At 40.8% G+C, this 277500-nt stretch overlaps 17 protein-coding genes, 2 long non-coding RNA genes and 2 pseudogenes across 35 annotated transcripts in view; 12 read left to right on the top strand and 9 right to left on the bottom strand.

The window, feature by feature from the left end:
• Window positions 1-1311, bottom strand: part of LOC105894915 — a 5161-nt gene extending 3850 nt beyond the window's left edge. The window contains exons 1-5 of the mRNA XM_031563450.1: window positions 1198-1311; window positions 994-1116; window positions 588-641; window positions 397-494; window positions 64-189 (exon numbers count right to left, since the gene is read on the bottom strand). Of these exons, the coding sequence (XP_031419310.1) occupies window positions 64-189; window positions 397-494; window positions 588-641; window positions 994-1081 (366 nt within the window). The 5' untranslated portion in view covers window positions 1082-1116; window positions 1198-1311. The remainder of the gene's footprint in view (window positions 1-63; window positions 190-396; window positions 495-587; window positions 642-993; window positions 1117-1197) is intronic.
• Window positions 1312-18046: 16735 nt separating this feature from the next.
• LOC116219827 lies at window positions 18047-20719 on the bottom strand. Its single transcript, XR_004163312.2, has 4 exons — window positions 20344-20719; window positions 19964-20034; window positions 19338-19381; window positions 18047-18136 (listed from the first exon to the last, which is right to left on the bottom strand). It is a non-coding gene; the product is annotated as an uncharacterized LOC116219827 (long non-coding RNA).
• A 381-nt stretch (window positions 20720-21100) lies between these two features.
• Window positions 21101-55084, bottom strand: LOC116219712 (zinc finger protein 184-like). Its single transcript, XM_031563451.1, has 8 exons — window positions 54335-55084; window positions 52151-52465; window positions 25794-25976; window positions 24498-24680; window positions 22685-22887; window positions 21774-21939; window positions 21497-21623; window positions 21101-21425 (listed from the first exon to the last, which is right to left on the bottom strand). Exons 1-8 carry the CDS (start codon window positions 54606-54608, stop codon window positions 21101-21103), a joined length of 1776 nt encoding a protein of 591 aa, XP_031419311.1. The 5' UTR covers window positions 54609-55084.
• Window positions 28698-98210, top strand: LOC116219811 (gastrula zinc finger protein XlCGF57.1-like). Of its 3 annotated transcripts, none has more exons than XM_031563725.2 (3): window positions 28698-28769; window positions 29389-29687; window positions 30962-32763. In XM_031563725.2, exons 2-3 carry the CDS (start codon window positions 29531-29533, stop codon window positions 32476-32478), a joined length of 1674 nt encoding a protein of 557 aa, XP_031419585.2. In that variant the 5' UTR covers window positions 28698-28769; window positions 29389-29530; the 3' UTR covers window positions 32479-32763. The 3 variants fall into 3 exon arrangements, with proteins under 3 accessions (XP_031419585.2, XP_042559835.1, XP_031419618.1); XM_042703901.1 differs by lacking the exons at window positions 28698-28769; window positions 30962-32763 and adding exons at window positions 96755-96894; window positions 96960-98210 and having other exon boundaries at window positions 29614-29687; XM_031563758.2 differs by lacking the exons at window positions 28698-28769; window positions 29389-29687; window positions 30962-32763 and adding exons at window positions 95834-95954; window positions 96755-96894; window positions 96960-98210.
• On the bottom strand, window positions 35552-44762 carry LOC105894913 (zinc finger protein 708-like). Of its 2 annotated transcripts, XM_031563697.2 has the most exons (3): window positions 44020-44762; window positions 42968-43282; window positions 35552-37020 (listed from the first exon to the last, which is right to left on the bottom strand). In XM_031563697.2, exons 1-3 carry the CDS (start codon window positions 44297-44299, stop codon window positions 35717-35719), a joined length of 1899 nt encoding a protein of 632 aa, XP_031419557.1. In that variant the 5' UTR covers window positions 44300-44762; the 3' UTR covers window positions 35552-35716. The 2 variants fall into 2 exon arrangements, with proteins under 2 accessions (XP_031419557.1, XP_031419558.1); XM_031563698.2 differs by lacking the exon at window positions 42968-43282.
• LOC105908862 (zinc finger protein 708-like) lies at window positions 55639-61351 on the top strand. Its single transcript, XM_031563701.2, has 2 exons — window positions 55639-56658; window positions 59088-61351. Exons 1-2 carry the CDS (start codon window positions 56379-56381, stop codon window positions 60602-60604), a joined length of 1797 nt encoding a protein of 598 aa, XP_031419561.1. The 5' UTR covers window positions 55639-56378; the 3' UTR covers window positions 60605-61351.
• Window positions 67606-71206, top strand: LOC116219795 (zinc finger protein 239-like). The gene is made up of 2 exons (XM_031563733.1): window positions 67606-68306; window positions 70105-71206. Exons 1-2 carry the CDS (start codon window positions 68048-68050, stop codon window positions 70941-70943), a joined length of 1098 nt encoding a protein of 365 aa, XP_031419593.1. The 5' UTR covers window positions 67606-68047; the 3' UTR covers window positions 70944-71206.
• LOC105908769 (zinc finger protein 664-like) lies at window positions 77052-80880 on the bottom strand. Its single transcript, XM_031563726.2, has 2 exons — window positions 80194-80880; window positions 77052-78299 (listed from the first exon to the last, which is right to left on the bottom strand). Exons 1-2 carry the CDS (start codon window positions 80471-80473, stop codon window positions 77317-77319), a joined length of 1263 nt encoding a protein of 420 aa, XP_031419586.1. The 5' UTR covers window positions 80474-80880; the 3' UTR covers window positions 77052-77316.
• On the top strand, window positions 82045-90330 carry LOC116219781 (gastrula zinc finger protein XlCGF57.1-like). Of its 4 annotated transcripts, XM_031563693.2 has the most exons (4): window positions 82045-82393; window positions 82712-83012; window positions 87943-89601; window positions 89633-90330. In XM_031563693.2, the coding sequence occupies exons 2-3, from the start codon at window positions 82748-82750 to the stop codon at window positions 89595-89597; spliced, it is 1920 nt and encodes a 639-aa protein (XP_031419553.1). In that variant the 5' UTR covers window positions 82045-82393; window positions 82712-82747; the 3' UTR covers window positions 89598-89601; window positions 89633-90330. The 4 variants fall into 4 exon arrangements, with proteins under 4 accessions (XP_031419553.1, XP_031419551.1, XP_031419555.1 ...); XM_031563691.2 differs by having other exon boundaries at window positions 87943-90330; XM_031563695.2 differs by lacking the exon at window positions 82045-82393 and adding an exon at window positions 82406-82490 and having other exon boundaries at window positions 87943-90330.
• LOC116219771 (gastrula zinc finger protein XlCGF57.1-like) lies at window positions 95365-195552 on the top strand. Of its 4 annotated transcripts, none has more exons than XM_042703875.1 (3): window positions 95365-95954; window positions 169170-169487; window positions 193536-195552. In XM_042703875.1, the coding sequence occupies exons 1-3, from the start codon at window positions 95696-95698 to the stop codon at window positions 195044-195046; spliced, it is 2088 nt and encodes a 695-aa protein (XP_042559809.1). In that variant the 5' UTR covers window positions 95365-95695; the 3' UTR covers window positions 195047-195552. The 4 variants fall into 4 exon arrangements, with proteins under 4 accessions (XP_042559809.1, XP_031419525.1, XP_031419524.1 ...); XM_031563665.2 differs by lacking the exons at window positions 95365-95954; window positions 193536-195552 and adding exons at window positions 167105-167870; window positions 171163-174616; XM_031563664.2 differs by lacking the exons at window positions 95365-95954; window positions 193536-195552 and adding exons at window positions 168233-168423; window positions 171163-174616.
• Window positions 102483-108676, bottom strand: LOC105894911 (zinc finger protein 708-like). Its single transcript, XM_031563696.2, has 2 exons — window positions 108204-108676; window positions 102483-104495 (listed from the first exon to the last, which is right to left on the bottom strand). The coding sequence occupies exons 1-2, from the start codon at window positions 108481-108483 to the stop codon at window positions 102868-102870; spliced, it is 1908 nt and encodes a 635-aa protein (XP_031419556.1). The 5' UTR covers window positions 108484-108676; the 3' UTR covers window positions 102483-102867.
• On the top strand, window positions 115843-116307 carry LOC122128900. Its single transcript, XR_006151686.1, has 2 exons — window positions 115843-115919; window positions 115959-116307. It is a non-coding gene; the product is annotated as an uncharacterized LOC122128900 (long non-coding RNA).
• LOC116219780 (gastrula zinc finger protein XlCGF57.1-like) lies at window positions 116163-147596 on the bottom strand. The gene is made up of 4 exons (XM_042703896.1): window positions 147568-147596; window positions 146993-147308; window positions 121846-123278; window positions 116163-116825 (listed from the first exon to the last, which is right to left on the bottom strand). The coding sequence occupies exons 2-4, from the start codon at window positions 147270-147272 to the stop codon at window positions 116592-116594; spliced, it is 1947 nt and encodes a 648-aa protein (XP_042559830.1). The 5' UTR covers window positions 147273-147308; window positions 147568-147596; the 3' UTR covers window positions 116163-116591.
• Window positions 148040-154627, top strand: LOC105894914 (zinc finger protein 708-like). Its single transcript, XM_031563704.1, has 3 exons — window positions 148040-148561; window positions 149015-149197; window positions 152802-154627. The coding sequence occupies exons 1-3, from the start codon at window positions 148282-148284 to the stop codon at window positions 154007-154009; spliced, it is 1671 nt and encodes a 556-aa protein (XP_031419564.1). The 5' UTR covers window positions 148040-148281; the 3' UTR covers window positions 154010-154627.
• On the bottom strand, window positions 159981-161099 carry LOC116219813 (zinc finger protein 664-like). Its single transcript, XM_031563765.2, has one exon. The coding sequence runs from the start codon at window positions 160997-160999 to the stop codon at window positions 160463-160465; it is 537 nt and encodes a 178-aa protein (XP_031419625.1). The 5' UTR covers window positions 161000-161099; the 3' UTR covers window positions 159981-160462.
• LOC116219779 lies at window positions 167882-186225 on the top strand (annotated as a pseudogene).
• LOC116219769 (zinc finger protein 502-like) lies at window positions 183092-242519 on the top strand. The gene is made up of 9 exons (XM_031563643.2): window positions 183092-183115; window positions 230685-231000; window positions 231459-231556; window positions 236418-236481; window positions 236620-236751; window positions 236959-237230; window positions 239364-239431; window positions 239568-239758; window positions 239968-242519. Exons 2-9 carry the CDS (start codon window positions 230733-230735, stop codon window positions 241725-241727), a joined length of 2853 nt encoding a protein of 950 aa, XP_031419503.1. The 5' UTR covers window positions 183092-183115; window positions 230685-230732; the 3' UTR covers window positions 241728-242519.
• On the top strand, window positions 207812-213469 carry LOC105896105 (zinc finger protein 708-like). 2 transcript variants are annotated; one of them, XM_042703893.1, is made up of 3 exons: window positions 207820-208624; window positions 209536-209853; window positions 211576-213469. In XM_042703893.1, the coding sequence occupies exons 1-3, from the start codon at window positions 208366-208368 to the stop codon at window positions 213033-213035; spliced, it is 2037 nt and encodes a 678-aa protein (XP_042559827.1). In that variant the 5' UTR covers window positions 207820-208365; the 3' UTR covers window positions 213036-213469. The 2 variants fall into 2 exon arrangements, with proteins under 2 accessions (XP_042559828.1, XP_042559827.1); XM_042703894.1 differs by lacking the exon at window positions 209536-209853 and having other exon boundaries at window positions 207812-208624.
• LOC116219783 lies at window positions 215684-220021 on the top strand (annotated as a pseudogene).
• On the top strand, window positions 224413-227821 carry LOC105896104. The gene is made up of 7 exons (XM_031563453.2): window positions 224413-224565; window positions 224815-225111; window positions 226325-226395; window positions 226512-226562; window positions 226648-226722; window positions 226834-226953; window positions 227501-227821. Exons 1-7 carry the CDS (start codon window positions 224430-224432, stop codon window positions 227819-227821), a joined length of 1071 nt encoding a protein of 356 aa, XP_031419313.1. The 5' UTR covers window positions 224413-224429.
• A 3700-nt stretch (window positions 242520-246219) lies between the features above and the next one.
• LOC105904982 (gastrula zinc finger protein XlCGF57.1-like) overlaps window positions 246220-277500 on the bottom strand; it is a 37246-nt gene continuing 5965 nt past the window's right edge. The window contains exons 1-9 of one of the 7 annotated variants that reach the window (XM_031563628.2): window positions 270967-271113; window positions 270477-270777; window positions 269715-269812; window positions 267873-267936; window positions 267605-267736; window positions 255005-255276; window positions 248820-248887; window positions 248493-248683; window positions 246220-248285 (exon numbers count right to left, since the gene is read on the bottom strand). In XM_031563628.2, coding sequence (XP_031419488.1) covers window positions 246397-248285; window positions 248493-248683; window positions 248820-248887; window positions 255005-255276; window positions 267605-267736; window positions 267873-267936; window positions 269715-269812; window positions 270477-270777; window positions 270967-271098 — 3147 coding nt within the window. In that variant the 5' untranslated portion in view covers window positions 271099-271113 and the 3' untranslated portion in view covers window positions 246220-246396. Of the gene's footprint in view, window positions 248286-248492; window positions 248684-248819; window positions 248888-254755; window positions 254982-255004; window positions 255277-255483; window positions 255616-255755; window positions 255820-256488; window positions 256587-257059; window positions 257683-261540; window positions 264225-264437; window positions 264629-264807; window positions 264876-266846; window positions 267398-267604; window positions 267737-267872; window positions 267937-269714; window positions 269813-270476; window positions 270778-270966; window positions 271114-275847; window positions 276041-276197; window positions 276389-276572; window positions 276641-277500 lie in introns of those variants that run through there. The other 6 variants (XM_031563631.2, XM_031563627.2, XM_031563630.2 and 3 more) reach the window with 6 other exon arrangements.

Genomic DNA, 277500 nt, shown 5'->3' on the forward strand with positions numbered 1-277500 from the left:
TTTTAACAGTAATAGCTATGATGCCGTGTCTCAGTAAGGTCAAATCAAGATACTTCTCCTGACCTGGAAATGGAAACCTCCGATCCAAGCGCTTGATTGGCCTGAAAGTGTAACCATAGTCTGCAGGAAGTTGTATTCATCAGAAGACTGCACAGAGGCCAGACTGCCTTGCTGCCCCACACAATGCTTCTGGAGAGAGGGAGAGAGGGGGGAAAAGAGAAAGTGTAAGGGTACATAGGAGAAAGGGCATGTAAAAGAGCAGCTTCATTATTTTCATTTTCCAAACAAACAGGCAAGGTTTTTTTTTTTATATCACCCCTCATATTTAGGGGTTACTGCATTGTGTTAATCCAATGGTGAAGCACCTTCCCTTTAAATGCGGACGTTGTGCCTTACCGCAGCATTGCTCCAGTTCTTCTTGGAGGTCACCATCAAAAAGCAGCGGGAACCTTTTTTGAACCAGCCAGAAGGACACTGACCGGCAAACATTTCAACTGGGAGAAAAGGAAACATGTTGCATTTATCGCAAAACATCCGTCTTAATTTTTCACCAACACCTAATATCATTCTGCAGATCACTTTCATACCTTCTGGCAGAGGACCCTCCACCATAGAGGCCGCCTCCTCCGTCGACTTAGAGACTGAGAAAGAAGAAACAGAACTATCAGTCTATCATTAGAAACATTTCCCCATGGCTAGAGTATTACATGAGTTCCTTCTTTGAGATGCTGAACAACATAGACATTTAGAACAGAGATGTCAAACTGAACAGAGTCTGCTGCAGAGATAAGCACAAAAACACACCACAGTGTTCACAGGTTTTTGCCACATTAGAAACATCAAAAAGGAGAATATCCAGATGGTAACATATAGGTTCATTCAGAAGATGAGACTGATACATGTCTATGATGCAAAAGCAAGATGTTAAGAATGCCTAAAGCTGAATTGCTGTATTGAGACGGAAGGTAGAGTCTGATTAAAGAGTGTACTTACCAGGTGCAGGATCGGTCACAGCATGGGTCGCAGCATGGGTCACAGCAGAGTACATACAGAGAAGAGCAGCCAGTATGAGAACCTTCATGTTGATTTGTGTAAATTCTTCTTCCTCTGGGGAATCTAAGGATAAAAAATGGTCACATTTAGTAGATCATTGAAGGTTTTTCAGCGTGCATGACGAGAGAGAAGCAGGATTCTTACCTGTTGTAGATGAGTATCAGGCACACCTGTTCAGGTAAAGTAAACTAATGCAGTGATGAGCAAAGCGTTTGGTCTGCTTTTTATACCATTCTGAGACACGTGTCGGAGTGTCACGTCTCTGCTGAGCTCCGCTCCGGCCACGCCCCCTTCAGCAATTCAGGGCTCACACTTCCAGCTGCATGTCATCAGTCTCGTTCACCGTTCCAGCTGCACTGCATTCACGTCTCCCAATCACAGTGGCGGTTCTACATGGAATTACGCCCCGGCGAAACCCCCTCTGAGCGCCCCCTCTGATACTTTTATTATAACAATATAAGTGAAAGACAAACTTAAATGCATCAATTGCACACATCCTTCAATAGAACATTTGAATAACACACTTAAGAGAATCAATGCACACATCATGTACAGTAATGTTAGCTAACCAGCTCTCTGCAAGTTAGGTTGTGCAAGCACCCAACATGCATTATGGTTTAGTTGAGTTAGCTAATCGTAGCTAACGGGATTTCGCTAACGCTGGCTAGTATAGTTGTGTCAAAAGGAAATATATGGTCTAACCAGCTAGCTATCGACCTGTTCATTATTAAGAGTATACTAGTACTCTGTATGCTGTTGTATTCTGTTAGTTGTGGCTAGCGGGACTTCGCTAACCTAGTGTCAGATGAATGAGCATGTTCATACCCTATGGTCAAATCAGCTAGCTAACGCTAGCTAGCAAACAATTCTGTTGGTGCTCAACATTAGCTGGTTGCCTTAATAGGAATTTAGGTTAAGTTACACTTGACTGAAAACACATTTGTACCTTGTCCACTCGAGCATCCTTCAATAGTTATCTTGATAATGTAATAGACTACTCTGTCAAGGATGTTTAATTTCCCTCGGGATAAATAAAGTATCTATCTATCTATACTCTGCTAACTACGTACTACCTTCACCAGTTGGATAAGTTGAAGCAGTCAGTGGTCTCCTTCCACCAATTCACCTTGCCCTTGGTGACCACATAATCGTTCTGTATTACCTATTTGTATTAGCCATTTTACACAATTCAGAAAAACGAAAACGTGCAGGAATTATAGGCCTGTAATTATAATGTTATGAATGTGCGTTATTTGGAAGAAAGTAGAGGTGTGACTGCTATACAGTGGATCCCCCGTTCCCCCCCTTGTCCGTTCCATTTGGGAGACCCAGAGGTGAACTTTCCCCCGCGCCCCCTCCCCTTCCCCCTTCTCTCTTCTCACTCAGGATCTGTCCACGGCACCTTCTTAGGGCTGAAACACACCAAACGCGTTTTTAAAAACGGGACGCTAGCAAATGCATTGTTTCCTATGGTACGGCGCGCCTTGCGTGTGTGCCTTTTCTCCGCCACGCGTTGCGTCTTTCTAGCGTTTTTTAGATGTGCTTAAAAGTTTAACTATTCTCAACTTTCCAGCGCAAGGCGCGGAGGCGCACCGCTCATCAATGTCACACTCGGCCCAGGCAGGTTGCGCACGCAGCTCCGCTTCCTAGGCGCCGGGCAAAACAGCCTGGTGCCCCTGCGGCTGTTTTGCCCGCCACAGTTTGCCAAGACGTTTTTGAAGCGTCTGCCGTTTTAAAAACGCGTTTGGTGTGTTTCAGGCCTTAGCGAGCAGAGGCGCCTGCAGCTGCAGGGGGCGCAAATTTGCCAATTCCACACACAGTGATATGATAGATAATAGAAAACCGCTTCGCGGCCCAGATTTTTTTTAAGTGCGCTTGTCTTATGAAAAAGTGCCGCCCGGGTCGCCCGTGCCTAAAACCGCCCCTGCCCAATCATACAATTACACACAGCTGTTTCACTCCCTACCAGTGGCGTATCTAGCCCAATCACACACACCTGTTTCACTCCCTACCAGTGGCGTATCTAGCCCAATCACACACACCTGTTTCACTCCCTACCAGTGGCGTATCTAGCCCTATTTTGGGGGGGGGGGGGGGGGACAGAAATGTAGAGATGAATACAGCTCTCCTTTAACATTCTCCACACTGTACAAAATACAACCAGACAGGAATGTGAGAAAAAAGTCATTTTCTTCCTTTTCTCAATAACAGTCATTTAGTAAATCACAGCAACATCCACCATTGCACAAATAATCTCAATAACAATGCCCACTAACCTACAGATTTTAGTTTTGGAGCAACATACTTGAATGACAGACAAATACAAACATGTCACCAGAAAAGTGTTGATGCACGCAGGATCTTCATAGGTAAAATAAAATACCTGTTTCAATAAGGCCACACTGTTAGCTAGCTAACCAGAGGAACATGGGGAATGGAATGTTTATGTAGAATGTGTGCTTAGAACGACTAATCAGAATCAGAATCAGAATCAGAATCATCTTTATTGGCCAAGTACATTTCCACATACAAGGATTTTTTTCTGGGTTAAATTGCTCTCAATGTACTTAAACCAGGGGTCTTTAACCTTTTTCAGCCCAAGGACCCCTTGGCTGAGAGAGACACTGAGCAGGGACCCCCACCCCTGCCGCCCCAAATTTAGGCCTGATATTCATATATTTTATCTCGAACTAAGTGTCAGTCACACACACACACACACACACACACACACACACACACACACACACACATCCAAACACACTCCCCTACATATGTTTGAACATATTTATACATAATTTGTAACACACAACTTGTTTCAATTTATTCGGTTTATTATTGACATTTTTTCTCTGTATTCAATGAGGGAGGGACAAATAATTGAGTAGCTTGAGCAGCTTAAGTATGGATGAAATATCTCATACCTAGTGAGAGGCTTGACGTTTGTCAATTCATCAGTCATGTCTTTTGCAACAAGATTCTCCCTATGAAGCATGCAGTGCGTCATACATGGCTCTTGCACCGTCTGTGCAACATCGCGACACATTTTGGCCAGGGTATATCATGTTCACGGAAAAAATTGTCGATCACTTTGAAAATCTCTGAACTTTTTTGTACGTCCATGCAGCTGCTTACAGAATATAAATTCCTCCTGCATTTCATTTTGGTCCACAACCACACAAACGCTAAAAGCTGAGGGTCGTTTGACACGTCTGTGGATTCATCTAATTGTAGTGCCAAATAATCTGCTTTCGGGAGTTTCGCGACTAGTTGTGCCCTCACATCAGCTGCCAATTCATCAATAGGGCGGGCAAAGGGATGCTTTTCCTTCCCAAACATTGTTTTTCACATATTACTAGCTGCTGGCAGTATTAAACTTTCCGCAATTATGTATGGCGTTTTGGTCTGAGCGACACGTAATGCAACTTGATAAGAGGGTTTTAAAGCTAGCTCGCCAACTTTGGCTGATTGTCTGCTGGCCCTCAAAATATTTGAAACGGGCCTGGAAATATTAAATGTTTGTTTCTTTCAAGTGAGCATGTGTTGTCTCTTAAGTCTGAGTGTCGTTGCAGCTTTGATGGCTTCATACTTTCGTTTGATAGCACGGAAGAGCAAACCACGCACACTGGTAGTTCGTCACCATCGGTCTCTTTGTAGGTGAAGCCAAACTTCAGATAATTATTTGAATATTTACGCGTTTTCTCCAGTTTGCGCTTCTGGGTATTAAGGCATGTTGGCATCCTCTGAAGGTAGATCATCTGAACCGCCATCAGTGCTGTATGACGTGGAGCTTTTGTTCCGAGAAATTACAAAACGATCCATCATTTTTAAATTGTATGGTTATGGCAGGTAACGTGTTTTGGGACCAGATAGCTAAATGTAGCTAAAAGTGCATATGTTGCCATGGTGATGAAATGATCGCGTGAAGATTCATGGGTAGCCTATGTATTATTTTATAAACGAATAGAAAGCAATTGTTACGATCTGTTTATGTTTATGTAGCCTATAGGACGTTTTTCATTTTTGGAAGAGGGAAAAATGCTTCAGATGGAATAATTTGGCGGACGCCCTGCAGTACCTCCGCGGACCCCCTGGGGGTCGTGGACCCCCGGTTGAAGACCTCTGGCCTAAACAATAAATTAGGTAATCTGGCTTTCATAACTCAGTGCCTACCCTCTTACTGACATCACCGCACGTCACTGCCCATTAGCAAATGAGGTAGCAAGAAAACCTGTGAAAACTCCCCTTTTCACCAGTATAAAGATGAACAAGTTGACCTTAATTCATAACTTGCTCTGGAGAACGAGAAAGACAACTACCCCTTGGATGAAAACAGTGAAGACAGTGAGGACGAACGTATCCACACTGAACTTCGACTTGACCCCGCTTGTGGTATTTGAGAAGAGTAAGTTATACTCCTTTGACTAGCTCTTGTAATGAATGTTGTTGATTAACTTATCGGGAGTAAAACGCACGTCATCATGCTCTGAGTTTAGGCTACTACCACAAACGGCGATTTTGAAGCATGAATCACTTTATGTCCCTTAGACTATTATACAGTAAAATAAATGTCATATAATGCTCAGAAGTGCGTTCATTTTATTAGGCGACATACGTCGAGGTTTGTAGTTTGCGCAGAAATGAGTAGGCCTACTAGGCTCCTGTAAAGTAATTAGGCTCCTGTAAAAACAGCAGCCATGTTCACAAACCAATGTGTGGGGTTGAGCTCAACACCAATGGTGGGAAGAAGGCTCGTGCTATAGGGGACAAAAAAACAAAAAAAAACTTGGAAGTGTAAAGCTTGTGATGTCTACCTTTGCCTTCTACCAGAAACTGTTTTGATGCCTGGCATCCTGATGAGGACAGATAATATTTTGTAATCTGTTGAGTAGCCTACAGCTGAAGAGGCCATATCTGTGAACTGTTTTGGACTTGATGGTTGATGAGTTGTGAAACTGATGGTTGTGGGGGACAGAGAGCCACAATGGCATTCCAGGCCCATCATCCATCTTTGGCAGATGGGCCATAAGCAGTGGCAATGGGGAGGGGCAATCACAGGTGTGTTTACACCTATCACCAGTATTCATGTGTAGGGACACTGGTTTTGGAGAGGGAAAGTGTCACTAATATTTAGTAGTGAAACCCAGGGCCTGCTCTAGCCCTTTGGTTGCCCTAGGCGAGATTGAGTTTTGCGCCCCCCCCCCCCCCCCCCCCCCCCCCCCACACACACACACAATACTTAACATCACTGAAGAGACATATATTAACTTAACTGCTTTACTTTGCATAGCAGTTTTTTCACCCACTTAGTTTTTTACTCTACTATTCTACATTGCAGTTCAACAATAAATGGTGCATGGACAACAAACACCAGAATAGTTTCAGAACATTTTCTTTTTTATTATTTTAAATAATTTATTACACACTCAAAGTTAGGATTAAATGAACTCTATAAACTGTGCAAAACCATAAACTGTGCAAAACACTCTTAAGCACCTGTAAGGACATTTAAGCAAATTATGACCCTCTATACCCTAACTATACCCTCTACAAACAAAAGTGCTTTCATGAATACTGTACGTACCACTACAAAATATCTCAAATACCTCACTACAATTCTTCCAGTAATTTAGGCCACTACTAATGAGGTGGTCATTTTTCTGTGAAAAGAGCTTGTAGCAGAAGCAATACAGAGTATTGTTTTTCCTTGAATATACAAGCCAGCGTCTCTTGATTTTCTCCCTATTTACTAATTTCCTGTAGAAGTGGTTGTGGTGGCAGCTTCTCCCATCATCTCTTTTTGGAAATGTAAAGTCTGGACTGGTCTGGTATGGTCCTCTGCGAACTAACTCTGTCCTTACCGGATCACAGAGGGCTGGCCAGTCAGCAGGATCTATAGGTTCTCCCTGGATATCAGGAATTATGGAGGGTGAGGTGTCTGCAGTGTAGTTTCACTGGTGCCCTGAGTGCTTGATGTGGTCCTGGATGTCCCTTCACCTTCACCTGTATTCAAGCATATTGTATAGCCAGACAAGCGGTGTTTAATATAATAAGTGAAATGATCATGAATGTGGTTGAACTTCTTTAAGAAAACAAGCTATTGTATATAAACATGCTAACATGTTTCTATTGTACTTTAACGTATGGATGTGGCTAGAATAAATACTATTAAATAGACTCACCTGATGCAGGCTGTGTGTTCCTGGCCTGTGTGTTACTGGCCCCTTGAGTACTACTGGATGACCCTTCTCCTGCAGCTGTATTTAAACACAGAGTTCATCCATGCTGTTCTTTACACAATTGCATTTGGTCATTTCTATCATCCTCCCACATAGTTGCATTGTACAAATACATTTGATCTGACCATGTAACTTGTAGTAGCCTAGATAAATTACAAATACTGCCACCACTGCTACAAGGCTAAATAATACTAGGCTACTGATTACAATTAGTAGTATTAATGTGATGTGCTTATGAAAGTAATAATTGCTAATAATAATAACAATAACAAAAACAGCAACAATAGTACTAGTTGTGTAGGCTACTTACAAAGTTCAGAGGGGGGCGAATCAGGCGTCCTTTCTCCAGCAGGTGCCGGCCTCTGCAAAAATGCGTCTGGGCAAAAGTGCATCTGGCCAATTTAAAAAAATAAAATAAAAATTAAAACAAAACAAAACACACGTATACATTTTAGTATATTCCTGGGGAGGAACTGTACAGAAGGGTGAACACCACCACTATCCCCAAAATGGTTACTGTATGTATATGCACCTGCTAGTTGTGAATTCACTAAACAGAACTTATGCCATTTATAATGAATGTAGACAGCAACTGTACTTTTCATAACTAGCTAACGTTATCCAGATACTGTTCTTTTGACATTTACACCCATGTAGGTTATCAGTGAAGTTACGTTTGCTAGTAATAGCCTACGTAGCAAATTATCAAAGTAACAGTCGCTAGCTAGCAATATAGCTAGCCTAAGTGACAGCAATGGAACGTCCAATATTAGGTGATGCACAATACTACATGTATTTCGTTTGACACCTTAATGGCTGAGATGAGAAGACTTACCTCTATACTTGGCTTTCTTCTCCTCTTCTTCCTTTCTTCATTTTCCTCCCTGTGCTCCAGATGGTTTAGACCGCTTCATTTTTGCGAATGTCACGTAGCTGACACGCTCACCCCACCCTGGCAGTGTGCAGTGCAGGAGCCCTCACATAACAAACATAACGTAATATAACGCCCCCCCCCCCCCCCCCCCCCCAATTAGGAAATTATCGACAACAACCATCAATTCAATCTAAAAATCAGGTTGACAAGTAAACGTGTGGCTGAAGGGGCGCCCTAGGATGATCATGATTAATAAACATGTTTTAATTTGCTTGCTATTCTACCTATGATTAATGGGAAGTAGGTCTAAGGGCGACACTAGAAGGCGCCCCCAAACAATTTGTCGCCCTAGGCAGTCGCCTAGGTCGCCTATAGCAATCGCCGGCCCTGGTGAAACCACTTGTGTTTAGCTAACACATATGTTTACATAGTTCAGAGTTCAAAAGTCTTGGCCAGAAATATCTAAATCTGTTTTTTTTTTGGTACAAACTCTGAGCACCGTTAAAGTATTTATTGATGGATATGTTTACATTTGATTAATGTACAAACACTTTAATACATTACTTTTACTCTCATGTTATTGTTGCTGAGATTTTTTAACCATTGCAGCAATATCTTTAGTTAGGTGAAATACACAAAAGTATCAAGGCATGTCAGACTACCTCAAAGAATCTGACAGGGGTTGGACTCCAGATCGCTAACTGCCATGGGTGTTTTGGTGTTGATTTTCCAAAACCCTTTTCATTTTCAAATAGGGATTTTCATTTAAAACCGGAATATTCAAAAATGCTGCAAATTCATACAAAATGTTGATTGTCAATCCAACACAACAGTAATTTTGCTTTCTATTATTTATTAATAGAGCTTGAAAGTCATTATTCTGTTCTGGATGTCTTCAATGGCAGGAATGTGTATATTAAACGCATCCACCGTGAAAAGAAATGCATAAGGCTAAGAAATGCCTCCAACCACTGTGTTTTAGCAGGTGCTTTTTTAAGAACGTTTTTTTATTAGATTTCCACACAGCAAATGTTGATATGATTTGTCTCCTATGCATGTTCGTTAATGATCATTAAGAGTTGATGTGCCTCCCCCCGAATGTGCTTCGAATGTGTTTCATTACGAGTGGCGCTTAGTATTCTTCATTTGTGGTCTTAGAGCGTCATCTTGTGGTGTATGAATGTAACGGCATTGTAATTCTAATGTTTCTGATACACTGACCGGAGTAGTCAGTTAAGGGCAAATCAGCTAGTAACGCACACGAACTTCACAACTATTATACGTATTACTACATACGTAGCTGTACAAAGGATTCGACAACATGAAGGCAAAAAGGGGAGGAAAAATGGCCCATTTAGTCTGTAAGGTTAAACACACGAAGGAAACGAGGAGGCAAGATCCAGGATCCTGTAGTAACACCCCAGTCCAGAGCGCGGCAGTAATGCGCAATTTTCTTGTTGGTTTGCCAAGTACTGGGAGGTTGCAAGTAAGAAGTATCCATGCGCGTCAAAAAGAGTTTGGTCAATTTTTGTCAACTGCTTGGCGCCCTGTGAAAATGTCCTTCAGCAAACTGATTTGAGGTACGCCACATTATTATAACATCTTACTTTGTGGCAAGTGAGAGATGCGGAGAGCGCGATAATACAATAGTAAAAGGCCGATGGAGTATCGGAGTCGACCTGAAGTCTGTAGTTTTAAGTTTTAGCATTGTAACTCTTCCTGGTTCCAAAGATAGCATAACTATTAACGTATTAATGATTCGTTTAGCTAAATCGGCAACAATAAGGTGTGAGACGCTAAAAAAACAGACAGACAGTTGCACAAAAATATCAAGGCATGTCAGACTACCTCAAAGAATCTGACAGGGGTTGGACTCCAGATCGCTAACTGCCGTGGGTGTTTTGGTGTTGATTTTCCAAACCCCTTTTCATTTTCAAATAGGGATTTTCATTTAAACCGGAATATTCAAACAATGCTACAAATGCATACAAAATGTTGATGGTCACTCCAACACTCTAATATTTCTGTCATTTTGCTTTCTATTACTAGAGCTTGAAAGTCATTATTCTGTTCTTTGTGTTGCCCTGACTACATAGGAAACTCTGGACTGGATCATCTCTGGTCCGTTGCTAACATGAATCACCTGCCGTTGAACTCCGGCTGTGATGAAACACACCAGGTACACCTGAGAGTGATGGTGAAAGAAGAGGACGTGAAAGAAGAGGAATACGGACATATGATTACATGGCAAGATGAAGAAGAAAAGCCCATTGCAGATCTTCACTGTAAAACGGAATCAGACTTCACAGAGTCACTAAGCTCCACTCATAATGAAACACTACAGACAACAGTGGAGGTTAAAGTGAAGGAAGAAGAGGATGAACAAGGACACGGCGAAAGTAAGTTACGTCAGACTGATGCAGTAAGAGCTTGTACGGTGGTCAATTAATGATGATGTCAGTGTGTAGATCGTCAGACTGATGCAGTAAGAGCTTGTACGGTGGTCAATTAATGATACTGTCAGTGTGTAGATCGTCAGACTGATGCAGTAAGAGCTTGTACGGTGGTCAATTAATGATGATGTCAGTGTGTAGATCGTCAGACTGATGCAGTAAGAGCTTGTACGGTGGTCAATTAATGATACTGTCAGTGTGTAGATCGTCAGACTGATGCAGTAAGAGCTTGTACGGTGGTCAATTAATGATGATGTCAGTGTGTAGATCGTCAGACTGATGCAGTAAGAGCTTGTACGGTGGTCAATTAATGATGATGTCAGTGTGTAGATCGTCAGACTGATGCAGTAAGAGCTTGTACGGTGGTCAATTAATGATGATGTCAGAACTCTGTCAGTGTGTAGATTTTTGAAACCTCTCAAACCTGTTAGTCAGTTCCACCCTTCTGGCCTTGACACTCCATTACAATTGCTCAAAAAACAAGATGTTGATGGAGGGGTGGGGGACACATATGGCTGTTAGTAGGGCTGGGTACGGGCACAGATATGGCTGTTAGTAGGGCTGGGTACGGGCACAGATATGGCTGTTAGTAGGGCTGGATACTGGCACAGATATGGTTGTTAGTAGGGCTGGGTACTGGCACAGATCTGACTGTTAGTAGGGCTGGGTACGGGCACAGATATGGCTGTTAGTAGGGCTGGGTACTGGCACAGATATGGCTGTTAGTAAGGCTGGGTACGGGCACAGATATGACTGTTAGGAGGGCTGGGTACGGGCACAGATATGACTGTTAGGAGGGCTGGGTACGGGCACAGATATGGCTGTTAGTAGGGCTGGGTACGGGCACAGATATGACTGTTAGTAGGGCTGGGTACGGGCACAGATATGGCTGTTAGTAGGGCTGGGTACGGGCACAGATATGGCTGTTAGTAGGGCTGGATACTGGCACAGATATGGTTGTTAGTAGGGCTGGGTACTGGCACAGATCTGACTGTTAGTAGGGCTGGGTACGGGCACAGATATGGCTGTTAGTAGGGCTGGGTACTGGCACAGATATGGCTGTTAGTAAGGCTGGGTACGGGCACAGATATGACTGTTAGGAGGGCTGGGTACGGGCACAGATATGGCTGTTAGGAGGGCTGGGTACGGGCACAGATATGACTGTTAGGAGGGCTGGGTACGGGCACAGATATGACTGTTAGGAGGGCTGGGTACTGGCACAGATATGGCTGTTAGTAGGGCTGGGTACGGGCACAGATATGGCTGTTAGTAGGGCTGGGTACGGGCACAGATATGGCTGTTAGTAGGGCTGGGTACGGGCACAGATATGGCTGTTAGTAGGGCTGGGTACGGGCACAGATATTGCTGTTAGTAGGCACATACATCCCAATTCGATTAAGTAAAGCAAGGTATTCAACCAGTAACAACCTTGACCGGACATCCACAGTTCTATTTGCCAGTCGCATTTTTGACCACACAAGATTTGTATAACCTCTGCGTTGCTTCGTTACTCCTGCAGCTACACCAATGAAGACAAATGCATATCCCTTTTGGGAGCAACAGCTGGAACATGTCCTAGACACGTAAGTACATTTATGATTGCACACACGCATAATGCTATTAGCATGCTCTTCGGGTATGTTTCCACAGTATTGCCTACCTGTATTGGCTGGCTAATAAGCAGGAATGCTAGCAAGCATGCTCGCTATCTGAGCTGCTAACGTTAGCTACGTGAAGGTGGCTAGCCAAGATGCAGTCTTTTCATCACACATTGCTTTTCAGTAGTTCATATACAATAGGATATAAGGAAATATAATTAGTAATTACATATGATTACATGTCTACATATATATAATTACTATGTACCAAGTTCTGTTTATGTTCGATTATCAATCATGAAAATCGAGGACATGTAATAATGTATCCTCATAGCTGCAGAACAATATAAGCATATTGTGTTTTGAGTTTTACAATGTCTGTTGTAGTTGTTCAGGTATGCTTACTCAGTAATCTGAGGTTAGTGTCGTTTTACTGGTCTATAAATCACTCCATAGTCATGCACCTGAATATTTGTCAGACATGCTCTCAAGGTACACACACAGTAGATCCCTGAGGTATTCTGGCACTGAACTCTAACAGTTCCAGAAGCCAGGGCAAAGAGACGTGGAGAGGCGGCTTTTAGTTTCTAGGGCTTCCAGGCTTTGGAATACTCTGGCAGAGGACCTAAGAATGGCTGAGCGGGACACATACCTCTTTAATCTCGCCTATTATGCTCTGTAATATTGATCTGTTCTGTAGTGGGTCAGCTGCACATGTGTATGTTTGCACTTACTTTATATGGCTTTTGTATATTTCATTCTGTGAAGCCCAGTGTGTTTACCTCCTGGTTTGATGTGCGCCATATGAATAGTTTGATTTGATTTGATTTGATTTGATTTGATTTGATTTGATAGTTTTAGTATTGCTTGTGCCCTGCAGGCCTGCATGCGTTTTTGCTACTGGATAGCTGGGTTGTTTGTGTAACATTTGCCCATTTCTTTTTATTCTCTCCCTCTCCCCAACTACCCAGTGTTTCTTCAGAGACTCCAATGAGTGCATCTGTCCCCACCCCTCTCCCAACACCCCTCAGCTCTTCTGACCTGCCAGGTCCTTCAAGACTTCCTCCATCTCCAAGGCAGACAAGGGCCAGAAGTGCGAGGTTATCCCTCAAGAGAAGTGCGAGGCCATCATTTAAGAGCAGTGCGAGGCCATCCTTCAAGAGGAGAGCATCCAAACCAACGCTGCCTCCTTCAAAGAGGAGAAAACCCGCCCCGCTGGCGGACAGGTGGCACGATGGATCCGAGGAGGACGTGTGCCCCCCGCAGTTTCCATTCTGCCCTGAGAGGACGCCTGGACCGCAGCTTGATTTCCAGAAGTCATACAGCCCCCTGGAAATATTCAAGCTGTATTTCACACCTGATGTCCTTCAGACGCTGTGCACCAACACCAACAAATATGCTGCCCGGAAGCTTGCGGAGGCTGCAAAGTCCTTGTGGCCAGAGGTGAGGCCGTGGACCGACGTGACGCCGGATGAGATGCTCAACTACGTGAGCCTTGTGGTGTATCTCGGCCTGGTACAGGTGACCGCTGCAAGGGACCTGTGGAGCAAGGATCACCCTTTCAGGTTTCCCTTTCCTGCTAACATCATGCCAGACAGGTATGAGGCCATCACCGCATATCTACATATGAGTGACCCAGCTGCCGATGAGGTGAATGACAAGCTCTGTGGTCAGCCTGGGTATGATGGCCTTTTCCGCCTGAAGCCCCTTCTGGATGACCTCCTCACGGCCTGCAGGGCACACTACCACCCACAGCAGAACCTGTCAGTGGATGAGCGCCTGGTAGCCACAACAGCAAGGAGCAACAGGAGGCAACCCACCAACAGGGGTTGCAAGCTGTTCGTCCTGGTCGACAGCCAGAGCGGTTACACGTGCGACTTCTCGGCCTACGAGGGAATGGCGCAGTCTCCGAGCGGCAACGGGCTGAGCTTCGACGCAGTTGTCGGCTTACTCAAGGTGCCCCACCTCGGCACGGGGTACCACGTGTTTATGGACAACTACTACACCAGCAGCCAGCTTTTCAGCCGTCTCCACCAGCTGCGCTTCGGGGCCTGTGGGACCATCAAGACGCACGGTGTGGGGTTTCCATGCGCAGCGGAGAATCCATTGGGCAGCTATGCTGCTATAGGAGACATGCGCTGGATCCGTGAGGACCCCCTGCTTTACGTGAAGTGGAAGGACGGGACCCACGTCGCCATGTGTTCCACGATCCACAAAGCCTACAGTGGGGAGTCGGTAGAGCGCTCTGTCCGGGTTGAACACAGATGGACCAAGACCAAGACGATGGTGCCTGTGCCGGACCCGGTCCAGGAGTACAACAAGTACATCGCGGGGATGGACCTCTCTGATGCCCTCATCAGGTACTTCCACGTGGGCCGGAAGACAAACCAGTGGTACACAAAGCTGTTTCTGCACTTTGTAGACATTGTGGTGATGAACAGCTTCGTTATCTCGAAGGAGATGGCAGAGGTGAAGAAGCAGGAGCCCCTCAACCAGAAGAGCTTCAGGATGGCGCTGTGCGAGCAGCTGGCTGAAGTGGGAAGGGACCAGGAATGCACCTCCTCTGAGAAAGATGCTGGGGGAGCCACTGCTTCTCTGCCACCACAGCCAGAGAGGAGGCCTCTACGCTGTTACCCAGTACTCATCTCTGCATCCAAGGGGAGGAGGAGATGTGTGCGCTGCAAGCAGTGCACTATGTACAAATGTCAGGCTTGCAATGTGTCCCTGTGCCTAGTTCCGGATCGGATGTGCTTCACAGACTGGCATGTTGCCAGGGACTCCTCTGAGGCAGCTGTTGGGAAGGAGCAGGGATGCACCTCCACTGAGGCAGCTGTTGGGAAGGAGCAGGGATGCACCTCCACTGAGGCAGCTGTTGGGAAGGAGCAGACATGCACCTCCACTGAGGAAGATGATGGAGAGGAGCAGGCATGCACCTCGTCTGAAGTAGCTGTTGGGAAGGAGCAGGGATGCACCTCCACTGAGGCAGCTGTTGGGAAGGAGCAGGGATGCACCTCCACTGAGGCAGCTGTTGGGAAGGAGCAGGGATGCCCCTCCAGTGAGGCAGCTGTTGGGAAGGAGCAGGCATGCCCCTCGTCTGAGGCAGCTGTTGGGAAGGAGCAGGCATGCCCCTCGTCTGAGGCAGCTGTTGGGAAGGAGCAGGAATGCCCCTCCAGTGAGGCAGCTGTTGGGAAGGAGCAGGCATGCCCCTCGTCTGAGGCAGCTGTTGGGAAGGAGCAGGCATGCCCCTCGTCTGAGGCAGCTGTTGGGAAGGAGCAGGAATGCCCCTCCAGTGAGGCAGCTGTTGGGAAGGAGCAGGCATGCCCCTCCACTGAGGCAGCTGTTGGGGGAGCCACTGCCTCGCTGCCGCCAGAGAGGAAGCCTCTACCCTGTTACCCAGTACTCATCTGTGCATCCAAGGCGAGGAGGAGATGTGTGCGCTGCAAGCAGTGCACTATGTACAAATGTCAGGCTTGCAATGTGTCCTTGTGCCTAGTTCCGGATCGGATGTGCTTCACAGACTGGCATGTTGCCAGGGACTCCAGTGTTGGGGGAGCCACTGCTTCGCTGCCGCCACAGCCAGAGAAGAGGCCTCTACGCTGTTACCCAGTACTCATCTGTGCGTCCAAGGCGAGCAGTGAATGTGTGCGCTGCAAGCAGTGCACGATCTTCAAGTGCGAGGCCTGTAATGTGTCCTTGTGCAGAGTTCCAGGGCGGATGTGCTTCATAAACTGGCATGTTGCCAGGGACAAAGGACGACAGTAAGCCTGCCTTGATTATTGAAAACATTTCCTTTTTTTGTGCTAATTTCCTTTTTTTTTTGTATGTATGTATTTGTAAATAGCTCTTGTCTTTGGAGATCATTGATCATTTGCCTCCTAAACTCCAATCCCTCGTCCACGTCGCAGGAGCTGGTAACAGCATGTGTGGCATTTGTAATTGTTTTGGCTAACCGGGCTCTGTCCAATCAGACATTGGCTCTGTCTAATCAGACATGGGCTCTGTCCAATAAGACATTGTTAATAACTTATTGAATCAGAAAATGGAAATGTTATTGTTCTAGGTCATTCAAAACCCAGCTCTACAATGAAACTACAAAAACTATTATGACAAATGTTTTACTTTTGCTGCTCTGAAATGAAATGACATAATAAAAAAAACGTTTTGCAAACCCTTGATGACCTAATAACAGACACGTGATGCAAGAATAGAGTAATATCTGACTCATTGTTTCAGGAAAGGTGGATGTACAAAAAATACAATGGTTGTAATGCAGGGATGTGGTGAACATGGAGCAGCCTGGCAAGACAAGTGTCCAGTAAGGCCAGGCAGAAAGGCCTGTGTGCAAAAACAAGTGTCCAGTAAGGCCAGGCAGAAAGGCCTGTGTGCAAAAACAAGTGTCCAGTAAGGCCAGGCAGAAAGGCCTGTGTGCAAAAACAAGTGTCCAGTAAGGCCGGGCAGAAAGGCCTGTGTGCAAAAACAAGTGTCCAGTAAGGCCGGGCAGAAAGGCCTGTGTGCAAAAACAAGTGTCCAGTAAGGCCAGGCAGAAAGGCCTGTGTGCAAAAACAAGTGTCCAGTAAGGCCAGGCAGAAAGGCCTGTGTGCAAAAACAAGTGTCCAGTAAGGCCAGGCAGAAAGGCCTGTGTGCAAAAACAAGTGTCCAGTAAGGCCAGGCAGAAAGGCCTGTGTGCAAAAACAAGTGTCCAGTAAGGCCAGGTAGAAAGGCCTGTTTTCGAAAAATCATCATGAGAATGCAGTTCATGTCTACAGGTGCAGGCTGCCGTGGTCAGTGAGGTGTTCATGAAGGGGTCTCTGAATAGGAGAGTTGTAGTACAAAGAATAAGTTCACTTTTTGGCAGAGATACTCCATGTGTGATTTAGTTATGTTGTGAATTACACAATATTCACTGGGCCAGACTCCACCCTGTAGCAGGCGTGGATGTATCACGTTTGACATTCTGATTTGAGGGTGGGCATCACAATGGTCAGAATGATACCTAGAACTAACATTTATTGCATGTTGTGTACAAGTTCATTGCATGTTGTGTACAAGTTTATTGTGTGTTGTGTACACGTTTATTGTACAGTACCAGTCAAAAGTTTGGACACCTTTAATTTTTTTGAGAAGTGTTTTCATTACTTTTATTATTTTCTACATTGTAGATTAATACTGAAGACATTTTAACTATGAAAGAACACATATGGAATGATGTACTAAACAAAAAAAGTGTTATCTACCATGTAGAAAATAATAAAAGTAAAGAAAACACTTCTCAAAAAATGAGAAGGTGTGTCCAAACTTTTGACATTGTATGTTGTGTACAAGTGTATTGTATGTTGTGTACAAGTGAAAATGTTTGGCCTGAAGTTGGAGCAAAGGTCATAGGGTTGTCCCAATCAAGGGGGATCTTTGTCTGGACTGTACTGTACCGATCTTCCTCTTCAACATCATCTTTGTCTGTACTGTACTGATTATTCCTCTTCAACATCATCTTTGCACTCACAAGGCTTAGCTCATGTAAGCGGTGAAGATAGGGTAGGTGTAGTCCCACCATAGACTACATAGATTTATTATAATTATAGCCTTTTCAAAATAACACTAAATGTATCTTTACACAGACACACACACATGCATAATATTCTGGAATGGCCTTGATCTATCCTACAGTTGTTGAAGCAGCCTGTGCTCATATGTATATACAGTATACACCCACTAACTCCACGGCTCATGTGTTAATGCTTACATTCAATCAACTGTAAATGTAACTTGGAACATAAAATATTGTGTGTCTGTGTATATGTGGGCAAGTGATCGTCATAACAACAACACGGTCCTACGCAAATGAAGTTTATTATTATTAACACAGACATGGCTCTTCAATCAAATTCCTCACTCAACACCCAGGAGTCTTGCCATTTTTTTCCACTAAAAGAGAAGAGAAAAAAAAATGTTAGGAGGTTGATTAAGTTGGTCTCAGTGACTCAATGATTCATGTACCAATGTGTAAGACACAGCGTAATAATAACAATAACAATAATGCATGTATAAAATATATATATGTATAAAACGAATAACCTATTTATGTAGTGCTTTTCAGTTACTGGGTCACAAGTTCACTTAGCAATTAGTACAATGAAACATCTAAACCTTTAACTAGCTACCACTTCGCACTATATATATATATATATATATAAATACTTTTAATTTAATTTAATTTAAATCTCTACTGGTGATATTAAGGGGTTAGATTAAATATATCTCTATAATTATATTTAATTATATATAATAATTTTATGTGCATGTAATTCAATTCATCAAATTTCTTTGTGCATATTATGTATTTGCTGTAAAGCACTTTGAGCTGCATTCTTTTGCATGAAAGGTGCTATATAAATAAAGTTTTATTATTATTATTATTATTATTATTAAACACATGTAAAACCAAGACACTGACAATAGAACATATGTAACCGTGGTGACTGAAATGGATAATGGAAGAGAACATAATGCCCTTCTTGGTGTGACTAGTACCACTGCGGTGTGCATTACTATTAATAATAATGCCCTTCTTGGTCTGACAACCACTGCGGTGTGCATTATTATTAATAATACCCTTCTTGGTGTGATGGTCACTGCGGTGTGCATTACTATTAATAACGCCCTTCTTGGTGTGACTAGTACCACTGCGGTGTGCATTACTATTAATAATAATGCCCTTCTTGGTGTGATGATCACTGCGGTGTGCATTACTATTAATAATACCCTTCTTGGTGTGATGATCACTGCGGTGTGCATTACTATTAATAATGCCCTTCTTGGTGTGACTAGTACCACTGCGGTGTGCATTATTTTCCGGCACATTCCTAACTACCACTGTTTGCTGACACAATGTTTGTGGATAAGATGTGATAACTAACTTTCTACATGCATTAATTATATATATTTTTTTTTTTTGCACTATATCTGAGTTATGTTTCTTTGATGTCTATTTTTATGTGCATGTAATTTCTTTGTGCATATTATGTATTTGCTGTAAAGCACTTTGAGCTGCATTCTTTTGCATGAAAGGTGCTATATAAATAAAGTTTTATTATTATTATTATTATTATTATTATTATTATTATACCATTTTGGACACGGCATCCACCTGACGTATGCCTCCTCCTTGTCCTAGGGAAAACAACAAAAAACAAATGAAAGACCAACATCAGGTATTTACAGTACCAATATGCCACAATTTGGTACTTTTTGAGGTATGCTGTTTTAGGCAACTGTTTTTGGGCGCATCCTCCAATTCATTTTGATGGTATATGGTTATGTACCTTCTATAAACCCTATGTAGATTAGTGGTCCAGAACAGAACACCTCACAGAAATGTAAGAAAAGCTTTCACTGCACAAAATTGCTTATTATATCACCAATTACATTACCAGGAGACACCAGTTAGCATGTCAGCAAGCTTGTATCAGTACCAACTGGACTGTCGGGGTTTTCAGGTTTTTTAGACCAAAACGCTTAACTGCTGCTTTAATTTCTGTGGCAGTCTTTTTTTCCTTTTTTCTAATGCCTTACCAATATTGAATAAAAACATGTTCAAGAAAAGAAAAACATACATGTAGTAAAAATGTAAGTCAAACACCGCTAATTAGGCTCATTACACTTAACTGAATTAAACCTGGACAGTATAGTATGATGTATATAAAATGGCTAGCTTTGTTATTTGGTCGATATAACCAAAGGAGTTTTTTTTACCTCACTGGACAGCCTCCGCTTTAAAACTAGTTTCACACCGAAGGTCTCCATTGACGGATGCACGTCACAATCTGCAGAGCAAAAAATGAGGTAAAGACACACTCATTGTGTGTCATTGCTTCAGAATTAGGTGGTAATAGAGCACACACACACACACACAGCACATACACTCACACACACACACACAGCACATACACTCACACAGCACATATACTCACACACACACACAGCACATACACTCAGACACAGCACATACACTCACACACACACACAGCACATACACACACAGCACATACACTCACACTCACACTCACACATCACATACACACACACACACACATAGAGCTGTTTCCCACAATTAAATGAAAGAGCACTTTTACCTTTTGGTTTGCACCTCTTCTGTGGAGCCGGCGGGGGCACGGGTGCAGTGGGACGTCTGCTCCTCTTTGTTCTCACGACGTTTTGGATGGACACCTGGTCCAAGGATGGAGCCTAATAAAACAATTGTATCTACGTTCTTATAAAACCACTGTATCTACGACCTAATAAAACCACTGTATCTACGTCCTGATAAAACCACTCTAACTACGTCCTGATAAAACCACTGTATCTACGTCCTTATAAAACCACTCTATCTACGTCCTTATAAAACCACTGTATCTACGTCCTTATAAAACCACTGTATCTACGTCCTGATAAAACCACTGTATCTACGTCCTAATAAAACCACGGTATCTGCGTCCTTATGAAACCTACCCACGTTTTTATTGGGTAATGTCATGTTAAGGCCACAGCTAGCTTACCTGAAACCCAGAACAAGTGTTCTTTTATAGACTATTCCATGTTTGGTTTTGGTAATTTCATCAATCTGAAACATAGAGGCAGTAATTACTAGATAGACCTCTGTACCTTTTATTAATGTAAATTAATCGCTTGGGGTGACAGTGGTGGAGAAGTCGTTTAGTAATCAGAAGGTTGCTAGTTCGATTCCCTGTCGAAGCGTCCTTGAGCAAGACACTGAACCCCTAATTGCTCCTGATGTGCAGTGTGCCATCAGTGTAAATGTAAAATGTGTATACATTGTAAGTCGAACATATGTACTGTAAGTCGCTTTGGATAAAAGCGTCTGCTAAATGACTAAATGTAAATGTAAACACCTGGTCCAAGGATGGAGCGGAGGGAGGTGGTGCGGATGTCCCAGGTGTAGCAGAGGGAGGTGATGTAGATGTCCCAGGTGTAGCAGAGGGAGGTGGTGCAGATGTCCCTGGGGAAGCAGAGGGAGGTGGTGCAGATGTCCCAGGTGTAGCGGAGGGAGGTGGTGCAGATGTCCCTGGGGAAGCAGAGGGAGGTGGTGCAGATGTCCCAGGTGTAGCAGAGGGAGGTGGTGCAGGCGTCCCAGGTGTAGCAGAGGGAGGTGGTGCGGATGTCCCAGGTGTAGCAGAGGTAGGTGGTGCAGATTTCCCTGTTGTAGCAGAGGTAGGTGGTGCAGGCGTCCCAGGTGTAGCGGAGGGAGGTGAGGGAGGTGGTGCAGGCGTCCCAGGTGTAGCAGAGGTAGGTGGTGCAGATTTCCCTGTTGTAGCAGAGGTAGGTGGTGCAGATTTCCCTGTTGTAGCAGAGGGAGGTGGTGCAGGCGTCCCAGGTGTAGCGGATCGAGCTGCCACTACAATCGAAAAAGAGAAACATATATTGTGTTTCCATGACAGATTTAAGCATAGTGTGTATTCTAACAATTTTAAAATAGTGCACTTCAATGAATTACAGTGCTTGTCTGAGAATGGTACATGATAAAACATATGGTCAAGGCTCAAACCTGATTTCACGAGACCCTCAAATAGGGTCTTAATGTGAACAAGAGCCTTCTTCTCTTGGTCCGTTTTAGGCACAATCGAGGTGGAAAGATCCGCTTTGACACCTGTGGCTTTAGTGCGGCAGAACAACAGGAGTGGGCACAAGCCCACTTGCTGCATTTGGAACACCTGTAGAATAAATGTTACAGTTGCTCAGGAAATCTCCAAATTCCCATCAATTTGAATTGACTGCACTGGAAATGATTCAAATTGTTTAGTAAACATTTCTATGCAAAGCTTTCTTCATAGCTTTTTTCAACTACAGCGCCCATGCAAAAGTAGGGGAAGCCAGCTGTCCGTAGGTTGGGGGAAGCCGCAGAGAGAGCCTCCTGCTGGCTCTGGAATAGGAGGGAGGAGTTAAGCTGGAGACCAGGAGAAGATGGGCAGTGACTGGCCATCACTGCCGACCCGCCAACTCAAGGGCGCTGTGGTTCAGGGTCGAAAGGCCCAATGAAAGCTGGACACCATCTGATGACATCATCTCAAGGGAGCTGTGGTTCAGGGGCGAAAGGCCCAATGAAAGCTGGACACCATCTGATGACATCATCTCAAGGGCGTTGTGGTTCAGGGTCGAAATGCCCAATGAAAGCTGGACACCACCTGATGACATCATCTCAAGGGCGCTGTGGTTCAGGGTCGAAAGGCCCAATGAAAGCTGGACACCACCTGATGACATCATCTCCTGAAAGCTACAGTCACTTCCTCAGTGACTGAAAGAGTAAGCACTACAATATATATGTGATAGACATTTCTTATTGTTTCTTCTGGTTTGGTCATTTTTAAACACATTTTGAACTGCCACCTCACAACCTACATGGGTGTATTTTTTAAACCCAAATCCATACCCTTGTTAATCAGTTGCTCACAAACTCACCAGGGCTGATGCCTTATCGAGAACCTTGGGGACATTGTGGCCTCGGACCATCTTCTGTGCCCACTCCTTTGTGGCCCTCGCCTTCACCTTCTCAAGGGCAGCCTTCTTTGGCTGTTCAGCACCACAAACCTTGCACCTCTTGCATGCCACCCAGATGCGTGCTTGGCACGAGATACACATTTTAAAGGTGGATCCCGGTATAACTGTGTATGCAGGAAGCAGATGACGTGGCACAATTATATTACACTCATACCTTTACATTAACAATACATTGCATCAGTCTTACAAGCATAATATATTCAAGAGCATCTTGAATGTGTTTGAGGGTGATTTTCAGTATGGGCTATGTACAAAATTCAAATATGTCTGTACATTTAGCCTATCGTGTCTTGGATAGTTCCTTATATGACTACATTGATGTTTCAATTGTGTAATAATTTACAAGATGTGTCATGTAATGTATATATATGTTATATAATGTGTCATGTAATTAACATTGTGTGACAATATACACAATGATAACATGCCTCATACGAGTTAAAGTTAATTCCACTCTTCCACTCCATATAAATTAATAGCATGCTATAATGATGAAATCAGTCGCGCCAATATCCAATGTTCGTTTGTATGCTAATGTCACTAGTGTTAATTTAAAAAGCAAATACCTACATTGAGAACTATCTGTCCGGCAAAGGATTAGATATGCTAATTTTCATTGTATTACACTACTGCTGAACCAGTAAATATTAGCAATTGTACTGCTTGCAAGCGCTTGCTAACATCAGCTAGCTCATTTGGATTTAGCTTTTATTTTGCCCTTTTTTTCTGTTTGTTTAGTCTTGATTCTCCAACCAAGATTTTTTTTTATTATTATTTCCAACTTCTTCTATAAAGTCGATCCTATAAAAGGTATCCTACATGGAACCGCCAGTCCTCAACTTTATTTCGTATGTATCACTACGAACTTGTATGTTAAAAAAATTCGTATACATATGTCCGACAGCTGATTGAGATCAGGCTGGTTGTAGAGGTTGTTCCTACTCTACCTGACTGTGTGTGTGTGTTTTCCCACACTGGGTACCTTCATGAGGCTTCTCTCCAGTCTTCTCTTCCACACACACACACACACACGCACACGTACACGCACACGGACACTCACACACACACGCAACACATTTGTGAGGCTACTCTGCAGTGTGTGCTACCATATTTGTTTTAAAGAGTTGAGGACCTTGTAAATGTTTTCCCACATAGTATTTAAATGCCAGTGAAAATGCCTTTACATATTGTAAACATATAAGAGGTCAGGCACATTTATGTGGACCTTCACTGCCATGTACTATCAGGTGATGTTTTAAAGACCCAGCTTGTTTAGAAGTTTTTCCACACTGGCATGAGTATCAACATATGCATTTGACAAATGCAAACTTCAGACTTCAGAATTCAAGCATTTACGTGGCCTTTCTTTAGTGTGCAAACGCTGATGGCATTTCAGACCTGATGACCTAGTGTATGTTTTTCCACACTGTACACATGCATATGGCTTCTCCCCAGTGTGTATTCGCATGTGGACTTTAAGATCTGAAACGCGGGGAAATGATTTTCCACACTGGGCACATTTATGATGCTTCTCCCCAGTGTGTACAAGCATATGCCTTTGAAGGTTTGAGGACCATGTAATACTTTTCCACACTGAGCACATTTATGAAACTTGTCCCCAGTATTCGTTTTAGGATTGAAGCATGGATTTGCTGGTGTTCCTCGAGTTCTCTCAGGACTGTGTACTGGATGAATTCAGAAAGAAGCTTCTCACCAGTGTTCTGTTTTTGATTAACACTAAGAGTGTGTGTTTCCTGGTGTTCCTCGAGTTCTCTCAGGACTGTGAAGCTCTTCCTGCAGACTGTGCAGTGGTACGGCCTTCCATTGAGTTGCTGGCTGAGTTCATCATTCTGTCCATGGATCTTTTGTTGTGTTCCATCTGGATGTTCTGATGCACCTGAAAGAGTTCCATATGGATTTAGAATGACAGACAGATGTTCTAGATCAGTGGTTCTCAAACTAGGGGTCGGCAAACGTTTTTTGGGGGTCGCGAAATTATCTTGCTGCCCTGTACATCAACATATTAGGCTTTGACATGCTGTATAGTCTATCAGAAATGGTGTTTTCTACATCAGGGTGGATAATGAAAACTAATATTGTCTCAGCAAGCAGTCTCATCATTCAAGATGAAACTGAATTTAGCCCTATAATATCCTGTCAAAATGTGTGGGGGGTCGCGAGACTTGGCAAATGGATTTTATGGGGTCCCCGGACAAAAAGTTTGAGACCCACTGTTCTAGATGCAGCAATTCATTGTGACCTGACAAGGAAATATTCCATTGTTTGGATGTTCTGGTACACCTAGAAGAGTTAGATTGGTCATTAAACTTGCTTTCCTGGCTCTGCATGGGAGCATGTTTGTGTTTCAACCCCCTTCACTAGTAAAATAAAATCAATTTCTTACTCACACTGACTTTGAGCTAACATTTGGTATAGTAACCACATCAATTGGCATAGTAACCACATCATTTGGCATAGTAACCACATCAATTGGCATAGTAACCACATCATTTTGCATAGTAACCACATCAATTGGCATAGTAACCACATCATTTGGCATACTAACCACACCATTTGGTATAGTAACCACATCATTTGGCACAGTAACCACATCAATTGGCATAGTAACCACGTCAATTGGTATAGTAACCACGTCAGTTGGCATAGTAACCACATCAATTGGTATAGTAACCACATCAATTGGCATAGTAACCACATCAATTGGCATAGTAACCACGTCAATTGGCATAGTAACCACGTCAGTTGGCATAGTAACCACATCAATTGGTATAGTAACCACGTCAATTGGCATAGTAACCACGTCAGTTGGCATAGTAACCACATCAATTGGTATAGTAACCACATCAATTGGCATAGTAACACCATGATTTGAAAAATTGACAGAGAACTGTCAGCCAATATGCGTGGGTTTGCTGGTGTTCCTCGAGTTCTCTCAGGACCGTGAAACTGAGGACTGTGTACTGGATGAATTCAGAATGAGGCTTCTCACCAGTGTTCTGCTTTTGAGTAACACTAAGAGTGTGTGTTTTCTGGTGTTCCTCGAGTTCTCTCAGGACTGTGAAACTCTTCAGGCAGACTGTGCAGTGGTACGGCCTTCCATTGAGTTGCTGGCTGAGTTCATCATTCTGTCCATGGATCTTATGTTGTGTTCCATCTGGATGTTCTGATGCACCTGAAAGAGTTCCATATGGATTTAGAATGACAGACAGATGTTCTAGATGCAGCAATTCATTGTGACCCGATGAGGAATGAGGAAATATTCCATTGTTTGGATGTTCTGGTACACCTAGAAGAGTTAGATTGGTCATTAAACTTGCTTTCCTGGCTCTGCATGGGAGCATGTTTGTGTTTCAACCCCCAACCCCCACATCATTTGGCATAGTAACAACATAATTTGGCATAGTAACCACATACACAACTGCCATTCCCACTAGCGGCGCTGCTGCGGTCCGAGAAGGAACTCCCACAAAAATGTAAGAAAAGCTTGGTAACACTTTACTTATTATTCCTCACTAATTCACAAAAATAAAAAACATCCAAGTTTCCTCTTCAACACAATTTCCTGGCTAAGAAAAAAACACAATGTAGCCATCCACTGTATCCCTTTAACCTGTAATAGTAACGACTTCATTAACTTTTTCAATAAAAAAATATTAACAACCTTCTTTCCACTCCCAGTCCCCCTTACTGACACTAAACCAGAAACACCCATGTGACCTGGGGTATTCCCAGAATCCTTCACACCTACTGACATCCCAAAATATACCTCCCTGATCTTCTCATCACAATCCTCAACATGCCTATTAAACCCTGTCCCTGAGAATCTGTTTAAGAACACTCTAGAACACCTTCTTAAGAACAGTCTAGAACACCTTCTTAAGAACACTCTAGAACAACCTCTAAGAACACTCTAGAACAACCTCTTAAGAACACTCTAGAACACCCTCTTAGGAACACTAGAACACCCTCTTAAGAACACTCTAGAACACCCTCTTAAGAACACTCTAATTGATGAGACTTTAGTTCAAATAATAATTAACTCTGACGCCAGGATATGTTCCAATATCTCGTCAAGACAGTGATCATCTAACCATCTCTTAAAAAGCCAAGCTTTGGCCCTGATTACTAATTACAGACCAGTCTTTCAGTCAGGCTTCAGAGCTCCACAGCATTGAGGAAGTTCTAGTCAAAGTTGTTAATGACCTACTTATTGCTTCTGATAATGGGTCTGTTCATCAGATGTAAGAAGTAGGTCATTACAGCCAAATGGAATATATATATATATATATATATATATATATATATATATATATATATATATAAACAATAATAATTGAAAACAAATATATATACACATTTAATAATAATAAAAATATAAAAATAACAACTATATAAATAATATAAATAATAATAATACAAATATAAAAATAACTCTTCTAGATCACAAAATGCAAGTGGGAATGTTTATTATTATTATTATTTGTATTAATATGTATTATTATTAAAAAAAGTTAATTTATATATTTGTATTATTATTAATTTTTTATATTTTTTATTTTTTATTTTTTATCTGCCACCATTTCGTTATCGCACTTTTGTGTGTAACTAACTTTTCTATTATATTTGAATTGCTTAAAAATGAAAACTACAATTATTGAAAATTATTAATGTATTATGTATTCAATAATGGTTATCCAGTTGTTATTTTCTTACACCACACACACTTCAAACCCATTGAAACAGCACTTAAACAAGTCACACATACACCTCTCTATCTCCACAGGTAAAATGTCCTGAAATTTCTAAAGGTTGCAAAAGCCTGGAGGTGCAAAGACATCAAATCTATTAGTCAATTAATGATGACATCAGACTAATAGATTTGACTCAGAATGCCCCCCTCCCACTGCCAGAAGTCTGACGTCATGATTAATTGACCATTGAACACAGGTCTTAGTGCATCAGTCTGAAATTACTTACTTTCCAGAGGACAATCATTGTGTTGTTGCTCATCCTCCTCTTTCTTCACTTTAACATCCACGGAGTCTTGGCATGTAATAATATGTCCACATTCCTCTTCTTTTATGTCCTCCTCTTTCACTATCAGTCTCAGGGGTACCTGGTGTGTTTCATCCCAGCCAGAGCTCAACGGCAGTCCAAGATTCATGTTAGCAAAGCACCAGAGATGATCCCGTCCAGAGTTCCCTATATAGTCAGGGAACACCACAAAGAAAAAAAAACAATGGCTTTCAAGCTCTGTTTTCTTCTTTGTAAAAGTTCCAGAGAGCGACTGGCACGTCCAATTCCGCCGGAGGAATTAACTTCTATATTGTTGCGGTAAGTTAGCATATAAAGATCTGTTGGGTAAGTGTTTACGTCAAGCAGTGTTTATCACAGCAAAATATGGAGACGAAATTGTCTTTACAGAATCAACATCGGCAACACGGTGGACTTCCCACGTGAACTCTGAAAGTTGGCAAACCAACCAGACAACTATGCATTACAGCCACCGTCTGGACAGGAGTGTGACTGAAGGAATCTTTCTCGGTTTGTCTCGTTGAAAAAGTATTACAATTGGAATAAATATTTGTCCCAATTTACTTTGTTTGGCCGATCTTCCGGACTAAATTCTCCACAGCCTAAAACATAAAACATCTTCAGCGATGTCACCACCACGTTACTGAGAAATGTAGTGTTAACGTGGTGGTAACATCGGTGTCTTTTGAATCAAATAGCCTTTCGGTTGTGAAGATGTTCTATGTTTTAGGCTGTGGACAATTTAGTCCGGAAGATCTGCCAAACAAAGTACTTTGGTAATCATTTTTCAACAACTCAAACCGAACTAGAGATTCCTGCAGTCACACTCCTGTCCAGGCCGTGGCAGTAATGCATAATACTGACTGGTTTGCCAACTACCGGGATTTCACGAGTAAGAACATTTCAGAAGAGTCCGCGGGAGAAGTTCACGGTATGTTGCCGAAGTTCCTTCTGTAAAGACCATTTCGTCTTCATATTTTGGTTTACTTGACGTAAACACTAACCTAACATGTCTTTATGTGCTAACTTATTTGAGGTACGTTTTAAGTAATACTTTGAGATCTAACGCTACTGTGGGAGCCAAACGAAGAAGGCTAAGATATCATGAACATCTGTAGCCTTTTTCATTAGCTCGTACTCGAAGATCTTTATGTGCTAACTTATTTGAAGTACGTTTTAAGTCACAGTATCATGACATCTTAGCCTTCTTCATTAGCTCGTACTCGAAGATCTTTATGTGCTAACTTATTTAAAGTACGTTTTAAGTCACAGTATCATGACATCTTCGCCGTCTTCGTTAGATCCCACAGTAGCGTTAGATTGCACAGTATTATAACATCTTAGTCTTCTTCATTAGCTCGTACTGGAATGTATCAGCCATAGGCAAGTGAGAGATGCGGAGACCGCGACAATATAGAAGTGAATTCCTCCGTGCGAAATGCGACGTCTCAGTTATTTATGTAATATCGCTCTCTGTAACTTTTACAAAGAAGAAAACAGAGATTGAAAGCCATTGTATTTTTTTTCTTTGTGGTGTTCCCTGACTATAGGAAACTGGATGGGATCATCTCTGCTTCGTTGCTAACATGAATCTTGGACTGCCGTTGAAACCTGGCTGTGATGAAACACACCAGTTACCCCTGAGACTGAGCGTGAAAGAAGAGGAATATGGACATATGATTACATGGCAAGATGAAGAAGAAAAGCCCATTGCAGATCTTCACTGTAAAACGGAATCAGACTTCACAGTCACTAAGCTCCACTTATAATGAAATACTACAGACAACCGTGGAGGTTAAAGTGAAGAAAGAGGAGGATGAGCAACAACACAACGATTGTCCTCTGGAAAGTAAGTAATTTCAGACTGATGCACTAAGAGCTGTGCTCAATGGTCAATTAATGATCATGTATTGATCTGACGTATTGTGATGTTTATTGAGACACAATTCTGTCAGTGTGCTGGTATTCTTTGAGTGTTCTAAAATATTTTTGTGTGATACCTTTCAATTTCCAGGCGTTAACGCAATATAGATTTTTTTCTTAATAAATGTGACCTGTTAAAATCACGTATTGATCTGGCTTTGTTGATGGATAAGTGGTGGGCAGATATGGCTGTTGAATGAAGTGCTCAGGTTGTTGCCCAACACTACTTAACCCAAACCAAACAACCATCTAATATCTAATGAATGATGTTAATTGCAGGGGTGTCAAAGGGGTATCTAGGGATGGCCCAGGATGGCAAAGGGGTATCTAGGGGTGGCCCTTTATGATGAACAGGACTAATGATCTGGCCTGATACTAAACCCCAGCGTGTGTGTGTGTGTGTGTGTGTGTTTGTAGTCGTTTTATAATAAATATAAGAAAGTTTCCAAGAGACTGTTAATTAAAATCACATAACGGCGTGCATATTGTCATTCTTGTTGCAGTCGTCCAAATGAACGAAGATACAATGTCACTTTTCAGCGGTCAAAACTGCAATGATGAAATAAAGGAAAAAAGTGAATTATGAATATATATATATTAGTGCTGTCAGTTAAACGCGTTATTAATGTCTTTAACGCAAACCCATTTTAATGCCGTCATTTTTTTTATCGCGAGATCAACGCGATTTTTAAATGAACGCGTTCTTTTTGGCCTGTGTAATAGGCTAACATTACGGTTTGAGTGAATGGTGAGCGTGATACGGCAAAATGGATCATAAAAAGCTTCTGAATAGAAAGTTTACTTTTAAAAGTTGTGTTGTGCAAAAGAAGCGAGCTTCACTGTTGTCTGAAAATGTCAACAGGCAGCTGGCTGAAACATATATATATATATATAGACATAGTATAACAGCATGCAAGCATAGTGTGCTGCACATTGTGGTTCAGATTAAATAAGAACAGCAAAACAAATGTATTGTAATATGATTATTATGATGAGCCAATGCATGTCATGATTTGGGGATGACATCAAGGCCTATGACTGATGCATTAAGGTAAACATACACATGCAAATTGTTATATAAATACTCAACCATTTGTTTTGATCTGTATTTGGAATTGAATATTTCCTTGTCAGGTCACAATGAATAGCTGCATGTAGAACATCTGTCTGTCATTCTAAATCCATATGGAACTCTTTCAGGTGCATCAGAACATCCAGATGGAACACAACAGAAGATCCATGGACAGAATGATGAACTCAACCAGCAACTCAATAGAAGGACGTACCATTGCACAGTCTGCAGGAAGAGTTTCACAGTCCTGAGAGAACTCGAGGAACACCAGCAAACACACACTCTTAGTGTTAATCAAAAGCAGAACACTTGTGAGAAGCTTAATAAATGTGCCCAGTGTGGAAAAGCATTTTTACGCAATGCAAATCTTAAAACACATATGCTAGTACACACTGGAGAGGAGCCTCATAAATGTACAGAGTGTGGGAAAACATTTGCACACCTTAATAACCTCAACAGACATATGCTAATACACACTGGAGAGAAGCTTCACAAATGTGCCCAGTGTGGAAAAGCATTTGCACAAGTTTCAAATCTTAAAACCCATATGTTAATACACACTGGAGAGAAGCCTCCAAAATGTGCCCAGTGTGGAAAAGCATTTGCACACGTTTCATATCTTAAAACACATATGTTAATACACACTGGAGAGAAGCCCCATAAATGTACCCAGTGTGGAAAAGCATTTACACAATATTCAAATCTTAAAACACATATGCTAATACACACTAGAGAGAAATCTTATAAATGTGCCCATTGTGGAGAAGCATTTTTAATCGTTTCACATCTTAAAACACATATGCTAATACACACTGGAGAGAAGCCTCATAAATGTACCCAGTGTGGCAAAGCATTTTCACAGATTTCAAATCTTAAAATTCATATGTTAATACACACTGGAGAGAAGCCTCATAAATGTGCCCAGTGTGGAAAAGCATTTGCACACGTTTCAAATCTTAAAACCCATATGTTAATACACACTGGAGAGAAGCCTCATAAATGTGCCCAATGTGGAAAAGCCTTTACAACCTCCTCACAACTTAACCTCCATATGCTAATACACACTGGAGAGAAGCCACATGTATGTGCCCAGTGTGGAAAAGCCTTTACAACCTCCTCCCAACTTAACCTCCATATGCTAATACATACTGGGGAGAAGCCTCATAAATGTGCTCAGTGTGAAAAAGAATTTTCGCACGTTTCAAATCTTAATACACATATGCGAATACACACTGGAGAGAAGCCTCATAAATGTGCCCAGTGTGGAAAAGCATTTGCACACGTTTCAAATCTTAAAACCCATATGTTAATACACACTGGAGAGAAGCCTCATAAATGTGCCCAATGTGGAAAAGCCTTTACAACCTCCTCACAACTTAACCTCCATATGCTAATACACACTGGAGAGAAGCCACATGTATGTGCCCAGTGTGGAAAAGCCTTTACAACCTCCTCCCAACTTAACCTCCATATGCTAATACATACTGGGGAGAAGCCTCATAAATGTGCTCAGTGTGAAAAAGAATTTTCGCACGTTTCAAATCTTAATACACATATGCGAATACACACTGGAGAGAAGCCTCATAAATGTGCCCAGTGTGGAAAAGCATTTACAACCTTCTCACAACTTAATGTCCACAAGTGAATACACACTGGGGAGAAGCCATATGCATGTGTAGAGTGTGGAAAAGCATACACTAGGTCATCAAGTCTGAAATGCCATCAGCGTTTGCACAGTGAAGAAAAGGCCACATAAATGCTCGAATTCTGAAGCCTGAAGTTTGCAGTTGTCAAATGCATATGTTGATACTCAGTTGATGCCAGTGTGGAAAAACTTCTAAACAAGCTGGGTCTTTAAAACATCACCTGATAGTACAAGGCAGTGTAGGTCCACATAAATGTGCCTGACCTCTTATATGTTTACAATATGCACACACAGGCAGCACAGAATAGGATGTCTCTCTTATTTACACACACACACACATGCACATCCTCATGCTCACACACACTCACACAGGCAGCACAGAACAGGCTTCATATTTAAACACACACACACAAGTGTGGGAAAGATGCAAGCAAATCAATCCTTATTGATCAGAAAAGATAATATTTGCACACACACACACACTTACATTTCTTTGTTTGTCTGTTTAATTAGTTTTCTTCTGTCTGTTTGCTCTCATCTGCAGAGGTATGACAGGGGGCATTGAGTGATATAACACAGCACACCGTTATGTTTATGTTTTTCATTATTCTGTGAAGTAAAAATGTCTTTTTGCTAAATGAGTAATATATCACAGCACATCGATATGTTTTTATTTGTCATTATTCTGTGAAGTAAAAATGTCTTTTTGCTAAATGAGTGATATACCACAGCTCACCGTTATGTTTTTTCTCTAAAATGTCTTTTTGCTAAATGAGTGAATAACACAGTCAATGTTATGTTTTTTTCTACACTGTCGATGCATGTTATGTACACCTTCCTGCCATTAAAGATACAGAATAAAGTGTAATGTATAGAAACCAAGCATTTGTTTATTTTACTCTATTATCACCTTGTAGTGAAATTGTAGGGCAACACAAATATTCTACATTCATTCACATTACCTCTGTTATTTTTAGAAACTTTTATCCCAAACAACTTCATGTACAAGTGGAGTAAGCCTGGCTGGTGAAGGTTAATTTGACTGACATCTCCGTAGTTAGCACAGGGTGAAGGTTCATATAATTGACATCGCCATAGTTACCACAGGGTGAAAGGTAATTTGACTGACATCTCCGTAGTTACCACAGGGTGAAGGTTCATTTGACTGACATCTTCGTAGTTAGCACAGGGTGAAGGTTCATATAATTGACATCGCCATGGTTACCACAGGGTGAAAGTTAATTTGACTGACATCTCCGTAGTTACCACAGGGTGACGATTCATTTAATTTAAATCTTCAAGATGAAGATTACTTACCATCAGACACATGGGTCTACTGACATGTTGTACTTAAATCATATTTTTTGTTAAAAGGTTGAATATCCACGCATTGTACTTGAACGTGCAACATTTCGGCCCTCAAGTCATCATCATGAAATATATCAGCTATCTGACCAGTCCTAAACTTCATCTGCATAATTTTTGGAGCAACTGCAGTTTTCCCTTAACCTTCCTGTGTCCAGCCCCTGGTGAGTGTCCCTGGTGCCAACTTGGGTTTTGGACGTCTTCTTCTACTTCCTGTGTCCACCGTCATTATGAGAGCACAGAGAGCACCTCCCTTCCTTACTTGCACTTCTATTAGAACTTAACTCACTTCTATTAGAACTTAACTCTCGCAAGTAGCGAGTCTCGCAAGTAGCGGATGCTGTGTGTGTGTGTGTGTGTTTGTGTGTATGTGGAGTGTGTGTGTACTGTATGTGGAGTGTGTGTGTGTGTGTGTGTGTGTGTGTATGTGGAGTGGAGTTTGTGTGTGCGTGTGTATGTGGAGTGTGTGTGTTCATCCCGTATTTACTACTTTATGGTACTAACAACATGGACGTGGTCAGATATACCCCACCTGTACAGGAAGTTGTTTGGGATAAACGTTTCTGATAATAACAGAGGTAATGTGAATGAATGTAGAATATTTGTGTTGCCTTCAATTTCAGTACAAGGTGATAATAGAGTAAAATAAACAAATGCTTGGTTCTAGGTTCCTTTACTTCCTGGGGGGGGACTGCAGGAACCGGGAACTCGCCTTCTAGTTTGGTTTGGTGTCCTTCAAGAACTGAAATAATGGTAATTAATCCCAATTTATTTCATGTAGCAGAGATTCCAAACATTCTAGGTATGGCATTCATAAATTGTTCATAAACATTCATACATTGAGGCACGTAAACAAATGCTTGGTGTCTTTACATTACACTTTATTCTGTATCTTTAATGGCAGGAAGGTGTACATAACATACTTTGACAGTGTAGAGAAAAACATAACGGTGAGCGGTGGTATATCACTCATTTAGCAAAAAGACATTTTAGAGAAAAACATAACAGTGACTGTGTTATATCACTCATTTAGCAAAAAGACATTTTTGCTTCACAGAATAATGACAAAGAAAAACATAACGGTGTGCTGTGTTTTATTACTCATGTGAATAAGAGGCCTGTTTTGTGCTGCCTTTGTGTGTTTGTGTGTGTGTGTTCTCCAATTTGTACTAGCATGTTCTTTTCAAGATGTGAGGAACTACTACATGCTTTTCCACACTGGGCACATTTATGAGGCTTCTCTCCAGTGTGTATCATCATAGAGTTGAAGACCTTGTACATGTCTCTCCCCACACACACACACACACACACACACACACACACACACACACACACAGGGTTGAAGACCTTGTACATGTCTCCCCCCCCCCCACACACACACACACACACACACACACACACACACACACACACACACAGGGTTGAAGACCTTGTACATGTCTCCCCCCCCCCCCCACACACACACACACACACACACACACACACACACAGGGTTGAAGACCTTGTACATGTTTTCCCACATACTATGTGCCAGTGAATGTGCCTTTACATAAACATATAAAAGGTGCGACAATACAATATTTTTCAGTTCAGGAACATTTAGGTGGACCTTCCCTGCCATGTACTATCAGGTGACATTTTAAAGACCCAGCTTGTTTAGAAGTTTTTCCAGACTGGCATGAGTATCAACATCAACAATCAAGGCTTCAGAATTCAAGCATTTACGTGGTCTTTTCTTCACTGTGCAAACGCTGATGGCATTTCAGATCTGATGACCTAGTGTATGCTTTTCCACACTGGGCACATTTATGGAACTTATCCTTAGTGTCTTACCATGCCATTGAAGATTTGAGGAATATGTAAATGCTTTTTCTCACTGGGCACATTTACGAGACTTCACTCCTGTGTGTATTAGTCTATGTTTTTTAAGATGTGAAATGAGTGAAAATGCTTTTTCACACTGGTCACATTTAAAAGACTTCTCCCTAGTGTGTATTAGCATATGGACGTTAAGTTGTGAGGAGGTTGTAAAGACTTTTCCACACTGGGCACATTTATGAGGCTTCTCTCCAGTGTGTATTCGCATGTGGGTTTTAAGATTTGAAATCTGTGAAAATTCTTTTCCACACTGGGCACATTTATAAGACTTCTCCTTAGTGTGTATTAGCATATGTGTCTTAAGATTTGAAACGTTTGAAAATGCTTTTCCACACTGGGCACATTTGTGAAGCTTCTGTCCAGTGTGTATTAGCATATGCCTTTGAAGATTTGAGGTACATGAAAATGATTTTCCACAATGTGGACAATTATGAGGCTTCTCTCCAGTGTGTAATAGCATATGTGTTTTGAGAAGTGAAAGGCGTGAAAATGCTTTTCCACACTGGGCACATTTATGAAGCTTCTGTCCAGTGTGTACTACCATATGCCTTTGAAGACTTGAGGAACATGTAAATGCTTTTCCACACTGGGCACATTTATGTGGTTTCTCTCCAGTGTGTATTCGCATGTGGATTTTAAGACCTGTAACGCGTGAAAAAGCTTTTTCACACTGGGCACATTTGTGAGGCTTCTCTCCTGTGTGTATTAACATATGCCTTTGAAGATTTGAGGAATATGTCAATGCTTTTCCACACTGGGCACATTTATGAGGCTTCTCCTCAGCGTGTATTAATATATGTGTTTTAAGATTTGAAGAATTGGAAAATGCTTTTCCACACTGGGCACATTGATGAAGCTTCTCCTCAGTGTGTCCTACCATATGCCTTTGAAGATTTGAGGAATATGTAAATGATTTTCTACACTGGGCACATTTATGAGGCTTCACTCCAGTGTGTATTAGCATATGCTTTTCAAGATGTGGGTAACTGCTAAATGCTTTTCCACACTGGGCACATTTATGAGGCTTCTTTCGAGTGTGTATTAGTATATGCCTTTGAAGATTTGAGGAACATGTAAATGCTTTTCCACACTGGGCACATTTATGAAGCTTCTCACAAGTGTTCTGCTTTTGATTAACACTAAGAGTGTGTGTTTGCTGGTGTTCCTCGAGTTCTCTCAGGACCGTGAAACTCTCCCTGCAAACTGTGCAGTGGTACGGCCTTCCATTGAGTTGCTGGCGGAGTTCATCATTCTGTCCATGGATCTTTTGTTGTGTTCCATCAGGATGTTCTGATGCACCTGAAAGAGTTCCATATGGATTTAGAATGACAGACAGATGTTCTAGATGCAGCAATTCATTGTTACCCGATGAGGAATGAGGAAATATTTCATTGTTTGGATGTTCTGGTACACCTAGAAGAGTTAGATTGGTCATTAAACTTGCTTTCCTGGCTCTGCATGGGAGCATGTTTGTGTTTCAACCCCCTTCACTAGTAAAATAAAATCAATTTCTTACTCACACTGACTGTGCACTAACATTTGGCATAGTAACCACATCAATTGGCATAGTAACCACATTTCTTGGCATAGTAACCACATCATTTGGCATAGTAACCATATAATTTGGCATAGTAACCAAATCAATAAAAAAGGATTAACAACCTTCTTTCCACTCCCAGTCCCCCTTACTGACACTACACCAGAAACACCCATGTGACCTAGGGTTTTCCTACTGACATCCCAAAATATACCCCCCTGATCTTCTCATCAAAATCCTCAACATGCCTATTAGGCCCTGTCCCTGAGAATCTGCTTAAGAACACTCTAGAACCCCCTCTTAAGAACACTCTAGAACCCCCTCTTAAGAACACTCTAGAACACCCTCTTAAGAACAGTCTACTTCATCGGTTCCCAAACTGGGGTACGCAACTTTCAGACGGAAACATCCTTTTGTGCATCAAAATCGCCCAAATTCCCCTGTATTTTGCCCTGCACGGCTGTATTTATTTCTACTAAACACAACAACGATCGCAATGATGAACAAGCATTAATTAAAAAACAAAATCACTGAGAAAATGTCACGTCTGTGCTGAACTCCGCTCCGGCCACGCCCCCCTTTTCAACAGTTGACACCTCCTACAGCCTGTCAAATGAATTCGCTCATCTTCCCAATCGCCTGCAAATAATGTTTTTTTAGTCTTATGTTCTGTTGATGGCTGGCAAAAAACAACCTTAGAAGGTTTGGGTCACTTGTGGCACATATTATTCACTAATTTTAAGCCATCAATGTACCTCAGGGTAAACAAAATGAGCCGAAACGAAATTCGTTTTTTTTTTTTTTTAACGGGGTGGGGGGGGGGGGGGGGGGGTCTGGGGGGTACGTAGCTGGAGATTGAATGTCTGAAGGGGTACGGGACTGTAAAAAGTTTGGGAACCACTGGTCTACTTGATGAGACTTTACTTAACCCTCTAATCACCATAGCGGCCGCCGACGGCATGTTAGAATATTCACCATAGCGGTCGCGGCCGGCCGCAACTTTTAAAGACACAGTTTTTATACTTCAACATTAATTCATGAAATAATACCCCGCTAGTGGATACATGAACATCTAACTTTTATTTTGAAACCGGAAACTGGGTATGCTGTCATTGACTTTTCTGAAGTATTTGTTAACTAAACTTCGCTACTGACAGATCGCTTCGGGATTACATTGTCTCTTGCAGTAAAGGCTAGCAATCAGAGACGTCTGCATCTGTCCTCACTGGATGAGACCATATTTTTGTGCACCAATGACGACGACTAATCACGTTTGTATGACAGTAACGATCCTGTTTGAGAAGTCAAAATTAAAAAAACGTATTAAAAATAGTAATATAAGTATCCTCCTGTGTTTTTCTGACTAGCTAACTCCAGTAACGTCTTCGTATGGCGGTCACTGAAAAGTGTTGGTTTACAACTAACACCAGCCTCATCGCAGATATAGACAAAAGACATAGCTAGATCAATGAAATTTGAATGGATTGTAAACACATGACACTTTTATTTGCAGAGATATGAAACATTTAATAATTGGTCTTTGAGGACGTTCAATAAAGCTAATTTTCACGTTACCTCACTTGTGGAAATGACGGTCAATTAGTGACTTTCACAACGTACGAAGCAAGCAGCCGCGTCTGTGGGTGAGAGCTATTTTGGATCTATTTGGATCGTCATCTCAATTTCCATTACTAGTTTGCCAGCTGACTTGCTAGCTATCTACACATTGACTGAGGTAACGTTAGTTTGAGGAGTTCGAGCCAGTCTGAGGAGTTGGTTGATAGCCAGCTATTGACTGCATCAGCCTCATCACTTACTAAACTGATCAGATTTAGATAAATAACATGTATAGTAAAAACAAAATAGTCACTTTGTTTCATTCTCACTTCTAATTATTCTTCGTTTGTCTCTACTAGTTATTCAAATCCCTCCTTTTTTTAGCTGTAAGCTCATGGTAACAACAGTAGCTAAAGACAATCAATTGCAAGATAACCATTTATAATATATTTAAAACCTCATATTGGAAAGGTATTCAGCAGATTATCCGACAACCAGCTAGTAATATGTTGTGATGTTAAATTTTAAGATTGTACAGCTTTTAAGCTGTAGAAAGCCAATCACACTGAAATCAGTGGTCATATAGGACCATGGTATAGGACATAAATACTACATCAAATGTATAGTAGATGTGCTATAGTTTGTCCGTATGTAGTTCACACTGGGATATTGAGCTGATGTTGTGACATAAAACAATTAAAAATGGGTGAAACACTAATGGCATCCACTGTGATGGCTTACAATAATAGGATAGTTTTTTCTTTTATGTGTCAGGATGTCGGGTTTTCCAGCTCATCTGAGGGTAGAGAAGTGAGTGAGGGTGCTGTGGCAGCAGAGAGGAGTGAGGACATGGGGGAGAGAGGAACAGCGAGAGGCCTGATGAGCGTAAGGAAGCTTCAGTAGGACAGAGTAGGTTTCTCACTAACGGAATTGAAGATAAAAAGTTGTCAGCTTACAAGTGGTGGTGTTTCTAGGTAGTCTGACATTAGATCTATTACTACCCTCTATCCCAAACCAAGATCATCTGCCACACACCCCTCTTTGCCTGTTTATACATTGAATGCTAAACAGTATCCTTTCAGGGAGTCACAGAGACACCAAATCTTAATACCCCATCTGTCGGGTTTCTTAGGCATATACTGTTTCCAAAGTAACATGCCGTCAAATTTAATCATGGCCTCACCTACTGAAAGATTTTTCCATGGTCGAAGAAGTTTAAGGACGTTCTCCTGGAGGACACACATTGCAGTTTTTACCATGTCAATACCATGTACACTTTTTCCAAACTCTTCACACAGTGGTCTTAACAGATGCATACCTCAGCATATCAGTTAACCTTTGGTGCAAAATGCACTACAACCACCAAAACACTTCATACTTCACTTAAAAGTGAGTCATGCTGCCGTAACTTTAGCAAATGTTCTCTCTCAGATTACACCGACCAAAAAAACACTAACAACTTGAAGCATTGCCAATTGCAAATATAGCATGTTGCATTGCATCTTGGAAATACATCAATCCAAGCAAAGTATCTGAAGACAGTGTTCATATGTTAGTTTGCTTCTCACAAAAAATTCAATTGCATTCTTCAATCACTGTCTTTCACTGATAGCCTATGATTAACATATAGAGCAGTACTGTAATAGTGGAAACAACTCTTCAGGAACATCTATGCTTGTCTTCTGTAGAGATAGTAAGAAGTCTGCAAGCCAAAACAACTAAAATAATCTAAATAAACTTTCTGCTAAAATAAGAATACTTTGTCTAATTCAAGCATATAACTTATTTTTTCTGTCCAAATACAGCATCTTTACATCTACAGTAATCTAAATTACTGTAAATTAGATTTTGATCTGAAAGTTAACTGTTTTGAACAGAGTATCTAAACATCAGCAAAAAATGCTGTAGTTGCACAGCGCTTTTGCTGGTAGTGAACATTGACTGAGACAGGTATCCATGAATTTCGGAAGAAGTGGTCATTGACTGCATTTGTAAATAAGAATAGGGGCAAGTATCCACAGTTTGGTTCACATAGTCTACTGGTATGCTCGATGGGTTAAGTGTTTTGGGAATGTGTACATGGTATTGAGACGAGACGAGAAAAAACTGTAAGAACAAACTTTTCTGTTGGTTTGTAGATACCAGTTTTGTGTAGCAAGATTGCCAGGTGTGATAAGTGGTACAGTGGTTAGTGTTGTTAACTAACAAGTAGCTGACCTGGGTTCAATTCCTGGGCTATGAAAGATGATATTGTAAATCACTTTGGATAGACATGTTTGTTTTAGTTCCCTTTTTGGGTCACTTTGTCTCATTGATGGCCCATGCCTTTCATATGCAGCAGTAATAGTGGGAAAATGTCTTCAGTGACACCTACATCTATATTTTACATACATGTACATTTCAACGCAAATGCTGTACTGCAGTATAGTTGGTAGCAAGGCTGCAAACAAACAAAACAAAGATGGAAACTAAATACATTTATGAATACATCAGTAAAAACAAAATCTTTCTTATTTCAAGTGTATAATTTAATTTGTCTGAAGATACAGCATCTTTCCTTCTACAGTGATCTAAATTGTGTCTGGTTTTGAACTGAAAGTTAACTGTTTTGAACAGAGTATCTAAATATCTGGGGGAAAGAATGCTGTAGTTGCACAGCGTTTTGCTGGTGGTGAACATTGACTGAGACAGGTATCCATGAATTTTGGAAGAAGTGGTCATTGACTGCATTGTGTATCTAAGCAATGGAAAAGTATCCCATTTAGTTCACATAGTCTACTGATGTGCTGGATGTGTTAAGTGTTTTGAGAAAGTGAACATGGTATTGAACCAAGTGTGAAAATGATTGGAAAAAACTGTAATGGTCTCACTTTCTGAAGCTTGTCACCTGAGTCTGCTATCCTTGGGTTTGAACAGGGTACGTATCTGCATAACTCCTCATACCTATTTCGTGGCATGGTGTCTGCCACATAGGACACTTGTAAGGCTGGATCAGATGAACAGTAGTCAAGATAAGAGGGTAAATGATGGATACCCATGCTGATGTTAATTCTCACAAACACCTTCACCTCCTCCACAAATGTATTGCACAAGGATACATTTGAAGAGGCATAGAGGTTGGTGTTTTCCACCAAATTAGCAAAAATGTTGGTTATCTGTATGGTTTAGTAGTGTTAATATTTTAATATTTATTTTCATATTTATTTATTTATTTACAAAATATATAACAAATACTAATTCAATACATTAAAAGGATATTAAATCTAATAAATACGTCTGCAGTACGGTTCAAAATTTATGAATTTGAACTTTAGGGTGTATGTAAAGCTATGTATTTTAATATTTGTAGATGTCACTAATACATATTTGATATCATATTAACAAACAATTTATGCCCTTTCAAACAAAACAAACTTGTAATTGTAATTTTTCTTTTGTTTTCTAACTGTAACTGTTTGTTTACAGGATAACAGAAAATAAAGGAATTCTCCGTTTTTCGCCGTAATTTGCTGCAGTGTTCTAGAATTCTATTGGGGTATAGAGGGTTAATAATAATAATAATAATAACTGCTAATAAGAATTAACTCTGATGTCAGGATATGTTCCAATATCTCATCAAGACAGCGATCATCTAACCATCTCTTAAAAAGCCAAACTTTGGCCCTGATTACTAATTACAGACCAGTCTTCCAGTCTTCCAGTCAGGCTTCAGAGCTCCACATTTTTTATCTATATTTGTTTTTTCATTATTATTGAATTTTTTTCAGCCACCATTTTGTAATGACACTTTTGGGTGTAACTAACTTTTCTATAACATTTGTCTTGCTTAAAAAAGAAAAATACTATTCATGAAAATTATTAATTTAATATTTATTCACTTATGGTTATCCAGTTTTTATTTTCTCACACTCACTAACCCAAACCCACTGAAACAGAACCTAAACAAGTCACAAATACACCTCTCTCTCTCCACAGATCTCCAGGTCACATTTCGTGAAATTTCTAAAGGTTGCAAAAGCCTGGAGGTGCGAAGACATCAAATCTATTAGTCAATTAATGATGACATCAGACTAATGGATTTGACTCAAAAATCTACAAGAATGAATTGACCATTTAACAAAGCTCTTAGTGCATCAGTCTGAAATTACTTACTTTCCAGAGGACAATCGTTGTGTTCTTGCTCATCCTCTTTCTTCACTTTAACCTCCACTGTTGTCTGTAGTATTTCATTATAAGTGGAGCTTAGTGACTCTGTGAAGTCTGATTCCGTTTTGCAGTGAAGATCTGCAATGGGCTTTTCTTCTTCATCTTGCCATGTAATCATATGTCCATATTCCTCTTCTTTTATGTCCTCTTCTTTCACTCTCACTCTCAGGGGTACCTGGTGTGTTTCATCACAGCCAGGTCTCAACGGTAGTCCCAGATTCATGTTAGCAACGGACCAGAGATGATCCTGTCCAGAGTTTCCTATGTAGGCAGGGGAAAAACACAAATTAAATATAATGTAATATAAAAATATAATGGCTTTCAATCTCTGTTTTCTTCTTGAAAAAACAGAAGAGAGAGCACATTACACATCTCTCAACCACATCTCTTACTTGCGTAGGGCTGAAGCATTCGAGGAGGCAGTAGGACCTAACATGTTATGATACTGTGACTAAAAACGTACTTCAAAAAGGTTTGCACATGCAGATCTGTTTATTTGGTGTTTACCTTTTTATCATAAAGGTTTAGTATCAGGCCAGATCATTAGTCCTGTTCATCATAAAGGGCAACCCCTAGATACCCCTTTGCCACCCCTAGATACCCCTTTGACATCCTGTGCCACCCCTAGATACCCCTTTGCCACCCCTGCAGTTACCATCATTCATAGCTATAAGATGGTTGTTTGGTTTGGGATAAGTAGTGTTGGGCAACAACCTGAGCACTTCATTCAACAGCCATATCTGTCCACCACTTTCCCATCAACAAAGCCAGATAAACACATGATTTTAACATGTTACATTTTCTTAAGGAAAAAAAAAATCAATATTCTATTAAATATATATTGCGTTGACCCCTGAAAATTGAAAGGTATCACACAAAAAGATTTGAGAGCACTCAAAGAATGCCAGCACACTGACAGAATTGTGTTGGTCTCAATACACATCACAATACAAGACCATTGAACACAGCTCTTAGTTCATCAGTCTGAAATTACTTACTTTCCAGAGGACAATCGTTGTGTTCTTGCTCATCCTCTTCTTTCTTCACGTTAACCTCCACTGTTGTCTGTAGTATTTCATTATAAGTGGAGCTTAGTGACTCTGTGAAGTCTGATTCCGTTTTACAGTAAAGATCTGCAATGGGCTTTTCTTCTTCATCTTGCCATGTAATCATATGTCCGTATTCCTCTTCTTTTATGTCCTCTTCTTTCACTCTCAGTCTCAGGGGTACCTGGTGTGTCTCATCACAGCCAGAGCTCAACAGCAGTCCAAGATCCATGTTAGCAACGGACCAGAGATGATCCCGTCCAGAGTTCCCGATATAGTCAGGGAACACCACAAAGGAAAAATATACAATGGCTTTCAAGCTCTGTTTTCTTCTTTGTTAAAATTCCAGAGAGCGACTGGCACATCGCATTACGCACGGAGGAATTCACTTCTTATAGTCACGGTCTCCGCATCTCTCACTTGCCTATGGCTGATACATTCCAGTACGAGCTAATGAAGAAGGCTAATATGTTATAATACTGTGCGAGCTAAGGCTACTGTGGGGTCTAACGAAGACGGCTAAGATGTCATGATACCGTGACTAAAAACGTACTTCAAATAAGTTAGCACATAAAGATCTGTAAGGTTAGTGTTTAGGTCAAGCAGTGTTTATCACAGCAAAATTTGAAGATAAGTAACCAACATCGGCAACACACGGTGGACTACTCTGACATGTTTTTACTTGTGGATTTCCGGTAGTTGGCAAACCTAGCAGAAAACTTTGCATTACTGCCACCGTCTGGTAAGGAGAGTAACTGCAGGACTCTCTCTCGGTCCTTGTGGTTGAAAAAGTATTAGAGTTGGAATAAAGATTTCTCCCAGTTTACTTTGTTCGGCAGATCTACCAGACTAAATTGTCCACAGCCTAAAACATAAAACATCTTCACAACTGAAAAACTATTTGATTTAAAAGACACACGTTACTGAGAAATGTAGTGAAACTGTAGTGAAAGTGAGAGAGCGTGGCGAGGGAGAGAGAGAGGGAGAGAGAGAAGGAGGGATGGAGAGAGAGGGAGAGAGAGAGGGAGCAGAGGGAGAGATAAGGAGACAGAGAGGGAGGGAGAGAGAGAGGGAGAGAGAGTGAAGGAGGGGGAGGGAGAGAGAAGGAGAGAGTGAGGTAGAGAGAGAGAGAGGGAAAGAGAGAGGGAGGGAGAGAGGGAGGCAGAGAGAGAGAGGGAGAGAGAGAGGCAGATAGAGAGAGAGGGAAAGAGAGAGAAGGAGAGAGAGAGAGGCAGAGAGAGAGAGAGGGGGGAGAGAGAGAGGGGGAGAGAGAGAGAGATGGAGGGAGAGAGATAAAGCCTCCTGGGCATGCCTCCGACTCCCAGCATGCACAGCAAGAAGCAACTAACAGTCCAACCCCCCTGTTCTGACATGACATATTTAATACCTGCTGTATCTGTAGATTGCCTGCAGGACTAACAGCACATCAATACAGTGTGTGAGTCTGTCTGTGTGTGTGTGTGTGTGTGTGTGTGTGTGTGTGTGTGTGTGTGTGTGTGTGTGTGTGTGTGTGTGTGCGTGCGTGTCTGTTCGTCTTGCCCATCACACAGGATTAACGAGACCAATATCACAGGACATGTCTGTTTGTCTTGTTCCTGGCCCGACATGCCTTGCCACTGATCCAGCCTGACCTTTCACAACCAATCAGAGACCCAGCTTGACCTTTCACAACCAATCAGAGAAGGCCACTGACCCAGGCTGACCTTTCACAACCAATCAGAAGGCAGTGCCGGTGCACATTTGGCCTCGTAGGCAAGCTTCACTCCAGGAAGGGTAAGGGGACACTCACCAGGTGCTGGACACAGGAAGGGTAAGGGAAAACTGCAGTTGCTCTAAAAATGATGCAGAGGAAGTTTAGGATTGGTCAGATAGCTGATATATTGAATGATGATGACTTGAGGGCCGAAATGTTGCACGTTCAAGTACAATCCGTGGATATTCAACCTTTTAACAAAAAATATGATTTGAGTACAGCATGTCAGTAGACCCATGTGTCTGATGGTAATTAGCCTTCATCTTGAAGATTTAAATTAAATGATCCGTCACCCTGTGCTAACTACGAAGATGTCAGTCAAATGAACCTTCACCCTGTGGTAACTATGGCGATGTCAATCATATGAACCTTCACCCTGTGCTAACTACGGAGATGTCAGTCAAATGAACCTTCACCCTGTGGTAACTATGGCGATGTCAATCATATGAACCTTCACCCTGTGCTAACTACGGAGATGTCAGTCAAATGAACCTTCACCCTGTGGTAACTATGGCGATGTCAATCATATGAACCTTCACCCTGTGCTAACTACGGAGATGTCAGTCAAATGAACCTTCACCCTGTGGTAACTATGGCGATGTCAATCATATGAACCTTCACCCTGTGCTAACTACGGAGATGTCAGTCAAATGAACCTTCACCCTGTGGTAACTATGGCGATGTCAATCATATGAACCTTCACCCTGTGCTAACTATGGAGATGTCAGTCATATGAACCTTCACCCTGTGGTAACTATGGCGATGTCAATCATATGAACCTTCACCCTGTGGTAACTACGGAGATGTCAGTCATATGAACCTTCACCCCGTGGTAACTACGGAGATGTCAGTCAAATGAACCATCACCAGCCAGGCTTACTCCACCTGTACAGGAAGTTGTTTGGGATAAACGTTTCTGATAATAACAGAGGTAATGTGAATGAATGTAGAATATTTTTTTCCCCCCAGGATTTCGCGGGCCTTTTTTGTGATAGTTGCAGTGAAAGTTGCTGTGTTTTTTTTTTGGTGTTTGTTGTGATGAAATTGCAGGAGCAAGTGAAAGTTGCGATAAAAGTTGTGAATTTCCCTCTTTGTAATTATAATTGAGTTATTTGTTGAAAAATAAATAATTAATAAACAAACATTCTTTAAAGAACAAAACCATTGAGAAATGGTCCTCTAAATAACCTTACCAACATGCCAAACAAAAGATTACCAGGACTACAAAAATGTAGCATAATAGGCTGTTCTGCCCTCTGCTTTTTTAGGTCAGAAAATGTATATTGCTTGAATTGTTGTTATGGAAACGAACACAGTATAGTAAAGGACTTTTACCTTGGCATCATTCAAATGTTCGTCTCGTGGGAATGGCAACAGTTATCTAGAAACATAGCTAGTTATGCTATGTTATGCTAAACACGTAGGGGGAACAGTACATAGGATTTACTTATCCACAACAAAGTGCACCTGTTGGTATTACAAAAGGACCACAAGTACGACTGAATAAATGTTATGAACATCTCAGCCTTCACGTATAACGGAAAAAAACCAGCCTCATGTGTCACTGTGATCTGTTTCGTCACCTGACGTCCTGCCTGCGTTTCTGCCGTTCTCATTCTATGCTTATCAATCTGTTTTGCTATCCTTGTTGATTTATTTTATCCGTACAGGTGTTTATGTTGTTCAATTTCATATATTAATTTAAAGTCCAATTTCAAGTAATCCATTCTTCTACACTAGCTGCTACCTTATCTTCAATCCAAAAGTAATGTTAAATCTCTATGGCAACAGCTCTCGAGGGTTTGGGAAATAATCGGATTTATTGCTTCCTTCATTATTCACAGCAAAATAAATAATGTTCATTACATTTCATAGATCTATTACCAGACTCTATGTAAAAAGGGCCACGCACACCTTGCGGAAAATTATAAAAAAATTGAAGCCAGATCTATTTTTTTTTTTTATTTTATTTTTTTTTTTTTATACTTAATTTCTGAGTTGTTTAATGTGTTATTTTGTCTGTTTTGTTTTGTTATGGTTTGTTTATTTATTGTTCTTCTGTACTATGTAGCCTCAATCAGGGCATTGCTGCAAAAGAGCCCTGTGCTCAGTCAATTCTCCCTTAATAAACAATGATGAATGAAATTTCAGAATCTTCAGTGTGGACATGGGCTGTGTTCGGCGTAGCCATTCCTATTGTTTACAACGGATTAGAACTCTGCTAGTGTCTGCACCATAGACATATACATAGACTCCCCATTGGCCCTTGGCTCGCGTGTGAACTCGCCGCCATCTTGGGGAGGTGATGACTGGCCAGTAAACACACGCAAGTGAATGGTGGAGCTCCTGCTTTTCTGGATAAAAAGCACTATAGCGTTTACATTTCTCAACCGATTTCATTGATTCGTTTATATATTGAAGGGTTTATGATCTACGTGGAGTACAAAAAAAAACTTTTGTCTCCATGTTACTTAGAATCTTGATAGTAAGGCTATAATCGCCATAGGCATATGTACATACATCATATATGTCTTTACATTTACATTTAGTCATTTAGCAGACGCTTTTGTCCAAAGCGACGTACAAGGGAGAGAATATTCAAGCTACGAGCAATAGAACCTGGTGTAACAATAAATAAATACTACTTTACATTAGAAATATAACAAAATGAAATAAAAAGAAAGAAAGAGTGCAGAAGTGTAACTGCTGTAATTGCAAGTTACGCACTAGTCGAAGTGCCAGTTAGGACGGGAAGTGCTCTATGATAATTGCTACTAGACGCTCACTGTTCTTGTGCTCCCACAGCTCATTCACTTTGAAATACTGAAACGAAATCTAAATGATCGAAATAGTGCTTCTTTAACTACTAATATTGAATTTGACCATCATTGAGAAAAACAGAACAGAATCTGCAAATAGCCTAGCATAGCATACTCAAACTACTGACAGAGAAGGCAAATGTAAACAACCATCAAACACCTGCTTTCTATATTTTTATAGCCTTGGTGTAGCGGAAGGGAGAAAGTTGTGGCAGACGACAATGGTTTGTCAAATTTGCGGTAAAGTTGCGGTGATGTGTTAAAATTGCAACGTCGCGCTGAATTTGCGGGGAATCGTTGAATTTGCGTGAATTGCTGCGATCTCAACATCGCAACTTCCTGGGGGGTCTGATATTTGTGTTGCCCTACAATTTCACTACAAGGTGATAATAGAGTAAAATAAACAAATGCTTGGTTTCTTTACATTACACTTTATTCTGTATCTTTAATGGCAGGAAGGTGTACATAGCATGCATAGACAGTGTAGAGAAAAACATAACAGTGACTACGTTATTCACTCATTTAGCAAAAAGACAATTTAGAGAAAAACATAACGGTGAGCTGTGGTATATCACTCATTTAGCTAAAAGACATTTTTACTTCACAGAATAGTGACAAAGAAAAACATAACGGTGTGCTGTGTTATATCACTCAATGCCCCCTGTCATACCTCTGCAGATGAGGGCAAACAGACAGAAGAAAACTAATAAAACAGACAAACAAAGAAATGTAAGTGTGTGTGTGTGTGTGTGTGTGTGTGTGTGCAAACATTTAAATGAAAAAAAAAAAAAAAAAACAATGGTATTTCCCACAACTTAAGTCCACTTGTAGAGAATAACATACATCTTATAAAAAAGCTTGTGCATGTTCATGTGTGTGAGTGTGTGTGTGAGTGTGTGTGTGTGAGTGTGCACGTGTGTGTGTGTGAGAATAAGAGGCCTGTTAACACACACACACAGAATTGAAGACCTTGTAAATGTTTTCCCACATAGTATGTATTTGCATATATAGTATAGTATGCCTTTACATATTGTACACATATAAGAGGTCAGGCACATTTATGTGGACCTTCACTGCCATGTACTATCAGGAGATGTTTTAAAGACCCAGCTTGTTTAGGAGTTTTTCCACACTGGCATCAACTGAGTATCAACATATGCATTTGACAACTGCAAACTTCAGGCTTCAGAATTCAAGCATTTACGTGGTCTTTTCTTCACTGTGCAAACGCTGATGACCTAGTGTATGTTTTTCCACACTCTACACATGCATATGGCTTCTCCCCAGTGTGTGTTCGCATGTGAATTTTAAGATTTCAAATGCGTGAAAATGCTTTTCCACACTGGGCACATTTTTAAGGCTTCTCTCCTGTGTGTATTAGTCTATGTTTTTTAAGATGTGAAATATGTGAAAATGCTTTTTCACACTGGTCACATTTATAAGACTTCTCCTTAGTGTGTATTGGTATATGGACGTTAAGTTGTGAGGAGGTTGTAAAGGCTTTTCCACACTGGGCACATTTATGAGGCTTCTCTCCAGTGTGTATTCGCATGTGGATTTTAAGATTTGAAACGTGTGAAAATGCTTTTCCACACTGGGCACATTTATAAGACTTCTCTCCAGTGTGTATTTGCATATGTGTTTTAAGATTTGAAACGCGTGAAAATGCTTTTTCACACTGGGCACATTTATGAAGCTTCTGTCCAGTGTGTATTAGTATATGCCTTTGAAGATTTGAGGAACATGTAAATGCTTTTCCACAATGGGGACAATTATGAGGTTTCTCTCCAGTGTGTATTAGCATATGTGTTTTGAGAAGTGAAACGCGTGAAAATGCTTTTTCACACTGGGCACATTTATGAAGCTTCTGTCCAGTGTGTATTAGTATATGCCTTTGAAGATTTGAGGAACATGTAAATGCTTTTCCACAATGGGGACAATTATGAGGCTTCTCTCCAGTGTGTATTAGCATATGTGTTTTAAGATGTGAAACGTGTGAAAATGCTTTGCCACACTGGGCACATACATGAAGCTTCACCCCAGTGTGTCCTACCATATGCCGTTGAAGATCTGAGGAACATGTAAATGCTTTTTCACACTGGGCACAGTTATGAGGCTTCAATCCAGTGTGTATTCGCATATGTATTTTAAGATCTGAAATGCATGAAAATGCTTTGCCACACTGGGCACATACATGAAGCTTCACCCCAGTGTGTATTAGCATATGTTTTTTAAGATGTGAAACGCGTGAAAATTCTTTTCCACACTGGGCACATTTATGAGGCTTCTCCCTAGCGTGTATTAGCATATGGACGTTAAGTTTTGAGGAGGTGGTAAATGCTTTTCCACACTGGGCACATTTATGAGGCTTCTTTCCAGTGTGTATTAGTCTATGCCTTTGAAGACTTGAGGAACATGTAAATGCTTTTCCACACTGGGCACATTTACAAAGCTTTTCACCAGTGTTCTGCTTTTGATTAACACTAAGAGTGTGTGTTTCCTGGTGTTCCTCGAGTTCTCTCAGGACCGTGAAACTCTCCCTGCAGACTGTGCAGTGGTACGGCCTTCCATTGAGTTGCTGGCTGAGTTCATCGTTCTGTCCATGGAGCTTCTGTTGGGTTCCATCTGGATGTTCTGATGCACCTGAAAGAGTTTGATCTAGATGTTCTGATACAGTTTCAATTTCATATACAGTTCAAAACAAATCCTTGAATAACAATGAGTGTGTGTGTTTGAAAAAGAAGCCTGTTCTGTGCTGCCTGTGTGTGTGCGTGTGTGTGTGAGCATGAGGATGTGCATGTGTGTGGTAGTATATGTGTGAGTGTGCGCATGTGTGTGTGTGTGTGTGTGTGTGTGTGTGTGTGTATGTGTGTGTGTGTGAATAAGAGGCCTGTTCTGTGCTGCCTGTGTGTGTGTGTGTGTGTGTGTGTGAACGAGAAAATATATGATTGCTTTCTTGTACATTTCAATTAATGCATTGATCTGTATCTAAATGTTTTATCACAGAGTTATTATGTAAAAGCATATTCTTTTTCAGACCACTATGGCGTACAGTTCAAATAAATGCTTGAATAACAATTTGTAATCACTGGTTATGGATCTTCTGTTGTGTTATGTTCTGATGTTCAGATACACCTAGATGAGTTAGATTGGTCATTAAACTTGCTTTCCTGGCTCTGCATGGGAGCATGTTTGTGTTTCAACCCCCTTCACTAGTAAAATAAATATATTTCTTTAATATTTATTCACTTATCCAGTTTTTATTTTCTCACACTCACTAACCCAAACCCACTGAAACAGAACTTAATCAAGTCACAAATACACCTCTCTCTCTCCACAGATCTCCAGGTCACATTTCGTGAAATTTCTAAAGGTTGCAAAACACCAAAGGACATCAAATCTATTAGTCAATTAATGATGACATCAGACTAATAGATTTGACTCAAAAAATCTACAAGAATTAATTGACCATTGAACACAGCTCTTAGTGCATCAGTCTGAAATTACTTACTTTCCAGAAGACAATCGTTGTGTTCTTGCTCATCCTCTTTCTTCACTTTAACCTCCACTGTTGTCTGTAGTATTTCATTATGAGTGGAGCTTAGTGACTCTGTGAAGTCTGATTCCGTTTTACAGTGAAGATCTGCAATGGGCTTTTCTTCTTCATCTTGGCATGTAATCATATGTCCATATTCCTCTTCTTTTATGTCCTCTTCTTTCACTCTCAGTCTCAGGGGTACCTGGTGTGTTTCATCACAGCCAGGTCTCAACGGTAGTCCCAGATTCATGTTAGCAACGGACCAGAGATGATCCTGTCCAGAGTTTCCTATAAAGTCAGAGGAAAAACACAAATGAAATATAATGTAATATAAAAATATAATGGCTTTCAAGCTGTTTTCTTCTTGAAAAAAGAGATCAGAAAGCAACATTACACATCTCTCAACCACATCTCTCACTTGCGTAGGGCTGAAGCATTCGAGGAGGCAGTAGGACCTAACATGTTATGATACTGTGACTAAAAAACGTACCTCAAAAAATCTGTTAATTTGGTGTTAACCTATTTATCATGATCAGGCCAGATCATTAGTCCTATTTATCATAAAGGTTTAGTATCAGGCCAGATCAGATCATTAGTCCTATTCATCATAAAGGGCAACCCCTAGATACCCCTTTGCCATCCCTAGATACCCCTTTGCCACCCCTGCAATTACCATCATTCATAGCTATTAGATCAGGGGTACTCAATTAGAAACCCAAAAGGTCCACTCGCCAAATTTCCATTCAGTCCAGGGTCCGGAACAGTGACGGTCAAAATCCAAAAACATAACTCCAACAAAAACGTTCAAACTAACGTATGCACAAACGGTTATGTGGTCTGGCCTTATTTGTGTGAAAGGTGACATTTTTTTGTGGTTTAAACTTGGGCATAAAAGGTGTGACGGCCAGGCGGAGGCACTGATGTAAGTGTTCATTGGGTGTGCTCCTGTATTTGTTTTTCACCATATTCATGGTTGAAAAGGCAGACTCACAACAGTATCTCTATCCTAAACTGTTGTGTTATACTGCATATTTTCAGTTTAAGTACATTGAGAGCAACTAAACCCAGAAAAAAATTCCTTGTATATGAAAATGTACTTGGCCAATAAACATGATTCTGATTCTGATATATGTTGAGGTATGCACGCTCTTGTTGTGTGGCTGACTAACTATTACACTGCATGTTGCTTGGTATGATTGCAGATGGTTTATTTTTCTGCCCCTTACCTCAGAGTTCTGCGGGTATTTTTGTTCGAAGTGTGCATGCTTTGTTTCATAGTGACGTTTCACGTTACCACTTTTGACAAGGGCAACCGTCTCGTTACAGATTAAACACATCGGTTTTGTGCTCCCCACAGGCAGCACAAATGCATACTTGTCAGTCCACTCTATCTTAAATTCGCGATTTTTGGAATCAACTTTTCTCTTTTTGTCGGGTTTAAAGCACGCCATGATTTTCGTTCGCTGAGAAAAAAAATACCGTTCACATATCTATCTGCCGGCATTGTTGCCATTGACACACACAACCTGCGTGACCCACAGAGCTCGCGGCCAACATTGAGTAAGTGAGTGAGTTGTCATAGTGATGTTGTTATATTACAGCTCCTGATTGGACCTCTGGATTGGACACGGAAGATAGAAACCACATCGAGTAGGAAAAAAATATATAGCGCGAAATCACGCACCAATGAAACCTCGCTTGATCATGATTAAATTAGAATTTTGATTTAGGCTTCGGTCCAAATGTGATTGCGTCTGGGTCCGGATCCGGACCGGGGTCCGCCTATTGAGTACCCCTGTATTACATGGTTGTTTGGTTTGGGTTAAGTAGGGTTGGGCAACAACCTGAGCACTTCATTCAACAGCCATATTTGTCCACCACTTCCCCATCAACAAAGCCAGATCAACACATGATTTTAACAGGTCACATTTATTAAGAAAAAAAAAAATCTATATTCTATATTCTATTAAATCTATATTGCGTTAACGCCTGGAAATTGAAAAGTATCACACAAAAATATTTGAGAGAACTCAAAGAATGCCAGCACACTGACAGAATGTGTTGGTCTCAATACACATCACAAAACGTCAGATAAATACACGATCATTAATTGACCATTGAACACAGCTCTTAGTGCATCAGTCTGAAATTACTTACTTTCCAGAAAACAATCGTTGTGTTGTTGCTCATCCTCTTCTTTCTTCACTTTAACCTCCACTGTTGTCTGTAGTGTTTCATTATGAGTGGAGCTTAGTGACTCTGTGAAGTCTGATTCAGTTTTACAGTGAAGATCTGCAATGGGCTTTTCTTCTTCATCCTGGCATGTAATCATATGTCCATATTCCTCTTCTTTTATGTCCTCTTCTTTCACTCTCAGGGGTACCTGGTGTGTTTCATCACAGCCAGAGCTCGACGGCAGTCCAAGATCCATGTTAGCAACGGACCAGAGATGATCCGCCCAGAGTTTCTTATATAGTCTGGGGAAAACCACAAAGGAAAAAAATACAATGGCTTTCAAGCTCTGTTTCCTTGTTTGTAAAAGTTACAGAGAGCGACATTACATAAATAACTGGCACGTCGCATTTCGCACGGAGGAATTCACTTCTATATTGTCGCGGTCTCTGCATCCACTTGCCTATGGCTGATACATTCGAGTACGAGCTAATGAAGAAGGCTAAGATGTTATAATGCTGTGCGATCTAAGGCTACTGTGGGATCTAACGAAGACGGCTAAGATGTCATGATTCTGTGACTAAAAACGTACTTCAAATAAGTTAGCATATGCAGATCTGTTAGGTTAGTGTTTAGGTCAAGCAGTGTTTATCACAGCAAAATTTGAAGATACGTAACCAACATCGGCAACACACGGTGGACTACTCTGACATGTTCTTACTTGTGGATTTCCGGTAGTTGGCAAACCTAGCAGAAAACTTTGCATTACTGCCACCGTCTGGTAAGGAGAGTAACTGCAGGACTCTCTCTCGGTTTGTTTTGTTGAAACATTATTACAATGGGAATACAGATTTGTCCCAATTTACTTTGTTTGGCAGATCCTCCAGACTAAATTGTCCACGGCCTTAAACATAAAACATCTTCACAACTGAAAAGCTATTTGATTCAAAAGACAGCGATTTGTTACCACCACGTTACTGAGAAACTAGCCTACGTCTATGGGCTATACAGGTGTCACTTCATTCCGTCCAGTAATGTGCTACTTGTTGGCAAAGACATGAACATAGCTTATTGCATCATGTGTTGAGACTCCTGTTAGTCCTGCAGGCAATCTACAGATACAGCAGGTATTAAATATGTCACGTCAGCAGCACAGGGGGGTTGGACTGTGAGTTGCTTCTTGCTGTGCATGCTGGGAGTCGGAGGCATGCCCAGGAGGCTTTATCTCTCTCCCTCTCCCTCCCTCTCTCCCTCCCTACCTCTCTCTCTCTCTCTCTCTCTCTCTCTCTCTGACTGAATGGTCACTACAACATTTGCTGACAGAGAATGACCTACTATATTTGTGTAGTTGCACTACATTTCTCAGTAACGCGGTAGTAACATCGCCGTCTTTTGAATCAAATCGTTTTTCAGTTGTGAATTTGTTTTATGTTTTAAGTTGTGGACAATTTAGTCTGGAAGATCTGCCAAACAAAGTTAATTGGAAGAAATCGTTATTCCGATTATAGTCACACTCCTGTCCAGACGGTGGCAGGAATGCATAGTTTTTTGGTTGGTTTGCCAACTACCGGGAGTACACAAGTAAGAACATTTCAGAGGAGTTTACGGGACGGGAGAAGTTCACGGTGTGTAGCCGATGTTGATTCTGTAAAGACAGTATCGTCTTCATATTTTGCTGTGATAAACACTGCTTGACCTTTTTAGTCACGGTATCATGACATCTTAGCCGTCTTCGTCAGATCCCACATTAGCTCTAGATCGCAGAGTATTATAACATCTTAGCCTTCTTCATTAGCTCGTACTGGAATGTATCAGTCATAGGCAAGTGAGAGATGCAGAGACCGCGACAATATAGAAGTGAATTCCTCCATGCGAAATGCGACTTGCTAGTTATTTATGTAATGTCGCTCTCTGGAACTTTTACAAACAAGGAACCAGAGCTTGAAAGCCATTGTATTTTTTTCCTTTGTGGTTTTCCCCAGACTATATAGGAAACTCTGGACGGGATCGTCTCTGGTCCGTTGCTAACATGAATCTTGGACTGCCGTTGAACTCTGGCTGTGATGAAACACACCAGGTACCCCTGAGACTGATAGTGAAAGAGAAGGACATAAAAGAAGAGGAATATGGACATATGATTACATGCCAAGATGAAGAAGAAAAGCCCATTGCAGATCTTCACTGTAAAACGGAATCAGACTTCACCGAATCATTAAGCTCCACTTATAATGAAATACTACAGACAACAGTGGAGGTTAAAGTGAAGAAAGAAGAGGATGAGCAAGAACACAACGATTGTCTTCTGGAAAGTAAGTAATTTCAGACTGATGTACTAAGAGCTGTGTTCAATGGTCAATTGATGATAATGTATTTATCTGACGTATTGTGATGTGTATTAAGACCAACACAATTCTGTCAGTGAGTTGGCATTCTTTGAGTGCTCTCAAATATTTTAGTCTGATACCTTTCAATTTCCAGGCGTTAACGCAATATAGATTTTATAGAATATAGATTTATTTTTCTTAATGTGACCTGTTAAAATCATGTGTTGATCTGGCTTTGTTGATGGGAAAGTGGTGGACAGATATGGCTGTTGAATGAAGTGCTCAGGTTGTTGCCCAACCCTACTTAATCCAAACCAAACAACCATCTAATAGCTATGAATGATGGTAATTGCAGAGGTGGCAAAGGGGTATCTAGGGATGGCCCAGGATGGCAAAGGGGTATCTAGAGGTGGCAAAGGGGTACCTAGGGGTGGCCCAGGATGGCAAAGGGGTACCTAGGGGTGGCCCAGGATGGCAAAGGGGTATCTAGGGATGGCCCAGGATGGCAAAGGGGTAGCTAGGGTTGGCCCTTTATGATGAACAGGACTAATGATCTGGCCTGATACTAAACCCCAGGTTGTATTTGGCGTGTGTGTGTGTGTGTGTGTGTGTGTGTGTGTGTGTGTATTTGTAGTTGTGTGTGTGTGTTTATGGTCATGGGTCTAATAAGCCATTCAAAGAGCTGGTGAGGTGTTTGACCAAAGGGTCAAAGGTCGGCTACTTTGAAATAATATAATAAGGATGATGGTAAGCTGACTTTGTGAATGCTATGCCTCTACAGTGATGAGAAACGCTCAATTCAAAAAGTTAATTATATTTATAATAATAAATATAAATAAGCTTCCAAGAGACTGTTAATTAAAATCAGTGGCGATTTTAGCCTGACATTTCTGGTGGGGCAATTTTGTATGACGTTATGTCACCGTCACAAAAATAGAGGTAGCTGATTTTTATAAGCAGCAGGCCTATATAGACCAGTAAGATATGCTATGGGCTGCATTTTGAGTGCCAGCAGGGAGCAGAAATCCTATTTCAAATACATTTCACATGCTTCAGCGCGACACAAAGATGTTGCCTATAATACAGCATTAAAGTAAAATGATTGCAACAAAGTAAAAAAGATTAGACAGACACATAGCTCAAATAACTTGCATCATTTATTAAGCTTGTGGCACACGTGTGGCATACAATATGAAGCAAAACTGAAACAAATAACAGCAACAAAACATGCTGCTAAATGAACGAAACTATGTTCTTGCAGATTGCATTGATACATCCATCAGCTCCAAAAAAAAAAAAGTTTGACTCACAGAATCGTAGTGTCTTCTGGTGTCGCCCTCGCACATCGTCTCAAAGTTGGCACATCCCACAGAGCTTTATGCACGATATCAGCCTCCCCAGTACATAACGATTTTCCTCCGTCTGTTTGTTGTGCTCTAAAAGTGCCCCACCTGCCCCTAATGTAGAAACGCCACTGATTAAAATCACACAATGGCGTGCATATTGTCATTCTTGTTGCAGTTGTCCAAATGAACGAAGATACGATCACCTTTCAGCGGTCATAACTGCAATGATGAAACAAATTAAAAAAGTTAATTATGAATATATTTATATACATATAAACAAGCTTCCAAGAGACTGTTATCATTCTATTATTCGGTGGTCACAACTACCGACATTTTCCTTAATGTGGTACCTCAGCCTGAACCCATTTTCCTTAAAGTGGTATTTCATCCTGAACACATTTTCCTTAATGTGGTACTTCAGACTGAACACATTTTCCTTAATGTGGTACCTCAGCCTGAACCCATTTTCCTTAAAGTGGTATTTCATCCTGAACACATTTTCCTTAAAGTGGTTCTTCACCCTGAACACATTTTCACATTTCTCAATATGATCCCTCACTGAAATATTGGGTCCTCAAGCTCGTCTTTATTAACATTTATCAACATAATTTCATAACTCCACATGAACTTAAATGTCCACCAAATGTATTGATGCTCACACTGATTGCAATTGGGCAACAATATTCCGGTGGACTCTATAGCATTAGATATGTAAGGTGTATATATCTTAAGGTGTGTACTGTATATATAGTACAGCATGCACGACTAGTGTGTTGCACATTGTGGTTCAGATTAAATAAGAACAGCAAAATATTTTTATTGTAATATGATTATTATGATGAGCCAATGCATGTCATGATTTGGGGATGACATCAATGCCTATGACTGATGCATTAAGGTAAACATACACATGCAGGTTGTTAATTATATATATTATATATATATATATATACTCAACCATTTGTTTTGATCTGTATTTGGAATTGAATATTTCCTTATCAGGGAACAATGAATTGCTGCATCTAGAACATCTGTCTGTCATTCTAAATCCATATGGAACTCTTTCAGGTGCATCAGAACATCCAGATGGAACACAACAAAAGATCCATGGCCAGAATGATGAACTCAACCAGCAACTCAATGGAAGGCCGTACCACTGCACAGTCTGCACGAAGAGTTCTACGGTCCTGAGAGAACTCGAGGAACACCAGGAAACACACACTCTTAGTGTTAATCAAAAGCAGAACACTGGTGAAAAGCTTCGTAAATGTGCCCAGTGTGGAAAAGCATTTACATGTTCCTCAAGTCTTCAAAGGCATATACTAATACACACTGGAAAGAAGCTTCATGTATGTGCCCGGTGTGGAAAAGCATTTTCACAGATTTCAAATCTTAAAACACATATGCTAATACACACTGGAGAGAAGCCTCATACATGTACAGAGTGTGGGAAAACATTTGCACTCCTTAATAACCTCAACTCACATATGCTAATACACACTGGAGAGAAGCTTCACAAATGTGCCCAGTGTGGAAAAGCATTTTCACGGGTTTCAAATCTTCAAAGGCATATGGTAGGACACACTGGACAGAAGCTTCATGTATGTGCCCAGTGTGGAAAAGCATTTTCACACATTTCAGGTCTTAAAATCCACATGCGAATACACACTGGAGAGAAGCCTCATAAATGTGCCCAGTGTGGAAAAGCATTTTCACGCGTTTCAGATCTTAAAACCCATATGTTCATACATACTGGAGTGAAGCCTCATAAATGTGCCCAGTGTGGAAAAGCATTTTCACAAGTTTCAGGTCTTAAAATCCACATGCGAATACACACTGGAGAGAAGCCTCATAAATGTGCCCAGTGTGGAAAAGCATTTTCACAGATTTCAAGTCTTAAAACCCACATGTTAATACATACTGGAGAGAAGCCTCATAAATGTGCCCAGTGTGGAAAAGCATTTTCACAGAGTTCAAGTCTTAAAACCCATATGTTAATACACACTGGAGAAAAGCCTCTTAAATGTGCCCAGTGTGGAAAAGCATTTTCACAGATTTCAAGACTTAAAACCCATATGTTAATACACACTGGAGAGAAGCCTCATAAATGTGCCCAGTCTGGAAAAGCATTTACATCTTCCTCAGGTCTTCAAACCCATATGTTAATACACACTGGAGAGAAGTCTCATAAATGTGCCCAGTGTGGAAAAGCATTTTCACAGATTTCAGATCTTAAAAGGCATATGTTAATACACACTGGAGAGAAGCCTCATAAATGTGCCCAGTGTGGAAAAGCATTTTCACAGATTTCAAGTCTTAAAACCCATATGTTAATACACACTGGAGAGAAGCCTCATAAATGTGCCCAGTGTGGAAAAGCATTTTTACAGATTTCAAATCTTAAAACCCATATGTTAATACACACTGGAGAGAAGCCTCATAAATGTGCCTGGTGTGGAAAAGCATTTTCACGCATTACAATTCTTAAAACACATATGCTAGTACACACTGGAGAGAAGCCTCCTAAATGTACAGCGTGTGGGAAAAATGTGCACACCTTAATAACCTCAACAGACATATGCTAATACACACTGGAGAGAAGCTTCATAAATGTGCCCTGTATTCTTTCACCTGACTGAACGGTATGAATTCCAACTCCTTCCTGCTATCAACACCCCAAAGAAGCCCCATTATTGCACTCAGGGCCTCATTCACTAACATTGCGACTGCAGCGCAATCAGTGCCTTTGCCAAACCGCATATAGCGCACAGTGATTTTCCGCATTTTGCGTGGTATTTATCAAACCAGATCCTAGTTGGGCAATCAGCGCCTTACTCCGCCCATTAGTGCTAATAGCGCTTCGCTAAAATAGGGGAGAATGGGCCTGCTTGTTCCTGCCACCATGGATGATGAGTTAGAGTTAGAATTAGAGCTTTTGGTTCACAAGGTTACAAATTTACAATTTACTAGTTTAGTTGGTGTACTTCAGGTGCAAGTTATTTTCGTGAATAGATACGCGTTACTCCTACGCAGAAGGCGAGCACTGTACTCAGTGTGCTTGAACGATGGGTGGGAATGGCAAAGAATATGGTTTAAACCAAACATTGAGCAGCGATTCTGGCTAAGACCTGGCAGAACAGCTAGCTGGTGGGACAATTTTTTATATGCCTATATTTAAGCAATAAGGTACTCGAGGCAGTACTGTATCGTCAATAATGTACTGTTCAAGGGTGTTGTTAGGCCCGACGCGAAGCGTAACATTTCTGATGTTCGTATTTCTTTTTTGAATTAATTGTATCAAATTTCTCGCACAAACATAATTTTCATTTAGCAGCTGATATGTCATGCTAAAACACCTCTTGTTTCTAATACATAATTAATATTTACGCATCTCCTCCCATCTCTTTGCAACGAACACCCACTTTCCCTTATACCCTCCCAGCAGCGGGCAATCTGCGCTTTTACTCAAGTGCGTCACCATTGTAAATACGGTTTTATTTCTATAGTCGCTATTTGCGCAGAAATTACGCCTGAAATGGGCGCAATTCTGTTAGTAAATGCGGTCCTCAGTGTCTAAAAGCATTTGTACGCTACAGCAATCTGAAAACGCATATTTTCTAAATGATTAAATTGCATTATATTGAAAAATGTCCCTCTGGATTAATAAAGTATCCATCTACCTATCTATCTATACGTGTTTACATAATACATCTCTATGATTAGAGCATTTACATCATACACAAACCGATCCTTACTCTACAGTAACGCCTGTTCTCAGTGGGGGAAACACATGCCAGCAAATCAACTTAACAAAAGATCACAGGTGAAAAATCAATGAGAAGCTTTTGAGTGATATAACAAAGCGCACCGTTATGTAGTAAGTAAAGAAGTCATGTATGTGCACAGTCGGGGAAAGCACATGCTGACAAATCAACTCTTAGTGATCATTAATGAACAGCCATGGAGACAAATCATATCAACATTTGCTGTGTGGAAATCTAATACAAATAAATACTTTTTAATTTCATGTATGTTAGAAATTCAATTATTAGTATTGTTTATTTCTTGTTTTTTTTTTGCCTACTGAATTGTCATTAATCTGTGGAATTGTCATGTAAATTGTCATTAATCTGTGGAATTGTCATTAATCCTTGATGTCAAATTGAATTTTTACTAAATGAGTGATGAAGCACGTTTAATAAACACATTTCTGCCATTAACGATATCCAGGTGAACATAAACAAACTAAGCATTTATTAGATTAGATTAAATTAGATTAGATTCAACTTTATTGTCATTGCACAGAGTACAAGTACTGAGGCAACGAAATGCAGTTTATGAAGTGCAGAGTATGTGCATATGTAAAGTGTAATAAGTGAATAAATAGATATGTACAGTAAGAAATAGATATGCAATATGAACAGTAATTGGGACAAGAATAGCAGCAATATAAGTTAGAAGTGTAGATATGATAAGTATATGTAAAGTAGAGGTGTAAGTATTAGTGGTGGTAATAAGTGAAATGAAGTGAAAGAGGTATTAGTAATATTATATTAAGAGGTATTGTATGGTATAAGTACGATTAATACAGTGAAAAGTGGTAGAAAAAACATTCTGGTGCAAATGTTCAGTGGCTGGAGGAGGGTGTGGCAGTCAAGCCAGGGTGGAGGAGGGAAGTACAGTGCAAATGTTCAGTGGCTGGAGGAGGGTGTGTGGCAGTCAAGCCAGGGTGAAGGGGGGAAGTACAGTCACTGGGGGAGATGTGTGTGGGGGTGGGGGGCTATCCCCGTGATGCAGAGTTCAGTAGAGTGACAGCCGCAGGGATGAAGCTGTTCCTGAACCTGCTGGTCCGGGAACGGAGAACCCTGTAGCGCCTCCCAGAGGGGAGGAGGGCAAACAGTCTGTGGCTGGGGTGAGAGCTGTCCTTTTTGATGCCGCGTGCCTTCCTCTGGACAGACTCAATGGTGGGGAGTGAGGAACCGGTGATGCGTTGGGCAGTTTTCACCACCCTCTGCAGTGATTTACGGTCCGCGACAGAGCAGCTGCCATACCATACTGAGATGCAGTTTGTAAGGATCATAGACATATATGTCTATGGTAAGGATGCTCTCTATGGCAGCGGTTCTCAACCTGGGGTCCGCGGACCCCTTGGGGTCTGGACGCCTTGCCTGGGGGTCCGCGAAAACGTCTGGCTTCCAAACACATGTAGACTAATGTTACACGGTGTACCGATACTAGAAAAGTTTTGAAAGGTATAAGTATAGTTACTTCATTAAAATAGCACGCAATCAGAGCGCACTCACTGTTCCGCTCCCTGTCAGGCTGCCTGCACGCATTGACTGCAAGGGCGGGGCTGCCCAACTCTCACACATGCAACAGACAGCCTTCACTCACAGCGAGGAATCTCAGGGGAGACATGGCCTCATGTGCAGGAGCTCTGGCCAACCGTCCTCGGCTTGTTTTAAAAATATAAGTGAGATCTGGAAGTACTTCGGATACGAAGCAGACTGTGAAGGAAAGCCCATCGACACACAGAGACCCGTCTGTAGAACATGCTTTAAAGCAGTGGTCACCAAACTTTTTTGGCCAAAGATCACAAACTCTGCCTTGCTGACAGGCAAGATCTACCTATTGAGGCGTTGAGAGAAAAAGACTGTCCAGACTGTACTTACAACTTAACTTTTTATTTAGCCTAATTGTAATTGAGTGAAATTAAACACTTTGGTCCAGCTTTCAAGTTGATGTGACCAAGAACACACTAAATCACTAAATCACTAAATCAGTGCAACATAAAAAGGAAAATGTTTGTTAAACGCACTCAATATGAACAAGAAAAAACACATTTGCAATGAGCAGGCTGGATATGAACTGCTTTATTTATCAACTGAAGTTACAACACAACACTGACCATCTTTGTTTTCAGATCATTTGACAGTTGTTTTGAGGCCCCCATGTTGCCACTCTTCAGAGGAGAATCAAGGAGAAGCACATCTTGCAATTGGCTACCTTAGATAGTTTTTCTAATGATTGAATGCACCTTTCTATGGAATTGAAGGCTTAACAAGCTAATCAGACTAATTATGTGTTGCAATTATTCAGTATTGAGTAGTTACAGGTATTCAAATCATGAAAATTATTAGGGTGCCTAAATATTTGCAGAGCCTATTTTTCACATTTGATTTCATTTCAAATACTGCTACACTAAATATCTTTGTCTGGAAAACACCCCAGTACTCAGTGTTAAATAGAAAATGAATAATATCCCACTGTGATTTTTTTTTGGTGAAGACAGAGTAAATTATCATGCAGCCTCAGAGGGTGCCAAAACTTTTAATACGACAGCGTGCATATTAATATTTCGAAAACCAACACGGTAATTGGAATGAAGTGGGAGTGGCCGATAACTAACATAAGCGCAAACGTACTCATGTAACGTCACCTTTAACATTAATATTAAGAAACACGTTGCAGTGTTAAACGAGTCGTAGAAGTTAAAATAGACAAATATCTGTCTCGAAAACCGTTCATTTGGGTAAGCTAATACATAACGTTAATCTATAAATAGACTTAGGATATCGGTTTATTTAAGAAACTGGCCGATAACCAAGATAACAACGACAACCAAGAGAGCTCGAGGATTTTATGCACGCGAGTTGAGCCTAGTTGCGAGCTGTCAGACGAGCTGTCAGAATGTTGGAAATCTCTCTACATTGCTCAGACATTCTGCAACTTTACCCAATCCGACTGAACATGTTGAACTCTTCCGACAGTACCCGACAATGACCAACAAACACCAACTGCTGGCGCACACTGACCCAACTGTTGGTGTTTGTTGGCGTTTGTTGGAGAATGTTGGCGTTTGTCAGGGCAGTGTGCAGGCTGCTTTAGAAGGGGAATTTAGTGGGAAGGCCTGAATTTGTGAGAAATCGTTGGTGATTACGTTCATATCAACTCTACGGACATCCTCGGATTTAAATAGCTGGCGTTCATGAATCAGGCGGAGATCTTTTCTGACGTTGGTCTTCCGAAGACCGTTAGAAAACATTTCGGAAGACACTTCAGAAAATGTTCAATGTTTTTTTTTTTTTTTTCTGTATTTAAAAAAAATAATAATTTGGAGATCGACAGGGAAGGTCTTCGAGATCGACACGTCGATCGCGATCGACAGGTTGGCGACCTCTGCTTTAAAGGGAAAGGCAAAGGGAGGTAACACGTCAAATATGGCTAAGGACCTCTCAGACAGACACCGCGAACTTTTCAGAGAGTTCAAAGAACGACAGGTTAGCAAATGTGATTATAAACATGAACACCCCCAAGTTCACCCATATACAGCCTAACACCAGTAGCCTTAGCCTAGTTTAGCGACAAGCGATTTTCCCCATCACAGAATGTTGACTATGCGTAGTACAATGATCATGATGAAGTGTGGTTAACGTAACTAAATCGCACTTTTCACGCTAGTAATGTTAACTGCCATATTCTGCAAGTGATGCATTTAATCTTCCAGCAGTACGGGTCGTGTTTATCGTTGCAGAAGGCCCTTTTTAAAAGATTGGTTAGCCGAAGGCATATCGGATGTTATTCTCGTTTAAGACGTTGATCTAGCTTTCAATTTGGCTTCAAGAACGTAGCCCAGTTCATTGTCAAAATGAACCTCTAGAAAGAAAACGCCATACGTGTATAATCAATGCAGTGATGTCACCATGTTGTTTTCATTAGTATCTTGCTGGAGGCTAATACTAATATGAATGCCATTTGTTAAGTGTTCGTGACAACGCTAATACAGACAAGTGCTCATCACATCAGCCATAAAACAACTGCAGATATCTGGCTTCCAAAGGTTGCCATCGTTCAGTGACAACAAGACCGGGTAAATAAACTGCACTGGACAAACTATGTGCTGAGAGACAGGAACACCCTTCTCATTGATGACACACACACACATACAACACCACCACTGAAAAGAGTTTATCATATTTTTTGTACAGAGATTTGTACGGAGTGTCAGTCGGGGATACCAGTTTTTGATAACATTAGGTGGATATTTCATGTTTGTTAATGTCTTTGTTAAAAATAAATCTTCAGAATCATCTCAGTTGGAAAACCCTACAATCTGAGTTGTATTGAAAAACCCTACAATCTGCTTTGATAAAAAAATGTATTCCATCAATATTTGGTTTTTATGTAAGGTAAACATTATTTAGCTTCTCAGCACATTTTCCAAAAGATAATTTACATTTCCTGTACAGATAGAGTATACCTTTGACCCCAAACCACTTCCTGTACAGGTAGAGTAAACCTTTGACCCCAAGCCACTTCCTGTACAGGTAGAGTATACCTTTGACCCCAAACCACTTCCTGTACAGGTAGAGTATACCTTTGGTCATTGGCACGTGTCCATAGGTACCAGAGGACTAAGACAGATATTTTACTCTATATTGACATTGCCTCTGTTTCATTAGAAGACACCTTTGTTGACGCGCATTCTGGAGACCAAACCCATTTTGTCCCCACCATATAGGACCAGTTTAGCTACACACACCACAAACCCATGTTGTTCCCACCATATAGTACCAGTTTAGCTTCAAACACCACAAAGGAAATACAGGTTTTTTTTTATTGACATCTCCATAGTTACCACAGGGTGAAGGTTCATTTGATTGACATCTCCATAGTTACCACAGGGTGAAGGTTCATTTAATTGAGATCTCCAAAGTTGCCACAGGGTGAAGTTTCATTTGATTGACCTTTCCATAGTTACCACAGGGTGAAGTTTCATTTGATTGACCTCTCCATAGTTACCACAGGGTGAAGGTTCATTTGATTGACCTCTCCATAGTTACCACAGGGTAAAGGTTAATTTGATTGACCTCTCCATAGTTGCCACTGTGGTTCATTACCATGACACACACAGAATGTCACTGCAAAAATGTTGCATAAGTAACATTCTTGCCCTCAAGTCATCATCATTCAATATATCAGCTATCTGACCAATCTTACACTTCATCTCCATCAACATGAAATCTATTTATATATTATTTTTGGAGCAGGAATGCAGTGTGTGGATATATTTATATATTATATTATTATATATCAAGTCATCATGACATATAGTATATCAGCTCTCTGATCAGTCTTAAACTTAATCTCCATATAAATATATTTGATATGTTATTTTTTGGAGCAAAACTGCAGTATGTGGATATCCTTCCTGTGTCCATCTGCTGATCCCAACTTGGCTTTTCAGCTTCTTGATTATAGGTATATTACATTAGACCTATAATTCTATGCTTCAATTCAAAACTGTAGCATGTATATATGCATATGCATATAATAGATTGTGCTGTAATGTATTTTTTATTATTTTCAATGCAACTGTTTTTTTAATACTAATATTTATTTTGGAAGATCTAAAAGACAAAATAAATTGGGACAATTAAATCTGTATTACCACTGTGATAGCTTTGGAACAACACAACCCAAACTAGAAGGCAAGCGCCAGAGTCCTGCTGTCAGACTCCAGTCCAGATGGTGGCAGTACTGCAGAGTTTTATGGTTGGTTTGTCAAACACTAGGAGTTCGCAAGTAAGAAGATTTCACAGGCGTGCACGGAAAAGTTGCGGCTGATTCAGAAAAGGCAGAGTTTAGTCGACATTGCTGTGATAAACACTGTTTGACGTCCTATCAGACATAAACAACAAAATATCAGATTTCTGTGTGTAAATGTATACGAGGGACGTTTTAAGTCATAGTATCATAACGTCTAAGAAAACGTCATAAGTTCCATAATAGCCTGCTTCGTTAGAACCCTACGTTAGCCTACTCGAATGCATCCGCACTAGGGAAGTGGAAGATGCGGAGACCGTGAGTTACTCCGTGCGAAATGCAAAGTTCCAATTAGACGATGAAAACAAAGCTTGAAAGTGATTATATTTGTCTTTGTGTTGAGTTAAATCGGGAGTGAGAGGACGGGCTTCCCTGGCCATATACTAAGCTCTGGACGAGATAATCTCTTTTTGGTTGCTAACATGAATCTTGGACTGCCGACACACCAGGTACCCCTGAGACTGACAGTGAAAGAAGAGGACATAAAAGAAGAGGAATATGGACAAATGATTACATGGGAAGACGAAGAAGAAAGGCCCATTGCAGATCTTCACTGTAAAACGGAATCAGACTTCACAGAGTCACTAAGCTCCACGTATAATGAAATACTACAGACAACAGTGGAGGTTAAAGTGAAGAAAGAAGAGGATGAGCAAGAACACAACGATTGTCTTCTGGAAAGTAAGTAATTTCTGACTGATGCACTAAGAGCTTTGTTCATTTGTCAACTGATGATCATGTATTGTGATGTGTATTGAGACCTACAACATTCTGTCAGTGTGCTGGCATCCTTTGAGTGTTCTCAAATATTTTCGTCTGATACCTTTCAATTTCCAGGCGTTAAAAGCAATATAGATTGATTTTTCTAAAAAAATGTGACCTGTTAAAATCACGTATTGATCTGGCTTTGTTGATGGATAAGTGGTGGGCAGATATGGCTGTTGAATGAAGTGCTCAGGTTGTTGCCCAACACTACTTAACCCAAACCAAACCAACCATCTAATGAATTATGGTAATTGCAGGGGTGGCAAAGGGGTATCTAGGGGTGGCCCAGGATGACAAAGGGGTATCTAAGGGTGGCCCTTTATGATGAATAGGACTAATGATTTGGCCTGATACTAAACCCCAGCTTGTATTTGTGGTGTGTGTGTGTATGTGTGTTTGTGTATTTGTAGTCGTGTGTGTGTGTTTATGTGTCTGTGTATTATTTGTGGTCATGTGTGTGTGTGTGTGTGTGTGTGTGTGTGTGTGTGTGTGTGTGTGTGTGTGTGTGTGTGTGTGTGTGTGTGTGTGTGTGTGTGCGTGTAATTTAATTAGTAGTCGTGTTAGTGTTTGTATATGTATGTGTGTGTGCGTGTGTATGTATTTGGTCATGGGTCTATAATAAGCCATTCAAAGAGCTGGTGAGGTCTATTTCCCTACAGTGATTAAAAAAATGTTTTAATTTAATCTCAAAAATAATTAGATTAATAATAATAAATATAAATAAGCTTCCAAGAGACTGTTAATTAAAATCACACAATGTCGTGCATATTGTCATTCTTGTTGCAGTCGTCCAAATGAACAAAGATACAATGTCACCTTTCAGCGGTCATAACTGCAATGATGAAATAAATAAAAAAAGTTAATTATGAATATATTTATATACATATAAACAAGCTACCAAGAGACTGTTATCATTCGATTATTCGCTGGTCAAAACTGCCGACATTTTCCTTAAAGTGGTTCTTCACCCTGAACACATTTTCACATTTCTCAATATGATCCCTCACTGAAATATTGGGTCCTCAAGCTCTTCTTTATTAACATTTATCAACATCATTTCATTGAAGTTTAAAACTCCACATGAACTTAAATGTCCACCAAATGTATTGATGCTCACACTGTTGGGCAACAATATTCCGGTGGACGACTCTAAAGCATTAGATATGTAAGGTATATATCTTAAGGTGTGTACTGTATATATATAGACATAGTATAACAGCATGCAATATTATTGTGCTGCACATTGTGGTTCAGATTAAATAAGAACAGTAAAAAATGTTTATTGTAATATGATTATTATGATGAGCCAATGCATGTCATGATTTGGGGATGACATCAAGGCCTATGACTGATGCATTAAGGCAGTCGTTCTCAAAGTGTGGTCCCGTGGTCTCACGTGCTGCTAACAATTGTCTGGCGCCAGGTCTACGTAGGTAGGAGGCCTGTTGTTCCGGGGACATACTATTTAGATAGATGATCCGCGAGTTTTTTTTTATTGGCTAAGTGGTCCTTGGTCTGAAAAAGTTTAAGAAACACTGCATTAAGGTAAACATACACATGCAAATTTTTGTATATATATATATATATATATATATATACTCAACCATTTGTTTTGATCTGTATTTGGAATTGAATATTTCCTTATCAGGGTACAATGAATTGCTGCATCTAGAACATATGTCTGTCATTCTAAATCCATATGGAACTCTTTCAGGTTCATCAGAACATCCAGATGGAACACAATATAAGATCCATGGACAGAATGATGAACTCAACCAGCAACTCAATGGAAGGCCGTACCACTGCACAGTCTGCAGGAAAAGCTTCACGGTCCTGAGAGAACTTGAGGAACACCAGCAAACACACACTCTTCCTCATAAATGTGCCCAGTGTGGAAAAGCATTTTCACGCGTTTCAGGTCTTAACGTCCACATGCGAATACACACTGGAGTGAAGCCTCCTAAATGTGCCCAGTGTGGAAAAGCATTTTCACGCTTTTCATATCTTAAAACACATATGCTAATACACACTGGAGTGAAGCCCCATAAATGTACCCAGTGTGGAAAAGCATTTTCACAAGTTTCAAACCTTAAAATACATATGCTAATACACACTAGGGAGAAGTCTTATGAATGTGCCCATTGTGGAAAAGCATTTTCGCACGTTTCAAATCTTAAAACACATATGCTAACACACACTGGAGAGAAGCCTCATAAGTGTGCCCAGTGTGGAAAAGCATTTACATGTTCCTCAAATCTTCAAAGGCATAGAGTAATACACACTGGGCAGAAGCTTCATGTATGTGCCCAGTGTGGAAAAGCGTTTTCGCACGTTTCAGTTCTTAAAATACATATGCTAATACACACTAGGGAGAAGCCTTATAAATGTGCCCAGTGTGGAAAAGCATTTTCACAAGTTTCAAATCTTAAAACACATATGCTTATACACACTGGGGAAAAGCCTTATACATGTGCCCAGTGTGGAAAAGCCTTCACAACCTACTCACAACTTAACATCCACATGCGACAACACACTGGGGAGAAGCTTCATTAATGTGCCCAGGGTGGAAAATCCTTTACATCCTCCTCACAACTTAACGTCCACATGCGAACACACACTGGGGAGAAGCCATATGCATGTGTAGAGTGTGGAAAAGCATACACTAGGTCATCAAGTCTGAAATGCCATCAGCGTCTGCACAGTGAAGAAAAGGCCACATAAATGCAATACAGATCAAGCCTTATTGTGCATTAATTGAAATGTACAAGAAAGCACTCATATATTTTCTCATGCACACACACACACACACACACACACACACACACACACACACAAAGGCAGCAGAGAACAGGCCTCTTATTTACAACCACACACACACACACACACATGTGCACACTCACACACATCCTCATGCTCACACACACTCACACAGGCAGCACAGAACAGGCTTCTTATTCAAACACACACACACACACACAAGTGTGGGAAAGATGCAAGCAAATCAATCCTTATTGATCAGAAAAGAATCCCATGAAAAGAAAATATTTGGACACACACACACACACTTACATTCCTTTGTTTGTCTGTTTTATTAGTTTTCTTCTGTCTGTTTGCCCTCATCTGCAGAGGTATGACAGGGGCATTGAGTGATATAACACAGCACACCGTTATGTTTTTGTTTGTCATTATTCTGTGAAGTAAAAATGTCTTTTTGCTTATTGAGTGATTAACACAGCACACCGTTATGTTTTTATTTGTCATTATTCTGTGAAGTAAAAATGTCTTTTTGCTTAATGAGTGATATACCACAGCTCACCGTTATGTTTTTCTCTAAAATGTCTTTTTGCTAAATGAGTGAATAACACAGTCACTGTTATGTTTTTCTCTACACTGTCGATGCATGTTATGTACACCTTCCTGCCATTAAAGATACAGAATGAAGTTTAATGTAAAGAAACCAAGCATTTGTTTATTTTACTCTATTATCACCTTGTAGTGAAATTGTAGGGCAACACAAATATTCTACATTCATTCACATTACCTCTGTTATTATCAGAAACGTTTATTCCAAACAACTTCCTGTACAGGTGGGGTTTACCTAATTCTAATTCTCATGTAAAGTAGTATTTATTGTTACACCATGTTTTTTTATTGCTCTTAGCTTGACTGTTCTCTCCCTTGTACGTCGCTTTGGACAAAAGCGTCTGCTAAATGACTAAATGTAAATGTATACCTGGCTGATGACGGTTTATTTGACTGACATCTCCGTAGTTAGCACAGGGTGAAGGTTAATATGATTGACATCGCCATAGTTAGCACAGGGTGAAGGTTAATATGATTGACATCACCATAGTTAGCACAGGGTGAAGGTTCATATGATGGACATCTTCGTAATTAGCACAGGGTGACGGTTCATTTAATTGAAATCTTCAAGATGAAGGTTACTTACCATCAGACACATGGACATGTTGTACTGAAATATTTTTTTTTCAAAGTTGAATATCCACATTGTGCTTTCACTGCAAAAATGTTAAATTTGCAACATTTCGGCCCTCAAGTCATCATTATTAAATATATCAGCTATCTGACCAATCCTAAACTTCCTCTGCATCATTTTTGGAGCAAGTGCAGTTTCCCCTTACCCTTCCTGTGTCCAGCACCTGGTGAGTGTCCCCTTACCCTTCCTGTGTCCAGCACCTGGTGAGTGTCCCCTAACCCTTCCTGTGTCCAGCACCTGGTGAGTGTCCCCTTACCCTTCCTGTGTCCAGCACCTGGTGAGTGTCCCTTTTCCTAGTTTAGCAACAAGCGATTTTCCCCAGCACAGAATTTTGACGACGCGTAGTATAAAATAGGGGGATATTTGAATGAATGAAACCCAAAAACGACTGTATGCTGGTGTACTTGGAATAGGTGACAATCGCCACAGGTTTGTCCGGTCAGAACATGAATGGATGTCAAGTCCCAATGATGATGTAAGAACTGATGTTTAGTGAAAACACACACTCAAGCCTCGAATGGCAGGATGAACATGAATGACTGAAGATGAACGGTGAATACGAATATCCGTGTAAAGGACTCGTATTCACACATGAATCCGTGAACCGTGAAATGAACAGTGATTGACTGATAGAATCCGTGTTTGAACCGTGAAATGAACAATGATCCGTGTTTGAACGGTGATCGAGTTATCCGTGGTTTCTATGGAAATAATATATAACAAATATACACAAATATTAACAATTAAATAAGATAGAGATGAAACAGTATATACACTATGAATATTACGGCTATGATTAACTGCGGATATGTTCCTTTCACACCGTGCCGCGTAACGGTGAACATTCCATTTATCCCGTAATAACAGTTACTGATTGAAGTGACAGTAACAAGTGAAATACAAATTATACAGATGACACATATAACAACACTCACATTCTCAATGACGCACGGCAAGAATGATCGCGAATGTCTCTGAATTGAACTGATGAACTTCCGATGGCTGATGCTCCTCTCCAACTCCAACTGCTTACTTGACCCACAAAATGGCCATGAGGAGGGTAGTTCTTATACAACTGTCTTGAAACCGGCTTGGGGTGGCCAAAAGGTCCGTAAATTTCCACTGTGCACGAGCCCCACGGAACTCTGGGATCAACTGATAGGATGACCTCTCTATGGACCCCAGGTCCCGTGAGTGGCCTGCACAGTGGGGTGCCCAGCTGGATGCAACTGGTGGCCTTTTTAACACGTAGTACAATGATCATAATGCAGAGTGGTTAACGTAACTAAACCACATTTTTCACGCTAGTAATGTTACCTGCCATAATCTGCAAGTGATGCATTTAATCTTCCATCAGTACGGGTCGTGTTTATCGTTGCAGAAGGCCCTTTTTTAAAGATAGGTTAGCCGAAGGCATATCGGATGGCACTATTGCATTTATTCTCGTTTAAGACGTTGATCTAGCTTACAATTTGGCTGCAAGAACGTAGCCCAGTTCATTGTCAAAATTAAACTCCAGAAAGAAAACGCTATACGTGTAAAACCCTACAATCTGCTTTGATAAAAAACATTTTTTCCAACAATATGTTTTTATTAGGGCTGTCAGCGTTAACGCGTTAATCTATGCGATAAAATATTTTAACACAATTAACGCAACTTAAAAAAAAAAAAAAATATTTTAATTTGTAATGCCTTTATTTGGATAGTTATGAAGTTATGACAGGAAGCGATGCGAAGAGGATTGGGAAATGACATCAGGCCAGACTTGAACCTGTGTCCCCTAGGGCAATGTAAGTAGGGGGCTTGGCCTACCAATAGCCCCCCTTGTTCAAAGTGGGGAATGACAGAAAAAGTTTGAGAACCACTGCGGTAGTTGAAGATGGAGAGAGCTGAGGGATTGTTGGGCGGAAAGTTTCTGTTTAATAGGCAAAATTACGGAACAATCAACAAAACTAAAGTTGTATGTAGCATTTGTCAAATTGAATTTAGCTATCACCTTAATGCAAAGCACCCGACAGAAAAATTCAGCTCCTCGAGCAAGCTGCCACCGTCACCCTTACTGATGACCACTGGACATCAGTCAGCAATGACAATTACCTGGGTGTCACAGCTCATTTGATTGACAATGTATGGAAATTGAGATATTTTTCATTGGAAGTAAAAAAAAAAAAATACATTTTTAATCGCGATTAATCTAGATTAATGAATTTCAAAATGTGAGATTAATTAGTTATTTTTTTTAATCTATTGACAGCCCTAGTTTTTATGTAAGGTAAACATTATTAAGCTTCTAAGCACATTTTACAAAAAGATAATTTAAAAAACTATCCTACATACTGTCAAGTAATGCCAAATGTATAAAAGGACTATCTAAAACTCTTGTGAAATTAGTACTATATGATTTTAGAGCAAAAGAGTCCAAAAGCATATAACATTACAAATAGGTATATGGTTTAAGCCTATATGGTTTAATTTGGGATGCGATTATGAGGGGGTCCTCGGAACATTTTCTGCCCTTTGAGGGGTCCCTGGCCCCATAAAGTTTGAGAACCCCTGATTTAAAGACATGAACATAGCTTATTGCATCATGTGTTGATGTGGTGGGACTTCTACAGGCAATCTACAGGTACTGCAGGTATTAAATATGTCACTTAAAGTAGAAAAAAACCGCACTCTCAAGCTTGTCTCATTGCTTATTTATTTTGACCAGTTTATCCACAGGCGCGTTTCGGCCTAAGCCATCGTCAGTGTGTAGCGTGAACACCAAAATGGATGCTTTTTATCATAAAGGGGTTAAGGGTCAAGGGTTACAAGTGAATCACATGACACCAACAGGTGAGCTGCACCTAAGGGTGCACAGATTCACAACATGTTAAACAATAAATAAACAAGAAAATCATATCAAACAGTTGCCAAACTCAACAGCCTGAAATAAATATAGAAAACATAATAATAATAATACAAAATTGACAAAGTCAAGTAGGCTAAACAAAAATACAAAAATGCAAACAGAATGATTGAGGCGGTAATGCAACACCCACTTCAGCCCCTCTCCTATAGCATCCTAATACATCAATAAGCAATATGCTCCACACAACTCATGTGCACAACCCAGTGAATACATCTTTACACAGAGAGATCATAAAAAGCAGCTCAAAACTAGCTCTTCATTCAAACCATTAGGGTGTACTGTTTGAAGCATAAAGATCCAGTAGGCCTCCCGCTGAAGGAGATAGCGCTCTCTGTCACCACCCCGTTTAAGAGCCTTCACTGCCTCTATGAAATTTCAAGGTGCAGACGTCGTGCCCAGATTCATTAAAATGTCTTGCTACAGATGACTTAATGTCGTGATTACGTATATTACTTTTGGGTTAATTTATTCTTAGTCTTAATTCTCTTTTTGTTTTTCCAACATAACAAAATCTGCATGGGCATTTCAGTAGGTATACGACGTGTTGTGCGGCAAGTGATTCTCCCCCTCACGGAGAATGACTTGCCAGTCTGCGGGTGTAGAAAGGAATTACCCTTGATCATTGCATTACAATATACGCAACCCCTGCAGGGGAAATTGCCAGGATCAAGATTTGTAAGCCAATTGTTTGGCGGAGTATACGAGTCTGCTCTCACCAGCGTATCTCTCAAGTTTGGGAATCTTTTAGAGGCAAAAAATATGTCACATGGGGGGTTGGACTGTGAGTTGCTTCTTGCTGTGCATGCTGGGAGTCAGAGGCATGCCCCTCTCCCTCCCTCTCTCTCTCCCCCCTTTCCGTCCCTCTCTCTCTCTCTCTCCCTCCCTCTGTCTGTCTCTCTCTCCCCCTCTGTCTCTCTCTCTCCCCCTCTCTCTCTCTCCCTCCCTCTGTCTGTCTCTGTCTCTCTCTCTCCCCCTCTCTCTCTCTCCCTCCCTCTGTCTGTCTCTCTCTCCCACTCTCTCCCCCTCTGTCTCTCTCTCTCCCCCTCTCTCTCTCTCCCTCCCTCTGTCTGTCTCTGTCTGTCTCTCTCTCCCCCTCTGTCTCTCTCTCTCCCTCTGTCTCTCTCTCTCCCTCTCTCTCTCTCTGACTGTCTCTACAACATCTGCTGACATAGCATGACCTACAATATTTATGAAATGCAGTTGCACTACATTTCTCAGTAACGTGGTAGTCACATCGCTGTCTTTTGAATCAAATAGCTTTTTAGTTGTGAAGTTGTTTTAAGTTGTAGGCTGTGGACAATCTAGTCTGGAAGATCTGCCAAACAAAGTTAATTAGAAGAAATGGTTATTTCGATTTTTAAATGAAAAAAAAAAAAAACTTATGGTATTTCCCACAACTTATAATAATAATAACATCTTATAAAAAAACTTCTCCTTATTCTTATATCAGTGTCAAGACAAAACCTGACAAATTCATCTCCACTTTAACACAAATACATTTTTACATCACATAATAACGATCATTTCTCCACCATAAGAGATGATACTACAACAACAACAAAAAAAGTGTGTGTGAGTGAGCATGAGGATGTGCATGTGTGTGAGTGTGCGTGTGTGTGTAAATAAGAGAGACATCCTATTCTGTGCTGCCTGTGTGTGTGTGTGTGTGTGTGTGTATGTGAAGTGTGTGTGTGTGTGTATGTGAAGAGCGTGTGTTCTAAGAGGCCTGTTGTGTACTGCCTGTGTGTGTGTGTGTGTGTGTGTGAGAGAAAAATATATGACTTTTGTTGTACCTTTCAATTCATGCACAATAAGGCTTGATCTGTATCTCAATGCTTTATCACAGAGTTATATTGTAAACATATAAGAGGTCAGGTACATTTATGTGGACCTTCACTGCCATGTACTATCAGGTGATGTTTTAAAGACCCAGCTTGTTTAGGAGTTTTTCCACACTGGCATGAGTATCAACATATGCAATTGACAACTGCAAACTTCAGACTTCAGAATTCAAGCATTTACGTGGCCTTTTCTTCACTGTGCAAACGCTGATGGCATTTCAGACCTGCTGACCTAGTGTATGCTTTTCCACACTCTACACATGCATATGGCCTCTCCCCAGAGTGTTGTCGCATGTGTCTTTGAAGATCTGAAATCTGTGCAAATGCTTTTCCACACTGAGCACATTTATGAGGCTTCACTCCAGAGTGTATTAGTCTCTTCTCCCCAGAGTGTATTAGCATATGTCGTTTCAGACTTGAAACGCATGAAAATGCTTTTCCACACTGGGCACATACATGAGGCTTCTCTCCAGTGTGTATTAGTATGTGTCTTTGAAGATCTGAAACGAATGAAAAAGCTTTTCCACACTGAGCACATTTATGAGACTTCTCTCCAGTGTGTATTAGCATATGTCGTTTAAGACGTGAAATGCTTGAAAATGCTTTTCCACACTGAGCACATTTATGAGGCTTCTCCCCAGTGTGTATTAGCATATGTCGTTTAAGACGTGAAATGCATGAAAAAGCTTTTCCACACTGAGCACATACATGAGGCTTTACTCCAGAGTGTATTAGTAAATGTCGTTTAAGACGTGAAATGCATGAAAAAGCTTTTCCACACTGAGCACATACATGAGGCTTTACTCCAGGGTGTATTAGCATATGTCTGTTGAGGGTATTAAGGTGTGCAAATGTTTTCCCACACTCTGTACATTCATGAAGCTTCTCTCCGAAGTGTATTCGCATGTGTCTTTGAAGATCTGAAACGAATGAAAATGCTTTTCCACATTGAGCACATTTATGAAGCTTATCCCCAGTACTCGTTTTAGGATTGAGATGGATTGAAGCGTGGGTTTGCTGGTGTTCCTCGAGTTCTCTGAGGACCGTGAAACTCTCCCTGCAGACTGTGCAGTGGTACGGCCTTCCATTGAGTTGCTGGCTGAGTTCATCATTTTGTCCATGGAGCTTCTGTTGTGTTCCATCTGGTCGTTCTGATGCACCTGAAAGAGTTTCATATGGATTTAGAATGACATCTAGATGCATCAATTAATTGTTACCCGATGAGGAAATATTCCATTGTTTGGATGTTCTGATACACCTAGAAGAGTTAGATTGGTTGTTAGACTTGCTTTCCTGGCTCTGCATGGGAGCATGTTTGTGTTTCAACCCCCTTCACTAGTAAAACAAAATCTATTTCTTACTCACACTGACTGTGCGCTAGTATTTGGCATAGTAACCACATCATTTGAAAAATTGACAGAGAACTGTCAGCCAATAAATATTTAAACTTATTTTCCTGTGAGCCTTCTCTGATTGTAGTCTTGCCACTTCTTATAGGAACTGTGTGCAGAAATTTGATATTTTTAGGTTTTTTCACAGGTGACCTGTTTATGTATCATCTTTAAAAATCAGTTTGACGGTATGGTGGTGCGAAGGACACAAACACAACTGCCATTCCCACTAGCGGCGGTGCTGCGGTCCGAGAAGAAACTCCTACAAAAATGTAAGAAAAGCTTGGTAACACTTTACTTATTATTCCTCGCTAATTCACAAAAATAAAAAACATCCAAGTTTCCTCTTCAACACAATTTCCTGGCTAACCAAGAGCCACAATGTAGCCATCCACTCCATCCCTTTAACCTGTAATAGTAACGACTTTTTCAATAAAAAAAGATTAACAACCTTCTTTCCACTCCCAGCCGACACTACACCAGAAACACCCATGTGACCTGGGGTTTTCCCAGAACCCTTCACACCTACTGACGTCCCAAAATATACCTCCCTGATTTTCTCATCAAAATCCTCAACATGCCTATTAGACCTTGTCCCTGTGAATCTGCTTAAGAACACTCTATAACACCCTCTTAAGAACACTCTAGAACACCCTTTTAAAAACACTCTAATTGATGAGACTTAATAATAATAATGATTAATGATAATAATAATTGCTAATAATAATTAACACTGACGTCAGGATATGCTCCAATATCTCATCAAGACAGCGATCATCTAACCATCTCTTAAAAAGCCAAGCTTTGGCCCCAATTACTAATTACAGACCAGTCTTCCAGTCTTCCAGTCAGGCTTCAGAGCTCCACAGCATTGAGGAAGTTCTAGTCAAAGTTGTTAATGACCTACTTATTGCTTCTGATAATGGATCTGTTCATCAGATGCAATAGTATGTCATTAACAGCCAAATGGAAGAAATATATATATATATATAAACAATAATAATTGAAAACAAATATATATACACATTGAATAATAATAAAAATAACAACTACAATAATTATAAATAATACAAATATAAAAAACAAACTCTCTAGATCTTCTCAGTCACAAATCACCTGCTGAGCTCAATCACACAAAATGCAAGTGGGTATGTTTATTATTATTTTTATATATATTTTGTATTATTATTCATGATTATTAAAATCGTTATTTTTATATATTTGTATTATTATTATGGAAAAAAAATATATATAATGATATATATTTTTCATAAGCCACCATTTTGTAATTGCACTTTTGTGTGTAACTAACTTTTCTATAACATTTGCCTAGAATTAATGAAAATGATTACTTTAATATCTATTCACTAATGGTTATCCAGTTTTTATTTACTCACACCCCACACTCTTCAAACCCACTGAAGCAGCACTTAAACAAGTTACACATACACCTCTCTATCTCCACAGGAAACATTTCCTGAAATGTCTAAAGGTTGCAAAAGCCTGGAGGTGCAAAGACATCAAATCTGTTAGTCAATTAATGATGACATCAGACTAATAGATTTGACTCAAAAATCTACAAGAATGCCTGCCTGCCTGCCCCCAGAAGTCATTATTTGACCATTGAAAACAGCTTTCTGAAATGCAGTCTGAAATGACTTACTTTCCAGAAGACAATCGTTGTGTTGTTCCTCATCCTCTTCTTTCTTCACTTTAACCTCCACTGTTGTCTGTAGTATTTCATTATAAGTGGAGCTTAGTGACTCTGTGAAGTCTAATTCCGTTTTACAGTGAAGATCTGCAATGGGCTTTTCTTCTTCATCCTGGCATGTAATCATATGTCCATATTCCTCTTCTTTTATGTCCTCTTCTTTCCCTGTCAGTCTCAGGGGTACCTGGTGTGTTTCATCACAGCCAGGTCTCAACGGCAGTCCCAGATTCATGTTAGCAAAGGACCAGAGATGATCCCGTCCAGAGTTCCCGATATAGTCAGGGGAACACCAAAGAAAAAAAAAACATTCGCTTTCGAGCTCTGTTTTCTTCGCATTTTGCACGGAGGAATTAACTTATATATTGTTGCAGTAAGTTAGCATATAAAGATCAGTTAGGTTAGTGTTTACGTAAAGCCGTGTTTATCACAGCAAAATATGAAGACGAAATTACCCTTACAGAATCAACAACAGCAACACGGTAGACTTTTCACGTGGACTCCTCTCTAATGTTCTTACTTGTGAACTTCCGGTAGTTGGTAAACCAACCAGAAAACTTTGCATTACTGCCACCGTCTGGACAGGAGTGTGACTGCAGCACTCTCTCTCTCTCGGTTTCCAGACTAAATTGTCCCCAGCCTAAAACAGAAAACATCTTCACAACTGAAAAGCTATTTGATTTAAAAGACAGCGATTTGTTACCACCACGTTTCTGAGAAATGTAGTAAAACTACATTATAAATATTGTGAGTCATTCTCTGTCAATACATTTTGTAGTGACCATTCATCCAAATTTTGAGGGTCACAATTTGTGTTGACTGGGGAACCCCCATAGCATATTGGTGCCTAATATGACCGGTGCACAAAGTAAGAGAATAAGCGTGGGGAGAGAGAGAGAGAGAGAGAGAGAGAGAGAGAGAGAGGGAGAGAGAGAGAGAGTGACACACCTTCTTCCCACACCTCTCTCCTCCACACCTCTCTACTCTCTCTCCATCACTCTCTCCCTTCTTCCCACACCTCTCTCCTCTCTCCCCGTCACTCTCTCCCTTCTTTTCACACCTCTCTACTCCACACCTCTCTCCTTTCTCCCCATCACTCTCTCCCTTCTTTTCACACCTCTCTACTCCACACCTCTCTCCTTTCTCCCCATCACTCTCTCCCTTCTTTACACACCTCTCTCCTCTCTCCCTACCACCCCCCTTTTATTGAGACACAATCTTTAGTTTCATCAGCAAAGTGTGATACGTGTCATATGGCCCTGCCATTGAAGTTAATGCATTTTCACCTGTGTGTAAGCCTATGTTTAAAGTATTGTGGAGCATTCAGGGACATAAATCTCAACTACTTCACAAATTGTATTTAATGTTTGGAATGTCTTGAGCATATTCCACCCCCCTTTCATTGAGACACAATCTTTAGTTTCATAAGCAAAGTGTGATACGTGTCACATGGCAATACCCTGATAATCCTTTTTCACCTGTGTGATCTGTGTGTCAAGTGTTTTTTCACACTGAATGACCAGAGTAATTGCTGCTAAACACTTTTAACCCTTTCTTTACAGTGTTCTGAACATGTTCAACCAACTTTAATGAAGACATAATCCTTTTATCAGCAGATTGTGGTGTGTTTTACTATACTAATATTTACAATATTGCCTGTTTAGTCAGTGTTCCCTATATACTTTTGTAACATCAGTGAATCATTTTTTAACCCATTTTGATGTTACTATGAAATTAATATTTCTGACAGTTTAAGAAACACGGGGCTAATAATCGACTTTTATTTTGAAAAATCATAACCGGATATTGAAGCTCATTTGACTATCGTCAATCACTGAACGCTGCTTGAATTTCGGGCACTGAATTTCTCAGTAACGTGGTGGTAACTTTCGGTGTCTTTTGAATCAAATCGTTTTTTAGTTGTGAATATGTTTTATGTTTAGGCTGGAGACAATATTGCCTGGAAGATCTGCCAAACAAAGTAAATTGGGACACATTTTTATTCCACAGACCGAACTGGAGATTCATGCAGTCACCCTCCCTTCCACACGGTGGCAGTAATGTATAGTTTTCTGGTTGGCTTGCCAGGTACCGGATGTTCACAAGTAAGAACATTTCAGAGGAGTCCACGGGAGAAGTTCATCGTGTTGCCGAAGTAAAGACAATTTTGTCTTCTTTTTCTTTTTGCTGTGATAAACACTGCTTGACGATAACACTAACCTAACAAATCTTTATGTGATAACTTATTTGAAGTACGTTTTAGTCACAGTATTATAACATCTTAGCCTTCTTCATTAGCTTGTACTCGAATGTATCAGCCATAGGCAAGTGAGAGATGCGGAGACCGTGACGATAAGAAGTGAACTCCTCCGTTCGAAATGTGACGTGTTAGTTATGTATGTAATGTTGCTTTCTGGAAAACAGATTGAAAGCCATTGTATTTTTTTCTTTGTGGTGTTCCCTGACTTTATAGGAAACCGGATGAGATCATCTCTGGTCCGTTGCTAAAATGAATCTTGGACTGCCGTTGAGCTCTGGCTGTGATGAAACACACCAGGTACCTCTGAGACTGAGAGTGAAAGAAGAGGACATAAAAGAAGAGGAATATGGACATATGATTACATGGCAAGATGAAGAAGAAAAGCCCATTGCAGATCTTCACTGTAAAACGGAATCAGACTTCACAGAGTCACTAAGCTCCACTTATAATGAAATACTACAGACAACAGTGGAGGTTAAAGTGAAGAAAGAGGAGGATGAGCAACAACTGGAAAGTAAGTAATTTCCAACTGATGCACTAATATGTTTGAAAAATAACTTAATATGTGTATTTGTTTATTGTTTATTGTGTATGTTTATTGTTTGCACCAACGTACCACAAAAAAATCCTGTTAGGTGAAAACCTACTTGGCAGTAAAAACCTGTCTGATTCTAAGAGCTGTGTTCAATTGTCAATTAATGATGACGTCAGAATTCTGGCAGTGAGGTGGCATTCTTTTAGATTGTTGAGTCAAATCAAGTAGTCTGATGATTTTGCATCTCCAGGCTTTTGCAACCTTTAGAAATGTCACAAAATGTGACTTTTACATTCACATTTAGTCATTTAGCAGACGCTTTTGTCCAAAGCGACGTACAAGGGAGAGAACAGTCAAGCTAAGAGCAATAAAAAACATGGTGTAACAATAAATACTACTTTACATAAGAATTAGAAAAACGACCTAGAAAGGAAAAAGAAGTGCAGGAATGTAACTGCTGAAGTGCAAGTTAAGCGCTAGTCAAGGTGCCAGTTAGGAAGGGAGGTGCTCTCTGAAGAGTTGGGTCTTCAAAAGCTTCTTGAAGGTAGAGAGGGACGCCCCTGCTCTGGTAGTACTAGGCAGTTCGTTCCACCAACGTGGAACTACAAATGAGAATAGTTTGGATTGCCGTACTTGCACAGACGGCAGTGCCAAACGACGTTCACTAGACGAGCGTAGCGTCCTGGGTGTAACATTTGCCCTTACAAGAGCATTTAGGTAGGTGGGAGCAGAACCAGCAAGCACTCTGTAGGCAAGCATAAGTAGGGTTGGGTACCGAGAACTGGTTCCAATACAACCGGTACCTACCCGGACCGAAATGCAACGCAGATTTCGGTGCTTCATTTCGGTGCCTGAGCCAATTGAAAACGGTTGCTAGGCAGATTCCGCGGGGCACATGTAAAACTGCCCCAGCTCCCAATGTAAACTTTGTCCTGTGTCGCTCACGCTCATTGGTGTTTTCATAGCAACAGTCTTATGACAGTGAAGAGCATGCAGCATTTCACAGAGCAAGCACGAACAGAACTAGCCATCAACCTTTTAACAGAGAAAATACCGAAAGGTAAATGGTCCAAAGTGTGGCTGTATTTCGCACAAAAATATTAAAACATCTCGACGTGCAGCAAATGCAACAAAACAATTGCGTGAAAAGAGGGGAGAGAAGGCAAGAGTCAACGGTAGATCAGCAACCGAAGACTGAAAAGTATGATAACAGCTACACTTAGCCTACGGTAGTCTCTTAAAGGGGCAGTACACATTTTCTCATACTCAGTGTGTTCAAGTAACAAGATTAACTATAAACAAGATAGAAAAGATGGGTATAAACAAATCATAAAATGGTGAAATTTCATGAAATAAATGCTAACAAAATAATACATTTTTGACTCCAAAGGCAAATATGCTCATATTTTTGCAAAAGAAGTTTGAAGCTGTTTTTTGTATTCATTTATATTTATTTAAGTATACTGTAAACTGTTGTTTACAGTTAATATAATGTTCATAGTTTGAAGTTAAAAAGTTTGAAGCTGTAGTTTGAAGCCAAGTGTATGTATTTATATTTATAATATACTTTAAACAGTTAATATATTGTTCAATTTGAAGAAAAAAAAGCCTTTCTTTAATGTCGTCAATCGTCGCTTTGTGCTTTAAAAAAAAAAAGTATCGGTTCAGGCACCGGTATCGCTTTAAAAGTATCGGTTTAGCACCGGTATCGGAAAAAACCCAAACGATACCCATCCCTACATATCTGTGTGTACAGGCCTCATCGACACCATCGGAGAGGGTTTTCTCCTGTGCAGGTCATGCGATTAGTCAGGAAAGGTGAAGGAGAAGGCAAATATGCTGATATTTCTACAAAAGAATTGCTGAAGTATTGAAGCTGTAGTGTGTGTACAGAGTGTGTGTGTGTGTGTGTGTGTGTGTGTTTTGTATTTATTTAAGCATAGTCTAAACTTTTGTTAACAGTTAAAAAGTGTTTTGTATTTATTTATATATATAATCTACTTTAAACAGTTCATATATTTGGCAATAAAAAAAGCCTTTCTTAAATGTGGTCAATCGTCATTTTTTTTATTTTATATAAAAGTATCGGTTCCGGCACCGTTTAGGCACCGGTATCGTTTTAAAAGTATGGGTTATGTATCGGATAAAATCGGATACCCATCCCTAAGCATAAGTGACTTGAACTTAATGCGAGCAGCTACCGGCAGCCAGTGGAGCTCAATGAGTAGCGGGGTGACGTGTGACTTGTGGAGATGTGTTGATCTGGCCTTGTTGTTGTTGGTGGAGTGTTGGACAGAAAAGGCTGTTGGTAGGGCTGGGTACTGGCACAGATATGGCTGTTAGTAGTGCTGGGTACTGGCACAGATATGGCTGTTAGTAGGGCTGGGTACTGGCACAGATATGGCTGTTAGTAGGGCTGGGTACTGGCACAGATATGGCTGTTAGTAGTGCTGGGATACGGGCACAGATATGGCTGTTAGTAGGGCTGGCACAGATATGGCTGTTAGTAGGGCTGGGTACTGGCACAGATATGGCTGTTAGTAGGGCTGGCACAGATATGACTGTTGGTAGGGCTGGGTACAGGCACAGATATATGTCCAACTCCAAAATATGCCCCTGATTGTGGTTGGGTCCAGTTGAATATGCCACATTTCAGTCCTCAAATTATCATTAAATATATTAGTTATCTGACCAATCCAAAACTTCATCTTGAAAGATTGTACAAGCACTTTGGCAACATTTTACAGCATCATTAACCCACACACACTCACTGAAACACTCACACTTTAATCATAATTGTCGAATCCGTCATTACTGAAGTTACACATTTTTGTGACAAGTATTGGTGTACAGCTTCCATGGTATTTATCATGCAGTTTCAAGCTTTATATCTACCTTGCGTGAAATGCAAAAGATGTCAATCCATCTTCAGTTATGTGCCTGACTGTGAAGCTGGGGGCAGGCCTGGTAGTGGTCAGATGGCTTTCTGTCTTTTAAGTGTGTGTGTGTGTGTGTGTGTTTGTGTGTGTGTGTGTGTGTGTGTGTGTGTGTGTGTGTCTGTCTGTCTGTCTGTCTCTGTGTGTGTGTCAGCGTCGGAAATACACAAGGGCAAAGGGCAAAACTGCCCCTAAGAAATATAATTTTGCCCCTGATATGACTAGGAGAGGGGCAAAAAATGCCCCCATAATTTTCTGTAATAATAATTGAATGAACTTGTCAAAAACATCGTAGCCTATGACCCAGTCCAGTTGCCATTCAATGTTTTGATTATCGCCTTGACTGATTGTTGCGTGAAGAACCGAACATTCTAACTAAAAATATTTGGAGCGCTTCTTAATCAGACCTGTGACTGCGAGAGTGAGGAGAAATGAGGATGAGCAAACACAGTCTCTGTCACCATCTCAGGTTCTAAAAGATAAAATTCACACACCCAGCGACCGTCGAAAATTGGAAGCTAGATTGGCTTGGGGTGGAGGATGACGACGACGAAAAAAAGAGCCACATTTTTTTTTAAGGCATGTCGGACTTGTGGACAACGAGTTGCCAAAGTCGTTGTAAATCCAGCACAGGCGAATTATTCTGCTGACTTCATCAAGGGGAGCGAAAACATACAGAAATACATGGCCTTTCGTCACCAGGCGTCAAGCAACACACCATGATTTAGTTCGGTTTAGCTAGTTTAATGATAGTTAGCTAACGTTAGCTAGCTCTGATAGTGCATTAGCTACAAAGGCTTGCTTGCAAGTTAGCTACAAAGGCTTGCTTGCAAGCTAGCTAACCAGTCCTATATGTATTTCCTGTAGGCCTACTATGGTAGGTACAACATGATTAAAGGTAACACAAAAATCCATAAGAAAAAACTATTGTTAATAGTTGTTTAAAAAATTTAATAATAACAATCAATAACCACAAAGAAATAAGAATAAAATTGAATATGATTGTCTGATTTATGTTTTCTGTTTGGTTTTTGTTCAAAAAATCTAAGAAAACACTTTGAATTTGTAGACTACTGCCTAAGTCTTATTATTGCCATTTGATGACAATTGCTCATATACTGTAAGCCTCAATAAGTGTGTTTATAATTTTGAACAAAGGTTAAATGTTATTTCACAAGTTTCTAAAAGTGCCCCCAATTTTGTGTTAAATGCCCCTGGATTTCAGTAAGTGGGGGCAAAAATTGCCCCCCAAAAAATATGTAAATTTCCTACCCTGGTGTTTGTGTGTCTGTGAGTGTGTGTGTCTCCCTGTGTCTCTGTGTGTGTGTGTGGGTGTCTCTAAGTGTGTGGCTCTGTGTGTGTGTGTCTCTGTGTCTGTGTGTGTGTGTGTGTGTGCGTGTCTCAGTGTGTGCCTGTGTTTGTGTCTCTCTCTCTGTGTGTTTGTGTGTGTGGTTGTGTGTGCGTGTGTGTGTTTGTCACATCCATACAGTGAAACATTGCATTAGCCAAGTCTTGAAGTGTCAAATGTATGGATTTGTTTTTCTACATCAGGGAAGGATAGGACTTGAATGACTTTGGTAATATTACGTAGGTGAGGAAAGGTCTATGTGAGTGTCATCATCCTTATCAATGATCGACACTAGGATTGGAGAGAGAGGGAGATATGTGTGTGATTTGTTTAAGTTCTGTTTCGCCTGATAGGTCTCTGTATATTCTTCAATTGATATGGTTACTATACCAAATGTTAGTGCACAGTCACTGTGAGTGAGACATTGATTTTATTTTATTAGTTAAGGGGGTTGAAACACAAACATGCTCCCATGCAGAGCCAGAAAAGCAAGTTTAATGACCAATCTAACTCTTCTAGGTGTATCAGAACATCCAAACAATGGAATATTTCTCATCGGGTAACAATGAATTGCTGCATCTAGAACATCTGTCTGTCATTCTAAATCCATATGAAACTCTTTCAGGTGCATCAGAACATCCAGATGGAACCCAACAGAAGATCCATGGACAGAATGATGAACTCAACCAGCAACTCAATGGAAGGACGTACCACTGCACAGTCTGCAGGAAGAGTTTCACGGTCCTGAGAGAACTAGAGGAACACCAGGAAACACACACTCTTAGTGTTAATCAAAAGCAGAACACTGGTGAGAAGCCTCATGAATGTGCCCAGTGTGAAAAATCATTTACATGTTCCTCAAGTCTTCAAAGGCATATGCTAATACACACTGGAAAGATGCTTCATGTATGTGCCCAGTGTGGGAAAGCATTTTCACACATTAACATTCTTAAAACACATATGCTAATACACACTGGAGAGAAGCCTCATACATGTACAGAGTGTGGGAAAACATTTGCACACCCTAATGCCCTCAACAGACATATGCTAATACACACTGGAGAGAAGCGTCATAAATGTGCCCAGTGTGGAAAAGCATTTTCACGGATTTCAGATCTTCAAAGGCATATGGTAGGACACACTGGACAGAAGCTTCATGTATGTGCCCAGTGTGGAAAAGCATTTTCACACATTTCAGGTCTTAAAATCCACATGCGAATACACACTGGATTGAAGTCTTATAAATGTGCCCAGTGTGGAAAAGCATTTTCAAAGATTTCAAATCTTAAAGCCCATATGTTAATACACACTGGATTGAAGCCTCATAAATGTGCCCAGTGTGGAAAAGCATTTTCACAGCTTTCAAATCTTAAATCCCATATGTTAATACACACTGGATTGAAGCCTCATGAATGTGCCGAGTGTGGAAAAGAATTTTCACAGATTAAAACTCTTAAATCCCATATGTTAATACACACTGGAGAGAAGCCTCATAAATGTGCCCAGTGTGGAAGAGCATTTTCACAGATTTCAAGTCTTTACACCCACATGTTAATACACACTGGAGAGAAGCCTCATAAATGTGCCCAGTGTGGAAAAGCCTTTACAACCTCCTCAAGTCTTTACACCCACATGTTAATACACACTGGAGAGAAGCCTCGTAAATGTGCCCAGTGTGGAAAAGCATTTTCACAGCTTTCAAATCTTAAATCCCATATGTTAATACACACTGGATTGAAGCCTCATGAATGTGCCGAGTGTGGAAAAGAATTTTCACAGATTAAAACTCTTAAATCCCATATGTTAATACACACTGGAGAGAAGCCTCATAAATGTGCCCAGTGTGGAAGAGCATTTTCACAGATTTCAACTCTTAAAACTCATATGGTAATACACACTGGAGAGAACCCTCATAAATGTGCCCAGTGTGGAAAAGCATTGACATGTTCCTCAAGTCTTCAAGCCCATATATTAATACACACGGGAGAGAAGCCTCATAAATGTGCCCAGTGTGGAAAAGCATTTACATCTTCCTCAAGTCTTTACACCCACATGTTAATACACACTGGAGAGAAGCCTCATAAATGTGCCCAGTGTGGAAAAGCATTTTCACAGATTTCAAATCTTAAAACCCATATATTAATACACACTGGAGAGAAGCCACATAAATGTGCCCAGTGTGGAAAAGCCTTTACAACCTCCTCAAATCTTAAAACCCATATATTAATACACACTAGAGAGAAGCAACATAAACGTAAGATCACACAGTATAAGGCTTGATCTTTCCCCTGTATTCTCCCATCGACTGAATGGTATAAATGCCAACTCCTTCCTACTATCAACACCCCAAAGAAGCCCCATTAATGCCCTCAGGGCCTCATTCACTAACATTTGCCAAACCGCATAGAGCGCACAGTGATTTTTTAAATTTGCGTAGTATTTTTCAAACCAGATCCTCGTCGGGCAATCAACGCCTTACTCCGCCCATTAGTGCTAATGGCGCTTCGCTAAAATAGGGGAGAATGGGCCTGCTTGTTCCTGCCACCATGGATGATGAGTTAGAATTAGATTACCAAACTTAGACCCCGTCCACACTAAATATAGAAACGCATAAATATTTATCTGTTTAGCCCTTCTGTCCACACTAAAACGACACTGAAACGATTTAAAAAAAAAAACTTTGCTTTTTAAAGGTTGAACAGGACAGTATATGTGCCTTTCCCTTCTGTTCAGTGCAGGTGCTATAAAATCTGTGATTGTTATGTCATCCTTTTTACACCGTGATGCCAGCGTTACTTCTCCAACATTCCATCTAATGTTAGGAAGGGGACACTCTTTGTGAACATGCGTTTAATGTGGACAGGGACGTTTGGTTGTCATGGCACTGGGGGTAGCTTGCACTGGAGAGGCTATAACGACAAAATAAACATGGAAGGTGAAATGAATATGCTGCTCTGTCTCTACAATTTACTTGGTCTAGTTAGTGTACTTCAGGTGCAAGTTATTTTCCTGAATAAATGTTTTTCTTTCAAGTAAAGAAGTCATGTATGTGCACAGTTTGGGAAAGCACATGCTAACAAATCAACTCTTAGTGATCATTAATGAACATACATTGGAGACAAACGATATCAACATTTGCTGTGTGGAAATCTAATTAAAAAAAAAAACTTTTTAATAGGATGTATGTTAGAAATTCCATTATTTTTATAGTTTATTTCTTGTTTTTTTTGCTAATTGAATTGTCATTAATCTGTGGAATTGTCATGTAAATTGTCATTAATCTGTGGAATTGTCATGTAAATTGTCATTAATCTGTGGAATTGTCACTGTTGATGTCAAATTGAATTGTTACTAAATGAGTGATGAAAAACAGCACAGCCTTATGCAATTATGTTCACTGTGGATGCGTTTCATATACACATGTATACCATTAACGATATCCAGGTAAAGTTAAACATGAACAAACTAAGCTTTTATATTAATATATTTATCACCTTCTGGTGACATTGTAGGGTATAGGACTAAGACAGATATTGTACACTCTACATTCACCTTGCCTCTGCTTCATTATCAGACACTTTGACCCCAAACCACTTCCTGTACAGGTAGAGTATACCTTTGACCCCAAACCGCTTCCTGTACAGGTAGAGTATACATTTGGTCATTGGCACGTGTCCATAGGTACCACAGGACTAACAGTGGGTGTCCACGGCACAAATTACATGCGTTAAATCGCATGCGTAAAGTCGCCTGGGGGGCGTGGACCGAAAAATCACTGGCTGTAGCAAAGTTCAAGTAGCAAGTTCAGGTGCAGTGCTGCGCTAATGTAGCACATTAGCTTGTGAACTCCCCAAAAAATAATGATAGATGTTGCGGCAGTCAGTCATGCGCTGATTCATTTGATTCATAATTTTTAATTTATTCTATATAATTCATATATATCAGCCAGTTAAATCACGAAAACGTTATATGTAACTTATTTAGCAGCTAGCTAGCTAGCGACTATGTGTTTCCAATGGGTTTTCGGTTAAAGTGTTAGCGTCAAGCTAACAGTAATAGTCGAGAGCTTCAGTTCAAGACCTACAATATTCTGTTTGACCTCACAGCATTCGTGTAGCATATAAACAACAAACCGAGTCGATTAGACATATAAAAAGTCATGTAGATAACCTTTATTCACATAAAATATTTCCCAGTAACAGAGTCCCGAGACCGCCATCTTGTTTCGATATTTTTGATTACTCCCGCCCCTATGAGCTACGTTGGCCTCCAAATCACACACACGCCGAACTGATTGGCTCTCAGCATGCAACAAATCGCTCTCATTTGAATAAAGTTAAAGAATGCCCAACTTTCTGCAGGCAGCAAAGACGATTTTTTTCCTCAGTATGCAGCAAATCGCTTCCATTCAATCCCAATGAGACCAGCACGATAACGCATGCCGTGGACACCCACCGTAAGACAGATATTCTACTCCATATTCACATTGCCTCTGTTTCATTAGAAGTCACCTTTGTTGAAAAAAAGCTCCACTTTGGTTTTCATCAGAGACTCCCACATGCCTTTTGGCGAACTGTAGTCGATACTTGATATGAGTTTTTTTCAACAGTGGCTCTCTTCCATAAAGCTGTGATTTTTGAAGAACCCGGGCAACAGTTGTTGTATGCAGAGTTTCTCCCATGTTCGCTGCTGAAGCGTTTAACTCCTTCAGAGTAGTCATAGGTGTCTTGGTGGTGTAACGTGCCGACTCAATGCACGAAACATAAAGGGGAGGCCACGCAGAATTTATGATATTATTATTATTATTATTATTATTATTATTAAGTTAGTTGGGTTACAAATATATATTTATCTATTAATTATAGGAAAACGTGTGGTGAATGTCAGTGTTGTGGAGAGAAACAAAAGATGTAATGTAAAGTCAGTTAAATGGTAATATAAAACAAACGACGACGACAATCCAAAATCCAACGACTATCCAACGAGTATCCCAAATCCCATTCCTATCCAAACACCAACGACCAATCCAAAACTCCAATCCAACGCTCTCTCGACTTCAGTCTGATCAGGGCTTTTGTAGCCCAGCCAATCAACCATACACCTGGTTCCAATTACCTGTTAGAGATTGACAGAACAGGCATGCAAAATATCATGGGGCGGGGCCTAGACCCGCCAGGGTCGTAACAGTGGCCTCTTCAGAGTAGTCACAGGTGTCTTGGTGGCCTCTCTCACTAGTCTCCTTCTTGCATGGTGTGACGGTCCCAATGCGACCGCACATCTACCTGGATCCACAACCGCTAACACACATTGCACTTGCATACAATCGCGCACACACACACGCACACACACGCATACGGATATACAGACGCAACTATTTCTCCCATTCTCTTTCTTCCTCTCACACACACACATACATGGAAGATACATACGGAAAGGAGGCTAGGACAACAATTGTGGTTTCCTACATTTATTGAGTAGACCGAGAGACTCGTGGAGTGGATTGCCAGCTGTTTGGGTGCTCGTGTTTGATTGTCGGTGCAACGGCTAAGAAGCGCCACCGGAACCAGTGGGAACTTATATACGGTTCCTACCTTAATCAGGGTGGTGATTCCCTGTTGTGGCGGTTGGGACAAGAGAAATGGTTTGGCCAAACCACTTTAGTACAATGTCTTTTTTACAGGCCAGCGATTAGGATGTATTAAATAGATATTATTCTAATTATATATTTAGCACATTGTGAACACTGTGTGGGTGTTTCAGGGTTTATATTGTGCACTGAAACACTAATTGATTATTTTGTATACCCCTCCTTTTTATATGGTGCTGACCACCTTTCTATATATGTGGATTTGTTCTGTCTTGAGGAGGGGTTGGTAAGGTATGTGCATCTCTGGGAACTGCTGATGGCTGTCCTCTAGTCATTTAGAGGCTTAGCAGAATTCTGTTCTTTTTGGGAATTTTGTGAATGTCTTATGGATTTGAAGTGATGAAGTTTGTGAATGACTTATGGATTCCTGAACTTTGAAAAATAATAAACCAAAAAAAAACTGAAAAACTTTACTCTGACTCTGAGCTTTGGCCATACCCATGGATAGACGGTTACCCAAGGCTTGGTCCGTCACACATGGTCACTCAGTTTGTGAGGACGGCCTGCTCTAAGCAGATTTACACATGTGCCATATTCCATCCATTTCTTGATGAATGATTTAACAGAATTCCAGGGGATGTTTAGTGCCTTGGACAGTTTTTTGTATCCTTCCCCTAACTTATACTTTTTAATAACCTTTTCTCTGAGTTGCTTGGAGTGATATTTGGTCTTCATGGTTCAACAGTAGCCAGGAATACTGATTACTGAATACTGACCAGTGAATGGACCTTCCAGACACAGGTGTCGTTATACTACAATCACTTGAGACACATTCACTGCACACTGATCCCCATTTCACTAATTGTGAGACTTCTAGCACCAATTGACTGGACGTCTGTTGAATAAGGTCAGTCACTTTAAAGGGGGTGAATACTTATGCAATCACTTATTTTTCATTACATATTTTTATTTCATTGACATAACTGTGTAGAAATCTGCTTTCACTTTGATATTAAAGAGGGCTTTTTTGTGATTTTTTTTTTGTCCAAAAAGCCAACTTATATCTACCATGACTGATTTATAAAAGCAATTAAAGCAGACCTGGGCAAAGTGCAGCCCAAGGGCAATTAGCGGCCCGCGGAGGTCCATTGTAAATTAGGAATCAAACGTAAATACCTGTACTTATTATACGGCTCTTCAGAATGTTCCAAAAAGTTCTGTTGATTTGAATGGGCCATCCCAACGTTCGCAGGTCTGTAATTTCTAACAACTCCCCTTACCTGTTCTAAAATCAGCGCAAAACACGGCCTCTTGGGGCTTATTGCTTAAATATTCACTGCTGCGAAAAATGTATGACTGCTGTCATTGGCAACAGGTTTTGTGTCATATCATTCCGCAACGCAAGTAGTCCGGTAATTTAACGTAACTGAAAGTCATTGAAACTTGAAGTCAGAAGGTGGGTTGCTTCGCATTTGCGTGAAGAACTAAACGGCATCTCATCTAAAAGAGGTATTTTGGAGAAATGTCTTCTATTGTTTTGGCAAGTAGCCGTATAATAAGCGGGATATTTTTTTTATTTCCGTAGGCCTACATTCGTGCGTGTGGGCGTGTCTGCGACCATTTGCGCTGATAAAAATTGATATTACTATTAATTTGTATACTCATACTATTGCATTGCAAGATTGTTCTCGTGTGTGTGTGTGTGTGTGTGTGTGTGTGCCATGTGTATTGATCGTTTGGGAACACCTTTAATACTGCAAAAACATGCTCATTTTCAAAATCGTTTTGGTGAATGTTGATTAAATGTTGATTAAATAATGTTGGCGTTTTTACTATGCCTTCACCAAATGTTCTTGATAGCCTAAATGTAACATCTACTCTTACTAGTAGCAGTTAATCAAAACCATACAATTTAATGTTTTTTTATAAAGAGATACAACTTATATTGAGCAGAATTGAGTTCAGCCTATTGGTCCGGCCCTCCACAACAGTCCCACTATCTCATGTGGCCCCTTGGGGAAATTAATTGCCCACCCCTGAATTAAAGGGTAAAACATCCAAGGGGGTGAATACTTATGCAAGGCACTGAGTGCATATATATATATATATATTATATATATATATATATAGATGTATGCATATAATTGACTGTGGTGTAATGTATTTTATATTATTGTCAAAGCAACTGTTAAGTTTGGAAGATCTAAAAGACAAAATAAATGGGGACAAATAAATCTGTATTACAACTGTAATGGCTTTGGAACAACACAACCCAAACTAGAAGGCAAGCGCCAGAGTCCTGCTGTCACACTCCAGTCCAGATGGTGGCAGTACTGCATAGTTTTATGGTTGGTTTGTCAAACACTAGGAGTTCGCAAGTAAGAAGATTTCACAGGCGTGCACGGAAAAGTTGTGGCTGATTCGAGAAAGGCAGAGTTACGTCGACATTGCGATAAACACTGCCTAACGTCCTATCAGACATAAACAACACAATATCAGATCTCTGTGTGCACATTTATATGAGGGTCGTTTTAAGTCATAGTATTATAACGTCTTAGCCTGCTTCGTTAGCTCCCTACATTAGCCTACTCGAATGCATCTGCTCTAGGCAAGTGAAAGCTGCGGAGACCGTCAGTTACTCCGTGCGAAATACAATTATTAGACGATGAAAACAAAGCTTGAAAGTCACTCTCTATTTGTCTCTGTGTTGAATTAAATCGGGAGTAGGAGGACAGGCTTCCCTGGCTATATAGTAAGCTCTGGACGAGATAATCTCTTTTCGGTTGCTAACATGAATCTTGAATCTTGGACTGCCGATACACCCCTGAGACTGACAGTGAAAGAAGAGGACATAAAAGAAGAGGAATATGGACAAATGATTACATGGCAAGATGAAGAAGAAAAGCCCGTCGCAGATCTTCACTGTAAAACGGAATCAGACTTCACACAGTCACTAAGCGCCACTCATAATGAAATACTACAGACAACAGTGGAGGTTAAAGTGATGAAAGAGGAGGATGAGCAAGAACACAACGATTGTCCTCTGGAAAGTAAGTCATTTCAGACTGATGCACTAAGAGCTGTTGTCAATGGTAAATTGATGATCATGTATTGATATGACGTATTGTGATATGTATTGAGATCTGTCAGTGTGCTGGCATTCTTTGAGTGCTCTCAAATCTTTTTTTGTGATACCTTTCAATTTCCGGGCGTTAACGCAATATAGATTAGGGAAGTGGTGGACAGATATGGCTGTTGAATGAAGTGCTCAGGTTGTTGCCCAACACTACTTAACCCAAACCAAACAACCATCTAATAGCTATGAATGATGGTAACTGCAGGGGTGGCAAAGGGGTATCTAGGGATGGCCCAGGATGGCAAAGGGGTATCTAGGGATGGCCCATGATGGCAAAGGGGTATCTAAGGGTGGCAAAGGGGTACCTAGGGATGGCCCAGGATTGCAAAGGGTTATCTAGGGGTGGCTAAGGGGTATCTAGGGGTTGCCCTTTATGATGAATAGGACTAATGATCTGGCCTGATACTAAACCTGTGCTTGATGATGAACAGGACTAATGATCTGGCCTGATACTAAACCTTTATGATGAATAGGACTGATCTGGCCTGATACTAAACCTTTATGATGAATAGGTAACGTTTTTAGTCACAGTATCATAACATGTTAGGTCCTACTGCCTCCTCGAATGCTTCAGCCCTACACAAGTGAGAGATGTGGTTGAGAGATGTGGAATGTTGCTTTATGTTCTCTTTTTTCAAGAAGAAAACAGCTTGAAAGCCATTATATTTTTATATTACATTATATTTAATTTGTGTTTTTCCCCTGACTATATAGGAAACTCTGGACGGGATCATCTCTGGTCCGTTGCTAACATGAACCTGGGACTGCCGTTGAGACCTGGCTGTGATGAAACACACCAGGTACCCCTGAGACTGATAGTGAAAGAAGAGGACATAAAAGAAGAGGAATATGGACATATGATTACATGCCAAGATGAAGAAAAGTCCATTGCAGATCTTCAAAACTGTAAAACTGAATCAGACTTCACAGAGTCACTAAGCTCCACTTATAATGAAACACTACAGACAACAGTGGAGGTTAAAGTGAAGAAAGAAGAGGATGAGCAGGAACACAACTATTGCCGTTATGCCAACGCTGAGCTGACGTACTTCAGCTTAAAATCTCAGCCACCACAACCACTTCCGCTGCTATTGCATCCATCGTCCATATTGTTAAGCACAAAGCTAGTCAAGAGAAGGGAATCGAGAATGACGAAAAAGTTCAAATACCAGCGAACATCTGGTACAACTGCTGAACACTGTCGTGTTTATTTATGCCAGAATTCTAGTAAGTACAATGGTGTGCTTAGTTTTTTTACCTTTCCTGTGGATGAGGAGCTCAGGCGTAAATGGGTAGTGGCCATCCGCAGGGATCTCCTCATCATTACACCTCACGCCCGGGTGTGTAGCCGCCATTTTAAAAAGGAGGACATACGAGAGCCTACATCCCAGAAAGGGCGGCGACTGCTAAAAAAGGGAGCTGTTCCAGCATTGTTTGAGTGGAACAACTTCTCCCTTCCCCCTCCAAGACCGGGGGTCTGGGAGGGAAGGCAGAGACCGCCACCCAAGGAGCGCCTGCCAGAAAGCGCAGACGCATCAGGCCAAGATGACCATGACTACACCGTGGGTCCTGATCTGGTGCGTGGCGAAAATTTGGCTCTTCAAGAGTAAACCTGCCAGCTGAGACAGCAGGCCGAGGGCCTTACGTTGAAACAGAGGTTCGGCATCCACCGCTTTGCTTCCTCGGACAAAGACATCCGTTTCTTCACCAGGTAAGGCAACTTCAACTTATTAACTCAGGGTAAAGAGTGCCAAGGAACATTTCTCTAATGTTACCTAGATTGTAGAGGACTGTGTTTTGGGTACGCGGCTACGTGTAGCCTAAAATTAACAGTGTTGGGTAAGCTACTTGGAAAATGTAGTGAGCTAAGCTACCAGTAAATGTAGCATGCTAAGCTACACAAACACAACAAAAGTAGCTTGCTACATGAGAAGTTACAGGTTGAATCGACATCACATGGTGTCAGTCAACATGCCAAGATACTATTTTTTTTTTTCAAACGTCATGCCAGATGAATTCTTCTGTGGTTAATATCAGGATAAGGTCTACTGGTACCTGCTATGTTAGTGAAATCCATGACAAAAGATAGTTGGGAATGCATCACATTTGTTTACAACTTAATAAACGTGAATAACTTTAAAATGGGAATAACTACAAGATGCACACATCTCTATTCTGTTTCCCTAGGTTTGCATCGCATGACCTGCTCATGCGTGTCTGGGCCTTTATTGAACCATCTCTGCCATCCATGGTGAGTGTAAGGCAAGCTCAGAGATGCACACTCACTGAGGCTAACGCTGCCATCCATTCCCTTCAGCCTGTCGATGAGCTCTTCCTATTCCTGAATGACCTGGCCCTTGGCTCCAAGCAGCGGGAGCTCGCTGCCCAGTACAGAGTTCATCAGTCCACAGTCAGGCGGATCATCACATCATGGAGCAACTTCTTCTACTTCTTCTCAGTGAGGATTTGGATCCCCCAGGAGCAGATCAGGAATATTTGCCTGCAGACTTCAAGGACTGCCCTGACACTACACACTACCCTGACACTACACACTACACACTACCCTGACACTACAGACTACACACTACCCTGACACTACACACTACCCTGACACTGCCGTAATCCTTGACTGCACGCAGTTGAGGTGTCAGTGCCCATCTTCCCCGCTCCTCCAGAGTGAGGTACTTTCAAATGACAAGTCCCACTGCACTCTGAAAGGACTCATTGGCATTGGGACACACAGACACAGACACAGACACAGACACAGACACAGACACAGACACAGACACAGACACATTGTTTGTTTCCTCTGCAGATTCAAAGTTGGATTGGGTTCAAGCTCAAGATTAAGTTCACCCTTACTTCTTAAACATTAAGTCTTATACCAACCTTAATTTGCTGTGATACATTATATTATATTATACATATTATACATTATGTCTTATAACAACCTTAATTTGCAAGCTGCATGTATGCAGCACTGCATGATTTGTAACTAAATGATGCATACCATGCTAATAAACATGCGTAAGAAAATTGCACAGGTTGGCTCGTTATTATGACGTGGTGATCTTACCTGTGAGAAATGATAGGCTTAGATAATACACAAACAATACCATGCAACATTGTAAGAATTCATGAGCATTTATTAGAATTCACAAAGCAATGAGGACATCGTTTGACAGATGAATAAAGACAATAATCCTTGAGCTGGTTCACCGCCCCGGCAAAAAACTATGTTTGCCTGCGAGTTTAACCAACTTTGACACTATGGTTTTGACAAAATGGGCAAAAATTTGAGGTGGCAACAACTGGCTTATCGTTAGAAATACAATAATCATCCCAACTTTAGAAATTCACGTCACCCCCAAATTTAATTGCAAAGTTGAACAGATAGGAGGCTTCGACCCACCACCTAGTGAGCACAAAGACGTCAATACTACTTAAATACAATACTTGAGTAACTTGTTTTCTCAGGAACCTGAACTGAACCTGTGTGATGACTTACACTCAGACTGTGAGGAGGTTGACTTTTCCTCAGTGATCTGGAGCACTCACACCTAATTGTTAGCCCTGTCAGACCCTGGTTTGAAACTGTGATTGACATTAAATTAGGGTTAAATACATTATATCAATAAGACACAAGACAAAATACAAAAGTAATAAGGATGATTAGTGCAACGGCCCAGTGGTTGAGAAACACTGCACTAGGACATCAAGTCTGAAATGCCATCAGCGTTTGCACAGTGAAGAAGAGGCCACGGAAATGCTTGAATTCTGAAGTCTGAAGTTTGCAGTTGTCAAATGCATATGTTGATACTCATGCCAGTGTGGAAAAACTTCTAAACAAGCTGGGTCTTTAAAACGTCACCTGATAGTACATGGCAGTGTAGGTCCACATAAATGTGCCTGACCTCTTATATGTTTACATTATGTAAAGGCATTTTCACTGGCATTTTCATATGCAAATACATACTATGTGGGAAAACATTTACAAGGTCATCAACTCTGTGTGTGTGTGTGTGTATACGTGTGTGTGTGTGTGTGTGTGTGTGTGTGTGGAAGAGAAGACTGGAGATAAGCCTCATGAAGGTGCCCAGTGTGGGGAAACACACACACACTCAGATAGAGTAGGAACAACCTCTACTACTCTTTAGAAACACATAGTGGAGAGACGCCTCATGAATGCATTGAGTGCATGAAAGCATTTGTACGCCATAGTGGTCTGAAAAAGAATGTGCTTTTACATAATAACTCTGTGATAAAGCATTTTAGATACAGATCAAGCCTTATTGTGCACGAATTGAAAGGTACAACAAAACAGTCATATATTTTCTCGCACACACAAACACACAGGCAGCACACAACATGCCTCTTATTCATACACACACACACACACACGCAGCACAAAATAGGATGTCTCTCTTATTTACACACACGCGCACACATGCACGTCCTCATGCTCACTCACACAAACACACAGGCAGCACAGAAAAGGACACAGGAAGGGTTAGGGGACAGTCTCCATGTGCTGGACACAGGAAGGGTAAGGGGACACTCACCAGGTGCTGGACACAGGCAGGGTAAGGGGACACTCACCAGGTGCTGGACACAGGAAGGGTAAGGGGACACTTACAAAGTGCTGCTCCAAAAATGATGCAAAGGAAGTTTAGGATTGGTCAGATAGCTGATATATTTAATAATGATGACTTGAGGGTCGAAATGTTGCACATTCAACATTTTTGCAGTGAAAGTACAATGCGTGGATATTCAACCTTTTAAAAAAAAAAATAATAATATGATTTGAGTACAACATATCAGTAGACCCATGTGTCTGATGGTCAGTAACCTTCATCTTGGAGATTTCAATTAAATGAACCATCACCCTGTGGAAACTACAGAGATGTCAGTCAAATGAACCTTCACCCTGTGGTAACTATGGCGATGTCAATCATATGAACCTTCACCCTGTGGTATCTATGGCGATGTCAATCATATGAACATTCACCCTGTGGTAACTATGGCGATGTCAATCAAATAGACCTTCATCCCGTATTTACTAATTGATGTGTGTGTGTGTGTGTGTGTGTGTGTGTGTGTGTGTGTGTGGGTTCATCCCGTATTTACTACTTTATGGTACTAACAACATGGACGTGGTCAGGTACACCCCATCTGTACAGGAAGTTGTTTGGGATAAATGTTTCTGATAATAACAGAGGTAATGTGAATGAATGTAGAATATTTGTGTTGCCTTCAATTTCACTTCAAGAGTAAAATAAACAAATGCTTGGTTTCTTCACATCTTCACATTACACTTTATTCTGTATCTTTAATGGCAGGAAGGTGTACATAACATGCATAGACAGTGTAGAGAAAAACATAACAGTGACTGTGTTATATCACTCATTTAGCAAAAAGACAGAATGGTGTGTTGTATCACACATTTAGCAAAACAGACATTTTAGAGAAAAACATAACGGTGAGCTGTGTTATATACACTCAATTAGCAAAAAAACTATTTTACTTCACAGAATAATGACAAAAAAACCATAACGTGTGTGTTTTTCACATAGTATGTATTTGCATATGAAAATGCCAGTGAAAAGAGGTCAAATGCCTTTACATATTGTAAACATATAAGAGGTCAAATGCCTTTACATATTGTAAACATATAAGAGGTCGAATGCCTTTACATATTGTAAACATAACATATAGAAAGTACCCATGAAAAGTAAAATGTTTTGTATTACAAGTTTCTTTGAAAATTAAGTTTAATATGCAAATGAGCTATACACTAATCGAATATGCCTCCTAATTTGCATAGGCAGAAACACAATACCCCTGGCAGGTACCACCAAGACAGGCAGTTTTCAGGTTAGAGGCCAGTCTAAAATCAGCATTTCCATCACCCATTGGCAGTAGGATGATTGGATGAAGATTGGGCCAATGTATTTGTCATACATATGAATGGTGTTTCTGCCTATGCAAATTAGGACATATTCAAGTGTGGATATGTGCATATTCAAATTAATTTCAAAAGAAACTTGTAATACAAAAACAGTTACTTTTCATGTATACGTTTACGATGTAAAGTTTTATTGTGGTAGGAGTAAAGGAAAAAAATAAGCCTATTTGGGTGTATTTGGGGCATATTCGATTAGTGTATAGCTCATTTGCATATCAAAATTAATTTTCAAAGAAACTTGTAATACAAAATGTTTTCCTTTTCATGGGTGCTTTCATTGTGTAAAGATTCATTTTGATAGGAGTAAAGGAAAAAAGATACATTTTTGGGGTGTATTGTTGCCTGGCATTATTAGCACACATCTCAGATTGATGAGAATTAAACATATTTCCTCAACTAGGATTTCTTAGGACTTTTAGTATGTTGTTCTGGACACCTCGTAGAAATGATCTATGCTGAAAAAAAATATTTTACAATTAGTCTGTCGTACAACGCTACTTTGCCTGGACTAGTTGTCAGGTCTGCATTTATGAGGCTTCTCTCCAGTGTGTATTGACATTTGGGTTTTAAGATGTGAAACGCGTGAAAATACTTTGCCACACTGGGCACATTTGTGAGGCTTCTCTCCAGTGTGTATTAGCATATGTCTTTTAAGATTTGAAATCTGTGAAAATAATTTTCCACACTGGGCACATTTGTGAGAATTCTCTCCAGTGTGTATTAACATATGGGTTTTAAGATGTGAAACGCGTGAAAATACTTTGCCACACTGGGCACATTTGTGAGGCTTCTCTCCAGTGTGTGTTAACATATGGGTTTTAAGACTTGAAATCTGTGAAAATGCTTTTTCACACTGGGCACATTAATGAGGCTTCTCTCCAGTGTGTATTCGCATGTGGATTTTAAGACTTGAGGAACAGGTAAATGCTTTTCCACACTGGGCACATTTAAGAGACTTCTCTCTAGTGTGTATTAGCATATGTCTGTTGAGGTTATTAAGGTGTGCAAATATTTCCCCACACTCTGTACATGTATGAGGCTTCTCTCCAGTGTGTACTAGCATATGATTTTTAAGATTTGAAATCTGTGAAAATGCTTTTCCACACTGGGCACATTTATGAGGCTTCTCTCCAGTGTGTATTAACATATGGGTTTTAAGATTTGAAATCTGTGAACATGCTTTTCCACACTGGGCACATTTATGAGGCTTCTCTCCAGTGTGTATTAACATATGGGTTTTAAGATGTGAAACGCGTGAAAATACTTTGCCACACTGGGCACATTTGTGAGGCTTCTCTCCAGTGTGTGTTAACATATGGGTTTTAAGACTTGAAATCTGTGAAAATGCTTTTCCACACTGGGCACATTTATGAGGCTTCTCTCCAGTGTGTATTAACATATGGGTTTTAAGATTTGAAATCTGTGAACATGCTTTTCCACACTGGGCACATTTATGAGGCTTCTCTCCAGTGTGTATTAACATATGCCTTTTATGATCTGCAATCTGTGAAAATGCTTTTCCACACTGGGCACATTTATGAGACTTCTCTCCAGTGTGTGTTAACATGTGGGTTTTAAGACTTGAAATCTGTATAAATGCTTTTCCACACCGGGCACATACATGACGCTTCTTTCCAGTGTGTATTAGTATATGCCTTTGAAGACTTGAGGAACATGTAAATGCTTTTCCACACTGGGCACATTTATGAGGCTTCACTCCAGTGTGTATTCGCATGTGCATTTTAAGATCTGAAATGCGTGAAAATGCTTTTCCACACTGGGCACATTTATGAGGCTTCTCTCCAGTGTGTATTCGCATGTGGATTTTAAGATCTGAAATGTGTGAAAATGCTTTTACACACTGGGCACATACATGAAGCTTCTGTCCAGTGTGTCTTACCATATGGGCTTGAAGATTTGAAACCGATGAAAATGCTTTTCCACACTGGGCACATTTGTGAAGCTTCTCTCCAGTGTGTATTAGCATATGCCTTTGAAGATCTGAAACCGATGAAAATGCTTTTCCACACTGGGCACATTTATGAGGCTTCTCTCCAGTGTGTATTAGAAAATGTCTATTGAGGGCATAAGGGTATGCAAATGTTTTCCCACACTCTGTACATGTATGAGGCTTCTCTCCAGTGTGTACTAGCATATGTTTTTTAAGATTTGAAATCTGTGAAAATGCTTTTCCACACTGGGCACATTTATGAGGCTTCTCTCCAGTGTGCATTAACATATGGGTTTTAAGATTTGAGGAACATGTAAATGCTTTTCCACATTGGACACATTTATGAAGCTTCTCACCAGTGTTCTGCTTTTGATTAACACTAAGAGTGTGTGTTTCCTGGTGTTCCTCGAGTTCTCTCAGGACTGTGAAACTCTCCCTGCAGACTGTGCAGTGGTACGGCCTTCCATTGAGTTGCTGGTTGAGTTCATCATTCTGTCCATGGATCTTTTGTTGTGTTCCATCTGGATGTTCTGATGCACCTGAAAGAGTTCCATATGGATTTAGAATGACAGACAGATGTTCTAGATGCAGCAATTCATTGTGACCTGACAAGGAAATATTCCATTGTTTGGATATTCTGATACACCTAGAAGAGTTAGATTGGTCATTAAACTTGCTTTCCTGGCTCTGCATGAGAGCATGTTTGTGTTTCAACCCCCTTCACTAGTAAAACAAAATAAATGTCTTACTCACACTGACTGTGCACTAACATTTGGTATAGTAACCATATCAATTGAAGAATAGACAGAGACCTATCAGGCGAAACAGAACTTAAACAAATCACACACACATCTCTCTCTCTCTCCAATTCTAGTGTCGATCATTGATAAGGATGATGACACTTACATTAACCTCCTTTCACCTACATAATATTTCCAACGTCATTCAAGTCCTATCCTTCCTTGATGCAGAAAAACTAATCCATGCATTTGACACTTCAAGACTTGGCTAATGCAATGCTTAACTGTCTGGATGTGAACAACACAAACACAAACACACACACACAGAGACACACACACAGACACACAGAGACACACACACAAACAAACACACACACACACACACAGAGACACACACACACAGAGACACACACACACAAACACACACAGAGACACACACACACAAACACACACAGAGACACACACACACACAAACACACACACACACAGAGAAACACACACAGACACAGAGACACCCACACACACACAGAGAGACAGACACACACAGACAAAAAAACACACACAGAGACACACACACGCACAGAGACACACACACACACACACACTTAAAACAGAAAGCCATCTGACCACTACCAGGCCTGCCCCCAGCTTCACAGTCAGGCGCATGACTGAAGATGGATTGACATCTTTTGCATTTCACGCAAGGTAGATATAAAGCTTGAAACTTCATGATAAATACCATGGAAGCTGTATAACAATATGTCACAAAAATGTGTAACATCAGTAATGATCGATTCGACAATTATGATTAAAGTGTGAGTGTGTCAGTGAGTGTGTGTGTGTGTGGGTTGATGATGCAAAATGTTGCCAAAGTGCTTGTCCAATCTTTCAAGATGAAGTTTAGGATTGGTCAGATAACTAATATATTTAATGATAATTTGAGGACTGAAATGTTGCATATTCAACTGGACCCAACCACAATCAGGGGCATATTTTGGAGTTGGACATATCAAAAGGAGTTAATCGAATTGGGTTATCTGTGCCAGCCCTACCAACAGCCATATCTGTGCCCGTACCCAGCCATATCTGTGCCAGCCCTACTAACAGCCATATCTGTGCCAGTACCCAGCCCTACTAACAGCCATATCTGTGCCCGTACCCAGCCATATCTGTGCCAGCCCTACTAACAGCCATATCTGTGCCAGTACCCAGCCCTACTAACAGCCATATCTGTCCAACACTCCACCAACAACAACAAGGCCAGATCAACACATCTCCACAAGTCACATTTTGTGACATTTCTAAAGGTTGCAAAAGCCTGGAGATGCAAAATCATCAGACTACTTGATTTGACTCAACAATCTAAAAGAATGCCACCTCACTGCCAGAATTCTGACGTCATCATTAATTGACCATTGAACACAGCTCTTAGCATAGACATATATACATAGACCCATAGACATATATACATAGACGCCCCATTGTCTGCTTCAGAACGTTGCTGCGACGTGCCAACTCGCCGCCATCTTGGGGAGGTAATGACTGGCCAGTAAACACATGCAAGTGAAGGGGGGAGCTCCTGCTTTTCTGGATAAAAAGCACTATAGCGTTTACATTTCTCAACCGATTTCATTGATTCGTTTATATATTGAATGGTTTATGATCTACGAGGAATAAAAAAAAAAGTTTTGTCTCCATGTTACTTAGAATCTTGATAGTAAGGCTATAAAATCGCCACAGGCATATGTACATACATCATATATGTCTATGATAATCGCTGCTAGACGCTCACTATTCTTGTGCTCCCACAGCTCATTCACTTTGAAATACGGAAACGAAATCTAAATGATCGAAATAGTGCTTCTTTAACTACTAATATTGAATTTGACTATCATTGAGAAAAACGGAACAGAATCTGCAAATAGCCTAGCATAGCATACTCAAACTACTGACAGAGGAGGCAAATGTAAACAACCAGCAAACACCTGCTTTCTATATTTTTATAGCAGTGAAATACACACATTCAAATATACACATTTTTGTACATATACACAATTTGATACAAGCATGACCAAGACCATGCATAGTTTTCTTTGCCCTCCGTTATCGTACCTTTTCAAAACTTTTCTGTTAGCCATTTCTGATATGCAGTAGCTATGTAGATACTAAAGCTAGGTTCGTTTATTGTTTCCATGGTAACAGGAGCCGTCTCCGTCTTCGCTTTTCTGTTGGCCATTTCTGATATGCAGCACATGAAGGTACGGATAAGGAGGATAACGGAGGGCAAAGAAAACTATGCATGGTCTTGGTCATGCTTATATCAAATTGTGTATATGTACAAAAATGTGTATATTTGAATGTGTGTATTTCACTGCTATAAAAATATAGAAAGCAGGTGTTTGCTGGTTGTTTACATTTGCCTCCTCTGTCAGTAGTTTGAGTATGCTATGCTAGGCTATTTGCAGATTCTGTTCCGTTTTTCTCAATGATGGTCAAATTCAATATTAGTAGTTAAAGAAGCACTATTTCGATCATTTAGATTTCGTTTCCGTATTTCAAAGTGAATGAGCTGTGGGAGCACAAGAACAGTGAGCGTCTAGCAGCGATTATCATAGACATATATGATGTATGTACATATGCCTGTGGCGATTTATAGCCTTACTATCAAGATTCTAAGTAACATGGAGACAAAACTTTTTTTTTTTATTCCTCGTAGATCATAAACCATTCAATATATAAACGAATCAATGAAATCGGTTGAGAAATGTAAACGCTATAGTGCTTTTTATCCAGAAAAGCAGGAGCTCCCCCATTCACTTGCATGTGTTTACTGGCCAGTCATTACCTCCCCAAGATGGCGGCGAGTTGACACGCGAGCCAAGGGCCAACAGGGCGTCTATGTATATATGTCTATGCATAGACCCCTCCTCCTCTGTTGCCCCGCGAGTTACAAAAAGTTGTTAAAGTGAGCGTCTAGCAGCGATTATCATAGACATATATACATGTATGTTTATATGTATATAATTTTGTTCCATTTCTCTCAATTTATGGTCAATAATTAGTAGTTAAAGAAGCACTATTTCGATAGTTTAGATTTCTTCTTAGTATTTTCAAAGTGCACGAGCTGTGGGAGCACAAGAAAAAATAGCGTCTAGCAGTGATTACCATAGACATATGCACATGTATACATGTCTATGGCCATTATAGCCTTGCTATCGATATTCGAAGTAACATGGAGACAAAACTTTTTGGGAGAACTTCACATCGATCATAAACCCTTGAATATAAAAACGACTCAGTGAAATCGGTTGAGAAATGTAAACGCTAGAGTGCTTTTTATACAGTAAAACCGCTGATCCACTGTTCTTGCGTTTGTTTCCAGGCCAGCTGCCCCCTTTACAAGATGGCGGCGACGTAACTCGTCACGGCAACGGGCTGAAGCAGTCAAGGAGGGGTCTATGTATACTATGTCTATGGCTCTTAGTGCATCAGTTTGAAATTACTTACTTTCCAGAGGACAATCGTTGTGTTGTTGCTTATCCTCCTCTTTCTTCACTTTAACCTCCACTGTTGTCTGTAGTATTTCATTATAAGTGGAGCTTAGTGACTCTGTGAAGTCTGATTCCGTTTTACAGTGAAGATCTGCAATGGGCTTTTCTTCTTCATCTTGCCATGTAATCATATGTCCGTATTCTTCTTCTTTTATGTCCTCTTCTTTCACTATCAGTCTCAGGGGTACCTGGTGTGTTTCATCACAGCCAGGTTTCAACGGCAGTCCAAGATTCATGTTAGCGACGGACAAGAGATGATCCCATCCAGTTTCCTATAAAGTCAGGGAACACCACAAAGGAAAAAAAATACAATGGCTTAGGAGGAGTTCACTTCTTATCGTCACGGTCTCCGCATCTCTCACTTGCCTATGGCTGATACATTCGAGTACAAGCTAATGAAGAAGGCTAAGATGTTATAATACTGTGACTTAAACGTACTTCAAATAAGTTAGCACATGAAGATCTGTTAGTTTAGTGTTAGCGTCAAGCAGTGTTTATCACAGCAAAAAAAAAAAAGAAGACGAAATTGTCTTCAGAGAGGGAACTTCGGCAACACGATGAACTTCTTCCTTGGACTTCTCTGAAATGTTCTTACTTGTGAACATCTGGTAGCTGGCAAGCCAACCAGAAATCTATACATTACTGCCACCGTGTGGACGGGAGTGTGACTGCATGAATCTCCAGTTCGGTCTTTGGAATAAAAATGTGTCCCAATTTACTTTGTTTGGCAGATCTTCCAGGCAATATTGTCACCAGCCTAAACATAAAACATATTCACAACTAAAAAACGATTTGATTCAAAAGACACCGAAGTTACCACCACTTTACTGAGAAATTCAGTGCCCGAAATTCAAGGGTGGTTGGACTCCAGTTACTTCTTGCTGTGCATGCTGGGAGTCAGAGTCAGAAGCATGCACAGCATGCGCTCTCCTTCCCTCACTCTCGCGCGTGTGCGTGTGTCTTTGTCTCCTCAAGTGTTTAGCTGGTGAAAATATTCCCTTTCCCTATGGCAGGCTTCCACGTATGTTGGCCATCTCTTCGCCAAGTACATTTTTTTTAAATTAGATTTTCCTCAGACTTTTCAAAGTTTCTGTGGATCATTTTGAATTTAGGAGCTACTGCATATCAGAAATGGCTAACAGAAAAGTTTTGAAAAGGTACATATACACAATTTGATATAAGCATGACCAAGACCATGCATAGTTTTCTTTGCCCTCCGTTATCGTACCTTTTCAAAACTTTTCTGTTAGCCATTTCTGATATGCAGTAGCTATGTAGATATTACAGCTAGCTTCGTTTATTGTTTCCATGGTAACAGGAGCCGTCTCCGTCTTCGCTTTTCTGTTGGCCATTTCTGATATGCAGCACACGAAGGTACGATAACGGAGGGCAAAGAAAACTATGCATGGTCTTGGTCATGCTTATATCAAATTGTGTATATGTACAAAAATGTGTATATTTGAATGTGTGTATTTCACTGCTATAAAAATATAGAAAGCAGGTGTTTGATGGTTGTTTACATTTGCCTCCTCTGTCAGTAGTTTGAGTATGCTATGCTAGGCTATTTGCAGATTCTGCTACGTCCAAGTAGGTTGAACCATAGATATATATGTCTTTATATATATCTATGGGTTGAACCCTGTGTGAGGGACCCCATGGGTGAAGCACTTGTGTGTGGAGCGCTCTGGATAGGAGAAGTACGGTTGTTAGATGTGCAAGAAATGCCTGTGTGCGTGTAGCGCAAGGGTGCGCCTCCCAAAGGTGAGGGCAGTGTGACGATGTGCCGTCACTACAGATGAGTGTGTGCTCTGACTGCCATGCCATCAAGCCTGGCTCTTTGGCGTTGCGGTCAGAGTGCACGTTTGGCACCCTGTAGACCCGGAATCAAGCAGGATGGGGTGACTACGCTCTCCCTTCGCTACAGTATGGGCAATGAGTTCATAATGTTGGAATAAAAATGATTAAGAACTCTAAAATAAATATTGGTATTGTCATCTTGTATTTTTGTGTTTTTCATTTGATTACAGTTGATTTGAGTACAGTTATTCAGCAGCATCATATTATCTAGATTATTTAGATTTACAGTAACACTGTAGAGAAATCAAGATTAAATATTATTACACATTTAAGTGTCATTTTTAAACTAAAATCCAGAGTTAAATTGACTCTGTACAGTGCCATCATATTGCTCTGAACAGTGTGACTAACCTATAGTGTTAAATATTTGTACACATTTCATTGTTAATTTTAACTCAAAGAATAGTTAATTTAACTCTGAAAATCTGACACTGGCCAAAGAGTTAATTTAACACTAGTTTAGAGCGGGACCAAATGTTATCTGAAGCAGAGTTAAATTCAACTCTATAGGAGTTAAATTAACACTCTTATTTTTACTGTGTACCATGCCCTGGCTGCAGTGAATGCAGAGCATCTCTTTTCTGGGCAGCCAGGTTTGCCTGTGTCTACCCCTTTCAATAGCCAGGATATGGTTGCTCACAGTGACGTGTGGTGAGGTTTGTGGCTGGTAAGGCACTGACTCTTTTAGAATCAGATTTACAAATACATAAACCCAATAGAGTATCTTAAATCACCATTCAATTGGCAGCTTGCACATTGACTACTGGTTGTTTTTCATATCAGCATTCTTTACACAGGTATAGGTAAGGTATATACAGTTGGCAGCTGCTAGTTTGTGATAGACCTCGTGTTAATATGTGTGAATATGCACTCATGAATATGAACTCTTTCATACGAAGTTGCATAAGCACCCTAAGGGTTTCTACCTTTTCCTATTATAATTTTAAGAGTTTAATCGAGAAGACTATAACATCAGCTAGATAACCAGCTATCATTTCATGCAAATTGAACTCTTCCAATTAAATCGTTTAAGGCTATTAAGTTTACTTAGCTAGCTAATAGGGACTTCAAGCATCGACGGGTGAAGGGACGGCTAAGGCGTTCGAAAAAACAAAAAATCCACTGTCGCTACCGGATGGTAGTCCTCTACCGGATGGCATGCGCACTACCCGATCAATCGCTACCCGTTGGTAGTCGCGCATGCGCCACTTTGCCACACTGTAGACAGCGGAATACAATCGCTGGCTAAAGCTGATGGAAGTTCGCGAAAGACGGTATACTTTAAGAAGTTTGGTCATTGTACACAGCTGTAAGTTCTTAAGGTTTGTAAAGAAGTTAAAGATATACTGGATATCCTCTTTTGTTCTCCCTGTCAAGTTCTATTGGCTAGCACATCAATGCTTTATTTGATTTACCTACTGCTATATTTTCTCACTTCTTCATAATACAAACTATTTGTCTTTTACCCTTACTCCGTCTCCACACTTTTAATAATTAAATATTACATTAAATATACCCACATTATGCGTTAAGACAACCCCATATGTTATCGTTGAGTCTTCTGCCGTAAACTGTTTGTGTCTGAGCATGTGCGATGTGCGGGACTACCATCCGGTAGAGGACTACCATCCGGTAGCGACATCCACTTTGCGCACGCGAGATTCTATCTTGGCATTTCCTGCCTTTGTAGCCCAACGTTCCATAGACTTATATACATAGACGCCCCATTGTCTGCTTCAGAACGTTGCTGTGACGTGCCAACTCGCCGCCATCTTGGGGAGGTGATGAATGGCCTGTAAACAAACGCAAGTGAACGGATAAAAAGCACTTTAGCGTTTACATTTCTCAACCGATTTCATTGAGTCTTCCCAGCCAAACAGGTCATCCACCACAACATCAAGATCAATACTGACTCTTTATCTCTTGCTCCATCCAAAACAGCAAGAAACTTCGGGGTCATTATTGATGACCAACTGACCTTCACGGCCCACATCGCCTCTGTCTCCAGGTCGTGCCGCTTTGCGCTATACAACATCCGCAAAATCCGGCCGTACCTAACCCAGTATGCCACCCAGCTGCTGGTGCAAACCTTGGTGAGCTCCCGCCTTGACTACTGCAACGCCCTCCTAACGGGCCTGCCGGCTTGCGTGGTGAAACCACTACAGATGATCCAGAACGCGGCGCGTCTGGTGTTCAACCAACCGAAAAGGGCACACGTCACCCCGCTACTCATCGAGCTCCACTGGCTGCCAGTAGCTGCTCGCATTAAGTTCAAGTCACTTATGCTTGCCTACAGAGTGCTTACTGGTTCTGCTCCCACCTACCTAAATGCTCTTGTAAGGGCAAATGTTACACCCAGGACGCTGCGCTCGTCTAGTGAGCGTCGTTTGGCACTGCCGTCCATGCAAGCACGGCAATCCAGACTATTTTCATTTGTAGTTCCACGTTGGTGGAACGAACTGCCTAGTACTACCAGAGCAGGGGCGTCCCTCTCTACCTTCAAGAAGCTTTTGAAGACCCAACTCTTCAGAGAGCACCTCCCCTCCTACATTTACATTTACATTTACATTTAGTCATTTAGCAGACGCTTTTGTCCAAAGCGACGTACAAGGGAGAGAATATTCAAGCTACGAGCAATAGAACCTGGTGTAACAATAAATAAGTACTACTTTACATAAGAAATATAACAAAAATCATCGACACCTAGTGAGGAGAAAGTGGATAAAGGTGGAAGAGCAGAAGAAACCAGAGAGGAAAAGTGGGTGGGAGAGAGGTTGCGGAGGTTGCGCCGGAACGAGACCATCGGAGGGGGGACAGAGGGTTGCTCAATGAGCCGAACATCGAAGCGAATGAAGAAGTGGTCCGAGTGATTCAGAGGGGTTACCGTTAGGTTGTCCGTGGTGCAGTTCCGAGCAAGGATGAGGTCAAGCTCTTTTCCTGCTTTGTGAGTTGGAGGAGTGGGGACCTGTTGTAGGTCGAACGAGTGAACCAGGGTTCGAAAGTCAGCTGAGTTGGGATTGTCTAGGTGGATGTTCATGTCGCCAAGGATGAGTGTTGGACACTCCTGCTCAGGGATGGATGACAGCAGGGTGTCCAGCTCATGGACGAAATCACCCTGTTGTCCTGGTGGACGGTAGATAACAATCACATAAGTTTTAACAGGAGCAGTTACCATAATTGCATGATATTCAAAGGAGGCATACCTGTTTGAAGGCAGCAGTGGAGTGAATTTCCAGTTGTCTGAAATCAGCAGCCCCGTCCCACCTCCGCGACCAGATGGCCGGGGAGTATGGGAGAAGGCATAGTTGGTGGAGAGTGCTGCCGGGGTAGCATTGTTTTCAGGTGTGATCCAAGTCTCCGTGAGAGCTAAGAGCCCTAGGGAGAGGTGGTTGGCATAACCTGAGATGAAATCAGCTTTCCTGACTGCAGACTGACAGTTCCACAGGCCAACAGAGAAAGAGGTTACAGCCGAAGAGGTTTGTTGAAGTGAGCGGAGATTACCCAGGTTGCGCTGCCGTCTGCTGCGCTGTGATCTTTTTTGACAACCAGTGACAACAGAGATGCTACTGTGACACATGGCTATGGCAGAGTCAAAATGAAAAAAAAAAAAAAAAAAAAGTTTACCTTGTTTGTGAACCTTGTTTCGGTGGACTTGTACAGGTAGACTTGCACGTCTTTACCCAAAAAGGTCTTGTACAGGTAGACTTGCACGTCTTTACCCAAAAAGGTCTTGTACAGGTAGACTTGCACGTCTTTACCCAAAAAGGTCTTCACACGAAAAGGGCTGAGCACGAGGGCTGACACTTCCGCTGACGCTTCAGCAACAGCCCTATGGAAGTAGCATGCTCACTGATTGCACCCGGCTGAAGGTCCCCCCAGTTTCTGCCTTGACAAAGTGCCTTGATTGCTGTGGGAGTGTCTTTCAACTGCAACCCAGCAATTAGTAGCCTTTCTTGATTTGAGTGAAACCAACTGAAGCCAATGGTGGTGGCAAGTTGGAACAGTTTCAGAGTAGTCTTAAAATACTTAAAATACAATCTAAGAGTGAGGCAGTACAGTTAGATATAATTACACACACAGTCTAGTAGCCCTGTAGCTCCTCTCCTAACTGGCACCTGACTAGCGCTTAACTTGCACTTCAGCAGTTACATTCCTGCACTTCTTTTTCCTTTTTTCTAGGTCGTTGTTTTTCTAATTCTCATGTAAAGTAGTAGTTATTGTTACACCATGCTTTTTTTATTGCTCTTAGCTTGACTGTTCTCTCCCTTGTACGTCGCTTTGGACAAAAGCGTCTGCTAAATGACTAAATGTAAATGTAAATGAGTCGTTTCTATATTTAAGGGTTTATGGTCTACGTGGAGTACCACATCAAGTTTTGTCTCCATGTTACTTAGAATATTGATAGTTAGGCTTTAATCGCCATAGACATATATACATACATCATATATGCAGTGACGTGCGGTGAAGTTCGTGGCTGCTGAGGCAGTCAGATTTACAAATATATAAACCCAATAGAGTATCTTAAATCACCATTCAATTGGCAGCTAGCACATTGACTACTGGTTGTTTTTCATATCAGCAGTCTTTACACACACATAGGTAAGGTACATAAAGTTGGCAGCTGCTAGCTTGTGAGGAATTCGTGTTAATATGTGTGAATATGCACTCATGAATATGAACCCGTGAATATGAACTATTTCATACGAAATTGCAGTTACCCTGAGGGTTTCTACCTTTTCCCATTATAATTTGAAGAGTTAAGTCGAGGAGACTATAACATCAGCCAGATAACTAGCTATCATTTCATGCAAATTGAACTCTTCCATTGAAATCGTTTAAGGTTATTAAGTGTCCTTAGCTAGCTAATGAATGTGAGAAGTCGATCGAGTTATCTTCTGTCCCGTCGTTTGAAGCATACCTTTTAGCTCCGGCATTGGTCTCCCATTATTGATCACTTCACGTTTTGATTGAAAGTCCAGTTTTGAGAAATGTTTTAGCTAAGCTAGAATCTTCCATATAAGTGTAGAAGAAGAGCAATGGCAGAACAACATAAACCCGAACTGTGGGTTCTCGCATGCCCCCTTCATTGAGGCAGAGGTACTGTTTTTCTCCCCTTCGTGCTTTTTCACTGCAGTTTTATATCAGATCAGAAAGACTAAATAGGTTCTACGCATGCGCTCAACCCAGTTTGTGAGGGATTGCGCAATCTGAGATGAGGCACAGCTCGTTGCTGCCTCACCGTCTCGCTGTCTCCTGTCTTTTTGAACAGGACATGCGCAAATTCAGCAATTTTGAATATAAAAATGCTCGAAATTATTGGAATCCTGCAGAAATTACATTTACATCACTGGAGTCCTGCTCCAAAAATAATATATAAATAGATTTCATGCTGATGGAGATGAAGTGTAAGATCGGTCAGATAGCTGATATATTGAATGACGATGACTTCAGGGCAAGAATGTTACTTATGCAACGTTTTTGCAGTTACATTCTGTGTGGTTATTTTACTTTCTTTATATGGTACGAGTCTAACATACAAGTGAAGCCATGTGTGTCATGGTAATGAACCACAGTGGCAACTATGGAGAGGTCAATCAAATGAACCTTCACCCTGTGGTAACTATGGAGAGGTCAATCAAATGAACCCTTACCCTGTGGTAACTATGGAGAGGTCAATCAAATAAACCTTCACCCTGTGGTAGCTATGGAGATCTCAATCAAATGAACCTTCACGTAGGTATACTCTACCTGTACAGGAAGTGGTTTGGGGTCAAAGGTATACTCTACCTGTACAGGAAGTGGTTTGGGGTCAAAGGTATACTCTACCTGTACAGGAAGTGGTTTGGGGTCAAAGGGTCTGATAATGAAGCAGAGGCAAGGTGAATGTAGAGTAGATTATCTGTCCTAGTTCTATACCCTACAATGTCACCACAGGGTGATAAAAAAATTAATATAAATGCTTAGTTTGTTTATGTTTAACTTCACCTGGATATCGTTAATGGCAGGATTTGTGTATAATTAACGCATCCACAGTGAAAAGAAATGCATAAGGCTGTGCTGTGTTTCATCACTCATTTAGTAACAATTCAATTTGACATCAGCAATGACAATTCCACAGATTAATGACAATTTACATGACAATTCCACAGAGTAATGACAATAGGCAAAAAACAAAAAAAACAAGAAATAAACAATACAAATAATTGAATTTCTAACATACATCCTATTAAAAAGTTTTTTTTTAATTAGATTTCCACACAGCAAATGTTGATATGATTTGTCTCCAATGTCTGTTCATTAATGATCACTAAGAGTTGATTTGTTAGCATGTGCTTTCCCAAACTGTGCACATACATGACTTCTTTACTTGAAAGAAAAACATAACGGTGCGCTTTGTTATATCACTCAAAAGCTTCATTGGGGTGTTGATAGTAGGAAGGAGTTGGCATTTATACCATTCAGTCGATGGGAGAATACAGGGGAAAGATCAAGCCTTATACTGTGTGATCTTAAGTTTATGTTGCTTCTCTCCAGTGTGTATTAATATATGGGTTTTAAGATTTGAGGAGGTTGTAAAGGCTTTTCCACAGTGGGCACATACATGAAGCTTCTCTCCAGTGTGTGTTAGCATATGGGCTTTAAGAATTGAAAGTTGTGAAAATGCTTTTTCACACTGCACACATTTATGAGGCTTCTTTCCAGTGTGTATTGGCATATGTCTGTTGAGGTTATTAAGGTTTGCAAATGTACGGCGTTTGTACGGCGATTGTAGAATTCAGCTTGCCGATTCTGCTCTTTGTTGACATGCCCTTGAGCTATAGCCATGGCCTCTTGCAGGTCTTTAGTCAGAGACACCACATAGTGGTCATAATTGCTAATCTCTGGATCTTTCAGGATGTTCTTGAAGAGAATGTCAACAGGCAGGCGTGGGACTCTACCATACATAAGGTAAAATGGGGGATAGCCTGTGGTTTCATGTACCGTGCAATTGTACATAAACGTCAGTGTTTGGAGGTGTCGGGGCCAGTGGCATTTGGCTTCAGGCGGGAGGGCGCGAATCATGTTCCCCAACGTCCTGTTGAAACGCTCCACACTACCGTTGCCCATCGGATGGTATGGGGTGGTTCGGGACTTCCTCACACCGGCGACCTTCAGCAATTCACTGATCAGTTGACTTTCAAACGAGGCCCCCTGATCGGAGTGGATTCTTTCGGGAAAGCCGTATATGCAGAAGTACTTGTTCCAGAGTTGTTTCGCCACCTGTTTGGCGCACTGATCACGGCAGGGGAAGGCTTGGGCCAGCCTGGTAAAATGGTCTGTAACTACCAGCACATCAACAGACTTGTTGTTCGAATCCTCTGCAGTCCAAAAGTCGATGCACACGATTTCCAGAGGAGCAGACGTCTTTATACTTTCCAAGGGTGCTCTTCCCTCTGGATCGGCAGTCTTGCTGATGACGCATCTTGGGCAGTGACGGACATACTTTTTAACGTCCCTGTCTATATGAGGCCAGAAGAAACACTGGCGGGCCAAGCTCAAACTCCTGAACTGCCCTGCCCTGTGCCTGAACTGTATATATTTTTACCTCTGCCTCATATGTGCACCTAAAATGGCTGTCTATCCAAAGAGAGATGTATGGCAGAACAAGAGAGCTGCAACGTTTAAGCGACACACGTTGGGCATGCTGATTTCTAGCCCTACGTAATATTATGGACACTCTACCTGCCATTAAACGACTACTGCAAGAAATTGCTCAAGAACGCCACGGTAAAAAAACTGTTGAGGCCCGAGGTCTTCTGGCTCAAATTGACCTGGAATTTGTTGTGCATCTTGTCACTCTACGTAAGTTGTTTGGGGAGACAAAACTACTGTCTGACATGTTACAGTCACACACTGTTGATCTGTCAAGAGCTGTTGACTTAGTTAATGCTTTAGTCCAGACATTGAAAGACCACAGGCAGTAGTCATTCTTTGATCAGCTGTGGGATGAAGCATTGGATATTTGTGAGCAGTGTGATTCTGCAACAACGTCAGTGGGGAAACGTCAGAAAAGTCTGAGCTCTAGACTCAGTGGCTACTGCACACTAAGCACTGTTGGTCAGAGGGAGGTAGGACGTGATAAAGATATGTTTCGCACATCATTTTTCTATCCTGTAATTGACAGCATGCTCCATGAGTTGGACAGACGTTTCTCCAATACCAACTGTGAGCTCATGAGAAACATACAGTCTCTCAACCCCCAGAGTGATGCCTTTTTAAAGGAGAGCAATGTCGTTTCATTTGGCTGTTTGTACGATGCAGACATTGATGATTTAGGGCATGAGCTCCATCAATTTAGGAGAGTTTTGGACAGAAAGGTACAGAGTGGTGAAGTTAAAAGGCCACGCAGTACAGTTGAGCTGTTTTTTTTTTTTGGAGCCATACAGGGAGGTTTTCTTTGAGCTCTTTAGACTGTGCAAGATTGCTGTTACCCTTCCTGTAAGCTCAGCCTCTTGCGAACGCAGTTTCTCCACACTGAAACTAATAAAAACCTTCCTGCGGTCCACCACTACTGATGAGATACTCAGTGATCCTGGTGTCCTGAGCATAGAGTCCAGAAGGGCCAAGGCTCTGGATCTTGATTTGTTTGTGGACCGTTTTGCCAGACAGCACAACCGCCGTATCCTGTTGCTGTAGTGTAGTCTATCTATATTTGTATTTATCTATATTTTGTTTATTGAATTGACGCCCTGTATTTGCACCCTGTACTTTCATTTTTTATTTAAATTTTGTATGGCCCTACTTCTCTTGCACCTGCTCTCATTGTTATAAGGTTAAGTTAAGTTATAAATGTTTATATGTTTTTAAAGTAAAATAAAGTTTATAATCTTTAAATATCATTTGTTGCGTTTTTTTATGTGCCCCCCTGGTTAAACCCTGGCCCCTCCTTGGCCCCCCTAGTAAAAATGGTCTAGAACCGCCAATGTCCTAAATGTGAAGTTATTTTATTCTCAAAAACAAACTTCTGCATTATGTGAAGCAGATATGTTCCAGTGTTGGGAAAGTTCACTTTCTACATGAACAAGTTCAGTTCATAGTTTATAATTCAAAATTTTGAACTGAGTTCACAGCTCTAAAAAATGAACTAGTTCAGTTCTTTTTTTCAATATGTTGGGAGCTAAAATTTTTCAAAATATCTGTCAGCAATACCGCTCTCGGCCTCTACGCAATTTGGCGCTAAAATCCTAAATGTGAAGTTATTTTATTCTCAAAAAACATCTTCTTAAACATTACATATTTTATTTGCTTAAAACACACAGAAGTAGCCTACTGTCAAATCAGAAAGAAAATCAGCTGTCACTCGGCTATTACCTGACCAATACCTTTCAAACTCGGTGATAGTATTCACAACTCATTTGTCCTTCATTCTATCAAATATGATTAAATGGCATATGGTATTGCACCCATGTGGCAAGCGTGAGTAGAGTTTTGTTTGGTTTTCTGGCGCTGCCCTCTCTAGACTGATTACTGACCAACCTTCCACCTTTGAATAATGTAACTTATAAACACGTTGTTTTAAAGTGCTTTGGCCATCCTTAAAAGATGTGTCAATAAACAAACTTCTCCATCATGTGAAGCAGACACGTTGACTTCACTACTTATTAAGATATTTTAAATATGGAATGTTCAATGCTTTATCGCTCAGGTGCAGTCTCTCAATTTGCCAAGATGCTGATTATGGATTATCCGTGTGCTCTGCCCTGCTATTGTTTCTAACAATACAATATTTCTTTGTTTAGGTGTGGTTGTGTAGTGCGATGGAGGTATATTATCGTTACTGTCTATAAAGGAAGGCATTGCAACGGGAAAATCTCCTGCTCATCGTGTCCATTCTCGCCCCACCTGTCACGTCTCTGCGACCCACCAGTTGGGCTCACCCCACACTTCGAGAAACGAAGGGGGAAATTGACGTTAAGTTGTGAGGAGGTTGTAAATGCTTTTCCACACTGGGCACATTTATGAAGCTTCTCCCTAGTGTGTATTAGACATTGATAGGGTGGTTGCAATAATAATAAAAAAAATATTATTATTTTAGGAATTGATACACATGAAGTGCAGTTTAAGGCAAGGGGTAGTGATGGATAAAGTTTTCTATAAAAAACAAGTGAAGTCTTTCATTCTCACTTTCCACCCTAAAACTATGAACTGAACTGAACTATAAACTAGTTCAGAATTTAAATGGTGAACTATGAACGTGAACTATTCATGTTTACTCGTATGAACTGAACTGATGCAGAGGAAGTTTAGGATTGGTCAGATAGCTGATATATTTAATAATGATGACTTGAGGGACGAAATGTTGCACGTTCAACATTTTTGCAATGTAAGCACAATGTGTGGATATTCAACCTTAAAAAAAAATGTATTTCAGTACAACATGTCCATGTGTCTGATGGTAAGTAACCTTCATCTTGAAGATTTCAATTAAATGAACCGTCACCCTGTGCTAATTACGAAGATGTCCATCATATGAACCTTCACCGTGTGGTAACTACTGCGATGTCAATCATATGAACCTTCACCCTGTGCTAACTATGGAGATGTCAGTCAAATAAACCGTCATCAGCCAGATATACCCCACCTGTAAAGGAAGTTGTTTGGGATAAACGTTTCTGATAATAACAGAGGTAATGTGAATGAATGTAGAATATTTGTGTTGCCTTCAATTTCACTACCAGGTGATAATAGAGTAAAATAAACAAATGCTTGGTTTCTTCACATTACACTTTATTCTGTATCTTTAATGGCAGGAAGGTGTACATAACATGCATCAACAGTGTAGAGAAAAACATAACAGTGAGCTGTGTTTTATCACTCATTTAGCAAAAAGACATTTTAGAGAAAAACATAACGGTGACTGTGTTATTCACTAATTTAGCTAAAAGACTATTTAGAGAAAAACATAACGGTGTGTTGTGTTATATCACTCAATAAGCAAAAAGACATTTTTACTTCACAGAATAATGACAAAGACAAACATAACGGTGAGCTGTGTTATATCACTCAATGCCCCCCGTCATACCTCTGCAGATGAGGGCAAACAGACAGAAGAAAACTAATAAAACAGACAAACAAAGGAATGTAAGTGTGTGTGCAACTATTTTCTTTACTGATCAATAAGGATTGATTTGCTTGCATCTTTCCCACACTTGTGTGTGTGTGTGTTTGAATAAGAAGCCTGTTCTGTGCTGCCTGTGTGAGTGTGTGTGAGCATGAGGATGTGCATGTGTGTGAGTGTGCACATGTGTGTGTGTGTTTGTAAATAATAAGCCTGTTCTCTGCTGCCTTTGTGTGTGTGTGTGTGTGTGTGTGTGTGTGTGTGTGTGCATGAGAAAATATATGAGTGTTTTCTTGTACCTCTAAATTCATGCACAATAAGGCTTGATCTGTATCTGAATTCTTTCACAGAGTTATTATGTAAAAGCATATTCTTTTTCAGACCACTATGGCGTACAAATGCTTTTATGCACTCAATGCATTCATGAGGCGTCTCTCCACTATGTGTTTCTAAAGAGTTGTAGAGGTTGTTCCTACTCTATCTGAGTGTGTGTGTTTCCCCCACACTGGGCACCTTCATGAGGCTTCTCTCCAGTCTTCTCTTACACACACACACACACACAGGTGAGAGACACACATACACACACACACACTCAGGTGAGAGAATAAAGGGCACATTTGTGAAGCTTCTCTCCAGTGTGTATTAACATATGGGTTTTAAGATTTGAAATCTGTGAAAATGCTTTTCCACACTGGGCACATTTATGAGGCTTTTCTCCAGTGTGTATTAACATGTGGGTTTTAAGACTTGAAATCTGTGAAAATGCTTTTCCACACTGGGCACATTTATGAGGCTTTTCTCCAGTGTGTATTAACATGTGGGTTTTAAGTCTTGCCATCTGTGGAAATGCTTTTCCACACTGGGTACATTTATGAGGCTTCTCTCCAGTGTGTATTAACATATGGGTTTTAAGACTTGAAATCTGTGAAAATGCTTTTCCACACTGGGCACATTTATGAGGCTTCTCTCCAGTGTGTATTCGCATGTGGATTTTAAGATCTGAAACTTGTGAAAATGCTTTTCCACAATGGGCACATTTATGAGGTTTCACTCCAGTGTGTATTAACATATGGGTTTTAAGACTTGAAATCTGTGAAAATGCTTTTCCACACTGGGCACATTTATGAGGCTTTTCTCCAGTGTGTATTAACATGTGGGTTTTAAGACTTGAAATCTGTGAAAATGCTTTTCCACACTGTGCACATTTAGGAGGCTTCTCTCCAGTGTGTATTAACATATGTCTGTTGAGGTTATTAAGTTGTGCAAATGTTTTCCCACACTCTGTACATTTATGAGGCTTCTCTCCAGTGTGTATTCGCATGTGGATTTTAAGACTTGAAATGTGTGAAAATGCTTTTCCACACTGGGCACATACATGAAGCTTCTGTCCAGTGTGTATTAACATATGTCTGTTGAGGTTATTAAGTTGTGCAAATGTTTTCCCACACTCTGTACATTTATGAGGCTTCTCTCCAGTGTGTATTCGCATGTGGATTTTAAGACCTGAAATGTGTGAAAATGCTTTTCCACACTGGGCACATACATGAAGCTTCTGTCCAGTGTGTATTAACATATGTCTGTTGAGGTTATTAAGTTGTGCAAATGTTTTCCCACACTCTGTACATGTATGAGGCTTCTCTCCAGTGTGTACTAGCATATGTTTTTTAAGATTTGAAATCTGTGAAAATGCTTTTCCACACTGGGCACATTTATGAGGCTTCTCTCCAGTGTGTATTGGCATATGGAGGTTAAGTTGTGAGGAGGTTGCAAAGGCTTTTTCACACTGGGCACATTTATGAGGCTTCTCTCCAGTGTGTATTCGCATGTGGATTTCAAGATGTGAAACGCGTGAAAATGCTTTTCCACACTGGGTACATTTATGAGGCTTCTCACCAGTGTTCTGCTTTAGATTAACACTAAGAGTGTGTGTTTCCTGGTGTTCCTTGAGTTCTCTCAGGACCATGAAACTCTTCGTGCAGACTGTGCAGTGGTACGGCCTTCTATTGAGTTGCTGGTTGAGTTCATCATTCTGTCCATGGATCTTATGTTGTGTTCCATCTGGATGTTCTGATGCACCTGAAAGAGTTCCATATGGATTTAGAATGACAGACAGATGTTCTAGATGCAGCAATTCATTGTTCCCTGATAAGGAAATATTCAATTCCAAATACAGATCAAAACAAATGGTTGAGTATATATATATATATATATATATATATAACAACTTGCATGTGTGTGTTTACCTTAATGCATCAGTCATAGGCCTTGATGTCATCCCCAAATCATGACATGCATTGGCTCATCATAATAATCATATTACAATAAAATTGTTTTGCTGTTCTTATTTAATCTGAACCACAATGTACAGCACACTAGTCTTGCATGATGTTATACTATATATACAGTACACACCTTAAGATATATACCTTATATATCTAATGCTATAGAGTCGTCCACCGGAATATTGTTGCCCAACAGTGTGAGCATCAATACATTTGGTGGACATTTAAGTTCATGTGGAGTTATGAAATGATGTTGATAAATGTTAATAAAGACGAGCTTGAGGACCCAATATTTCAGTGAGGGATCATATTGAGAAATGTGAAAATGTGTTCAGGGTGAAGTAACACTTTAAGGAAAATGTGTTCAGTCTGAAGTACCACATTAAGGAAAATGTGTTCAGGGTGAAGTACCACTTTAAGGAAAATGTGTTTAGGTTAGGTACCACATTAAGGAAAATGTTGGCAGTTCTGACCACGGAATAATAGAATGATAACAATCTCTTGGAAGCTTGTTTATACAGTTACAGTGGGTAAAATAAGTATTTGACCCCCTGCCGATTTCGCCAGTTTGGCCACTTGCAAAGAAATGCGTGATCTATAATTGTTATCTATTTTAACAGTGAGAAACAGAATATCAACAAAAACATAAATAAAACTGCATTTTATCACAGTTATGAATTTATTTGCATTTGTTGCGGCAAATAAGTATTTGAACCCCTAGCAAAACATGACTTAGTACTTGGTGGAGAAACCCTTGTTGGCAAGCACAGACGTCAGACTGTTCTTCTAGTTGGTCACCAGGTTTACACACATCTCAGGAGGGATTTTGGTCCACTCCTCTTTGCAGATCCTCTCCAAATCCTTAAGGTTGCGTTTTCAATGGAAGGGAATGAGGGAATGAGGTTCAAGCAGTTTTCTGGATGTTTTTGTTGATATTCTGTCTCTCACTGTTAAAATAGACAAGGTCTAGAGTTAATTTCAAGTGTGGTATTTGTGTTTGGAATCTGTTGCTGTCAACTCTCAAAATGAAGTTCAAAGAGCTGTCACTATCAGTGAAGCAAGCCATTATTAGGCTGAAAAAACAAAACCAAAAATCGAAACAAACCCATCAGAGAGATAGCAAAAACATTAGTTGTGGCCAAATCAACTGTTTGGTACATTCTTCAAAAGAAAGAACGCACTGGTGAGCTCAGCAACACCAAAAGACCCGTAAGACCACGGAAAACAACTGTGGTGGATGACAGAAGAATTATTTCCCTGGTGGAGAAAAACCCCTTCACAACAGTTGGCCAGATCAAGAACACTCGCCAGGAGGGAGGCGTATCTGTGTCAAAGTCACCAGTCAAGAGAAGACTTCAACAGAGCGAATACAGAGGGTTCACCACAAGATGTAAACCATTGATGAGCCTCAAAAACAGGAAGACCAGATTAGAGTTTGCCAAAAAAACATCTAAAGAGCCTGTACAGTTCTGGAACAACCTCCTATGGACAGATGAGACAAAGATCAACTTGTACCAGAATGATGGGAGGAGAGGAGTGTGGATATGGGAAGGAAATGCTCATGATCCAAAGCATACCACCTCATCAGTGAAGCATGGTGGAGGTAGTGTTATGGCGTGGGCATGTATGGCTGCCAATGGAACTGGTTCCCTCGTATTTATTGTAGGGTTGTCATGATACCAAAATTATGACTTCGATACTATACCTGCCAAAATATCACGATACCCGATTCTAACGATACGATACCACAAATACGATACGATACTGGTATATTTATCTATGATAGTAATAGACAAAACATCTGTAAGGTTCCCTTTTTTACCAGCTTGTTCCTGCCCAGCTTTTTGAACACTTAACAAATGGCATTCATATTAGTATTAGCCCACAGCAAGATATTAATGAAAACTACATGGTGACATCATAGCATTGATTATACACGGCTATGTAGACCTATTGTCCTTATCTGACTATATGACTACATAGTTATTTCCATAAGTATGAATTACATAATTTTACAGATGTGTGTTTGAGGTGGAAAAAAACCTAAAGCTATGTGGGTTGGGTACATTAAAGATGGACACATAATTAAAGGGCAATTTCTCCCCTTTATTGAAATTCAACAATGAAAAACATGCCACCACATACCTTTGCACCAATACACACACATGCCATTACACTATGATGAACAATGAGACAGCCTGTCTGGCTGGTAGAATTTTGAATTATGAATATTCACACTTGTTGCAACTTGCAACTATTGCAATTGTTTATGCACTTATTACAACTGAACTATTTACACACTTTACAAACTATTTACACACTAACAGAAACACTAACTCTATAAATTAACTGAAATGTATTTTGTGATGGTCTTGTTAGCAACTGAACATGTTCTAACAAAAAAAAATATAATAGTCATGACGATAATGTGCATTGTCTCATTTCCTGGACAGTTCTTTTGCCAGATGAAGCCACTTGCTTGATGTTTGACTGTGTTAGGAAAGTCGTTGGCAACCTAGCCAACATGGCTATCACAATAACATTACAAAGAAGCCGACGCGAGAGCACTTAATACTAGCATCAGGGGGAAAAAAACGTAATACTAGCATCAATGTCCAAGCCTGTTATAACAAGCTTGCTAACATCGCTAACGAGATGTCTTGCTAGCGGCTAAATTTAGCGAAACCTGTTCAATTTGCTTACTTTGTTTATGACAAACTAGCAAATCAACAACTTTCCTAACACAGTCAAACATCAAGCAAGTGCAACACAAGACAAAACAGACGTCCTCTTTTACCCGGACATGTCCTCTTTTCGAGACCTAAATGTGTCCAGGTAAAAGAGGACGTCTGGTCACCCTAGCTAAACTAGGCTAAGGCTACTCGTGTTATGCTGTATATGGGTGAGCTTGGGGGTGTTCATGTTAATAATCACATTTGCTAACCTGTCGTTCTTTGAACTCTCTGAAAAGTTTGGGGTGTCTGTCTGATAGGTGCTTAGCCATATTAGACATGTTCCCTCCCTTTGCATGAGTGGATTTGAAGGGTCTGTGTGTGTCGATGGGTTTTCCTTCGGTGTCTGCTTCGTACCCGAAGTATTTGCATGTGTGAGAGCTGGGCAGCCCCACCCTTGCAGTCAATGCGTGCAGGCAGCCTGACAGGGAGCGGAACAGTGAGTGCGCTCTGATTGCGTGCTTTTTTTAATGAAGTACCGGTACCAAAAATATGCAAAATCGTATTTCGTATCGTATCGTTTTTAACGTAAGGTTACCGCGGTACTTTTCTAGTACCGGTACACCGTGCAACATTAATTTATTGATGATGTGACTGCTGACAAAAGCAGTAGGATAAATTCTGAAGTGTTTCGGACAATATTATCTGCTCATATTCAGCCTAATGCTTCAGAACTCATTGGACGGCGCTTCACAGTGCAGATGGACAATGACCCGAAGCATAATGCGAAAGCAACCAAAGAGTTTTTTAAGGCAAAGAAGTGGAATGTTCTGCAATGGCCAAGTCAATCACCTGACCTGAATCCAATTGAGCATGCATTTCACTTGCTGAAGACAAAACTGAAGGGAAAATGCCCCAAGAACAAGCAGGAACTGAAGACAGTTGCAGTAGAGGCCTGGCAGAGCATCAGGGACGAAACCCAGCGCCTGGTGATGTCTATGGGTTCCAGACTGCAAAGGATTTGCAACCGAGTATTAAAAGTGACTATGATTATGTTAGTTTGTCCAATTACTTCTGGTCCCTTAAAAAGGGACCGTTCACCTGATTTGGATGTAAATACCCTCAAATTAAAGCTGAAAGTCTGCACTTAAAGCACATGTTTATTGTTTCATTTCATCCATTGTGGTGGTGTACAGAGCTAAAATGATGAAAATTGTGTAATAAAATATGTATGGACCTAACTGTATGTATATACAGTGATGGCCAAAATTATTAGAACACTTGGCATATTTAAGAGGTTTCAGTTGTTTTTGTTGATTTGGCCATTAGAATACCCATCAAAATGAATGAAATATCTACAAAGTCATCAATATGCTCTATAAACCATAGAATAGAGCCATTATAAGGAGATTTGGGTAATTTTCCTTACAAAAAACAAGCTAGGTCTATTTCACTGTCGATATCACACAATCATGTTCCTTCACAGAAAAAAAACAAATTACTTGGGTTATCATTGTAAGGTGTGATTGTGGTTAAATTGATGGTAATGCAAGAGTCTTAGGACACAGCTGTGTGATTGTTTTGAATGTACAAGGCCTATCCTGCTTATTAAGTGTTTGGTAACATCAGGGTTTTTGTCACTGAGGCCACAAAGTTTGGTAACATGCGAAGAGTGTATGTTCGACGGAGGGAGGGGGAGAAATACAAAAAGGAGTGTGTCTGGGAGTCGCCTTATTGGGCCTGGATTTTTCCCAAGAGGACAATGACCCTAAACATTCTTAGAACTATTGCCAGAACTACCTGCGACAGAAGGAATCTGCTGGAACATTGAAAATGATGGACTGGCCCCCTCAAAGTACGGACCTCAACCCCATTGAGCAAATTTGGGGCGAGTTGGTAAATAAACAGAACAGATCTATTGTACATTCAAAGGAGAGCCTTTGGCTTGAGTTGCAGAAGGCATGGGATAACATTCGTGTTGAAGTTCTCAGGAAATATATTGACACTTTGCCAGAGAGATGTGCTGCTGTACTTGCTGCAAAAGGTGGACGTACCAAATATTAAAGTTAAAAGTGGATAAAAACAGTAGGATTCACTTCATCTGATATTTGTTGTGCTCAGAGCAACCATCTGCATGTTTTGTGAACATTATGAAATGAAATCATGTTTTGGAGGCAAAAAAAGGTCAATATTTTGAGATCTATCAGGTGTTCTAATAGTTTTAGCCACCACTGTATATATTCATAATTAAATTTTGTATTTATTTCATCATTGCAGTTATGACCGCTGAAAAGTGACATTGTATCTTCTTTCAATTGGACGACTGCAACAAGAATGACAATATGCACGCCATTGTGTGATTCTAATTAACAGTCTCTTGGAAGCTTATTTATATTTATTATTATAAATATATAATTAACTTTTTTAATTAAGCTTATCTCATCAATGTAGAGAAATAGACCTCAGCAGCTCTTTGAATGGCTTATTATAGACCCATGTCCACAAATACACATACACACACACACACACGACTACAAATTCAATTGCACATACACAAACACACACACACACGACTACAAATTCAATTGCACATACACAAACACACACACACACGACTTCAAATACACACACACACATATACACACACACAGATGACTACAAATACAGACACACACACACACACACACACACACACACACACCCATGACCACAAATAACACACACACACACACACAAACACACGACTAAAAATACACAAACACACACACACACACAACAAATACAAGCTGAGGTTTAGTATCAAGCCAGATCATTAGTCCTGTTCATCATAAAGGGCCACCCCTAGCTACCCCTTTGCCATCCTGGGCCACCCCTAGATACCCCTTTGCCATCCTGGGCCACCCCTAGATACCCCTTTGCCACCCTTAGATACCCCTTTACCATCCTGGGCCACCCCTAGATACCCCTTTGCCACCCCTGCAATTAACATCATTCATTAGATGGTTGTTTGGTTAGGGATGAGTAGTGTTGGGCAACAACCTGAGCACTTCATTCAACAGCCATATCTGTCCACCACTTTCCCATCAACAAAGCCAGATCAACACATGATCACATTGAACAGGTCACATTTCTTTAGAAGAAGAAAATCTATATTGCGTTAACGCCTGGACATTGAAAGGTATCAGACGAAAATATTTGAGAACACTCAAAGAATGCCAGCCCATTGGCAGAATTGTGTTGGTCTCAATACATGATCATCAGTTGACCATTGAACACAGCTTTTAGTGCATCAGTACTTACTTTCCAGAAGACAATCATTGTGTTCTTGCTCATCCTCTTCTTTCTTCACGTTAACCTCCACTGTTGTCTGTAGTGTTTCATTATAAGTGGAGCTTAGTGACTCTGTGAAGTCTGATTCCGTTTTACAGTGAAGATCTGCAATGGGCTTTTCTTCTTCATCATGCCATGTAATCATATGTCCATATTCCTCTTCTTTCACTGTCAGTCTCAGGGGTACCTGGTGTGTTTCATCACAGCCAGAGTTCAACGGCAGTCCAAGATTCATGTTAGCAACGGACCAGAGATGACCCCGTCCAGAGTTCCCGATATAGTCAGGGAACACCACAAAGGAAAAAATTGCAATGGATTTCAAGCTCTGTTTTCTTCTTTGTTAAAATTCCAGAGAGCGACTGGCACATCGCATTTCGCACGGAGGAATTAACTTCTTATCGTCATGGTCTCCGCATCTCTCACTTGCCTATGGCTGATACATTCCAGTACGAGCTAATGAAGAAGGCTAATATGTTATAATACTGTGCGATCTAAGGCTACTGTGGGGTCTAACGAAGACGGCTAAGATGTCATGATACCGTGACTAAAAACGTACTTCAAATAAGTTAGCACATCTGTAAGGTTAGTGTTTAAGTCAAGCAGTGTTTATCACAGCAAAATATGAAGACGATACTGTCTTTACAGAATCAACATCGGCAACACACCGTGAACTTCTGCCGTCCCGTGAGCTCCTCTGAAATGTTCTTACTTGTGTACTCCCGGTAGTTGGCAAACCAACCAAATAACTATGCATTCCTGCCACCGTCTGGACAGGAGTGTGACTATAATCGGAATAACGATTTCTTCCAATTATCTTTGTTTGGCAGATCTTCCAGACTAAAGCCTAAAACATAAAACAACTGAAAAACGATTTGATTCAAAAGACGGCGATGTTACTACCAAGTTACTGAGAAATGTAGTGCAACTCTGTCAGCAAATGTTGTAGTGACCATTCAGTCAGATAGAGAGAGGGAGGGAGGGAGAGAGAGGGGAAGGAGGGGAGGGAGGGAGGGAGAGGGGGAGAGAGGGGAAGGAGGGGAGGGAGGGAGGGAGAGGGGGAGAGAAAACGCCTCCTAGGCATGCCTCCGACTCCCAGCATGCACAGCAAGAAGCAACTCACAGTTCAACCCATGGTCCAACCACCCCGTGCTTACGTGACATATTTAATACCTGCAGTATCTGTATATTGCCTGCAGGACTAACAGGAGTCACACCACATCAACACATGATGCAATAAGCTATGTTCATGTCTTTGCCAACAAGTAGCACATTACTGGACGGAATGAAGAGACACTTGTATAGCCCATAGATGTAGGCTACATTTCTCAGTAACGTGGTGGTAACAAATCGCTGTCTTTTGAATCAAATAGCTTTTCAGTTGTGAAGATGTTTTATGTTTTAGGCTGTGGACAATTTAGTCTGGAGGATCTGCCAAACAAAGTAAATTGAGACAAATCTGTATTCCCATTGTAATATTGTTTCAACAAAACAAACCGAGAGAGAGTCCTGCAGTCACACTCCTGTCCAGACGGTGGCAGTAATGCATAGTTTTCTGGTTGGTTTACCAACTACCCGAAGTTCACAAGTAAGAACATTTCAGTCCACGTGAGAAGTCTACTGTGTTGCCGATTTTGGTTCTGTAAAGACAATTTCGTCTTCATAATTTCAGACTGATGCCCTAAGAGCTGTGTTCAATGGTCAAATGATGATCAGGTATTGTGATGTGCATTTGACCAACAACATTCTGTCAGTGTGCTGGCATTCTTTGAGTGCTTTCAAATCTTTCAATTTCCAGGCGTTATCGCAATATAAATTAAATAGAATATAGAATTTAGATTGTTTTTCCTTATCAAATCAAATCAAACTTTATTTGTACGGCGCATTTCATACAAGGAAGTAACACAATGCGCCTCACAGTAGGAAAGAAAAGGGGGGGGGGGGGGTACAAACACTTGTTAAAAAAAAAAAAAAAAAAACACACACAGATTTTCAAGAGATAAATGAATAAAATAAAATAAACGTACTAACCGCACTGGCACCGTAAAGGACTACTCAGCACGGTCATCGTCAAACTAAGCTGCTGGGGGGGGGGTTACAAACACTTGTAAAGAGACACAGATAAGTAAATAAATAAATAAATGTTACATTAATGTTAAATAAATACATTTTACAAGTTACAAAACACTCATAAAAAGACACAGATTTTGCCAGAGATAAATGAACAGGAAATTACGTACTAACCGCACTGGCACCATAAAGGACTGCTCAGCACAGTTATCGTCAAACTAAGAGACAGCTGCTGGGGGGGGGGGGGGTACAAATACTTGAAAAGAGACAGAAATAAGTAAATAAATAAATGTTCCATAAATGTTAAATACATTTTACAGTGAGTGATAAGCAAGATCAAAGAGGTATGTCTTAAGTGCATGTTTAAAGGTTTCAACCGTTTCAGCCATTCTTAGGTATTCTGGCAGAGTGTTCCAAAGGTTGGGGGCATAGAAACTAAAAGCTGCTTCCCCATGTCTCTTTGTCCTGGCTTTTGGAACTGTTAGAAGTTCAGTGCCGGAGGACCTCAGGGATCTACTGGGTGTGTACCTTGAGAGCATGTCTGTTATATATTCAGGTGCATGACTATGGAGTGATTTATAGACTAGTAGGAGAACCTTGAAATCTATTCTAAAACTAACAGGTAGCCAGTGCAGTGATTTTAATACTGGTGTGATGTGCGCTCTCCGTCTTGTTTTAGTGAGGACTCGCGCTGCTGCATTCTGTATTGTTTGTAGTTGACTAATGGCTTTTTTTGGTAGACCAGACAAAAGCGAGTTACAGTAGTCTAGCCTGCTCGTGATAAACGCGTGCATCAGTCTTTCGGTGTCAGCCTGAGCGAGAAACGGTTGCACCTTAGCAATGTTTCTTAAGTGATAAAAAGATGTTTTAATTATATTTTTGATATGGGTTTCAAAATTGAGATCTGAATCAAGTATGACGCCTAGGTTTCTGGCTTGGTGCTTGGTGTTAAGTGCTAGTGTTTTTAAGTGTGCAGTTAGTTTCTCTCTCTCGTTTTTTTCACCAATGACTAATACCTCTGTTTTATCTTGGTTTAGCTGGAGAAAGTTTTGTGACATCCATACATTTATATCAGAAATGCAATTTACCAAACAATCAATAGAGCTGTAGTTGTTGGGTGTTACAGAAATATAGAGCTGGGTGTCATCTGCATAGCTATGATAGTCGATGTTGTGCCTCCTAATTACACTACCAAGGGGTAGCATGTATAGACTGAAAAGTAAGGGCCCTAAAATGGATCCTTGAGGGACCCCACAGGTCATACAAATGTTTTTTGAGCTGTGGTCTCCGAGGGCGACAAAGTATTCCCGGCCAGTTAGATAGGTCCTAAACCAGTTTAGGACCGGACCAGTGAGGCCAACCCAATTTTCAAGTCTATCAATAAGGATATTGTGATCAACAGTATCAAAGGCTGCGCTCAGATCCAGAAGGGCCAAGACAGATAGTTTTTTGGAGTCAGCATTTATCCTGAGATCATTTACAACCTTGACTAATGCCGTTTCTGTGCTATGATTGGAGCGAAAACCAGATTGGAAGGTGTCAAATGCACAGTTAGCATCTAGGAAATTATTTAACTGTTTAAAGACAATTTTTTCCAGGATTTTGCTTAGAAAGGGAAGGTTAGAGATGGGTCTAAAATAGTTTAGAACTGAAGAGTCTAAATTGCTTTTCTTCAGGAGGGGTCTCACCAGGGCAGTTTTAAGTTCTGATGGGAAAATACCTGTAAGCAGGGAACAGTTTATAATGGCTAGAATGTCCTTAGACACAGAGTCAAAGATGGTCTTAAAAAATTTGGTGAGAAGGGGATCAAGAGGGCATGTAGACGGCTTCAGTTGTGACACTACTTTGCTCAGCATTTCTATATCAGCCAGTGCAAAAAAGCTCATACTGTTACAGCATGGTGGAAGGGGATCAGAAAACAAGACATTTGGAATTTCTTGAGCAATATTTTTCCTAATGTTCGTTATCTTATCTCTGAAGAATGCTGCAAATTCCTCACATTTGGGGGTGGAAAAGAGACTATCGTCTACTTTAGGTGCAGGATTTATAAGGCTGTCTATTGTTGAAAAGAGGACCCTGGAATTGTTAGAATTTGTAGATATCAAATTAGAGAAATGATCCTTCCTAGCATTTCTTATTGCTTTATTAAAGACTGAAAGTTTATCCTTAAAGATATCAAGGTGGACCTGTAGCTTGGTCTTTCTCCATGTACGCTCAGACCTTCTGCAGGATCTCTTAAGTTTAATCATTTTCTCATTTCTCCATGGAGCTTTTTGTTTGGCTAAAACCTTTTTTTGTTTCAATGGTGCTACAGAGTCAAGTGCTGTCCTTAATTTTGTATTTAGAGTAGTTACTAGATCATTAACACATGATGGCCCCGTATCTGGGTTTTTTGTACTAGTTATGTTCATCATTACTTTGAAATTCTCAGCTGCTGCAGAGTCAAGATATCGTTTCTTAATAAAACATTCAGCACTATTTCTAACTTTAGGTACCAGTGCTGTAAAGAAAATACAAAAGTGGTCAGAAAGAGCAAGGTCACAGATAGACGATATAACAGTTGTAAGACCCTTTGTAATAACTAGATCAAGGGTGTGGCCACGGTTGTGAGTGGGTTCAGTGATGTGTTGTGTAAAGTCCATGGAATTCAAGAGATTCATAAAATCCCGGGCCTTTGAGTCGTTCCCATTATCAACATGTATGTTAAAATCACCAGTGATAATAATCTTATCGTAGTTTGTGTGTATAATGGAGAGTAGTTCTGAAAAGTCTGTTAGAAAAGTGGGACATTGCTTGGGTGGCCTATACACAGTTACTGTCAGAACAGGAGGCTGGCACTTTAGAACTATGGCATGATATTCAAATGAGGCAAAATCATCGAAGGAGATGCTCCTGCAGCACAGGGCATCCGTGGTTATGGTGGCTGTCCCGCCCCCTTTTTTACCTGTTCTAATGGACTGAAAAAAGCTATAATTGGGAGGGGATGCTTCAATAAGAGCTGCAGACCCATTTTTGTTTAGCCAGGTTTCTGTTAAAAACATACAGTCTAATTTACGTTCACATATAAGATCGTTAATGAGAAATGTTTTCCCTGATAGTGACCTAATATTTAGTATTGCCATTGAAATATTTTCTGGATATAGTGGCTCACAGGAAGGAGGAATATGCCGGGGTATAGATAGAATATTTGCTGGGCTTCTATTGTTTCTATTGTATCTATGGCCTTTGTTTTTAACTGTGCGTTGGGTAGAGATTAAAACTGGAATAGGATTATAGGCGCATGCCATAATATTATATGAAGCAGCCTGTTCTGAGGTAGTGGTGTCATATATTGCTCTGTAGAAAACATTGACAGATTCAGATTCATTTTCATAAACAGTGTTATTAGAGTTACTACCTGGGGGGCATGAGTCTGTGATGTTTTCTACAGGATGTCAGTGCCTTAGGGTGGTCTTCATGTTGTCCGACAGCAGACTGGCTCCGATCCGGTTTGGGTGGAGGCCATCATGCTTCAGCAGGCTGGGCCTCTCCCAGAACAGGTCAAAGTTGTTAACACAGTCAATGTCTAATGAAGCGCAGGTCGCTCGCAGCCAGGTGTGGAGGTTGAAAAGTCTTGACCATCTCTCAGCGCCTCTCCGGTAGGTAGGGAGAGGCCCAGAGATGACGATCCGTCTTCCTGTGTCCATGAGGGTAGTGAGGAGGGCTGTGAAGTCTGCCTTCAGGACTTCTGTCTGTCTTGCTCTGATGTCGTTTGTGCCCACATGTACAATTATGGTGCTGACCTTGGTGTAGCCGGCGAGGATGCTTGGGAGTCTACGTTGAATGTCACGGACCCTCGCTCCGGGGAAGCAGTGGACCTTGCAGGGACCGCTTGGTGAAGGGGGGATGTAGACATCTCTGATCATGGAGCTGCCAATGACAAGGGTGGAGGTTGTCATGTCAAGCGGGAGAAGCCGTCTAGGGGATGCTGACTGTGTTGAGGGCCCAGGATGGGAAGCAGGGCGGCGTGGGCGATGCTGGATGTCAGTGTGATGCCGTTGTTTCTCTGGAGCCGGTCTGCGGGGGCGTTGCAGGGCGGGCTGAGGAGGGGTGTCATCAAGCCCAGGGGGCTCCTCCTCATTCATCAGTGTGGTGTAGCGGTTTCCCAGTTTCAGGGGCTGGCCTGGCTCAGTGTGTCGTCCCGACCGCCTTCCATCACGCTTGCTTCTGCCAGCTGTTCTCCATGGCTGGTGAGGAGTGGAGTTCACCGGCAGGGTGGGCTTGGTCCCCACCAGTGGCCAGGGAGCAGTGGTGTGGTCTGGGTTTGTGTTCATGCAGGGCAGAGTGGAATCGAGATGTCCAGTATGTGTGTGTGTGTGAAGAGGACCCACAGATACAATGGAGTCAATGAACTGCTCATCCAGCTTCATCTGGTAGAGGTTCGCTAACCTGACTTCTAGTTCTACTACCTTCTGTCTGAGCAGGAGGCAGGAGTCGCATCCAGGTGCACCACTGAGGGAAGGCATCGTGGCGATGTCAGATGAGAGGCAAAAACTTGAGTTTATGTGTTTTGTTTGCTACGATGTCGCGGTGACTCGCGGTGAGGTAGTCAAACGTTAAGCTTTAGCTGGTGTTTGCTTGCTAGGCTTGCTAGCTGTTCAGAGTCAGAATGAGAACAGGTAGTGTTAATTTAATTTAGCGATCTATACAACTCCAAGCTCACAGGAAGAAGCAAAAACCTACTGTTTGTAGGATAAAATTCTTCTTCTGCCTTCTGTTAAAAGAACGACAGCGCCTTCCGCTAACCTGCGAGTTGGCAGTTAAATTAATTGTAGGTGTCTTTCACCGCAAAATGTTTTTTCCCCTAAGGGTTACCTGGAGATTAAGATGATAGTCCAGCAGAGAAATTCTTAAATACCGATGATGAATCCCTCGATAAAGAACGACGCCCTGTTCGAATAGGCTTAAAATGCTCCCTTCCTTCCTATTAAGAGAGCAAGGACTGTTCGAAATGTCTTAAACCCTCTCTTCCTCTTTAGTAAGATACCTTGAAATACGTCACATAACGGTCATTTTTCAAGAGAGCATCTGAGCTGCCTTGCTGTCTTATGGCGGCAGGTATTACCCATAACTCTCTGCGCCATTCCCTAACCGGAGACACATTTTAAAAAAGATGGCGGATGATATCGTCGAAGTTCCACAAAAGTATTCACCGATGTACATTTCTTTGCTTTTTTTGGTAATTTTTTTAAAAAGTTACCGAGAAATGAACAGTGTACTATGTACTTATGTCATGATTGATTAACAAAAATAGTCTGTTTCGTTAGCGATGTATCCGTTAGCCAGGTCGCTAACAGTAGCTGCTAGCTAGCAAATAAGCATACACAGGATGATGACACAGCGTCATGTTGCTGTACATCCTATCTTAATAGACTGTTCGAAATCAACGGTTTTTGAGATACCTTCCCCCGAAAGGACCTCTCTCGTCAGACACCTGTCCAACTAGAGATCAAGGATTAGACAGCTATCTAAGAATCCGAACACAGCCCGAGAGTCGGGGGTTTAATCCAGTAGAGGTTAAATTCAGTAGAGGTTAAATCCAGCAGAGTTTGTTTTGTTTTTTGAAAACTTTTGAAGATGGCCTCAAATCCTGACGGTGAATGCTTCGATCAAGAACGATAGTCTGAGCTTGAATCTTTTAGAAGATTAAACATAAAAATTCTCCGGGTTTTTTGGAAGATTAAGAATAGAGAGGAGTAGGCTAATCGGTAGGTAGAAAAATTCGGCTGGTTGCAGCAATTCTAACAAACAGGAAATGACGTCTCAATTAGTCAACAAACCACTTTCAATAAATGTGACCTGTTAAAATCATGTGTTGATCTGGCTTTGTTGATGGGGAAGTGGTGGACAGATATGGCTGTTGAATGAAGTGCTCAGGTTGTTGCCCAACACTACTTAACCCAAACCAAATAACCATCTAATATCTATTAATGATGGTAATTGCAGGGGTGGCAAAGGGGTATCTAGGGGTTGCCCTTTATGATGAGCAGAACTAATGATCTGGCCTGATACTAAACCTTTATGATGAATAGGACTAATGATCTGGCCTGATACTAAACCTTTATGATGAATAGGACTGATCTGGCCTGATACTAAACCTTTATGATGAATAGGTAAACACCAAATTAACAGATATCCAGGTGCACTTTTTTGGATACACACACACACACACACACGCAGCACAAAATAGGATGTCTCTCTTATTTACACACACGCGCACACATGCACATCCTCATGCTCACTCACACACACACACAGGCAGCACAGAAAAGGACACAGGAAGGGTTAGGGGACAGTCTCCATGTGCTGGACACAGGAAGGGTAAGGGGACACTCACCATGTGCTGGACACAGGCAGGGTAAAGGGACACTCACCATGTGCTGGACACAGGAAGGGTAAGGGGACACTCACCATGTGCTGGACACAGGCAGGGTAAAGGGACACTCACCAGGTGCTGGACACAGGAAGGGTAAGGGGACACTTACAAAGTGCTGCTCCAAAAATGATGCAAAGGAAGTTTTGGATTAGTCAGATAGCTGATATATTTAATAATGATGACTTGAGGGTCGAAATGTTGCACATTCAACATTTTTGCAGTGAAAGTACAATGCGTGGATATTCAACCTTTTAAAAAAAATAATAATAATATGATTTGAGTACAACATATCAGTAGACCCATGTGTCTGATGGTCAGTAACCTTCATCTTGGAGATTTCAATTAAATGAACCATCACCCTGTGGAAACTACAGAGATGTCAGTCAAATGAACCTTCACCCTGTGGTAACTATGGCGATGTCAATCAAATAGACCTTCATCCCGTATTTACTAATTGATGTGTGTGTGTGTGTGTGTGTGTGTGGGTTCATCCCGTATTTATTACTTTATGGTACTAACAACATGGATGTGGTCAGGTACACCCCATCTGTACAGGAAGTTGTTTGGGATAAATGTTTCTGATAATAACAGAGGTAATGTGAATGAATGTAGAATATTTGTGTTGCCTTCAATTTCACTTCAAGAGTAAATAAACAAATGCTTGGTTTCTTTACATTACACTTTATTCTGTATCTTTAATGGCAGGAAGGTGTACATAACATGCATAGACAGTGTAGAGAAAAACATAACAGTGAGCCGAGTTTTATCACTCATTTAGCAAAAAGACATTTTAGAGAAAAACATAACGGTGAGCTATGTTTTATCACTCATTTAGCAAAAATACATTTTTACTTCACAGAATAATGACAAAAAAACCATAACGTGTGTGTTTCCCACATAGTATGTATTTGCATATGAAAATGCCAGTGAAAAGAGGTAAAATGCCTTTACATATTGTAAACATATAAGAGGTCAAATGCCTTTACATATTGTAAACATATAAGAGGTCGAATGCCTTTACATATTGTAAACATAACATATAGAAAGTACCCATGAAAAGTAAAACATTTTGTATTACAAGTTTCTTTGAAAATTAAGTTTAATATGCAAATGAGCTATACACTAATCGAATATGCCTCCTAATTTGCATAGGCAGAGACACAATACCCCTGGCAGGTAACACCAAGACAGGCAGTTTTCAGGTTAGAGGCCAGTCTAAAATCAGCATTTCCATCACCCATTGGCAGTAGGATGATTGGATGAAGATTGGGCCGATGTATTTGTCATACATATGAATGGTGTTTCTGCCTATGCAAATTAGGACATATTCAAGTGTGAAGCTCATGTGCATATTCAAATTAATTTCAAAAGAAACTTGTAATACAAAAACAGTTACTTTTCATGTATACATTTACGATGTAAAGTTTTATTGTGGTAGGAGTAAAGGAAAAAATGAAGCCTATTTGGGTGTATTTGGGGCATATTCGATTAGTGTATAGCTCATTTGCATATCAAAATTAATTTTCAAAGAAACTTGTAATACAAAATGTTTTACTTTTCATGGATGCTTTCATTGTGTAAAGATTCATTTTGATAGGAGTAAAGGAAAAAAGATACATTTTTGGGGTGTATTGTTGCCTGGCATTATTAGCACACATCTCAGATTGATGAGAATTAAACATATTTCCTCAACTAGGATTTCTTAGGACTTTTAGTATGTTGTTCTGGACACCTCGTAGAAATGATCTATGCTGAAAAAAAATATTTTACAATTAGTCTATCGTAAAACGCTACTTTGCCTGGACTAGTTGTCAGGTCTGCATTTATGAGGCTTCTCTCCAGTGTGTATTGACATATGGGTTTTAAGATGTGAAACGCGTGAAAATACTTTGCCACACTGGGCACATTTGTGAGGCTTCTCTCCAGTGTGTATTAGCATATGTCTTTTAAGATTTGAAATCTGTGAAAATGCTTTTCCACACTGGGCACATTTGTGAGAATTCTCTCCAGTGTGTATTAGCATATGTCTGTTGAGGTTATTAAGGAGTGCAAATGTTTTACCACACTCTGTACATGTATGAGGCTTCTCTCCAGTGTGTATTAACATATGGATTTTAAGACTTGAAATCTGTGAAAATGCTTTTCCACACTGGGCACATTTATGAGGCTTCTCTCCAGTGTGTATTAGTATATGCCTTCGAAGACTTGAGGAACAGGTAAATGCTTTTCCACACTGGGCACATTTAAGAGACTTCTCTCTAGTGTGTATTAGCATATGTCTGTTGAGGTTATTAAGGTGTGCAAATATTTCCCCACACTCTGTACATGTATGAGGCTTCTCTCCAGTGTGTACTAGCATATGTTTTTTAAGATGTGAAACGCGTGAAAATACTTTGCCACACTGGGCACATTTGTGAGGCTTCTCTCCAGTGTGTACTAGCATATGTGTTTTAAGATTTGTAATGCGTGAAAATGCTTTTCCACACTGGGCACATTTATGAGGCTTCTCTCCAGTGTGTATTAACATATGGGTTTTAAGACTTGAAATCTGTAAAAATGCTTTTCCACACTGGGCACATTTATGAAACTTCTCTCCAGTGTGTATTAACATATGGGTTTTAAGATTTGAAATCTGTAAAAATGCTTTTCCACACTGGGCACATTTATGAGGCTTCTCTCCAGTGTGTATTAACATATGCCTTTTATGATCTGCAATCTGTGAAAATGCTTTTCCACACTGGGCACATTTATGAGACTTCTCTCCAGTGTGTATTAACATATGGGTGTTAAGATTTGAAATGCGTAAAAATGCTTTTCCACACTGGGCACATTTATGAGGCTTCTTTCCAATGTGTATTAGTATATGCCTTTGAAGACTTGAGGAACATGTAAATGCTTTTACACACTGGGCACATACATGAAGCTTCTGTCCAGTGTGTCCTACCATATGCCTTTCAAGATTTGAAACCGATGAAAATGCTTTTCCACACTGGGCACATTTGTGAAGCTTCTCTCCAGTGTGTATTAGTATATGTCTGTTGAGGTTATTAAGGTGTGCAAATGTTTTCCCACACTCTGTACATGTATGAGGCTTCTCTCCAGTGTGTACTAGCATATGTTTTTTAAGATTTGAAATCTGTGAAAATGCTTTTCCACACTGGGCACATTTATGAGGCTTCTCTCCAGTGTGCATTAACATATGGGTTTTAAGATTTGAGGAACATGTCAATGCTTTTCCACATTGGACACATTTATGAAGCTTCTCACCAGTGTTCTGCTTTTGATTAACACTAAGAGTGTGTGTTTCCTGGTGTTCCTCGAGTTCTCTCAGGACTGTGAAACTCTTCCTGCAGACTGTGCAGTGGTACGGCCTTCCATTGAGTTGCTGGTTGAGTTCATCATTCTGTCCATGGATCTTTTGTTGTGTTCCATCTGGATGTTCTGATGCACCTGAAAGAGTTCCATATGGATTTAGAATGACAGACAGATGTTCTAGATGCAGCAATTCATTGTGACCTGACAAGGAAATATTCCATTGTTTGGATATTCTGATACACCAAGAAGAGTTAGATTTGTCATTAAACTTGCTTTTCTGGCTCTGCATGGGAGCATGTTTGTGTTTCAACCCCCTTCACTAGTAAAACAAAATAAATGTCTTACTCACACTGACTGTGCACTAACATTTGGTATAGTAACCAGATCAATTGAAGAATAGACAGAGACCTATCAGGCGAAACAGAACTTAAACAAATCACACACACATCTCCCTCTCTCTCCAATCCTAGTGTCGATCATTGATAAGGATGATGACACTTACATAAACCTCCTTTCACCTACATAATATTTCCAACGTCATTCAAGTCCTATCCTTCCTTGATGCAGAAAAACTAATCCATGCATTTGACACTTCAAGACTTGGCTAATGCAATGCTTAACTGTCTGGATGTGAAAAACAAACACACACACAGAGAAACACACACACACACACACACACACACACACACAGACACACACACACACACAAACACACACAGAGACACACACACACAGAGACACACACACACACACACACACACACACAGAGAGACAGACACACACAGACAAAAAAACACAGACACACACTCACATATACACACACACACAGAGACACACACACACAGAGACACACACACGCACAGAGACACACACACACACACACACTTAAAACAGAAAGCCATCTGACCACTACCAGGCCTGCCCCCAGCTTCACAGTCATAACTGAAGATGGATTGACACCTTTTGCATTTCACGCAAGGTAGATATAAAGCTTGAAACTTCATGATAAATACCATGGAAGCTGTACAACAATACGTCACAAAAATGTGTAACATCAGTAATGATCGATTCGACAATTATGATTAAAGTGTGAGTGTGTCAGTGAGTGAGTGTGTGTGTGGGTTGATGATGCAAAATGTTGCCAAAGTGCTTGTCCAATCTTTCAAGATGAAGTTTAGGATTGGTCAGATAACTAATATATTTAATGATAATTTGAGGACTGAAATGTTGCATATTCAACTGGACCCAACCACAATCAGGGGCATATTTTGGAGTTGGACATATCAAAAGGAGTTAATCGAATTGGGTTATCTGTGCCAGCCCTACTAACAGCCATATCTGTGCCCGTACCCAGCCCTACCAACAGCCATATCTGTGCCAGTACCCAGCCCTACCAACAGCCATATCTGTGCCCGTACCCAGCGCTACCAACAGCCATATCTGTGCCCGTACCCAGCCCTACTAACAGCCATATCTGTGCCAGTACCCAGCCCTACTAACAGCCATATCTGTGCCAGTACCCAGCCCTACTAACAGCCATATCTGTGCCCGTACCCAGCCATATCTGTGCCAGCCCTACTAACAGCCATATCTGTGCCCGTACCCAGCCCTACTAACAGCCATATCTGTCCAACACTCCACCAACAACAACAAGGCCAGATCAACACATCTCCACAAGTCACATTTTGTGACATTTCTAATGGTTGCAAAAGCCTGGAGATGCAAAATCATCAGACTACTTGATTTGACTCAACAATCTAAAAGAATGCCACCTCACTGCCAGAATTCTGACGTCATCATTAATTGACCATTGAACACAGCTCTTAGCATAGACATATATACATAGACCCCTCCTCCTCTGTTGCCTCGCGAGTTACGTCGCCGCCATCTTGTTAACCCTCCTATTATGTTCAAATTTTACCCACATCTATTATGCTTGGGGTCAATTTGACCCCAGCAATTTAAACCTCCAAAAAATTATTATAATTCTTTTTTTTTTACCCAAGTTTTTGTGTCAGGTACTTTAGGTTTGTTTGTTGACTACCTAAATAGCCCTTAAAAATAAAACCATACCCCCACCCACCCCCTTTATACATCTAGAATACATGTTACGCGACTATGGAGAAATATGCAGATCCCCATAAAATCTCACTGATTGACCTAAAATTGGAAAGAAATATCCTTCTGGTGTTTTTATGGCTTCATATTATTTCTAAGTACATATTGTTGTTATCTATAACATTTGGAATAAAAAACTATTTCTTTTATCAAGAAAAGTAACAATGTGATGAAAAAATTTGATATTTCTTATATATTTTATACAATTAAAACAGCCTGGGGTCAAATTGACCCCAAACAACACCTATGCGTAAAGTATGTGTACAGGACATTGAAAACATATCATCATGTTAATTTTGTCTTTACCCAGTTGTCCCCATTAAATTAGGAAAAGTTATTAAATATGAAGCAAAAAAAATTATGTCAAACATTTATTTAGAGACGTTAAACATTGAATGGGGTCAAATTGACCCCAAACATAATAGGAGGGTTAAGAGGGCAGCTGGCCTGGAAACAAGCGCAAGAACAGTGGATCAGCGTTTTTTCTGGATATAAAGCACTCTAGCGTTTACATTTCTCAACCGATTTCACTGAGTCGTTTTTATATTCAAGGGTTTATGATCGACGTGAAGTTCTCCCAAAAAGTTTTGTCTCCATGTTACTTTGAATATCGATAGCAAGGCTATAATGGCCTTAGACGCTAGAGAATGCTAGACGCTACCTTTTCTTGTGCTCCCACAGCTCGTGCACTTTGAAAATACTAAGAAGAAATCTAAACTATCGAAATAGTGCTTCTTTAACTACTAATTATTGACCATCATTGAGAGAAATGGAACAAAATCTGCAAATAGCCTACCAATCAAATAGTGAGACACTGGCAGTCAGTCAGTTTTTGTATAGTTAGTTTCAAATATGTGCAAAGAGAAACATAACCTTGAACAGTGCAATTGACAATAAAATGTAATTTTACACCAACAAACACTTCTGATACGAAAGACGATGGTAAACAACGTCTTGCCATGTATCTTTTCCCGAAACTCCCAGCCAGACACATTGTAACAGAACACCTGCGTTTCGGCTGAGCGACTGACATTATGAATCTGACTGTAGTAAGCTGGCTTCGACAGGACCGGTCAGACTCTCAGGATTAGAGATGGAGCTAAACAATCAGTCTTCAGTTTCCCGACTCATCTCCAAATGATGATTGTGTATATTTCAAATTGTGAATATCTAGCTACAAAAAGTTGTAAAAGTGAGCGTCTAGCAGCGATTATCATAGACAAATATACATGTATGTTTATATGTATATAATTTTGTTCCATTTCTCTCAATTTATGGTCAATAATTAGTAGTTAAAGAAGCACTATTTCGATAGTTTAGATTTCTTCTTAGTATTTTCAAAGTGCACGAGCTGTGGGAGCACAAGAAAAAATAGCGTCTAGCAGTGATTACCATAGACCAGTGGTTCTCAAAGTGGGGGGCGCGCCCCCCTGGGGGGGCGCGAACACTCTCCAGGGGGGGCGCGATGTCACAGACGGAGAAAAAAAAAACTACCGCCGACCTGTCACTGGTTAGTGAAAGCTCCCTCAGTGGCGAAATGCAAGGGGCTGGACTGACCCAAACAAATCAAATACGGTTTTGCTCCTGATCCACCAATCAAAACGGAGTTTTTTTCATTTGAACGCGAGTTGCACCTAAGTTTCCGAGTATAAAAAAAAAAACGCAGGCATTGGTAAGCTCTCACCCTGAGATGACTCTGCAGAGTTTGTTCAATTTCTCTTGTTTCCTGTATCATTCAGATATTCATTGCTTTATAAACAGTCTTTTTAAAGACTCACTCCTTCCTTAGTAATATCTTACTGCGCTTGCAGTAGGTCTATTCGTAGCCTATTCTAAGGAGTAATTTGCCCCAGTCTTTTGAAAAAACTCGTAGCCCCGAGAGCTAGCCTAGCTAGCTACCTTTTTCCAACTGCAGCTAGCCCTTTTCTCCTTAACACCTACCTTTATATTTTTGTATCATCCACCGTGTTGCAACAAATAAAACACCAGCACTTGAATACTATTTTGTGCTGTCCCTGTCTACATTGTGTACAGTTAGTTTTGTTAGGAATCATTGCCTAGCACAGCCTTATCCTTATCCATGTCGTTCACAACCACACATACAAGAACACGACGTTGAAATTAGAACCTTATTAACTTCACACACACTGTATCAGCAAACAAACACAACTATGGACACGTTTCTGATTCGTAAAAGTCAGAAAGAGAAGCCTGTGGACTTCTTTAAACATGAACGTGATGGCCTCCAGCAACAACGAACCACCATCTCCAAGCAGTGTCTGGAGGCATCTTCTTATGTAGTTGCTCATAGAATTGCTAAGCTTGGCCAACCCCATACAATTGCCGAAACACTGATTTTGCCGGCCGCGCAAGACGTGTAGAATAGAAGCTAAACTCAGCGCAATACTTATGTCAAATGACATTGTATCACGCCGAATATCAGAAATCAGTTTGGGTCCTATTTCAAAGAGGACTACCGTTCATTCGCCTAAGTTCGGGATCCATTTCTCTGCTCAGCAGACGAGCTGTCAATAGACATGAAAGAGCAATTGAAGAGTGACAGTAGACTTAAGCATCTCCCCTATTTCGTCATTCTGGATAGCAATGATCAACTTTGCGACATAGCCTTAAAAATGCTCATCCTTTTCGCGTCGACATATTTGTGCCAGGCAGGCTTTTCAAGACTGACTGCGCTCAAAACTAAATACCGCAACCGCGCACAGATCGAGGATGACCTGAGGATATGTTTTCAAACATTGCCCCAAGATTTGAGAACCTTTGCAGTGCAAAGCAGGCTCATGTCTCACATTGACAGACCTGTAGGATTTTTTTTGTAAAGATCACAAGAGGCCCATAATAATAACAGTATCCAAATTATAGCAATAATAACACTAATTATTATTATGATAATAATACAATAATAATAATTGGTCGATAATCATTAATTATAATAATAACATAATGATGGTGATAATAATGAATAGCCTACTAATAGGCCTACTATTACTGATAATAATAATAATAATAATAATAATAATAATAAATAGTTATAATAATTGTCTGTATGGGCCTAACAATAGCCTAACCTTGACATGTCAGGCCTATCAATAACAATATGCTATCTATCTATCTATCTATATATGGTGGTGTAGTTGAGGGTGGTGGCGGCGGGCCGCGCGCTGGGGGGGCCCCAACTACCCCTAACCAGCTTTGGGGGGGCCCAGCTTGCAAAAGTTTGAGAACCCCTGCCATAGACATATGCACATGTATACATGTCTATGGCCATTATAGCCTTGCTATCGATATTCGAAGTAACATGGAGACAAAACTTTTTGGGAGAACTTCACATCGATCATAAACCCTTGAATATAAAAACGACTCAGTGAAATCGGTTGAGAAATGTAAACGCTAGAGTGCTTTTTATCCAGTAAAACCGCGGATCCACTGTTCTTGCGTTTGTTTCCAGGCCAGCTGCCCCCTTTACAAGATGGCGGCGACGTAACTCGTCACGGCAACGGGCTGAAGCAGTCAAGGAGGGGTCTATGTATACTATGTCTATGGCTCTTAGTGCATCAGTTTGAAATTACTTACTTTCCAGAGGACAATCGTTGTGTTGTTGCTTATCCTCCTCTTTCTTCACTTTAACCTCCACTGTTGTCTGTAGTATTTCATTATAAGTGGAGCTTAGTGACTCTGTGAAGTCTGATTCCGTTTTACAGTGAAGATCTGCAATGGGCTTTTCTTCTTCATCTTGCCATGTAATCATATGTCCGTATTCCTCTTCTTTTATGTCCTCTTCTTTCACTGTCAGTCTCAGGGGTACCTGGTGTGTTTCGTCACAGCCAGGTTTCAACGGCAGTCCAAGATTCATGTTAGCGACGGACAAGAGATGATCCCATCCAGTTTCCTATAAAGTCAGGGAACACCACAAAGAAAAAAAAATACAACGGCTTAGGAGGAGTTCACTTCTTATCGTCACGGTCTCCGCATCTCTCACTTGCCTATGGCTGATACATTCGAGTACGAGCTAATGAAGAAGGCTAAGATGTTATAATACTGTGACTAAAACGTACTTTAAATAAGTTAGCACATAAAGATCTGTTAGTTTAGTGTTAGCGTCAAGCAGTGTTTATCACAGCAAAATATGAAGACGAAATTGTCTTTACAGAACCAACATCGGCAAAACGGTAGACTTCTCCCGTTGACTTCTCTGAAATGTTCTTACTTGTGAACTCCCGGTAGTTGGCAAACCAACCAGAAAACTATGCATTACTGCCACCGTCTGGACAGGAGTGTGACCGCAGGACTCTCTAGTTTGGTTTGTGTTCTGGTTCTATATTCCTCAGTAACGTAACATCGCATAACGCAACACGTAACGTAACATCGCTTTTGAATCAAATCGCTTTTCAGTTGTGAAGATGTTTAATGTTTTAGGTTGTGGACAATTTAGTCTGAGAGATCTGCCAAACAAAGTAAATAGGGACAAATCTGAATATTTTTTCAACGACACAAACTGAGAGAGTCCTGCAGTCACACTCCTGTCCAGACGGTGGCAGTAATGCATAGTTTTCTGGTTGGTTTGCCAACCAGAGTTCACAAGTAGGAACATTTCAGAGGAGTCGACGTGGGAAATCAACCGTGTGGCCAATGTTGGTTCTGTAAAGACACTTTCGTCTTCATATTTTGCTGTGATAAACACTGTTTGACCAAACATATCTGTATGTGCTAACTGACCTCGACAATAAAGAAGTGAATTCCTCCGTTTCGTGCCAGTCGCTCTCTGGAACTTTTACAAAGAAGAAAACCGAGCTTGAAATCCATTGTATTTTTTTTTCTTTGTAGGGAACTTTGGACGAGATCATCTCTGGTCCGTTGCTAACATGAATCTGGGACTGCCGTTGAGACCTGGCTGTGATGAAACACACCAGGTACCCCTGAGACTGATAGTGAAAAAAGAGTACATACAAGAAGAGGAATACGGACATATGATTACATGCCAAGATGAAGAAGAAAAGCCCATTGCAGATCTTCACTGTAAAACGGAATCAGACTTCACAGAGTCACTAAGCTCCACTTATAATGAAACACTACAGACAACAGTGGAGGTTAAAGTGAAGAAAGAAGAGGATGAGCAACAGCACAACGATTGTCTTCTGGAAAGTAAGTAATTTCAGACTGATGCACTAAGAGCTGTGTTCAATGGTTAATTAATGATGACGTCAGACTTCTGGTAGTGGGGTGGCATTCTTAGTCAATTAATGATGATGTCAGGTTTCTGGCAGTGGGGGGTGGGCATTCTTGGTCAACTAATGATGATATCAGACTTCTGGCAGTTGGGGTTACATTCATTGTCAATTAATAATGACATTCGACTTCTGTCAGTGGAGAAGGGGGGGGGGGCGTTCTTGTAGATTTTTTTTGTCAAATCTATTAGTCTGATGTCATTATTAATTGACTAATAGATTTGATGTCTTTGCACCTCCAGGCTTTTGCAACCTTTAGAAATTTCACGAAATGTGACCTGTGGAGATCTGTGGAGAGAGAGAGATATATATGTGTAAGTGCATCCAGATCATCTGTCTGTCATTCTAAATCCATATGAAACTCTTTCAGGTGCATCAGAATATCCAGATGGAACACAGCAAAAGATCCATGGACAGAATGATGAACTCAACCAGCAACTCCATGGAAGGCCGTACCACTGCACAGTCTGCAGGAAGAGTTTCACGGTTCTGGGAGAGCTCGAGGAACACCAGCAAACACACCCTCTTAGTGCTAATCAAAAACAGAACACTGGTGAGAAGCTTCATCCTGAAGTCATCGTTTATTGTTTTCAATTATTATTGTTTATATATATATTTTTTTCTTCCATTTGGCTGTTAATGACCTACTTATTGTATCTGATGAACACATCCATTATCAGATGCAATAAGTAGGTCATTAACATTAACAACTTTGTCTAGAACTTCCTCAATGCTGTGGAGCTCTGAAGCCTGACTGAAAGACTGGAAGACTGGTCTGTAATTAGCAATTGGGGCCAAAGCTTGGCTATTTAGGAGATGGTTAGATGATCGCTGTCTTGATGAGATATTGGAACATATCCTGATATCAGAGTTAATTATTATTAGCAATTATTATTATCATTATTATTATTAAGTAAAGTCTCATTAAGTAGACTGTTCTTAAGAGGGTGTTCTAGAGTGTTCTTAAGAGGGCGTTCTAGAGTGTTCTTAAGAGGGCGTTCTAGAGTGTTCTTAAGAGGGTGTTCTAGAGTGTTCTTAAGAGGGTGTTCTAGAGCAGGGGTTCCCAACCTTTTCTACTCCGAGGCCCAACTTTTCGGATTTGTGACAGGTCGGGGCCCAACAGACACCCCGCCTATTTTAGCTAATCTATATTCCATTCTTATTAATAAGGGATTGTTATGTGTCACAAAGAGCAACATCAGCACCTGCTACAGGTGGGAGCCTAGAATTTATGCAAGAAAATCTTCCTCTAGATATTGCAATCAAAATTGTATTGTGCACCAGAAAACAACATAAAACCGCACAGAGCATTTTCAGTCAAAAGGCATTTATTATCCAAAAGACTTTTGAAACAAAGGAACTTAATTGCAGTAGGCCTAGGCCTATTTGTGCACAGCAAACAAGCAAGGAAATAAAAACCAGAATAGACCCAAAAAATAGCATACACTCAAAACAAGTGATGAAACATGCAAACAAGACCACATAGGCTAGGCCTTATTAAAATAGGTGATGCTTCAGACATGCAAACAAATAGGTTCAAATAATGTTCAAATAAATGGGTTCAAATAGGTCAGTGTCCCAAACCTTGTACATTCCCGTACCCCTTCAGTCATTCAATCTCCAGCTACACCCCCCCCCCCCCCACACACACACACACACACACACACACACCTCTCTCTCATATATACTGTATATATTTTTTTTTATCATATTTGTGAGCCCCCCCTAAAACACACACAAACACACACACTCACCACAGGTTAATGAGAAGGTGTGCTTGAGAGGATGCACATAACTCTGCAATGTCTGGCTGAATTTAAGAAAGTCTTAAATCGTTTTCCACACAGTCTGAGCCTGTATTTTGTTTTCATGCTCGTCAGAGCTGAGAACCCACTCTCACATAAGTACGTCGTGGCAAAGGGCATCAAAGTCTTTTCACTGAGGTGCGTTGTTATGTCGCGTTTCACAATGTCTGTCACACTGATTTGCAAACAAAAAAGCTAGTAGCCTGGCTAGCAGCAACTGTACTGCTGCTAACATCCTGATCCAAGGTAGACTTGGAAGAGCAACCTGGCTTGCTGTCGCCGGCAGGTGCATCCTTGATTGTAGGCCTTCTACTAGTAGTAGCGGTTGGTGTCTCTTTGGACCGGGGATTAACTCTTTTTAATCATTTATCCATTTTCGTGCAGAAACCGGAATGAGCTCCCGCTTCTCTACACAGGGCACCAGTGAGCATCGTCTTACCTATGTTTTTGACCAACCTACCTGTAACTTTTTTTGGCAATGTAATTATTTCGCTAAACACTACAATGTATACATGAGGCTATTCAGACTATTTAAGATGTCATGTCTATTTATAGGTCACTTTGAAAATGCAAATCACATTTTTCCTCCGCGTACCCCAGTTTGGGAATCACTGAAATAGGTCAATATAATGATTCAAATAATTGAAATAATGATTTAAACCTGTGGCTGCAATATATTATCAACATAAATAGAACCGAGCATTTCTGGGCGGTAGTTCGAGTTGGTAGCTCTCCACAGAAAAGCATGTCCTCTTGTAGAATACCACTCTAATGATAACGCACAAAAAACAGCACTAATGCAGCTTTACTGACGTCCGTCAACTCGTCTCAACTCGCCTCAACTTGATGACACTGTAGTTCGAACAAGATAGGATATTATTTTCATGATCTGTCTTGTGTTTAAAACATCCAATTTCAATCATACATTGTATTCATATTGTTCTCAACTAAAAATCCGTTCTTTGTGAAAAAAAAAGAAAAACCTGGAACATTTTTACGGCCCACTGGTTGGTTTAGGGACAGGGTTTAATATTATTTTAATTATTATTATTATTATTATTATTAAGTAAAGTCTCATCAAGTAAACTGTTCTTAAGAAGGTGTTATAGAGTGTTCTTAAGCAGATTCGCAGGGACAGGGTCTAATAGGCATGTTGAGGATTTTTTTTATGAGAAGTAATCAGAGCCAAAGCTTGGCTTTTTAAGAGATGGTTAGATGATCGCTGTCATGATGAGATATTGGAACATATCCTGACGTCAGAGTTAATTATTAATATTATTATTATTATTATTATTATTAAGTAAAGTCTCATCAAGTAGACTGTTCTTAAGAGGGTGTTCTAGAGTCTCAGGGACAAGGTCTAATAGGCATGTTGAGGATTTTGATGGGAAGATCAGGGAGGTATATTTTGGGATGTCAGTAGGTGTGAAGGATTCTGGGAATACCCCAGGTCACATGGGTGTTTCTGGTTTAGTGTCAGTAAGGGGGACTGGGAGTGGAAAGAAGGTTGTTAATATTTTTTATTGAAAAAGTTAATGAAGTCGTTACTATTACAGGTTAAAGGGATAGAGTGGACGGCTACATTGTGGCTCTTGGTTAGCCAGGAAATTGTGTTGAAGAGGAAACTTGGATGTTTATTATTTTTGTGAATTAGCGAGGAATAATAAGTAAAGTGTTACCAAGCTTTTCTTACATTTTTGTGGGAGTTCCTTCTCGGACCGCAGCACCGCCGCTACTGGGAATGGCAGTTGTGTTTGTGTCCTTCGCACCACCATACCGTCAAACTGATTTTTGAAGATAATACATCAACAGGTCACCTGTACATTTCTGCACACAGTTGCTTTAAGTAGTGGCAAGACCAATCAGAGAAGGCTCACAGGAAAATACGTTTAAATATTTATTGGCTGACAGTTCTCTGTCGATTTTTCAAATTATGTGGTTACTATGCCAAATGATGTGGTTACTTTGCCAAATTATGTGGTTACTATGCCAATTGATGTGGTTACTATGCCAACTGATGTTGTCACTATGCCAACTGATGTTGTCACTATGCCAAATGATGTGGTTACTATGCCAAATGATGTGGTTACTATGCCAAATTATGTGGTTACTATGCCATTTGTTAGCGCACAGTCAGTGTGAGTAAGAAATTGATTTAATTTTACTAGTGAAGGGGGTTGAAACACAAACATGCTCCCATGCAGAGCCAGAAAAGCAAGTTTAATGACCAATCTAACTCTTCTAGGTGTATCAGAACATCCAAACAATGGAATATTTCCTCATCGGGTAACAATGAATTGCTGCATCTAGAACATCTGTCTGTCATTCTAAATCCATATGAAACTCTTTCAGGTGCATCAGAACATCCAGATGGAACCCAACAGAAGCTCCATGGACAGAATGATGAACTCAACCAGCAACTCAATGGAAGGCCGTACCACTGCACAGTCTGCAGGGAGAGTTTCACGGTCCTGAGAGAACTCGAGGAACACCAGCAAACACACACTCTTAGTGTTAATCAAAAGCAGAACACTGGTGAGAAGCTTCATAAATGTGCTCAGTGTGGAAAAGCATTTTCACACATTTCAGGTCTTAAAATCCACATGCGAATACACACTGGAGAGAAGCCTCATAAATGTGCCCAATGCGGAAAAGCATTTTCACGCGTTTCATATCTTAAAAAACATATACTAATACACACTGGAGTGAAGCCTCTTAAATGTGCTCAGTGTGGAAAAGCATTTTCATGCGTTTCACATCTTAAACGACATATGCTAATACACACTGGAGTGAAGCTTCATAAATGTGCCCAGTGTGGAAAAGCATTTTCACAGATTTCATGTCTTAAAACCCATATGTTAATACACACAGGAGAGAAGCCTCATAAATGTTCCCAGTGTGGAAAAGCATTTTCACAGATTTCAAGTCTTAAAACCCACATGTTAATACACACAGGAGAGAAGCCTCATAAATGTGCCCAGTGTGGAAAAGCATTTACATGTTCCTCAAATCTTCAAAGGCATAGAGTAATACACACTGGACAGAAGCTTCATGTATGTGCCCAGTGTGGAAAAGCATTTTCATGCATTTCAGATCTTAAAACCCATATGTTAATACACACTGGAGTGAAGTCTCATAAATGTGCCCAGTGTGGAAAAGCATTTTCACAAGTTTCAGGTCTTAAAATCCACATGCGAATACACACTGGAGAGAAGCCTCATAAATGTGCCCAGTGTGGAAAAGCATTTTACCAAGTTTCAGATCTTAAAATCCACATGCGAATACACACTGGAGAGAAGCCTCATAAATGTGCCCAGTGTGGAAAATCATTTTCACAGATTTCAGGTCTTAAAACCCATATGTTAATACACACTGGAGTGAAGCCTCATAAATGTGCCCAGTGTGGAAAAGCATTTTCACACGTTTCAGTTCTTAAAGTCCACATGCGAACACACTCTGGGGAGAAGCCATATGCATGTGTAGAGTGTGGAAAAGCATACACTAGGTCATCAGGTCTGAAATGCCATCAGCGTTTGCACAGTGAAGAAAAGGCCACGTAAATGCTTGAATTCTGAAGTCTGAAGTTTGCAGTTGTCAAATGCATATGTTGATACTCATGCCAGTGTGGAAAAACTTCTAAACAAGCTGGGTCTTTAAAACGTCACCTGATAGTACATGGCAGTGAAGGTCTACATAAATGTGCCTGACCTCTTGTATGTTTACAATATGTAAAGGCATTTTCAGTGGCATTTTCACATGCAAATACATACTATGTGGGAAAACATTTACAAGGTCTTCAACTCTCTCTGTGTATGTGTGTGTGTGTGTGTTTGTGTGTCTGTGGAAGAGAAGACTGGAGAGAAGCCTCATGAAGGTGCCCAGTGTGGGGGAAACACACACTCAGATAGAGTAGGAACAACCTCTACAACTCTTTAGAAACACGTAGTGGAGAGACGCCTCATGAATGCATTGAGTGCATAAAAGCATTTGTACGCCATATTGGTCTGAAAAAGAATATGCTTTTACATAATAACTCTGTGATAAAGAATTCAGATACAGATCAAGCCTTATTGTGCATGAATTTAGAGGTACAAGAAAACACTCATATATTTTCTCATGCACACACACACACACACACACACACACACACACAAAGGCAGCAGAGAACAGGCTTATTATTTACAAACACACACACACATGTGCACACTCACACACATGCACATCCTCATGCTCACACACACTCACACAGGCAGCACAGAACAGGCTTCTTATTCAAACACACACACACACAAGTGTGGGAAAGATGCAAGCAAATCAATCCTTATTGATCAGTAAAGAAAATAGTTGCACACACACTTACATTCCTTTGTTTGTCTGTTTTATTAGTTTTCTTCTGTCTGTTTGCCCTCATCTGCAGAGGTATGACGGGGGGCATTGAGTGATATAACACAGCACACCGTTATGTTTTTGTTTGTCATGTGAAGTTATTTGTGAAGTAAAAATGTCTTTTTGCTTAATGAGTGATATACTACAGCTCACCGTTATGTTTCTATCTTCACTGTTGATGCATGTTATGTACACCTTCCTGCCATTAAAGATACAGAATAAAGTGTAATGTAAAGACACCAAGCATTTGTTTATTTTACTTTAATTATCACCTTGTAGTGAAATTGTAGGGCAACACAAATATTCTACATTCATTCACATTACCTCTGTTATTACCAGAAACGTTTATCCCAAACAACTTCCTGTACAGGTGGGGTAAACCTGGCTGATGACGGTTTATTTGACTGACATCTCCGTAGTTAGCACAGGGTGACGGTTCATTTAATTGAAATCTTCAAGATGAAGGTTACTTACCATCAGACACATGGACATGTTGTACTCAAATACATTTTTCTTTTAAAGGTTGAATATCCACACATTGTGCTTTCATTGAAAAATGTTTGAACGTGCAACATTTCGGCCCTCAAGTCATCATTATTAAATATATCAGCTATCTGACCAATCCTAAACTTCCTCTGCATCATTTTTGGAGCAACTGCAGTTTCCCCTTACCCTTCCTGTGTCCAGCCCCTGGTGATTGTCCCCTTACCCTTCCTGTGTCCAGCACCTGGTGAGCGTCCCCTAACCCTTCCTGTGTCCAGCACCTGGTGCCAACTTGGGTTTGGACGTCTTCTTCTAGTTCCTGTGTCCTCCGTCATTATGAGAGCACAGAGAGCACCTCCCTTCCTTACTCTCACTTCTTCTAGAACTTAACTCACTTCTTCTAGAACTTAACTCGCACTCACAGTAGTTACATTCCTGCACTCTTTCTATTTCTTATGTAAAATAGTATTTATTGCTACACTAGGTCTCTATTGCTTGTAGCTTGATTGTTCTCTCCCTTGTGCGCCGCTTTTTATAAAAGCGTCTGCTAAATGACTAAATCTGAATGTAAATGTGATGTCATTATGCCAAATTATTTCACATCATTCAGACTAATGCTGGGAATGTAGGGGACGGTTTCTCTCTCACTAGTGCACTGAGGCTGGGGATGTAGGGGACGGTTTCTCTACATTACACTTTATTATGAATCTTTAATGGCAGGAAGGTGTACATAACATGCATCGACAGAGTAGAAACAAAACATAACAGTGATCTGTGTTATATCACACATTTAGAAAAAAGATATAACGGCTTGCTGTGTTAAATACACTCAATTGGCAAAAATAAATGTTTACTTCACAGAATAATGACAAACAAAAACATAACAGTGTGCTGTATTATAAACACTGAAATCCCCCTCTCATACCTCTGCAGATGAGGGTAAACAAACTGAAGAAAACTAATAAAACAGACACACAAAGAAATGTAAGTGTGTGTGTGTGCAACAATTTTCTTTACTGATCAATAAGGATTGATTTGCTTGCATCTTTCCCACACTTGTGTGTGTGTGTGTGTGTGTGTGTTTAAATATGAAGCCTGTTCTGTGCTGCTTGTGTGTGTGAGGATGAGGATGTGCATGTGTGTGAGTGTGCACGTGTGTGTGTATGTGTGAATAAGAGGTCTGTTCTGTGCTGCCTTTGTGTGTGTGTGTGTATGTGTGTGTGTGCATAAGAAAATATAAGACTGCTTTCTTGTACATTTCAATTAATCAGACCCTCCAGGAAGTTGCGATGTTGCGATCGCACCAATTCACGCGAATTCAGCGATTCCCCGCGAATTCAGCGCAACGTTGCAATTTTAAAACATCACCGCAACTTTCCCGCAAATTTGACAAATCATTGTCATCTCCCACAACTTTCTCCCTCCCCCGGCTACACCAAGGGCGGAAATTCTGCCCTGCGGACACCGTGCAGACACTAGCAGAGTTCTAATCCGTTGTAAACAATGAGAATGGCTACACCAGAGGTGGAAACGGAACGCAGCCCATGTCCTCCGATAATTCAGAAATAGATCTAGCTTCAATTTTTATAATTTTCTGCAAGGTGTGCATGGCCCTTTCTACATAGAGTCTGGTAATACATCTATGAAATGTAATGAAAATGATATATTTTGCTGTGAATAATAAAGGAAGCAATGAATCCGATTATTTCCCAAACCCTCTAGAGCTGTTGCCATGGAGATTTAACGTTACGTTCTGCTGATAAGGTAGCAGCCAGTGTTGAAGAATGGATAACTTGAAATTGGACGACTTTAAATTAATATATGAAATTCAACAACATAAACACCTATACGGATAAAACAAATCAACAAGGATAGCAAAACATATTGATCAGCATAGAATGAGAACGGCAGAAACGCAGGAAGGACGTCAGACAGACAGATCAGTGACACAGGCTGTTTTTTTTTTCGTTATATGTGAAGGCTGAGACATTCATAACATTTCATTCAGTCTTACTGGTGGTCCTTTTGTAATACCAACAGCTTACTTCGTTGTGGATAAGTAAAGCCTATGTACTGTTCCCGCTACGTGTTTTACACCACCAGTACATTAACGTAGGTAAACATACAGCCAAACTCGATTACACAAGCTAGGTAGCGAGCGACTTGCTCCTTTATTGATTGTCAGGTGAAATTTATGAGTGAAACTGTAATACAGAAAATACTTAGAAGGTATACTAAACACAGCAAGTTACTATTATACTCGTTATATCAAGAATCAGAGCAACAACAGATTACAGCACAGCTGGCTAACAAGTGCTAACGTTAGCCATTAAAGGAATTATGAATGAATAACGGTCATATCGCTATATTACTAATAATTACAGTACAGTATAACACAGTTCATGGAAATTAAATTAAGGTCACTTAAACATGTTTATCACAGTATGAAACAGTCAAAACACGTAGTCATTGTTTTCGAGGGTGTGAGGGAAACAGCTGTTGCCATTCTCATGACACGAACATTTTAATGATGTCAAAGTAAAAGTCCAATACTATACTGTTTTTGTTTCTATAACAACAATACAAGCAATACACATTTGCTGACCTAAATAAGCAGAGGGCAGAACAGCCTATTTTGCTACATTTTTGTCGTCATGGTAATCTTTTGTTTGGCATGTTGGTAAGGTTATTTAGGGGACCATTTATCAATAGTTTTGTTCTTTAATGAATGTTTGTTTATTAATTACTTATTTTTCAACCAATAACTAAATTATAATTACAAAGAGGGAAATTCGCAACTTTTTTATCGCAACTTTCACTTACTCCCGCAATTTCATCCAACAAACACCTAAAAAACACCGCAACTTTCATCGCAACTTTTTGGTAAAGCTCCCGCAAAATCAGGAATTTTAGGCCGCAACTATCACAAAAAAGGCCCGCGAAATCCTGGGGGGACTGATTAATGCACAATAAGGCTTGATCTGTATCTAAAATAACGGTGTGCTGTGTTATATATGCTCAATCATACCTCTGCAGATGAGGGCAAACAGACAGAAGAAAACGAATAAAACAAGCAAACAAACAAATGTTAGGGATGCACGATAATATCGGCACGACATCGGTATCTGCAGATAAAAGCTTCAAAACTTAATTATCGGCATCTGCAGATATGAACATTTCTGCCGATGTACCTGGCCGATAAGGTGACGTTCAAATTATGCGCACGGGAAGGAAATGTTTTGGTTACTATGAGCGCCAACAACGTAATTTAACACGTCGGCTGTGTGGCAGTACTTCACAGTATCAGAGGATGTTGACATGCTATTTGTCAGGAGATGGAAGAGGAGACGACAGCTTGGCCGTAACGTAGGTTGCATGCATAGATGCAGACCACCCGCGTGCAACGCTTTGCAACATTACCTGTCGCGCGCTAATAGAAGTTAATAAGTTGCTAGTTAGCTAGACAACACTAGCTAGTTAGCTTGCATGCTACGTGACACCAGCGAAGTTGATGATCTCATTTGACGGGATGTGAAACGTTATGTCACGAGCCCACGCTATCTGTACATGGCTTACTTTTGCATATATGGAATTTATATAGCTAACTTGGCAATAACCTTACATAGATTAGTCTAGAAATCCTAGAAGGGATGTTATGAAACTGGAAGTCAGTTAACCAACGTTAGCTTGCCAAGTTAGTCAAGTTGCATTTCCAGAGTGTAGTTGTTCAAGTTCTAGGAGGAACTGTTCAAGTATGAACATTGTGACGTGAAAATATAAATAAATCTGCCATATTTGAAATCATTTCAATAGTTTTCATGAGTGAATGTCTATTTCTAAAATTATACAAATCAAGTTTTTAATGTCCTGTATCTACAGCAATACCCTATCATAATAACAGATTCATTCTAGTACAGGAAATACTTTTCAATAATTAAAAAACAGAGGTGTATATATCGGTATCGGCATCGGCAATCGGCCAAAATGAGCTTGTAAATATCGGCATATCGGATATCGGCTAAAATTCAATATCGTGCATCCCTAACAAATGTACGTAAGTAAAAAAAAAAAGACTACATTTAAAAAAAAAAAAGACTACATTTCCCAACTTATTTCCACTTGTAGAATAACAAACATCTTATAAAAAAGCTTCTCCTTATTCTTATATCAGTGTCAAGACGGACCTTGACAAATTCATCTCCACTTTAACACAAATACATTTTTACATCACATAATAACGATCATTTCTCCACCATAAGAGATCATACTACAACCACAAAACAAATATTTGGATAGATGGCATTAATGGCATTAATTCAGAAAAATACATATTGTACCTTATAAACAAAGTTTCTCATTGATTTTCAGCACAGCAAACATTGTGTGTGTGTGTGTGTGTGTGTTTGTGCAAACATTTTCATTTCTGATCAATAAGGGTTGATTTGCTTTCATCTTTCCCACACTCGTGTGTGTGAGTGTGTGTGTATGTGTGTTTGTGTGTGTGAATAAGAGGCCTTTTCTGTGCTGTGTGTGCATGTGTGTGTGTGTGTGTGTGAGCATGAGGATGTGCATGTGTGTGAGTGTGTGTGTGAAAAAGAGAGACATCCTATTCTGTGCTGCCTCTTTGTGTGTGTATGTGAAGTGTGTGTGTGTTCTAAATGGCCTGTTGTGTCCTGCCTCTGTGTGTGTGTGTGTGTGTGTGTGTGTGTGCGAGAAAATATATGACTGTTTTGTTGTACCTTTCAATTAATGCATTTTAAGGCTTGATCTGTATCTAAATGCTTTATCAGAGATATTATGTAAAAGCATATTCTTTTTCAGACCACTACGGCTTACAGATGCTTCTATGCACAGCCTCTCCGCTATGTGTTTCACACACACACACACACATACACATACACAAGTTGATGACCTTGTAAATGTTTTCCCACATAGTATGTATTTGCATTTGAAAATGCCAGTGAAGATGCCTTGACATATTGTAAACGTATAAGAGGTCAGGCACATTTATGTGGACCTTCCCTGCCATGTACTATCAGGTGACGTTTTAAAGACCCAGCTTGTTTAGAAGTTTTTCCACACTGGCATGAGTATCAACATATTCAATTGACAAATGCAAACTTCAGACTTGAGAATTCAAGCATTTACGTGGCCTTTTCTTCACTGTGCAAACGCTGATGGCATTTCAGACCTGATGACCTAGTGTATGTTTTTCCACACTCTACACATGCATATGGCTTCTCTCCAGTGTGTATTCGCATGTGTGTTTTCAGATGTGAGGTACGTTTAAATGATTTTCCACACTGGGCACATTTATGAGGCTTCTCTCCTGTGTGTATTAGCATATGTCGTTTAAGATGTGAAACGCATGAAAATGCTTTTCCACACTGAGCACATTTAAGAGGCTTCACTCCAGTGTGTATTAGTATATGTTTTTTAAGATCTGAAAACTGTGAAAATGCTTTTCCACACTGAGCACATTTATGAGACTTCTCTCCATAGTGAATTCGCATGTGTCTTCGAAAATTTGAGTTATCGGAAAATGCTTTTCCACACTGGGCACATTTATGATGCTTCTCCCCAGTGTGTATTAGCATATGTATTTTCAGCTGTGGGGAACATGTAAATGCTTTTCCACAATGGGCACATTTATGAGGCTTCTCTCCAGTGTGTATTAGCATGTGTTTTCAGTTGTGAGGAGAATGAAAATGCTTTTCCACACTGAGCACATTTATGAGACTTCTCTCCATAGTGAATTCGCATGTGTCTTAGAAAATTTGAGTTATCGGAAAATGCTTTTTCACACTGGGCACATTTATGAGGCTTCTCTCCAGTGTGTGTTAGCATATGTGTTTTCAGTTGTGAGGAGAATGAAAATGCTTTTCCACAATGGGCACATTTATGAGGCTTCTCTCCAGTGTGTATTAGCATATGTGTTTTCAGTTGTGAGGAGAATGAAAATGCTTTTCCACACTGAGCACATTTATGAGACTTCTCTCCATAGTGAATTTGCATGTGTCTTTGAAGATCTGAAATGCGGGGAAATGCTTTTCCACACTGGGCACATTTATGAGGCTTCTCTCCAGTGTGTATTGACATATGGGTTTTAAGACTTGAAATGCATGAAAATGCTTTTCCACACTGGGCACATTTATGAGGCTTCTCTCCAGTATGTATTAACATATGGGTTTTAAGACCTGAAATGTGTGAAAATGCTTTTCCACACTGGGCACATTTATGAGGCTTCTCTCCAGTGTGTATTCGCATGTGGCTTTTAAGACCTGAAATGTGTGAAAATGCTTTTCCACACTGGGCACATACATGAAGCTTCTGTCCAGTGTGTCCTACCATATGCCTTTGAAGATTTGAAACACGTGAAAATGCTTTTCCACACTGGGCACATTTGTGAAGCTTCTCTCCAGTGTGTATTAGCATATGTGAGTTGAGGTTATTAAGGAGTGCAAATGTTTTCCCACACTCTGTACATGTATGAGGCTTCTCTCCAGTGTGTATTAGCATATGTGTTTTAAGATTTGAAATCTGTGAAAATGCTTTTCCACACCGGGCACATACATGAAGCTTCTTTCCAGTGTGTATTAGTATATGCCTTTGAAGACTTGAGGAACATGTAAATGCTTTTCCACACTTGGCACATTTACGAAGCTTTTCACCAGTGTTCTGCTTTTGATTAACACTAAGAGTGTGTGTTTCCTGGTGTTCCTTGAGTTCTCTCAGGACCGTGAAACTCTCCCTGCAGACTGTGCAGTGGTACGGCCTTCCATGGAGTTGCTGGTTGAGTTCATCATTCTGTCCATGGATCTTTTGTTGTGTTCCATCTGGATGTTCTGATGCACCTGAAAGAGTTCCATATGGATTTAGAATGACAGACAGATGTTCTAGATGCAGCAATTCATTGTGACCTGACAAGGAAATATTACATTGTTTGGATGTTCTGGTACACCTAGAAGAGTTAGATTGGTCATTAAACTTGCTTTCCTGGCTCTGCATGGGAGCATGTTTGTGTTTCAACCCCCTTCACTAGTAAAACAAAATCTATTTCTTACTCACACTGACTGTGCGCTATCATTTGGCATAGTAACCACATCATTTGAAAAATTGACAGAGAACTGTCAGCCAATAAATATTTAAACTTATTTTCCTTTTTTTCACAGGTGACCTGTTCATGTATCATCTTCAAAAATCAGTTTGACGGTATGGCATAGTAACCACATCATTTGGCACAGTAACCACATCAATTGGCATACTAACCACACCATTTGGCATAGTAACCACATCAATTGGCATAGTAACCACATCATTTGGCATACTAACCACACCATTTGGCACAGTAACCACATCAATTCTTTGATTGGTCTTGCCACTACTTAAAGCAACTGTGTGCAGATATTTTTTTAAATTTGAGGTTTTTTCACAGGTGACCTGTTTATGTATTATCTTCAAAAATCAGTTTGACGGTATGGTCGTGCGAAGGACACAAACACAACTGCCATTCCCACTAGCGGCGGTGCTGCGGCCAGAGAAGAAACTCCCACAAAAATGTAAGAAAAGCTTGGTAACACTTTACTTATTCATGGATACAGTGTGACGTCACTGCGTTTAAGCGCCGCCATCTTTGTGTCCGAAAGTCTAGCGGAGCGTAGGTCACAACACAGACAATAGTCGGTCACAACCCACAGAAAGTTAAAATTCCCTGCTTATGTTGTGCTGATGGATGCGACAATAGTCGCGGAAATTACCCAAAGAAACAATTTAATTGTATACCAAAAGATTTAGATCGGCGGAATAAATGGTTGGCTGCAAATTAGAAGAGACAACTGGCAGCCAACATCTAACTTCAGATTGTGCAGTCAACACTTTGTATCTTCCTGCACCACTATCCACGGACATGTTGATTTTGTGTTCTGAGCCTGGGAATGACTGACATGTTATGTGAAATGCAGCAAGTTGATACAATCGTGAATAATTGCTGTGTCTTATCAGAGCTTAACTCTCCTGAGCAAGCTAGAGTGCTAATAATTAGCGAGCTGTTTAGCCCTTCACTAGAAGCTTTAGCTACACCTAACTAGCCCACATTGGCACTCTTAACCACAACTAAAATAAATCGGTTGATAATGGCTGTTTGAATTACTAAGATGTCCTGTGATGACATACATATTTTTTGTCTCCAGATGCCATATCTTGGTGTAGTTCACCCATCCTGCAACTGCATATTGATATGCATCTGTAATCTTGAAAACCCTTAGGCTATCTCCAGTGTATGGGGATGGATTGTGTACAAGATAAATGTATACGTTGGGAAAAGACAGTTGGGGCAGGCTTTAAGGGACAAAATAAAGTTGAAGGTAATAAATATGGATTGCGGCCAATAATCAATGTTTTTTCTAAATATCGCTGTCTTTCTGTCTCATTTAGATGTGCTATGTTCGTCATGACTGTTCGCTAGCTAACTATGATAGCTAACTAACTAACCACTAGATTTAGAAAATACTACATTTAAAAAGTCTAAATTTGAAGAACCTATCAATAGAAAACAATACTAGTATTATATTATTAATATTATTATTATTACATTATTACTATATATTATTATATATGACTACCTAGCTACTATTGGGTACAAAAATCTTATAATACAACGGGAATAATGGTTGAGTCGGACACAAAGATGGCGGCAGGCTTCACGGAAGTGACGTCTTTGGTACCCATGAATTATTCCTCAATAATTCACAAAAATAAAAAAACATCCAATTTCCTTTCTAAGAAAAAAAAACACAATTTAGCCGTCCACTCTATCCCTTTAACCTGTAATAGTAACAAATTAATTAACTTTCAATAAAAAAAGATTAAAAACCTTCTTTCCACTCCCAGTCCCCCTTACTGACACTACACCAGAAACACCCATGTGACCTGGGGTATTCCCAGAATCCTTCACACCTACTTATGTCCCAAAAATATACTTCCCTGATCTTTTCATCAAAATCCTCAACTCTACTTTTTTCGCTGAGCTACAACGTCGTTTGCCTGACATTTAATGTGGTGTCACGTTTAACGCTGCTGTTCAACATTAATAGCAACTGAATTACACGTGTGTTAGGTGTAATCTGTAGCGTTAAATAACATAAACTGAGAGTGATTGATAAAGGATATATGTTACACATCACAAACACAAACTCGATGGTTTTTTTGTGTGAAAGTTGTTTAATTGGTTAGCTTAAATTACAGTATCTTACGTGAGCTAACTACCTATTGTAACTGTGTTTATCGGACGACGTGTGTTATCGGCAAACGTTCACGTTGTCATGTTAATCCATTAGTAAACTGAGCATATAGATTGATAATCCATTATTAAATGAATCATTTTTATTGTTTAACTGAACGCCCGATGTTTGACACTGTCTGATAACTGCCATAGCTACGCTAGCTAGCTAGCTACTGTACTGTGTTTGGTTAGCTCAAGCTAGCACTCTAACAAACACACATACATACACAATCGATAGGTTTTTTTAAAAATGATTTAATTGGTTAGCTTAAATGACAGTAATTTATGCAAGATAACTAACTAGCTATATACAGTGTACATATTTTTTGTTTGCCATTCTCGGAAACTGATTTCAATAACCTGTAGCATTTCTAGGTTGCTGCATTGATGTGCTATATTGTTTTGTATGTATTTTGCATTTGCGCATAGTGTTACGGACAGTTAGTGTAGCAACTTCGTGACATGAGGATTAGACGTTCACCCGATGCGACCAAGATACGATGTCAACAGGTTGACTACCAGGCTAAGCTAACGATCGTATAAAAGTCAGGCAAACAACGTTGTAGCTCAGCGAAAAAAATAGAGGTCCTGCTATTAGCCAGTTCCTGCCTGGTAACTAATCAACATTCTAGAATTACATCCGTATGCGGATCGTTTTTGAGTTCTACTTACACACCCTCTTAAGAACAGTCTACTTGATGAGACTTTACTTAATAATTATAATAATAATAATAATAATAATGATGTTAATAATAATAATAATAATTAACTCTGATGTCAGGATATGTTCCAATATCTCATCAAGACAGCAATCATCTAACCATCTCTTAAAAAGCCAAGCTTTGGCTCTGATTACTAATTACAGACCAGTCTTCCAGTCAGGCTTCAGAGCTCTACATTTATATATATATATATTTTGTTTTTCATTATTATTTAAAAAATTTCAGCCACCATTTTGCAATCACACTTTTCTATAACATTTGTCTTGCTTAAAAAAGAAAAATACAATGAATGAAAATGATTCATTTTATATTTATTCACTTATGGTTATCAAGTTTTTCTTTTCTCACACTCACTAACCCTCTTCAAACCCACTGAAACAGAACTTAAACAAGTCACAAATACACCTCTCTCTCTCCACAGATCTCCACAGGTCACACATACACCTCTCTCTCTCCACAGGTCAGATTTCGTGAAATTTATAAAGGTTGAAAAAGCCTGGCGGTGAAAAGACACCAAATCTATTTGTCAATTAATGATGACATCAGACTAATAGATTTGACTCAAAAATCTACAAGAACCCCCCCCCCCAGCAGTCTGACGTCATCATCAATTGACCATTAAACACAGCTCTTAGTGTATCAGTCTGAAATTACTTACTTTCCAGAGGACAATCGTTGTATCCTTGCTCATCCTCTTCTTTCTTCACTTTAACCTCCACTGTTGTCTGTAGTGTTTCATTATAAGTGGAGCTTAGTGACTCTGTGAAGACTGATTCCGTTTTACAGTGAAGATCTGCAATGGGCTTTTCTTCTTCATCTTGCCATGTAATCATATGTCCGTATTCCTCTTCTTTTATGTCCTCTTCTTTCACTATCAGTCTCAGGGGTACCTGGTGTGTTTCATCACAGCCAGGTTTCAACGGCAGTCCACAATTCATGTTAGCAACGGACCAGAGACGATCCCATCCAGTTCCCTATATAGTCAGGGTAACACCACAAAGGAAAACAATACAATGGCTTTCAGTCTCTGCTTTCTTCTTTGTAAAAGTTCCACAAAGCAACATTACATAAATAACTAACACGTCACATTTTGCACGGAGGAGTTCACTTCTTATCGTCACGGTCTCTGCATCTCTCACTTGCCTATGGCTGATACGAGTACGAGAAGGCTAAGATGTTATAATACTGCGACTAAAACGTACTTCAAATAAGCTAGCACATAAAGATCTGTTAGCTTAGTGTTAGCGTCAAGTAGTGTTTATCACAGCAAAATATGAAGACAAAATTGTCTTCACAGAGGGAACTTCGGCAACACGTTCTTCCGTGGACTCCTCTGAAATGTTCTTACTTGTGAACTCCCGGTAGCTGGCAAGCCAACCAGAAAACGATGCATTACTGTCACCGTCTGGACGGGAGTGTGACTGCAGGAATCTCCAGTTCGGTCTGTGTCGTTGAAAAAATAATTACAATTGGAATACAAATTTGTCCCAATTTACTTTGTTTGGCAGATCTTCCAGACTAAATTGTCCACACCCTAAACATGAAAAATATTCACAACTGAACAACTATTTGATTCAAAAGACACCGATGTTACCACCACGTTACTGAGAAATGAAACTTCCTGAGTAGTGAAACTTCTTCTGTCATTCAAGGGTGGTTGGACTCCAGTTGCTTCTTGCTGTGCATGCTGGGAGTCAGAGGCATGCACAGCATTCTCTCTCTCTCGCGCGCGTTTGTGTGTCTTTGTCTCCTCAGGTGTTTAGCTGGTGAAAAGATTCCCTTTCCCTATGGCAGGTTTCCACGTATCTTGCTGCGATTTTGGCACTATTTATGTCTTCGCCAAGTAACATTTTTAAAATGAAATTTTTCAAAGTTTCTGTCGATCATTTTGAATTTAGGAAAGAATTTTCCCCGTATATTTTGGAATGGCAAGATTCATTTAAAAAGTGTAACTCCGTTTCTACCATGCCCTGGCTGCAGTGAATGCAGAGCATCTATTTTCTGGGCAGCCAGGTTTGCCTGTGTCTGCCCCTTTCGATAGCCAGGCTATGGTTGCTCAATATCTCTCTCTCTCTCTCTCTCTCTCTCTCTCTCTCTCTCTCTCTCTCTCTCTCTCTTTCTCTTTCTCTTCTCTCACGCTTATTCTCTCACTTTGTGCACCGGTCATATTGGGCACCAATATGCCAAGGGGGTTCCCCAGACAACACAAATTGTGACCCTGGGATGAGGATGAATGTACTATTGCCGGAGAATGACCTACAATATTTATGAAATGTAGTTTCACCACATTTCTCAGAAAAGTGGTGGTAACAAATCGCTGTCTTTTGAATCAAATAGCTTTTCAGTTGTGAAGATGTTTTATGTTTTAGGCTGTGGACAATTTATTCTGGAAACCGAGAGAGAGTGCTGGAGTCACACTCCTGTCCAGGCGGTGGCAGTAATGCATAGTTTTCTGGTTGGTTTACCAACTACCGGGAGTTCACAAGTAAGAACATTAGAGAGGAGTCCACGTGAAAAGTCCACCGTGTTGCCGTTGTTGGTTCTGTAAAGGTAATTTCGTCTTCAAATTTTGCTGTGATAAACACTGCTTGACGTAAACACTAACCTAACTAACTTCATGTGCTAACGTACTGCGGCAATATAGAAGTGAACTCCTCCGTGCAAAATGTGACGTGCCAGTCGATTTTTGGAACTTTTACAAAGAAGGAAGAAAACAGAGCTTGAAAGCCATTGTTTTGTTTTTTTTCTTTGTGCTGTTTTCCTCACTGTATGAAGAAATCTGGACGGGATCATCTCTGGTGCTTTGCTAACATGAATCTGGGCCTGCCGTTGAGACCTGGCTGTGATGAAACACACCAGATACCCCTGAGACTGATAGTGAAAGAAGAGGACATAAAAGAAGAGGAATATGGACATATGATTACATGTCAATATGAAGATCTTCACTGTAAAACGGAATCAGACTTCACAGAATCACTAAGCTCCTTTTATAATGAAATACTACAGACGACAGTGGAGGTTAAAGTGAAGAAAGAGGAGGATGAGCAAGTGATGTCAACTGATGATCATGTATTGTGATGTGTATTGAGACCTACAACATTCGGTCAGTGTGCTGGCATTCTTTGAGTGCTCTCGAATCTTTTTGTGTGATACCTTTCAATTTGCAGGCGTTAACGCAATATGTTTTTTAATAGAACATAGAATATAGATGTTTTCCTTAAAAAATGTGACCTGTTAAAATCATGTGTTGATCTGGCTTTGTTGATGGGGAAGTGGTGGACAGATATGGCTGTTGAATGAAGTGCTCAGGTTGTTGCCCAACACTACTTAACCCAAACCAAACAACCATCTAATATCTATGAATGATGGTAACTGCAGGGGTGGCAAAGGGGTATCTAGGGGTGGCCCAGGATGGCAAAGGGGTATCTAGGGGTGGCCCTTTATGATAAATGCTTTTTGATAAACAGGACTAATGACCTGGTCTGATACTAAACCTTTATAATGAATAGGACTAATGATCTTGCCTGATACTAAACCTTTATGATGAATAGAACTAATGATCTGGTCTGATACTAAACCTTTATGATGAAAAGGTAAACACCAAATTAACAGATATCCACGTGCACTTTTTTGGGGTACATTTTTAGTCACAGTATCATAACATGTTAGGTCCTACTGCCTCCTCGAATGCTTCAGCCCTACGCAAGTGAGAGATGTGGTTGAGAGATGTGGTTGAGAGATGTGTAATGTTGCTTTATGTTCTCTTTTTTCAAGAAGAAAACAGCTTGAAAGCCATTATATTTTTATATTACATTATATTTCATTTGTGTTTTTCCTCTGACTTTATAGGAAACTCTGGACGGGATCATCTGTTGTCCGTTGCTAAGATGAATCTGGGACTGCCGTTGAGACCCGGCTGTGATGAAACACACCAGGTACCCCTGAGACTGAGAGTGAAAGAAGAGGACATAAAAGAAGAGGAATACGGACATATGATTCCATGGCAAGATGAAGAAGAAAAGCCCATTGCAGATATTCACTGTAAAACGGAATCAGATTTCACAGAGTCACTAAGCTCCACTTATAATGAAACGCTACAGACAACAGTGGAGGTTAAAGTGAAGAAAGAGGAGTATGAGCAAGAACACAACGATTGTCCTCTGGAAAGTAAGTAATTTCAGACTGATACACTAAGAGCTGTGTTCAGTGGTCAACTAATGATCATGTATAGAATATAGATGTTTTCCTTAAAAAATGGGGGGGGGGGGGGCAGGGCATTCTTGTAGATGTTTGAGTTAAATCTATTAGTCTGATGTCATCGTTAATTGACTAATTAACTAATAAGATGTGATGTCTTCACCTCCCGGCTTTTGCAACCTTTAGAAATTTCACGAAAATGTGACCTGGAGATCTGTGGAGATAGAGAGGTGTATGTGTGATCTGTGGAGATAGAGAGGTGTATGTGTGACCTGTGGAGAGAGAGAGGTGTGTGTGTGACCTGTGGAGATCTGTGGAGAGAGAGAGGTGTATGTGTGACCTGTGGAGATCTGTGGAGAGAGAGAGGTGTATTTGTGACTTGTTTAAGTTCTGTTTCAGTGGGTTTGAAGAGGGTTAGTGAGTGTGAGAAAAGAAAAACTTGATAACCATAAGTGAATAAATATAAAATTAATCATTTTCATTAATTGTATTTATCTTTTTTAAGCAAGACAAATGTTATAGAAAAGTGTGATTGCAAAATGGTGGCTGAAAAAAATCTAAATAATAATGAAAAACAAAAAATATGTAAAAAATGTGGATCTCTGAAGCCTGACTGGAAGACTGGTCTGTAATTAGTAATCAGGGCCAAAGTTTGGCTTTTTAAGAGATGGTTAGATAATCGCTGTCTTGATGAGATATTGGAACATATCCTGACGTCAGAGTTAATTATTAATATTATTATTTTTATTATTAAGTAAAGTCTCATCAAGTAGACTGTTCTTAAGAGGGTGTTCTAGAGTCTCAGGGACAAGGTCTAATAGGCATGTTGAGGATTTTGATGGGAAGATCAGGGAGGTATATTTTGGGACGTAAGTAGGTGTGAAGGATTCTGGGAAAACCCCAGGTCACATGGGTGTTTCTGGTGTAGTGTCAGTAAGGGGGACTGGGAGTGGAAAGAAGGTTGTTGATGAAAGTTAATGAAGTCGTTACTATTACAGGTTAAAGGGATACAGTGGACGGCTACATTGTGTTTTTTTCTTAGGCAGGAAATTGTGTTGAAGAGGAAACTTGGATGTTTTTTATTTTTGTGAATTAGCGAGGAATAATAAGTAAAGTGTTACCAAGCTTTTCTTACATTTTTGTGGGAGTTCCTTCTCGGACTGCAGCACCGCCGCTAGTGGGAATGGCAGTTGTGTTGGTGTCCTTCGCACGACCATACCGTCAAACTGATTTTTGAAGATGATATATCAACAGGTCACCTGTGAAAAAACACATTTCTGCACACAGTTGCTATAAGTAGTGGCAAGACTACAATCTGAGAAGGCTCACAGGAGAATACGTTTAAATATTTATTGGCTGACAGTTTTCAAATGATGTGGTTACTATGCCAAATGATGTGGTTACTATGCCAAATACTAGCGCACAGTCAGTGTGAGTAAGAAATAGATTTTATTTTACTAGTGAAGGGGGTTGAAACACAAACATGCTCCCATGCAGAGCCAGGAAAGCAAGTTTAATGACCAATCTAACTCTTCTAGGTGTATCAGAACATCCAAACAATGGAATATTTCCTTGTCAGGTCACAATGAATTGCTGCATGTAGAACATCTGTCTGTCATTCTAAATCCATATGGAACTCTTTCAGGTGCATCAGAACATCCAGATGGAACCCAACAGAAGATCCATGGACAGAATGATGAACTCAACCAGCAACTCAATGGAAGGCCGTACCACTGCACAGTCTGCAGGGAGAGTGTCACGGTCCTGAGAGTAAAGAGATGTGCAATGGAGAACGAAGATATTGTACATGTTTTATTGAACAAACCGTTTCATACATTTAGCTACAGAGAGAAGGTTAGTATCAAAACAACAGGGAGACCACTTCCAAAAATTCAAGTCACTAAACCCAATGGTAAAACTGCTGCCGTTAATGCTAACTGGTATGCGAAATACTCATGGCTCACTGGTACCATTACAAACAATCGGCTATACTGCTGGCCCTGTTTGCTCATGGGTAAATCACACACATGGTCTGTAAATGGATTCGCCGACATAAAAAATTTGGACAGGGCAACAAAACGTCATGATAAATGCCAAGACCACGTTGGCGCAGCAATTCGGTTGTCCTTGCTTGGCACCATGCCAATTGATGAGGTCGTGGATGAGGGTGTGCGGTTGCAAATCGCGCAGCATAATGCTAAAGTGCCCCAAAATAGGGAGGTTTTGAAGAGACTTATTGATGCAACTGCCTATCTAGGCATGCAAGAATTGTCATTCAGAGGGCATGACGAGGGGGTAGATTCGGACAATAGGGGTAATTACAGGGAGCTGGCAGGGGTGATGGCACGGTATGACCATGTGCTGGCAGAACATATGCAAGGTTCATCAATTTTCACAGGCATGTCCAAAACGATACAGAATGATTTGATTTCCGCAATATCCAGCACTATTCATCAAGACATAACAAATGATTTGGATAAGGCGCCCTTCTTCTCGTGGCAATTGGATGAAACAACTGACATAAGCTGCCATTGTCAGCTCTCTGTGATGATGCGATTCGTGGATGATCAGGGCAGAATACAGGCACGTTTCATGGGCTTCTTCGACGTATCCGAAGGGAGGGATGCACAGTCCTTATTCCAATTTGTGCAGGCACAGTTGTCCTCTTTCAATTTCGTTGACAAACTTGTAGCGCAAACGTATGACGGTGCGGCCGTCATGGCCTCGGACCTTAATGGCTTGCAGGCTAAAGTAAGAGAATTGGCACCCAGTGCAACATTTGTCCACTGTTATGCCCATCGCCTAAATCTGGTCTTGAGTCAGGGTGTCAGGTCCATCCCCCAGGCAAAATACTTCTTTGTTCACCTGGGTGGGTTCACGTCGTTCTTCTCCAAATCCAGGAAGAGAGTGGCATTGCTCAAGGATCATGGTTGCGCTAGAATGCACAGGAGCGCTCCAACGCGCTGGAACTTCACCTCCAGGGTCGTGAACACAGTTGCCTCAAATTATGACAAAATGGTGGAGATTTTTGACCACTTCGTTGACCATCCATCAATGGATGACGAAACTATACGTTTAGCTGATGGGTTGAGGGGAAAATTAGAGGACTTTGAATTTGTGTTTTTACTCTTCACTTTCGAGCAATTATTTTCACACACTGACGTCGTGTTTGACATCTTGCAACACAAATCCATTGATGTCTCCTATTGCAGACTGCGCATAGAGAGCCTCCTACGGATCGTTGAGAACCTAAAATTGGAGAACACATTTGTCCAAATTTACCAAAGGGCCGTCGCTGTAGACGACCCAGAATTAATTCACCGGAGAAAAAGGAGGCAGGGCCAGTCCAATCCGCGTCAAGCTTATAGGCGGCTGTACGATTCCATTCACGACAGTATCATCACCCAAATCACGCAGCGCTTTCAACATCTAGAACGCTTGCAATTCATGGAGCTTTTAAATGTGGACAAATTTGAGTCTTTCAAGTCAGATTTCCCCACGCAGTCACTTTTAAATTTGCTCGAGACATACGGCCAATTCTTTGATCAGGACAAGTTGAAAATAGAACTGCTGCATTTCTATCGTAATCCAGACATAAATTCTTCACGAAAGCTCTGCGAGGCCATTGGCTTCATGAAATCCAGTGGTCTTGATGGGGCAATGCCACAGCTGTACAAATTAATGTGTCTGATTGCAACCATTGGTGCTACTTCTGCAGGGGTTGAGCAAACTTTTTCGTGCCTGAAACGAATCAAAAGTTACACACGGAACACAATGGGGCAGGAGAGATTGAAACATTTGGCGATTATTTCTATTGAAAAGAACATTCTGAAGTCTCTTCAAAAAAATCCTGCCTGGTATGATCAAGTCACAGACATTTTTGCAACTCAAACAGCGAGGAGAATCGACTTGCTCTTCAAGTGAATTCATATTTAATTGGCTAACATTCTGCAGCTATTGAAAGCATCAGCATTTCCGAAACATTCACAAACATCCATCTTGATTATTTGTTAAGTAATGTTCTTGTTCATGTTAATATGTTTTGTTTAAATCGTTCATAGGCCTATTGTTAGTCTGACTGTTCTTGTTCAGCTAACATTCTGAATGGAAATTGTTAATGAATGTTTCTGAACGCGATGTGTTTCGTATCTATTCTAATTAGCCTACGTTGTCACTTGGGCATTGGCCTCATATTAGGCTACTTTGAGTGATAGCTGTAATCCTCTGGCATAATCTGAGCAGCAATTATAGGACGTTTTTGTTTTTGCAACTTTAGAGAACAAAGGTAATTTACTTAGGGTTTGTACTTTTTCCATAGGCCTATTTGTTTTATATAGGCTTAAAACATCTGCTAAGACAGACACATAGCCTAAACATAAAAATATATTTCTGTTTAATATTCAACTTAGTTAAAGTCAGTCCACCTCTTAGTGATCAATGCACATTGACCAACATTCTGAAACATCCATTAACATCCACATTTGCCACAAACAATGTTAGGCTTACAGCCCATGGTAATATTTGCGAAATAATGTATAATGTTCTTTTACTTGTTGCCTCATATTGCGGAAAGGATGTTAGTGAATAATTCAGAGCATGATGCATTTTAAATGGCATCACTTTTGGTCTTAATGGTCTTGGTCTTAATTTTTCTTAAAACAATTGCAGCTAAAAATAAAATGAGTCAAATAATAACCAATAGCTTCAGTAATTGAGGGGGGAACTAGGCCCAATGATAGGCCTAGAATTTTGTATTTAGTTTTTCAAGTCAAGAGTAGGCGTGATTTGACTAATTGGCTTTGAATCCTTTCCTTCTGGCCTTGTCTAGTCCAAAGACATGCTGCCCACCAGCTTTCAAAGTACAATGGTGCCACACTGGTGGCTTTGTATCAATTGTATCCCTGCCTGCTATTTTGTACTGTAGTTCACAAAAACACCCTGAAACAACTTGTATCTAAAATACTTATGCCACCAACAGAATAAGCAGGCCAATGGCAACCAAGCGCGCAGTCCTTCCTCCCTCACTTTAAAAACCACCAGCCGCCACTAATATACAGTGACAGGTACTTGCTTTTGTATTTGGTGAGGTTGGAGACCAATGAGACACTTGGAGACGTCTAAAGACACCATATGGAAACTGATGTGTAACACTTGTAAACGTTTGTCTATCTGCTTCAAATTTGTACCGTATTTTCCGGACTATAAGCCGCTACTTTTTTCCCACGCTTTGAACCTCGCGGCTTAAACAACGATGCGGCTAATTTATGGATGATGATACCTGTGACTGTATACGGTGGCTTTGTGTTTACGGTGGCTTTGTGGAGCTAGGATGCTAGCATGGATGCAGCCGCATGGATGCTTAGCTCCACGCGATTTCTCAGTATCTCTCAATAACTTAACTAATGTCAAAATAACCTGCGTAGACAGAACACAACTCAAAACACTTTAGAAAATAAAATAAAAGTTTACAACAATACAAATCCAGTCTTCAAGTTCTTTAGCTCACTGGTTTCAAACTAGCGTCTGTCTTCAATCTAACGTTCTAGTTTCTGATTGACTCTTGCGACTGTGCGCTCTTAAAGCAACAGCGCACTTATCTAACTGGCAAAACTAACTATTGTATTAGTTTTGATATTCATTTTAGCCTGTGTAAAGTTAATTTGTTTCAATGTTGCGGTAGGCACCTGCGGCTTATAGACATGTGCGGCTTATTTATGTTAAAAATAATTATTTTTAAAAAATTTAGTGCGTGAGGCTTATATTCAGGTGCGCTCAATAGTCCGGAAATTATGGTACACACACTGTCAAGATGTTGTTGCATCAGGAAATGTAATTGTTAGTTTCCTATGACATTTTCCCAGTTGACAGTTTCCCAGTTCTACACTGCAACATTAAAAAAAACACTAGGCGTTTTATGTTTTTTTTTCTGACAAATGTTTTAGTTTTGCTGCTCTGAAATGTAAACTAAAATGACATAATAAAACACTTTAACTGATTGCATTTTATGGCTCAAGTGTCTTCTTTAATTTAGGCCATGAATGGTTATTATGTAATGTGTAGAACCATAGATATTCAGAATATTTTTCAGATATTTTAGAAATTTCTAAAGGTAGCAAAAGCCTGGAGAAACACCCAAAGACATCAAATCTATTAGTCAATTAATGATGACATCAGACGAATAGATTTGACTAAAAAATCTACAAGAATGAATTGACCATTGAACACAGCTCTTAGGGCATCAGTCTGAAATTACTTACTTTCCAGAAGACAATAGTTGTGTTCTTGCTCATCCTCCTCCTTCTTCACTTTAACCTCCACTGTTGTCCGTAGTATTTCATTATAAGTGGAGCTTAGTGACTCTGTGAAGTTTGTTGATGGGGAAGTGGTGGACAGATATGGCTGTTGAATGAAGTGTTCAGGTTGTTGCCAAACACTACTGCCAAACCAAACAACCATCTAATAGCTAGGAATGATGGTAATTGCAGGGGTGGCAAAGGGGTATGTAGGGGTGGCCCAGGATGGCAAAGGGGTATCTAGGGATGGCAAAGGGGTATCTAGGGATGGCAAAGGGGTATGTAGGGATGGCCCAGGATGGCAAAGGGGTATCTAGGGGTGGCAAAGGGGTATCTAGGGATGGCCCGGGATGGCAAAGGGGTATCTAGGGGTTGCCCTTGATGATGAATAAGACTAATGATCTGGCCTGATACTAAACCTTAATGATGAATAAGACTAATGATCTGGCCTGATACTAAACCTTAATGATGAATAGGACTAATGATCTGGCCTGATACTAAACCTTAATGATAAATAGGGCTAATGATCTGGCCTGATCATTTATGACAAATAGTTTAACACCAAATTAACAGATCTCCATGTGCAAACTTTTTTGAGGTACAGTTTTTAGTCACAGTATCATAACATGTTAGGTCCTACTGCCTCCTCGAATGCTTCAGCCCTACGCAAGTGAGAGATGTGGTTGAGAGATGTGTAATGTTGCTTTCTGTTCTCTTTTTTCAAGAAGAAAACAGCTTGAAAGTATGGCATCATTTTAGTGTCAAAAACTCACACACACGAGGAAGCGTCTATTCGAGCAACTTCACGGGGTGAAGGTTCATATGATTGACATCGCCATAGTTACCACAGGGTGAAGGTTCATTTGACTGACATCTTCAAGATGAAGGTTACTTACCATCAGACACATCTACTGACATGTTGTACTCAAATCATATATTTTTTAAAAGGTTGAATTGCACTTTCACTGCAAAAATGTTAAACTGCAACACACGTGCACACTCACTCACACACTCCACATGCACACACACGTGCACACTCACACTCACACACATGCACATCCTCATGCTCGCACACACAAACACACACACACACACACACACACACACACAGACAGACAGGCACCACAGAACAGGGGTACGTTCGTCGTAGAGTTGAAGCTAAGTTAATCAATTGGCCTTTTAGCCCGTTAAGATTAGCGAGCTGATTGAGAACAGCAAATATCGGTTCGTAAACGGCTGACCCGCATCCTAATCATGTGGTTAATTTCAACCAGGCTAAAGTTATCATGGCATTTGCGCGTGCACGTCCTACTTCAAAAGGCAGGAAAGGTCGATCACCAAAACCATGATTTTCTAACGGTATAATTGTTCTAAACTCAAAGAAAAGGGCTCTTTTTTTCTCCGCTGGCGAGTAGGAGATGAACATGAACGCTTATGAAGAATACAAGACCATAATCATGGCAAAATTCAACACCACCACCGCTGTGAGAGCAAGGTGTGTTGGGGTGTTTATAGGGTGATATCTATGTATGAATCCCTGACGGCAAGTGTCAGCTGGTACAGAGGTTTCGTCTACTGGTTTGAATCTGCATGGTTGCTAGTTCAAATCCCCTCACCTCCTTCCTCGATGTAGTTTTACATTTCCTTGGAAGTCGCTTTGAATAAAAGCGTCTGTTAAATGACTAAATGTATTAATAACAAATGCAATAAATTGAAGCAGCGAAAATAAATTGGCTGTATTTCTCTCTATTCTTATCATGAGTCCACCGTAATCATTTTCTACAATAATGATATGCTATGGTGTACTAATAACACTCATATAATTATGAGTGCTTTGTTCTCCGCATCACCGACACTACAAAAATGTACCACTCGCAAAAAAGCGCAAGACAGTCAATGTGGTGTTTGCAATAAATGACTCGAGAAGGTCTTGTAAATTAATGATTCCTTGTCGGCTGAATCGGTAGCGCTCATACAAGAATAATGGATCTTGGCGATCGCAAAGAACTCTCTCCCTCCGCTAATCTAACTCTAATATCAGTCCTTGGTCAATGGGATCCCTCCTTTTTCCGGGGGTGTGGCAAGCTTATCCAGCTACACTTAAGTTAGCCTGCCCTGGAGCAGGTTAGTGCTAATCGATATGTAACTATGGTGATTTATCAAAAGTTGCTTCCACGAACCAAAAAGAGGGGCGTTTTTTATCTTAGCCTGTGTTACGTGCCAGCTCAAGGCACGAAACAAGAAGGGGAGGCCACGCAGAATTTAGGATAATAATAATAATAAATATATTTATTAAAGGTTTACAAGGTTATATAGTTATCTAATAATTATAGCAAACGTGTGGTGAAGATCAGTGTTATGAAGAGAAACAAAAGATGTGATGTCCAGTCAGGTAATTGGTAATATAAACAAACAACGACGACGATAATCCACAAACAACGACGACGATAATCCACAACCAACGACACTCCAAAACCAACGACAATCCAAAACCAATCTCTATCCAAATACGACGACCAACGCTCCACGACTGCCATCTGATCAGGGCTTTTGTAGCCCAACCAATCATGGGTTACACCTGGGGTACACCTGCTTCCCATTACCTGCTAATGAAACAGAGACAGAACAGATATGCCAATAGCCTGGGGCGGGGCCTAGACCCGCCAGGGTCGTGACAGCCTGAAAATTAGCTCGCTAAACCGTTTAGCGAGCTACGACGAATACCCCCCAGGCCTCTTATTCACACACACACAAAGATGCAAGCATATCAGTATTGATCAATAACGGAAATGTTTGCACACACAAAGTTTGCTGTGTTGAGAAGCAATAAGAAGCTTTTTTTATCAGGGTACAGTATGTATTTTTCTAAAGTTGCTAAATGAATGCCAATATTTAGATTTTCTATTCCATTCAAATATTTGTTTTGTTGTAGTATGAACTCTTAAGGTGGAGAAATGATCGTTATTCTGTGATGTAAAAATGTCTTTTTGTTAAAGCAGTGATGTATTTGTCATGTTTTGTCGCTGTCGATGCATGTCATGAGAATAATAAGAAGCTTTTTTATAAGATGTTGTGGGAAATACCATTGTTTTTTTTTTTCATGTAGTCTTCTGTCTGTTTGCCCTCATCTGCAGAGGTATGACAGGGGGCATTGAGTGATATAACACAGCAGACGTTATGTTTGTCTTTGTCATTATTCTGTGAAGTAAAAATGTCTTTTTGTTAAATGAGTGATATGACGCAGCTCACCGTTATATTTTTCTCTAAAGTGTCTTTTTGTTGAATGAGTGATATAACACAGCACACCGTTATATTTTTCTCTAAAATGTCTTTTTGCTAAATGAGTGATATAACACAACACACCATTCTGTCTTTCAGCTAAATGAGTGATATACCACAGCTCAGTTATGTTTTTCTCTAAATTGTCTATTTGCTAATTGAGTGATATACCACAGCTCACCGTTATGTTTTTCTCTGTCATTATTCTGTGAAGTAAAAATTTCTTTTAGCTAAATGAGTGACATAACACAGCTCACTGTTATGTTCTTCTGTCTAAATGTATGGATGTGGACATTTATTTATTCATTCATTCATTTGTAAATATGGCAGGTTTGGTCCTCCATAGAATTTCGGGCACTGAATTTCTCAGTAACGTGGTGGTAACTTTCGGTGTCTTTTGAATCAAATCGTTTTTTAGTTGTGAATATGTTTCATGTTTAGGCTGGGCCGGGGACAATATTGCCTGGAAGATCTGCCAAACAAAGTAAATTGGGACACATTTTTATTCCACAGACCGAACTGGAGATTCATGCAGTCACTCTCCCGTCCACACGGTGGCAGTAATGTATAGTTTTCTGGTTGGCTTGCCAGCTACCGGATGTTCACAAGTAAGAACATTTCAGAGGAGTCCACGGGAGAAGTTCATCGTCTTGCCGAAGTAAAGACAATTTCGTCTTCTTTTTTTTTTTTGCTGTGATAAACACTGCTTGACGATAACACTAACCTAACAAATCTTTATGTGATAACTTATTTGAAGTACGTTTAAGTCACAGTATTATAACATCTTAGCCTTCTTCATTAGCTTGTACTCGAATGTATCAGCCATAGGCAAGTGAGAGATGCGGAGACCGTGACGATAAGAAGTTAACTCCTCCGTGCGAAATGTGACGTGTTAGTTATTTATGTAATGTTGCTTTCTGGAAAACAGAGATTGAAAGCCATTGTATTTTTTTCTTTGTGGTGTTCCCTGACTTTATAGGAAACCGGATGAGATCATCTCTGGTCCGTTGCTAAAATGAATCTTGGACTGCCGTTGAGCTCTGGCTGTGATGAAACACACCAGGTACCTCTGAGACTGAGAGTGAAAGAAGAGGACATAAAAAAAGAGGAATATGGACATATGATTACATGCCAAGATGAAGAAGAAAAGCCCATTGCAGATCTTCACTGTAAAACGGAATCAGACTTCACAGAGTCACTAAGCTCCACTTATAATGAAATACTACAGACAACAGTGGAGGTTAAAGTGAAGAAAGAGGAGGATGAGCAACAACTGGAAAGTAAGTAATTTCAAACTGATGCACTAATATGTTTGAAAAATAACTTAATATGTGTATTGTTTATTGTGTATGTTTATTGTTTGCACCAACGTACCACAAAAAAATCCTGTTAGGTGAAAACCTACTTGGCAGTAAAAACCTTTCTGATTCTGATTCTAAGAGCTGTGTTCAATGGTCAATTAATGATGACGTCAGAATTCTGGCAGTGAGGTGGCATTCTTTTAGATTGAGTAAAATCAAGTAGTCTGATGATTTTGCATCTCCAGGCTTTTGCAAGATTTAGAAATATCACAAAATGTGACTTTTACATTCACATTTAGTCATTTAGCAGACGCTTTTGTCCAAAGCGACGTACAAGGGAGAGAACAGTCAAGCTAAGAGCAATAAAAAACATGGTGTAACAATAAATACTACTTTACATAAGAATTAGAAAAACGACCTAGAAAGGAAAAAGAAGTGCCGGAATGTAACTGCTGAAGTGCAAGTTAGGCGCTAGTCAAGGTGCCAGTTAGGAAGGGAGGTGCTCTCTGAAGAGTTAGGTCTTCAAAAGCTTCTTGAAGGTAGAGAGGGACGCCCCTGCTCTGGTAGTACTAGGCAGTTCGTTCCACCAACGTGGAACTACAAATGAGAATAGTTTGGATTGCCGTGCTTGCACAGACGGCAGTGCCAAACGACGTTCACTAGACGAGCGCAGCGTCCTGGGTGTAACCTTTGCCCTTACAAGAGCATTTAGGTAGGTGGGAGCAGAACCAGCAAGCACTCTGTAGGCAAGCATAAGTAGGGTTGGGTACCGAGAACCGGTTCCAATACAACCGGTACTTACCCGGACCGAAATGCAACGCAGATTTCGGTGCTTCATTTCGGTGCCTGAGCCAATTGAAAACGGTTGCTAGGCAAATTCCGCGGGGCCCATGTAAAACTGCCCCATCTCCCAAAGTAAACTTTGTCCTGTGTCGCTCACGCTCATTGGTGTTTTCATAGCAACAGTCTTATGACAGTGAAGAGCATGCAGCATTTCACAGAGCAAGCACAAACAGAACTAGCCATTAACCTTTTAACAGAGAAAATACCGAAAGAGGGGAGAGAAGGCTGTTTTTTGTATTAATTTATATTTATTTAAGTATACTATAAACTGTTGTTTACAGTTAATATAATGTTCATAGTTTGAAGTTAAAAAGTTTGAAGCTGTAGTTTGAAGCCAAGTGTATGTATTTATATTTATAATATACTTTAAACAGTTAATATATTGTTCAATTTGAAGAAAAAAAATTGCCTTGGCAATAAAAAAAGCCTTTCTTTAATGTCGTCAATCGTCGCTTTGTGTTTAAAAAAAAAAAATAAAGTGTCGGTTCAGGCACCGGTATCGCTTTAAAAGTATCGGTTTAGCACCGGTATCGGAAAAAACCCAAACGATACCCATCCCTACATATCTGTTTGTACAGGCCTCATCGACACCATCGGAGAGGGTTTTCTCCTGTGCAGGTCATGCGATTAGTCTGGAAAGGTGTCGCATTTTGCCGGAGAAGGCAAATATGCTGATATTTCTACAAAAGAATTGCTGAAGTATTGAAGCTGTAGTGTGTGTACAGAGTGTGTGTGTGTGTGTGTGTGTGTGTTTTGTATTTATTTAAGTATAGTCTAAACTTTTGTTAACAGTTCATATATTATTTAAGTTTTAAGTTAAAAAGTGTTTTGTATTTATTTATATATATAATCTACTTTAAACAGTTCATATATTTGGCAATAAAAAAAGCCTTTCTTAAATGTCGTCAATCGTCATTTTTTTTTTATATATATATAAAAGTATCGGTTCCGGCACCGGTATCGTTTTAAAAGTATCGGTTGTGTACCGGTATCGGATAAAAACCAAACGATACCCATCCCTAAGCATAAGTGACTTGAACTTAATGCGAGCAGCTACCGGCAGCCAGTGGAGCTCAATGAGTAGCGGGGTGACGTGTGACTTGTGGAGATGTGTTGATCTGGCCTAGTTGTTGTTGGTGGAGTGTTGGACAGATATGGCTGTTAGTAGGGCTGGGTACTGGCACAGATATGGCTGTTGGTAGGGCTGGGTACTGGCACAGATATGGCTGTTGGTAGGGCTGGGTACTGGCACAGATATGGCTGTTGGTAGGGCTGGGTACTGGCACAGATATGGCTGTTGGTAGGGCTGGGTACTGGCACAGATATGGCTGTTGGTAGGGCTGGGTACTGGCACAGATATGGCTGTTGGTAGGGCTGGGTACTGGCACAGATATGGCTGTTGGTAGGGCTGGCACAGATAACCCAATTCGATTAACTCCTTTTGATATGTCCAACTCCAAAATATGCCCCTGATTTTGGTTGGGTCCAGTTGAATATGCAACATTTCAGTCCAGGGAGGGTAACAGGAATTGAAGGACATTGATAGTCCAGCAAAGCGCTTTGAGTTTGACACTCTGAACATCCAAACGACAATTTATGAATGATAATGAATACTTTCAGAGTGAATGTATTATGCTACACAAAATGAATTCGGATTAATCGCCATCGTTAAAGTTCTTGAAGGACACATAAAGCAGAGAGCGAGTTCCAGGTTCCCGCAGTCACACTCCAGTCCACACGGTGGCAGTATGTCGCCGTATTCTTAGTGGTTTATCAACCGGCAATGGTTGGTTATAGAAGAAGACTTTGCTTTTGTTCCTTGATACAAGTCCTTGGAGATAACAACGGAAAGAACAGGTCAGCGTGTGAAAACGCATTGGAAGTATGTTTTTTACCAAATGTTAGTGCACAGTCAGTGTGAGTGAGACATTGATTTTATTTTATTAGTGAAGGGGGTTGAAACACAAACATGCTCCCATGCAGAGCCAGGAAAGCAAGTTTAATGACCAATCTAACTCTTCTAGGTGTATCAGAACATCCAAACAATGGAATATTTCCTCATCGGGTCACAATGAATTGCTGCATCTAGAACATCTCTCTGTCATTCTAAATCCATATGAAACTCTTTCAGGTGCATCAGAACATCCAGATGGAACCCAACAGAAGATCCATGGACAGAATGATGAACTCAACCAGCAACTCAATGGAAGGACGTACCACTGCACAGTCTGCAGGAAGAGTTTCACGGTCCTGAGAGAACTAGAGGAACACCAGGAAACACATACTCTTAGTGTTAATCAAAAGCAGAACACTGGTGAGAAGCTTCATAAATGTGCCCAGTGTGAAAAATCATTTACATGTTCCTCAAGTCTTCAAAGGCATATACTAATACACACTGGAAAGATGCTTCATGTATGTGCCCAGTGTGGAAAAGCATTTTCATGCATTTCAAATCTTAACACCCATATGTTAATACACACTGGAGAGAAGTCTCATAAATGTGCCCAGTGCGGAAAAGCATTTTCACGCATTAACATTCTTAAAACACATATGCTAGTACACACTGGAGAGAAGCCTCATACATGTACAGAGTGCGGGAAAACATTTGCACACCCTAATGCCCTCAACAAACATATGCTAATACACACTGGAGAGAAGCGTCATAAATGTGCCCAGTGTGGAAAAGCATTTTCACGGATTTCAGATCTTCAAAGGCATATGGTAGGACACACTGGACAGAAGCTTCATGTATGTGCCCAGTGTGGAAAAGCATTTTCACACATTTCAGGTCTTAAAATCCACATGCGAATACACACTGGAGAGAAGCCTCATAAATGTGTGCAGTGTGGAAAAGCATTTTCACGCGTTTCAAATCTTAAAACACATATGTTCATACACACTGAAGTGAAGCCTCATAAATGTGCACAGTGTGGAAAAGCATTTTCACAGAATTCAACCCTTCAAAGCCATATGTTAATACACACTGGATTGAAGTCTCATAAATGTGCCCAGTGTGGAAAAGCATTTTCACAGCTTTCAAATCTTAAATCCCATATGTTAATACACACTGGATTGAAGCCTCATGAATGTGCCGAGTGTGGAAAAGAATTTTCACAGATTAAAACTCTTAAAACCCATATGTTAATACACACTGGAGAGAAGCCTCATAAATGTGCCCAGTGTGGAAGAGCATTTTCACAGATTTCAACTCTTAAAACTCATATGGTAATACACACTGGACAGAAGCCTCATAAATGTGCCCAGTGTGGAAAAGCATTTACAACCTCCTCAAGTCTTTACACCCACATGTTAATACACACTGGAGAGAAGCCTCATAAATGTGCCCAGTGTGGAAAAGCATTTACATCTTCCTCAAGTCTTTACACCCACATGTTAATACACACTGGAGAGAAGCCTCATAAATGTGCCCAGTGTGGAAAAGCATTTACATGTTCCTCAAATCTTAAAACCCACATGTTAATACACACTGGAGAGAAGCCTCATAAATGTGCCCAGTGTGGAAAAGCATTTTCACAGATTTCAAATCTTAAAACCCATATGTTAATACACACTGGAAAGAAGCCTCATAAATGTGCCCAGTGTGGAAAAGCATTTTCACGCGTTTCATCTCTTAAAAACCATATGCTAATACACACTTGAGAGAAGCCTCATAAATGTGCTCAGTGTGGAAAAGCCTTTACAACCTCCTCAAATCTTAAAACCCACACATTAATACACACTGGAGAGAAGCCTCATTAAAGGCCCAGTGTGGAAAAGCCTTTACAACCTCCTCAAATCTTAAAACCCATATATTAATACACACTAGAGAGAAGCAACATAAACGTAAGATCACACAGTATAAGGCTTGATCTTCCCCTGTATTCTCCCACCTGACTGAACGGTATGAATGCCAACTCCTTCCTGCTATCAACACCCCAATGAAGGGCCAAATTTACGAACATTGCGACCGCAGCGCAATCAGCGCCTTTGCCAAACCGCATATAGCGCACAGTTTTTTTCCGCATTTTGCGTGGTATTTATCAAACCAGATCCTCATCGGGCAATCAGCGCCTTACTCCGCCCATTAGTGCTAATAGCGCTTCGCTAAAATAGGGGAGAATGGGCCTGCTTGTTCCTGCCACCATGGATGATGAGTTAGAGTTAGAATTATAGCTTTTGGTTCACGAGGTTACAGCAAACTTAGACCCCGTCCACACTAAATATAGAATCGCATAAATATTTATCTGTTTAGCCCTTCTGTCCAAACTAAAACGGCGCATTCCGACACTGAAACGATACTTTTCAAAAAACCTTTGCTTGTTATAGGTTGAACAGGACAGTGTAAGTGCCTTTCCCTTCTGTTCAGTGCAGGTGCCTTAAATTCTGTGATTGTTATTTCATCCTTTTTACACCGTGATGCCAGCATTACTTCTCCAACATTCCATCTAATGTTAGGAAGGGGACACTCTTTGTAAACATGCGTTTATTGTGGACAGGGACGTTTGGTTGTCATGGCACTGGGGGTAGCTTGCACTGGAGAGGCTTTAATGACAAAATAAACGTGGAAGGTGAAATGAATATGCTGCTCTGTCTCTACAATTTATTTGGTCTAGTTAGTGTACTTCGGGTGCAAGTTATTTTCCTGAATAGATACGCGTTACTCCTACGCAGAAGGCGAGCTCTGTACTCAGTGTGCTTGAACGATGGGCGGGAATGGCAAAGAATAAGATTTAAACCAAATATTGAGCAGCTATTCTGGCTAAAACCTGTCAGAACAGCTGGCTGGTGGGACAATTTTGTATATGCCTAAATTAAATGATACATCAAAAAAAACATGTAAACAAATTTCATTATTTTTATTGTTTATTTCTTGTTTTTTTGCCAACTGAATTATCATTAATCTGTGGAATTGTCATGTAAATTGTCATTCATCTGTGGAATTGTCATTGTTGATGTCAAATTGAATTGTTACTAAATGAGTGATGAAACACAGCACAGCCTTATGCAATTATGTTCACTGTGGATGCGTTTCATATACACATGTCTACCATTAACGATATCCAGGTAAAGTTAAACATGAACAAACTAAGCTTTTATATTAATATATTTATCACCTTGTGGTGACATTGTAGGGTATAGGACTAAGACAGATATTGTACACTCTACATTCACCTTGCCTCTGCTTCATTATCAGACCCTTTGACCCCAAACCGCTTCCTGTACAGATAGAGTATACCTTTGACCCCAAACCACTTCCTGTACAGGTAGAGTATACCTTTGACCCCAAGCCACTTCCTGTACAGGTAGAGTATACCTTTGGTCATTGGCACGTGCCCATAGGGACCACAGGACTAAGACAGATATTCTACTCCATATTCACATTGCCTCTGTTTCATTAGAAGACACCTTTGTTGATGCGCATTCTGAAGACCAAACCCATCTTGTTCCCACCATATAGTACCAGTTTAGCTACACACACCACAAAGGAAATACATGTTTATTTGATTGACCTTTCCATAGTTACCACAGGGTGAAGGTTCATTTGATGGACCTCTCCATAGTTACCACAGGGTGAAGGTTAATTTAATTGAGATCTCCATAGTTACTACAGGGTGAAGGTTCATTTGATTTACTTCTCCATAGTTACCACAGGGTGAAGGTTCATTTGATTGACTTCTCCATAGTTACCACAAGGTGAAGGTTCATTTGATTGAAATCTCCATAGTTACCACAGGGTGAAGGTTCATTTGATTGACCTCTCCATAGTTGCCACTGTGGTTCATTACCATGACACACATGGCTTCACTTGTATGTTAGACTCGGACCATATAAAGAAAGTCAAATAACCACACAGAATGTCACTGCAAAAACGTTACATAAGTAACATTCTTGCCCTCAAGTCATCGTCATTCAATATATCAGCTATCTGACCGATCTTACACTTCATCTCCATCAGCATGAAATCTATTTATATATTATTTTTGGAGCAGGATTCCAGTGATGTAAATGTAATTTCTGCAGGATTCCAATAATTTCGAGCATTTTTATATTCAAAATTGCTGAATTTGCGCATGTCCTGTTCAAAAAGACAGGAGACAGCGAGACGGTGAGGCAGCAACGAGCTGTGCCTCATCTCAGATTGCGCAATCCCTCACAAACTGGGTTGAGCGCATGCGTAGAACCTATTTAGTCTTTCTGATCTGATATAAAACTGCAGTGAAAAAGCACGAAGGGGAGAAAAACAGTACCTCTGCCTCAATGAAGGGGGCATGCGAGAACCCACCGTTCGGGTTTATGTTGTTCTGCCATTGCTCTTCTTCTACACTTATATGGAAGATTCTAGCTTAGCTAAAACATTTCTCAAAACTGGACTTTCAATCAAAACGTGAAGTGATCAATAATGGGAGACCAATGCCGGAGCTAAAAGGTATGCTTCAAACGACGGGACAGAAGATAACTTGATCGACTTCTCACATTCATTAGCTAGCTAAGGACACTTAATAACCTTAAACGATTTAAATGGAAGAGTTCAATTTGCATGAAATGATAGCTAGTTATCTGGCTGATGTTATAGTCTCCTCAATTAAACTCTTAAAATTACAATGGGAAAAGGTAGAAACCCTCAGGGTGCTTATGCAACTTCGTATGAAAGAGTTCATATTCATGAGTGCATATTCACACATATTAACACGTCTATCACAAACTAGCAGCTGCCAACTGTATTTACCTTACCTATACCTGTGTGAAGAATGCTGATATCAAAAACAACCAGTAGTCAATGTGCAAGCTGCCAATTGAATGGTGATTTAAGATACTCTATTGGGTTTATGCAATTGTAAATCTGACTCTAAAAGAGACAGTGCCTTACCAGCCACGAACCTCACCACACATCACTGTGAGCAACCATATCCTGGCTATCGAAAGGGGTAGACACAGGCAAACCTATAATGGCATAAATATAAACCTAATTCATGCTATAAATACCTAGGAATCTGGCTAGATGATAGGCTGTCATTTAGATCACATGTTCTTGACCTAGCTAAGAAGGTTAAAATTAAACTGGGCGCTCTTTATAGAATAAGATCTTGTTTTACTTTTGAAAACCGAATGGAAATAGTGCAACCAACAATTTTGTCAGTTTTTTACTATGGTGACATTGTTTACATGTATGCTGCACCCTCTACCTTAAAACTCCTGGACTCTGTTTACCATAGTGCTATTCGCTTTGTTACAGGAGACGCTTTCAGGACCAACCACTGTAACAAGAATGTTGGTTGGTCCCCTCTAGTAGACAGGAGGAAAAAACATTTTATTTGTTTATAAAGCCTTAGTGGGAAAACTGCCTAATTATCTCATGTCACTTTAAAAATTAAAATCCATCTGTCATAACACACGGTCACAGAGCCTCATCTCCCTTGAAATCCCCCTTACAAAAACTAATAGAGGTAAAATAGCTTTTAAGTCCTTTGCCTCCCATAAATGGAACACTTGGAGTTGAAACTTACCAAGTATTTGTCTGTCAACCAATTTAAGAGCCTTTTAGATGCTAAGGATGTGCCTCAATGCCGTTGTTTTAAATGATTCTCTGATTTCATTCTTTATACCTTATGTTATTATTTTTTTTATACTTAATTTCTGAGTTGTTTAATGTGTTTTGTTTATTTGTTTTGTCTGTTTTGTTTTGTTATGGTTTGTTCATTTATTGTTGTATGTATTATGTAGCCTCAATCAGGGCATTGCTACAAAAGAGCCCTGTGCTCAGTCAATTCTGCCTGAATAAACAATGATGATGATGAAACCTGGCTGCCCAGAAAAGAGATGCTCTGCATTCACTGCAGCCAGGGCATGGTAGAAACGGAGTTCCACTTTTTAAATGAATCTTGCCATTCCAAAAATATACGGGGAAAATGCTTTCCTAAATTCAAAATGACCCACAGAAACTTTGAAAAGTCTGAGAAAAATCTAATTTTAAAAATGTTACTTGGCGAAGAGATGGATAGTGCCAAAATCACAGCAAGATACGTGGAAGCCTGCCATAGGGAAAGGGAATCTTTTCACCAGCTAAACACTTGAGGAGACAAAGACACACGCACACGCGCGAGAGTGAGGGAAGGAGAGCGCATGCTGTGCATGCTTCTGACTCTGACTCCCAGCATGCACAGCAAGAAGCAACTGGAGTCCAACCAACCTTGAATTTCGGGCACTGAATTTCTCAGTAAAGTGGTGGTAACTTCGGTGTCTTTTGAATCAAATCGTTTTTTAGTTGTGAATATGTTTTATGTTTAGGCTGTGGACAATATTGCCTGGAAGATCTGCCAAACAAAGTAAATTGGGACACATTTTTATTCCAAAGACCGAACTGGAGAGTCATGCAGTCACACTCCCGTCCACACGGTGGCAGTAATGCATAGTTTTCTGGTTGGCTTGCCAGCTACCGGATGTTCACAAGTAAGAACATTTCAGAGAAGTCCACGGAAGAAGTTCATCGTGTTGCCGAAGTTCCCTCTCTAAAGACAATTTCGTCTTCTTTTTTTTTTTTTGCAGTGATAAACACTGCTTGACGATAGCACTAACACAGCAGATCTTCATGTGCTAACTTATTTGAAGTACGTTTTAGTCACAGTATTATAACATCTTAGTCTTCTTCATTAGCTCGTACTCGAATGTATCAGCCATAGGCAAGTGAGAGATGCGGAGACCGTGACGATAAGAAGTGAACTCCTCCTAAGCCATTGTATTTTTTTCCTTTGTGGTGTTCCCTGACTTTATAGGAAACTGGATGGGATCATCTCTTGTCCGTCGCTAACATGAATCCTGGACTGCCGTTGAACTCTGGATGTGATGAAACACACCTGGTACCCCTGAGACTGACAGTGAAAGAAGAGGACATAAAAGAAGAGGAATACGGACATATGATTACATGGCAAGATGAAGAAGAAAAGCCCATTGCAGATCTTCACTGTAAAACGGAATCAGACTTCACAGAGTCACTAAGCTCAACTTATAATGAAATACTACAGACAACAGTGGAGGTTAAAGTGAAGAAAGAGGAGGATAAGCAACAACACAACGATTGTCCTCTGGAAAGTAAGTAATTTCAAACTGATGCACTAAGAGCTGTGTTCAATGGTCAATTAATGATGACGTCAGAATTCTGGCAGTGAGGTGGCATTCTTTTAGATTGTTGAGTCAAATCAAGTAGTCTGATGATTTTGCATCTCCAGGCTTTTGCAACCTTTAGAAATGTCACAAAATGTGACTTGTGGAGATGTGTTGATCTGGCCTTGTTGTTGTTGGTGGAGTGTTGGACAGAAAAGGCTGTTAGTTGGGCTGGGTACTGGCACAGATATGGCTGTTAGTAGGGCTGGGTACGGGCACAGATATGGCTGTTGGTAGGGCTGGGTACTGGCACAGATATGGCTGTTGGTAGGGCTGGGTACTGGCACAGATATGGCTGTTAGTAGGGCTGGGTACTGGCACAGATATGGCTGTTAGTAGGGCTGGGTACTGGCACAGATATGGCTGTTAGTAGTAGGGGTGGGGAAAAAAATAAATTTTTCGATTTCTCACGATTCTGTCTCGATTCAGAAAAGTTCATAATCGATTTTTTAATAAAAATCAATAAATCTTTTTTTTTTTTTTTTTTTTTTTTTTTTTTTTACACATCCATTTTGTGTTGAAATGCAAGCTGCATCGATTATTGCATTGTTCATTGAAAGTCATAATTGTGACAAGGAAAAGCTTTTTCTCTAATAAAAAATAGAGAAGGTAATTCATCTGTTGATTATCAAACACAAAGTAGGAAGTGATTTGAGACTGAGTAGCAAACTCAAATGTTTTAAAAATCGACATGCATCGATAATCGTTTTATCGGTTTAGAATCGATAATCGGTTTAGAATCGAATCGTTGACCACTGAATCGGAATCGAATCGAATCTTGAGGTGCCAAGAGATTCCCACCCCTAGTTAGTAGGGCTGGGTACTGGCACAGATATGGCTGTTGGTAGGGCTGGGTACTGGCACAGATATGGCTGTTGGTAGGGCTGGGTACTGGCACAGATATGGCTGTTAGTAGGGCTGGGTACGGGCACAGATATGGCTGTTAGTAGGGCTGGGTACGGGCACAGATATGGCTGTTGGTAGGGCTGGCACAGATAACCCAATTCGATTAACTCCTTTTGATATGTCCAACTCCAAAATATGCCCCTGATTGTGGTTGGGTCCAGTTGAATATGCAACATTTCAGTCCTCAAATTATCATTAAATATATTAGTTATCTGACCAATCCTAAACTTCATCTTGAAAGATTGGACAAGCACTTTGGCAACATTTTGCATCATCAACCCACACACACACACACACTCACTGACACACTCACACTTTAATCATAATTGTCGAATCGATCATTACTGATGTTACACATTTTTCTGACAAGTATTGTTGTACAGCTTCCATGGTATTTATCATGAAGTTTCAAGCTTTATATCTACCTTGCGTGAAATGCAAAAGATGTCAATCCATCTTCAGTTATGCGCCTGACTGTGAAGCTGGGGGCAGGCCTGGTAGTGGTCAGATGGCTTTCTGTTTTAAGTGTGTGTGTGTGTGTGTGTGTGTGTGTGTGTGTGTCTCTCTGCGTGTGTGTGTCTCTGTTTGTGTCTCTGTATATGTGAGTGTGTGTCTGTGAGTGTGTGTCTGTGTTTTTTTGTCTGTGTGTGTCTTTCTCTCTGTGTCTGTGTCTGTGTGGGTGTCTCTGTGTCTGTGTGTGTGTGTGTGTGTCTCTGTGTGTGTGTTTCTTTGTCTCTGTGTGTGTGTGTGTGTCTCTGTGTGTATGTGTGTTTCTCTGTGTGTGTGTGTGTGTGTGTGTGTGTGTGTGTGTTTGTGTTTGTGTTTTTCACATCCAGACAGTTAAGCATTGCATTAGCCAAGTCTTGAAGTGTCAAATGCATGGATTAGTTTTTCTGCATCAAGGAAGGATAGGACTTGAATGACGTTGGAAATATTATGTAGGTGAAAGGAGGTTAATGTAAGTGTCATCATCCTTATCAATGATCGACACTAGAATTGGAGAGAGAGAGAGAGATGTGTGTGTGATTTGTTTAAGTTCTGTTTCGCCTGATAGGTCTCTGTCTATTCTTCAATTGATGTGGTTACTATACCAAATGTTAGTGCACAGTCAGTGTGAGTAAGACATTTATTTTGTTTTATTAGTGAAGGGGGTTGAAACACAAACATGCTCCCATGCAGAGCCAGGAAAGCAAGTTTAATGACCAATCTAACTCTTCTAGGTGTACCAGAACATCCAAACAATGGAATATTTCCTTGTCAGGTCACAATGAATTGCTGCATCTAGAGCAGGGGTGGGCAATTCATTTCCCCAAGGGGCCACATGAGATAGTGGGACTGTTGTGGAGGGCCGGACCAATAGGCTGAACTTAATTCTGCTCAATATAAGTTGTATCTCTTTATAAAAAAACATTAAATTGTATGGTTTTGATTAACTGCTTCTGGTAAAAGTAGATGTTGCATTTAGGCTATCAAAAAAATGTGGTGCAGGCATAGTAAAAACGCCAACATCATTTAATCAACATGTAATCAACATTCACCAAAACGATTTTGAAAATGAGCATGTTTGCATTATTAAGGTGTTCCCAGACGACCAATACACATGGCACACACACACACACGAGCAAGCAATAGTATAAGTATACAAATTAATAGTTATATACATTTTTATCAGCGCAAATGGTCGCAGGCACGCCCACACGCACGCCCACACGCACAAATGTAAGCCTACGGAAATAAAAAAATATCCCGCCTATTATACGGTTACTTGCCAAAACAATAGAAGACATTTCTCCAAAATGCCTCTTTTGAATGATTTTGTTGCCGTTTAGTTCTTCACGCAAATGCGAAGCAACCCACCTTCTGACTTCAAGTTTCAATGACTTTCAGTTACGTTAAATGACCGGACTACTTCCGTTGCGGAATGATATGAAAGATGTGAATTAGAAGCACAAAACCCGTTGCCAATGACACCAGTCATACATTTTTCGCAGCAGTGAATTTACAGACCTGCGAACGTTGGGTTGGCCCATTCAAATCAACGGAATTTTTTGGAACATTCTTAAGAGCCGTATAATTAGTACAGGTATTAGCGTTTGATTCCTAATTTACAATTGACCTCCGCGGGCCGCACAGGGACAGCCAACGGGCCGCAAATTGCCCTTGGGCCGCACTTTGCCCAGGTCTGTTCTAGAACATCTGTCTGTCATTCTAAATCCATATGAAACTCTTTCTTTCAGGTGCATCAGAACATCCAGATGGAACACAACATAAGATCCATGGACAGAATGATGAACTCAACCAGCAACTCAATGGAAGGCCGTACCACTGCACAGTCTGCAGGGAGAGTTTCACAGTCCTGAGAGAACTCGAGGAACACCAGGAAACACACACTCTTAGTGTTAATCAAAAGCAGAACACTGATGAGAAGCCTCATAAATATACCCAGTGTGGAAAAGCATTTACAGGTTCCTCAAGTCTTCAAAGGCATATACTAATACACACTGGAAAAAAGCTTCGGGTATGTGCCCAGTGTGGAAAAGCATTTTCAACCATTTCATATCTTAAAACCCATATGTTAATACACACTGGAGAGAAGTCTCATAAATGTGCCCATTGTGGAAAAGCATTTTCACGCATCACAAGTCTTAAAACACATATGCTAGTACACACTGGAGAGAAGCCTCATAAATGTACAGAGTGTGGGAAAACATTTGCACACTCTAGTACCCTCAACAAACATATGCTAATACACACTGGAGAGAAGCCTCATGAATGTGCCCAGTGTGGAAAAGCATTTTCATTGCTTTCAAGTCTTAAAAGGCATATGGTAGGACACACTGGAGAGAAGCTTCATGTATGTGCCCAGTGTGGAAAAGCATTTATGTGTTCCTCAAGTCTTAAAATCCATATGTTAATACACACTGGAGAGAAGCCTCATAAATGTGCCCAGTGTGGAAAAGCATTTACGTGTTCCTCAAGTCTTAAAACCCATATGTTAATACACACTGGAGAGAAGCCTCATAAATGTGCCCAGTGTGGAAAAGCATTTTCACGCATTTCAAGTCTTAAAACCCATATGCTAATGCACACTGGAGAGAAGCCTCATAAATGTGCCCAGTGTGGAAAAGCATTTTCACAGATGTCAAGTCTTAAAACCCATATGCTAGTACACACTGGAGAGAATCCTCATAAATGTAAAGAGTGTGGGAAAACATTTGCACACCTTAGTACGCTCCACAGACATACGCTAATACACACTGGAGAGAAGCCTCATGAATGTGCCCAATGTGGAAAAGCATTTTCACGCGTTTCAAATCTTAAAACCCATATGCTAATACACACTGGAGAGAAGTCTCATAAATGTGCCCAGTGTGGAAAAGCATTTTCACAGATTTCAAGTCTTAAAACCCACATGCGAATACACACTGGAGAGAAGCCTCATAAATGTGCCCAGTGTGGAAAAGCATTTTCACAGCTTATAAGTCTTAAAACCCACATATTAACACACACTGGAAAGACGTCTCTTAAATGTGCCCAGTGTGGAAAAGCATTTTCACAGATTTCAAGTCTTAAAACCCACATGTTAACACACACTGGAGAGAAGTCTCATAAATGTGCCCAGTGTGGAAAAGCCTTTACAACCTCCTCTAATCTTAAAACCCATATATTAATACACACTAGAGAGAAGCAACATAAACTTAAGATCACAAGTATAAGGCTTGATCTTCCCCTGTATTCTCCCACCTGACTGAACGGTATGAATGCCAACTCCTTCCTGCTATCAACCCTCAGCACTCAGGCTAACCCTAACCCTGTATTCTTCCACCTGACTGAACGGTATAAATGCCAACTCCTTCCTGCTAATCAACACCCCAAAGAAGCCTCATTAATGCCCTCAGGGCCTCATTTACGAACATTGCGACCGCAGCGCAATCAGCGCCTTTGCCAAACCGCATATAGCGCACAGTGATTTTCTGCATTTTGCGTGGTATTTTTCAAACCAGATCCTCGTCGGGCAATCAGCGCCTTACTCCGCCCATTAGTGCTAATAGCGCTTCGTTAAAATAGGGGAGAATGGGCCTGCTTGTTCCTGCCACCATGGATGATGAGTTAGAGTTAGAATTAGAGCTTTTGGTTCACGAGGTTACAGCAAACTTAGACCCTGTCCACACTAAATATAGAATCGCATAAATATTTATCTGTTTAGCCCTTCTGTCCAAACTGGAGAGGCTTTAACGACAAAATAAACATGGAAGGTGAAATGAATATGCTGCTCTGTCTCTACAATTTACTTGGTCTAGTTAGTGTACTTCAGGTGCAAGTTATTTTCCTGAATAGATACGCGTTACTCCTACGCAGAAGGCGAGCTCTGTACTCAGTGTGCTTGAACGATGGGCGGGAATGGCAAAGAATAAGATTTAAACCAAACATTGAGCAGCTATTCTGGCTAAGACCTGTCAGAACAGCTGGCTGGTGGGACAATTTTTTATATGCCTAAATTAAATGATATATAAAAAAAACATGTAAACAAATTCCATTATTTGTATTGTTTATTTCTTGTTCTTTTGCCAATTGAATTGTCATTAATCTGTGGAATTGTCATGTAAATTGTCATTAATCTGTTGAATTGTCATGTCAATTGTCATTCATCTGTGGAATTGTCATTGTTGATGTCAAATTGAATTGTTACTAAATGAGTGATGAAACACAGCACAGCCTTATGCAATTATTTTCACTGTGGATGCGTTAATTATACACAAATCCTGCCGTTAACGATATCCAGGTGAAGTTAAACATAAACAAACTAAGCATTTATATCAATTTATTTATCACCCTGTGGTGACATTGTAGGGTATAGAACTAGGACAGATAATCTACTCTACATTCACCTTGCCTCTGCTTTATTATCAGACCCTTTGACCCCAAACCACTTCCTGTACAGGTAGAGTATACCTTTGACCCCAAACCACTTCCTGTACAGGTAGAGTATACCTTTAACCCCAAACCACTTCCTGTACAGGTAGAGTATACCTTTGACCCCAAACCACTTCCTGTAAATCATTACCTAAAAGCATTTGTACACTACAGCAATCTGAAAACGCATATTTTTTCTAAATTATTAAATTGCATTATATTCAAAAATTTCCCTCGAGATTAATAAAGTATCCATCTATCTATCTATCCATATGTGTTCATATAATACATATCTGTGATTAAAGCATTTACATACACAAACCGATCCTTACTGTGCTTGAATTCAAACCGACAGTAAAGCATGTTCTCAGTGGGGGAAACACATGCCGGAAAATCAACTAAACAAAAGTACACAGGTGAAAAATCAATGAAGCTTTTGAGTGATATAACAACTCTTAGTGATCATTAATGAACATACATAGGAGACAAATCATATCAACATTTGCTGTGTGGAAATCTAATTACATTTTTTGTTTTAATAGAATGTATGTTAGAAATTCAATTATTTGTATTGTTTATTTCTTGTTTTTGTCTTTTTAACATGAGTTAAGATAAGTCAAGCCCTCCAAGCCCTAATAGTAGAGGCCTATATTTATCAGTGATACACTTGATTTACATATAGTCTTGGACAACAAAGTGAAAGGAGGGTGGGACTTCTCTCAACACATCTTTAAAGGTTATCCCCTCAAGATGTTTTAATAGATTCTAGAGGGTGTGTGCAGTTTTCCTTCAATGACACATGCCCAAATGTACTAGTTGTTCATTTTGAATGGGAGGGCTACTTAAGGAATTATAGACTGGGTATGTGACAAAAAAAAAATCTGCCTTGATTTTTTTAAGACTCCCATCCTCGAAGAGGCACACGCAGGCCACTTTGGGCGAGCGCGCATGGAGGCCAAGATCCGGCAGCGCTTTTATTGGCAGAACATCAGGGAGGATGTGGACAACTGGGTAAAAAAAGGAGGCACACACTATTAATTGCAGCAGGATAAGTCATTCCAACACTTAATGACCAATGTCTTTCAGATTCAGACCTGCATGCGGTGCCAACGCTTTGAGAGGGTGAAGACGGAGGCCCCGGAGATGAGGCCCATCAAACCAGTTGCTCCCTGGCACATGATCGGTAGACTAAACATCTCTGTGTAACATTCACTGTTATTTAAAAACCTTTGATAGTATAGCTGCAAAAACAGCCTTTTTTTTGCCTTTGTGTCTCTTTCTCTGAAACAATTACTTGCAGGTGTTGATCTCATCGGACCCATGAAGGCGTCAAGAAAGGGGAAAAACACCTATTGCCTCACAGCGACTGACTATTTCACCAAGTGGGTAGAGGCTATTCCCATCAAGAGGAAGGCAGCCGTGTTGACTGCGGAGGTAAGGCTATGATGTATATTTTGTGAATTATGGTGATGTAGTGATTTCTTATACCACTGCTTGGTTGAATAAGTGTGATAATGGAATTCACAACCTTTGAATATCAAAAGGTAATGCACTATGAGGTGTAACATTCATTAGCTTTCCATATTCGAACGTCGTGTCATCCAGTATCATGCTGCCTAAACTGGAATGTATCTTTACATTTTGTTGCTGTTGTTAAGGCTATGATGGACATCTTCCTGAAACATGGTGCCCCGGAGGTCATCTTGACCGACAGAGGAAGGGAGTTCTGGAATGAGGTTGTTTCACCATTCGTTAACATTTTCAGCACGGTGAAACTAACAACATAATGCTGTCTGTTACTCATGATTTCCATTTGGTATTAACTCTTTTCTGTTCTCTGAATAAGGTGAACACGGACATGTTCAGGAGGTGTGGGGTCAAGCACCGCATGTCCTCCGCCTACCACCCGCAAACCAATGGTATGTGGAATAGCATTATCACACTGTTGGGTGCAATTGTCATTTGTGGTAAAGAAAAATGTTTATTTTGGTTATTGTTATCACTTCGACAAACAGGATTGGATGAGAGGACAAAGCGAACTCTCAAAATTTCGATTGGGAAGACCCTCGACGGACTTCAAGAGAGGTGGGAGGATCAATTAAAAGAAATTGTTTTTGCCCACAACTCTTGTGTTCAGTCTTCTTCTAGGTTCTCGCCTTTCCGCCTGATGTATGGGCGTGAGCCACGACTCTTTTGTGAGGTAATTCAATTCACCTGAAACTTTTTGAATGTAGCATACAAATATTATAGATTACGATGTTCTGTCATGTTATGTGACATTGCATTACATGATACATTAGGTCACTGGAGGAGACTCTCCGGAGGAGGATGTCGACAGTCCAGATGAGGCGGACGTCGAGGCCTATGTCGAGGAGCGACACAGGAGAGATGCCGAGGTTTTTGAAAAGGTAAGTAAATATTTAGCGAGTTGACACCTGTAGCGTGTGGACAATGTTAAACAAAGGTCAGTTGTGCACAAAATTGCTTTGTTACATAACCAGGTGCATGCCAACCTGGAGAGGGCCCAGCAGAGACAGAGAAATGCCTACAGGAAGAGGATTAAGAAGGGGACCAAGAGGTATCCTATCAGGCCAGGGATGGTGGTGTTGAAGAAGGATGAACGGAAGCGCCGGAGGCCAGGCATGACGATGAAGCCTACCTGGCCAAACAAGTACAAGTAAGTAGACATGTCTCGTTTTTAGTGGTTTCTGACGTAGTGTGGTGGTTTGAGGCACATTAACTTATACAACATATGCAACCCCATAAAAAAGAATGCTCTGAAGCTGCACGTGAGAAGTATACGTTAATATGACGTGAGTTGGCACTAATTTCACATCTTTTTCAAGGGTGGTGAAGGTGGAGGACAACTTTGTGGAGCTGGAGACCATGGATGGAATCCCTCTGACTTCCAGGACACCCTACGCTTCAGTGAAGCCAGTTCGTATCAGTATGTGCTCTACTGTTATACTTATACTCATACTCATACCCAACATTTCCAAAGTTGTCATTTATGTGTGCACAGTAGTCAGAGTGAATAAAAGTTTAAGCCTTTTCTCTTTTGCCAGGGTCCCAGACAGGCCACCCCATTGAGGAGACTGTAGAGGTTTCCTCTGACAGCTCTATGTCGGGGAGCGACACCCGTGAGGTGAGTTGAAATTCACATTGGAGCATATGTGATTGTGAGGGTTGGTAATGGATATTCCCATGTTAGTTGTCACCAGCGCCGAACAACACCTGTGGGAATACCCATTACCAACCCTCACAATCACATGTGTCATATTGCTTTAGTAATTACCAGCTCGTCATTCTAAAAATGAACCAAACTGTGACTTCACAACAGCGGCATGTAACAAACAGTACTCTTAACATGCATGTTTCTCTTTTAGGTGACATGCACTGTACCTCCTGGCACACTGTCCCCACAGGAAGAGACCGGACAGTCTTATGGTCTACCCAGCTCTGTGACAGAGGACTACAGGCTGGAGGTAATATCACAAACAGACATGTAAAAATAGTCTGGTTCGGCCAGACTTAACTCCTGGATAATATTGTTATTGTTATTCTCATATTCACTAGCCAGTTACTGTTTTGTGTGTTTCTCAGGACACTGATGTTATCATTTCGGGTGTCCAGTCAGGCAAACCTGTTCTGGCGTCACTGAGTGACAGGGTGGACAACATCAGGGCGATGCTGCTCCAGCCCCAGTCTTGGTTGGACGACCGTGCCATCGATCATGCCATGGCACTCTTGAGGGTCCAATACCCTCATGTCGGAGGCCTCCTCTCCACCACCTCCCTGGCCCTACTGAATCATTGATTCCCTTCATCGTACTTGCACAGATGACTTTGCTGCCCAAGTAACTGCCATTCTACAGTTTGCAGGGAAGACAGTTCGTCTACAGTGGCCAGACGTCCAGGGACGGAAGGGGGTTGCAGATTGTGGACTGTTTGCCATTGCAAACAGTCTTACTCTCTGCAGAGGTGAGGATCCTTGCATGGTACAGTACCATCAAGACCACATGCGGACTCATCTCTGTTCCTCTTTACAGGCTGGCCAGTTAGCACCATTCCCCAGCACGAGGAAGAGTGCCTCTGCTGTTCCTGTTTACTTCCTGGAGGTGGAGGTGCACTGCTACTGCAGGCGGACTGTGCGGAGAGGTAAGGATGCAGTGGTAGCCTGTGGCAGGCGCGTCGCACCCGTGGGGGATGTGGGTGTTTTAACACCCACACTTTTCCCGGTATGAGGGTTCAACACCCACACTTTTTCTGCAGTTTTTCCACAGTTTTGCACAAACGCCTTGTGTCGAACTGCCGCCGTAGCTACGTCGTAGGCTGTGTGTAGCGATTATATTGCCTGAGTTAACAGAACTGCGTCCATAGCAACGCTCTGTTTTTCATGGCAACGGTGTGTTATACTTCGCAGCGGTCTTAACAGACCGCATTCTACACTGGAATTCAACCAATAGTCCAGTACTTTTAAGAAATGTAATGCAAGTATCTTTAGTGTTTGCCGTACACGTGTTATCACCTTTAATGTGTTACATCAATGTAAAGCTTAACTCTTTAATACTGGTACAAATTGCTATCGTAATTAGGTAGATACAACCTGAGCTAACGTTAGCTAACTGAACATATCATTTAACATTAGGCTGTTAGCTAGCTACAGTAGCTAGGTTGTCTTTTGCCATTTGTGTTCGTAAAGTTTAATGTCCGGTGGCATTTTCATCTCTTTTTATATGCCGTTACTGTCACTATATGCGTAACGTTAGCAGATATTTAGAAAATGGTGTGTTTATCAGTTGTAACTACAGGATGGAAGGTACTGTAACTGCACCTTTTTAACTTCACAAGCAACGTCTTTTTGTCACGCAGTATCAAGATGCAGAAAAGAAAGAGGCAGGAGAATGTTGACACTTTTTTCAAGAGAAATTCTGTAAGTGAAGTTGATTTTTTTTTTACATTAAACAACAGTAGCCTATTTCCATTAGATATTGTTTGCATTTACTTCATGATATTACTTTTCAATATTCACTGAGGTTTGCTAGTGCCACAGCTGTAACTGTTTGGCCCTATTCCTTTACCACTGCCCATTATTACCACTTTAGGAGAGGAAGTTGCTGGAGGCATCAGTTTCAGAGAGAGCACAGGAAGGTTCTTAATATATTTTGTTTGTATATTTGTAGTTTGTAACAAAAATAATTTCCCCCTGGGATTATTAAAGTATTTCTGATTCTTTAGCAAGTACTGTTGTGTATTTTCACCAGAGTTTTGACTTATTTTTCGTGTGTTCCGAGTTTGTTTTTATACTTTTCTAGTATCACTCATTTAAATGGGATGCTTTTTATATCTTGTATGTTAAACATGTTGTACACCTCTGTCATTGTATCCATCGTTTCTATTGTTAATAAACAAATCACATCCATCCCCCTCACTTTTGAAAAGCTTGCTACGCCCCTGGCCTGTGGAAGATGTGGTGAGGTCTTCCATCAGGACTGCATCTCTCCTTACAGTCATCTGTTTATATGTAAAAAGTGTACAGTGATCAAAGTTAGATAATTGTTCTGTTATTTATAATTGTTGCTTCAATCGTTTTCTTTGTTTATTTATTGCAATCAATTCAGGTTTGTTGTTCTCAGTGTTCCTTTTTTCATGTTTGTTGTTCACTGCTAATTGGTTTGCCCTAAGCAAACCAGATAGGCTTTGTGACGGTGGCGGAGTTTCTTGTTTTTCACTAGTGATTCCCATGTTAACAGGTCTGAGACACAGAATGAATGTGTCTCTAACTGGTCATGGAAGTCAGTGAGGATCAGGGGGTTCAGCAACCGTGCATATAAAGGCTAATCAGTTAAAGTTGATCTGATTTTTTTGATCTGATAATTATTTATTGAAAAACAAATGAAAAACAGAAGATTTAGCTCTAGTATGAATCATTAGAATAGGTTTAATTATTAGTTATTGCCTCATCTAAATTGTTTAAATAGTTTTACGTGTTAATCATAACATCATTAACACTAACCCACACACCTGGCCTTCCAGACAGCACTTCACTACATACATGTATAGGAGGAATTAGGGTGGTGTTGCTAAAATGTTGAGTAATGCATTATTAGATTTTCTGTTTTTCATTAAAAAATAAATAAATAAAAAACCCTCTCTATGGCCTGTACCTTGACGTTGGTGAGAGGGCTTTCTACTAAAACAGGCCTTAAAAACAACATGCCACATCCATGTAGCTGAGTGCACATCTACTGTTTTTGTGATAGTCATCAGGCCTTCTCTGTTACTCGCTGCCTTTCTCTGTGTCTGCTCCCCTAAGCCTAGGTTTCAGGTGTGTTCGTGGGCGGGACTGTCACTTAACAGCTGATCGACTACACCGGCGCCAAGGAGCTGCTCCTGTGACCCGAGTCCCTTTTCATGACTCTGGAACATTCGACATGCACACAGCACATTCCACACATTACAACTACTGATCACTTTGTGATCAACTTTAATTATTTAATAAATCAATCATTTTGTGATTGCATTCCAAAAGCCTCTGCCTTCCTTTTACTTTTAGGGTTACCCTTGGCCTTAACAGCGATAATGTAATTGTGAGTTGTTTGGGGAAATACATTATTAAATAGTTATTACTATCAAGTGCTGGTTAAGTGTTGCTTACCTATGTATGCTTAAGAGTTTTCAATTGGTAAAACATATTTTAGTTAAAATATGATGTCAAATAATGGTGGTGCACACACCATAAAACAAGTCAAAGTGACATCTGAAGCGTGCAGCCAGGAACTCTTTCTTTATCATGGGATTTAATGATGGAAAAACGTTCCATTGAAATGGCCAAATGACATTGGGTAAATGTATTGTGATATTTACTATCGTGTAACTTAATCTCTGCACATGCAAAAAATTGCATCCTGTATAAAATATGATGTCTCTGTATGTTCTGTCTTTCGCAATTGCATAAACAATAAAACATTGGGTGGTGTGAAATAGTTGCAACGAGTTTTCCAAACACGTTTAGAGAAGTAGATTAGACCTTTGTTAGCATTTCTGTAAAGACGGGAGGAGTTTTCCATCTGCACAATAGGTAAGTGTCTGCGTCCGTGTTCGCTGGTGTGAAAGATCGTGACAACTGAAAAACCGTGTCTAAACCGAATCTATTCTATACAGTAGGCATTTTCTACATCAGAGTTTAAAATAAAAACAAATGTCTCGTCATTTAAAGTGAAACTGAATTGTCGCCCTATAATGTCCTGTCAATCTATATTTTGTTGTGCAGTGCCCGGACATAAGTTTAAGAACAACTGCGATAGCTTTGTGTTCACAGTCAAACTAGTCTTTAACGGGGAAGTCCGCGATCCAAATGAAGTTCCAGACGTCCAAAGCGAGCTTTAAATAAACAGAATCGGTGATATTAAGTTATTTGATCATATTTATCGCCGTAATTCCCCAATAATGTTCGGTGTGACATGAAGATTCTATATCATTCAAGTGCAAAAGCAAAACAGCTGATCAGAACGTCTCTGTTGCGTCATCCGGAACTTCTGGCTGGCCAGAACTTTCTGTCCATGACAGTTCCAATCCTTGATTGTGATTGGCTAAATCGCGTTCCATGCCGTTGTAAAATCCAGCACAACCCTTCAAGTTGTCCTCATAACATTCTACGATAACATTCCATATTACTGCGCATGGAATATTTCAGAGAAGGAAAGACGTTACCAAGCTGACGCTGGCCTAGAGGGGAGAGCGATTATGGCAGTGGACGGGACATAGGTGCGAGCATAGACATACATGGGTGCGAGTCGTCACTGAAATCGTACTGGTGTCCAAATTACAGCGAGAGGAAGGAGTGGAGCAACGTCCTTGCAACATCATCTGGGACACTGAAGCGTCAACATCAAGATACCCCTGTCGCTGCACCAGCAAAGAGGAGCCCGTTTGAAAACTATTTCAACAATTGCACTATTAATGGCGATATACAAATTAATGTGAATAAATAAGCACCCCTTTTTTGTCAGTAGCGCAAGTGTTCCATCTGGCTGTTGCGTGGCAACGATTTATTTAGGAACTATACTTTGTAGTGGCGAATGAATGAATGTGATCAACTTTACCGAATGACGGTTTGTTATTAAACTATTGTTTCTTAAATTTAATTTAATTTGTAGTGACAGTTTTAGAAAAGCAATAAGCCCCGCGAGTCCGTGTTTTGCGCTTCGCGTCGTGCCTAACAACTCCCCTTATAGTCAGGTGGCTTAATGCTAAATTTAGGCTTGATCGTGACAAGAGTGATAAAAGCATGAAATTTGGCACACAATTAGCTTATACCCTACTAAAGATGGCTCACGAGATGCTGAAATGCGAGTTTGGCCAGTTTTGGAACCAGTTCTTCGGTTTTCCACACAAATAAAGCTGGCTCCGGTTCCAAAAAACAGGTTCCAAGTCAGCACCAGCTTTTAGGTGGGCCAGAAACAAGAACCGGTGACGTCGGGTTCGTCCCGAGGTTATGGGCGGAGCTACCGCACCAGAAACAGAAATATCCGCCGCCATTTTTTTTTTCACTGTCAACCAAGAGGATGAATGAAAACGGTGAAAACATAAATGAAAAATCCATCCAGCAGTGGATCACCGATGAAATTAAAACATTGATAGCGATTTGGTCATCAACAGAAATGCAAGACAAACTTGGGGAGGCAGTAAGGAAAGCTAAAATATATGAGGAAATAGGGGGAGAGTTGGAGATGGCGGGGCTCAAAAGGACAACAGACCAAGTAACAAACTAATTAAAACAAATAAAGAAAGCTTTCATCCATCAAAATGTGTTAGTTTGTCTGCATTGTATAGCCTACAGTAACTCTTTCCATCTATCATGTTTTTCTTGTGTGATGTCACACCTAAGATTAGCTGTTGACTTAGCAAATTCGTGTGGCAGCTAGCTAACCAGCATTAGCTGCTAGCTGTCGTGAGGTACTGCTACAGTTGTTGTGGCAACTGGTAAGTAGGTAGTAGCTAGTCTACTTGTGTAAAGATATATGTATTGTTTATGTAATCACTTATATATGTATTGTTTATGTAATCACTTTTATATATCCAACCCAAATGCTTTGGCAATACTAGTCTACAACGTTATGGTCATGCCAATAAAGCTTCTTTTGAATTTGAATTGAATAGTCAACTCCCGTCATGAACTGCATTGTCACTCGTTTGATCTACGTGGGGAAATATAGAAAACCCTTTGCCAAGTAAACAGAACATTAAATTAAGCTCGTATGGTACTACATGGTATTAAAAATGAAACATAATAGAAGTTTTATCGAAATTTGTTTGCCTTCTCCCAGGAATAAAACCACTCGTGAATAACTAGTAACCTAGTCACAACATTCCAAAATGTTCAGCTAGGACAACGGAGGCGTATGACGTGATTTAAAGACGTAGCTAGCCCTACTCTGGCTCTCGGTCGGTGGAAAATCGAGCTGGTTCTTAGATAAGAGATTCTTAGATAAGAACCCGCACCGAACCGCATAAGCACCAGCCCGGAACCAGCACCGGCCCGGCTTTGGTGGAAAAGGGGTATATGTTGAGACCATAAAGAATTATAGAAACGAGAGACTTTAAGCTTGACGGTTAATATTTTGAATGGCAGTCCATTGGAAAGCACCCAGAAAAAATAAATCCCTTGTGTGCAAAAATGTCTTTCCTTATCCTACAATTGTTGCAGCCCTCGCTAGAATTCCGGCGTCTTCTGAAAAGTTGTGTTGTTTCAAAGCATCCTTCAATAGCCTGCTTATTGCATCCCGGAAATCTAAAACGGTGTTTCTTCCATCAGTTTGTTCTTAAAGAGTCTCTTTGTAATGTTCTAGCAAGACATTGATTAACCTGGTTTTATTTATAGTTTTCTTAAGTCCAATATCTTCAAGCCTCTTGATGTACGACAGCTCAGAAAGTTTAAACATATGAGTTCCTTTTTTAATAGCTACATTTCTATGTACTCGATAAGCTCAACAAATGCTATTGACTTGTTCATTTTTCATCATCGCATTTGTCAATTTATAACAGCACATTCCTCATATGATCAGTTTTGATGTGCGAAAAGACACGCTCATTCTGCGCCAAATTTACCTTTTTCTGCGTAGCCTCCTGGTACTGTAATGCGCCTTTGTTGGTGCTATTTTAATGATGTTGAAGCAAATCTTTAATAAAATATTACAGTCCTTATACATATAAAAGATACAAATGCAAATATGGTTTTAAATGGTGATAAAATAACGGTTTTACCTAACAGATATAGCAGAATTACGTCTTTCCCGCCATCTTGGATGAGCGCGCGCACGGGCACAAGTCTTTTTGTCTGTTTTGCTACTTAAAGGGACATTTGTTTAAACTAGTGGATATCAAAAACAAACAAGAAAACATAAACATGCCTAAATAACTGATTTATTACTTATTTGGTAAGCATTTCTAGGCAAAATAACCGTTTTGAAAATCGGACCACAGATAACGCATATCTTGATTAAGGTCAAAACTTAATATCTCATTAAAACGAAAAAATGAGCAGTTTCACTTGGGCACCCCTTCTAATATCTTTTAGTGGGATATAAGCTAATTGTGTGCCAAATTTCATGCTTTTATCACTCTTGTCACGATCGCGTTGTTAAGCCACCTGACTATTACCTGTTCTAAAATCAGCGCAAAACACGGCCTCTTGGGGCTTATTGCTTAAATAATCAGAGCTGCGAAAAATGTATGACTGCTGTCATTGGCAACAGGTTTTGTGTCATATCATTCCGCAACGCGGTAATTTAACATAACTGAAAGTCATTGAAACTTGAAGTCAGAAGGTGGGTTGCTTCGCATTTGCGTGAAGAACTAAACGGCATCTCATTAAAAAGAGGTATTTTGGAGAAATGTCTTCTATTGTTTTGGCAAGTAGCCGCGGGATATTTTTTTTTCCCGTAGGCCTACATTCGTGCGTGTGGGCGTGTCTGCGACCATTTACGCTGATAAAAATTAATATTACTATTAATTTGTATACTCATACTATTGCATTGCAAGCTTGTTCTCGTGTGTGTGTGTGCCATGTGTATTGATCGTCTGGGAACACCTTTAATACTGCAAAAACATGCTCATTTTCAAAATCGTTTTGGTGAATGTTAATTAAATGTTGATTAAATAATGTTGGCGTTTTTACTATGCCTGCACCAAATGTTTTTGATAGCCTAAATGTAACATCTACTCTTACCAGTAGCAGTTAATCAAAACCATACAATTTAATGTTTTTTTATAAAGAGATACAACTTATATTGAGCAGAATTGAGTTCAGCCTATTGGTCCGGCCCTCCACAACAGTCCCACTATCTCATGTGGCCCCTTGGGGAAATGAATTGCCCACCCCTGAATTAAAGGGTAAAACATCCAAGGGGGTGAATACTTATGCAAGGCACTGAGTGTGTATATATATATATATATATATATATATATATATATATATATATAGATGTATGCATATAATTGACTGTGGTGTAACGTAATTTGTATTATTGTCAAAGCAACTGTTAAGTTTGGAAGATCTGAAAGACAAACTAAATTGGGACAATTCAATCTGTATTACCACTGTAATAGCTTTGGAACAACACAACCCAAACTAGAAGGCAAACGCCAGAGTCCTGCTGTCACACTCCAGTCCAGATGGTGGCAGTACTGCATAGTTTTATGGTTGGTTTGTCAAACACTAGGAGTTCGCCAGTAAGAAGATTTCACAGGAGTGCACGGAAAAGTTGCGGCTGATTCGAGAAAGGCAGAGTTACGTCGACATTGCTGTGATAAACACTGCCTAACGTCCTATCAGACATAAACAACAGAATATCAGATCTCTGTGTGCACATTTATATGAGGGTCGTTTTAAGTCATAGTATCATAACGTCTTAGCCTGCTTCGTTAGCTCCCTACGTTAGCCTACTTGAATGCATCCGCCCTAGGCAAGTGAAAGCTGCGGAGACCGTCAGTTACTCCGTGCGAAATACAATGTTCCAATTAGACGATGAAAACAAAGCTTGAAAGCCACTCTCTATTTGTCTCTGTGTTGAATTAAATCGGGAGTAGGAGGACAGGCTTCCCTGGCCATATAGTAAGCTCTGGACGAGATAATCTCTTTTCGGTTGCTAACATGAATCTTGGACTGCCGACACACCAGGTACCCCTGAGACTGACAGTGAAAGAAGAGGACATAAAAGAAGAGGAATATGGACAAATGATTACATGGCAAGATGATGAAGAAAAGCCCATTGCAGATCTTCACTGTAAAACGGAATCAGACTTCACAGAGTCACTAAGCTCCACTCATAATGAAATACTACAGACAACAGTGGAGGTTAAAGTGATGAAAGAGGAGGATGAGCAAGAACACAACGATTGTCCTCTGGAAAGTAAGTCATTTCAGACTGATGCACTAAGAGCTGTGTTCAATGGTAAATTGATGATCATGTATTGATATGAGGTATTGTGATGTGTATTGAGATCTGTCAGTGTGCTGGCATTCTTTGAGTGCTCTCAAATCTTTTTTTGTGATACCTTTCAATTTCCAGGCGTTAACGCAATATAGATTTGATGAAATATTGTTTATTTTCCTTAATACATGTGACCTGTCATCATCATGTGTTGATCTGGCTTTGTTGATGGATAAGTGGTGGGCAGATATGGCTGTTGAATGAAGTGCTCAGGTTGTTGCCCAACACTACTTAACCCAAACCAAACAGCCATCTTATAGCTATGAATGATATATGACTAAATGAATGATGGTAACTGCAGGGGTGGCAAAGGGGTATCTAGGGATGGCCCAGGATGGCAAAGGGGTATCTAGGGATGGCCCAGGATGGCAAAGGGGTATCTAGGGGTGGCTAAGGGGTATCTAGGGGTTGCCCTTTATGATGAATAGGACTAATGATCTGGCCTGATACTAAACCTTTATGATGAATAGGACTAATGATCTTGCCTGATACTAAACCTTTATGATGAACAGGACTAATGATCTTGCCTGATACTAAACCTTTATGATGAACAGGACTAATGATCTGGCCTGATACTAAACCTTTATGATGAATAGGTAAACACCAAATTAACAGATCTGCATGTGCAAACCTTTTTGAGGTACGTTTTTAGTCACAGTATCATAACATGTTAGGTCCTACCTCCTCCTCGAATGCTTCAGCCCTACGCAAGTGAGAGATGTGTAATGTTGCTTTCTGTTCTCTTCTTTCAAGAAGAAAAGAGATTGAAAGCTATTCTTTTTTTTATATTACATTATATTTCATTTGTGTTTTTCCGCCTGACTTTATAGGAAACTCTGGACGGGATCATCTGTTGTCCGTTGCTAACATGAATCTGGGACTACCGTTGAGACCTGGCTGTGATGAGACACACCAGGTACCTCTGATACTGACAGTGAAAGAAGAGGACATAAAAGAAGAGGAATACGGACATATGATTACATGCCAAGATGAAGAAGAAAAGCCCATTGCAGATCTTCACTGTAAAACGGAATCAGACTTCACAGAGTCACTAAGCTCCACTCATAATGAAATACTACAGACAACAGTGGAGGTTAAAGTGAAGAAAGAGGAGGATGAGCAACAACACAACGATTGTCTTCTGGAAAGTAAGTCATTTCAGACTGATGCACTAAGAGCTGTGTTCAATGGTCAATTAATTCTTGTAGATTTTTGAGTCAAATCCATTAGTCTGATGTCATCATTAATTGACTAATAGATTTGATGTCTTCGCACCTCCAGGCTTTTGCAACCTTTAGAAATGTCACGAAATGTGACCTGGAGATCTGTGGAGAGAGAGAGAGGTGTATTTGTGACTTGATTAAGTTCTGTTTCAGTGGGTTTGGGTTAGTGAGTGTGAGAAAATAAAAACTGGATAACCATAAGTGAATACATGTTAAATTAATCATTTTCATTCATTTAATTTTTTTTAAGCAAGACAAATGTTATAGAAAAGTTAGTTAGTTGTTACAAAATGGTGGCTGAAAAAAATAATAATAAAGATAAACAAAAAATGTATAAAAATATAGAGATCTGAAGCCCGACTGGAGGACCTTGACTGGAGGTGTTCTAGAGTGTTCTTAAGAGGGTGTTCTAGAGTGTTCTTAAGAGGGTGTTCTAGAGTGTTCTTAAGCAGATTCTCAGGGACAGGGTCTAATAGGCATGTTGAGGATTTTGATGAGAAGATCAAGGGGGGTATATTTTGGGATGTCAGTAGGTGTGAAGGATTCTGGGAAAACCCCAGGTCACATGGGTGTTTCTGGTGTAGTGTCAGTAAGGGGGACAGGGAGTGGAAAGAAGGTTGTTAATTTTGAAGTTACTATTACAGGTTAAAGGGACAGAGTGGATGGCTACATTGTGGTTCTTGGTTAGCCAGGAAATTGTGTTGAAGAGGAAACTTGGATGTTTTTTTATTTTTGTGAATTAGTGAGGAAAAATAAGTAAAGTGTTACCAAGCTTTTCTTAAATTTTTGTGGGAGTTTCTTCTCGGACCACAGTACCACCGCTAGTGGGAATGGCAGTTGTGCTTGTGTCCTTCGCACGACCATACCGTCAAACTGATTTTTGAAGATAATACATAAACAGGTCACCTGTGAAAAAAACTCAAATTTAAAAAAATGTCTGCACACAGTTGCTTTAGGTAGTGGCAAGACCAATCAAAGAATTGATGTGGTTACTGTGCCAAATTGACGTGGTTACTATGCCAAATGTTAGTGCACAGTCAGTGTGAGTAAGACATTTATTTTGTTTTACTAGTGAAGGGGGTTGAAACACAAACATGCTCTCATGCAGAGCCAGGAAAGCAAGTTTAATGACAAATCTAACTCTTCTAGGTGTATCAGAACATCAGAACATAACACAACAGAAGATCCAGCACCAGTGATTACAAATTGTTATTCAAGCTTTTATTTGAACTCCACGCCATAGTGGTCTGAAAAAGAATATGCTTTTACATAATTACTCTATAAGAAAGCATTTAAATACAGATCAAGCCTTATAATGCATTCATTGAAATATACAAGAAAGCAGTCATATATTTTCTTGTGCACACATACACACACACACATACACACACACAGGCACACACACACACACAGGCAGCACAGAACAGGCCTCTTATTCACACACACACACACACACACACAGGCAGCACAGAACAGGCTTCTTATTAAAACACTCTCACACACACACACACACACACACACACACACAGGCAGCACAGAACAGGCTTCTTATTCAAACACACACACTCATTGTTGTTCAAGCATTTGTTTTGAACTGTATATGAAATTAAAACTGTGTATCAGAACATCCTTATGGAACTCTTTCAGGTGCATCAGAACATCCAGATGGAACACAACAGAAGATCCATGGACAGAATGATGAACTCAACCAGCAACTCAATGGAAGGCCGTACCACTGCACAGTCTGCAGGAAGAGCTTCACGGTCCTGAGAGAACTCGAGGAACACCAGGAAACACACACTCTTAGTGTTAATCAAAAGCAGAACACTGATGAGAAGCCTCATAAATGTGCCCAGTGTGGTAAAGCATTTTCACGCGTTTCACATCTTAAAACACATATGCTAACACACACTGGAGAGAAGCCTCATAATTGTCCACATTGTGGAAAAGTATTTACATGTTCCTCAAGTCTTCAAAGGCATATACTAATACACACTGGAGTAAAGCCTCATAAATGTGCCCAGTGTGGAAAAGCATTTTCATGCATTTCAGATCTTAAAAAACATATGCAAATACACACTGGAGAGAAGCCTCATAAATGTGCCCAGTGTGGAAAAGCATTTACATATTCTTCAAATCTTCAAAGGCATATGGTAGGACACACTGGGATGAAGCTTCATGTATGTGCCCAGTGTGGAAAAGCATTTTCATACGTTTCACATTTAAAAAAACATATGCTAATACACACTGGGGAGAAGTCTTTTAAATGTGACCAGTGTGAAAAAGCATTTTCACGCATTTCACATCTTAAAACACATATGCTGATACACACAGGAGAGAAGCCTCATAAATGTGCCCAGTGTGGAAAAGCTTTTTCACGCCTTCCAGATCTTAAAAAACATATGCTAATACACACTGGAGTGAAGCCTCATAAATGTGTCCAGTGTGGAAAAGCATTTTCACGTGTTTCACATCTTAAAACACATATGCTAATACACACTGGAGAGAAGCCTCATAATTGTCCACATTGTGGAAAAGTATTTACTTGTCCCTCAAATCTTCATAAGCATATACTAACACACACTGGACAGAAGCTTCATAAATGTGCCCAGTGTGGAAAAGCATTTTCACGCGTTTCACATCTTAAAACACATATGCTAATACACACTGGAGAGAAGCCTCATAATTGTCCCCATTGTGGAAAAGCCTTTACATGTTCATCAAATCTTCAAAGGCATATAATTATGCATACCGGACAGAATCTTCATAATTGTGCCCAGTGTGAAAAAGCATTTCCACACGTTTCAAATCTTAAAATCCACATGCGAATACACACTGGAGAGAAGCCTCATAAATGTGCCCAGTGTGGAAAAGCCTTTACAACCTCCTCACAACTTAACGTCCATATGCCAATACACACTAGGGAGAAGTCTTTTAAATGTGACCAGTGTGAAAAAGCATTTTCACGCATTTCACATCTTAAAAAACATAGACTAATACACACAGGAGTGAAGCTTCAAAAACGTGCCCAGTGTGAAAAAGCATTCACTAGGTCATCAAGTCTGAAATGCCATCAGCGTTTGCACAGTGATGAAAAGGCCACTTAAATGCTTGAATTCTGAAGTTTGCAGTTGTCAAATGCATATGTTGATACTCAGTTGATGCCAGTGTGGAAAAACTCCTAAACAAGCTGGGTCTTTAAAACGTCACCTTATAGTACATGGCAGTAAAGGTCCACATAAATGTGTGTGTGTGTGTGTGTGTAAAAGAAGACTGGAGTGAAGCCTCTTGAAGGTGCCCAGTGTGGAAAAACACACACACACTCAGGTAGAGTAGGAACAACCTCTACAACTCTTTAGAAACACATAGTGGAGAAAAGCATTTGTACGCCATAGTGGTCTGAAAAATAATATGCTTTTAAATAATAACTTTGTGATAAAGCATTTAGATACAGATCAAGCCTTATTGTGCATGAATTCACAGGTACAAGAAAGCACTCATATATTTTCTCGCTCCCACACATACACACACACACACACACGCGCACACACACACACACAGGCAGCACAGAACAGGTCTCTTATTCTCACACACATGCACACCCTCATGCTAACACACACACACACACACACACACACACACACACACACACACACACACTCACACACACAGGCAGCACATAACTGGCCTCTTATTCTCACACACTCCACATGCACACAAACACACACACACACACACACACACACACACACACACACACACACAGGCATACACCACAGAACAGGCCTCTTATTCACACACACACAAAGATGCAAGCATATCAATCCTTATTGATTAGTAACGAAAATGTTTGCACACACACAAACATCAAAGTTTGCAGTGTTGAAAAACAATAAGAAGCTACAAAGAGGTACAGTATGTATTTTTCTAAATTAATGCCAATATTTAGATTTTCTATTTTATTCAAATGTTTGTTTTGTTGTAGTATGAACTCTTAAGGTGGAGAAATGATCGTTATTATTGGTGTTAAAAATGTCTTTTTGTTAAAGCAGTGATGTATTTGTCATGTTTTGTCGCTGTCGATGCATGTCATGAGAATAATAAGAAGTTTTTTTTTTTTTTTCATTTAAATGTAGTCTTCTGTCTGTTTGCCCTTATCTGCAGAGGTATGACAGGGGGCATTGAGTGATATAACACAGCACACCGTTATGTTTTGTCTTTGTCATTATTCTGTGAAGTAAAAATGTCTTTTTGCTAAATGAGTGATTAACACAGCACACCGTTATGTTTTTCTCTAAAATGTATTTTTGCTAAATGAGTGATAAAACACAGCTCACTGTTATGTTTTTCTCTACACTGTCGATGCATGTTATGTACACCTTCCTGCCATTAAAGATACAGAATAAAGTCTAATGTAAAGGAACCAAGCATTTGTTTATTTTAATCTATTATCACCTTGTATTGAAATTGTAGGGCAACACAAATTCATTCACATTACCTGTTATTATCAGAAACGTTTATCCCAAACAACTTCCTGTACAGGTGGGGTATATCTGACCACGTCCATGTTGTTAGTACCATAAAGTAGTAAATACGGGATGAACCCACACACACACACACTCCACATACACGCACACACACATCAATTAGTAAATACGGGATGAAGGTCTTTTTGATTGACCTCTCCATAGTTACCACAGGGTGAAAGTTAATTGAATTGACCTCTCCATAGTTACCACAGGGTCAAGGTTAATTTAATTGAGATCTCCATAGTTACCTCAGGGTGAAGGTTTATTTGATTGACCTCTCCATAGTTACCACAGGGTGAAGGTTCATTTGCTTGACATCTCCATAGTTACCACAGGGTGAAGGTTCATTTGATTGACCTCTCTATAGTTGCCACTGTGGTTCATTACCATGACACACATGGCTTCACTTGTATGTTAGACTCGGACCATATAAAGAAAGTAAAATAGCCACACAGAATGTCACTGCAAAAACGTTACATAAGTAACATTCTTGCCCTCAAGTCATCGTCATTCAATATATCAGCTATCTGACCGATCTTACACTTCATCTCCATCAACATGAAATCTATTGGAGCAGGACTGCAGTGTGTGGATATATTTATATATTATATTATTATATATCAAGTCATCATAACATACAGTATATCAGCTCTCTGATCAATCCTAAACGTAATCTCCATATAAATATATTTATTTATTATTTTCGAACCAGATCTGCAGTGTGTGGATATATTTATATATCATATTATTATATATCAAGTCATCATGACATACAGTACATCAGCTCTCTGATCAGTCTTAAACTTAATCTCCATATAAATATATTTGATATGTTATTTTTTGGAGCAAAACTGCAGTATGTGGATATCCTTCCTGTGTCCATCTGCTGATCCCAACTTGGCTTTTCAGCTTCTTGATTATAGGTATACATTAGACCTATAATTCTAGGCTTCAATTCAAAACTATAGCATGTATATATGCATATATATAAATCCATATAAGGACTGTGGTGTAATGTATTTTTTTTATTATTTTCAAAGCAACTGTTTTTAAAATTACTAATATTTAGTTTGGAAGATCTAAAATAAATGGAGACAATTAAATCTGTATTACCACTGTAATAGCTTTGAAACAACACAACCCAAACTAGAAGGCAAGCGCCAGAGTCCTGCTGTCACACTCCAGTCCAGAGGGTGGCAGTACTGCATAGTTTTATGGTTGGTTTCTCAAACACAAGGAGTTCACAAGTAAGAAGATTTCACAGGAGTGCACGGAAAAGTTGCGGCTGATTCAGAAAAGGCTGAGTTTCGTCGACATTGCTGTGATAAACACTGCCTAACGTCCTATCAGACATAAACAACAAAATATCAGATCTCTGTGTGCACATTTATACGAGGGACGTTTTAGGTCATAGTATCATAACGTCTTAGCCTGCTTCGTTAGCTCCCTACGTTAGCCTACTCGAATGCATCCGGAGACCGTGAGTTACTCCGTGCAAAGTGCGATGTTCCAATTAGACGATGAAAACAAAGCTTGAAAGTCACTCTCTATTTGTCTCTGTGTTGAGTTAAAACCAGAGTGAGAGGACGGGCATCCCTGGCCATATAGTAAACTCTGGACGAGATAATCTCTTTTCGGTTGCTAACATGAATCTTGGACTGCCGACACACCAGGTACCCCTGATACTGACAGTGAAAGAAGAGGTCATAAAAGAAGAGGAATACGGACATATGATTACATGGCAAGATGATGAAGAAAAGCCCATTGCAGATCTTCACTGTAAAACGGAATCAGACTTCACAGAGTCACTAAGCTCCACTTATAATGAAACACTACAGACAACAGTGGAGGTTAAAGTGAAGAAAGAAGAGGATGATCAAGATCACAACGATTGTCTTCTGGAAAGTAAGTAATTTCAGACTGATGCACTAAGAGCTGTGCTCAATGGTCAACTGATGATGATGTATTGTGATGTGTATTGAAACCAACACAATTCTGTCAATGTGCTGGCATTCTTTGAGTGTTCTCAAATATTTTCGTCTGATACCTTTCAATTTCCAGGCGTTAACGCAAAAATAGATTTTTTTTCTTAAAAAATGTGACCTGGGATGGCCCAGGAAGGCAAAGGGGTATCTAGGGGTGGCAAAGGGGTATCTAGGGCAGTGTTTCCCCTAGGTTTACAGCTTTGGGGGGGGGGGGTGCGGCGCGGCGTGGCGTGGCGTGGTCACGACCAGTGGTGGAATGTAACAAAGTATTTTTACTTCGTTACTTTACTTAAGTAAATTTTTACGTATCTGTACTTTACTTAAGTAAAAATAATAGTGCATACTTTTCACTTTTACTCCATTCAATTTTTTAGCTATTATCTATACTTTTACTCCGCTACATTTCTACAATATGTGCTGTTACTCGTTACATTTTATGAACATAGTTTCGCCAAAATGTTGCCTACACAAAACCATGGATTGCGTTGCTGTTTTGGAAGTTGAAACCAATCAGGTGGCTCTATCAACTCCAATGATATCAGAGTGGGCGTTTGGCAGCAGCACTAGCGGTAGCTTTGCCTGTTATAGTTGAACATTCAGCCTGACTACTGCCTATTCAACATGGATCCAGAGTCGGCCTGAACTGAGCCCTCTGATATGAGCCACCCTTGGCTCTATTTAAAAGATATGTTCGAGTTCAAAGGCCCCAAGAATGACTCCTGGAGGTTTCAATGCGTTTCCTGTCTCCCTCAAAAAAAGGAGTTGCTAGCCTTCAATAATTCACCCTCAAATTTAAAGTAGCATATCGAGGTAAGCAGAGTGATTGCTATGCTAAGTTAATGTCCCTGACTTTTGAATATTGATTTCATTCGTTTACTGACATGATATTATAATGTTATCTAGCGAAATGCATGTTGACATACAGCAATAGCATAAAAAAAAACATGATTGGACCTTCATTATATATTTAACGTAGTGGTAAGATAAAGCTGGTAGGTTAGCTATGTCAAGCTAGCGTGCCTTGTTCTGTCCAGTTTTACAATTACATTTGTTTTTCATGTTCCATGTTTCCCTTTTTTACACGTTTACAATTAAATAAAAGATTTAAAGATATCACATGGTGTCTTTATTGGTTTGGCTTAATGGTATTAACTTTGCAAATAATCCCTGGTAGATAACTTGTCATCCGCAGAATTGTAAGATATAGTGTGAACAGTATTACAGATGGTAGGCACAATAAGTACACCAACCTTTCCAATTAACAAATGTTGTTGCTTATAATTATTACTAGTACTGACATCGGTAGAGGCATTTATTACCAGTAGCTATTTCTTTATCAAAATGGCACAGCCTAGACATTGAGAGACAACCCATTGCGTGAGTACTTTTACTTTTAATACTTAAAGTAAATTTAAAAGTAAGTACTTTTTACTTTTACTTAAGTAGGATTGTTGATGTAGTACTTTTACTTTTACTTTTACTTTTATCTTCCTGGGTACTTGTACTTTTACTTAAGTACTAAACTTCAGTACTTCCTCCACCACTGGCCACGACACAAACGCTTAAAGGAATAATGGTGTTCATGTGTTTCTTTTAATGACAGCAGTCAATATAACAACTGAACAATTATTTTAACTGTACACTATACTGTATATAGTATAACAGCACGCAAGACTAGTGTGCTGCACATTGTAGTTCAGATTAATATATGATTATTATGATGAGCCAATGCATGTCATGATTTGGGGATGACATCCAGGCCTATGACTGATGCATTAAGGTAAACATACACATGCAAATTGTTATATATATACTCAACCATTTGTTTTGATCTGTATTTGGAATTGAATATTTCCTTGTCAGGTCACAATGAATTGCTGCATCTAGAACATCTGTCTGTCATTCTAAATCCATATGGAACTCTTTCAGGTGCATCAGAACATCCAGATGGAACACAACAGAAGCTCCATGGACAGAATGATGAACTCAACCAGCAACTCAATGGAAGGCCGTACCACTGCACAGTCTGCAGGGAGAGTTTCACGGTCCTGAGAGAACTCGAGGAACACCAGGAAACACACACTCTTAGTGTTAATCAAAAGCAGAACACTGGTGAGAAGCTTCATAAATGTACCCAGTGTGGAAAAGCATATACATGTTCCTCAAGTCTTCAAAGGCATATACTAATACACACTGGAAAGAAGCTTCATGTATGTGTCCAGTGTGGAAAAGCATTTTCACAGATTTCAAGTCTTAAAGCACATATGCTAGTACACACTGGAGAGAAGCCTCATACATGTACAGAGTGTGGGAAAATGTTTGCACACCCTAATACCCTCAACAGACATATGCTAATACACACTGGAGAGAAGCCTCATAAATGTGCCCAGTGTGGAAAAGCATTTACATGTTCCTCAAATCTTAAAACCCACATGTTAATACACACTGGTGAGAAGCCTCACAAATGTGCCCAGTGTGGAAAAGCATTTTCACGCGTTTCAGATCTTAAAACCCACATGTTAATACACACTGGAGTGAAGCCTCATAAATGTGCCCAGTGTGGTAAAGCATTTCCACGCGTTTCACATCTTAAAACACATATGTTAATACACACTGGAGTGAAGCCTCATAAATGTGCCCAGTGTGGAAAAGCATTTACATGTTCCTCAAATCTTAAAATCCATATATTAATACACACTGGTGAGAAGCCTCACAAATGTGCCCAGTGTGGAAAAGCATTTTCACGCATTTCAGATCTTAAAACCCACATGTTAATACACACTGGAGTGAAGCCTCATAAATGTGCCCAGTGTGGAAAAGCATTTTCACAGATTTCAAGTCTTAGAAACCATATGTTAATACACACTGGAGAGAAGCCTCATAAATGTGCCCAGTGTGGAAAAGCATTTACATGTTCCTCAAATCTTAAAACCCATGTGTTAATACACACTGGAGAGAAGCCTCATGAATGTGCCCAGTGTGGAAAAGCATTTTCACGCATTAGAATTCTTAAAACACATATGTTAATACACACTGGTGAGAAGCCTCACAAATGTGCCCAGTGTGGAAAAGCATTTTCACGCGTTTCAGATCTTAAAACCCACATGTTAATACACAGTGGAGTGAAGCCTCATAAATGTGCCCAGTGTGGAAAAGCATTTTCACAGATTTCAAGTCTTAGAAACCATATGTTAATACACACTGGAGAGAAGCCTCATAAATGTGCCCAGTGTGGAAAAGCATTTACGTGTTCCTCAAGTCTTAAAACCCATATGTTAATACACACTGGAGAGAAGCCTCATAAATGTGCCCAGTGTGGAAAAGCATTTTCACGCGTTTCACATCTCAAAACCCATATGTTAATACACACTGGAGAGAAGCCTCATAAATGTGCCCAGTGTGGAAAAGCATTTTCAGCCATTTCACATCTTAAAACACATAAACTAATACACACTGGAGAAAAGTCTCATAAATGTGCCTGACCTCTTATATGTTTACAATATGTAAAGGCATTTTCACTGGCATTTTCATACATTCATACTGTGTGGGAAAGGTCCTCAACTCTCTCTCTGTGTGTGTGTGTGTGTGTGTGTGTGTGTGTGTGTGTGTGTGTGTGTGTGTGTGTGTGTGTGTGTGTGTGTGTGTGTGTGTGTGTGTGTGTGTGTGTGTGTGGAAGAGAAGACTGGAGAGAAGCCTCATGAAGGTGCCCAGTGTGGGGGAAACACACACACACTCAGATAGAGTAGGAACAACCTCTACAACTCTTTAGAAACACATAGTGGAGAGACGCCTCATTAATGCATTGAGTGCATAAAAGCATTTGTACGCCATAGTGTTCTGAAAAAGAATGTGCCTTTACATAATAACTCTGTGATAAAGCATTTAGATACAGATCAAGCCTGCATTAATTGAAATATACAGAAAAGCAGTCATATATTTCCTCATGCACACACACACACACGTGCACACTCACACATGTACTACCACACACATGCACATCCTCATGCTCACACACACACACTCACACAGGCAGCACAGGCCAGGCTTCTTATTCAAACACACACACACACACACACACACACGAGTGTGTGAAAGATGCAAGCAAATCAATCCTTATTGATCAGTAACGAAAATGTTAGCACACACACACACACACTTACATTTCTTTGTTTGTCTGTTTAATTAGTTTTCTTCTGTCTGTTTGCCCTCATCTGCAGAGGTATGACAGGGGGCATTGAGTGATATAACACAGCACACCGTTATGTTTTTGTTTGTCATTATTCTGTGAAGTAAAAATGTCTTTTAGCTAAATGAGTGATATACCACAGCTCACCGTTATGTTTGTCTCCTAAAATGTCTTTTTGCTAAATGAGTGATATAACACAGCTCACTGTTATGTTTTTCTCTACACTGTCTATGCATGTTATGTAGACCTTCCTGCCATTAAAGATAAAAAATAAAGTGTAATGTGAAGAAACCAAGCATTTGTTTATTTTACTCTTATCACCTTGTAGTGAAATTGTAGGGCAACACAAATATTCCAAACAACTTCCTGTACAGGTGGGGTATACCTGGCTGATGACGGTTTATTTGACTGACATCTCCGTAGTTAGCACAGGGTGAAGGTTCATATGATTGACATCGCCATAGTTACCACAGGGTGAAGGTTCATTTGACTGACATCTTCGTAGTTAGCACAGGGTGACAGTTCATTTAATTGAAATCTTCAAGATGAAGGTTACTTACCATCAGACACATGGACATGTTGTACTCAAATACATTTTTCTTTTAAAGGTTGAAAATCCACACACTGTGCTTTCATTGCAAAATGTTGAACGTGCAACATTTCAGTCCTCAAGTCATCATTATTAAATATATCAGCTATCTGACCAATCCTAAACTTCCTCTGCATCATTTTTGGAGCAACTGCAGTGTCCCCTTACCCTTCCTGTGTCCTGCACCTGGTGAGTGTCCCCTTACCCTTCGCACGCACACACACACACACACTTAAATTTCTTTGTCTGTTTGCCCTCATCTGCAGAGGTATGGCAAAGGGGATTGAGTGTATATAGCACAGCACACCGTTATGTTTTTCTTTGTAATTATTCTGTGAAGTAAAAATTTCTTTTTGCTAAATGAGTGATATAACGCAGCTCACAGTTAGGTTTTTTTCTACACTGTCGATGCATGTTATGTACACCTTCCTGCCATTAAAGATACAGAATAAAGTGTAATGTAAAGAAACCAAGCATTTGTTTATTTTACTCTATTATCACCTTGTAGTGAAATTGTAGGGAAACACAAATATTCTACATTCATTCACATTACCTCTGTTATTATCAGAAACGTTTATCCCAAAGAACTTCCTGTACAGGTGGGGTATACCTGACCACGTCCATGTTGTTAGTACCATAAAGTAGTAAATATGGGATGAACACACACACACACACACTCCACATACACGCACACACACATCAATTAGTAAATACGGGATTAAGGTTTATTTGATTGACCTCTCCATAGTTACCACAGGGTGAAGGTTCATTTGATTGACCTCTCCATAGTTACCACAGGGTGAAGGTTCATTTGATTGACCTCTCCATAGTTACCACGGGGTGAAGGTTCATTTGATTGACCTCTCCATCAGTGGCGGCTCCTGAAGAAATTCTCAGGGAGGGCAATTTTTTTGATAATGATTAAGGCGACCCATTAAGTAAGTTAGCTGATTAACTCATACAGCAATACCTTTTTGTCCACTATTGGCAGCACACAACAGTCATATGTCCCCTCTTGCTACATAGCTAGAGTAGCAAGTTACAGGTGGAAAGCTATGGAAGAAAGTTGCATCCAGGAGCCTTCATAAGCAAACATGATGTGCCTCCACATACACACACATACATTTGGTCTAGGAAGTCCTAATTGTTTTGTTGTTAATGTATCTTCACTAGTACGCCGACTAAAAAGGAGTTTCTGTCAAAGAGCGAATCGAGATATTGCACTGAACAGGAGCCATCTTGACAGAATATGCCTCTGTCGAGCTGTATGACGTTCGTATACGCTTTTACGTCCATTACTTATGACACGACATGGAGGGGCGAGAATGCATTGAGAGCTCTGTTTTGTGAAAAAAAAATTATTTAACATGGGAGTCAATGGGAGAGGTCTGGGGCCATTTTCATTTCGCCCCATTTGGGGCCATTTGAAGCACGACTTTAGGCTGACTGAATGACTGTTACCTGATTCGACAATGACATACAGAGGCAGATCAGACGGTCTAGTGGTAGAATCCGACAGAAAAAAAAATATTACATTTAAATTTACATGTCGTCTTTTACGCGACTTACAAGGACATTGCGTTCATACATCAGGACGTTTTTTTTTTTTTTTTTTTTCCTAGGCAGTGCGTCGCCCCAATCGCCCTTATGGACAAGCCGCCCCTGCTCTCCATAGTTACCACAGGGTGAAGGTTAATTTGATTGACCTCTCCATAGTTACCACAGGGTGAAGGTTCATTTGATTGACCTCTCCATAGTTACCACAGGGTGAAGGTTCATTTGAATGTCACTGCAAAAACGCTACATAAGTAACATTCTTGCCCTCAAGTCATCATCATTCAATATATCAGCTATCTGACCGATCTTACACTTCATCTCCATCAACATGAAATCTATTTATATATTATTTTTGGAGCAGGACTGCAGTGTGTGGATATATTTATATATTATATTATTATTTAACAAGTCATCATGACATACAGTATATCAGCTCTCTGATCAGTCTTAAACTTTATCTCCATATAAATATATTGATAAATTATTTTCTAACCAGATCTGCAGTGTGTGGATATCATATTATTATATATCAAGTCATCATGACATATAGTATATCAGCTCTCTGATCAGTCTTCAACTTCAACAAATCTCCATATAAATATATTTGATATGTTATTTTTGGAGCAAAACTGCAGTATGTGGATATCCTTGTCGGTAGGAAAACTGTATGATCAGGGAAAGTGTATTAAAACCGGATGTCGTCACTTTAAGCCGGTCTCTGGTTGGATAAAGCTTTTCAGCCGAAATGGACAAGGACCTTTGATTTATTCTGTAGGAACCATGCCGATGCCTGACTTTTAATATTGTGTGACGTTGTTAAAGTTCAAGTTCAACATTAATAGCGATTGAATTACCCTTGTGTCGTGTAATCGCTAGCGGTAAATAAACGTTAATAACTTGAATGACTGATTAAGGATATATGTTACACATCACAAACACATGTAATCGATGGGTTTTGGGGGAAATGAGGTAATTGGTTAGCTTAAATTGCAGTATCTTAGGCGAGCTAATTGACCTGGCTAGCTATAGCGGAATTAACAGTGCTAGCTTTGTGTTTGGTCATATAGCTTCGTAAAAGTTCGGTTAACAAGTCACTTGTGTGTTTAGTTGTATGACTTCGTAAAAGTTCGGTTAACAAGTCAATTGAGCATTAAGCCACCTGACTATAATGGGTCTATTCATATTAGCATGCTAACGTTAGACTTATTAGCAGCGAGGCTAGCTAGCTACTATGTGTTCCAATGGATTGTTGGTCTAAGCGTTAGCTTCAGTTAAGACCTACGTGTACCACATGAACAACTAAACGAGTCAATGTAGACACATAAAAAGTTGTGTAGATAGCTTTATTCACATAAGCCGTATAACTTCACAAAAATAATAATAATTTAAAGAAAACCGATCGTTTGCATGCCAGGCGATCAACACAACTTCTCAACTAAAAAGTAAAGGTCCTTGTCCATTTCTGCTGAAAAGCTTTATCCAACCAGAGACCGGCTTAAAGTGACGACATCCGGTTTTAATACACTTTCCCTGATCATACAGTTTTCCTACCGACAATCCTTCCTGTGTCCATCTGCTGATCCCAATTTGGCAGTAATTTTCCAGTCCACACGGTGGCAGTATGTCGCCGTATTCTTGTTGGTATATCAACTGCAATGGTTGGTTGGAGAAGAAAACTTCAGATTCCACGAGAAAACTTCCAGAGGAGCCCGTCGACTTTTTCCCGTGATAAACCTCCTTTTGGTTATCTACAGAGCAGAAAGAACAGGTCAGCGTGTGAGTGCATTGGAGGTATGATTTTGCAAACTATTATAACATCATAGTTATTCCTTGGTTAATTGATATCATACATTAGCACTTTCATGTTTCAGCCGAATGCTAGCGAAAGATCCAGAGACCGCGGCAATGGGTTACTCTGTTCAAATTATTTATGTATCGTTACTCTGCAATTTTCATCGTCTTCTTTCTCTTTGCTATGTTCATGCTGTATTCAGAAATGTGAGCTTGAAAGTCATTAACGTTACTTTTTTTTTAACGTAGAGGAAGCTCTACATCAGACTGCTCGTTGGTCGGTTGCCAGCATGAGTCTTGGGCTGCCGTTGAGCTCTGGCTGTGATGAAAAGTCCGAGACATCCCTGATAATGTTAGTGAAAGAAGAGGAATATGGACACGTTATTAGACGTCAAGATGACGAGGAAAAGCTCATTGCAGATTTTCACTGTAAAACTGAAACGGAGTCACTAAGCACCAGTTACAGTGAATTACTGCAGACTACAGTTGAGATGAAGAAAGAAGAGGATGAGCAAGAACACCAGGACTGTGATTCTCCTCAGGAAAGTAAGTTCACACTGATACACTAGGAGCTGTGTTCATTAATTAAGATAGGTTTTCTTTACGTCTTGTGAAGTGATACAGTTTTAGAAAGTTTGTCAGTTAAAGAAACTGTAGAAAAGAACAGTCAGTCTCTTCTTCTGGTCTCTGACGTAGCACCCCATTCAGTGCCTACCGTGTGTTGTTGGAGTGGGCACTCAAAGGAGAGCGCCTCCCTTTGATAATCGACTGCAGGCACTGAATGGGGTGCTATTTTAGTGTATTCTTGTATACTTTGTTCAACAAAGGCTAACTTCATCTCTTACAGATTGCTGTCATACTAAATGTGTTGATTACAAAAAGTTAAACAATAAATACAAATAGGTTGTATTTTGGAGACACAATGAACGCATACTCATGTGATGCGTGCATATGCATCCCTGTCCCTACATAGAAGAGGTTGGCTGTTCTCCTACAGTTGAGGGTGTAGGGGGGGTGAGTACATTATTCAGAATGGTGAGTCAATACAATATGTTGCCATGGTAATGTTGTGAACAGCTAGTCAGTGTCATATCCTTCATATTTTAGCAAACAAAAAGGGGGCTGATATGGTGAAGACGGGGGGGAGGACCTGGCGGTGCAAACCCATGACAGCGACGCGATACGCTTCCATCGCTTTGAGTGGGCGTGTTGTAGCGTGTGTAAATATCATTTTCAAACCGTCAGAGACGACACCAAACATTCTGATTCACCAAAAAATCGCTCCTCATTTGCATAGGATTCAACTTTTTCCAACTTTTATCGGTCGCGTCGCCCAAAACGGTGGTCTACGTCACAATGGATTGGCTCCCGTTGAAATGCATGGGATTTAGAATATCGCGTCGCTCGTAAAGGTGTCATGGGTTTGCACCGGGAGACTCCAGATTGTACTCCTTCTGAGGAGCTGGCTCTCCAGCACAATAGGGGTAGGCCCATTATGGAGGGCATGGCTGGGGGCAGCTCCTCTGGAGAGGTGGGCAGTACTGTGAGTAGGCCCATTATGGAGGGCATGGCTGGGGGCAGCTCCTCTGGAGAGGTGGGCATTGCTGTGAGTAGGCCCATTATGGAGGGCATGGCTGGGGGCAGAGAGGTGGGCACTGGGCAGTACTGGAGGGAGGCCTTATCTCAAAGGTAGGGGCACTTAATTCTATGAGTTTCCTTCATAATTAGTCATTTTGTTAACCATCGTCACATTTTGCAGTGGCTGGACCCTCAGTAGTATTGCTGCAGCCACCCCCCAATGTGTTGGTCGGAGGAGAGGAGCCCACTGATGTAAGTTGATATTGCTGCATCATTGTGTAATGATTCTATACATGTTCATTGTGTGTGTCTTTTAAAAACCAAATACAATTTTCCAAAGTTCCTAATAATTCCTAATTCACTAACAGGAGGCCAGTCCAGACGATGAGGAGACTGTGTCGGCGTTCTCCGGTGATGTGGTAAAAGCAAGTTGTGGAAACCAATACTCCTATCCAACTCACTCCTTGTGAGTGGTATTTGGACTAAATCAATGCATTCCTTTAGGCAAATCCTGCTGGACCACGGCCTGATCCGCCTGAGCCTGGCCCCTCTCACTCTGCTGGAACTGGGGATGGGGAGGAGAGTTCTCATTTAATACCCTCACATTGTGAGGGGAGGTCTGAGTTTAGTTGGCATCTGACCACCACACTGAACAAAGTTATGAATGGTTTTCTTGTCTTTTTTGTTCAGGCTGACCATGAAGATGTGCGGACGCTGTACAAGCGGTACTTGCGCGCGAAAATTACCAAACTCCACTGGAGCTCAGTGAAGCTTCAGTTAGAGGTTCAACTGCTTCAACGGCAGCTGGATGTACGTAAGTGTAACCATGTAAAGCAAAGCTTTGCCTAAAGTATTTGTGAGCTTTGGTATGAATTGTAACTGAACTGAAATTCTTATTTCTTGTGCACCTTCATTTACAGGCTGACCAATAGAGTACAAATAAAGGCTTTATTCTACAACATGGATCTCTTAAATTATTCTTGAACATGTTCCTCTATTCAGAATCAGAACTATTTTTATTGCCAAGTATACTCTCACATACAGGACATTGACTTGGTGATTTCGGAGCATGGGACATAGACAACAATCTATATGTACAATTTAAATAGAATACAAATAAGGGTAATAGTAAACACACAAATAATCAAAACAAGAATTACAGTATGAGCATACTGTGCAAGCGCAAGTCTTAACAAAATAGCAATAAATGATGTGCACTTGCTGTGATGTGTTGAATGAATAAGGATGCAAAAAAAGTGCATTGTGTGCGGGGGACCCTGAGTCAGTGTGTGTGTGTGTGTGTGGGGGGGGTGGGGCTTGGGGGTCCCAGAGTCAGTGTGGTGCAGGGGGGTCCCAGAGTCAGTGTGGTGGTGGGGGCTTGTTTGTGAGCCCCACTGCGGAGGGGAAGAAACTGTTCAGGTGGTGGCGAGGTTTTGGTTTTAATGGACCGGAGTCTTTTGCCGGATGGGAGTCTCTGGAAGAGGTGGTGGCCGGGATGGGAAGGGTCAGCAATGATCCTGCCTGCTGTCTTGCTGGTCCTGGAGTGGAACAGGTCTGGGAGAAACGGCAGGTCGCAGCCGATGGCCGAATGATCTGCTGCAGCCTGCCTTTGTCCTCGGCAGTGGAGGCGGCAAACCAGACGGTGATTGATGAGGTGGGGATGGACTCTGATGGCTGAGGATGGACTATTAATGGGTAACTTAAAAGCAAAGAGGGTGGCAAACCATATACCCATTAACCATATAAATGAAACATGCAAACATAAAGAGAAAAAAATGAAATCTTTCCGTCTTCTATTTTTTTCCCCCTCAAAAAGTCTTTATTTTAGCTGGTTGAATCGTCTCAAACTCAAGCTGTCTGCGTTAGGAAAGACCATCTCCTTCACCCATGATGTCATATTGTTGTTCATACACCCATCATTTGGTGTATGCGGGGATGAGGAGCAGTGAACGGGGATCTGACTCCCATGAGTGGGGGGTAGGGACCCGAGACTCGGAGCAGTGAAAGGTGTGTGACAATGTTTCAATAATCGGGCACTGGTAGCAGTCGCTGGTAAATCAGTTACCTGTGCCTTTTGACAAACATATTTGCAGGTAACCTTTATTAGAGTATTGATCTAGAAATGCTAATGTTAGGAATTGATGTGGAGATGAAATGGTAAACTTTGCTGCCCACCGTACATATCAGCGTTGCCTCTTTGTGACCGACACATCAGATCACATCTTACATCCAAGTATGTACTATGTAGAAGTTTATCTAGCATCAAAGCAAAGACTTTTGGAATAGACAGTGCTACCGGGGTTTAATGTAAAGGTTCATTTTTAAGATCATGTTATCTCTATTATCAAGTGTTTTACACGCCCTAAGACTTCTGGTTGTTTCTATATTTATTTAGCAAATATTTTTGTCAAAAGGCAGAGGTAACTGACTCACTCAGTCAACAGCATAGGCCCAGTGACCTCCATGACCTTGGCATTGATAACAGCATAGGCCCAGTGACCTCATTGACCTTGACATTGATAACAGCATAGGCACAGTGACCTCATTGATAACAGCATAGGCCCAGTGACCTCATTGACCTTGGCATTGATAACGTCTTGATAACGTCTTGCTTTGAACACAAGTCATTGTTATAAAATCAGAATTAACTTGACAGTTTGCTTGAATTAAGTTATTGTCAACCTCGCTCCTTCGAAGATGACGCACTCGCGATGAAAGGTTAAACCCACGTGTGATATTCACAAGGGCATCCTAACCCTGTAGGGATCAGCTGAACCTGAGCACCCTCTGAGAACACCAAAAGAAAAGACATGCAGAGAACCCACAGAAATGTTAATTAATGCTAAATGCTAAATGCCATATCAGGTATATGAACCCACATAAATGTTAATTAATGCCAATGCCATATAAGCTATAGGAACCCACATAAATGTTAGGTAATGCTAAATGCCATATCTGTTATATGATAAATGCCCCAATCTTGCCCGAATGCACACAAGGCCTTGTGGAGTAAGTCACTGTAGAGAGGGGCCCGTCTCTCTCTCTCCCTTCCTATCCTCTCCTCCCTCCCTCCCTCTCTCTCTCCCTTCCTATCCTCTCCTCCCTCCCTCTCTCTCTCCCTTCCTATCCTCTCTTCCCTCTCTCTCTCCCTCCCTCCCTCTCTCTCGCCCTTCCTATCCTCTCCTCCCTCCCTCCCTCTCTCTCTCTCTCCCTTCCTATCCTCTCTTCCCTCTCTCTCTCCCTCCCTCCCTCTCTCTCGCCCTTCCTATCCTCTCCTCCCTCTCTCTCTCCCTTCCTATCCTCTCTTCCCTCTCTCTCTCTCTCTCTCTCTCTCTCTCTCTCTCTCTCTCTCTCTCTCTCTCTCTCTCTCTCTCTCTCTTCCTCTGTCTCAGTAAGGGACTTGATTGGCCCTAATCTGGCATCGTCCTGCACCCACTGATAATGCCACTCTGAGCTTCAATACTGTTGGAGATCACTTCCACGGTCTGGCTGTAGTAATATTTGTTCTGAAACTGTATGAATTGAATGTTATTATTGAAGTTTTTGTTCGATTTGCTTTCTTTGTTAATATGTAGCACGACAATTACTGTGTGTACTCAATTAGCTCCAGGGATTTATTGTAAAAACACACGTTTGAGTATTTATTAACTCTTTAAACTGTGTGTACAGTACAATTCTAAAGTCTGCAGCCTTGTGTATGTACAAAGTTTGTGTTTTTACAAAGTTATTTTTAATTCATGAAAGAGAAATAAATACTTATCAGTGCAATAACTTAAGAAAGAATTGAGGAATTGAAGCGTAAAGAACCATTGCACACCACACTTTTCATTGTGAAACTGTCAGAAATAGGCTCCAGATTATCTGTGAACTAACCAGAAAAAACATGTTTTACACTTTTTACATTCATATTTCTTGCGCATTTGAATTGCACTGACCAGTCTGAAGTAGGCTGTTAAATACTGTCGTAGATTGCCCAACCGATCTGACTAATTTGTACTAAGAAGCAAAGCTGGTTCTGAATGAGGTTTTAGCATATGAACTGCTGAAGAGAGATGACACAGGAGAGTGTTTCTACACAGAGAAAACAAAACAAGACTTGAAATACAGGAGCACGTTTGTATTTTACAAAATGATGCAAAAAAAAAACAGTGAGGGCAAAAAGAAGTGAAGTGTGAAGGACATTGATAGTCCTGCAAAGCGCTTTGAGTTTGACACAATGAACATCCAAACGACAATTTATGAATGATAATGAATACTTTCAGAGTGAATGTATTATGCTACACAAAATGACTTCGGATAAATCGCCATCGTTAAAGTTCTTGAACGACACATAAACCAGAGAGTGAGTTCCAGGTTCCCGCAGTCACACTCCAGTCCACACGGTGGCAGTATGTCGCCGTATTCTAAGTGGTTTATCAACCGGCAATGGTTGGTTATAGAAGAAGACTTGTGGCTACACGAGAATATTTCCAAAGGTGCGTTTGCTTTTGTTCCTTGATACACGTCCTCATTAACAATACATTTTTCTTTTTTGAACATAGAGGAAGCTCGATATTCGACATCCGACTACTCTTCGGTACGTTGCTAACATGAATCTTGGGCTGCCGTTTAGCTCTGGCTCTAACGCATTATCCCAGGTACCCCTGAGACTGACAGTGATAAAAGAAGAGGAATATGGACCTATGAGTACATGCCAAGATGACGAGGGAAGGCTCATTTCAGATCTTCACTGTAAAACTGAAACGGACTTCACAGAGTCACTTAGCACCAGTAACAGTGAATTACTGCAGACGACAGTTGAAGTGAAGAAAGAAGAGGATGAGCAAGAACTCCAAGACTGTGATTCTCCTCAGGAAAGTAAGTTCACGCTGATACACTAGGAGCTGTGTTCATTAATTGAGTTGGATTTGTTTTATGTTTTGTGAAGTGATACAGTTTTACAAAGTTAAAGAAACTGTAGAAAATGACTGTCAGTCTCTTCTTCTGGTCTCTGACTTAGCACCCCATTCAGTGGGAGGTGCTCTCTGAAGAGTTGGGTCTTCAAAAGCTTCTTAAAGGTAGCAGGGGACGCCCCTGCTCTGGTAGTGCTAGGCAGTTCATTCCACCAACCAGATCATATATCTGTGTTCATCTACAGTTTGTGTAACACAATTCTGTCACTATTTCCTGTGCACTGCTTTCATTCCCATGTCTGATCCATGCGACTCCTCTTAGTCATCCTCTACTCCTGCTGAGTAATCACTCTCTGCATTTTCTTGTGGAAATGCATCTGTAAATAAGACTTTAGTTGATGATGATGTTTTCTCCTCCTCCAGCCTCTCGTGTCTTCAGATCTCCCTCAGGAACCCCAGCTGAGTCCAGAGTCGATTCTTTGAGGCGCAGCCAGCGTCAAGCTCCTGTCCTGCCGTCTCAGGTGAATAGCAAGACTTTTTTGGCCATTACGATAAATAGGAAAGGATTGTGCATAAATAAAAAAAGGGATAATGACCAGAACTTGTCGAGCATAAGTGACGTGCAGTAAAATAGAGTGACTGAAGTGTTAATAATGCACATTGAGATTTCACATTTTAGGGCATGTCTGAGTTTGATGTTCTGATAGCCATCGAGGAAAAACTGTCCTTTAGACGTGTGGTCCTTGCTCTTGAGGTTGCTCCGTCCACCAGAGAATCGGAGGGTAAACAGGTGGTGGTCTGGGTGTGATGTGGCCTTGATGATGTTTTCGGCCCTGCCGAGGTCGCGGGAGTGGGCAATGTTTTCCAGGGAGGTGCAGTGAGCAGCCAGTGATTTGTTTGGGCTGTGTTGATGGCCCTTTGGAGGTGCAGTGAGCAGCCAGTGATTTGTATGGGCTGTGTTGATGACTCTTTGTGGTGTTCAGTGACAGAATGTTGTCTGAGCACCTCACTGCCAGCTTCTGTGCCTCATCCTTGGACTCATCTCAGGACTCATCTCATCTCAGGACAACACATTTCATCAGCAAATTGTTCAGGGCTCTTTCTCCATCTGAGATGTCCCCTCTTATAGGCCGCAAGGTGAACCACGAAAAGTCCTTTAGAAATCGAATCCCGCTCCACAGGCGTGCATCTACACAATATTTAGTTCATAAAAAAGAAAGAGTCGTGCTTAGCTACCAAAAAAAAGTTCGTCGCTGACTTTCCAGTCAATTTTTGGTGCGTTTATGTTTTATGCCGAACTAGTTTCTTCAGAGCGCACAAGGATCTTGGTCGCGAGTGCTGGCACTTTTCGACACGTTATCATGCTACACCAATGAGGTAGCTGCTTTTTGTCAACAGAATGGCAAGATGGCGGCTCCCGTGGTTAGATTCAACGTTACCGATCAAGAGGAAAACACCCGAACATCCTCAAAAGTGGGCTAAATGGATTCTAAATAGTGCTGTATACATAGCCGCGTCCAAGAAGAACAATGAGGCAAATATACGATAATGTTATGCTTATGTTAAGTCATTTAGATCAAGTTTGACATACCTGGGAATACACCTTACTGACGATCTAACATGGACTGTGAACACCCAGCACACACTGAAGAAATCAAGGCAAAGACTGTACTTCCTACGTCAGCTGAGGAAGTTCAGAGCATCAGCACCCATCAGCTGTGTGTCCTGACAGCATCATCACTTGGTATGGGAACTGTACAGCCTGTGACAGCAGTACCGCATCATCAGAGCACCTCTCCCTACAGACCTACAAGAGAAGACTACGTACCAGGGCCCAAAGTATTGTAAAAGACTCCTAACATCCTGACCATGGACTTTTCTAAACACTGAGGTCAGGCAAACATCTCTGCTGCTACAAGACCAGAACAGAGAGACTGAGAAGGAGCTTCTTTCCTCAAGCATTCCGTATCCTGAACACACACAATGACTATAACAGCAATTACACTTTTTTTCACACTTGCACATGGACTGTACACACACTGCACTTTATACTCCCTCTTGCTATTTATGAAAAATATTTCTTGATCTTTCTTTCTTCACACTCGCACAGAAAAAGCTTAACACCAAACGAAATTTCACTACATGCTTTACGTAAGTATTTCTATGTATCTGACAAAAAAACCTCCTTCCTTGTATCAATAAAAGGCAGTAATTGTACTTATACCAATGACCATTTGTTCGTTCTTTCATTCATTCATTCACAAATGAAAACAACACTGATGAACCATAAAAACAATCTTTATGAAAAATATGAAATATGATATATAAAACTGTACAAAACTAAATAAGAAATAACAGATTAAGGACACTCAGTCCTCACTGTCAGTGTCAGGACGGTTATCTTCCAGTTCCTCAGTTTCTTTTGTGTTGGCACAATTACAGCAACGACATAAGTCTGTGCAACACAATCCTGCAGAAAAACAGGAACATCTGCCTGTCTCACAGGCACCTTTGCAGCCGCAGTCAGGGGCAGGGTTTCTGGTCATCCAGGTGATGTGCAAGGTCCCATCCTCTATTTGCCAACCATATCCAGCAGGTGATGGAGCACTTATATTTTGTTTGAGACAGGACCTCATTATTGCAGCCTAGTAGTTTGCCCTTTTGCAATGCTGATGGAGGGCATCAGCAGTAGGGGGAATGCATAATTCTGGCAAGGCTGATGATGCTATACAGAAAGCCTTGTACCTAGCTTCATTTACATTATCGGCAGCTGGCTGATCATATAAGTGGCATACATACTGGCAAAGAAGTGCAAATGTTGACTGCTCCAAGTTAAAGTTAGCACCTAAACTTGTAAAAGCCTTTAGGTACTCATCTTTCTCACATGCAACAGAAAATGTCTTTCTTTTTCCTTTGCCTCCACTTGTGGAGTCACACCCAGAGAATGTGTGAATTCCGATCAAGGCTGAACACACACTGGTTCCGAGAGCTGATGACACCTTGGTAATGTCAATGATACGTGTCCTGTTGCCAGTCCCTGTGAAAACATATAAACTGCATGGCAAATCTGTCTGCACACTTACAGCAATGACTGCCACATCAGTGTCAGAGCTCTTGATAATGACAGCTTTATGCTCCCGTGCAGCATGTTGTGCATGTAAAAACACCCTTGTGTCACATTCTTCATGATCACACTGCAGGTCTTCAACAACACAAACAGACTGTACACCCTCCTTAACAGTCACACAGTGACATTGATTTGTATGTGCAAGCAGAGGTTTTTGCCCACTATTGTAAGGTCTGCATTTTTCCATACAACATACAGGAATTCGGTATTTGTTCCTTCTGAGAGAAACTTTTTCCATTGGGTTGGGGTCCTCTGATCCGGGCCAAAGATTTGCATGCGTTGTGACCCTGCATCAGCTCTATACATGACCGTTCTAGGTTTTTGATACTGATGGGGGAAATCACGAGTCAGCCTCTTCTTCAACATATCCTGTCTGCAACACAACAAAACAGTGACAATTAAGAGTCACAGGAGTATCATGAAAAGCAGAGAGTGGTGGAGGTGGTACAAGACATTACAGGCTAGAACCTATCTGCCATACAGCACATTTAACACCAAAGATGCCCAAGAAAGGCACACAACGTCACAAACCTCACCACACACACACACACACACACACACACACCACACACACACCACACACACACCACACACACACACACACACACACACACACACACACACACCTTCTCTTTGTTGCCAAGTGGTACATGTCTGTGCAAACAGCAAGACTTAAAAACAGTTTCTCAGGCCTGTCACACACATGTTGTGTAAAGCTAGACTTGCACATGACAAATAATAAGACTTGAGAGAAAAATGCATTGCAGTTACCTGTAGTTTGAAGCTTCAAGACCTTCATTTGCTTTCACCAGTTCAATGAAGGCCTTCCTCAGCTGGCCCATTCTCTGCACCTCTTGGTTGACAAGCAGCCTTTGGCGAATGATCCTCTCACAGAATAACTTATAGCTGACATCAAACGTGGGCTCATTCCTAGAACACATATAAATGAGAAGGAAATAAATAAATTAGGGTTGTGATTGTGTGCACATACAACAGAATGCAGATTGAATGTTTACTTATATAATGTTAAGTTAGTAGCTCCTTGAAATGCAATTTAATAAATAACTTACTGTTCTTTCTCTGGTTTTTCAGGCCTCGTCAAAAACCTGGTGTACTGATTATAACAGCCTTTGTGGTACTGCACCTCCAGAGCCGAGCCACGTTTGTAGGCTTGTCCTGTATGTATTCCATCGTGTAGTGGTGAAATAATATACCTCTTCGTGCTTGACTGAAGTAATATGCATAAAACAATGTTTGTTTTTTGATTTATTAAGACATTCCGGTGTATTTTCTTCGTCTTCCGTACTGCTCGATGAAGGCATGGTGGACGCCATCTTGCAACTCTGTTGACAAAAAGCAGCTACCTTATTGGTGTAGCATGATCACGTGTCGAAAAGTGCCAGCACTCGCGACCAAGATCCTTGTGCGCTCTGATGAAACTAGTTCGGCATAAAACATAGACGCACCAAAAATTGACTGGAAAGTCAGCGACGAACTTTTTTTTGGTAGCTAAGCACGACTCAATCTTTTTTATGAGCTAAAGATTGTGTAGATGCGCGACTGTGGAGCGGGTTGAAACGAAAACAGTGTTCACCTTACGGCCTATTAATCCATTCTAACTATATCTCAGTTGCGCTTTTCAGGCTGTTACAGAGCCTTACATAAGTATTCACCCTCTTGGATGTTTGACCCTTTTATTGCTTTTTTATAAGCCCTCTTTAATGTCAAAGTGAAAACAGATTTCTACACAGTAATGCAATTAAATACAAATATGTAATGTAAAATAAGTGATTGCATAAGATTTCACCCCCTTTAAAGTGACTGACCTAATTCAACAGAGGTCCAGCCAATTGGTGCTAGAAGTCTCACAATTAGTGAAATGGGGATCAGTGTGCAGTGAATGTGTCTCAAGTGATTGTAGTATAACGACACCTGTGTCTGGAAGGTCCATTCACTGGTCAGTATTCAGTAATCAGTATATCCTCCGATATGTTGTGAGTGCACTGAAAGTTACACCTTGTGCTGCAATCCTTAATTAAGTCCTGGCGGCTGCAGACCGGGTTTGGTTCGCTTTTCAAAACGGGAGAGCAAGGAGCTGCTGGACCCGTGCGCGTGGCCATCTTGGATTTTAGGATCTTGGATAGAATCACATCAGAGCATGAACAGAATAGAAGCTCCAGATCCTATCAACAGGACACAGAACTCGTGTTTGATGATCAAACTCTCTGACAGAACTGTCTCCTGTTCCTCCTCAGGTTCCCAGAGCGGACTCAGACCAGGGTGGAAAGAGAGGCCGTGTGGAAACAGCAGAGAGACCAGGTGAGAGGGTTTACACAGGAGAGTGTATACACACACACACACACACACACACACACACACACACACACATAAAACAGTTTGCTGTATGAACAGTAAAGGCAAACAGCAAGTCTGATTTGTTTTATGTGTGTGTGTCAGGTGTGTCAAAGAGAGAGTGGTTGAAACGGCAGAAAGACCAGTTGAACAGCCACAAGCGTGGAGGCAGCCTGCGTAAAAGATCTAGAGTGAGCTACGCAGAGGAAGAGGAGCCCAAAGATGAAGATCGCCTCTGTGAGCTGCTCTTACTGCTGCCTCTTCTCCTCTTAACTCTCTCCTTCTAAACATTGATCTGCTGATGCCTCCTTACTGTTTCCAGCCATTTTAAATTAACATTTTCACAGTTGGTGGTTATTTTTCTTTACAACAGAATGATTGTATATCTTCAGGTTGCATAAAAATGTAAATTAATCATCTTAGATTTGTTCCTGTTTTCTGCAGACTGTGAGGACTGTGAGTCTTTCTATCTTGATGAGTGTGGGGTCCATGGTCCCCCTAACTTCATCCCTGACATCCCAGCTCCTGTAGGGGTCCCAGACCGGGCCAGACTCACCCTGCCACCCGGACTGGTGGTCAGAGAGTCCAACATCCCAAACGCAGGTCTGGGGGTGTTCAACCAGGGCCAGACGGTGCCCAGAGGGGCACACTTTGGCCCCTATGAGGGAGAGGTGACGGACAGGGACGAGGCCATAGAGAGCGGATACTCCTGGATGGTGAGTGATCAAATGGTATTTCTAAACAGAAGTTCAGGAGGAGAGTAACAAATCTGCGACGCCCTCTTGTGTCTTACCCCTTCACGTAATTATTCCCAGTTTCCTCTTCCGCTTTGGCAAAACATGAATCAAGAGACCTGTCATCCTCCTCAGTTGGGAATACCTGGGATTCCCGCACGTATCTCGGCAATCTTGGCAAGGAGTTTCAGGACCCTGGCCAAAGAATTTGCCAAAAAAGTGAAAGAATCCTAATTTGAGATTTATTTAAAATAAAATTCAAAAGCCCAAATCAACTTTGATACTTTGTCCTTTTAAAAAAAAAAAGTGCCATCACTTCATTGAAAGTTGGACAAAATAAGTGTTCTGTTCAAGATCAACCGATAAGTGTTTCATAGGGCCATGATCAGGTTAGGTGCCGAAAACATAACCTCAGGTTGATGATAATAAATTATTTTCATTCCAGAGTCAGTTGGATTCATTCTCTTGAAAATATTTAGTAAGAATCAAACTGTAAGTTACTATTCTTCTTTTGTCATTTGAATCCCTCAAGTCGTCTGCGTGGAAACTAGCTAGCCAGCTTACTTTAAACTAAACAAAGGCGGAGCTGTTGTTACACTATTATATTTTACATGTTAATGAAGGTTACATTCATGACGTTAGATTAATTCTTAGGATGTGCAGTCTGCCTGTGTTATTTGTCAAAATATGATTTTAAAGTATTTAACTTGGGGAATAGAAATGATGAACTGAGGGCCTCATTTACTAACATTGCGACCGCAGCTTAATCTGCGCCTTTGCCAAACCGCAAATAACGCACGTTATTTTGCATCCTATTTATCAAACAAGAACCCTCGTCGCGTCATCTGCGCCTAACACCGCCCATTAGTGTTATTTAGCGCTCCGCGAAAATAGGGAAGAAAGAGCCTGCGTGTTCCACCGTGGATGATGAGCTAAAATTAGAGCTTTTGGTTAACGAGGTTACAGAAAACTAACCCAGGTAAATATAGAAACTCATACATATTTCTCCGTTTAGCCCTTCTGTCCACATTAAAAGTTGTGATCACTTTGAATTCAAGACTGTCTTTTTTTGGTGAGCTGATTTGGGGAAATTAAACTTTTCAGCGAACATTGAGTTTCTGGGTTGCTATGGTTACCCCTCAGGGTGCCTGTGCAGCTTCATATTAACGAGTTTATGTTCACAAGAAAGTTCATATTCACACATATTAACATGAGTTAATCACACACAGGTAACTGCAAACTGTTAAGATGGGTCTCTAAGCTAGAGATAGCTAGGATAGTTAATATCCAGGTTAACTGCTCCATAGCATCCCGTTAAATAGTCTGGTAGGAATACACAACACCCCTTACTTTAAAACGGCGTATTCCAACACTGAAAACCATGCTTTTCAAAAACGCTGCCCTAGGCAGATACATTTGAAAACTGTAGTTGTAGGTTGCCATGGTACTGGGGGTAGCTTGCGCTTGAGAGGCTATAACGTCAAAATAAACATGGAAGGTGAAATTAATATGCTGCTCTGTCTCTACAATTTACTTACCGGTAGTTTAGTTAGTGTACTTCGAGTACAAGTACTTTTCCTGAATAGATACGCGTTACTCCTACGCAGAAGGTGTGCACTGTACTCGGTGTGCTTGACCTATGAAATACCGTTTAAACCATACAATGAACAGCGATTCTGGGTAAGAGTGGCCGAACTTTTCCCGAACAGCTAGCTGGTGGGACAGTTTGTAATTCTATTTGTTTGTATTTAAATGATATGTCAAATATAAAAAAAATTCAAATTTCTCGCAGGCACATAGTTTTCATTTAGCAGCTGATATATCATGCTAAAACACCTCTTGTTTCGTTACTAATACATAATTAGGCGCACTTTACGCATCTCCTCCCATCTCTTTGCGACGAACACCCACTTTCCCACACCCACTTCCTAGCAGCGCTATGAGGCCCTGAGTGTTTAAAGATGCAGAGAGTGGTCGATATACAGTATATCGGTCTATCCCTCTTTAAACCTGATTCCAGAACTACTATTAAAAAAACGAAATGATTTCCCTTCATTTTTTTTGTTCTTTTGCAATGAAACGGGTGTCAGTGTTTTTAATGAAATGTTTCCACAGATATACAAGAGCCGACATGCAGATGAGTACACCGACGCAAAGAGAGAAACTCACTCCAACTGGATGAGGTGACAACCTTCTCTGTACTCTGTAGTTTCTCCGTTGTATTTCACAACCAGCTTTAGATAGCATTATTAAAGTTGTAGAAATAGTAAATACATTTATCTCATCTATGTCATTTTCAATCTCTGGTTTCTCCATCAGGTATGTGAACTGCGCTTGTGACGGTGAGGAGCAGAACCTGGTAGTGTTTCAGTACAGAGGGGGGATTGTGTATCGCTGCTGTAAGCCCATTGCCCCTGGAGAGGAGCTGCTTGTCTGGTATGCAGAGGACTACGCCAGAGACCTGGGCATCAGCTTCCACTGCCTGTGGGACATCAAGAGTAGCGCCAAAGGTACATCACAATGCTACACCTGAAATACTGTGTCTGTAGTAAATGGATGTCTGAGACTGACCTTGGATTTTACACATAATGAAACATGAATAAATACACTTATGGAAAACTCCACCTACCTAAATATATGTTGATGGTATCAGTAAGTACTATCCAACAGGTTTCTTTGCCTGAACCTGCATTTGTTCTTTCTCTTTTCTTTCTTTCAGGGGTAACAGCGTCTCAGGTGTTCTCATGCACACTGTGTCCAATTTCCTACACGGCTCAAATCTACCTCCACAATCACATCAAGAGGATCCACACGGTTGAGTACATCAGACTGCTGAGGTCTGGAGCGATCAGACCAGAGACTCTGACACCTTTCAGAAGCAGTGGTGGCAGCAACCGACACACACAAAAAAAAGTAACTGTGAAGTCCAGGTCAACATCCAGCAAAGTCACACACCCCTCTTCAAAACCAGGAGGAGCGGATGGAGAGATCAGACCAGAGACTCTGGCACCTGCATCCTCATTGTCCTCTGAACTTTGTCCAGTGGTTGTGCTAAAACAACTCTGTACACACACAAAATCACACACTCACACAGACACTCACACACTCTCACACAAACGCACACAACACACACGCACAGTCACACACCCCTCTTCAAAACAGGAAGGAGCAGATGGAGAGATCAGACCAGAAACTATGGCACCTGCATCCTCATGGTCCTCCAAATTGTGTCCAGTGGTTGTGCTAAAACGACTCTGTACACACACGCACTCACACACTCACACACATCACACACGTACACTTACACACCCCTCTTCAAAACAGGAAGAAGTTGATGACAACAGAAGTCACCACTACATTCACACAGAAGAGAAGCCATACCAGTGCACTCAGTGTGGCAAGAGTTTCAAGCGAAAGGATCGTCTCAAACAACACCAGCGGATTCATACAGGACAGGGGCCATACACCTGCACTCAGTGTGACAAGAGTTTCTCTTCAGGGGGTGCTCTCAAACTACACCGGAGGATTCACACAGGAGAGATGCCATACACCTGCACTCAGTGTGGTAAGAGTTTCATGCGAAATGATCGACTCAAACAACACCAGTGTATTCATACAGGAAAGAGGCCATACACATGCACTCAGTGTGGCAAGGGTTTTACTTCAGGGAGTTATTTCAAACTACACCAGCGCTTACACACAGGAGAGAGGCCGTATCACTGCACTGAGTGTGGCAAGACTTTCAGTGAAAGTGGTAGTCTCAAAACACATAGCCGCATTCACACTGGGGAGAAGCCGTATCGGTGCACTGAATGTGGCCAGAGTTTCACTATAAGTAGTAGTCTCACAGTACACCAGAGGATTCACACAGGAGAGAGGCCATACATCTGTACTCAGTGTGGCAAGACTTTCATCCGAGAGGAACATTTCAAACTACACCAGCGGGTTCATACAGGAGAGAGGCCATACACCTGCACTCAGTGTGGCAAAGGTTTCTCCCAAGTAACCCATCTCAGACTACACCGGCGCATTCACACAGGAGAGAAGCCGTACACCTGCACTCAGTGTGGCAAGAGTTTTATTACAGGGAGTAGACTCAAAATACACCAGCGTCTTCATACAGGAGAAAAGCCGTACCACTGCACTCAATGTGGCAAGAGTTTCAGTCGACAAAATAAACTCCAACTACACAAGCGTATTCATACAGGGGAGAGGCCATACCACTGCACTCAGTGTGGCAAGACTTTCACTGCAGGGGAAGATCTCAAAAAACATTGGCGCGTTCACACTGGGGAGAAGCCGTTTCACTGCACTGAGTGTGGCAAGAGTTTCAGTGAAAGGGGTGCTCTCAAACTACACCGGAGGCTTCACACAGGAGAGAAGCCATACACCTGTACTCAGTGTGGCAAGACTTTCGTCCAAAAAGGAAATCTCAGACTACACCAGCGCATCCACACAGGAGAGAAGCCATACACCTAGACTCAGTGTGGTAAAAGTTTCATCCGGAAGGAACATCTCAAACTACACCAGCGGATTCATACAGGGGAACGGCTTCAACCTAGAGGGAAACCTCAAATGACACCCTCGCATTCACACAGGAGAGAGGATGTAGCGCTGCATTAAATGAGGCAAGAGGTTCCTTTGAGACACTCAAACTTCACCAGCTCATTCACACTGGAGTGAGCCCAATCCACTGTGCTCATTGTACCAACGCTAATCAAACTTCACCAGCTCATTCACACCGGAGAGAGGCCATTCCACTGTGCTCATTGTACCAGCTTGCATCGGAACATTCTATATATATATATTTATATTTATATTTTTACCTTTATTTAACCAGGAGAAAACCCATTGAGATTAAGAATCTCTTTTTCAAGGGAGACCTGGCCAACACAGGCAGCAGCAGCATACAGTACATGCAAACATAGTTACAGACAGAAACACAAAAGAAGACAACATTTAGCAGTTAGTGTCGTAGCCAGGTACATTAAAAACATTTACATCTTAAAGAGTCTGTCTCAATTTTTTTCATTTTGAGTTTAAAAGCATTAAGCGAGATGAAATAATTTAGTTTCAAAACCCTTTGCAAGATATTCTATGCCGAGGGAGCAGAATACACAAAAGCCCTCCTTCCTATTTCCGTACAGGCATTTGGGACAGTTAGCATAAAACAGTCCTGCGAACGCAAAGAGTAGTTGCCGGCACTTTTCTGCTTGATTAGGACACATAGGTAGTATGGGAGCAGACCAAGTATTGCCTTATATATAAAGGAGTACCAGTCACAGAGCCTACGAGTGGCCAGAGCAGGCCATCCTACCCGAGAGTATAGCTCACAGTGGTGAGTCAGAGCTTTACAGTTTGTAATGAACCTCAAGGAAGCATGGTATGCTGTGTCAACCTTATGAAGACACTGAGCAGAGGTCTGCATATACAATAGGTCACCATAATCTAGCACAGATAAAAAAGTGGCGGCAACAAGTTTCTTTTTTACATTAAAAGAAAAGCACAACTTGTTTCGAAAATAAAAACCCAGTTTTAGCCTCAGCTTTTTCACCAGGTACAGAACATGTGGCTTAAAAGTGAGGGAGTCATCAATCAAAATACCCAGGTATTTATAAGAGTTTACAATCTCTATATCACTTCCCTCAAGAGTGACAACAGAAGGGATATTTTTAGGCCTGTTCCTAGTGTTGGTAAACAACACACATTTAGTTTTTTCTGCATTTAGGACGAGTTTCAGCTGAAGTAAGGTATTTTGGAAAACAATAAAAGCATTCTGCAAGTATTCAGTGGCCTTTGCAAGAGTTGACGCACAGCAGTATATAACAGTGTCATCAGCGTAAAAATGAAAATTTGCATCTGACACGTTTTGACCCAGATTATTAATATAAATAGTGAATAAAAGTGGACCTAATACAGAGCCCTGTGGAACATCCTTGTAGATAGATGCAATATCAGAACATAAACCATCATGTTTAATGCACTGAGACTTATTACTAAGGTAGTTTGAAAACCAAGCGACTGCTTGCTCCGAGAGTCCTGAGTTAAGAAGTCTAAGTTTTAAAACATCATGATCAACTGTGTCGAACGCTTTGGACAGATCAATAAAGAGTGATACACAATGTTGTTTCTTGTCCAGTGCAACAGAAATGTCATTTACCACCTTCAGTGCAGCTGTGATGGTACTATGTTTTTTCCTAAAACCTGATTGATATGTTGACAAAATGTCACTTGTGTATAGAAACTCCTTTAATTGAACACTCACAAGAGTTTCAAGAGTTTTAGCAAGTACCGATAAATTAGATATTGGCCTATAGTTGTTTAAAATAGCTGAATCCCCCGCTTTTAATAAAGGGAGAACAAAAGCAGTTTTCTATATCCTAGGAATTTCCTTATTCTCCACTGTAAGGTTAAAAAGATAAGCAAGAGGCCCTGCTACAAAATCAGCTGCCAATTGCAAAAAGTAAGGATCAATAAAATCAGGTCCTGAGGGTTTTCTAGGATCTAATGTTTTTAGGGCTTTATGAACTTCCTGAACATAGAATGGTACGAAGTTAAAGGACTGACCAGTATACACTGGAATGTCAGTACAGGGTTTCACAGACGCAGAACAAGCAGAGTCAAACAGAGAGCCAGAAGATATAAAATGCTCGTTAAAACAATTAAGTATCTCCATTTTGTCATAGACAGCAACCGAATCTTTCATAACACAGGTCGGTACAGCTTGAGAGTTCTTGCTCACAGAAATGGATTTTATAGTTTTCCAAAATCTCCTAAGGTCATTAAGATTTTCAGTAGTGACAGACAAATAATATTCTGATTTGGCTTTTTTGATAAAAAGAAGATGGTGTCAATTGCATTGAGAGACCAATTGATCAAATCCATGTTTTTTTAGTTCGAAGAGCGATGCGGAGAGTCTCTCAAGTACAAGTACTACATTTATTAATCAGCTTTTAATTATGAAATGAAAAAAAAAGTTAATTTAACAAACTGTAGGTGCTACCAAAGGTGCACCAAACATAAAAAAAAATCAATAATCACAGACGAATTTCAAATTGTATAGCTGGGAAATCAACAACAAACTCTGTCCCCTTGATATGGGGGTGAAATTAAGTCCTTATAATATGCACTTTGGGAAAATATATAGATAATGAGGCCCAAATCGCCTTTGTAGGTACCAGGACATTGCAAGCCAAAAACGACTCACACTAGGCCTACACTAATCGCCGACTGATGAACTCCAAATTGTGTGGCTGGGAAAACAACCAATTGTGCAACCTCAATGTGAACTGAAATCCAGAAAATGTGCGCTTTAGAAAATATATAGATACTGAGGCCTGAATCATGTGAGTGTAGGTACCAGGGCATGGTCGAATAATACCAGCAGGCCTGAGGTAAATACATAAAAATCCTGTGGCTGAGAAAACCCTTTGATATGGTGGTGAAAGAAGTTCTTCATAATATGCACTTTTGGAAAATATATAGATAATAGGGCCTTAATGGCATTTGTAGGTATCAGTGCATGGCAATCTTTCAATGACGTTCATGGAAATACGTTAATTTAAGAAGGGGGCTTTATTTACATTAGAATTTAGTTTGTTGACTGCGGGACTATAGTTACAGTAGAACTCCATTTGTTGACTGCGGGGCTATAGTTACAGTAGAACTCCATGTGTTGACTGCGGGGCTATAGTTACAGTAGAATTTCATTACAGCAAGCTCTAAGAATCTCAGGGATTCTATGCAACATGCTTAAAGCATTCCCTTAGACAAGGGGAAACCATACCTTAAGCGTTACATGACTTACACAATTGTGGCGCTGAACGAAGCCTTCCTCGTTTGTTGACTGCAGGGCGGGATGGAGCCTGAAGAGTTTCTAAACCTGTTCGCAGGTCAACTAGAAACCCACATCCTCACTGACATTTCATAGTCTGTCTGCAAATGAAAATATCTATTTTCTTCCTGTTTAGTTATCTGTGGTATTGGTTGAAAATACGTTATACATTACATATTATAAATTATTAAAATTATTATCATTATGAATGTAGGGCTATATTGTTTCAATCATCAGTCACAACTCAAGAACGTGCTTCAGTGTGAAGACAATGTGTGTGTGTGAGGCCTCTGTACATCAATTCACCTAGAAAAACTAACCCATTGGACTCTTATAGTTTATGCATGTGTGAGTATGTGTATGTGTGTGTGAGAGAGAGAGAGAGTGTGTGTGTGTGTGTGTGCGAGAGAAAAGGTGTGGGTCTGAGTGAGTGTGTGTGTGACAGTCTGTGTGTATGTGAGAGAGAGAGGGTGTGTGTGTGTGTGTGAACGAGAGAGAGCGAGAGAGAAAGACGGTGTGTGTCTGAGTGAGTGAAAGAGTGAGTGTGTGTGTGACAGTATATGTGTGTGTGAGAGAGAGAGGGTGTGTGTGTGTGTGAGCGAGAGAGAGAGAGCGAGAGAGAAAGACGGTGTGTGTCTGAGTGAGTGAAAGAGTGAGTGTGTGTGACAGTATATGTGTGTGTGGGAGAGAGAGGGGGTGTGTGTCTGAGTGAGTGAAAGAGTGTGTGACTGATAAACATCCACACTTCATACTGATCCAATACTGTCCAATACTCTTCTTATTTATTGTCTGGAACATCGTGAAAGCTAGACAGACAGACAAACCAACAAACAAACAACAAACAAACCCAAAGTTTACACATAACATCTTAAACAAATATACATATTCCATTTATAAACAAAAATACAGCTATTTAAAACCTCATTACAGTGTTCGCCTGGAAACCAGCAGTAGATTCGTTGGAAACTTTAACTAATGCGTGTTCTCTCATCGTTAAGATCAGATTTGCCCTAGCACTTCCAGGTCATATAAACCAGGTAGGGGTCACCTGACACAAGCAGCTGAGCAGCTACATGTGTGAGAGAGAGAGGGTGTGTGTCTGTGTGAGTGAAAAAGTGTGTGTGTGTGTGTGTGTGTGAGAGAGGCAGAGAGGGTGTGTTTCTGAGTGAGTGAAAAGAGTGTGTGTGTGTGTGTGTGTGCGTGCGAAAGCGTTCCACTGAAGTAGACTCTCAAAACAATGAGCAGCAGTGGAATGGGCTCACTTCAGTGTGAATGAGCTGGTGAAGTTTGAGTGTCTCAAACCTCTGGCCTCATTTAATGCAGCGCTACATCCTCTCTCCTGTGTGAATGCGACGGTGTCGTTTGAGGTTTCCCTCTAGGTTGACGCCTTTCCCCCGTATGAATCCGCTGGTGTAGTTTGAGATGTTCCTTCCGGATGAAACTTTTACCACACTGAGTGCAAGTGTATGGCTTCTCTCCTGTGTGGATGCGCTGGTGTAGTTTCATATTTCCTTTTTGGACGAAAGTCTTGCCACACTGAGTACAGGTGTATGGCTTCTCTCCTGTGTGAACCCTCCGGTGAAGTTTGAGACTACCCCTTCCACTGAAACTCTTGCCACACTCAGTGCAGTGAAACGGCTTCTCCCCAGTGTGAACGCGCCAATGTTTTTTGAGACTACCACTGTCACTGAAACTCTTGCCACACTGAGTACAGCTGTATGGCTTCTCTCCTGTATGTACACGTTCGTGTAGTTGGAGTTTATTTCGTCGACTGAAACTCTTGTCACATTGAGTGCAGTGGTACGGCCTTTCTCCTGTATGAAGACGCTGGTGTATTTTGAGACTACTCCCTGTAATAAAACTCTTGCCACACTGAGTGCAGGTGTACGGCTTCTCTCCTGTGTGAATTCGCCGGTGTAGATTGAGATGGGTTACTTGGGAGAAACTTTTGCCACACTGAGTGCAGGTGTATGGCTTCTGTCCTGTATGAACCCGCTGGTGTATTTTGAAATGTTCCTCTCGGTTGAAAGTCTTGCCACACTGAGTACAGATGTATGGCCTCTCTCCTGTGTGAATCCTCTGGTGTACTTTGAGACTACCCCTTATAGTGAAACCTTGGCCACATACAGTGCAGTGATACGGCTTCTCCCCAGTGTGAATGCGGCTATGTGATTTGAGACTACCACTTTCACTGAAAGTCTTGCCACACTCAGTGCATTGATACGGCCTCTCTCCTGTGTGTAACCGCTGGTGAACTTTGAGACCACCCTGTGAAATGAAACCCTTGCCACACTGAGTGCATGTGTATGGCTTCTTTCCTGTATGAATACACTGGTGTTGTTTGAGTCGATCATTTCGCATGAAACTCTTACCACACTGAGTGCAGGTGTATGGCATCTCTCCTGTGTGAATCCTCCGGTGTAGTTTGAGAGCACTCAATGAAGAGAAAATCTTGCCACACTGAGTGCAGGTGTATGGCCCCTCTGTATGAATCCGCTGGTGTTGTTTGAGACGATTCTTTTCCTTGAAACTCTTGCCACACTGAGTGCACTGGTATGGCTTCTCTTCTGTGTGAATGTAGTGGTGACTTCTGTTGTCATCAACTTCTTCCTGTTTTGAAGAGGGGTGTGTAAGTGTACGTGTGTGATGTGTGTGAGTGTGTGAGTGCGTGTGTGTACCTAGTCGTTTTAGCACAACCACTGGACACATTTTGGAGGACCATGAGGATGCAGGTGCCAGAGTCTCTGGTCTGATCTCTCCATCAACTTCTTCCTGTTTTGAAGAGGGGTGTGTAACTGTGTGTGTGTGTTGTGTGTGTTTGTGTGAGAGTGTGTGAGTGTCTGTGTGAATGTGTGATTTTGTGTGAGTACAGAGTCGTTTTAGCACAACCACTGGACAAAGTTCAGAGGACAATGAGGATGCAGGTGCCAGAGTCTCTGGTCTGATCTCTCCATCCGCTCCTCCTGGTTTTGAAGAGGGGTGTGTGACTTTGCTGGGTGTTGCCCTGGACTTTTTTTGTGTGTGTTGGTTGCTGCCACCACTGCTTCTGGAAGGTGTCAGAGTCTCTGGTCTGATCGCTCCAGACCTCAGCAGTCTGATGTACTCAACCGTGTGGATTCTCTTGATGTGATTGTGGAGGTAGATTTGAGCCGTGTAGGAAAATGGACACAGTCTGCATGAGAACACCTGAGACGCTGTTACCCCTGAAAGAAAGAAAAGAGAAAGAACAAATGCAAGTTCAGGCAAAGAAACACGTTGGATAGTACTTACTGATACCATCAACATATATTTAGGTAGGTGGAGTTTTTCATAAGTGTATTTATTCATGTTTCATTATGTGTAAAATCCAAGGTCAGTCTCCGACATCCATTTACTAAAGACAGTATTTCAGGTGTAGCATTGTGATGTACCTTTGGCGCTACTCTTGATGTCCCACAGGCAGTGGAAGCTGATGCCCAGGTCTCTGGCGTAGTCCTCTGCATACCAGACAAGCAGCTCCTCTCCAGGGGCGATGGGCTTACAGCAGCGATACACAATCCCCCCTCTGTACTGAAATGCCATCAGGTTCTGCTCCTCACCGTCACTAGCGCAGTTCACATACCTGATGGAGAAACCAGAGATTGAAAATGACATAGATGAGATAAATGTATTTACTATTTCTACAACTTTAATAATGCTATCTAAAGCTGGTTGTGAAATACAACGGAGAAACTACAGAGTACAGAGAAGGTTGTCACCTCATCCAGTTGGAGTGAGTTTCTCTCTTTGCGTCGGTGTACTCATCTGCATGTCGGCTCTTGTATATCTGTGGAAACATTTCATTAAAAACACTGACACCTGTTTCATTGCAAAAGAACAAAAAAAATGAAGGGAAATCATTTCGTTTTTTTAATAGTAGTTCTGAAATCAGGTTTAAAGAGGGATAGACCGATATATATCGACTAGGGATGGGCATTCGATTAAATTGTCTTAATCGATCGTCGGGAGAATTAAGTATCGATTTTCGATTAATCATTAATATTTTTATATTAAAATTCACTATTTATAGGCTATATTAAAATGCAGTGAAAATAGAAAAACACAGCGTGTTTCCTCATTGAGATCTTCATTACAAGATGAACAACTCTTGTGGCAGTTAAACTTACAAGATGGTCAACTCTTGTGGCAGTTAAACGGGATCTGTTCAATGGTTACTAGGGGTGTAAAAAATAACCGATACGTATCGATATCCGTTTTTAGCGTGTAAGATGCGACTACATCGATGCGTGAAGTCCCGTATCGGTATTAAAATTACATGAACCGGTCTTTGCCCGATTTAAAAGTTACGAATCGGTTCACAAGCGTTTGTCTCTCCGTTTTTTTGCTACGCAAAACACAAAACACTCGCTGACCTGTTGCATTTGATCTCAGTCAGAACAATGACAGCCTGTCATTGGTTTATGCTATGCAGGCTTTGGCCAATCAGGCTGTATTCTCACAAATAACGCCAAGACCGGAGAGAATGACAGATTACAACTAGCTATGCTAACTACCCTATTTATTTCAATGGCCTATGCTATGCTAGCTACTTTAGCCAAGGAAGATACATCGTTGTTGATTACGTGTTTTTACAGACATCCTCGGATTTAAATAGTTATAATAATAATAAATAGGAGAATATTTGTATCATTAACAATTATGTTTTATAAACATTTATAGTCATAATTCCGAGACCGAGCCATCGTGATGTCCTAACATAAATAAAAGCACTAGGCTATATGAACACTGCAAATTGCAGTGAATAAATAAATAGGCACTAAACTCAATCACGTGGATATGGACATAGTGGAATAGAATGGACACATCTACATTCTGCAACAGTACCTCCACCTCTTCCCTGGTGAAATTAGGTCTGGGTTTGCTTGCTTTGAAATCTGAAGTTGCTTTTGCGTTGCCTGTGCACGTTACACTAGCATGCCCTAATAAGGAGCTGGCGGGGCGTTTCTGTATGCAAGTTCAGGTGCATGAGAAAGCGCTTTCAATTAAGAAAAGCGTTCATGAATCCAGCGGATATCTTTTCTGAGGTTGGTAAGAAGATATTAATAATAATATATAAGATCCTCTCAGTTAATAAGACACTTAAGAAAATGTTCGAGAATGAGGTCCATTGTTTCATCACAACTCAGTGTTTTCAATTATTGAACTGCATCGAATCTAATCGTACTGAATCTTTTTTATCAACATGCATCTTTTCTTGTATCGTATCGTGCCCATGTATCGAGATACAAATCGGATCGTCTTTGTCATGAGAGATTTACACCCCTAATGGTTACACTTGAAAATATGCACTGCTGTACTCTTAAGCAGCGGAGCCGACAGCTAGAAGCCGGTGCTCATAAACACAACTGACCCACGTTTTTGATTTTTTTCTCCCAAAAAAATCTGATTATAAACAAATTAGTGCTGTCAATAGATTAAAAAAATTAACTAATTAATCTCACATTTTGAAATTCATTAATCTAGACTAAATCTTATAAATTAACGAGTAATCACTTCAGGCAGCGTGTATTTTAGACACTGTTGTTTAATTGTATTTTTTCAAGGAATGTATGCGAGACACAATGGTGCCCCTCGGCGGTAAATCGTAAGAATTCTCCCCTGAAGCAATTCGAATCACCTCAGTCAGCCCACCGTCTTCAACTATGTTGATGGGCCGACAGTCACTGGCAACCCAAACTGCTACAGCGTTGGTAACCTTTTCACGGACTGGTCTAGTTATTTTCCTAGAGAAGTCGTGGAGTTGGTGACCATCTAACCTAGGACTGCTTTCTGTCGGGTGCTTTGCATTAAGGTGATAACTAAGGTGATTGTTCCGTCATTTTGCCTCTTAAACAGAAACTTTCTGCCCAACAATCCCTCAGCTCTCTCCATCTTCAACTACCGTCTCGGTCTCTCCTATCTCCTATCTAATCTAATACCTGACTGCAGAATCGCGGCGGTTTGTGCCATGGGTCAACGCACACCGGAAGTAAACAAAGTTGCGTTAACTGCATTAAATTATTTTATCACATTAATCTCGGCCACAATAATCTCGTAGAATAATGCGTAAACTTTGACAGACGTATACAATTTTTTTTTTAAAAACACACACACACACACTACGCAACAGAACATGCATTAGTTTTATCGATGAAAAAATAATGTCATCGAGGAAATTCTTAATGGTCAATTAATCGATCGTCGATTAATTATGCCCATCCCTAATATCGACCACTCTCTGCATCTTCAAACACTCAGTTCATCATTTCTATTCCCCAAGTTAAATACTTTTAAATCATATTTTGCCAAATAACACAGGCAGACTGCACATCCTAAGAATGAATCTAACGTCATGAATGTAACCTTTATTAACATGTAAAATATAATAGTGTAACAACAGCTCAGCCTTTGTTTAGTTTAATTTGGCTAGCTAGTTTCCATCCGTCTGTCCTGCCGTCCTTCGAGAAAACAAGAACTTTTCAGAGCAGACGACCAGTGAAGCAACAACGCAGACGACTTCAGAGATTCAAATGACGAAAGAAGAATACTACGTTACAGTTTGATTCTTACTAAATATTTTCAAGAGAATGAATCCAACTGACTCTGGAATGAAAATAATTTATTATTATCAACCTGAGGTTATGTTTTCGGCACCTAACCTGATCATGGCCCTATGAAACACTTATCGGTTGATCTTGAACAGAACACTTATTTTGTCCAACTTTCAATCAAGTGCTCGCACTGCTTTCAAAACAGAGACACAAATAAAAAAAAATGAAAAAGGACAAAGTATCAAAGTTGATTTGGGCTTTTTAATTTAATTTTAAATAAATCTCAGATTAGGATTTTTCCACTTTTTTAGCAAATTCAGATTTTTGAAATTTCAGAATTCAGACGTATCAAGGTAACCCCTCAATGAATGAGATCAGGAAGATGACATAGATGGCTTGGGAAACTGTTGTCAATTCCAAAGAAAGGGGAAAAACAACTGAGCCTACCTGCTCAGATACCAAAGCGTCTCCCAAATTCACTGCCTCACAAGTTCACCCTCACTACAGACCAAAGGGGGGTGACAAACGGCCTCATAGGGACACTGAGCGTAACCGCCATCTCCATCATCAGCGTCGTAATGGGAATACATCCCCTAGAAGCAGTAGAAGGCCATATTCAGAAATAATGGCCCAGAAACATGACCTGCCCCTAGATTCGTCGGATGATGACTACCGTTACACTGACCGTCTCTCAGACCATGGCCACAAGGCCCCAGACAGTGATAGTGCCTCTGACTGCCCCTCTGACTATGGTTACCCAGAGCGTTACACCCCTGAGCCACGAGTCAGGCGAGTCAGGTTTGTTAATAACTAACTGTCTGCCAAACAACACAAGCCACCCTGCAATGACAGTAAGACAACTGCTTGCTCAGGGATCTCACTTTTCTTGTAGTTGTATAGGCCAACTTGGATTTGTTAGCGACAGCAGCAACTTCCATTACTCTGAACTGGTACTTCATTTAAACCACTGCAGTAGCACACTAGCTTCATACATACCAGACAAAGCTAGTCATGCACATGTCTACATTCAACACAAGTTTAGGACATTACCATACTGCCACACAAAATTATGATACAGCCATTTGAGCTTTAAGATTTTGAGAACATGATGACACCCTTCCGCAGCAGAACATGCCTGAAGGACAAAAACAGCAAAGGCTGCCAGGACTAGTCAGTCACTAGTCATCTATTAGTCAGTATTGTCATCCAATCTATTGAGTGATCCAACAAACACACTCTTGGATTCTCCAGCAATGGCTTTATCATTGTATCAGGTGCCACTATCTCTGCATCTCAGCCTAACAAGTTGACATCACTAACATTTCCTATTCTCACTAACCCTGATGAGTAGATGACCCACTGGTTTATTTGTTGTATGCTATGTCATTGTCATTACTGTTTATTTGGACCTTGTCTTTTGTAACTTGATGATTTTGTACCTGCTTAGCAAGGATAGATAGTATCAACAAATGCCCAGTACTGATGTTACAACTTTGACTGTCTGACCAATGAACTCTTTCCACACATGGACTATGTACAGTTGTGCTCACTGGATCACACATCCGGTGCAATCCCGCGACCACAGGGGGGGTTGTAGGTACACTGGAATTCGTCCATTGTGGTTGACTTTAATCAGTAACGTGCGTGTGGTTGCACCCGGAACCTACGTCAAGCTTTACCTATAATAAAAGTGTAACCTGACGCAATGTTAACTACGCCCCCTTTAGCTTGAACAAAAGCAACGTCTTTTCCAGATGTTCTCTCTTCTCTCTCCCTCCCGGCCTCGACCGAGGAGCACCGTTTTGACCTCTCTTCACCTCCAACACCGCTTGGAGCACACAAGATCTCTCAGTCAACGAACTGCTAAGTGAGACGCAGTAAGTTTAGCGAAAGCAGCTAACAATAGACCTGCTAGCTAACTCTACACAACGGGAACAGAAGGCAAACTGCAACGTTCTGAGCGATCAAACCCCTGACCTAAACTGCAGTGAAACAAAGACATCACAGCAAGGACAACTTTCTCCATCTACGGACAGCATCATCTCTTCTCTGCCTCATCTACGTCGGACCAGCCCAACACTTTTCCCAAAGGACTGGTAACTCTGACATTAACTGGGCATTTAGCTATCCTAGCTATTCACAACCTGGCTAAGCATAAGACTGTTTACATGCCATTGTTCATGTGTTTCATATGTTTTGTTTACTGAACGTAACTGTTTATATATTTTCATTGTTAGTTGGCGTCACCACACCATCTAAGGGTTATCGTTAGGATTGCTTCTCAGACACATCGGGTCCTGCATGCATCACTAACCATTTCCCTCTTCTAACATGGCATCTTAATCGCGCACGATTACATATACATTGGCCTTCACATAGGCAAACACGCGAACTTAATACTCAAACTTCGCGCTGCATATAGGCTCGTCCTTGTTCACATCACATGTATGTTCGCGTACGTGCACACACATGCACGCGGAGCTACGGTGATCAAACAAAGGAACACACACACATTCTTTCTGGCGCGCTCCTAACAGCGCAACCCCGAGCCCACAGGCTCACACACACACACTCCTTGAATTCATTAGTTAGTTACATTTAGCTAGATTACATATTGTGTGTTATTTCTTATCATTGTGTAAATAAATACTTTGATTATATACGCTGGTTTATTTAATGTTGCACAAGAATGGACGTTGCCAACCTCTTCTATTCAGAATTCCAATGACCTTCAACCATACTATCAATAAGGTAACTTTAGTTGTAGTTATTAATTTAATTATTAATCAGAGTTCCAAATTGATAGTATAATATATTTTATGAGACTGATATATTTAACGAGACTGATTTGTGGATTATCTTTACTTTGACCACCGTGGAGGACACTACACTTTGTGTGGCGCCCCCTAGGTGTTCAACTTCATTGATCTGCCTTTGTGTTGAATGGTTGATGCCTGTCCAATCGGTTGAGATTACCAACATATTGTTGCTGTTGCAAGGACAGCACCAGTGTGTCTTGGTGGCCCTCGCAAAGACGGTATCACAATTTACACACAATTGCACCCACATTCACCCGGCTCCTGCTCACAGGGTAAGTTACCTACATAGTCTGGTACTCCCATGTGAGGCTGGTACCAATTTCACCTACACAGGGATACGTGTGGGAATCAGAGGTCCTGAAATTCCTTGCCGAGATTGCAGGGATACGTGCGGGAATCCCAGGTATTCCAAACTGAGGAGGCGTAAGAGGAAACTGGGAATAATTACGTGAAGGGGTAAGACACAAGAGGGCGTCGCAGATTTGATACTCTCCTCCTGAACTTCAGTTTAGAAACACCCATTTGATCACTCACCATCCAGGAGTATCCGCTCTCTATGGCCTCGTCCCTGTCCGTCACCTCTCCCTCATAGGGGCCAAAGTGTGCCCCTCTGGGCACCGTCTGGCCCTGGTTGAACACCCCCAGACCTGCGTTTGGGATGTTGGACTCTCTGACCACCAGTCCGGGAGGCAGGGTGAGTCTGGCCCGGTCTGGGACCCCTACAGGAGCTGGGGTGTCGGAGATGAAGTTAGGGGGACCATGGACCCCACACTCATCAAGATAGAAAGACTCACAGTCCTCACAGTCTGCAGAAAACAGGAACAAACCTTAGATGACTAATTTACATTTTTATGCAACCTGAAGATATACAATCATTCTGTTGTAAAGAAGAATAACCATCAACTGTGAAAATGTTAATTTAAAATGGCTGGAAACAGTATGGTGTCATCAGCAGATCAATGTTTAGAAGGAGAGAGTTAAGAGGTGAAGAGGCAGCAGTAAGAGCAGCTCACAGAAGCGATCTTCATCTTTGGGCTCCTCTTCCTCTGCGTAGCTCACTCTAGGTCTTTTACGCAGGCTGCCTCCACGCTTGTGGATGTTCAACTGGTCTTTCTGCTGTTTCAACCACTCTCTCTTTGACACACCTGACACACACACACAAAACAAATCAGACTTGCTGTTTGCCTTTACTGTTCATACAGCAAACTGTTGTGTGTGTGTGTGTGTGTGTGTGTGTGTGTGTGTGTGTGTGTGTGTACACACTCTCCTGTGTAAACCCTCTCACCTGGTCTCTCTGCTGTTTCCACACGGCCTCTCTTTCCACCCTGGTCTGAGTCCGCTCTGGGAACCTGAGGAGGAACAGGAGACAGTTCTGTCAGAGAGTTTGATCATCAAACAAGAGTTCTGTGTCCTGTTGATAGGATCTGGAGCTTCTATTCTGTTAATGTATGCTCTGATGTGATTCTATCCAAGATCCTAAAATCCAAGATGGCCACGCGCACGGGTCCAGCAGCTCCTTGCTCTCCCGTTTTGAAAAGCAAACCAAACCACGTCTACAGCCGCCAGGACTTAAAGGACCAACACAGCCCATAAGAATCACTGGCTGCTCACTGCACCTCAAAATGGTCATCAACACAGCACATACAAATCAGTGGCTGCTCACTGCCCTCCCTGGAAACATTGCCCATTCCCGCGACCTCGGCAGGGCCAAACACATCATCAAGGCCACATCACACCCAGACCACCACCTGTTTACCCTCCTATCCTCTGGTAGACGGAGCAACCTTCAAGAGCAAGGACCACACGTCTAAAGGACAGTTTTTCCTCGATGGCTATCAGAACATCAAACTCAGACATGCACTTAAAATTGAAATTTCAGTGTGCATTATTAACACTTCAGTCACTCTATTTTACTGCACGTCACTTATGCTCAACAAGTTCTGGTCATTATCCCTTTGTTTATTTTTGCACAATCCTTTCCTATTTATCGTAATGGCCAAAAAAGTCTTGCTATTCACCTGAGACGGCAGGACAGGAGCTTGACGCTGGCTGCGCCTCAAAGAATCGACTCTGGACTCAGCTGGGGTTCCTGAGGGAGATCTAAAGGCACGAGAGGCTGGAGGAGGAGAAAACATCTTCATCAACTAAAGTCTTTGTCTTATTTACAGATGCATTTCCACAAGAAAATGCAGAGAGTGATTACTCAGCAGGAGTAGAGGATGACTAAAAGGAGTGGCATGGATCAGACATGGGAATAAAAGCAGTGCACAGGAAATAGTGACAGAATTGTGTTACACAAACTGTAGAAGAACACAGATATATGATCTGGTTGGTGGAATGAACTGCCTAGTACTACCAGAGCAGGGGCGTCCCTCGCTACCTTTAAGAAGCTTGTGAAAACCCAACTCTTCAGAGAGCACCTCCCACTGAATGGGGTGCTAAGTCAGAGATCAGAAGAAGAGACTGACAGTCATTTTCTACAGTTTCTTTAAATTACCAACTTTCTAAAAACTGTATCACTTCACAAAATATAAAACAAATCCATCCCAATTAATGAACACAGCTCCTAGTGTATCAGTGTGAACTTACTTTCCTGAGGAGAATCACCGTCTTGGTGTTCTTGCTCATCCTCTTCTTTCTTCACTTCAACTGTAGTCTGCAGTAATTCACTGTTACTGGTGCTAAGTGACTCTGTGAAGTCTGTTTCAGTTTTACAGTGAAGATCTGAAATGAGCCTTCCCTCGTCATCTTGCCATGTAATCATATGTCCATATTCCTCTTCTTTTATCACTGTCAGTCTCAGGGGTACCTGGGATAATTCGTTAGAGCCAGAGCTGAACGGCAGCCCAAGATTCATGTTAGCAACGGACCGAAGAGTAGTCGGATGTCGAATATCGAGCTTCCTCTATGTTCAAAAAAGAAAAAATTAACGTTAATGACTTTCAAGCTCACATTTCTAGTTCAACCTTATTGTATTGTTGTCGCAGTCTCTAGCTAGCCTTCGGCTGATACATGAAAGTGCTCATGTATGATATAAATTAACCAAGGAATAACTAAGATGTTATAATAGTTTAAGAAAAAACATAATTCCAGTGCGTTTTCACACGCTGACCTGTTCTTTCCGTTGTTATCTCCAAGGACGTGTATCAAGGAACAAAAGCAAACGCAGCTTAGGAAATATTATCGTGTAGCCTCAAGTCTTCTTCTATAACCAACCATTGCCGGTTGATAAACCAACAAGAATATGGCGACATACTGTCACCGTGTGGACAGGAGTGTGACTGCGGGAACCTCGAACTCGTTCACTGGTTTATGTGTCCTTCAAGAACTTTAACGATGGTGATTAATCCGAATTCATTTTGTGTAGCATAAAACATTCACTCTGAAAGTACTCATTATCATTCATAAATTGTCGTTTGGATGTTCAGAGTGTCAAACACAACGCGCTTTGCAGGACTATCAATGTCCTTCACTTCTTATTGACCTCCCTGTTTTTTTTTGCATCATTTTGCAAAATACAAACGTGCTCCTGTATTTCAAGTTTTGTTTTGTTTTCTCTGTGTAGAAACACTCTCGTGTGTCATCTCTCTTCAGCAGTTCATATGCTAAAACCTCATTCAGAACCAGCTTTGCTTCTTAGTACAAATTAGTCAGATCTGTTGGGCAATCTACTACAGTATTTAGCAGTGTACATCAGACTGGTCAGTGCAATTCAAATGCGCACGAAATATGAATGTAAAAAGTGTAAAACATGTATTTTCGGGTTAGTTCACAGTTTATCTGGAGCCTATTTCTGGCAGTTTCACAATGAAAAGTGTGGTGTGCAATGGTTCTTTAAAAAACGCTTCAATTCCTCAATTCTTTCTTAAGTCATTGCACTGACAAGTATTTATTTCTCTTTCATAAATGAAAAATAACTTTGTAAAAACACAAACTTTGTATATACACAAGGCTGCGGACTTTAAAATTGTACTGTACACACAGTTTAAAGAGTAAATAAATACATGACTCAAATGTGTGTTTTTGCAATGCATCCCTGGAGCTAATTGAGTACACACAGTAACTATCGTGCTACATATTAACAAAGAAAGCAAATCGAACAAAAACTTCAATAATAACATTCAATTAATACAATTAATATTTTCAGAACAAATATTACTACAGCCAGACCGTGTAAGTGATCTCCAACAGTATTGAAGCTCAAAGCGGCATTATCAGTGGGTGCAGGACGATGCCATATTAGGGCCAATCAAGTCCCTTACTGAGACAGAAGAGGAAGAGGGAGAGAGAGAGAGAGAGGGAAGAGAGGATAGGAAGGGAGAGAGAGCGAGGGAGGGAGGGAGAGAGAGAGAAGAGAGAGAGAGGGAAGAGAGGATAGGAAGGGAGAGAGAGCGAGGGAGGGAGGGAGAGAGAGAGAGTGAAAGGGGGAAGAGAGGATAGGAAGGAAGGGAGAGCGAGAGAGAGGGGGGAGGGAGGGAGGGAGGGAGAGAGAAGAGAGAGAAAGAGAGGATAGGAAGGGAGAGCGAGCGAGAGAGAGACAGGCCTCTCTCTACAGTGACTTAACTTATAACTGTGTCATAAACTTACCTTTTGCTACCATTTGAATGTGCTTCCATAGGCCATTGAATGCTGGGCGTGTACAAAAATCCCATATTTTCAAAAAAATATTTTGAGAAAACAAGGCAGAACACCATGACAAATTTTTGATATGTTAAGAACAAATATCTAATCTTTCCAAAAAAAAATTGTTTCATGTTGGTAAATGCTGTCATTTTTTTGCTATAGCATGCCAAAAATGGCACAAAATGGGTTTTCATCCATTTTCAAGCTTTAATATCTTCCAGCCCATTCATCACATGAGGACATTTTTTTAATACAACATATGAAGCATACATAGGAAGGTCTGTGTATAATATAAAGTCTCCAGCTTTAACATTGAGCTTTCCACAGGTATTCAAAGATGCTCCAACAAAGCGTAAAGTAAAATTTTCGCGCAAATTCAAGCACCCCGAATACTATGATATACCCAAGCCACACCCTTGGGAGTCCATAATCTTCAAGTAATGGTATCATATTTTAAGCCTAGAAAGTTTGAAGGAGCTAGCTTAAAACTTTTCTAGTAATAGCAATTTGAAAATGGCTCTTCAGAAAACGCTGCTAAAAAAGCGTCTCAAGTACAGGCACCCCCTCCCCCCTAAAACATCTTTTTGTGACAAAACTATTGGGAGTAGAGAGCTAATATTTTGGACTATACCTATTAAGAAGTGTATGAACAACCTTGATTTTTTTCAGCCAAATCTGAGACGGTCGAGTGGGAGCCATTGTCCCGTTTGGCGTGGAATGACCCCCTTTCATCGTGAGTGCGTCATCTTCGAAGGAGAGAGGTTGACAATAACTTCATTCAAGCAAACTGACAAGTTAATTCTGATTTTATAATAATGACTTGTGTTCAAAGCAAGACGTTATCAAGACGTTATCAATGTCAAGGTCAATGAGGTCACTGGGCCTATGCTGTTATCAATGCCAAGGTCATGGTGGTCACTGGGCCTATGCTGTTATCAATGTCAAGGTCAATGAGGTCACTGGGCCTATGCTGTTATCAATGCCAAGGTCATGGAGGTCACTGGGCCTATGCTGTTATCAATGAGGTCACTGGGCCTATGCTGTTGACTGAGTGAGTCAGTTACCTGTGCCTTTTGACAAAAATAATTTGCTAAATAAATATAGAAGCAACCAGAATTCTTAGAGTGTGTAAAACACTTGATAGAGATAACATGATCTTAAGGCCCCATGCAGACGGACTAGTTTGCCTGAACCCGGGTTCATTTTTCACACCTACCCACTTTTTACATCGCGTGCACATGAACCCAGCGAATCCGATTGACTCAGCTGTAGTACATCCCCCACGCCTATTGGTGGCGCTTTGGTGCTACAGACAACTGAAGAAAACGGAGAAGAAGACAGGAGCATGCTATCAACGTAACATATGACAGTAGTTGAGCTCCAACTAGCAACTTTTAGCTTAGCCGCATAGCCTACATTTAATCTGCACAGTAACACATTATGGTGGTTTATAAAATCAGTGGTAGGAGCAGACTGTAGGTTAAGCGAAAAATAATTATATTTGTTATTGATAATAAAGAGTTTAGAACAGTGCAACAAAGCAATGTGCAACATGACATGTCTGAGTTGTTTAAATGCCTGTGCTTTATGGAGATGCTGAGCTGGAGCACGAGAGACCACAATGCAAGTGCTGTGGATCCTGGATGTTTCATGGTTTACAATTGCTTCCAATTTCATGGTTTTATTACTAACAACAAATGTAGGCTATTGTTGAGGGCTTTGTCCTTCACGTACTGTAGGCTACCTCTGAAGTAACGTTAACGCTAGCTAGTAGCTATCGCTATCGTTGTCTGACAGGACTAAAGCTAACGTAACATTCATCTGTTTTGAAACTTCCGTCTATAATAAAAAATCTTTTCACGTCAGATTTGCTCATATAGGCGATTGCTGACACTTTTAAAAACTGGTTTTTGAAAAATGGTCTGATGCAAATAGATTAAACAGTGATAGATTAAAGTGTGGCTTGTTAATGTCATCCCTTTCCTAACAACAGATAGATAGATACATTTGTATTAATCCCGTTAGGGAAATTCACGTGGAAAAGGAGCAAGGTAATAGGAAGAATTTTTTTTTTTGGAGAGCTGTTATAACTGGCTGCCAAACTCACTGCGCCATGGCAACCCATTCAGTTATTAAATAATGCCGATTGTGTCCGTTGTTCTGGCTGGTCTAATGATGCGATCACGTGGGGCAATCCAATTAGGTATGCGGATAGCGTGCAGACCAACACCAACAGCAATCCGATATCGAGGTTACTCACTTTGGACCCCCGATTCGAGGGAGTGCGGATACAGTGCGTTCGTCTGCACGATAGGACTATCCGGACTCGGGGTTCACCGGGTTCAGACAAACTAGAGTCCGTCTGCACTTGGCTTAAAAATGAACCTTTAAATTAAACCCCGTAGCACTGTCTATTCTAAAAGTCTTTGCTTTGATGCAAGATGAAGTTCTACATAGTACATACCTGGATGCTAGATACACTTCTACATAGTACATACCTGGATGCCAGATGTGATCTGATGTGTCGGTCACAAAGAGGCAACGCTGATACGTACGGTGGGCAGCAAAGTTAACCATTTCATCTCCACATCAATTCCTAACATTAGCATTTCTAGATCAATACTCTAATAAAGGTTACCTGCAAATATGTTTGTCAAAAGGCACAGGTAACTGATTTACCAGCGACTGCTACCAGTGCCCGATTATTGAAACATTGTCACACACCTTTCACTGCTCCGAGTCTCGGGTCCCTACCCCCCACTCATGGGAGTCAGATCCCCGTTCACTGCTCCTCATCCCCGCATACACCAAGTGATGGGTGTATGAACAACAATATGACATCATGGGTGAAGGAGATGGTCTTTCCTAACGTCCTGTTATTGCCACCAGTGCCCGATTGTTGAAACATTGTGACACACACACACACACACACACACACACACACACACACACACACACACACACACACACACACACACACACACACACACACACACACACACACACACACACACACACACACACACACACACAATCCTTCCACATCCTGCTGGTTACCATGGGTTACCAGGCACCAATTGTTAGTAGACATGCTACATTACCTGATAAGCTATCCTTAAAATAATAAACACCAACTGTAACATGATTCATGAGACCACAAATCAGTGAGACATAGACTATTTCTTAGACCGTAATTGACAGTCCACAGTTTAAAACCTTAAACAAAGTAACTACAAGCACTAACATTATTGTAAGTCCAAATACAGTATGTAGCTTTACGATAGTTTCCCCCTGGGAAACTAATATAGAATGTTCCGAAGCAAGCTGGTACAATGAGCAGCAGTGGATTGGGCTCACTCCAGTGTGAATGAGCTGGTGAAGTTTGAGTGTCTCAAAGGAACCTCTGGCCTCATTTAATGCAGCGCTACATCCTCTCTCCTGTGTGAATGCGATGGTGTCGTTTGAGGTTTCCCTCTAGGTTGACGCCTTTCCCCCGTATGAATCCGCTGGTGTAGTTTGAGATGTTCCTTCCGGATGAAACTTTTACCACACTGAGTGCAAGTGTATGGCTTCTCTCCTGTGTGGATGCGCTGGTGTAGTGTCATACTTCCTTTTCGGACGAAAGTCTTGCCACACTGAGTGCAGGTGTATGGCCTCTCTCCTGTGTGAATCCTCCGGTGTAGTTTGAGACTACCCCTTCCACTGAAACTCTTGCCACACTCAGTGCAGTGAAACGGCTTCTCCCCAGTGTGAACGCGCCAATGTTTTTTGAGAGCTTGCCCGTCAGTGAAAGTCTTGCCACACTGAGTACAGCTGTATGGCTTCTCTCCTGTATGTACACGTTCGTGTAGTTGGAGTTTATTTTGTCGACTGAAACTCTTGTCACATTGAGTGCAGTGGTACGGCCTTTCTCCTGTATGAAGACGCTGGTGTATTTTGAGTCTACTCCCTGTAATAAAACCTTTGCCACACTGAGTGCAGGTGTATGGCTTCTCTTCTATGTGAATGCGCCGGTGTAGATTGAGATGGGATACTTGGGAGAAACTTTTGCCACACTGAGTGCAGGTGTATGGCCTCTCTCCTGTATGAACCCGCTGGTGTAGTTTGAAATGTTCCTGTCGGATGAAACTCTTGCCACACTGAGTACAGATGTATGGCCTCACTCCTGTGTGAATCCTCTGGTGTACTGTGAGACTAGCCCTTAAACTGAAACTCTGGCCACACTCAGTGCACCGATACGGCTTCTCCCCAGTGTGAATGCGGCTATGTTTTTTGAGACTACCACTTTCACTGAAAGTCTTGCCACACTCAGTGCAGTGATACGGTCTCTCTCCTGTGTGTAACCGCTGGTGAACTTTGAAACCACACTGTGAAATGAAACCCTTGCCACACTGAGTGCATGTGTATGGCCTCTTTCCTGTATGAATACACTGGTGTTGTTTGAATCGATCATTTCGCATGAAACTCTTACCACACTGTGTGCAAGTGTATGGCCTCTCTCCTGTGTGAATCCTCCGGTGTAGTTTGAGAGCACTCAATGAAGAGAAAATCTTGCCACACTGAGTGCAGGTGTATGGCCCCTCTGTATGAATCCGCTGGTGTTGTTTGAGACGATTCTTTTCCTTGAAACTCTTGCCACACTGAGTGCACTGGTATGGCTTCTCTTCTGTTTGAATGTAGTGGTGACTTCTGTTGTCATCAACTACTTCGTCCTGTTTTGAAGAGGGGCGTGTAAGTGTGCGTGTGTGATGTGTGTGTGTGCGAGTGTGTGAGTGCGTGTGTGTACAGAGTCGTTTTAGCACAACCACTGGACACAGTTTGGAGGACAATGAGGATGCAGGTGCCAGAGTCTCTGGTCTGATCTCTCCATCCGCTCCTCCTGGTTTTGAAGAGGGGTGTGTGACTTTGCTGGATGTTGACCTGGACATCACAGTTACTTTTTTGTGTGTGTGTTGGTTGCTGCCACCACTGCTTCTGGAAGGTGTCAGAGTCTCTGGTCTGATCGCTCCACACCTCAGCAGTCTGATGTACTCAACCGTGTGGATCCTCTTGATGTGATTGTGGAGGTAGATTTGAGCCGTGTAGGAAAATGGACACAGCGTGCATGAGAACACCTGAGACGCTGTTACCCCTGAAAGAAAGAAACGATAGAGAAAGAACAAATGCAGGTTCAGGCAAAGAAACACGTTGGATAGTACTTTCTGATACCATCAACATATATTTAGGTAGGTGGAGTTTTCCATAAGTGTATTTATTCATGTTTCATTATGTGTAAAATCCAAGGTCAGTCTCCGACATCCATTTACTAAAGACACAGTATTTCAGGTGTAGCATTGTGATGTACCTTTGGTGCTACTCTTGATGTCCCACAGGCAGTGGAAGCTGATGCCCAGGTCTCTGGCGTAGTCCTCTGCATACCAGACAAGCAGCTCCTCTCCAGGGGCGATGGGCTTACAGCAGCGATACACAATCCCCCCTCTGTACTGAAATGCCACCAGGTTCTGCTCTTCACCGTCACGAGCGCAGTTTACGTACCTGATGGAGAAACCAGAGATTGAAAATTACATAGATGAGATAAATGTATTCACTATTTCTAAAACTTTAATAATACTATCTAAAGCTGGGTGTGAAATACAACGGAGAAACTCAGCATAAAATGCAAAAAACACAGAAACAGAAGTGAATGAATCAAGAAGTACAGAGAAGGATGTCACCTCATCCAGTTGGAGTGAGTTTCTCTCTTTGCGTCGATGTGCTCATCTGCATGTCGGCTCTTGTATATCTGTGGAAACATTTAATTCAAAACAATGACACCCGTATCATTGCAAATAATAAGAATTAGTAATCAGTAGGTTGCTAGTTCGATTCCCACTGTCGAAGCATCCTTGAGCAAGACACTGAACCTCGAATTGCTCCTGATGTGCAGTGTGCCATCAGTCGATTTGGATAAAAGCGTCTGCTAAATGACTAAATGTAAATGTTAACACTAGGGATGGACGATAATATCGGCACGACATCGGTATCTGCAGATAAAAGCTTCAAAACGTAATTATCGGCATCTGCAGATATGAACATTTCTGCCGATGTACCTGGCCGATAAAGTGACGTTCAAATTATGCGCACGCGAAGCAAATGTTTTGGTTACTATGAGCGCCAACAACGTAATTCAAGACGTTGGCTGTGTGGCAGTACTTCACAGTATCAGGATGTTGACATGCTATTTGTCAGGAAACTTTTCAGGAGATGGAAGAGGATGCATGCATAGATGCAGACCACCCGCGTGCAACGCTTTGCAACATTACCTGTCGGCGCTAATAGAAGTTAATAAGTTGCTAGTTAGCTAGACAACACTAGCTAGTTAGCTTGCATGCTACGTGACACCAGCGAAGTTGATGATCTCTGCTAAATGACTAAATGTAAATTTGACGGGATGTGAAACGTTATGTCACGAGCCCACGCTATCTGTACATGGCTTACTTTTGCATATATGGAATTTATATAGCTAACTTGGCAATAACCTTACATAGATTAGTCTAGAAATCCTAGAAGGGATGTTATTAAACATTAAGTCAGTTAACCAACGTTAGCTTGCCAAGTTAGCCAAGTTGCATTTCCAGAGTGTAGCTGTTCAAGTTGGTACTGTTCAAGTATGAAAATTGTGACGTGAAAATATAAATAAATCTGCCATATTTGAAATCATTTCAATAGTTTCATGAGTGAATGTCTATTTCTAAAATGATACAAATCAAGTTTTTAATGTCCTGTATCTACAGCAATACCCTATCACAATAACAGATTAATTCTAGTACAGGAGAGACTTTTCAATAATTAAAAAGCAGAGGTGTATATATCGGTATCGGCATTCGGCCAAAATGAGCTTGTAAATATCGGCATATCTGATATCGGCTCAAATTCAATATCGTGCATCCCTAGTTAACACTCAGTTCATCATTTCAATTCCCCAAGTTAAATACCACAGGCATATTTTAGTCAGAGTGCACATCTCAAGAATGAATCTATTGTCGTAAATGAAAAATGTATAAACATGTCAAATATAATGGTGTGACAACAGCTCAGCCTTTGTTTAGTTTAAGTCAGGTGGCTAGCTAGTTTCCATCTGTCTGTCCAACCTTCCGTCCTTCGAGAAAAATTTGAACTTTTCAGAGCAGACGACCAGTGAAGCAACAACGCAGATGACTTGAGAGATTCAAATGACGAAAGAAGAAAACTACATAAAGGTTTTATTCTTACTAAATATTTTCAAGAGAATGAATCCAACTGACATTGGAATGAAAAATAATGGATTTATTATCCACCTATGAGGTTATGTTTTTGGTACCTGCCCTGATCATGGCCCTACAAAATGCATATCGGTTGATCCTGAACAGAACACTTATTTTGTCCAACTTTCAATCAAGTGCTGGCACTGCTTTCATAACAGAGAAACAAATAAAAAAAATAAAAAAATGGAAAAAGATCTCAGATTAGGATTCTTCCACTTTTATCACATATTGCGATTTTTGGCAGTGACCTCCTTTAGCAGCCCTTTTGGCAAGGTCTTTGGCCAGAGTCCTGAAACTCCTTGCCAAGATACGTGCGGGAATCCCAGGTATTCCTAACTGAGGAGGATGTTTTGCCAAAGCGGAAGAGGAAACTGGGAATAATTACGTGAAGGGGTAAGACACAAGAGGGCGTCGCAGATTTGATACTCTCCTCCTGGTCTTCCGTTTAGAAACACCATTTGATCACTCACCATCCAGGAGTATCTGCTCTCTATGGCCTCGTCCCTGTCCGTCACTTCTCCCTCATAGGGGCCAAAGTGTGCCCCTCTGGCCACCGTCTGGCCCTGGTTGAACACCCCCAGACCTGCGTTTGGGATGTTGGACTCTCTGACCAACAGTACGGGGTGACTTCTGTTGTCATCAACTTCTTCCTGTTTTGAAGAGGGGTGTGTAACTGTGTGTGTGTGTTGTGTGTGTGTGTGTGAGAGTGTGTGAGTGTCTGTGTGAGTGTGTGATTTTGTGTGTGTACAGAGTCGTTTTAGCACAACCACTGGACAGAGTTTGGAGGACAATGAGGATGCAGGTGCCAGAGTCTCTGGTCTGATCTCTCCATTCGCTCCTCCTGGTTTTGAAGAGGGGTGTGTGACTTTGCTGAAAGTTGACTTTCTGACCACCAGTCCGGGTGGCAGGGTGAGTCTGGCTCGGTCTGGGACCCCTACAGGAGCTGGGGTGTCGGGGATGAAGTTAGGGGGACCATGGACCCCACACTCACCAATGTAGAAAGACTCACAGTCCTCACAGTCTGCAGAAAACAGGAACAAACCTTAGATGATTCATTTACATTTTTATGCAACCTGAAGATATACAATCATTCTGTTGTAAAGAAGAATAACCATCAACTGTGAAGATGTTCATTTAAAATGGCTGGAAACAGTATGGAGTCATCAGCAGATCAATGTTTAGAAGGAGAGAGTTAAGAGGTGAAGAGGCAGCAGTAAAAGCAGCTCACAGAAGCGATCTTCATCTTTGGGCTCCTCTTCCTCTGTGTAGCTCACTCTAGGTCTTTTACGCAGGCTGCCTCCACGCTTGTGGATGTTCAACTGGTCTTTCTGCTGTTTCAACCACTCTCTCTTTGACACACCTGACACACACACACAAAACAAATCAGACTTGCTGTTTGCCTTTACTGTTCATACAGCAAACTGTTGTGTGTGTGTGTGTGTGTGTGTGTGTGTGTGTGTGTGTGTGTACACACTCTCCTGTGTAAACCCTCTCACCTGGTCTCTCTGCTGTTTCCACACGGCCTCTCTTTCCACCCTGGTCTGAGTCCGCTCTGGGAACCTGAGGAGGAACAGGAGACAGTTCTGTCAGAGAGTTTTGATCATCAAACAAGAGTTCTGTGTCCTGTTGATAGGATCTGGAGCTCCTATTCTGTTCATGTATGCTCTGATGTGATTCTATCCAAGATCCTAAAATCCAAGATGGCCGCGCGCACGGGTCCAGCAGCTCCTTGCTCTCCCGTTTTGAAAAGCGAACCAAACCCGGTCTGCAGCCGCCAGGACTTAATTAAGGATTGCAGCACAAGGTGTAACTTTCAGTGCACTCACAACATATCGGAGGATATACTGATTACTAAATACTGACCAGTGAATGGACCTTCCAGACACAGGTGTCGTTATTCTACAATCACTTGAGACACATTCACTGCACACTGATCCCCATTTCACTAATTGTGAGACTACTAGCACCAATTGGCTGGACCTCTGTTGAATTAGGTCAGTCACTTATGAAATCTTATGCAATCACTCATTTTACATTACATATTTGTAATTAATTGCCATTACTCTTTTTTGTTTATTTATTTTTGTCAAAAAAGCCAACTTATATTGACCATGATTGATTTATAAAAGCAATAAAAGGGTCAAACATCCAAGGGGGTGAATACTTATGTAAGGCACTGTAACAGCCTGAAAAGCGCAACTGAGAAATAGTTAGAATGGATTAAGAGGGGACATCTCAGATGGAGAAAAAGCCCTGAACAATTTGCTGATGAAATGTGTTGAAGTCCTGAGATGAGATGAGTCCTGAGATGAGATGAGTCCTGAGATGAGTCCTGAGATGAGATACAGAGGCTGGCAGTGAGGTGCTGCTCAGACAACATTCTGTCACTGAACACCACAAAAACTAAATAACTCATACTGGACTACAGGAGTGTAGACCTGGCCCCACTACACATCAATGGGGACTGTATGGAGAAGTGTAGACCACTACACATCAATGGGGACTGTGGGGAGAAGAGTGCTCAGGAAAAACAGCCTGGAGTGTAACCTTTTACTGCTCCACCATCGAAGGCGTACTGCATTTCAGTGTGGTGCTGCGGTTGCACCGCGGCCCTCCAAAGGGACATTAACACAGCCCATACAAATCACTGGCTGCTCACTGCACCTCCAAAGGGTCATCAACACAGCCCAAACAAATCACTGGCTGCTCACTGCACCCCTCCAAAGAGTCATCAACACAGCCCAAACAAATCACTGGCTGCTCACTGCACCCCTCCAAAGGGACATTAACACAGCCCAAACAAATCACTGGCTGCTCACTGCACCCCTCCAAAGAGTCATCAACACAGCCCATACAAATCACTGGCTGCTCACTGCACCCCTCCAAAGGGACATTAACACAGCCCATACAAATCACTGGCTGCTCACTGCATCTCCAAAGGGTCATCAACACAGCCCAAACAAATCACTGGCTGCTCACTGCACCCCTCCCTGGAAAACATTGCCCACTCCCGCGACCTAGGCAGGGCCAAACACATCATCAAGGCCACATCACACCCAGACCACCACCTGTTTACCCTCCTATCCTCTGGTGGACGGAGCAACCTCAAGAGCAAGGACCACACGTCTAAAGGACAGTTTTTCCTCAATGGCTATCAGAACATCAAACTCAGACATGCACTTAAAATTGAAATTTCAGTGTGCATTATTAACACTTCAGTCACTCTATTTTACTGCACGTCACTTATGCTCGACAAGTTCTGGTCATTATCCCTTTTTTTTATTTATGCACAATCCTTTCCTATTTATCGTAATGGCCAAAAAAGTCTTGCTATTCACCTGAGACGGCAGGACAGGAGCTTGACGCTGGCTGCGCCTCAAAGAATCGACTCTGGACTCAGCTGGGGTTCCTGAGGGAGATCTGAAGACACGAGAGGCTGGAGGAGGAGAAAACATCTTCATCAACTAAAGTCTTTGTCTTATTTACAGATGCATTTCCACAAGAAAATGCAGAGAGTGATTACTCAGCAGGAGTAGAGGATGACTAAGAGGAGTCGCATGGATCAGACATGGGAATGAAAGCAGTGCACAGGAAATAGTGACAGAATTGTGTTACACAAACTGTAGAAGAACACAGATATATGATCTCTAATGTCATCATTACTTAACCAGTCACTCAACATCAGCTGGCATCTTCTACGTAGAGACAGGGGTGCACATGCACCCATCACATACATCCGATTTTTGTTAATTGTTTAACTTTTTTTAAACAATACATTTTAGTACGCGAGAAATCTGTTAGAGATGAAGTTAGCCTTTGTTGAACAAAGTATACAATAATAGACTAAAATAGCACCCCATTCAGTGCCTGCAGTTGATTATCAAAGGGAGGCGCTCTCCTTTGAGTGCCCACTCCAACGACACACTGTAGGCACTGAATGGGGTGCTACGTCAGAGACCAGAAGAAGAGACAGTCATGACAGTCATTTTCTACAGTTTCTTTAACTGAGCAACTTTCTAAAACTGTATCACTTCACAAGACATAAAGAAAATCCATCTCAATTAATGAACACAGCTCCTAGTGTATCAGTGTGAACTTACTTTCCGGAGGAGAATCACAGTCTTGGTGTTCTTGCTCATCCTCTTCTTTCTTCACTTCAACTGTAGTCTGCAGTAATTCACTGTAACTGGTGCTTAGTGACTCCGTTTCAGTTTTACAGTGAAGATCTGAAATGAGCTTTTCCTCGTCATCTTGCCATGTAATCATATGTCCATATTCCTCTTCTTTTATCACTGTCAGTCTCAGAGGTACCTGGTGTGTTTCATTAGAGCCAGAGCTCAACGGCAGCCCAAGATTCATGTTAGCAACCGACTGAAGAGTAGTCGGATGTCGAATATAGAGCTTGATGAACAAAAATGAAAAATGTAACGTTAATGACGTTAAAGCTCACAATTATAGTTAAACTTTATTGCATTGTCACGGTCTCTAGATGTCTCGCTAGCCTTCGGCTGATACATGAAAGTGCTGATGTATGATATAAATTAACCAATGAATAACTAAGATGTTATAATAGTTTTGGAAAAAACATACCTCCAATGCGTTTTCACACGCTGAGCTGTTCTTTCCGTTGCTATCTCCAAGGACCTGTATCAAGAAACAAAAGCAAACGCTCCTTAGTAAATATTCTCGTGTAGCCTCAAGTCTTCTTCTGTAACCAACCATTACCGGTTGATAAACCAACAACAATACGGCGACATACTGCCACCGTGTGGACTGGAGTGTGACTGCGGTAACCTGGAACTCGCTCTCTGCTTTATGTGTCCAAGAACTTTAACGATGGCGATTAATCCGAATTCATTTTGTGTAGCATAATAGATTCACTCTGAAATAATTCATTTATAAATTGTCGTTTGGATGTTCAGAGTGTCAAACTCAAAGCGCTTTGCTGGACTTTCAATGTGTAAATACATGGCACAAACATGTGTTTTTGAGAGAGAGAGAGAGAGAGAGAGAGAGGGAAGAGAGGATAGGAAGGGAAAGAGAGAGTGAGAGAGAGAGGGAAGAGAGGATAGGAAGGGCGAGAGAGAGGATAGGAAGGGAGAGGGGGGAGAGAGAGCGAGAGAGAGGGAAGAGAGGATGGGAAGGGAGAGAGAGAGAGAGAGGGAAGAGAGGATAGGAAGGGAGAGAGAGAGAGAGGGAAGAGAGGATGGGAAGGGAGAGAGAGAGAGAGGGAAGAGAGGATAGGAAGGGAGAGAGAGAGAGAGGGAAGAGAGGATGGGAAGGGAGAGAGCGAGAGAGAGGGAAGAGAGGATAGGAAGGGAGAGGGGGGAGAGAGAGAGAGCGAGAGAGAGGTAAGAGAGGATTGGAAGGGAGAGAGAGAGAGAGAGGGAAGAAAGGATAGGAAGGGAGAGGGGGAGAGAGCGAGAGAGAGAGAGAGAGAGAGAGAGAGAGAGAGAGAGAGAGAGAGCGAGAGACAGGCCTCTCTCTACAGTGACTTACTCCACACAAGGCCTTGTGTGCATTCGGGCAAGATTGGGGCATTTATCATATAACAGATATAGCATTTAGCATTACCTAACATTTATGTGGGTTCATGTAGCTGATATGGCATTTAGCATTTAGCATTAATTAACATTTCTGTGGGTTCTCTGCATGTTTTTTTTCTGTTGGTGTTCTCAGAGGGTGCTCAGGTTCAGCTGATCCCTACAGGGTTAGGATGCCCTTGTGAATATCACACGTGGGTTTAACCTTTCATCGTGAGTGCGCCATCTTCGAAGGAGCGAGGTTGACAATAACTTCATTCAAGCAAAGTGACTAGTTAATTCTGATTTTATAATAATGACTTGTGTTCAAAGCAAGACGTTATCAAGACGTTATCAATGCCAAGGTCATGGAGGTCACTGGGCCTATGCTGTTATCAATGAGGTCACTGTGCCTATGCTGTTATCAATGCCAAGGTCATGGAGGTCACTGGGCCTATGCTGTTAACTGAGTGAATCAGTTACCTGTGCCTTTTGACAAAAAAAATTGCTAAATAAATATAGAAGCAACCAGAAGTCTTAGGGCATGTAACATGATCTTAAAAATTAACCTTTACATTAAACCCCGGTAGCACTGTCTATTCCAAAAGTCTTTGCTTTGATGCAAGATACACTTCTACATAGTACATACCTGGATGCAAGATAAACTTCTACATAGTACATACCTTGATGCAAGATAAACTTCTACATAGTACATACCTGGATGCAAGATGTGATCTGATGTACCGGTCACAAAGAGGCAACGCTGATATGTACCATGGGCAGCAAAGTTAACCATTTAATCTCAATCAATCAATTCCTAACATTAGCATTTAAAGATCAATACTCTAATAAAAGTTACCTGCTACTGCTACCAGTGCCCAATTATTGAAACATTGTCAAACAAACACGTCATCCTTCCACATCCTGCTGGTTACCATGGGTTACGCTGGTTACCATGGGTTACCAGGCACCGCTTGTTGGTAGACATGCTAAATTACCTGATATGCTATCCTTAAAATAATCAACACCAACTGTAACATGATTCATGAGACCACATATCAGTGAGACATACAGTAGACCATTTCTTAGATGGTATTTGATAGTCCACAGTTTAAGCCCTTAAACAAAGTTACTACAAGCACTAACATTATTGTAATTCCAAATACAGTAAGTAGCATTCAGATCGTTGATCGCTACAGCAAGCCTGGTTAACCAATGTAGAATGTTCCGATGCAAGCTTTGTAAATGTTATATGAAGGCCACATTTTATTATTTATCACCTCAACAGTTCTGCTTGTTTGTTGCTAAGTTACTGTTTTGTGTTTGCACACCACGTGAATGAATACTCTAATGAGCACGGCAAACTGGAAGAACGGACCGGAAGGCGTTAGGCGTACACCACATTCAACAAAAAAGCATTTGCAACATTGCATTTGCATATGTAACCCCCTTGAATTCGTCTGTGTTGTGTTGCTTTTAGGGCTGTCAACGTTAACGCGTTAATCTATGCGATTAATGCGGCCGTGATTAACGCGATAAAATATTTAACGCAACTTTAAAAGAAAAAAAATAATTTATTTTGAATGCCTTTATTTGGATAGGACATTAAGTTATGACGACAGGAAGCGAGGCGGAGAAGAGGTGGGGAGAGGATTGGGAAATTACATCAGGCCAGAGTTGAACCTGCAATGTAGCCCGTAAGTAGGTGGCTTGGCCTACCATTTTATGGGAGCGATGAGGGACAGGTGGGTCTTGAATAGCCCCCCTTGTTCAAAGTGGGGAATGACAGAAAAAGTTTGAGAACCACTGCGGTAGTTGAAGATGGAGAGAGCTGAGGGATTGTTGGGCGGAAAGTCTCTGTTTAAGAGCCAAAATGACGGAACAATCGACAAAACTAAAGTTGTATGTAGCATTTGTCAAGCTGAATTTAGCTGTCACCTTAATGCAAAGCACCCGACAGAAAGCAGTCCCAGGTTAGATGATCGCCAACCCACACTCCACGACTTCTCTAGGAAAATAACTAGACCAGTCCGTGAAAAGGTGACCATTTGGGTTGCCGGTGACTGTCGGCCCATAAACATAGTTGAGGACAGTGGGCTGATTGAGGTGATTCGAATTGCTTCAGGGGAAATTCTTACGATTTACCGTCGAGGGGCACCATTGTGTTAAAAAAAATACAATTAAACAACAGTGTCTAAAATACACGCTGTCTGAAGTGATTACTTGTTTATTTATAAGATTTAGTCTTAAGAAGAAAAACAAACTTTTAATCGCGATTAATCGCGATTAATTAATTTAAAAATGTGCGATTAATTAGTAAATTTTTTTTTAAAGATTGACAGCCCTAGTTGCTTTCGTAAGAAGGTTGGAGACGTGGGTCCAGTTCGTCAGTTTATTAGCCTGGCACAAAATACAACAAGGGACTCCTTAGCGCAGCAGCATGGAACACTTTACTTTATGCTAATGTAACCAAATCTTCACTGTTACATATATATATCATCTGAACACAACATGAGTGTACAAGAACACTTTCCAGTGAATGCATAAGATAAAATAAAAGGAATAAGGTTGTAATAAAAGAAGACAAAATAACAAAATAAATAACAAATCTGTAGGGGGTGGACAGAAACATAGCAGGAAGGAGGTCATCCTAGGGATGTGAAGTGACAGGTGGGGAGCAAATGGACGAGATGACCGTTGCAATGCCTTCCTTTATAGACAATAACGGTCATACACTCCTATCGCACTAAACAACCACACTCAAACAAAGACATATTGTATTAATTTGCCTATTAAGTATTGTATTGTATTAATTAGTCTGTTGTTAACCTTTCCTGCTAGTCGTAGTCGGAGATTACAGGGGAGACTTTTGTTTACTGCTCCAGGGCCGAAGTGTTCTATATTCTAAACTCAGGGGTTATCTCCCTTTCCCTTCAGTCTGCGGTTGATGAGCAAATGAATGGCAACCTGATTTATTCTCCACACTGGTTGCACAGAGTTCAACGTTACAGCAACATAACTTTGATCCGGTCGCTACATCTGATCTATCCGCGTGCATCCCCGTTCTCTCTCTCTCGCTCTACCACACCCACCCCGTAGCCTACGTGTTGCTACATTATACATTATAGGAGCAGCACCATTATACAACACTGTAATAACATTACATGGGGGACCGGGATGAAAATGTGACCTGGAATAATAGTGCGAAAATTTTGATTGACGTCGGCGTATTAATTCATTGCAGCAGGACAATGGAAGAAAAAACCTTTTTACATTACATTTACTCATTTAGCAGACGCTGTTATCCAAAGCGACGTACAAGTGAGATTTTAACTTAGCCTACCATTGATAACACAATCGCATAGTAGGCCCTTTTTCTTTATTTTTGGAACTCAGCCCATTTGAGGCAAGGATTGACAGAAGGCAGTGTTACGGCTTCTCTCCTGTGTGAATGAGCTGGTGTCGTTTGAGCTTATCTTCTCGAGTGAAACTCTTGCCACACAGAGTACAGAGGTACGGCTTCTCCCCTGTGTGAATGAGCTGGTGTCGTTTGAGGTTACTCCCTGCAGTGAAACTCTCGCCACACGGAGTGCAGTGGTACGGCCTCTCTCCTGTATGAATACGCTGGTGTCGTTTGAGTTGATCTACTCGAGTGAAACTCATGTCACACGGAGTGCAGTGGTACGGCCTCTCTCCTGCATGAATACGCTGGTGTCGTTTGAGTTGATCTACTCGATTGAATCTCTTGCCACACTGAGTGCAGTGGTACGGCTTCTCTCCTGTGTGAATGCGCTGGTGTTGTTTGAGATGTGTATTTCGCTTATAACTCTTGTCACACTGAGAGCAATGGTATGGCTTCTCTCCTGTGTGAATAGGTTGGAATAACTCTCCATCCGATCCCTCCGGTTTTGAAGAGGGGTGTGTGACTTTGCTGGATGTTGACCTGGACATCACAGTTACGTTTTTTTGTGTGTGTTGGTTGCTTGTAGAAGGTGCCAGAGTCTCTGGTCTGATCGCTCCAGACCTCAGCAGTCTCATGTACTCAACCGTGTGGATCCTCTTGATGTGATTGTGGAGGTAGATTTGAGCCGTGTAGGAAAATGGACACAGCGTGCATGAGAACACCTGAGACGCTGTTACCCCTGAAAGAAAGAAAGAGAAAGAAAGAACAAATGCAAGTTCAGGCAAAGAAACACGTTGGTGTATTTATTCATGTTTCATTACGTGTAAAATCCAAGGTCAGGCTCCGACATCCATTTACTACAGACACAGTATTTCAGGTGTAGCATTGTGATGTACCTTTGGCGCTACTCTTGATGTCCCACAGATAGTCGAAGCTGATGCCCAGGTCTCTGGCGTAGTCCTCTGCATACCAGATCAGCAGCTCCTCTCCAGGTGCGATGGGCTTACAGCAGCGATACACAATCTCATCTCTGTACTGAAATGCCACCAGGTTCTGCTCGTCACCGTCACGAGCGCAGTTCACATACCTGATGGAGAAACCAGAGATTGAAAATGACATAGATGAGATGAAATGTATTTACTATTTCTACAACTTTAATAATGGTATCTAAAGCTGGTTGTGCAATACAACGGAGAAACTCAGCATGAAATGCAGAAAACACAGAGACAGATTTGAGTGAATGAATCAAGAAGTACAGAGAAGGTTGTCACCTCATCCAGTTGGAGTGAGTTTCTCTCTTTGCGTCGATGTGCTCATCTGCATGTCGGCTCTTGTATATCTGTGGAAACATTTAATTTCAAAACAATGACACCCTTTTTATTGCAGAATAACCTAAAAAAAATTAAGGGAAATAATTTAGCTTTTTTAATAGTAGTTCTGGAATCAGGTTTAAAGAGAGAAAGACCGATATATATATCGACCACTCTCTGGCCCCTTTAACACTCCGTTCATTATTTAAATTCCCCAAGTTAAATACTTTAAAATAATATTTAGCCAAATAACACAGGGGCTATTTTAGCCAGACTGCACATCCTAAGAATGAATCTAACGTCATGAATGTAACCTTCATTAACATGTAAATATAATTGTGTAACAACAGCTCCGCCTTTGTTTAGTTTAATTTGGCTGGCTAGCTAGTTTCCATCCGTCTGTCCTGCCGTCCTTCGAGAAAACGAGAAATTTTCAGAGCAGACGACCAGTGAAGCAACAACGCAGATGACTTGAGAGATTCAAATGACAAAAGAAGAATACTACGTTACAGTTTGATTCTCACAAAATATTTCCAAGAGAATGAATCCAACTGTCTGGAATGAAAATTAATTCTGGAATGAAAATAATGGATTTATTATCCACCTATGAGGTTATGTTTTCAGTACCTGCCCTGATCATGGCCCTATGAAACACTTATCGGTTGATCCTGGACAGAACACATACAGTGCCCTCCACAATTATTGGCACCCCTAGTGAATTTGAGCAAAACAGGCTATGAAAAATATGTCTTTGCTGTTTATCCTCTTGGTCTTTCACTCAAAATATTCACAAAAATCTTACCTTTTCATTGAAGTATAATTATTGAAAAAAAAAAAAAAACTGTTGACATTAAATTAATATTTTCCCCCAAAACATGAGTGCCACAAT

This window comes from Clupea harengus, chromosome 26 (genome assembly GCF_900700415.2).
Source record: "Clupea harengus chromosome 26, Ch_v2.0.2, whole genome shotgun sequence".
Taxonomy (NCBI): Eukaryota; Metazoa; Chordata; class Actinopteri; order Clupeiformes; family Clupeidae; genus Clupea; species Clupea harengus.

Bases quoted from the DNA above. Each gene is read 5' to 3' on its own strand.
- LOC105894914 (XM_031563704.1), top strand. From the start codon at position 148,282: ATGAATCTGGGACTGCCGTTGAGACCTGGCTGTGATGAAACACACCAG. The intron at 148,562-149,014 runs GTAAGTAATTTC...AAACTCTTTCAG, and splicing joins CAACGATTGTCTTCTGGAAA to GTGCATCAGAATATCCAGAT. The intron at 149,198-152,801 runs GTGAGAAGCTTC...AAACTCTTTCAG, and splicing joins TAATCAAAAACAGAACACTG to GTGCATCAGAACATCCAGAT.
- LOC116219769 (XM_031563643.2), top strand. From the start codon at position 230,733: ATGAATCTTGGGCTGCCGTTTAGCTCTGGCTCTAACGCATTATCCCAG. The intron at 231,001-231,458 runs GTAAGTTCACGC...CTCCTCCTCCAG, and splicing joins CTGTGATTCTCCTCAGGAAA to CCTCTCGTGTCTTCAGATCT. The intron at 231,557-236,417 runs GTGAATAGCAAG...GTTCCTCCTCAG, and splicing joins CTCCTGTCCTGCCGTCTCAG to GTTCCCAGAGCGGACTCAGA.
- LOC105908862 (XM_031563701.2), top strand. From the start codon at position 56,379: ATGAATCTTGGACTGCCGTTGAACTCTGGCTGTGATGAAACACACCAG. The intron at 56,659-59,087 runs GTAAGTAATTTC...GAACTCTTTCAG, and splicing joins CAACGATTGTCTTCTGGAAA to GTGCATCAGAACATCCAGAT.
- LOC105908769 (XM_031563726.2), bottom strand. From the start codon at position 80,473: ATGAATCTGGGACTGCCGTTGAGACCTGGCTGTGATGAAACACACCAG. The intron at 78,300-80,193 runs GTAAGTCATTTC...AAACTCTTTCAG, and splicing joins CAACGATTGTCTTCTGGAAA to GTGCATCAGAACGACCAGAT.
- LOC116219813 (XM_031563765.2), bottom strand. From the start codon at position 160,999: ATGCTAATACACACTGGAGAGAAGCCTCATAAATGTGCCCATTGTGGA.
- LOC116219712 (XM_031563451.1), bottom strand. From the start codon at position 54,608: ATGGATCTTGGACTGCCGTCGAGCTCTGGCTGTGATGAAACACACCAG. The intron at 21,940-22,684 runs GTGAGTTTGTGA...TTTATTCTACAG, and splicing joins TCGATAAGGCATCAGCCCTG to GTGTTCCAAATGCAGCAAGT. The intron at 21,426-21,496 runs GCCTGCACCACC...CTGCTACAACAG, and splicing joins ACCTCTGCTACACCTGGGAC to GGAAATCTGCACCACCTACC.
- LOC105896105 (XM_042703893.1), top strand. From the start codon at position 208,366: ATGAATCTTGGACTGCCGACACACCAGGTACCCCTGAGACTGACAGTG. The intron at 208,625-209,535 runs GTAAGTCATTTC...CTGACTTTATAG, and splicing joins CAACGATTGTCCTCTGGAAA to GAAACTCTGGACGGGATCAT. The intron at 209,854-211,575 runs GTAAGTCATTTC...GAACTCTTTCAG, and splicing joins CAACGATTGTCTTCTGGAAA to GTGCATCAGAACATCCAGAT.
- LOC116219811 (XM_031563725.2), top strand. From the start codon at position 29,531: ATGAAGAAGAAAAGCCCATTGCAGATCTTCACTGTAAAACGGAATCAG. The intron at 29,688-30,961 runs GTAAGTAATTTC...GAACTCTTTCAG, and splicing joins CAACGATTGTCCTCTGGAAA to GTGCATCAGAACATCCAGAT.
- LOC116219771 (XM_031563665.2), top strand. From the start codon at position 169,208: ATGAATCTGGGACTGCCGTTGAGACCCGGCTGTGATGAAACACACCAG. The intron at 169,488-171,162 runs GTAAGTAATTTC...GAACTCTTTCAG, and splicing joins CAACGATTGTCCTCTGGAAA to GTGCATCAGAACATCCAGAT.
- LOC116219795 (XM_031563733.1), top strand. From the start codon at position 68,048: ATGAATCTTGGACTGCCGACACACCAGGTACCCCTGAGACTGACAGTG. The intron at 68,307-70,104 runs GTAAGTAATTTC...GAACTCTTTCAG, and splicing joins CAACGATTGTCTTCTGGAAA to GTTCATCAGAACATCCAGAT.
- LOC105894913 (XM_031563697.2), bottom strand. From the start codon at position 44,299: ATGGATCTTGGACTGCTGTTGAGCTCTGGCTGTGATGAGACACACCAG. The intron at 43,283-44,019 runs GTAAGTAATTTC...CTGCCTACATAG, and splicing joins CAACGATTGTCCTCTGGAAA to GAAACTCTGGACAGGATCAT. The intron at 37,021-42,967 runs GTAAGTAATTTC...GAACTCTTTCAG, and splicing joins CAACGATTGTCCTCTGGAAA to GTGCATCAGAACATCCTGAT.
- LOC105894911 (XM_031563696.2), bottom strand. From the start codon at position 108,483: ATGAATCTTGGACTGCCGTTGAAACCTGGCTGTGATGAAACACACCAG. The intron at 104,496-108,203 runs GTAAGTAATTTC...GAACTCTTTCAG, and splicing joins CAACGATTGTCCTCTGGAAA to GTGCATCAGAACATCCAGAT.
- LOC105896104 (XM_031563453.2), top strand. From the start codon at position 224,430: ATGGTTGGTTGGAGAAGAAAACTTCAGATTCCACGAGAAAACTTCCAG. The intron at 225,112-226,324 runs GTAAGTTCACAC...CACATTTTGCAG, and splicing joins CTGTGATTCTCCTCAGGAAA to TGGCTGGACCCTCAGTAGTA. The intron at 226,723-226,833 runs GAGAGTTCTCAT...TTTTTTGTTCAG, and splicing joins CTGGAACTGGGGATGGGGAG to GCTGACCATGAAGATGTGCG.
- LOC116219781 (XM_031563691.2), top strand. From the start codon at position 82,748: ATGAATCTTGGACTGCCGTTGAGCTCTGGCTGTGATGAAACACACCAG. The intron at 83,013-87,942 runs GTAAGTAATTTC...AAACTCTTTCAG, and splicing joins GGATGAGCAACAACTGGAAA to GTGCATCAGAACATCCAGAT.
- LOC116219780 (XM_042703896.1), bottom strand. From the start codon at position 147,272: ATGAATCTTGGACTGCCGTTGAAACCTGGCTGTGACGAAACACACCAG. The intron at 123,279-146,992 runs GTAAGTAATTTC...GAACTCTTTCAG, and splicing joins CAACGATTGTCCTCTGGAAA to GTGCATCAGAACATCCAGAT. The intron at 116,826-121,845 runs ATACACACTGGA...AATAACCTCAAC, and splicing joins ATCTTAAAACCCATATGTTA to AGACATATGCCAATACACAC.